This window comes from Lacerta agilis, chromosome 7, assembly GCF_009819535.1.
Source record: "Lacerta agilis isolate rLacAgi1 chromosome 7, rLacAgi1.pri, whole genome shotgun sequence".
NCBI classification, from domain to species: domain Eukaryota; kingdom Metazoa; phylum Chordata; class Lepidosauria; order Squamata; family Lacertidae; genus Lacerta; species Lacerta agilis.
Window position 1 is genome coordinate 28,051,279 of NC_046318.1, and position 288,358 is coordinate 28,339,636.

General features: G+C 41.3%; 6 protein-coding genes and 1 long non-coding RNA gene across 13 annotated transcripts; 3 read left to right on the forward strand and 4 right to left on the reverse strand.

Moving 5' to 3' along the window:
• Window positions 1-2,616: 2,616 nt before the first annotated feature.
• Window positions 2,617-75,647, reverse strand: KIF13A (kinesin family member 13A). Its single transcript, XM_033154657.1, is given in 43 exon segments — window positions 2,617-4,289; window positions 7,868-8,933; window positions 17,224-17,328; window positions 17,797-17,889; window positions 17,891-17,946; window positions 19,403-19,514; window positions 20,118-20,162; window positions 20,673-20,750; window positions 21,067-21,219; window positions 21,412-21,504; window positions 22,091-22,267; window positions 25,029-25,153; window positions 25,637-25,692; window positions 26,431-26,557; window positions 26,937-27,036; window positions 28,849-28,893; window positions 30,512-30,658; window positions 30,742-30,874; window positions 31,253-31,404; window positions 32,290-32,463; window positions 33,013-33,177; window positions 33,860-34,006; window positions 36,326-36,466; window positions 36,894-36,952; window positions 36,955-36,981; window positions 36,984-37,054; window positions 38,251-38,461; window positions 38,914-39,080; window positions 40,915-41,001; window positions 44,251-44,381; window positions 46,087-46,221; window positions 49,436-49,546; window positions 49,897-50,109; window positions 50,767-50,878; window positions 52,105-52,217; window positions 53,520-53,654; window positions 54,123-54,210; window positions 56,374-56,554; window positions 58,609-58,701; window positions 60,174-60,234; window positions 61,743-61,755; window positions 73,868-73,961; window positions 75,425-75,647. Coding segments are annotated over 43 exon segments (5,931 nt in total). The 5' UTR covers window positions 75,480-75,647; the 3' UTR covers window positions 2,617-4,005.
• Window positions 75,648-84,979: 9,332 nt separating this feature from the next.
• NHLRC1 (NHL repeat containing E3 ubiquitin protein ligase 1) lies at window positions 84,980-87,253 on the reverse strand. Its single transcript, XM_033154660.1, has one exon. It carries the CDS (start codon window positions 87,219-87,221, stop codon window positions 85,959-85,961), a length of 1,263 nt encoding a protein of 420 aa, XP_033010551.1. The 5' UTR covers window positions 87,222-87,253; the 3' UTR covers window positions 84,980-85,958.
• A 3,737-nt stretch (window positions 87,254-90,990) lies between these two features.
• On the reverse strand, window positions 90,991-101,625 carry TPMT (thiopurine S-methyltransferase). Of its 2 annotated transcripts, XM_033154666.1 has the most exons (9): window positions 101,402-101,617; window positions 99,534-99,689; window positions 97,641-97,733; window positions 96,261-96,390; window positions 95,701-95,753; window positions 94,355-94,429; window positions 93,384-93,469; window positions 92,536-92,580; window positions 90,996-91,211 (listed from the first exon to the last, which is right to left on the reverse strand). In XM_033154666.1, exons 2-9 carry the CDS (start codon window positions 99,671-99,673, stop codon window positions 91,099-91,101), a joined length of 735 nt encoding a protein of 244 aa, XP_033010557.1. In that variant the 5' UTR covers window positions 99,674-99,689; window positions 101,402-101,617; the 3' UTR covers window positions 90,996-91,098. The 2 variants fall into 2 exon arrangements, with proteins under 2 accessions (XP_033010558.1, XP_033010557.1); XM_033154667.1 differs by lacking the exon at window positions 97,641-97,733 and having other exon boundaries at window positions 90,991-91,211; window positions 101,402-101,625.
• Window positions 101,626-101,712: 87 nt separating this feature from the next.
• KDM1B (lysine demethylase 1B) lies at window positions 101,713-124,860 on the forward strand. The gene is made up of 22 exons (XM_033154661.1): window positions 101,713-101,918; window positions 103,612-103,656; window positions 107,265-107,358; window positions 108,055-108,179; window positions 108,970-109,059; window positions 110,198-110,309; window positions 111,422-111,538; window positions 111,953-111,991; window positions 112,602-112,806; window positions 113,875-114,053; window positions 115,499-115,675; window positions 116,105-116,179; window positions 116,663-116,800; window positions 117,498-117,669; window positions 119,218-119,345; window positions 119,491-119,622; window positions 120,406-120,480; window positions 120,988-121,104; window positions 121,626-121,751; window positions 122,124-122,246; window positions 123,207-123,359; window positions 124,129-124,860. Exons 3-22 carry the CDS (start codon window positions 107,269-107,271, stop codon window positions 124,210-124,212), a joined length of 2,457 nt encoding a protein of 818 aa, XP_033010552.1. The 5' UTR covers window positions 101,713-101,918; window positions 103,612-103,656; window positions 107,265-107,268; the 3' UTR covers window positions 124,213-124,860.
• A 2,960-nt stretch (window positions 124,861-127,820) lies between these two features.
• On the reverse strand, window positions 127,821-143,775 carry DEK (DEK proto-oncogene). Of its 3 annotated transcripts, none has more exons than XM_033154662.1 (11): window positions 143,684-143,775; window positions 141,511-141,639; window positions 140,040-140,141; window positions 139,491-139,600; window positions 136,614-136,708; window positions 135,016-135,136; window positions 132,306-132,491; window positions 131,433-131,568; window positions 130,383-130,531; window positions 128,839-128,907; window positions 127,821-128,458 (listed from the first exon to the last, which is right to left on the reverse strand). In XM_033154662.1, exons 2-11 carry the CDS (start codon window positions 141,626-141,628, stop codon window positions 128,447-128,449), a joined length of 1,098 nt encoding a protein of 365 aa, XP_033010553.1. In that variant the 5' UTR covers window positions 141,629-141,639; window positions 143,684-143,775; the 3' UTR covers window positions 127,821-128,446. The 3 variants fall into 3 exon arrangements, with proteins under 3 accessions (XP_033010553.1, XP_033010555.1, XP_033010556.1); XM_033154664.1 differs by lacking the exon at window positions 143,684-143,775 and adding an exon at window positions 143,447-143,539; XM_033154665.1 differs by having other exon boundaries at window positions 127,821-128,907.
• A 931-nt stretch (window positions 143,776-144,706) lies between these two features.
• LOC117049372 lies at window positions 144,707-145,077 on the forward strand. The gene is made up of 2 exons (XR_004426974.1): window positions 144,707-144,768; window positions 144,865-145,077. It is a non-coding gene; the product is annotated as an uncharacterized LOC117049372 (long non-coding RNA).
• Window positions 145,078-146,770: 1,693 nt separating this feature from the next.
• RNF144B (ring finger protein 144B) lies at window positions 146,771-214,680 on the forward strand. 4 transcript variants are annotated; one of them, XM_033154668.1, is made up of 8 exons: window positions 146,771-147,159; window positions 185,717-185,904; window positions 201,315-201,419; window positions 209,825-209,885; window positions 210,604-210,808; window positions 211,378-211,522; window positions 212,795-212,884; window positions 212,996-214,680. In XM_033154668.1, exons 1-8 carry the CDS (start codon window positions 147,144-147,146, stop codon window positions 213,134-213,136), a joined length of 951 nt encoding a protein of 316 aa, XP_033010559.1. In that variant the 5' UTR covers window positions 146,771-147,143; the 3' UTR covers window positions 213,137-214,680. The 4 variants fall into 4 exon arrangements, with proteins under 4 accessions (XP_033010559.1, XP_033010562.1, XP_033010560.1 ...); XM_033154671.1 differs by having other exon boundaries at window positions 146,773-147,128; XM_033154669.1 differs by lacking the exon at window positions 146,771-147,159 and adding an exon at window positions 167,789-168,265.
• The last annotated feature ends 73,678 nt before the right edge of the window (window positions 214,681-288,358 follow it).

A 288,358-nucleotide genomic window follows, 5' to 3' on the forward strand; every position in this document is an offset into this window, starting at 1 on the left:
CACATGGGAACCACTCTCCCATAGTGCCTGTCTTGTTAGGATTCAAGCTCAGTTTATGTTCTTCGTCCATCCCACCTCTATGGATGAAGCATGGTCTTATTATGGACAGACCTGACATCTGGTAACAGGGTCACCCAACCAGAGGTGTCAAATGATAAAAAGGTAAAGGACCCCTGACAGTTAAGGGCTGAAGCAGAAGACAGGGACCAAATACTAGGTCTCTGTCCCAGAGAGTCAGCCACTCTACTCTGACTGCCTGGTCTTTTCTCAAAAACACCAATGCATCAGGTGAAGGTTGCTGAAAATTTGGAATTTAACACTGGAGGCTTAGTTTCTAGCTATTCAGACTAAAGCTTTATCAGTAATATGGGAACCAGCTCTAACATCTTTTAAGTAGATAAATACTAACATAAAGAGCAGTGCTATAGGATCTGAAGTTTCTGAATAGCCAAGCACTTTGGGTGCAGAATTACATGCTTAATGAAAAACTGAATTATGTAGAAAAGATTGTACATTTTGTTAGGGCTGTCCCATATGTCCCATTAATGAGATTTCAAAGGCTTTGTCCTGGATCTTTTGGCGTCTTCCTAAATAAAGCTCAACAACACTTGGGGTGTCCTGGTTTTTACTTTTTGAAATATGGCAACCCTAATTTAGGGTAGTAGGTTACCAGACACCACATTTTAGTTAAAATGGAAGTCATCTAGTTGAAATGAATCTGCATTAGTCTTAGATAAGCACAGCTAAAGAAACAGACTCAATAGTTTCAAGGACAGTGGAACATTGTTTGGCTTCTGCTTTCTCATAGCTGCAAATTGTCAAATTTTGCATGAAAACAAAAAAATGAAGAGGATGAAGTTCACAAAGTCTGTAAACTCTGAATTAGAATTTGTTGGGACATTATTTTTGAATTGTTAAATGGTCATATCTATTTTTTGTTAGCATGTTCCCCCCCCCCCCAACCTTTGCTTCCTAATGGACCAACACCCTCAAGACTAAAAAAAATACATAGGTTACCTATTCCAACAAAACAAATTATTGTGTATGCTGTAATGGGACAGGTTGAGTGCAAAACATTATAACTGGTACATAAATAATAATGATAATTATAGTAATAACTAGCATGAGTTTGGCCAAACTGCGGGAGGCAGTGAAAGATAGGTATGCCTGGCATGCTCTGGTCCATGGGGTCATGAAGAATTGGACACGACTGAACGACAACAAATTTATACCCCACCCATCTGGCTGGGCTTCCCCAGCCACTCTGGGCGGCTTCCAACAGCATATTAAAATACAATAATCTATTAAACATTAAAAGCTTCCCTAAACAGGGCTGCCTTCAGATGTCTTCTAAAAGTCTGGCAGTTGTTTTTCTCTTTGACATCTGGTGGGAGGGTGTTCCACAGAGCGGGTGCCACTACTGAGAAGGCCCTCTGCCTGGTTCCCTGTAACTTGGCATCTCGCAGTGAGGGAACCGCCAGAAGGCCATCAGCACTGGACCTCAGTGTCCGGGCAGAATGATGGGGGTGAAGACGCTCCTTAAGGTATACTGGACCGAGGCCGCTTAGGGCTTTAAAGGTCAGAACCAACACTTTGAATTGTGCTTGGAAACGTACTGGGAGCCAATGTAGGTCTTTCAAGACTGGTGTTATGTGGTCTTGGCGGCCGCTCCCAGCAATCTTTCATGTAGTGTAGTAATTGGACAATATTTTATCTGAAGCTCTTAACAAAGTCCCAGCTCTGCATAATATAAATAGAACTGTGTGCACAAACTATATGCCACTCTGAAGACTTCTGCCAAAATCAGGTTTAGAAACATGCTCAAGTAACCTGAACACTAAGATCACTTAAGCAGTCATCATTCTGTAATTTGCAGTACTCTCTATGAGTATTTATTACAGATTACAAAATATTTTTGTGTTTCAGTAGCACTTCTGTGCTTTATAATGATGTATTCATACCTACCTTCCCAAAAAGCAATCTATTTCAGCAATAAAGCACTTCATCACAGTATGCTTGACATCCAAATGCATCCAAACTATAGTAAGACATGAACAAGACTACAGCCTTCCCACTACCCCACACAGGGGTAGGGCTTCAAAAACATTCACTTCTACTTTCAGTTAACCACAGCTTGTTGAACTGTCTAAACTATGAATTATGCTTATCATTAATTTTGGTTTGTTTAAATAAGCCAGTTTTACAAATCTTTATTTGACATTTAAAATAAGCCAATTATCCAGAGTTTGTCAGGTTTGAACAAGACAAACCACACTTAACCAAAAGTTTCCAAATGCCTCCTAGCTGCATGGAAGGAGGAAAGGAGAGCATCAGAGTTCCCAAAAAATGTTAGATTTAGGTCAGTTTAATGCAACATCCAAATATGGCTAGTGTAATGAACAGTAGTAGTTTACTCCACATTACACTGATGTTACAGCCAATATAGAAAAGAAGTATGGCTAAATTTATTGTTGGAACAAAGAACTGCTAACAGAATTGTAATCATACTAATAATCTGAACAATTCATAAACTGAAAGTATCAAGCATTATATATTTCCCATAATTTATGTGAAGAACATTTACTACCTGGCAGGGGCTTTTGATGAGACCAGTGATGAATATACCTCATTTAATACTGTATTATCTTTTCAGTATGTATATAAAAGGTAAATACAGCATATGTGAAGCTATGAATTAGTAACCAATTAAGCAATATATCTGTTCAAGTCTTATATTACAGAATATGAAGTCAAATAGGCAGAAACATTTATAAAATCTGAAGTAAACCATCTGTATTCTAACACACAAATGTTCTGTACCAATTAAATACAGTATAGCAGAAATATAATATAAATTACACTTTACAGTAATTTCAAAATACTAGGAGTTAGCTTACTATACATATAAATCGAAGAACAGCAGCAACTTGTCTGTAAGGTCCCATTATCTCAATTTCTTTCTAAAATATAAAGAATACAGCAGGCCATTCTTATATTTCCTTTTTACCATTTTCTACTTTACAAATATTCAAGACAGTATCTATACATGGAATAGTTCCCAAACATTTTGAACACATAATACAAATCCACAATTAAAAATTAACTTTACAGATTAAATCACTTCTGAGCATTTCATCTGAGATTGGTCATTGCCAGTAACAAACAGTGCATGATTTGTAGTTGTGATCCACTACTGCTGCTTTGTATTTTCCCCATTTTCCAAAAAAAGCCATTTGTTGAAAATTTTGTCCACCTTCTCCTTTGCAGTAATACTGTTTCTGCATCCAGATTGCCTGGTTGGCACATGAAAAATGCCCAACACATAAACTTTAGGCATTGTTAATATTTTCAATAAATGTCAAATTGGCACAGTGGCAGGCCCATAGGAAGACAAAATAGAAAACAAAAATGATAGCAGTCTCTTCAGTGTGCTTAATAAACACAGGATATAAGGCAGCGTGGTGCCTGGTGTTAACTTGTAGAAATATGGCACCAAGCTATCAAGTAAAACAAACATATACAATACAACCCAAGATATAAACAGCAAGTGTATCATTCTAATACATGTTCTTTGGTAAGTAACAGCATATGGTAGATTTCCCCTCAGATACATATTTACATCCCATTGCCCTCCCACACAATATTTTGTATGATCTAATGTGTTAAGTAGCAAATGGTCAAGTACCTCACAGTATTATTTACAAACAGCACAATCCTTTACATTTCAATTCAGAAGTAAACCTACTGAGTTCAATGGGGCTTACTCCCAGGTAAGAGAATTTAGGATTTCAGCCTGACTTTAATTTAGTGTAAAGCCATGTTTGCCTTTAGGCAGGCAAATGATACACACTCAATATATATATTACTTATTTTTTAAAAGAACCAGAGAATTATGCCCATGACTCAAACATTCAGTAACAAATTAAAAACTATACAATTACTTTGAAAATATGTCTACACAGTGATGTGTGCAGCAAGTGCAAAAACAAGAACAAAACTGCAGCTTCAGTTAATCCAAGACTTCCTGATCTCCTGTTTTCTAGAAAAAGCAGAAGCTGCTGCATCTCCTGATTGACAGAAGGATTCTGCCTCTGCTTTGGAAGAGGGTGACTTCTGCAGAACTGAACTCTTCCGTGTGTCCATGCTGGATGATACCTGAGATCGTGAACTGCTACTGCATATCTTTGTTGGAGCTGGTGTTTTAGTGACACATTCAGGACGAACAAATATCCCATGTCGTGGTTTGCAGCGGAAGTACTCTCTGCCTTTTACAGTCCCATCATGTTTCCCTTAAATAAACACAAATAATTGCAGTAAGAATTAACAGAAGTTTGAAACCATGGGAGGAATTATTAAATCTTTATTAAAGCATAAAGACTGATACTAGCCTTCACCATGGTTAATGCTTACAAAGGCTCACTCTTTACTGTGTTGTACTAACCAGTTGGTTAATAATAATGGTAATAATGGTGTTACTCATGGTTGATCAGATGTAAGCCTCAAGCATGGTGGAAGCAAAGAAAACATCACAAACAGAATGAAGCATGTGATCAGAAAACACACACAAGAGCCTCAGCCAACTCTATCATCTGGGCGCATTGAAATGGCACAAAATAAGATGCAACTGACATATTGTGGCACTCATATTTTCTGCAGTATGTAAAGTGCTTTGATGTGAAAAACTGGAAGTTGCAGTTTCTACTCAACTTCTTCATGAGCCAATTGGTTGAACAGCAGCTCCTCTATGATCTTAATGGGAAAAGAGACTCCATGATGCTGCTTTTGCCTGGTCACATCAATTGTTGTGCATCGTACCAATTTAATAAACAATTGTGCACTGTACTTGAATGACCTATACATTTCTTTTTTAAATTTTAAGCAGAAGCTGGATGGCAATCAGTGATGCTGTAGTTGGGATTCCTGCATTGCAGGGGATTAGACTAGATGACCCTTGGGTCCCAACTCTGCAATTCTGATTCTATTGCGACTTTTTAGTAACCAATGCCCTATATAGTGTCCATGAGCAGTCTGGCCATATTTTCAGTTGCTTATTTTTCTGCTGCTGCTGACCATTAAAGCACTGCATGATTCTATGGATAAATTTCTTCTGTCCTGAACTAAAGGAACCTGTGGGGAAAAGTCCTGTCCCAGTTCTCAACATCTTCAGCTGTCAATTTTACTAATGAATCTTTTCTAAAATAAAATTCCCTGGTTGTGCAAGTATTCTGGGAGTATTGTGACATGCAAATACATCAGCATATATTTGAAAGGAACATTTCGTACAAAGATTACCACAATTAAGGACAAAAGTGGAAAGGACCTAACAGAAGCAGAAGACATCAAGAAGAGGTGGCAAGAATACACAGAGGAATTATACCAGAAAGATAGGGAGGTCTCATACACCCCAGGTAATGTGGTTGCTGACCTTGAGCCAGACATCCTGGAGAGTGAAGTCAAATGGGCCTTAGAAAGCCTTGCTAACAACAAGGCCAGTGGAAGTGATGATATTCCAGCGGAACTATTTAAAATTTTAAAAGAGGATGCTGTTAAGGTGCTACACACAATATGCAAGCAAGTTTGGAAAACTCAGCAGTGGCCAGAGGATTGGAGAAGATCAGTCTACATCCCAATCCCAAAGAAGGGCAGTGCCAAAGAATGCTCCAACTACCGCACAATTGCACTCATTTCACACGCTAGCAAGGTTATGCTTAAAATTCTACAAGGCAGGCTTAAGCAGTATGTGGACCGAGAACTCCCAGAAGTGCAAGCTGGATTTCGAAGGGGCAGAGGAACCAGAGACCAAATTGCAAACATGCGCTGGATTATGGAAAAAGCCAGAGAGTTCCAGAAAAACGTCTACTTCTGCTTCATTGACTATGCAAAAGCATTTGACTGTGTCGACCACAGCAAACTATGGCAAGTTCTTAAAGAAATGGGAGTGCCGGATCACCTCATTTGTCTCCTGAGAAATCTCTATGTGGGACAAGAAGCTACAGTTAGAACTGGATATGCAACAACTGATTGGTTCAAAATTGGGAAAGGAGTATGACAAGGCTGTATATTGTCTCCCTGCTTATTTAACTTATATGCAGAATTCATCATGCGAAAGGCTGGACTGGATGAATCCCCAACCGGAATTAAGATTGCCGGAAAAAATATCAACAACCTCAGATATGCTGATGATACTACCTTGATGGCAGAAAGTGAGGAAGAATTAAAGAACCTTTTAATGAGGGTGAAAGAAGAGAGCGCAAAATATGGTCTGAAGCTCAACATCAAAAAAACTAAGATCATGGCCACTGGTCCCATCACCTCCTGGCAAATAGAAGGGGAAGAAATGGAGGCAGTGAGACATTTCACTTTCTTGGGTTCCATGATCACTGCAGATGGTGACAGCAGTCACAAAATTAGAAGACGCCTGCTTCTTGGGAGAAAAGCAATGACAAACCTAGACAGCATCTTAAAAAGCAAAGACATCACCTTGCCGACAAAGGTCCGTATAGTTAAAGCTATGGTTTTCCCAGTAGTAATGTACGGAAGTGAGAGCTGGACCATAAAGAAGGCTGATCGCCGTAGAATTGATGCTTTTGAATTATGGTGCTGGAGGAGACTCTTGAGAGTCCCATGGACTGCAAGAAGATCAAACCTATCCATTCTCAAAGAAATCAGCCCTGAGTACTCACTAGAAGGACAGATCCTGAAGTTGAGGCTCCAGTACTTTGGCCACCTCATGAGAAGAGAAGACTCCCTAGAAAAGACCCTGATGTTGGGAAAGATGGAGGGCACAAGGAGAAGGGGACGACAGAGGATGAGATGGTTGGACAGTGTTCTCGAAGCTACTAACATGAGTTTGGCCAAACTGCGAGAGGCAGTGAAGGATAGGCGTGCCTGGCGTGCTCTGGTCCATGGGGTCACGAAGAGTCGGACACGACTGAACGACTGAAGAACAACATATTTGAAAGTCTCTGATATGCAGTAGCAATCAATGGCCTCATTTGCATGCCACAGTAAGTCTGTTTGTATTGAACCATGGTTTAATTGTGAAAGTGCCTCTCTTCTGCCATGCAGGTCTTCGTGCAGTTTCTTCCCCTTCCCTATACTTGGTATTTTCAGGCTTGCTGCTGATGGTTTATCTTATTGCCTCAGTTGTTTAGCAATGTTTCCCTCTCATATGGTGAATTAAGGTCCAGAGCATAAAGTGAGATAATCTTGATTAAATTCATTTCTTTAATCATTAAAATTTGTAAGAAAAAGTGTTGGAATTAAAGATGCTTATATTTGATTATCTTATGAGAAGAGCTTGCAAGAAATTTGGATCTTCTTTGTGACTAGTCTAGTCCATTTGTGGTTTGTTTGAAAACACAATAAGCCATAGAATTCCTTGTTTGAAACAAGGCAGGGGAGCCACATACATCCGATTAAACCATGATTTAAGACAAATGAGGACTTACTGTGACATGCAGATTGGGCCAGTATTGGAATAGTATTTGACAGCTCCTCACTGCACATCAACGCTCTACACCCAGGACGATGAAATCATCTGCTTGGTCCTAGCAGTCATGCTGCAGCTTTCTCTATTCTTTATCAACTAGCTTTGATTACAACAGTCTTTTTGTCTGATTATCCCAGGGTTTGGACCCAACCCCACTTTGCACCCCTTCCTCTAGGGTGCCCAATGAAATACCTGTGTGTGCTGCCTTGAGTTTCATGAAGGAAGATAGGTGGGATGTAAATGAATAAAAGTAAACAAGCATTACTAATTTCACCAGTTGGACTTCTCCAGTCCTAAAATACTGGGATATACAAATATCACCAGACAACTTGTATCTAGGATTCTAAATATATAATGGAAAGGATCATATCTTACCTGTTTGAAAATGTAATTCAACGCCAACCCAGGTACCAGATGAAAAATCAACAGGACCGACATATCTTACTATGCCTGGCTTGTTACTACCAATATACACTTGTTCCCCCACTTCCACCCAACTAGGGTGTTCTTCAGAAGTAACATCTTCACAATGAGAGACATCTAAATGATTTTTTCCAATGAAGTCATCTGCTAGGAAAGAGTCTGCATACATCTGACAATATGAAGCCTCTTTTATTCTGACAGACAATGAAGGATTTTCAGTACTGTTTGACCGCTGATATCCCACTGGTGTAGGTGGCAAGTGGCTCAAAGGATTGTCCTGGTTGTAAATATTATCTGAGAAACCTGAGGCAAAATTCGTTCCAGCTGTTGAGACCTTTTTCTTTTGACTAGAAGAGGTGCTGGAACAGAACTGTGGACCTACAGAACATTCAAGTTCCTTTCCATCTTCAGCACCCATGAATTCTGTAAATGCGTGATCCTCAAAAACATTTGAAGTGTGTTCAACTGTTGCTTCTCGAAATGGAAATTCAATCCCATGTGGTGTGTTTTTATTAGCTGAGGAATCCAAACCTGTGCACTGTAACTGTGTGGGAATGGTAGTAGTACTTTCATACATAGGAATCTCTGCTGCTAAGGCACTATTTTCTTTAACTGGTGACATGAGCACCTTATATTTTGCAAAGTCTCTTTCTGGTTCTGAAGTCTCCTTGTTTGATGGTCTTAAATCGTGAATTAGATGGGCTACAGAATGGTCATTAGAATCCAAATCCCTAATCTGATTGGCTAATTGATCTGTGCTATCACTACAGGGAACAAGCATATCAGACAAAGTAGCATTAGAGGCACTGTGGGAAAAGTAGCCACTAGTAATACTGCTAGTGGTAGGACTACGAGATACTTCTTTTTCAACAACACGAGGGTTTACAAAGTCTCCTTTAGAGGATAACCATTCCCTGTTTTCCAAGCTAGCATTGTAGACACTGAAGTCAGCAAATTCTTCGGGCACATATGGCTTCTTGTTAATGGCCTCCAACTCGTCGTCATCCTCGGAGTCCTGCTAAAATTGTAAATATTTACAGTTACTACTTCTGCATTTTAAACAAAAGCATGACAAGTTATCACTGAAGGATAAATAAATGCCTGCCCACTTGTGCAATGAGTATTCATTTTCCTCTTGTCTCCCCTGCACTCCCCTGTGTACACCAAAGATCTGCTCTGGAGGGTTTCACCAACCCTCTAGAGCAGATTTTTAGGGAGGGGTTGCAAGTGGGAGGAAAGAAGGGGAAGTTCTGCTGCACAAGCAAAAATCTGCTTGGGTAATGCTGGATGTTGCCAAAACTTGGCTATTTTAAGAACACTTGCCATTCACTTTATTCTAAAAGTTTGATTATTAAGGAAATTAAGATGATTATATGTGTGTGTGTGTGTGTGTGTGTGTGCACACGCATGTGTGCGCACCTTATGATTGGGATCAAGTCTAAAGCTATTTTGGGTTAGTGGTACTAGATACCCCATTCCTAATAGATACCCCATTATCAAGGAGTTTAATCCCTACATTTTAAGCAACCATGTCTGATCCTAATTCAGGTCTCACTTGTTGGTCCAATATAAATATTGTTTCACTGGCCATGTATAGATTGTAGTGACAGTTATTTTTTCTTATACAATACAAAAAATTTGTTTTTGTGCAACTCCATTTTTAGCCACCTGCACAGCTGTGTTAAATTGAATAAGATAATGATTAAATGAACTTTATTAAAATTCCTGCCATGTGTAATGATTACAGCTAATTTCTGTCAAGATTCCAACTGTGGTGAAGGTTTACATCCTAATCACCATACTGCCATATACACAATATTTAGAACCAAACATCTTTCTGCATCTATCACAAGATGCATGTGGATTTTAAATCTTTTATACAAGAAGGGAAGGTAGTGTAGTGTAGGAGTAGTCTATTAAACTAGTCCTGGACTATGTGTTCATAGACAAGGTGTTAAACAATAGGTAATACTGGCATAGTTGAAACAGTGGAGATTATGATAAATCTATCAGGCACTAGGAAAAACTTGTGTCTTTCCATGGAACTATTGGTCTGCATTGCTTTGCTTTTAAAGCAATGAAATGAGTCCAAAGTCTGTACTGCTGAAGTATTTGTCAAGGCCAATGGCTAGTACAAAATAGTTATTTGGATAGGATATTGCTGAAGTTATGTGTTATTTAAAGCAGCAGCATAAATGCCAGTAGTTGCTCTAGTTTTTTTTAGTTTTCTAGCAATGCAGAACAAGTAATCAGCTCTCATTAACAGATATGCCCTGCCCATTCAAGTATGCAGTGGAATGCTTCTGCTCTTTCTGTACTACTTCTAGTAATGCATGTAACTTTTATAATATTTATGTATACAATTTCTATTATCTAGCTAAAATTGCTAACTATCTATGGGTAGAATTCAAAGTAGTGCTAAGTCACTGGTTCCATTAGTGCAAGGACTCCCCCCACCCTTTCCATCCACCGTTCTACGAGTTTCCCCAATCCTTTGGAGATTTCAGAGTTCCATTATGCAAATGGAAATCATTCTGCTCATGCATTTACTTAGTTTAATACCACTCTATATGTTATCTTTGTTTGAATTTCCTAGAATAAACTTCTTTCTCTCACCCACCTGCTCATTGCAAAGCTTCTTCTACACTTTAAAATTATGAGTATCTAGACCAGGCTTCCTCAACCTCGGCCCTCCATATGTTTTTGGCGTACAACTCTCATGAGCCCTAGCTAGCAGGACCAGTAGTGAGAGATTGAGGAAGCCTGATCTAGACAAGCCAACTAGTTCGTAATGGTAATGCAGATGAGCTGAAAATTCTTATTGCTGATAAGCACTACACACCTGTGTGCTAGCCAGGATTTTTGTGAGAGTATATTCGGATTAAATAAAGCTTACTAAGATTTCTATATTGTAAGTAATATATATTTGTTCTTTAATTGAAGTGGGTTATGCAAGACTTCATCCTCATTATTGCAAGTAGACAGAAGGTGGTGAGCCTATAAAATTATACCTAAAGTAAAAACAAGCAAACTATATAGAGGTACTCTAGAATTTGCATCCAAGAGGTATAGTGTACAAGCAGAAGGCACTTCCATTTAACCAAGCAGTCATGCCACCCGCTTCCTACTTTAGTCCCCTGTATCATATGCTATGCTGCTTGGGAGAATCCCCTAAACCTCAGGAACAATTTTCAGGGGGCTCAGAAGAAAGCCCACTCTGTGAAAAAGAACTCCATTCCATCCAAGGAATTGATGTTAGAATCAAAGCCCAAATCCTTACATGCATCACACACTTTTCAGTTTGCAGAATTTGTTTCAATAAATTATGTTGTCCTTTTCTGTGTAACAGGAACTCTAGCAACTCTTAAGTGTAACCCATTTCTATCAGTTGTTGATGGGGTTTGTTTTTTTTAGCGATATCATCAGAATTGGCCAAGCTATCTGAAAATGGTTATAGGAATTTCCTCTTGAGTTTAGTATAAATAACAAAATGAAGTACATATTGAAAAACCTAAACAAGCTGCATTCCACAAATAGCAATTGCTCTGAAAAGATACTTCTGATATAATTTCTCAAGACAGAGTATGCATGATTTGGAATCTCAGTGTGAAAAAGACCACACATAGGACAAAATGTGTGAAATCATAGATAATAACCTTCAAAAGCATGTTATATGTAATCAAAGATAGACTTTTTTAAAAAATAGAAGAGTGGGGTGTTTTGCTAACTTTATTATAGAAATACACCCTTAATTTAGTTTAGATAATTGGAGGGTGGTGGTCATGGCAAGCTAAATATTAGTTCTTGGTATCATGGGGGTTGATGTGACATTATTTGCACACAGTGAACTACTCAACTGTTTTTGCATTTGAGTCTGCTTTGTGCCAATAATAATTTTTGCAATAGTGTATCACAATTTATTCTAAACTACTGGTAATAATAATATAAACAGCATGAGAGTGAGGAACTTTGTTGGCATTAATCCAACTTCTGCAGTAATACAAACTACTGGAGTACCAAATGTAGATCTTAGAAATTCATTCTGTGAAATTTCTACATGTTCCATTTCTGTTAATCTCCAAATCTCAGTTCAGTAAAACAGCTGGGAGGGGACTTCTGCATAACCAAAAACAGCATGCAGTGCTCTCAAAGTTTTTTTCTGAGACAGTGGTCCCAAATAGTTAACATTAGAGATTTATTCAATGGCTTCACTATCAAGTGGCCATTTATGGTGAGAGATATATTTTCCAAAGGCAAAAATACTTGTTTTAGCATAATTAACATTAAGTTGTACTCACTAATATATCAATCTAAAGTTGCACAGCAACAATTTTAGCACTACATGGGCAGGACCATAAAGTCTGAATATAATGATACTGTAAGGTTCTCAGTTGTTGCTCATGAGTAACCAAGCCGACTCTGTCGTTCCTTTTTTAAGTTATTTATTGTGCAGTTATTTACAGTGCAGAGCATAAGGTTCACGTCTGTCTCCTCCTCAGTCAGTCTGGGAATGACCCCTGCCGGTTCTTTGACCAGCATAAAAGCCATGGTATGCGGAACCCCCGCCTACCATCCCTGCGCCGACCACCTCTGCGCAAGTGGGGCGACGGAAGAGGTGTGCCTTCTCTTGCCCTAGCTTGGTGCAATGGCTCTTCTACCTTGCCAGAGCCCTGATTCCCACTTCCGCGATCAGCTTCCCCCTCCCCACTAGAGGGATCGCTGCTTCCCCCACTGAACGATGAGGAATTGCTCAACATATGAGGCGTGGGCTCGCGATACTGAGAAAGTCCTAACACCTCTCCACTCTGGGACGAGGGCAGTTCCCTGACAGATACGATCCAATTTGTGGAACAGTGCCAATACTGAAAAGTGGTTAGAGGTATACTGGTTAGAACTTGAATGAAGTTTTACCCACTAAAAATTGATTTCTATGACATAGATTGAGTAATCTGTAAGATAGGGCTCACCATTCATTAGACATTTTTAACTAGTCCAACATGGTCTAATCATTTCAGAATCTTCTTGCTTATCCTCCACTAGCCCAGTAATCAACAGTCAGCACACTGTGTCCAGTCAATGTCCTTGAAAAGTGAAAATTTCTTGCAACCTTTTTCTACACTGAAGGATCCTTTCAGAGAAAACATAAAAGCCAGGGGGAAATTAGGTTTGGGCAGTATCAGGTGAACACGACAATAAATACCTACTCTGCAGTCTATGAAAAAAAACTGTTTGTTGACATATGAAAATAATTGTAATTTTAACAGTGTAATTTTAACAGTATAAAACTGATGTTTTTATACCAAAAGAAACTTAGATAATTTAAAATATAATATTCCACTAGCGAAGTGCAAAATCCTCTCAATGCTTTCTCTGCACATTCTTTGTATAGAAATGAATTATGCTGTGCCGTAAACCAAATGTAATGCTGTTTATAGATATCATAATCAAGTTAACTTAGCTGTCCACAAACAAAGCATAACATAAAAGGATAGTGTCAGCTCCATGTATCTGCTCACAGACAAATCTGGGACTTAGGTCCACTGCACTGACACCTATAGCCATGTAGCTCTAAGGTAGTGGTGAAACTGGAATAACCACATAATATTTGTTAATTAAATATGATTACATTTTGAGAAGGCTATGCTACAACTCTCTCATAGGCAAACTTGAAATCAAAAACCCGAGAGAAAGAGAGATACTCATTAATATAAAATCATGCGGCACCATTTAGAAGGGCAATTATTCATTTACAACTGTTTATGCCTATTAAGTTGCTAATTTATTAAGTGAAATTAGGTTAGAACTAAGGGTTACCAACTTTTCCCCCTAACCAAGCTCCTGTGTAATTTGGAGGGTTGCCAATTTTTCTGGCTGCTTCTTTGCCTGCAACAACTGGCTCACTGGGTGCAATTAGCAGCGAGTCATATTTATATGCCAACAAGTTTGGAAAACTCAGCAGTGGCCAGAGGATTGGAGAAGATCAGTCTACATCCCAATCCCGAAGAAGGGCAGTGCCAAAGAATGCTCTAACTACCGCACAATTGCACTCATTTCACACGCTAGCAAGGTTATGCTTAAAATTCTACAAGGCAGGCTTAAGCAGTATGTGGACCAAGAACTCCCAGAAGTGCAAGCTGGATTTCGAAGGGGCAGAGGAACCAGATATCAAATTGCAAACATGCGCTGGATTATGGAGAAAGCTAGAGAGTTCCAGAAAAACATCTACTTCTGCTTCATTGACTACGCAAAAGCATTTGACTGTGTCGACCACAGCAAACTATGGCAAGTTCTTAAAGAAATGGAAGTGCCAGATCACCTCATCCGTCTCCTGAGAAATCTCTATGTGGGACAAGAAGCTACAGTTAGAACTAGATATGGAATAACTGGTTGGTTCAAAATTGGGAAAGGAGTATGACAAGGCTGTATATTGTCTCCCTGCTTATTTAACTTATATGCAGAATTCATCATGCGAAAGGCTGGGCTGGATGAATCCCAAACCGGAATTAAGATTGCCGGAAAAAACATCAACAACCTCAGATATGCTGATGATACTACCTTGATGGCAGAAAGTGAGGAGGAATTGAAGAACCTTTTAATGAGGGTGAAAGAGGAAAGCGCAAAATATGGTCTGAAGCTCAACATCAAAAAAACTAAGATCATGGCCACTGGTCCCATCACCTCCTGGCAAATAGAAGGGGAAGAAATGGAGGCAGTGAGAGATTTCACTTTCTTGGGTTCCATGATCACTGCAGATGGTGACAGCAGTCACGAAATTAGAAGACGCCTGCTTCTTGGGAGAAAAGCAATGACAAACTTAGACAGCATCTTAAAAAGCAAAGACATCACCTTGCCGACAAAGGTCCGTATAGTTAAAGCTATGGTTTTCCCAGTAATAATGTACGGAAGTGAGAGCTGGACCATAAAGAAGGCTGATCGCCGAAGAATTGATGCTTTTGAATTATGGTGCTGCAGGAGACTCTTGAGAGTCCCATGGACTGCAAGAAGATCAAACCTATCCATTCTCAAGGAAATCGGCCCTGAGTGCTCACTAGAAGGACAGATCCTGAAGTTGAGGCTCCAGTACTTTGGCCACCTCATGAGAAGAGAAGACTCCCTGGAAAAGACCCTGATGTTGGGAAAGATGGAGGGCACAAGGAGAAGGGGACGACAGAGGATGAGATGGTTGGACAGTGTTCTCGAAGCTACTAACATGAGTTTGGCCAAACTGCGGGAGGCAGTGAAGGATAGGCGTGCCTGGCATGCTCTGGTCCATGGGGTCACGAAGAGTCGGACACGACTGAACAACAACAACAACAACAACATATTGATTCCCATGCCCTACGATCATCCTGGCTGATTTCTCACATTGTATAGATGTTAAAGATATGAAAGCAGGCCTGTCTATGGGGTCTTTGGGTCAATTGGCAAGCCAAGCCAATAAAGGCTGCAATGGAAAAAGAGGAAATTCAGAAGATAAAGCACAACCAGGCACACAATTGTTCCCTAAATCTCCCTCCACGCTTCTCCCCCCAGGGCTGAAGGTTTTCCTGTGCTTTCAACAGCTAAATGTACACCTCAAGATACATTTTCTCCTTGCTCCCACCACCCAAAACCTCACAAATGATTTTTTTACTTATCTCTTCTGATTCCTACTCCTCATCTCCTTTCACACTTAACTTGAAACTTTCTGGCCTATCTTCACTACATACCATTCTAGGCAGAGACCTGATCTCTAAGAATCTTGCCAGGTAAACTGCAAGCTTATCTGCTTCCAGAGGCCAAGACTGGCCATAAATTGCTGTCAAGTAGCACCAGAATAAGCAAGTACTTTGACTATGAGTGGTATAAAAATGCCTTTTGTGGTGGTGGTGAGGATTAACTACCAATGTAGTTAAATTATCTTGGACCCAACCCGTTTGCAGCTTTCATATCACCACAAGGGCTTTGAACCTGGGCTGGTAGCATAGCATATAGGCAGCCAGTGCAAATGTTTTAGCGTTCAATGACAAAGATGTTTCCTAGAGTACCTCTTGATGTTTTAGAGGGAGCATAACCCCAATCAGAAGAGGCAACTGGGCTATCATTTGGAAACGGGAATCACCTATTCAGAGAGCCTCAATCCTCACAAGATTCCAACACAATTTATTGGCCTGCATCCAGTCTCTGGTCCAGGGCTTGCACAATCTCTCCAGATTCAGATGTTATGAAGAAGAAGAAGAAGAAGAAGAAGAAGAAGAAGAAGAAAAAGAAGAAAAAGAAGAATTTGGATTTGATATCCTGCTTTATCACTACCTGAAGGAGTCTCAATGCGACTAACATTCTCCTTTCCCTTCCTTCCCCACAACAAACACTCTGTGAGGTGAGTGGGGCTGAGAGACTTCAAAGAAGTGTGACTAGCCCAAGGTCACCCAGCAGCTGCATGTGGAGGAGTGGAGACACGAACCCGGTTCACCAGATTACGAGTCTACCACTCTTAACCACTACACCACACTGGCACTCCCAGTGGATAAATAGAGCTGCATATCATTAGTGTACTGCTCCAAAACTCCTAACATCCTGTTAGAACCCCAAGGGGATAAAGAACACTCCCCCAATGTTATTCTCTGGACTCAGCTATGCAGATAGGTGTGCAACCAATGTAATACAGTGCCTCTGATACCCACCCCACACAGTTTATCCTGGAAGATACCATGGTCACTGGTATCAAAGGCAGCTGAAAGACCAAGCAAGAGTAACAGGGTCCCAATTCCATCTACCTCTTGGTAAAGGTCATCTATCAGTGTAACCAAAGTTTATTCTGTCCCCAAACCAGGCCTAAACCCAAGATTGCAGTATACCCAGTTCAGTGTCAACGCTAGGTATACAATACTTTATTTTATAAAATTGATTGTCTATGTGAGGAAGCCAAGAAAGGTGGACATTTCAAATATATGAAAATGAATGGCAAGTCTACTTTGCTGTACACTTCAACAATTACATTTTTCAGTCTAAACCATACAAATTAAACATGTAGAAGTATTGGAAAGTTCATGAATGCTGACATTCTGAATTTACCAGTGAATAAGCCAAACAAAGTTCTACCTTTTCCATTGAAAACTTATATATGAATGATCATTTCAAAATATATTAATGATCAATTTACAAATAATTGTAACAAATTATGCATTTTGCCACATATTTAAAAGCCAACATGCGTATTGTATCCACATCCTGTTTTCTTCACTATTACAGTATAGCAAAAATTACACCCCATGACAGGGCCTTAAACCACCACCAGGCATTATGACAGAAACCAATGCAAAACTTACAATATTTTCTTCATGGTAGGCTATGTGTTCTACTGGCATGCTACTGGCATTACTTCCTGAGGGCACAACACAACCAGCGCTATGTACCTGAGATGATGGCATGCTCTGCAAAGGTTAAGACACACAAAACATCACACAAGTAAGGTATTTACAAACCCATGCATGTTAGTAAGACAGGAGGACACGTTTTTAAAACAACTCAGGCAAGGAGGTTAAATGGCTTAAGTTAATTACAGAAATCCATGCAACACCACATTCATCTTCACTTGTGGAAAACATGACACCGTTTCCCAAAATGGTGCTATAGCCTAATAAAAGAAATTGACAATTCAGGACAGCTGTTTTACACAGACAATGATTAAGCAGAAACACACTCCATGCTGAACAAAAGGTGACAAACTGAAATAGGATTATCATTCCAGTCTAGAGAAAAGGAATTGCGGAATTTTAATGTAGGATTCCGAATTCACCATATCGCAAATGCAAGCTGCAAGTTAATTTACTGGCAAAGAAATAGCTACTTGCACATAAATTAATCAAGATTAAGAACGATAATAGTTCTTAACTACCTACCTCTTTACTAAGTAGAGGCCGACTTTCAAAGGAGATCTTTTTATGCTCTTCTTTTACTGGCATTAAAGGTTTGAAAAACTTGGGTGGCTGTGGAGGAAAATGCTTTAAATGGGCTGACAGTTGATGCATGTGGATTCTCTGATACATAACCTTGGATAATGAAAATAAACACACACACAAATAGGTTAGTATTCTAACATCAACTGCCAAAAATAAGTAAAAAAATGAAAAAGAAAGTGATATAAAGCACCACAGGAAATAACCATGATGATGAGCATATTAGATCCTCATTTGTGCCATGTTACGAAATATGTTCATTTCCCTGCTTACTATTCAGGGTAAATGTTGTTGTTTGTACAATGAAATAACAGTGGAGTAACAGAGAGGGTTGGATCCAGACTTTATCGCCATGGGAAAAAGGCTTTTAATTAAGCGACGGGGAGGGGGCATGGCAACTTTTGCTAATTTCCCCTCCTCCTGTAGCCACAGTGCCATCTCTCACACTGTTTGAGAGGGTTTGCTCAAGGTATAGGATTGTATGCAAACCAGTCCGCATGTCTCATAGCATGCTCTCTGCTATTTGTACAGTAAACATATTTTATCACCTACAACTCCCTCCTTTGCATCAGAAAGTTTTGCTAAACAAAGTTTAGCAAAAGCTTGTCTGCAATTCAGAACATACTTCAAAGAGAACTAAATATGAGCTGTGGATGTCTCAAAAGGAAAAGTCTGCCATTCTTTTCTAGAAGTACACAGTGGTAATTATTTACATATGACTCGTAGCATCACTAGAATTTCAGTGCAGCTGCTGGTTAATATAACCTAAGAGAGAATGATTATGTACCTGTCAGCATAAGGTAACAACTTATATGCAATTTGGCAGTTTAAAACAAAGTAAGTCACAAAGCTACAACATTAGTACTAAAACCAAATTTTAATCACTTGTTCCCTAAACAGTTATTCATTATAATAATGGTAACAGTAATAACAACAACAACAATAATTGTACCCTGACCATTTGACTTGATTGCCCCAGCCACTCTGGCAGCTCCAATATAATTTTTTTCTTTCCTTTCTTATCACTAAATCTCCCTCCTCTTCCTTTATGCTGTCATGAATATGCATGTGCACATTTTCTTTTCCTACTTCTCTTTCCTCTGTTTTTGTAAACTCCTCAGGGGAAAAACTGTCTTACTGCTCCTATCACTACATAAAGCACTATGTGCATTGATTCTACTATATAAATAATAATGCTTGTTCTAGGAGATAAAACTTATTGGTATATGATCCTAAGTGCTTGGTCTGGAGAGGCACATCCATTTTTACTTCAGAACTTCTTAAAGGATGCTGGGATAGTCGTTTTAGGCTCTGCAGCACCAAAGCACCCACAAGCTAACCTTCATCATCATGGGAGAAATAGCCTTTGCTAGCAGATTAAAACACTGTATCGGTTAGGACTGAATGCTGCTTTACACATACACATTCACCACAAGAATTTAAAGACAGTAGAACAGAGGGAAATACCCTTTGCATCACACACACAAACACACACACACACAATTTCATATATTGACCCAATTAAAACTAAACACAATAAAAATCTTACCACCAGCATCTTTACTTCTGCGAGGAGAATCTCTGGGTAAAGTACCATAACATGATACATCTTGATAACTGGAAGAACAATCTAATACATCTAGATGACCTTCTGACCACCCCTAAAGTCATAAACAACCAAGAAAAGAAGCAAAGAATAATTTTCAAGCTACAAAAAAGTTCAGATCCTTTCAAATAGTCAATGTTCTCTCACACATACATGTTTTTATTACTACCAAAACTTATCAAATTTATTTATGCAACTCAATCCTGTGCATTTTATTCAGAAGTATATCCCCAATGCATTCAGTGGACCTTGCTCCATGGTGTGTCTAGGAGCACAGTCTTATTTTGTTAAAATCTATTATAAAAATACCCCGTAATCTCTCCTATTTCACAGGAAGATTCCTAGGGCTTTTTTGGTAATTGATTCAATACTAACTACCCTGAGAAATTTATTGTGCCCCCGCATGCCCCTGTACCAGAGAAATAACTGACAGTCTTTCATATTTTATTTTGTGAAGCACCCTGAAATCAGCTCAACTTGATTTTCTTGAGTCAGTAATGCATCACATTATACATTCCGGTTCTAAACAACCTATCATTATTACTGAAGACTAAAGTTAAGGCTTTCTTGTATCAAATAGGAAGGAAAAGGCAATTCTATTTGACTACATTGTCAAAAAGGTGCCACCACACCTGTTCACTTTTCTTAATGTCCATACCTTATCTTCATCACAGCCAGAAATATCTAATCGACTACAAGATACCTAAAACACAACAATAAATAAATATGAGCCCAATGAATGCTATCAGCCTGCTTAGCAGCAGATTTGCCTTCACATGAGAACCACAGTCTCCTCACCCACTGCTAAGCTTTGGAATGCTTTGATGGTGTTTCCTGCTTGGCAGGGGGTTGGACTGGATGGCCCTTGTGGTCTCTTCCAACTCTATGATTCTAAGAGGAGACTGCATTTGAAAGTTAAATAAACAAAAGACTGACAAACATGGCAATAGAACTTCATGAACACTCATGTACTGTATATCCTGCATTTAAAGGAAAGGAGGGCTATACTTGCATGTAGGAAAGGAGCATTAAACCTAAATTATCCCTGACAAATAACTACTGGAATATGTAGAATCTGCCACAATTTCCTTTGACAACTTATTCTAGTGATTCATCTCATTTTCTCCAGGGTTAAAATGAATACTGTACGTTTGTCTACAACCTTAACATTTTTAGTAATATGTGAGTCTTTCACCTTGAAAAATTATCTTACATTGTGGACGTTTGGTGTACTGACACTCCGCTGCATATGTCGAGTCTTCGTAGAAATAGCCTCTTTGACTGTGACTGCCTGTGTTAAGATAGAACGGGTAAATTGAAATCCATAGTTTCATATAGAGATCTAGGCAATTAAAACTCACTTCAGAAAGTATATATAAAGGTATATTTACAGAAAAATCATTTTTACTTTAATCAGGTTTGATGACTCTGAAGACAGATCAAGAATAGAACATTATATCAAAATTGCATCCCAAGAGCAAGTTCACATTCAATGTTTGCCAGCATTCTGATAGTAAAGGTAAAGAAAATGGAAATATGAGACATCTCTTGTGGCAATTGTTTTACAATAACTAAACTAATTTGGCCTGAAACTTTTTTCTACTCACCTGTCTTAATCGTTCAAGACTCAAAATGTTTTCTACCTGCAACACTCCACGAGTATACTTCTCAATGTAAGTTTCACCATCAGATGCACCTTCATTTTCATTTCTGGCTGCCATCAGAGCCAGTGTCTCCCGATCTTCAATTTCTTCTGTGGCCTAAAAATTAAACTGTTTAATTTAATCTGTTTAAAACTGGGACACAAACAGAAAGCAACGTTATGCAGTCCTTATACAGATACCACTTCAGAATGCCTAAAACAGTACTTTGAGGATGCAGTTTACAGGAATCTCTTTTACTTTGATTTTTTCATTTATTCTAACTTCTTGAAAAAGTACTGTAGAACTTACCTTTGGTATATTTGAAACTATTTCATAGGCCACACCACAAGCATACCATATATTCTTCAAAGATATTCTTCGTTTGAGACTCTGGGTAAAACTCTAGGGGGGAATTAAAGAATAAAGTATTCATATGATGAATAGTGTGATTAAGCAAGTTAAGAAAATGGTTTCTTGCAGGTTCATGTCACATGCAATGGCGTAGGGGCTAACTTTCATCCTGGCATCCCAATTCAGCCTCCCTAGCATATTTTTCATGCCGCCCAATAGCTCATTGGGAAGGCAAAAAATTAAAAGAAACATGGTATTATTTTACTTTGTAAAAACAATTGAACATTGTTTTCACCCTCCATCAACACATGGAACATTATGGAAAAACACCTTTATTTGATTGCCTAAATTGGAATGTAAATTACTACAACCATCAGCTAACCTTTTTCTTTAAACATTTATCAAACTTTGTATACCTTCTTTTGTTTACGATCCTTTGTTATTCTGCATGTTATTTTGGTAACAAAACTAAACATCAATAAAACATTTATGTGGTTTTTTATTTTTAAAAAAAACAGCATTGTATGTGCATACTTCCTGGCTTAGTTTATTATTTGAAATTTTTATCCCAACAGTTAAGACAACAAAAAAGAAATACAGTCAAAACAAGATACATTAAGCAGAATGCATCCATCACCTGCTTATTGTAAATATTTGCAGCAATTCTTTTACGTAACACAAGTTCCATTGCAGCAGGGTGACTGAGTTGGACTGTAATCTTCACAATCAAATAGATTCTCTCATTTTGAGGTGTTACCCTATTCAAGTGCACTGAATCATGCACGGAAGGGTCCCATGCGGCAGTGGCTGAAACCTAGGAGCACAATTTGGTAGAATATTATAAAGGAAACTGGTCTAAATTGCTTAAATGTTTGCCCTACCCTTTTAACATTCCTGAAATACAGAAATGCTTAGACAATTAACACGACATTAACAAAAGCAATTAATGAACATGACTGAAGTCCTTGGTTTCAATAAGTCTAAGTAAAACTGAGTTGAATAGTACCTCTGTCATTTTTTTTGTAATGTATTTGATGGGGAAAGTGTGCAGTTGGTTTAACTGTCACTGGGGGAGCTTAACAGACAGCCAAGGAACAGACAGAACTATCAGTATGCAAAAGAAGGATAAAATGTATCCACATTTTGATTAGTGGTTGCAGGTTTAGAATATTCAGTTAGACAATGTGATTGGCTGGGCCTGGACCAGAGGGGGCAGAAGAAGTGAATATATGGCAGTTAGGGTCAGTTAGGGTTAGTCCATGTTGCTCAGAGAGGAGTCCGCATTTGTTGGTGCTTGGTGTTCATGGTGGGCAGCCAGAAGAAGAGAGCAGAGGAAGAAGATTAAGGAAGAAGAGGACTTGAAAGGAAGGCTGGGGTAGCTGAATTGGGTTGGCTCAGGCTGAAGAGGGGAGAAGAAGTGAGAGGCAGTTTGGAAAGCCAGGCTCTGTCTGGTGTCGGGTAGGAGAGAAAGATTCCAGGGCAGAGCAACGGAAATAGCCCTGTGCTTCAACAGGTCAGTACAGGTCAAAAGAGAGGCTTCAGTAAAGTTCCTCAGTTATAGAGTTGGTGAGGCTTAGCTGGGGTGGAGTAAATAGAAGAACAATCTGGCAAAAGAATCTTAAATTAGGTCCTTCAAAGCTGACTTAGTTTAGTAAAAGTGTAAAATAAGCTGCATTTAAGCAACATGTTAACAAAGTGCATATCCATTTAAGTAGGTAGTATAAACTGCATACACTTGTGCACTGCATAATGCAATAAATAAACATTGATTTCTTTGTCAAATATAATAGCTATACCTGATAGTCTTTGTACTACATTGAAATCAACAGTTACTCAGGTTACTGGTAAGTTAAGGGTGCTAAGGGTATAAGTAATATTAAATGGTGGCAGGACTATGGGTTTGGGAAAACCGCTGGAGCAGAAGGTGGTTGTTTTTTTTAAATAATAAAGTGAGTAAGGAAATATCCCTTCCCTTCTCACATTAAGCAACCAAGAATAAAATAGCTAGGGATATCTTTATCAATCAATATTTCAAATCTATTATAAACCAACTGCTTGACCATATTAGGACAAAGCAAACAGGGTATGTATAGATTGATAAAATTACTAATGTCATTGTCAGTAAAAGCAAAAGTTATAAAATGAAGATTCTGCCTAAGATATTTATTTTTTTATTGCTGATTTTTAACATATCACTGAAAGATCTAAATAAGCTCCAGCCTGGATGACTGATCTGCACCAAAAATTAACCATTATCACCATGTGCAATATTAGTTGCACTAGTACATGGTTTCACACATATAAAGACATTTTGCCATGGAGGAAGAGGTGGGAATCAACTTGCTATTTTCTAATATGCTCAGTTTGCATAAAACAAACCAATGATAAATTGCCAATCTAGAAGCCCAATAAAAATGTTATAAGAGGAACAAACATAAAGCAGACTTCTTCCATCTTTTGAAATATTATCAGAAATCTACAAAATATTACAAGGAACAACTAATAAAACAAAATTCAGAGAAAGAAATTGTTAGAATGACCGGTCTAGAATGGCATTATATATAGAAATAATGAGCCAAAAACTATTTTACTTTGTGTGGATTCAATAGAAACTTTTATAATATATTGTATACAGTGCTACCTTGGTTCCTGAACTCAATCCATTCTGGAAGTCCGTTCAACTTCAAAAACGTTTGCAAACCAAGACATGGTTTCTGATTGGCTGATTGGCCCCAGAAACAATGCCAACAGTCAAAACGGATGTTTGGCTTCCAAAAGACATTCGCAAACTAGAACACTTACTTCCGGGTTGGCAGCGTTCAGGAGCCAATTTGTTCAGGAACCAATCTTTTTGGGAACCAAGGTTCCACTGTACATGGCATTATATCTGTGTCAGAATTGCAAAAATGTATCCCAGTGTACCTATCTGATTCTTGTTGAAGAAGCAAGGAAATATTGGCTCACTTTTGGTAGAAATGTATTCAGGTTAACAATGGATAGATGTTTCACAGGGTATCAAAGACATAATAAGACAAGATATTAAATTAAATCCACAAACCATCCCTTTGGGAAAACTAAAATGGTAAGTGAGTGGAGCACACAGGGAGACGGCTATGGATATATTAACTAAGACATTTTTAGCACTAGCATGGAAGTCAGTGCATTTACCATTTTCTAAGGCTTTGGAGAAAGGGTGTGGAATATTATGTTACTAGCTGTAAGTATCTATGAGAAGGAAGGAACACCTACATAGAAACTTTAAGAAGAAGTTAGACTTAATTTATACAATTCAAGAATATTAAATGTTTATTCTTCAAAATATAAGTATTTCAACCCCACATGAATTAAGAGCTAATCAAAGTTCACTTTGTTAAGAGGTTATTCTGAATAACAATAAACTACACACTTGTTCAACAAAAATCACGTAGAAAAGAGTAAACTCTAATTCAAGGTTTCAAAGGTATAATGTAGCATTAAATGTATTGAAAAAGAAAGAAAATGGATTGGTGAAATGCAAACAGTAAAAATATGATAGCCAAACATCTACTGTACAGAATAGCTCACTAGAAATTTACCTCATCTTTGCTGTGTTTTATGATTGGCAGATAAAAGAATTGACTTCCATGCTCTTTTGGTAGTATTGAATTTACTCCTGATGCATGTGGACCTATAAGCTGTTCATTGGCACTGAGGTCATCAGCTAACAAAAAATAAAATTAAGTTACAATACATTTTTTTAAGCTTTAATTATTTCCTATGTCCCAGTCTTAAACGTATTACACAGAAATCATGCATAATTGAAAACAATACTTTGGATAGGATAGATTTACACTTCTCATGTTACATTTGTATACATCAGCTTAATGCAATTTGCTACCCCACAATGCAAGTACATGGCAAGAAATACAAATCATTGCAAAATATCATTTTGGAACTTTTGATGAAGATGTATCTTTACACATGATGGAAGAACTCTAATGCCCAACAGCTGTGCTTCTTTCAATCCATTCAATAAACAAACAAACAAACAAAAAAACTGGATTATTTAAAAGCCACCAGATCCAGATCTGAAGCACTTGATTCCCACACAGCAATAAAACACCGGCAATATGAAAGCATATAAACACTTCAAGCATATTCAAGGGAATTCATACTTCCATTCCCTTCATAAGCTGCAACTTACCATTCAAATCAAGGAAAAGTACAGGTATATGTGTTTCCATTCCAGAAGGTGGGATCCTAACAGTAAGGAAACACCCCAGTTAATAAAATAAACCATACACATGCACAGATATTTTAATGGAAAACTGAAAGCATTAAAAACAAATGACATTAACTAGGGGGAACCTACAACAAAATGTCACTGTGTATCCTTGGACCCTAGCAGGAGAGCACCTAGTCCATGGTTCACAAAATAGAAAAGAATTCATAGGGGTGGGGTGGTCAAGGCATAATAGAGCGAAATGTGGAGACAAGAGGAAGTGTGTCTTTTTTACTTCAGGACCCCATTACAGGTGTTAACACCTACTACAAGCATTAATACAACAGAAAATATTATAGAATCTGTAAATGAACTTGTATATAAACCCCAGTTCTACATTATTACATGACTGTGCATTACACCGCCAGAAACAGTTTTTATTGTCTATTTATTAAAATATTTATATCCTGCCCTTAATCCAAAGATCTCAGGGTGAGATAAATCTTCAGGATACATAGACCAGCAATACAACAACCAGTTCACTTCAGCAGTTTTATTTCTAGTTGTAATATGTTTCTAGCTGAACTAAGGGCACTAATGTTCTGTGTTGTGGAATATAAAGGTCAATTTTTTAATATAAAAAAGTGAACACACATTTAGCATTTTAGCAGCTTATTCTTCCCTCAGATCTTTACTATCCTGTTAACTGCATACATTATTCACTCAAAAGTTATTTTGCAAGCAAGCTGAAATATAATGCATTTGAGTCAACCTACCAATTTGCAGGAGCACCTGGGATCCCACTGTCTGGTGCTGGGACTAGCACAGCATTTCTTTCTTCTGTTAGCCCTACCCACTGTTCTACAAGACGTGCTTCTCTTTCCATGTCATCTTCTGTTTTATCTATAATGTGATACGGGATATGAAGAGTGGAATATTGGCCACATACTGTGGAAGTACTTTTTCCAGGGGCATCCAGAAAACAATGGGTTAATAATACATTTCCCAATTATTTAAGAGTAGCAAAGTGACAGGTTGGTTTTGGATTCCAATGAATGCAGATTAGATACAACAAAGCTAATGAAAATTCTGCTCTCAAAGGTTGATTCACTTTGTAATGAGCGAATTATCCTAATTTTTCACTTTATAACGAGCTGAACATCACAAAAGCCTTTCAAATACAAACAATTTTTAAAAAATAAATCAGTAATACACTAAGGTAAGACTTTTTTGATAAAAAGGAATGCAAAGTTCTTATAATTAAATCACAAGATCAACGAACCTTGTTTATTGCTGATTTTTTTAATCTGTTCATCTAGATATTCTCTGCGTTTTATTAGTGCCTCTGACCACCTCTCTCTCACACAATTTAAGTCTTCCTCCTATGGAAAAAGAGAATTTTTTTTGAACATATAAAACATACACATTTAATTTTATGGTTTTCAGCTTTGATTGGAAGATGTTACCGAATAGTGTTCATTCACATTTACATCAGATAGTACATAACCCAAGAAGCTAAGCTCACCCAACTTGCAAAGAGCATAAAGAATGAAAAGCTGAAATTGCACCACCCACTCCATAGTTAGAGCTCTTAGTGTATTTTGCCTCTTGCAAATTTGTGATTTAGATCCAAGCAGAAAAATAATGCATTGGCCAACAAACTATTTAGTAGCATATGAAAGTGAAAACAATTGAAGAGACATCAACATATATACCCTTAAACCTGTATTAATTCCATCATAAGAAGCTGTTACCAGTGTAACTAAATCATCCACATGCAAACAAAAACCCATCATGCAATCATGCTTTCTGGTATTAAAGGAATGTTTGATCCATTCTTCATAATTCATTACCAGGAAGTGCCATGAACCGCTCAAAGCAAGTTAGTAGCTAATTCAAGCTCAAACAACTGTTGACAGCTGGATGGTGTATTTAAATCTGGATCTGCCTAACTTATGGAAGTACCATAATTATGGAGGTGGAGGTCCTCCTGGGTGGGAAGTGCAAAGCCTTCTCTCTCCTTGCGGTTTATCTACTTGCAGTGTGTCCTCTGAAGCCATTTTCTCCTCATCCAGGCTAAATACCAGTAGTGCCCCTATCTGTGAGAAGAGTGCTTGGGTAGAAGGTTGCAAGAAGGTAAGCAGTGTGTGTTGAGTTGCCTCTGGTGTGTGGATGTGGGTGTTTAGCACTGCTCACCCATTTATTCATTATACTCCTAAGTTGGACTTCTAGTTTCCTTGTTTCACAGGACTGGGTCAGAGAGGAGCTTTAGGCATTTGAATCAGCCATCACCTGTAGTTTGAGCTGTAGGTTTCCGGAACAACTGTACAACTTACTAGGGTATTTGCATAGATACCTAAATTTATACAACTGCTATTTTTTGCTGCTTGTTAAAAAGTTTTTTATAACCCTTAATATTGGGAAGCCTTCATACAGGAAAGCAAAATTTACAGGACAAGCTTTTTTAATTTAAAAAATGGTTTAACAGTACACATAAATATTTGATTTTTTGTTAGTGCACTGAACAAAATGTGATTTAATGAAACCTGTAAAAATTATGGATGACAAATAATTGTATGTAAAAATTATTATGATTTCAAACATGATTTAGTTTAAAAAATGAAGAATTCAGCTTTTGGCCTCAATTCTATCATATAAGATATGTTTATAGATCTCTCTTGCATTACCCCAACATCTGAATTCAACACACAATACAACTTTCTCTGTTGCCTTGCCCAGGCTCTGGGGGACTTCCTTCCCAGGGAAGTCTGTTTTGTCCCTATTTGATGGACTTTCATCAGTAGGTTAAAACATTCCTTTTCTGGCAGGTACTTGACCTGGTTTTTAATCCTCGGCTTTTCCCTCCCTGAAATGTCTTTGCTATCTTGTATCTCTTGCATCTGTTTTACATTGTTTTATTTATTGACAGTTGTTTTAATTAAGTTGCAAGCCACCATGCTCTTTCTTAATTTTCAATAATCTAAATAAATCATTAATATATTGATCATTAGAAATGTCATATGAAAGAGCATAGTGTATTGTCAAATTAAGCTGAGATGCTTGTTCTTTAAATCAGTGTCTTTTAATACAGAAAGTTCCAAGAGCAATTTTTTTCAGTGGCTCTTCGGAGTTGATAACTATTAGCATTAGCTGTGCCCCATGCCATGTGATTCGACAACACACAGCCGCAATACCTGATAACTATCCATATCACCATCATCATCATCATCATCTCCTCTCTGGTAGAAAAAAATAAACTTTATAAACATAGAGAACATGCATTTTTCTTGCTAACAAACTCCAAATAAGAGCACACATCATGGACATAAATTAGAACAAGAGAGAACAGAAAGCATCAAACCTTATTTTATTTATTTTGTTTATATAAAGGTTTAGTGACCCACTAGTATGGTGAAGAGAACAGACATGTGCCACTCCTCTTTACCACTTACTTAAAAAAGTTTGAAAGTCAGGACCTCCAGGCTAATGCCTAATCACGTAGAAGCAAAATTCATGCAATGATGCTCCCTTGCTTTCTAGAGACAGAAACTATGTATATGATATCTTCATGCCTTCAAGCATTGGGTTGTTGTTGTTGTTGTTGTTGTTGTTTTAAATTAATTAATTGAAGCACATGACTGATGGGAGAAGTGTCCACCTGTTTTTCTGCATGAGGTATTTCTCTGGTAATTTATGCTGGATCTTCATCATTATGCATTCAATCTACACATCTTTGATGTAACAGTGGGCATTCAGCAATCACATAGTAGCCAGATTCATGTGCAATGTTAAACTGTAGCTTAAAATAAACTATGTTTTAATGTGCACAAACATTTTCCTCCTTCCTTCGCACCTGACTATTCCATGCAGGAAAGGAAAGAAGCCAGAGTCTGTCTTGTAGTGACATGCAAACTTGGGCTCATGGCTTGTTTCTTTCCAAATAAATCGTGAGTTGGAAGCCAGTATTTGTGCTTGGCTTACCACTTTTGATTTATATGGAGAGATACAAATAATGAGTCCAGCTTTGCTCATCACTTCAAGGCAGATACCACACGTTACAGAAAGGAGGCTGCTGAAATTAGGCTTGAAAAGGGGGGTGGGGGGTGGGATGCCAACAACTATTTGTCTGGTTTGCAAATGTGCCAATGGGCCCAAAAGGTTGGAGAGCCCTTCTAGAGTTGTTGTTGTTGTTGTTGCTTTAACTACGATTTAAGGTTACATGCAAACCAGTTCATTGTGGGTGGAGGGAAGACTTGGATTCAGTCCCTCCAAAGCAAACCATGTGTTAATCACTTCTAAGTATACAAATGCAATTGCTCAAGAGGTGAGCAAGTGGTTGTTGAGGGAAAGGGCTGTAGCTCAATGACAGAGCATCTGCTTTTGCATGCAGAAGGTCTCAGGTTCAATCCCCAGCATCTCCAGGTAGCCCTTTCAGTCTCCTCATTGTGCTTACAAAGGAGCAAGAGATTGTACCTGAGGCTTGCGATGACTAGTTTACAATAAACTTTTAAAATCAGCCTGCTCCAACTTGGTGTCCTCCAAACATTTTGAACTACAATTCCCAAACTTCATCTACTCAGCATTCAGTTTCATCTACTCAGCATTCAGTTTCTGATAATGGCCAACAAGATGCCCCTGAAAGGCACCAATTTGATATTGTATCTGGCATTCAAGGGATACCAATGCAAGATATGAGGTTCCATTTAGCTGCCATTCCTAATGGCCCTTGAGAAGCTATCATTCATGTCTTGCTTCAAGTGTACATACAAATTCCACACAGTATCCTTAAAAGGCACAATTAAAAACAAATCTGCACCACAATGTAATAATTTAGTATTTTAAAGCCACTTATCCTACCTGGTAACTGTCCAACCCCCGTTGCAATTTGGTTGATCTAGCAGTCACACAGCCGATGGAGACAGACAGAATGGCTTCTACCATAAGTGGCAATGTTCCTGAATGCTGTACTGGTTTAACCATCACCTGAACTCTGCGAGAATGACCCTGGTCATAGAAGTAGGGAAACATGTAAATTAATGTAAACACACTTTAGTATTCTTATCTGGGAGGGATAAAATTAATTGTACCTGTCGAAGCTGGAAAATCCCTCCTGTATTTACATCCTTTGCCTGGTGGAGCTCCACAGCTGTATAGTCCCCCAGTTCATTCAGTTCTTGAATTGAAACCCACATTTCTATTCGACGTGTCACTTCATTCCACCTAGGGACAATCCAAAAAGCAATAAGAATAGTATGAATACTTCTCCTTACACTTTAGTGGAAAATTGTAGAACCATTCATTTTATCTACTTATTAGATTTTTATCCCGCCCTTCTTCCCAAAGGTGCCAAGAGCAGGAAGCAACAATACAATTAAAACAATTTTTAATAATTAACAAATCAAATATTCTTGCAACAAAGAAGACTATGAGAAATCTCTTCTTTGTACCCAATTTCTCTCCTACCACCTCTCATAGGCACACCCACCCACCACCCTTTAGTTCTCAATTCATCTCTGGCAGATGTGCTGTACTTCCTCCTTTCTCCCTATATTTGAAGTGAAACTTCACTACTATAAGGAAAATACAACATAGGTTTACCTGTCTCTCAAGGTCCTGGTTTTTGCATGAAGAGTATCTACCTCCCATATGGAACTGCCGTTTCCAGCACATCTGTGACCCCATACCTCAATAGCAAGCGCTCCATCTTGAATGAACTCCAGAAATTCTTCTGTTACATTCACCACATAATCCTAGAAAATTGGAATACTTACTGCAGAACACTTACAGCATGATTTTTATCAGCTCTATGATTAAAAAACCAGGTGAATGTTCAAATGTTCTTCTGGGCAGAAAATAACTCCCAATGAAGATATTAATTCCATGAACCAGGTAAAATGTAGAATTTTGTATAATGCTAAACAGACCACTATTTTATATTAATACTTCTCTTCAGTTATATTTGCACAGGTAGTCAAAATTCCATATTTTGTGTTGATTACTACAACATATTTAGTATTGTAGCTCCTATTCTACTGAGATATATTGAAATAAGCATAACCACCAAACATTTTAGGAATAACAAAGCTCCATTTTCAGAGACCAGGAAGTTTGCCAGACTAACTCACACCTAACTAATATGTTTTTGTGAAAGAATGAATGTTTCATTTCCTTAATCCAATTCCATTTTCCATAACAGTGAATGGGCTGGTCACACCTTCTCTCTGACTAGGTTTCCTAAGAACAAAGTTGTATGTTCTGTCTTCCTTCCTCTTTCCACTGGGAATCACAAATAAAAGTACCAGGAGCAGGTTACACAACTCCAGCATTCAATGCCACTAATGACTTGTTTAACCTATGCCAGGGTTCCCAAACTGTGGCCCAGAGTGTGTGTGAAGAAACTGGTGGTCTGCCCAAAAGGTGAGTGGAATGGACTGAAGATAATTGGTGGGGGAGGCACTTGAAAGCAGTGGAAAGGAATTTTTGTTGTGTCTTAATGAAGGTATTAGAACCCATTGTTTCATCTCCATCTCACTGTACAGTAGGATGGAATCATATATATATATATATATATATATATATATATATATATATGGACTCAAATGTATTTTTCTAGCATCCCAACCAAACTAAATTACCTTACAATGAGCAAAAGTCACTGTAAACTGGACATCCTTGGTCAGAGGTGAAGGCACATCTGGGTCTACAACTGGTGCTGCAACAGTTGACTCACACTGATCCCAGAAGGTGTATTGACAAAAGACAAAGTTTGAGAGATTCAAAGGTAGTCCTGTTGCTTCTTTAATTTTTACCTAGACAACAGTAAAACTGTAATTCAATATACTGGCATATTTATATTAATATATTCAGCTATATTCAGAATATTCAGTTAGACAATGGTTGACTAAGTAAGGCCAATTTTATCTCACAGCTAGGCTCATAAAACAATCTAAAAATTAACACTCAATATATGCAATATGTTTAACAAACAAAAGCATCGTAAGTTTATTTGGTAATCCTTGTCCACACACGTGGACTGCTAGACAAGCATTGAAAACTTCAACTGCTGTAATTAACTAACCCCAATGAATGGTTTACAGGTTTAAAATTGGTTGACTTAACTTGTAAAAAAAAAAGCAAACAAACTTTAGACTTGTCTAAAACTTCCATCCAAGGTGCTGACTATAGTATGAACATAAGACAAATAAAGATAAACTAAGATATCTAAAGGTGTATGAAAACCAACTGGAATCGGATGAGTGACAAGGTATTTCCCATTGCAGATTGTAAGACATGCAAAATGTTTAGTGTATTATATTGGTAAAATATACATATATACTATTAATATATATAGTCCATACCCTGCAGGTGAGTTTTTTTGGCCTGTGAGTAATTTCTCCATTGTTGTCCATGATTTCTATGCTTCCACTTTCACTTGAGTTTTCAGAAGAATCATCTCCTTCCACTACGCGTTCTGGGACAACACCAGTGACACGCATCACTTCAACATGCAGACGCCCTGCAACCTGAATCCCAAAAATATTAATATTGAAGACCTTGTAGTACTGCATAGCATCAGTAATCCACATACTTACATATATAAATATAATTGTAGCTTCAACTGAACAGAAAAACAGCATGCAGATAACAATTGCACATCACATACGACCATTCTCAAACCTGTCTCAGAACCAACTTGACACTACGGAGGTTTACATGTAAGATGTGGTGCTCAGTATCTAACCAATAAAATTCTCATTTGCTTGCTCAGCTATTACCAAAATTTACATATTTAAAAATAAAATGGAAGTTATTGATAGTTGTTTTGAATGGCCTTCTGTGTACTCACAACTTTCCCCTTTGATTTGACTTCTAAATTTAGAACACCGGGGGAGCAAGTGAACTGCAGTCAAAAATTTGGTTGTCAGTACATGAAATTCAGTGGCTTGGTCATTCACCATCTATTCAAAGCAATTCCATTTAATGTTCACTCTGCTTTGATTTCAATGGCACCAATCTTCTCTTGTCCCTAGACTGTGTGCCCATCCTGACTGCTGTCTTATTGCAGGTGTATGCAGCAAGACATCATTGATGCATTAAGAGTGGATTTATTCTGCCTTTGCTTCCTTAATACATATGTGCTGCTCATAGCAAAGATCTGCCTTCATAAGCAAAACAGAATAGATGACACCAGAGATTGAAACTTACCTCCCCCTGCTGGCTAATTATTGGTACTGCATACTGAAGTTTAACATCACAGAAAAGGCACTCCAAAAAGACATTCGCTACACCAATTAAATTGTGGTTTTCTTGTGCTTCATAGAAAGGATCACCTCTTTTTCCAGTGAGTCTCATCTGTTTTTTTTTTAAAGACAATTAAAATTTCAAAAACATAAATGATTTAGCACAGTGATCCAACATGGATGTGCTAAAAAATTATGAGCTACACCCAATAAAGTCATAAATTCATATTCAAATCCCCATTTCATCACTCTGCAACATGTCTAAACAAGGCAGGTCAGATGATAGCAGAAGACAAGAGTATATGTAGAGCACTTGAGTGTATATAGAGCATCTGCCCTGGGCCTATTGTTGTTCAACCTATTTATAAATGACTTGGATGAAGGCATTGAAGGGGATGCTCACCAATTTTGCAGATGACACCAAACTGGGAGGGGTAGCCATTGCTGCTGAAGACAGACTCGGGATGCAAGATGACCTGAGCAGACTGGAGAACTGGGCCCAAACCAACAAAATGTATTTCAATATGGACCCATGTAAGGTTCTACACTTAGGCAGGAAGAACCAGCTGCACAAATATAAGATGGGGGACACCTGGCTTGCCAATAGTACACGTGAAAAGGATCTAGGGGTCTTAGTAGTCTGCAAGCTTAACACGAGTCAACAGTGTGATACAGCAGCGAACAAACCTAATGCTATTCTAGGCAGCATCAACAGAAGCATAGTGACCTGATCAAGGAAAGCAATAGTTCCACTCTATTCTGCCTTGGTCAGACCACAACTGGGGTACTGTGTCCAGTTCTAGGCACCATAATTTAAGAAGGATATTGACAAGCTGGAATATATGCAGAGGAGGGTGACCAAGACGATCAAAGGTCTGGAAACCAAGCCTTATGAGGAATGGTTGAAGGAACTTGGTATGTTTAATCTGGAAAAGAGGAGATATGACAGCCATCTTCAAATATCTAAAGGGCTGTCACATGGCGGATGGAGCAAGCTTGTTTTCTCCTGCTTTGGAGACTAAGACCCAAACCAATGGCTTCAAGTTATAAGGAGATTCTAACTAAACATCAGAAAGAGCTTTCTAAGCGCTTTTCAATGGTGGAATGGTCTCTCAGGAGGTAGTGGACTTTCCTTCATTGGAGGTTTTTAAGCAGACGTTGGATGACCATCTGTCATGAATGCTTTAGCTGAGATTCCTGCACAGCAGGGGGTTCGACTATATGACCCTTGAGGTTCCTTCCAACTCTACAATTCTATGATTCTATGAACAGAAACCTAACTCTTATGAACATCAAAAGCTTATTCCTCATTTAAATAAATGAGTACCAACACTTTCAACAATTTGTGTTCCTCATAGAGACCAAATTAAATTCCCTGTGTGTAAAAATACTAACAACAACAAAAACTGTTTGTACTAGTTTTTGATGCAGTCAATGAATACTACATTGCATGAAGTACTATGCTGATCATCATGTTCAGGCAGATAGAGTTTCATGTTGAAACAACCTTATAATTAAATCCTGAAATACATTAAGTTGTTATCCATTCACTTAAAATAGTAGGACTCAATGCTGGTTTGCTTTGAAGAAACAAACTATAGAAAATCTGATTTTCCTTATAGTAGGTCAAATATCAGCAAACATTTGCATTAAGATTTCTGATGAATACTAAAATATTGCCTCACACTAAAAAATACACGTACCTGTAAACATATTCAAGAACACACTATTTTAAAATCCCATATGCAGAGCAAAATAAATTGCAGGACGATTGCAACTGACACAAACTTAACATGTGTGATTTCAACTTTACACAGTTGAAAGCTGACAGGTTGAAGTCACTCAAATTAAATGCACAGAAGCCAGAGCACTTAAAAGCACTTTTTGCACACAGTTTCCCCAGGGCAGAAAGAGCTTCTAAGCTCTCTGCCTTGTTTATTGGGCTCTGGAAGGCTCTCACATAAGCAGGCAAGAACATGGATGGCCTGTGATAGAACCTCCCAGAGCCAAGTAAGCAAGGGAGCTTAGAAGCTCTCTGCCTTGCTTCTGGGGCAAGGTCTGCTTGGGGCATGGCTCCAGAAAGGATAAGGGTGCTTGAGTGGGGGCAGTTCCAAGGAGATGGTTTTTTTCGACACGCCATCCTCAGAATGTAACCTCCATGCAAGACATGATCTTTCTGTATAATACTGAAATAATTTTAGAGATACTAAGTTTGAAATGTATTCATAGTAGTCTGTTCCCAGACATGTATAAGGGAAATGAACTATAAATATTAGGATAAGCATACAACTGAATGTAGCACTGCTGTTTGAAAAACAGCAGAAATGCCTACATGAACACGCACAACTGTGCTATATAATGTTTATAGAAATATTCTGTTTTTATTACAAGAGTAACATTTTGGCCAAACTGAAAAACTGAGGTTGAATACCTCATGGGCTCTTTCCTTCCATTCTTGATACAGATCTCTCATGTCAATTAACTTGTTTTCCAGCTTCTCTATGGTCCATACTTGAGTACTTTTCCCTTTTCTTCTTACTTGAATAGCTGGTTCACTTACTATTGCTCCTCTCTAAACAAAGACAAGGCAAAGTATCTTAAGTAGATAAAATATGCAATTTAACAAAGTGATTCCATTTTTCAAATTTGTACTCAAACAACATATGCTACATAGTTATGTTAATATTTTGGTACTCCATTCTCTTGCATTTTCAAATTATTTATATAATGGTGGCTGAGAACTAGAAACCATAACTGACTGGAGACACATCAAGATAGAACAGGCATGAATGTCCTGTTTCTACTGTGTGTACTGTATTATAGTATTATATCAGCTAATGAGATAGAAAGTTTAGAGAAGCTATATCTATTCAGTCCATACAACTCCTTTAATTTATGTACCATTTTCTCTCTCTCATGCACTCATTCATTCTCTACTTCTGGACTCAAATGCCTTCCAAGGGCTTTTACAAAATAGTTTCAATTATAAATTTTCTTACCTTCCTATTGGCACTCAGGTTAGCAGCAGGAATCTGCAGTGTCACTTGATAATCTGTTCCTTGCTCATTTCTTCAGCCAATAAATTGCTTCCCTCACTAATGTGTTGGCCTTAACTATCTGTTCTCTTAATTTTGCTAGGCTCTGTCGAAATAACTCATCCCTAGGGGTGGGAAAGAAAAATGGAGAATAGTAGTAGAATATTAATTGGGAAATTGAGAACTTGGTAAAAAGACATTGATAGAAACAATGAACAAGATTATAAACATAAGTGTCAGGGAACTGCCCTAGGCAGGGCGGGAGGTCTTGTCAATGTACCGAGAGCCCAGACGCCTCCTCAGTAGTGAGACCTCCTCAAGCAGGAAGAGCGGCACCTCCTCCAGTGGGGAGGGGCAGACTGGAAACAGCCAGGCGAGACAAGGGCTTGGAGATGCTGCTTAGAGCCCCAGCATGCCTCATGAATTCGCTCTGAGGGGAACATGCCACTTCCATCGCCCCAGTTGCACAGAGGGGTCAAAAGGAGACCAGGGAGGTGGCACTTTGGGGTGCCAAAATTCTTATGTTGGGGTCACAGCACTCTTGGATTCTGCGAATGACTAGGACAGTCATGTTTCCATGTTCTCTGCACTGTAAATAGTCTGCACCAATAAACTGTTAAGACAGTTGAGACTCATGCCTGATTACTCGTGAGCAACCCTAACGCAGACCTGAAAATAATAATATTAATTATTCCAGATTTTTAAAATTATGTTCAAATATTTTAACAAGAGACAATAATAGCTTTAAATGTGAGAATGCTTCCTAATTTTTTTAATACATGTCAAGGCTACATTGGAAATGCCATTTGGTAACAAAACAAATCCCATCGTGCTAATCCGTTTTTATAGGCATTCTGAGAAAAATTATATGTATACCAAGATGAAACCTACAAGTTATACAAGAGCTATAATGAGCTTCCTTTGAAAGCCCTACAGTAATTCTGACCATATGGGCACTGCACAATGCCTGTACTATGACATGATTGGTCCTTAACTGAGAAGACAAAGCAGATGAGACCAAATCAGTCAGAATCACTAGGTAAGCAGGACTACCGGTACATTCTAGTTACAGAAGGTACGTACCAAATGCCGGGCCCCAATGAGTCCTGCGTTTGAAGAATTTAATTGGTACTAAGTTTTACAACAAGCAGTTTGAGTACGGTTAGTTTACTCATATCACATGTTTGCAGGAAGGATGTTCTAAAGTTATTTGGGATCTGGATGAAAGATTGTCTTGGACAGATTCACACACAGAATAGTATTTTTCTTCCGTCACTCATTCTCTCATAGTTACTTATGGTTTTAATATCAATGCTCTCACCTCTCTTCTGACCAGAGGTTCACTTTCTGCTGAGCAGTCTGGGCAGCTTCTGAAAGCCTGTCACTAGAATGCTGATACCGTCTTTCTGGAGAAAGCTGCTGTCGGAGTTGCTCCAGCTCACGCTCATACATCATCCTTTGCTCTTCCAAAGCGCTACGCTTTTCTTCCAAGTATTGTTTCTCCAAGACCTGGACCACATTTTGTACTGGATCTAGATAAGGAAAGCACCAGCATATCTTAAAATTCATTACCTACATTGTTAATAATTCAGCTTTGTTATTTCTTAATACAGGAGAGCACACAGTTCTACAGTCACAGTGATCAGAAGGTGAAACAGAGGGTGAGAGACAAAAGATCCAAAGTACTATTTTCTACTAAAGGGTGTATATAACAAAAGGAAGATGAGCATGAGATAAATCCCATAAAACTCCACTTACTTCCTAGTAAATATAATTGGGATCCGTTGGTCATACATGATTTACTCCTCCACAGTCTCTATTCCCAGAAAGTCACAACAGTTATTCAATACAACAAAATTATCCATTCCTTATTCACAACCATCAGGACAAGGGAACAGATTAAAGAACCTATCTATTGCCAGGACCTTGAAATTTATGTGCTCCTGTCTGACATTTTCAGTGATGCTGAGCACCAGCTTCTTACCATTGCTATTCAGTGTTTTCATTATGACTTCCATTTGTGCAAACTCATAGTTATAGTCTGGTTCCGAAGAAGCTTCACTGGCTGCATCTAGATCATGTTCTGCTAACTGCAGCTCTTTTTCAGAGTCTTTCAACCAATCTCTTCGCTTTCTCTTAGGCAGATTGATTCTGTTAAAAAGTTGAGAAAGTAGTTAGGAAATACTTCGGTAAATCCATTTTTAAAATGCTGGATTCTGTGGATAAGATCTTTCTACACTTAACAACACATGAGCAGGGAGGAAAGGCATGCTGCAGGTTGTTCCAAAACAAAGGAAGCTACAGTGTTTACTGTAGATTAATAAGGAGACACATATGTACAACCTTTACTGAATTTAATCTTAACCTTCTCTAACAGAGAAAGCTAACTGACAAGTCTTGCTCTTAAGATTCTACAGGTGAAACTTGAAAAATTAGAATATCGTGGAAAGGTTCATTTCTTTCAGTAATTCAACTTAAAAGGTGAAACTAATATATGAGATAGACTCATGACATGCAAAGCGAGATATGTCAAGCCTTTATTTGTTATAATTGTGATGATTATGGCATACAGCTGATGAGAACCCCAAATTAACAATCTCAACTTTGGGGTTTTCATCAGCTGTATGCCATAATCATCACAATTATAACAAATAAAGGCTTGACATATCTCGCTTTGCATGTCATGAGTCTATCTCATATATTAAACCCCAGTAGCTAATGAAAACAATTGCTTACATAAATGAAATTTCCCACGATATTCTAATTTTTTTTAGTTTCACCTGTATTCATATTAAAGGTACAGCAACATATATATATATATATATTATTTATTTATTTATTAAATTTGTATACCGTCCTTCATCCATAGATCTCATGACAGCTCACAGCATATAAATACAAGATAAAAACACAAAATATATAAGAAAAACAAGAACAAAACAAAACAATAACCTCCCGCAAAACACATTTAAAAGGATACAGGATGTTAGTGAGCCAAAAGCCTGGTTGAAGAGGAACGTTTTCACCTAGCACCTAAAAGTGTAGAATGAAGATGCCAGATGAACCTCCCTGGAGAAATCACATTCCACAAACGGGAAACCACTGCAGAAAAGGCCTATTCTTGTGTTGCCACCCTCCAGACCTCTCGTGGAGGAGGCATACAAAGAAGGGCCTCACATGAGTATCGCAGGGTCCAGGTTGGTTCATGTGGGGGGAGGCAGTCCTTGAGGTATTGCAATCCTGAGCAGCTCAAGGCTTTATAGGTCAAAACCAGCTCTTTGAATTTGGCCCAGAAACTAACTGGGAGCCAGTTGGGCCAGGATCAGTGTAATATGCTCAAACCATCTTGCCCCAGTCAGCAACCTGGCCGCCAAATTCTCCACCAGCTGAAGTTTCCAGACCCTATTCAGAGGCAGCCCTAACTATAATGTGCTGCAGTAATCTATCCTAGAGGTTGCCAGAGCATAGACAACTGTAGTTAGGTTATCCCACAACTAACAATGAGCCAAAACAGATTTATCTTTTTACTGAGACATTGTTCTCCCCATGTACAAGGGTACATGTAGTATAAAAATGACTTAAAAGCAACAAATTTCTACACTACAATGTAGTATTTGCCAAACACAATGCAAGCCAATTTGCTTCCATCTTCCGTTCAAGGCTGTTCGTGTCAGGATGCACAGCTCCTGGTACTTGCTCTAAAGCAAGTGATCAATATTTAAGACTGGATTGATTTCAGTTTTATGAAAATATGCTCACAAATTCAAGCTCTATTCAAAACAGTATCATAACAGGAGAAATATTATCTTAGAAGATACTGTGTGGACTAGATGGAAACCTAGACAGACTAGTTGCCCAAAAGCTAACACTATAGAAGTCTGAGCTGTAACGAAGAATTTCATCTATTTAGCATTTAGTAAGATTCGTCACTAATAATATTTGGACATGGCTCTGTAAATAAAGAAGTGGGAGGGGGGGAGATTACCGAAAGAAGTGGTTGTTTCCCCATAAGATTCTATCTCCATGCCACAACTGTGTCACAGAACACACCAACGTGCCATTTACACAGGATCTGAAAGCAAAGCATAAGATTGAAAAGACTGAAATTGTCCTTTAAAATCCAAGTTCTCCAATAGCAATTTCCAGTAGTCACAAAACATTACTCACTCTGGTCCATGGGAATTGTTATATAAGACAGAGATACAGAAGGGGACAAATTCTCTCCTACCCACTGGTGACTCTTGCTCTTTGGTCCAGCAGGGACAGTGAAGAGTGTGTATCATCTAGCTGCCAGGAACCATGTTATAAAATATATTCTTTCTCACATGAAACACACCAGGAAAAGCAAGGTGGTGTTTTGTTTCTGGGCTCAACCAAGGCACATACAAATACTATGTGAGAAGAGGCAAGCAGAAATATGCACATTCAGCAGTGCAAACACATGTGCTTTCTTCATAGCCTCTCATTTCCACGGTTCTCAAAGTGTGAGGTGTGCTTCTCTGAAGAGGCGTGAGAAGTTTTAAGGATAGGAAAAAAGGCCCTTTACAATTTTCCATTCCAACCTGATGATGTGTGCTAAACAGACCAGGTAGTGAAAAATCTACATACTGAGCTCCGACAGTTACAGTTTGCATTACTTGATTATGCAGTGTCCCAAAGAAGTAATTGCCTTATGAGTCTTAGTGGGTGTTGCAGATACTCCAACAGACATGTGCTCTCTTTTTTTCCAGCCTGCTTGTTCCTAACTCTCGGATAAAAGTGTCAATTGATTATTTAATTTGTATCCCATCCTTCCTCTTAAAGGTGCTCAGGGTGACAAATACAGGAAACAATAAAACAATTAAAACATATTTTAAAAAAAATATATCTTCCAATACAGATGCAGACTGGGAAAGCTCTCTACTTAAAAGCCTTTTGAATAAATTACCTATTCACTTAACCTGGAGAAGAATGAAGTGTTTTCTCTTGATTCAGCACCACAAAGGCCTATTAACAGAAACCCCTAAACATGCATAAAATGTGTGAAATAAAAGTCATGAAGGAGAGCCTGACCTCTACTGACAAATTATTATTGCTGCTGCAGCACCTCTTTATTGTATACAGGAGAGACAGTGGCTTGGTTTTAGCAATGCAACATGCAGCATATACGTTTAAGTAATTGGGTCACAGGCTGTTTACCGTAAGCAGTCTGCACAAACCCAGTTAAAACCTCCTTAATGAGACTTGTACATATGTAGCTCCCAGAGTTTAAAAAACAATCTTCCAAAACTAGGTTACTCTGATTAAAATAAGTTTATTTCACATTAGCCACAGTAGAAAGAACACATTTTTGGTGCAGACCTTAGAGGAAACGTTAGAGAGGCAGCTTTGTATACATTTTCACTGCCCTTAAATTTAGGAATGCAGAAACAGGGAAATTAATCATCGTGCACCTAATTTTGTTAGAAAGGTAGCATTTAAAACAGCTGTCTTCTATTTCTTTCACTGCTGAAAAAAAAATCTGGGTTCCAAGTGTGGTGAATAAAAGTGAAACAGTATTTTAATTCATCTCCATATCACAAAGAAGTTACTTTCAATCTCCATGAGAATCAGCAATGAAATGATTCAATGTACTGTCAGTTGTAACTATGGTAACAAGGTTTGCGCCTATTAAGGCATTTTGGATGAAGCACAAATTAAACAAAGCCTATTTAGTTATAAATTTTTCCCAATGACATGCTTCTTTGTTCTTGCCAGTCAAAATGACTAACTCCTAGCAATGTAATTCTATCATAACAACACAGAACACCATCTGTTTGGAATTTTGTTCTCTTATGGCTACAACACTGGAGTATAACACACTAAGGTATACCATGCAAAAAGTATAAATAAAGCTTATGTAGAATACACTGTTCTTATTTCTATACATTTACATTCCTAATTTGTCCTTAAAGCTGGCATCATGTCTTCAAAGAGATTTAGATTTTATTTGGACATGGTGATATTGGTGGGAATCCTTTCCCTTACTAGTATTCAAAAAACTTACTCTTAAGTACTCCACAAATTTGGATTATTAATAATTAGTGTATGCAATCATGATTACAGAATATCTGTTTCACTTATCATGTTGCTAGTACTGGCATCAAGAAGTTAGGGAAACTCCTTTAAACTGACTGATTTTGTTGTGGTTCACCTCTACATTTAACATTTGTTTTTTCTTAGCATTCTTTTTGGCACTGCTCAAATATTTCCAAAGTCAAACACCTAAAAAGATTACAGAGCAAAAAAGAGCCAGTGTGGTGTAGTGGTTAAGAGCGGTAGACTCGTTATCTGGGGAACCGGGTTCGTTTCTCCACTCCTCCACATGCAGCTGCTGGGTGACCTTGGGCTAGTCACACTTCTCTGAAGTCTCTCAGCCCCACTCACCCCACAGAGTGTTTGTTGTGGGGGAGGAAGGGAAAGGAGAATGTTAGCCGCTTTGAGACTCCTTCGGGTAGTGAAAAGCGGGATATCAAATCCAAACTCTTCTTCTTCTTCTTCTTCTTCTTCTTCTTCTTCTTCTTCTTCTTCTTCTTCTGGGATTTAGCTTTGTTTTACCTTTTATTGTTGTTATATTATTAAGGTAATTTATGTACTGCTCCATATTTCAAAGAAAGGTCTGAGCAGTTCAATTCTCATACAATATGAGAAGCATCTCTCCCGGTATGCTTATGCATCAAAAACAGCACAAGCACTTATTTTATTGCTCTTATCATTATGACGGTATCAAAACTAAATATGTGAAGTTTTCCTCTTTTCTTATCAGGGTGCTTTTTCATAAACTTCTCTACAAACATGAATGCCACTGTGGCGTTTGCACACTCATTATGGAGATGTCGTACTGGGGGAGAGAGAGAAAGGGTTATTAGGCTGACCAATAAGAAAGCCCAGGGGTGGAACCTAACTGTGTTTAAGGCTCAGCACAGGGGTTTTGGCAGTTAGTTAAGTTGGAAGTTGGGAGGCAGTTGGTTTGGTTGGTTTCTTGATGGGGGGAAGGTGGTTGGAAGTGGGAAGGCATAGGAGTCAGACAGGGTTAGAGACAGAGGGGAGACAGACAGAGTGACTCAGATTACAGTGTTTCAAAGTATTTAAAACTTGTCTGCATTCACAATAAACTGGATTCTTTGTTAATACGTTACAACCTGTCTGAGTCTCAATATATCACCGGGGAGAACCTGGTTGGTGGCAGCAGATTAGTGGTGGCACAGGGTGGGTCAATAGTCCGTGGAACGATCAGGGGCTCTGTGTGATCGCCACAGCCACCCTTTTTTGTAGGTTGAAACTGATTTGGCATTTCTCTTACCTTGCATTTTCTTTTGGTGAGAGAGAAACTTCCCCATCTGGTGCAATGTCTATTTCGCAATGCTCTGGTTGGATCCCTATCCCAAATAGCTGTATATCCTGAGAAGTATCTGCACCAACCCTAGTATGATCCTGGTTAAGACAATTACAATGAAAATAAATCTGCTGCTTCTATTGACATAGGCACATACTTATTCATCACAAAGTATGTGCAATCCACCCTGGAATCCCATGGCCATATTCATTACACAGTAAAACTATTGTTAGCCTGGCAGAGGTAATAAGGCCCCTGTACAAACTCTCTAAAACTAATCTCACAGAAATATATGCCCACACTTAATTATTATACAAAGATTGAGACATAATGCTGTACATGGGATCAACAAATTGCCTTTGCAAACTAGGAATATTTTCACAGCTTAATTGTTCACAGTAATTTCTGCTTATAACATTACAAACATTTGGTTGCATTTATTATATAGATCTAAGAAAATAGGTTCCTAAGAACAAAGATAAAGGAGCTAGGTTTAATTATTACAATAATTACCCACCTGAAATCTACTGATAGCAATCCAATTTGCAAAGGGAAAAGCCCTGTTTTTTTGAGGATCAGCTCAAAGTTTTGCAGCTTTTTTACAAAGGGAAAAGCCCTTTTTTGAGGATCAGCTCAGATTTGTGCAGCTTTTTTGCAAAGGGGGAAAAGCAAAGAGGAAAAGCCCCGTTTTTATGGGGTTCAACTCACATTTCTACAGCTTCTTAAGGAAAGGGAGCCGTTTCTACAGTTTCCAGACAGATAATCTAATCAGCCAGTCACGTCGCTGGGGAAACAAACAACCTCCCTCTGCGGCACATTCAACAATAGAGGCCTGGGCAAGGGGGTGGGACTGAAAGGGAGCCAGGACTCTTATCTCTCTCCTGATCTCTTGCTGATCAGCTGCTGAGTGGGGTCCTTTCAACACCCCCTTTTCTCTTTGTAAAATAAAAAGCACGATCCTCTTTTGGCCCCTGGGCAATTTGGCTCCAGGGACCACCATTTGTTCCATAAGACACACAGATATTTCCCCTTACTTTTTAGGAGGAAAAAAGTGTGTCTTATAGAGCGATAAAAACGGTATATGAACTGATTCTCAAAATTAAATTCACAACGGTATGGACTATGTGCATTAGAAACAGCAGAAGTTTACACACAATCTAAATTTCACATGCTTACACAATAATTCATATTAGCCTTTTTGGCCACTTACAAGGAAGGGTTAAACTGAGAGAAATCATAGTGAATGATCAGGTTAAAGAATTGAAGGAGCGACAGATTTTCTGCAATGTCTTTTAGTTTTTGCAAAGAAAGTACTGACTGAAAAGTTTTTATTAAAAAAAAAGTAAGGAAGTTTCAGTCCCACACTTTAAGAACCCTGACAGTAAAGTCCAGTCGCAAACGACTCTGGGGTTGTGGCGCTCATCTCGTTTTACTGGCCAAGGGAGCTGACATTTGTCTGCAGACAGTTTTTCTGGGTCATGTGGCCAGCATGACTAAGCCGCTTCTGGTGAAACCAGAGCAGCACATGGAAACACCGTTTACCTTCCCACCGGAGCAGTACCTATTTATCTGCTTGCACTTTTTTGTGTGCTTTCGAACTGCTAGGTTGGCAGGACCTGGGACCAAGCAACGGGAGCTCACCCCGTTGCAAGGATTCAAACCGCTAACCTTCTGATCGGCAAGCCCTGATGTATCCCGCATCCCTGATGTATCCCGCATCCCTGATGTATAGTCCCACAAATTCAAATTTAGCATAATTTCAAGGGAAGCTCTAAAACATTATGGAATTTAATGCCTTTTTACCTTTAAATAGTAAACCAATAATTCATTGAGTGCAGGATCTGCATTTAGATTCACCAGGTAGCACTTATCTTCCCCAACCTTGATGCCAGAAGTTTCAAGGGAAATGCCCATACTCTCTAGCTGTCTTTGTCTCTCCTGTAAAATACACAGGGGGGGGGGAGGAAATTAATTCATCAGATCTAAATGCCAATAAACCTAAATATTATTACTTGAGACATAATCACGGGCAGAAGAAAAACAGCTGCTGACACTGCTCTACGAATCTTTACACAAGAATTCACATAGCACTATAATAGGTAAGTTCCATATCAGTTTCCATGCTTCCACTTTTCCAAAAGGTGGTACAAGTGGGAAAGCCTATTTGGATTTAGAATCACCTTTCTCACACATTGCTCAACTCTGAGGCATAAAACAAACTCTTCTGTAAGCAGAAGCAACCTTCCTCATGTGAAAGGGTACCATTGGAAATAAAAACAAAGTTACCATTAATCTGCACCCAGCTAAAATAATAGGTCTAGAACAGATAACAAAAGAGGTTGCACAACTATGAGTAACACTATCCAGTAAGCCTTTCATCTATTATGACTCTTGTTCATCAGTCAAGGAAACAGACTAGTGAAGTCATGCATACAGTCCTATCAGTGCCTTTTAAAACAATGAAACATATTATTACAATTTATAGCATTCTTATAAACTGTGGGTTGGACAATATGCCACTATAAAAATATTTTTAAAATATACATTTAGAATGTAAACGAATTCTTCTTATCTTTGCTGGGTTTTTTTTACTTTTCTTCACAATAACCAACAACAGAATAACTTAGAACAACAAAAGTACCAATGAACATACAACTAGATTCTGGCCGGAGGAAACTTAACAGTCATGAGATAAGAGAATGGTCCACAGAGCAGGAATTAATGGACAGTTGTTGCAGTGGTGCTAAGTAAGCGGTGGGTTCCTTCACAGACCTGTATGGAAATCAGTGCTTTTTAACTTAATCCAAAAGGATCTGGAGTGAGCAATGAGGTGGCCAAGTTTTCTGATGACACCAGTGGTAAAAACAAAAGGGGATTGCAAGGAGCTCCAAAAGGATCTCTTCCAACTGACCAAATGGGCATTACAATGGCAAATGAATTCCAATGTGAGCAAGTACAAAACAAACTGAGGTGAAAAATCCTAATTTCACATATACACTAATGGGGTGGAGAAGGTGACTACGGAAAAGTTCTCTCCCTCTCATATAATACTAGAACCCAGGATAAAAGGGAGTACTACCTCACACAGGGCACAATTACTTGCCTTACTTCATATTCTCTTGCAAAATTTGCTGATGAAACATGAAGGAATACAAAAATACACTGAAACACCACTCATTTAGGCCAAACTAAGCCATATTAATACCTGGCCCTCAACTTTAGAACTCCTTAGCTTTGCTTCAAGTGAGCATGCTCATAGCAATACAGTGACATGTGAGCTGTGACAATTACCGTATTTTTCGCTCCATAGGACGCTCCGGACCATAGGGCGCACCTCATTTTTAGAGGAGGAAACAAGAAAAAAAAAATATTTTTCTGGTTTTCCTCCTCTAAAAGCCCTGTTTTGTTTTGTTTTTTGTTTTGTTTTTGAGGATCAGCTAAAAGTTTTGCAGCTTTTTTTGCAAAGGGAAAAGCCCTGGGGTTTGGGGGTTTTTTTTTGGAGGATCAGCTAAAGGTTTTGCTGCTGTTTTTGCAAAGGCAAAAGGCCTTTTTTGAGAATCAGCTAAAAGTTTTGCAGCTTTTTTTGCAAAGGGAAAAGCCCTAGGGGTTTTTTTTGTTTTTATTTTTGTTTTGAGGATCAGCTAAAGGTTTTGCAGCTTTTTTTGCAAAGGGGGAAAAGCAAAGCTCCTTTTGCAAAGGGGGAAAAGCAAAGAGGAAAAGCCCCATTTTTATGGGGTTTAACTCACATTTCTGAAAAATCTTAAGGAAAGGGAGCCATTTCTACTGTTTTCAGACAGATAATCTAATCAGCCAGTCACATGTCCTGGGGAAACAAACAACCTCCCTCTGCAGCACATTCAACAAAGGAGGGCGGGGCTGAAAGGGAGTCGGGGACTCTTTATCTCTCTCCCGATCTCCTGCTGATCAGCTGCTGAGCGGGGTCCTTTCAACACTCCCTTTTCTCTTTGTAAAATAAAAAGCACAATCTGCTTTTGGCCCCTGGGCAATTCAGCTCCAGGGACCACCATTCGCTCCATAAGACGCACAGGTATTTCCCCTTACTTTTTAGGAGGAAAAAAGTGCGTCTTATGGAGCAAAAAATACGGTATTTGCTGTAACGGGGAATGTTTGGGTAGCTACCTACTGTGACTGTAGGTTTTAATCCAGCTGTTATTTTTGCAGCCACCTACAGGATGAGCAGCTTTGTTTAATACCTAAGTAAAGCCTATGCAACCATAGCAAGTATGCTGGCATTGTGTAACATCAATATAAACTGTGTTAATATATAAGCATACTAAAATTAACCTACTTCCTCGGAATTTTCTTAAACTTTATATTCTTTTGGAATTTTATTTAGTTTTCCAAGTTTTTTATTTGCATCTTGTCTTGCTGCATGTCACAATACATATTTGTTGGTTTGTTGCCTAGTTTTATTCACACTATTGTAAACTATAGTGGACTATTTTAATGAAGGACAGTAAAGAAATATTTTAAATACATAAAATCCAGCTGAATGGCAAGAGCCACAGATTTTCAGGAAACAGTATGTTGACAGCCAGATCACTTTTGGAAATATAAAACTTGTCCATCTCTGTTCCATAGACTATTATCTTATTATTATTTATTGAATTTATATACAGCCCTATATTCGCAGGTCTCAGGCTAAGTAATGCAAACTTACACTAATTACTGTATATACTTGAGTATAAGCCTAGTTTTTCAGCACATTTTTTGTGCTGAAAAAGCTGCCCTCGGCTTATACTCGAGTGAGGCGGGCGGTGGGGGCGGCAAGAAAGAAGCCCTTTCTCTCCGCTCGTGCCGCCACCCGCTCTCCCCAGTCAACCATTCCTTAAGAAGTGTACAAGAACGGCGGTTCTTTACTCTCCCCAGGCAGTTTGTTCCATTCCTGAACTGCTTGCATAAATGCAAACTTGGCAGAGGAGGAAGAGGAAGGAGCAGCCCAAAGGACTGCTTTCGGACTGCTCATTCCTCCTCCTCCTCCACAGCGGCAAAGGTGAACCGGCTTATACTTGAGTCAATAAGCTTTCCCAGGTTTTTGTAGGAAAATTAGGTGCCTCGGTTTATATTCGGGTCGACTTATACTCGGGTATATACGGTAAGCATTTAGCAGAAAGAATACTGAAAAGAATACCTGTGCAATTTCTTCTGTTTTCCTTAACTTCTCCTCCCAAGTGACAGTCAGTTCTTTTATTAGTTTCTCAGATTCCTCCAGTTTTTCCTTTAACTCTGGTGCCTTCATAGCCTTCATAGCCAAAATATGACAGTTACAAACATTTTATAATTCCCAACTTATCCATGACAAATTTTAATCCTGTTCTGCTAGTCAAACAAATTGGGTTGTGAACAGAATCACATGCATGGGTACAAATACTTAGCACCCCATACTACTGTTTCATTATGTTTAATTGTGCTCACCATCTGTATTTCCCCCTTCCCACAAGAAATTCAGATGATCAGTTCATCTTCAAATAAATCCTGTTGTGATACAAATTTTATAGCCAATTCAAAAACATTAACCTCCCCCCTTTTGTAAAATGTGTATGAAACTAATAAAAAATACAACTCACTGAAGTAATATTACCATAAATTTACCTCTGCCTGAGAAAGTTGTTCTTTTAGTTTCTCTACTTCTTCACGTAGTTCTCGGATGACCCTGGCATTTGGATCTTCGTTTACTATAGCATGATTAACTATCCTTTTAGCTCTATCTGCATATCTCAGTGTGGAGAGTGTTTCTTCATAATTATCAGCTGCTGGACTAATTGTAGCTATCATAGCTGTTTGGCTGTTTCCTCCCAAGTTGTCCTAAAGGGTATATTAAGGAATTCATAAATAGGTGAAGCAATTTGAAAATATACCCCTCCTCTAAATGCACAATTTCACTACATTTAGCATACAAAGGTTTGCACTCACTGAAGTCATGGCACAAGCAGAACAACTTTCACTTGCACAAGGGAACTTTCCCTTCCCCTTCCTCAACTCTCCAGAGCAGATCTAGTGGTGGAACAGAGGGCACATGGGGAATGGAGAGGAAAGGGAAGTTCTGTTGCATGGGCAAAAGTCATTCCATTCACATAATGATTTAGTTGAATATAATGTACACTTTTAAAATCAAGGTGCATTGCTTTCAACTGCATCTGACCTACAACACATTGGATATTTAGCTCTCAGTATTACAAAGTATCATGCAAAAATCAGAATGGCAAGTAAACAGTTGTGATCTGACCTACAACACATTGGATATTTAGCTCTCAGCATTACAAAGTATCATGCAAAAATCAGAATGGCAAGTAAACAGTTGTGTCAAAAGGTTAATATAGCAAGAAAAAGCATGTATCATACCGGGAAGAGGTTGCATCTGGAATATTTCTTAATTAGTCAAAAAAGTTTGCACACTGGTGTGCAAGATAGCATATCAGTCCATGACAGTTCCACTTAGAATGATACAGTGCCATGTTTTACCTTGAGAAGCCAGGTGAGTACAGAGTCTCTGTAAGGCACAAATTTGTTTTTCCCCTTTCCTGCTGCTTGGTCTGCAAGTGATGAGATAACCAAACCTAGTGTTGAGAGTGACCTAGGAGAGCAGCAAATTGTTATCAGCTAGAACATGTAACATACAATTTGTCAAAAGTTGCAATGAAATTTAATCTTGCAAAAAAAGGTAGTTTCTGTGTGGTGTTAATAAATTCTAGAACTTGTGAAGATTTAAAAAGGATTTCAAGAGTAATAGAAATCTGTAGAATAATAAAACTGCTCTGTAAAGCCTATGGAGCTAGACACTAAAAGGTGTTGCATACAGGTCAAAATGAGCACCAACAGTATTAAAGGGTGCTTTGTAGCACTACAATCAAAAACACAAGCAAGCTAACAGTGCAAGAATAGGAAAAAGCACATTCAATTTTCAGAAGAGCACCTCCTACTATGAAGCTATGTAAATAAGAGTTAATTATCTGCCATTTGTTTATTAAGAAAATAGATGGATTGCAAAAGCAAATTTACTGCAAACAAATGAAGAAGCTTTTAGAATTCTTATTTGGGAGTCACTGTAACTACTTGTTGCATGAAGATGATGATGATGATGATGATATAATATATTATACCCTGCCCATCTGACTAGGTTTCCCCAGTCACTCTGAGCGGCTTCCCGCAGAGAAAATAAAAATAAAAATAAATCAAACATTAAAAGCTTCTTGAAACAGGGCTGCCTTCAGAAGTCTATGGAAATTTATATAGTTCTTTTAACTCTTTGACATCGGGTGTGAGGGCATTTCACAGGGCGGGTGCAACAACTGAAAAGGCCTTCTGCCTGGTTCCCTGTAATTTCACTTCTTGAGAAGAGGGAACTGCCAGAAGGCCCTTGGAGTTGGACCTCAGCGTCCAGGCTGGACGATGGGGGTGGAGACACTCCTTATCTAGTTAAGACGAATACACTGAAGTGTTTAAGGAAAGCCACAAGTTTACTGGGAACTCTGCAACCATTAAAACCCTACTCTTACTTAGTTGTTCTTTGATGCAATATCCACAACTGCTTGGGGAAATGGGTGTGAAGAAATTACAATGTGCAAGCACCTTTTCATTCCATAAAGTGCTGCTGTCACTTCAGGTTAAAGATTTCACATTAGTCACATGCCTGGATCATAAATGGAAAAAATTTGCAGAAAAGTAAACCTAATGTAACTTTCAGAATTTTGAATGCTATTTGAATGTAGTCTGATGAGAAGCTTGATTTAAAGGGCCTTCTGATGAGTAGTGCTAAAGTGAATGTTTATTTGGATAATTTAAATTCACTCATGCCCTTACTTGTTTATATTGCTGCCTTCCTTCAGACGTTCTCCTGCTGCTCCTGTTTTAGATACTCTTTCACTACCAGCCAAATCTACCAGGCTGACTTTGCTCACTTTCTCTCCAGAGTTCTAAGCAAAAACACAAACATACAAAAACAAATCAATCTTTTTTAATAGCCTACTATGATTTCACACAGTGCAAGAAACCATAAAATACAGGCAAATAAACTTGAACAACAGCAAGAGGCAGTTGCTGTGATATTTTTAAGTGACTTTCACATTACTGTTTGGTACAGACATCATTAGAATTAACAGTAGCAAATCTTTGTGAATACTAATAATAACTGTGCCCAATTTACATTTACATTTTACATTTAATTATATACGCCATATTGGCATCACAATTCCCTGTAAGGGAAAAGCTGAAAAACACCAGGCAGTTTTAATAAAGATGCATGCTATTTCATTACCCTTCCCATTCCACATTTTCCAAGAAAAAGGGGTCTAATACATCTGTAAAAGTTACTCATTGTGTATTCATGCAGATTCATGTACAGGCATTATAAAGTCGGTAGAAACCTTTTTGGAGGTTCGCGATCTATATATAGCAACTCTGTCCTTCTACTTATGCATATGTTTCTTAACCTAGAAATCTCCAAAATATTTTAGTTTTCCATGTGTATGAAAAGTTTCATGAGGACACTTCCATACAAATGATCACTATGTCCATTCTGATAAAATTTATTTGGAGAGTTCTGTATTACATACTCTTCTTCTAAGGATCCATCAAGTAGCAGTTGATATCAGTCCCTAATGGAGGATGTTAAATTTTCTGACTTGCTGGAACCAATCCTAAATCTGGTTACCAAGCAACAGATCTCTGGTCGTGTTCTATTCCAATACCTTTATTGACCATATTACATTTCTCTCCCCGCCCCCATACATAAGGTGGGGCAATCTGATATATATTGACTGTCATGTCTTGATGAACTACTTCCATCAAACCAAAACAACACAGGAAGTGCTGTACTGGATTTTTACAAACCTCTATAATCTGTAGAAGAATAACAAATACAGTATCTAATAGTAATGTGTGTCTACAAATGATATTTGAAATTTCATGTGCTCTTTGCTGGAATCTGCTTGGCATGGCATCTTAGATCATCTGCCATCGTGTTGGCTTCTCATTTCAGATTAAGGAATACTACTCATATGTGTATCATAGATTTTAATTTGGGACTTAACCATTTTCAGTACATTTCCATTAACATTCTTCTGCACTGTTAATCTGACATCCCTATTTTAAAACACATGTGTCTGGGACTGGGGTGTCCCTGAAATCAACGGGGAGGAATTTACAAGTTCACATACTTAGAATCACATTAGTCACACAATAAAATTTCCAAAGGCCCTTAAACTCAATTTGCTTACGCCAGACTGCAGGTCATAAAGGGTCTGAGTTACTATAATATTAAATACAGCATGGGAGCGGCTGCTTTCCTCATTCATGTTGGTTGCTGCAACGGTTCGGGACTTGTTTCCCTCTGACATCAATGATTCAATATCCTGAAGCATAATTAAAACAATGGATGAAACAAAGAATTTATTATTCCCATTCACAATGTTTCCATTGGCTCAAAGAGTTGATTCACCTATGATCACTACCTTCCCCATATAAAGCCCAGAGACAATTACATCATCCTAATCACAGGCTTGCCCCACCCACAAACAGTTTAGAAAATAGAAGGTGCCTTAATTTATCTTCAGCTGATTAATATAATGTAATTGTTAACAGAATAATTGAAATCAGTCAATAGCTTAAAAACTGCTAATATAATTTCCATATTGAATTTCTTTAGAAAGTTCTTTTTTTACTTTAAAATACTCATCAGCCCCGAATATACACAAGGTCTCTCCTTTAAAATGTATTTCTATGCCACCTGTGCTTTTTCTTCAACCAGTCTTTAATATTTACTTATGTATTTATTCAATATTGGGTAAGACAAATATCATTAGGTTGAGGTTTTTACCTACCTCAAAGTTAGTAACAGCTAGTTGAGACAAACCATCTACATATGGACCCAAAACTTTGTGCTCACGAACTTTGAGGGACTGTCGACTCCTTTGAAAGAAAAAATGGTCTTAGTCTAAATTTTACCAACCAACTCCTAAAAAAGCTCATCTGCTTGGAATGTCAAGGGTAATTACCAAGATAATTATTTAATCAAATATTTTTTAATAACATTATAAAGAGACTTTTGGTATTTTTTCTCCCTATAACTTGTTTTAACCTCTAACTTGCCCTCATCTTCATAGCCTCAATGTGAAAAGATTTAAGAACCTGCTGTAGGACCCATATGGTCCAGCAATCTGTTCTCACAGCGGCACATCAGAAACCTATGGGAAACCCAAAAGTAGAACCTGAACTCAACAGCACTCTCCCCACTTGTGATTTCCAACAACTGGCATACAATTATCCAAGGGTGAGGTAATGCTCCCCCTGAAAGAACAAGTTCATAGTCTGAGGGTGCTCCTGGGCCCATCTCTGTCAGTAAGAGTCCAAATTACCTCAATGGCTAGGAAGGCCCTTTACCAGCTTCAGTTGGTAAGACAGCTACAGCTATTCTGGATCGGGATAGCCCAACTAACATAATCCATGCATTGGTAAACTCCAGATTAGATTACTGATATGCACTCTAGGTGGGGCTGCCCTTGACCCAGAAGCCATAGTTAGTTTAAAATATGGTAGCTCACTGGGGTGGAAACATACCATCACACTGCAGCACTACTGAAAGAATTGCACTGGTTGTCAATTAGCTACTGGGCTTGGTTGAAGGTGCTGATATAAACATCTTGGGACCAAGATATCTAAAAGATTACCTCATTCCCTACATACCCTACCAATCATTCTTCAGGAGATGTCATATTGTAGGTATGATCTACAAGATCTACAGAAGGTCAATTTCAGGATGTCAGAATCAACTTTTGGTGAGGCAGCTCCTACACTTTGGAACCTCCTCCCATTGAATACCAGAGAGGTGTCTTCTCTATTTCCTTTTTGGTGTCTACTAAAGACATTCTTCTTTCAATAAGCCTTCTAAATCTTTATCCCAATTGGTATCTTTTAGGTTTGAGTTTCTTTTATGAATGTGCTATTGCTGTTTTAAATGATTTTATATTTATAATTGATTTTGAAATTTAAATTACAATTTATCAATTTTACTAGTTTTCATAACTACAACTACTTAATAATATTATGAACCTTAAAATAATATAATAATACCAATAATCACTTCTAAACCTACCTATTATTAAATTACAATCATATTCTTTAATCTCCCCTAATAGAAAATATGGATTCGCTGAGTCTTGCACTATTCCCACACTTCTTGTGGAAGTGAATTCCATAGTTTAAGTATGTTTGTTGAAGAAATACTTTATTTTGTTTGCTTTGAATCTTCCAACATTCAGCTTCATTGGATGCCAACCTTTAGTATCATGAGAAAGGGAGAAAAACTTTTCTCTATGCACATTCTCCATATCATGCATAATTTTATATACCTCTATTATGTCTCTTCTTACTTACATTTTATCTAGCTCATAAGCCCCAAACTTTAATACACAGGACAATGAGAGACTCCCCCCAACCCCCCCCCCCCCATGTTCTCTTATTCATTTCTGCTGTTGTACAGCTATCTGGCTACCATAATAGCCAAGCAACAATAAAAGTCACTCCCATGGCTCATTTTGTTCACATTCCATGAAGCAAATTCTGAAAACCAGGTTCCTTAATGACCACCAATCACAGATGGTTGGCATTTCACTTTGGTAAATATAGCTCGCTCTATTAAGAGCAGTCAAGTTCACACTACACATGGAAGTGACAGATGATAACCTTATGGGTCTGACTGGGTCTGCTTGATGGGTGGTGATGTGCTATTTGAAGCATGCAGATAAAGGGAGCTGAATCTCCTCTTTCCTCCCCCCACCCACTACTTTTAATCCCAAAGCCTCCAAATATTTTTATCTCTACTGAGCTCCGATAGCAGAAGTGAGCCTGGTTGGTGGTGGGGGGAGAACTCCTGGAGGAAAAGGGCTGCAAGTGGGAATACTGTTGTCAGAAAAGGTTTCAGTACAAACTCTGGCCCTTTAAATCACAACCTTCCCACACATCTGAGGCACAGTCACATTTAAAGCAATCATGTATAGTTTGGGTCTCAGTGCACAAATTATACTCTCATTCCTAACCTGTTGTGTTGATCAACACTGAAAACAAGTTCCTTACCCTTTAGGGTCCAGTAAATCTCTGACCTTCTCATTATAGATTTCCATATAGGACACTTCAACTTTAAAAGTATGTGAATCATTTTCTTCTGAAGTGATTCTTTGAAACAACGCACAGCAGAGCCGTGGGATCAGACCCAGTTGTTCTGCATTGCCCATCATTGAGAAGGATTTCCCAGAGCCTAAAACAGAATATAGAAAAGAAATATGCATTATAAAAGCTCTCCTTGCATTTTCAAATTATTTCCTACAAAAGGTGAAGGCAGTTTCCATGTAAGTCAATGGAGCATGCAATTAAGGGTTCTCCATGCAATTAAGTATTTGGTTTGGCCTAAGTGCTGGATTTGACCTTGGAAGAGGTTTGTGAGGGGCAGGTTAAGAAGTCCCACCTCTGGCATACAACATTAGCAGTGGCCTACAGTATAAGGGCTGCTGGAAGCTGCTCTCTCAGCACAGCGCTTCAACCTACAACAGGGATGTTACAGTGAACTATGCTACAGGATTATTGTATACTACTCTCTCAGCCAAATCTGCAATGTGGATAAATAATAATAATTTATTATTTATACCCAGCCCATCTGGCTGCATTTCCCCAGCGACTCTGGGCGGCTTTCAACCAAATATTAAAAACAATACAGCATCAAACATTAAAAACTTCCCTAAACAGGGCTGCCTTCAGTTGTCTTTTAAAAGTAAAATAGTTGCTTATTGCCTTGACATCTGCTGGGAGGGCGTTCCACAGGGAAAGCGCCACTACCAAGAAGGCCCTCTGCCTGGTTCCCTGTAACCTCACTTCTCGCAGCGAGGGAACTGCCAGAAGGCCCTCGGCGCTGGACCTCAGTGTCCAGGCTGGACGATGAGGGTGGAGATGCTCCTTCAGATATACAGGACCGAGCCCGTTTAGGGCTTTAAAGGTCAGCAGCAACACTTTGAATTGTGCTGGGAAACGTACTGGGAGCCATTGAAGATCTTTCAGGACGGTGTTATATGGTCTTGGAGGCCACTCCCAATTCTCAGCTTCAGCCCAACAACCAACCTTCCATAGGGGTCTCAGATTATTAGTCTTCAACTGATGGGTCAGAATCTACTATCAGGTCACACAGCCTTATCTAAGGTGGGTTGCAAAAGCATCACAACCACTATTTAAATATATGGCAAAATATTAAGAAATGGGTCCCCAAATGCATTTTTGGATTAAAGGTGGGTCCCAGGTCTGAAAAGATCAGAAACTACTGCTCTAGACAATACCATAAACTACTTAGAGGCTGAACTGCAGCATATAATATGAACTATACTGCAGGACTATCCTAAGCCATTTTTTTCATATCTGCAAACCTCAGGTGCCTCTTCTTTTGTACATAAGTGGTACAATTTTAACTCTAGCTCTACAAACTCTAGCTCTACAAACACAAGTGTATATGATGATGACAGTACAGATTGCTTTCTCATTCTCATCTGTCCACCTTATGAATGTCAAGTTATTTAGGCTAACTAATATGTTGTGAAAATATATAGATGCTTCTTTTGTGGAAAGCATATGCAAAACAAGTAAAAGAAAATGCTGGCACCTTGTCGTAGGCACATGACTTAACTTTGTGAAGTTTCATCAAATGCATGTTTTGCTATATTTAATAGTGTTTAGAGGAATATTTCAAGTAGAGCTCTCAGTTCCTCCGAACTATTTGCAAGTGTAAAAAAATGAACATGCAACTGTCTTAGCACAATAATTGGTGCTCTCCTCTTCTGAACTAAGTTCATTAGATTATGCATACACAACCAAAGCATAATGGTTTGAGAAGGCATCTGTATAGTGTCACATTTCAATGTTGTTATTAGGAACCTGTCTGTATAGAACAGTACTGATCCCACAGTTCAAGATTATCCTTAATGAAACTAGACTTGTTTTTCAGATTAAGGATATGAAGCTTTGTCCATTTACTGATCATTTGTCTCGAAGTCAGAAAGATCTACAACCAGATCCTGAGTATATTTATTCAGGAGTATGCTCTATTAAGTTCAGGTAGATGAACACAGGAAGACAGTCATGAGTGCTATTAGGTTTTGAGTTAAGAGGTATATTAAGATAGAAGTGACTGGGATGTGATGCAAGAGAGAAAATACATGTGGCAAAGAAGTCCAACACTGCACTCAAGGAGAGGTTCGGGCTGCAGAAAGGCATTAGTTAAGTGGCACTCCTGGCACAATAAAAAAATCCCCACTTGTAAAAACCTCTCACCTGTTTGTCCATAGGCAAAAATGCAAGCATTATACCCCTGGAAGGCCTTCTCAAGAATCCCTTCACCAAGGCACTTGAACACTACTTGTTGACCTACAAAATTTAATACACAATTGAGAAACCAAAGCCTCAAAATTAAATAAACTAAGTTTTATCACCACAAGCAATTAAAAAAATGAATAATAATAAAGCAGTTGTGAAAAACTTTGCTTAGATTGCTTAAATATGACATCTAAATCCATATCTAGTTTTTAACACAATGTTTTTCTAACCATATCAAAAGTATCAACTTGATATGTAATTTTTGGCTTGTATTCAATGCATCACTAAGTGTTTCATCGGTGCAAGAATTCCCACTTGCACAATGAGACTTTCCCTTTCTCCTACCCCACATCCTCCCCAAATCTGCTCCAGGGGTTGAAGCCCCAGAAGAGATTTAAGGGGTATATTGGGGGAGGAGAAGGAGAAGTCCTGCTGTACAACCACAAATCCTCGCACTGGCAAACCACTTACTTAGTGCTGCATTGGATAGAAGCCATTGCATCCACATTGACATAAAATTCATTGTTTGGTTGAGTATTGGATATATGTGTACTGGTACCAATCACATAGGTTGCAATCACTTGACTGGATCCAGATACGAGTCATGCTTAGAAAAGTCCCACTGATTTCAACGGACCTAAAGTTAGTAATGATGAGTACTGATGTTAATATGTCTACTCTAAGTATGATTTACAGTGCAACTCTGGCCATCTTTACTCAGTGCTTCCAAATTCAATGACACTTACTCCCCCACAAATAAGCTTCTGATTACCATCAAAGTCTGGATTGAACCCTCTGTCTTTATCAGTATTGTCTCGAGAGAGCTTGACAGCATTGGGTTGTCCTATACCAACTTATTCTGTTGTAGCACTACCAGAACAGCTACTTCTAAAATATTGATCCACTTCTGAGTCTTATGATATTGTAAGGTCCGTGGGATGGTTGCTCGCGATGCTCCAAACCATCTTTTATGAGGTTTATTGTGCATGCTATTTACAGTGCAGAGCTACAAGTTCATGTCTGTATCAGTCACTCGCAGAATCTGGGAGTGGCCCCTTCCGGCTGTGACCCCAACATAAGTTTCGGTATCCCAAATCTCCGCCTCCCCGCTTTGCGTTTCACCCCTCTGCGCACTTGGGACGTCGGAAATGGCGTGGCTCCCTCCTCACCCACTGAGCGAGGGGAGTGCAGGGTCTCTCCAACATCCCCAGAGCCTCTGCTCTCAAGACCCGGAGCTGCCTGCCCCTCCCCGCTGGAGACCTCGCTGTTTTCTCCACTGGAAGAGGATGTGCTGCTGGTCAGGTGGGGCAGGGGCTCTCTGTAACATCCCCAGAGCCCTTCCACCACCCTGCGCTGATTTTCTGTCAAGTACATAACCAAATCACAATGGACTTAGAACTCAAAATAAAATTAATAACAGTGTAAACAGAGAAAGCAGGAAAATGTGGGTTCCGTTAAACACGGGGAGGGAAGTAGAATTTTATAAATCATCAGCCAAGCCTTGTAGTAATTACCAATCATACCTGCATATTTTGCAGTGTTTGATTCATCCATAGACCAGAAGCAGTAATCAAAGGCAAACACCTGCATATGAATACAAAAAAGTAAATTTAAAACTTCCAAAAACCATGAAAACTCACACCATTTTGAATAGCAAATGCAACATTCGCAATTTGCAAAAGAAACCATTTATATTCAAATGTCTTTTTTAAAATCCCAGATCTTTCTGATTATTTGCAGTTAGTTTGTTCTTATATGAGGTACTAACTAACAACTTGTTAGTGGGCTTGGAAAGTGACCATCAGCAGCAGTAGTAAAAGAAATCCACAGTTAATTGTGGCATGCCATGACATACGAACTGAGCCATTGTGGACCACTCCCATAGCCTTTGATCATTGACCCTGTGGGCTGGGGCGTATGGGAGTTGCAGTCCAAAGTATCTGGAGGGCACTAGGTTGGGGAAGGCTGCAACAAACTAAAGCATGCAATTATATATCTCTTATTATCAGAATTCTGACAGCTGTGCTCATTACATTATTACTATTTTGTACATATTTAATAAACATTTTTAAAGTGCTTCTTTCCATATCATTCTCTCTATGCACACTCTTTAAATACATTAAGTGGATAAAATTACTCAAAATTCATGTTAGTTGTGAGGTTCAGCTGTTTATTGTCTAAAGGTCTAACCCATTTCCCTTCTTTTCAGGCTGAAAATGTATCAGAGCCAAACAGACATAATGCAGGAAATTGGGCATAGCTCTCCTGACTACCACTTTTTTAAAACACACAAACATTTTCTTAAATGCAGCTTTGATGGGCTCCAATTTTTATCGGAATACTGGCTCTAGGACTATTTTTCTAAACTAAATTCCCCCAAGCTGCTATTAGCCCTACTAGGGGGAAAATACAGGTATCTGTATATTTATCTTCTAGCAGGACCATTTTAGGTTTTGAAAACTGTGCAAAGGGAAGGGTTAAAAATTCCTTCCTCCTAAACTCACGCACCAATAAAAATGGCAAATCCACTTTAAAGCTATTTAAAAAACAAAATTAGTGTTGGGAGATCTGATCATGGATATCCTATATATTGTGTTTGACCCTTGGCTACCATTCTTACATAGAGGATGATGTAGACATACCGTATTTTTCCGTGTATAAGACTAGGTTTTTTTTTTACCAAAAAATTAGGTTTAAAATTGCAACACATGCAACCTTGGGTCCAGATCTACACCACATGTATGTTACCACTGTGTCTATTAAATATGAAATGACCTTCAGTAAAATGCATATAATTCTGTATGTATGCCTGGCAAAGCAGGTCTGCTTAACATGCACCTCAGTCTTATGTGACTGTCAAAAATTCACACTTGAATGTATCAAATTCATATTACAAAGACAGACCAGAGCTGGCAACTTCCAAACTTTTTCTCTGCACCAGGTTGTAGAACAAAATTAGACAGATAATGCAGGTTCTAAATCCCATTAGAAAGCAAAGCCATTGAACTGAATGTGGAAAAGCATACTAGATATTGTGAGCAAATTATCTTTATTTTGATAAGGAACAGTATTTTAAAAGATCAGTCACTTACCTTAGGCAATTTTCTGAGGAATGGAAATACAGCAATGGCAGAAAAGGATTGTCAATATATCATCCACATAATTGGAAAGCATTAAAAAGAAAGGGAATAGATGGTTAGTGCCTGAAACTATTAGAACACTCTGTATACACCATAAATTATTCTGGTTGGGGAGATCAGTGAATTCATTATTTATTGACTTAGGAAAGCAATAATTTTTTCTCTTCCAAAAATAATGAATACCAACAAGATTTTAAGAAGAAACACCTGTACAACTTACAGGAGAGAATGCAATTGCAGTATTAATTCAGGAATTCCCCCCCCCCCCTTCATTCCCATGTAGGGCACTGCAAAGAACAGTGCTGGAAGGAAGCGGTGGTTTCTGCTTTTCTTTCATTGAGCAAAGTATGATTCTACTGCCCATCAGTTGATGAACAGTTGGGAGCATGCCTTGTTCAGCACTCCATTTTGCTAAGGGAACTCTGAAAAAAAGTCAGCATTTTAAAATGAAGGCTTTCCTCTTTTACCTCCCCCAGCACAAAAGAGGACTGAAGGAAAGAAAGAATTCTCCCTTTCATACCCCTCCCATGCTTCTGCTTGAAGTGGCCTGCACATGGACCTTCAAAGAGCACTGTTGGGAGGGGGAAATGGTTTCTATCAGATGGAAGCTGCTTCTCCCTCTTTGAGCAATTTGCACTCCTCTGGCGGGAAGCACACCTTATTCTAGAAAAGAAGCAATCTGGAGCCCACTTTAAGTTCCTGATTGCTCTTTTGAAACCCCACCCTTACCTGCCCCCCACCTGACATCAGGTGTTGGGTGGGGGGCAGGGACATGGCTTCCCCAAAACGGCTTTGCAGGCCAAGTGGGAAGGCCTGGTGGACCAGGTTTGCCTGGTGGGTCAGAAGCTCCCATTCTAGTTCTATATTTCCATATGATATAAGTATCCAGAACTTCCCACAGCAAGTGCTGGTAGTTCCTGAACAAAATAGTGTTTTTCCATTAGATAGAAAGTAAATTCCATGTTGTTTGATTGGCAGAGACAAAGATACTAATTTTTAATTAAATTTAAAATTATATTAAATTAAATATAATTTCCATAGCTCAGTTAGGGGACATAAAAATGTAAGTGCTGGATAAATTATTAAGAGTGTTGGGAGACCAGGATTCAAATCCCCACTCAGCCATGAAGCTCACTGGTTGACTTTAGGCCAGTCACCATCTCTCAGCCTAACCTACCGCTACCCCACAAGGTTGTTGTAGGGATTAATTGAGATGGGAGAAACATGTGTAGCATCTTCAGCTCCTTGCAATAAACCAATAAAATAAAAAAAAATCTTTAGATGCAGATGTCAGTCTTCAATCCTATCTGAGGCCACTAGTTATTCACATAAGTAATTGCACATAATTAGAGAGCTGCATAAGGGTGGACAACTACACAATCAATTTATGACTTGTATGTACAACATATAAGCAATATTCATTTGTGGTTTCTAGTTGAGATTGCAACATATTGCAAGCACATTTACTACAGTGTGTCATGCTTTGGTCAGTTTTGATCAAACAGCAGTCAATTTGCTCTGCATGCATCCATTGAGATCTTAGCCAGAACTGGTTTTCTCTCTTTGTACATAAGACTGTGCATGGTAGCTTGCTGAGACTGTTTCAAAAGTATGTGTTGTGAAATGTCATGGTACCTTTCTACTGTCATTAATACATTGCATTGTGTTCAGCTGATTGGGCTAGTTATCTGTTGGGACTGTTCTATTTACCATGTTTGTCCTAAGATGCTAGCATGTTTAATTGAAATAAAATCTATTTAGTTTCATTTTTTAAAAAGTGACTTGTATGTACAAAACTGCCATCACAGAACACTCACCACAGGCAGAAGTTTTGTATCACCTCAGCACAGACACTTACATTAAGCCAAATCAGCTGAAATATCTAGTGAGATATATGCATGCATGGACCAGCCTTTAATGGTATTTCCAGAAACGGTGTTATAACCACAACAGAAGAAATAAACATTCCAAGTCTCATGTTTCCACACAACAATCTCAATTTCCTGAGTGATAATGGAAACAACACTTCATGTGTTATTCCGGATAGACACAGTCACTAGGAATTCTGCACTGACAAAGCAGAAGCATGTGAGAGAACTGCTTGAGATGAGCAAAACTGCTGTTTAGACAACTATTTCAATTACATTCACATGAATAAGCTACAGTAAATTAACTTTTAATGGTGGTGGAGTGCCAACATAGGCTTTGTCTACTATTTGTCTATTCTTATACATTACTGAACATCTGAAAAACAGGATCTGAATGAGGAATGTATTCTCCAGTTGGATTAGATATCCATGTAGGCACTATATCTGGATGCAACCACAGAAGGAGCAACCACCATAGGCGCCAACTCTAAGCGGTTCAGACCCCTTCGCCCCCGCAAATGTTTTGGCAGGCTGGGGGCATCCAAAATTGACTGTGTTGAGCCACCTCAGACTCCTTCTCCACCACGTGAAAGCGCAGATAAGGCATAGAAAGCGCAGGTAAGAGCCAGTGTGGTGTAGTGGTTAAGAGTGGTAGACACGACGTAATCTGGTGAACCGGGTTCGTGTCTCCACTCCTCCACATGCAGCTGCTGGGTGACCTTGGGCTAGTCACACTTCTTTAAAGTCTCTCAGCCCCACTCACCTCATAGAGTGTTTGTTGTGGGGGAGGAAGGGAAAGGAGAATGTTAGCCGCTTAGAGCAGGGGTCAGCAAACTTTTTCAGCAGGGGGCCAATCCACTGTCACTCAGACCTTGTGGGGGGCCGGACTATCTTTTGAAAAAAAATATGAACGAATTCCTATGCCCCACAAATAACCCAGAGATGCATTTTAAATAAAAGCACACATTCTACTAATGTAAAAACACCAGGCAGGCCCCACAAATAACCCAGAGATGCATTTTAAATAAAAGGACACATTCTACTCATGTAAAAACACCCTGATTCAGACCGTCCACAGGCTGCATTTAGAAGGCGATTGGGCTGCATCCTGCCCCCGGGCCTTAGTTTGGGGACCCCTGGCTTAGAGACTCTGGGTAGTGATAAAGTGGGATATCAAATCCAAACTCTTCTTCTTCCTCTTCTATCCAATCGCCCACCTGTCTCCCAGGGTGCCCTCCGTCTGTCTTTCCTGCAACCTTCCAGCGGGGGGTAGTCTCCCCAAATATTTTATTCAAGTTGGTGCCACTGACTCAGTCATAAAGCATATGCTTTTCGTGTACAAAATCCCAGTTCCTATTAAAAAAAAAATCTTAGGCAGCATGATCTAATTCAGTATATGGCTGCTTCATAAGTTCAAATAGCATAGTTAATAGCTTGAAACTCTGAGAAACCATTTTCTATATTTATAAAAGCTTTCCACCAAAAAAGATATGACTACTACAAAACTGAAAATGCTTTCTAGCAGGAACAATGTGAAGCTAATCTAAGGGCAAATTTTCCTGGTATACTGGCAGCTTCCTGTGTAACTTTGTATAAATCAAGGATGGGTCAATCAAGGTCAACCAGTAGACAGATTATTCTGCCTCAGTGCCTAAAGCCTCTCTTCCCATTGTTATTATTAAACACTGCTCATTTTACACATGCATAGATGTGCATGTGTGTGTGCTGTGAAGCAGTAAGCCTGAAAGTTGTGTATGCATGTGGAACTGCTTTCACAATCTTTGAAATAAATATCCCACCTTTATCTCTTTGATGCCTGCTTGGGCTTTTCAATCTCTCTCTCACTTTCAGATTCCTATTTTGGGAATTTGGGGCAAACAGCTCAGCAGTGGAGGTGTAGAAAGAGTAATAATGTGTCTGAACCATGTAAGCAGGTGGGGCTCTCCCAGTGTTGGATGAAATAATAGTCCAAGCAAATGTGCACAGCACAGAATTTGCTAAAAACCAATGGCAGATATCTCAACAGATAGTAGAAAGTTTCATGTGTAAAATGTATTGCCCTCTAGTCCCTGTCTCCTCAGTGCTTCTTTCATGTTGCCCTCTGATGCTTCATCTTCTATGTGCTTGTTGTCCTAAGTTCTGTGTCCCTGCCTCTCATACTTTCTGCTCCGTTGCCTGAGTTTTGTAAATTATTTGATGGTGTGTTAAAGCCTGCAACCTCAATATATACATTTTATACATATTACTTCAACTGTATTCTATGTCCTGAGTTCTGTTCTGCATGTGTCTTGAGATGCCTGTGAAATTTGCTGACATGGTCAATATGCTGAAATATGTGCATAATACCAAAATTATACAGGGCCAGCTTACCTAAAAGACCATCTGTCCATCTACACACCTATCTGATTCCTACAGTCTGCTCAGGAGGCCCTTTTGATGATGCCACACAGTTTATCAGATGACAAACTATTTTTCTTTTGGCTTTTGCCTGGTCACTATTTCTGTTTGTCATACACAATCAGGCAAGTGCCTAGTTATGCCTGAATTTCATCAATATTCAGCAAGAACTAATGCCATGATTAAAGTTGTACCAATGGCAATATATTTCACAATATAGATCATTCTGTTCAGTTGCACACCCAGTGTACAATCCATCAACAGCACAATGCAGGTTGCAATGGATAATTTATATACTATTGTCCAGTGAATGTGGATACGCACACCGATTTTCACTAATGCCAAGTCATTCTTATTTACCCAACATCCTAAGTTTTATCCCTCTATATAAAAAGAAGCACATAATTCAGGCTAGGAAAGATGGCAGAGTTTAAACAAAATCAGCTCAAGAGCCAGATCTTACATACAAAGAAAACCAAAAAAGGCTCCCTATGCATTTTTACAGCAAGCATAAAAATAATCTCCTTCTGGAAAATCCAGAAACAAGCCAAACTACACAACAACAGAAAGGATAAATAAAAGAGTACAGCTGCACATTTACTAGAGCAGTGTTTTTCAACCTTTTTTGGGCAAAGGCACACTTGTTTCATGAAAAAAATCACGAGGCACACCACCATTAGAAAATGTTAAAAAATTTAACTCTGTGCCTATATTGACTATATATAAAGTAATTTTTCAATTTTTCCCACAGCACACCAGGCAACATCTCGCGGCACACTAGTGTGCCGCGGAACAGTGGTTGAAAAACACTGTACTAGAGAAGCAAATCCAACTGAAATAAAATGGATTTGGACTTCCAACTAAAAAATGGATAGTACTACATTCCATGTTCGGTTAAGACAAAAGTTCAATTCTACAGCAGCTCTTCCGTTTTTGTTTAGCAAATATCATTTTTTTCTTGCTCCAGAGTGACTGGTGTGTTGCCTTGACACATATACGAAGAATCTCAACTTTCACAATAACCCTGAAGTGCAATAAAAAGTCACAGAAACCACCAAAAGGAAAAATCCCACTGTGGTTGCAAAATAATTAACAATTTTTGAAATATTATATATGAGGAATTGAAAAAAATGTTCCTCTTAGGCATTTTAGATTCAGATGTTCCAAATGAAAAAAGAAAATACAGTGGAACCTCTATTTGTGACCATAATCCATTCTGGAGGTCCGCCCAGAGGTCGAAATGAGCCGCTGGGAGAGGCGCTGTTGTGCACAGGTGGCAATTGCCCACTTCTGTGCATGTGCAAATGGTGATCGCCACTCCAGCGCATGCGCGAATGGCGGCAAACCTGCTGGTTACTTCTGGGTTTGCCGCGGTCGTGACTTGGAAGGACCGTAAGAAGAGGCGGTGGTTTGACTGTATTCTTATACGCTACAACAGCAGCAAGAATATTAATTGCCAGAAACTGGAAAGAAGAATTAGTACCAACAAAAGAGGAATGGCAGGATAAAAATTTTGAATATCTCAAACTGGCAAAAATGACGGAGACAATTAGGAGATAGCCAAACCAAAAGTTCAAAAAGGAGTGGGAAATTTATAAAGAATATTTTTAAAAACAGTGCCTTCAAGTTAAAACCTGGACATGCTTTGATTAACTTTCGCAAACCACAAAATGGATTATAAGTATAGTATTCAGATAACAGAATAATGGTGAAATGATTAAAAAAAGCAGTTTATTAAACAGATAAGACAGACCCACTTTGAGGAAGACAGAGGTCTATTGGGAAAGATAAGGAATTGGGAATCAAGAACATGGTGGCATAAGTATGGATTTATGGATGTTATGTATTTTTTTGTTTTTTTGTTATTATTTTTGTTAATTTTTGTGTGTGTTTGTTAAGTGAGAAAACTAATAAAAAGCATATTAAAAAAAGAAAAAAGAAAAAATCCCACTGTGAACTATTTTATGTTCATAAAACCTAACAGTGCAATGCAAACCACATCTATCCATAAGTAAATCCTACTGAATTAAATGGGGCTTAATCCCAGGTAAGTAGGGTCACGATTGCAGCCTGAATTATTAGTGTTACATCCAACATGCCTGTGCACTTGTACAATGGACATCACCTTTCTTTCTCTCCTTCCTCTTGAAGCCTTCTGCACAGTCTCAATCTGCTCTGAGCAGATTTTGGATATGCATGGGGAAGGAGTCTGCAGGGTGGTCTACACCTATAGTCTTGCTTTGTGTTTTTTCTTTTAAAAGCTTTCAGCTCTGATTAATAACTCTGAAACTGGTATTATGTACTAGTTTGGGCTTTTTGTGCAATGAGAACAATTCATGTAATAGTTGCAATCATTTTTGTCAATTTTTAGAGTACCCCAGAAGACTAATAGCAAACTGCATGAATATAATAAAAATGTGCAATTGAATTTTTCATAGTCCCTATTTTCACACTGCAATGAAAGAAGGCATTTTCTCAATGTTATTTTATGGGTGTATACAGCAGCATGTAGATAGTATAAATATTTACATTTGGTTTGCTTAATCTTTTCATCAAAAGTAAGTAACCAAGTAACAATTAATGCAAACACTAATCCTGAAGGATTCACAAACTAAAAATGTGTTTTGTAAGGCATGACGATTTTCCAAATGCAGAGGCTTTTGAGCACTAGAAGATGCAGGAAATGGAAATGAAGCAGGGTTAATATATTTAAGCTATGTTTGCAGAACCCCTTTCTTCCTGGTGAAGGTACGTGGCACTTCATCAAATCTGTGCATTCCTCCACCTCTCTCTATAATAAAAACGAAGTATGTCATAGTGCAGCCACCACTGCAGGATTTGTAGTAATGCATTGCAATCCTGGATTTGCATGAAGTCAGAGCGAGATATGGGAACAGAAGTGAAGGAAGGTTGCACAACAACAGTGGCCATAGTATAGGAACAATAATGGAAAGATGGGGGGGGGAGATGGTTTAAAACAAACGTTTGAGTAAAGCAGGAATGGAGGGAAATGAGAGGAAACTGGCAGTTTTAAACAATGGCAGAGGTTTAAGTAAACTACTATGGAAGGTTTGAGGGCTCCATATCCTGTGTTGTACACATATGGGTACATGCTTGCGAACAAAATATGTATTTTAAATTACCGGTACTACATTCAATCTGGAACTTCCATGCTTAAGACAATGCATGTTACCAGAAGTGGAATACACTGTGTGAAGGACCTATGGAATATCTGAAGGCTCCAAATCCTTTAACTCTCTCACATGAAGCAACTGAGGAATGGAGGAGGGAGAAGTTTGAGAACAGTGAGAAGGGAGAAAGCACCTGTTTCAAACAGTGGCAGGGTAATGCAGAAGTGGAAAGACACAAAGGAATTTTTTTTTTAATGGTACAGTTTTGAGTAAAGTATGGATAGAGGAACACAAAGGGGGAAAGTGGCAAAGGTTTGAGTACAGCAAGGCAGACAACAGAAAACCAAGAGAATGGAGAATGGAATGGAGTAGGAAAAGGACATGGAATACAAGCTGCCATAATGAACAGGAAAACTCTGCACTGCAACAATCTGTTGCAAACTGCCCTGGTAGAACTATAATTTGCTCACTTATTAAGCAACCATTCGATAATACTTTTGAATTCTGCACACACAAATTTCTGATTACAGTGGGACCTCGTGTTACATACCGTCCTCCTTGTGAACACTTCGGGTTACGAGCTCCGCTAACCCAGAAGTAGATGCTCCCGGTTGCGAACTTTGCCCTGGGATGCGAGCAGAAGTCGCGTGCCGGCAGCTTGGCAGGTGCCATTAGCGAAAGCGCACCTCGGTTTATGAACGGTTTCAGCTTAAGAATGGACCTCCAGGACGAATTAAGTTCGTGACTGGAGGTACCACTGTAGTCCACTTTTCACAAACATGGAGGATGGGAAGTCTTTTCTAGAACAAATTATATGACCTGTGATCTTCCTAGAAGGTCACCTGAAAAAATGCTCCCACCATGTGAGAGTTGAAAGGCACATCACACTACTGACTTCAAAACCAAAACAGTCCAGTAAATATTATTTTTACAGCTTCACTGAGAATATTTGCCTAAGCTTTCAGTACTAATGATTACACAGCATTCCACAACTAAGAAAGGGGGGTGGTCCACTATAGAGATGTATTAACAAATGGGTGGGGGAACTGCAGCCTTTGGCCTAATTTTACACAGGTGGGGAGAGCCTGGAGGCAGAGAAGAGGGCAAGATAGGAAAATGAGGTCAAAATGGATGGAGAAGGGAGAGCCCTCTACAAGCAATTGGTTCAAACCTCTGGCAAGAGTCATCTATGCTTTCCCCAGTGGCCCAGTAAATGGGTAGGGGTGTGGTCTCTAACAGATTGCCCCTAACAGAATGCAGATCACAATGGAATGAAGGTTCCCCACCCTTGCACTAAAAACTATGAAGTGCTTTACAAATCAAAATAATATGGAGGTGCATATAGCTACCGCAAAATTAAAACTTCAAAGTATCAGAATTACTCTTTCTTTCTTTTTTTACTATTTACGGTGCCTACATAACAAGCAGAATGCTAAATTTGAAACTGTTCCACACCTCTAATGATCTGTCTGAACTGCAAGGATAATAATCAGGTACAGGTATAACCATCCCTTCTGTAGCCACTTGTGTTAATTATATTAAAAGGTTTGCTAATCTCTCACTAACTACAACATGCTGCATAGTTGTTAACTTTGTAACTAGTTAATGAAAACAAGATTCTTGTTTGTTTTCTATTTGTTTATAAAGTTTGCAAAATTAATGTAATATTTCATTGGCTCAACTTTTGCATGCATAGTCGTGAAGATTTTCTATTACACAGAAGTAATAAGAAATGGTTTTAACTTGACTGTTTTAATTGTTTAAATGACTTAATCCATTTAATCCACTTAATTATTTATTGTGTCATTATTTTCTTTTGCTCTGATATTTGGCCTTGTGTAAACACATAAATTATTTTTAAAGGGTTTTGTGCAACTCAAGAGCTTGCAGATCCCATTCCAACAGAAAAATCTCATTTTCTCATTCAAAAACAACATGATGAAGTCTTTGTCAGAAATCTATTCTCATATTTCCAAATCTTTAGAAGGAATGTGTCTAGTTTCTCTGAACAGAAAAAGAGCAGCTGGAAGTTTAATCATTGATATCTACAGACACATTTAAAAAGTATGCATGATACTTAACAAGAACAAGTGAGAGTTCATTCCACTTTGATTTCATATGTATCAGAAACACTACCACAAACCTGTAACCTGAACTCTGAGGTTTTAATAATGCACAGTTTTAGGAGGATAGTCTACTGGAATAGTATCTAGGTCACTAGCTAGAATGAGATTAGTGAAACACTGCTAAAGCAGTTCATAAATATTTTTTGTCTATATCTATATATCTCCTACTCAATCAAAGCTAGCACTTCATAAGCTGAACAATAACCTCCATCAGGAAAGGCAATTTAAAAAGATCAAAATCAATTTCTTTTTTACAATTTCCTATAGACAAAGACTGTTGTCAGCTGTTATCCTATCTGCTACCTCATGCAGGTAATATTAAGAGCGCCTGCATAGCTGTTTCTTTCCTGCTGATAATTCCTTTGGATAAAACAGACAGCTGGTAATTGTCTCATTTCACTTGACACTCCATTTAGATAAGTTTCAGTCGAGGCTTTTGCAACAAACACCAACTCCCTGGAGTTGGAACCTTTCCCTCCTAACTTCCTCTAAGGTTTGAAAGAAAACAACAAACCTCATCAGCTATTATAAATGCCACCCATCTGTTTGCATTGTCATTAACAGCCTCCTTGTTCTTTCACAAAAACCAAAATATATCCACTACACAATATATAAAACTATATTCCTTCTTCACAAAATAATTTATCCATATTAGAACAATCTTTTTCAATGTGTAGGTGGAAAATTGAAGAAGAAAAGTTAGAATCTTAATCCTAAAGGTAGGTGAAATGGGATGAAACAGTTGCAGTATCCTGATGGAAGTCCAGAAAGAGGTTCACAGATTCTATACTGTATCTAAATTCTAAAGACACAGGTAGGTAGCTGTGTTGGTCTGCCGTAGCTGAAACAACATAAAAAAAATCCTTCCATTAGCACCTTAGAGACCAACTAAGTTTGTTATTGGTATGAGCTTTCGTGTGCATGCACACTTCTTCAGATGCACTGAAACAGAAGAACTCAGTTGGTCTCTAAGGTGCTACTGGAAAGAATTTTCTATTTTGTTTCGACTATGGCAGACCAACACGGCTACCCACCTGTAATACAAAACTGTTGTTTTTAAGGGATTCAATATACTTTCAGATTGTTACTTGACTGTAACCTTTGGGATGAAGTGATCAATGAATCTAAGAAACACATAGGCATATAGCAACACGGATCAGTTCAGTAAAATGTATTGTATGTGCTGCATATGCAAATAATCCCCAGTTCTACTCCAATTTTATTGCCACCAAGCCTTGGTTCTGTGCTGAGTAGAAGACATAAGATGACACCAGTCTACTTTACCGGTATCTTAAGACTGGAGACTGCTGTCCGCTTGAAATTCTAACATGTCACAAGCTGCACTGGCTGAATCAGTTGTGGCACTTTGTGCTGTTTTAATGGCAAACAGGAGTAAGCCCAGGACTTTTTTTCATCTGGAACTCACTGGAACCCAGTTCTGGCACCTCTCATGTGGGTGCCACTGCCTTATAAGAGAACAAGGGAGGTGATCATGGTGAGTTCCAGCACCTCTTTTTCTAGAAAAATAGCACTGAGTAAGCCTATCTTTATTGTTTAAAAATGAAATTAACCAAGTATGTAGTTTCATACACCTTTATTTCCTGATGGCAAACTTGAAAATAAATATGCCAAATACTGGAATTTGTGCATCAGTTTGTAAGTAAAAGCCCTACAATTAGACAGCTCTTCAACACTATCATATATTCTGCCAACCTTCCTCCGTTCTCAGTAATGAATGCTGCTTCTCAACAAACTGTTTCAGTAGAATAGTACACTGCCACCTATGCTATGTGAAACAATGTTTTCCTATTAAAAAGTAATTACAACATTCAAAGAAGACATTCAGAGTGAAGTGCTTATGACAATCAGCAGATCATACCCACCCACCCAAAAAACACAGACAACACTAACTTTTCCTTCTATGTCTCTTCTGAACAACCTCCCTCCTGGCCCCTTATGAAGAAAAAAATCTGATCTATTTTTACATTCCGGCACATTGGTATTTTGGATATTTTCCAACATTTTTTTTCAGGCCTTTACAAATAAAATCCAGATATTAATTTAGTTCTGCACTCTTCATTCATTAAAATAAACAGACTTAATAAAGAATCCAGGAAATACAGCTACTCAGCTGTATGTACACTGAAATCGGTAACAATTTTCACTGCTGCTGAATCCATAGTATTCTATCGTTCCTGAATCAACGAAGAATACTACATTGGGGGGGGGGGGAGAGAAGTGTGGTTTACAAGGTAACTGTACTTAAACCTACAGTGTTTTTATTTCCAACATTCTTAGTAGCTTATTTTACTAGTTTATCATTATTATTCTACATTAAGTCAGAATCCATAACTAACTATTTTTCATGCAACTCAGCACTCAGCTTGTTGAAGGTTAATTGTAATTCTTCCTTTTTATATGGTTGTGAATCAGAGAAGGATCACCTCCCAGAACTTTTTCCCATGAGTAGAGACAAGTTACAGAAACAGCTGGTGCTTCCTTAACAAACACACAAATCATTTATCTGAAATGAGAATATAGATTTGGATGGTTACCTGTTTTCTCCCTGCTTGTTGTTTGAAGGTGGAGGATGCAGCACAGTTTGATTCCCTTCCATCTCTACAATGCACTTTGTATTCAGCTCCAGCTCTGAAACGTAATGCAACTGAGGATTTCAGAACGTTCCCTTACAAAATGATATATACAGCTCATCCCAAGCCAGCAGGGCTTTTCCTGTTTCTTTCTTCTTGTATCTAGAAAACAACTCCCTTTTGCTGCTAAGAGTGTAGGAAATGGCATGGGCGTTGCTCTCCCAAAAAAATGTGGGGGAGGGAAAAAAGGGGGGAAAGGACAATCCTAGAGCAGAAAGTTGGAGACTTACAGATTGACAGAGGCTCTCCACCAGTGCCCTGTCTCATTGCCTGGCTTGTATGTTCTCCACATGTTACCAGTGTGAAATGATACAATTGTGTGCTATCCCCAGTTCCATGTTCACAAATCTCTTCTGTGGGTTACAAGACTCATTTCCTATACAGCCATGCATGCACTGAAAGGGTGGAAAGAAGACCACTCTCTTGCTTTCATTAACCACTTTTTGCAACAACAGCTGGCAAGTTAAGGCAACCAAGTCACACTGAGCGGTCTTGAAAATGCCCCCCCCCAAGTGACCATGTAAGCCATTTCAGGGCACCATCTCCAAGACTAGGAGATGATAGTGTCAGATCCTTCACTGGAAGTGGGGAAGAGAAGAAGAAGAAGAAGAAGAAGAAGAGCCTTAGCTTTTAGCCAGCTGGGACAGCTCAGTCGGTAGATCATGAGACTCTTAATCTCAGGGTCATGGGTTTGAACCCCACATTGGGCAAAAGATTCCTTCATTGCAGGGGGTTGAACTAGATGACCCTTGTGGCACCTTGCAACTCTATGATAGGTTGCATAGAAGCCAGCTCCTAGAGGCCAAAGTCCCTTTGGCACCCCCATAAAAAATCTGACAACCCCCCCCCCCAGTTTATGGCCATTGCCATTCAAACGATGTGTGCTGTCATGTGATCAATTATGCGGGGCGGGACTTACCTGCCCCCCCCAGTTTTATTCATGTTGGCACCCCTGATAGATTGAAGAAATCGCCCCAAAGCCAGCCAGCTTTCCCCACCCACCCAGCAAGCGAGCAGAGCAGCTCCAAACAGATTTACAAGGAGCCGACGGGGTTTGCCCTCAACTCCACGCCTCTCGTTGCAAGAAAAGACAGGCTGCGCTCCAGCGAAGAAAACCAAGGGAGCGTATGAAGGATCGGGGCTTCTTCCTGCCCACCGCGGGGCTCACACCCCGAGCTCCCCGCTCCCGAGACTTTCGCCAGGAAGGGCTAGGCAAGAGTTTTGCTCAAGCCAGAGGGGACACTCTTCCCTTTTCCTCGCCCCGCCGCCAATCCAAGGGAGGAAAAAAGTTCAGCTCTGCAAACAAGTTGGAGGGGCGGAAGGGAGCGAGGGGAAAAGGTGCTTCTGAGGGGTGAAGACACGGTTAGTCGGGGACTGCTGAGAGGCGAGTGTGAGCCATCTCCGTCCTATTATTATTATTATTATTATTATTATTATTATTATTATTATTATTATTATTACCTCTCCTGTTCATGGGCCGGACTCTGACGGCCACTTTCACCTTCGTATCCGACATCTTCCCTGGCGCGAAGGAGGCGAAGGCAGCGCCCGGTGTCCCGTCCCCCTCAGCAGCCAGCCAGCTCCCTCAGGGGTCGCCCTGCCGCTTCGCGACGGAGGGAAGAGAGAAACGAGAGCGAGTCTCGCTCGCAGGCAGCGCACGACGGAGCCCGCCTCTCCCCTCAGGACCGCGGCGGAGCCTCAAGGCAACGGCCGCGAACCCCGGCGAGGACGACGAGGCTCCCTCGGCGGGGGAAGCGCGGCGGCGCGGACGTCCATTTCTCACCGGCGGGGAAGCGGCGAGTCGTGAGGAGGCGAACCGGCACCAAGCAGCGGCTGCGGAGGAGAGCGGCGGCGGAGAGAGAAGAGTTTCCCGGGGGACGCGGCGGCGGCGGCGGCGGTGTTTCCCTCAGCCTCGCCTGCGCGAAGAGCCCCGCTGCCTTTTCCCACAGCCCCGTGCCTGCTGCTGCTGCTGCTGCTGCCGCCTTCGCCTCCTCCTCCCCATCCCAACCGCCATCTTCCAGCCCCCGCGGCGGCGGCGGCAGCTCCTGCCTTAGTTTCCTTCCCACCCTCTCTCTCCTCAGTCTCTGCTGAGATTCCTGGGTCAGGCAGACGGAGCGAGGGCGGGCGGGGGGAAGAGGAGGAGGGCAGGGGCGCGTCGGAAAATGACGGAGATAGCCGAGCGTCTTCGGCACTGAGGGGATCGGGAGTTGGGTAGCCGGGAGCTAGGCAGATCCTCCTAACGGTCATGCGCGAGTTCTCTCGGGACCCTCCGCTCGCCAGGAATAGGAATTCGCGACGCATTCGCGCAAGCGCAGGTGGAAGCGCTGACGGGGAGGGTGGAGTGTGTTTCAGGCTTGCTTCTCAAGCGGCGGAGGCTTGTTTTCCTCCTCCTCCGCTTCCCCCGCCCCTCCACCCTTTTGAATTTGGTGTCAAGTTGAAGGGAGGAGTGGGAGGAGGCGTCAAAAACCGCACGAGCCCTCCGGACAGCCGCCGCCTCGCAAGGCTAAGTTTAAGGCAGCAGGAGGGTTGCTGAAGCAGGAGTGGGTCGGGATACGGCCCCGGAGGGAAGGAACAGGTTGAGATGCGGAGGAGGAATGTGAAGCCAGAGGATGAGAGCTGCCCATTTTAAGGCGATCACAGCATCTTGAATTATAAAGCTTCCCGAGGTCCCTCAGCTCTACTCTGCTTTTCACGAGCCTTTCTCAGCACGGTTTAAGACCTGTACTTTTAACATGAATGACAGGGGTGTCCCAACATTTTGGGATCTTTAGCCCCCTTCCTGCAAAAAATAACCCACTTTTTTATCTTGCTAATTTCCTTCTCTCCCTCTCTCTTTTAAAATTATTTATTGATACTTATTCAAAGAGATCCAAAAATACGTACCCCTTGCAAAATTTCCTTTTATACTGATTATATATAATTTGAACACAATTCTGATTACAGTACTCCCAGGCCTCCCCCAAAATGTTTCCTGCTCCCCCCAGCTTCCAGCCCTATATTAAAGTATTTCCATGCAACATGGATTAAATCCTGCCCCACAGAGAAAGGTGGAAAATTCAAAAGGAAAAACTAGGAGTGCATTTAAGTGTATTTTCCTTTTGATGATTCAGTCACTTGATGTCGAGGCCTGCCCAAGACATTTTGCACCTGAGCTGGACCCCAGAATGGTGGACCCCTCCCTCCCAGCCAGGGAAGAAGAGGTGAGGGACGATCTACATTTTATTCTTGCTGAACTTCATTGGGACAATTTGTATCATATGTTCTTTGGTGTTATTTTTTAAACTGTATATACAGATTTGAGTTTGACTATTGTAATTAATAAAGTAAAGGTTTGTCTCTTTGTTGGTGATCCAGAGTTCATCTACATACTCTGAAATGTTAAAAGCAGTCTTTTTAAGTCACAATAATTTTTGAGGTGGGATCGATCATTGCCCGTATCTTTCTGAGGTCTTGCAATTAGATATACATCTTTGTAACATCTTTGAACTAATCCAGCAATTGGAATGAATTTGATCTAATCTTAAATTTGCAGTTCTGTACACAAGCAGGAGTAAGTAAAGGGATTTAGCACAGGATTAAGCATGTTAGTCACATATTAGTCCCATTTAAAGCAATTGGACAAATTAGTCATATACCGGTAGCTAACAAGTCCTGTTTATTTCAGTGGAATTGATGACTAACAGCGCAGACATCTGATAGATCATAGGTAGATCCTACTGAGTTTAAGGGGGCTTTCCCCAGGTAAATGGGAAGAGGATTGCAGCCTCCTTTAGTCTGGATCCAAACCATTTTGGATTTTGTGGTGCATTCCAGTTACCATGCAGCACAACAGAAAATGTACATAACATGTTATGATAAATACCTCTGCATAAATAACTTATTTTAATGATGTTGAATTAAAAACTCTGTAGAAAATAACCATATACTCTCAAAATAGTGAGAAGAAACAATGATACCCCCCATTCTATTATTAAATCTGACAAAATGAGCCATCTATTAGTAAAATTTTCTGGCACCTGTAAAGCTCTTGCTTCTCAAAAAATGTTTTTCTCATTTGATCCCAGTGCCATAGGCAATGTGGAATTTGTTTTAAGTAGGATGTAAAACAATTCCAAAGCATTTCACGTCCAGAGAAATGAGGTTGTGCTGATGAGTAAGATGTCGTGATAAAATTAAATATTTACTATAACCTTGTTTATAAATATCAGTGGAAAATTGTGGGATGTAAAATGCAGGAGCAGTCAAACACAACATTGCTAGAGTGGACACAAAAGGGGAACTCTAGGCCAGCCAGTCAGAACTTGCTGTTTCTCCTGGGCTGGGATAGACTTCCTCTGTGTAACTGGAGATGGGTGTGGCCTCACCTGGGCAGGTTAACACAAAACCACAGGGACCAGACTCCATCTTCCTCTTTTGGACCACGCTCTCAAAGAAGCCGCATTGCTAAGATGCTCTCTTGGCTTAGCCAAGAGAGGACAAAGGAACCATTTTCCCTTATGGAACTGTCTCCTGAGTAAATGTAACTTTTACTAAGTTTAAGTCTGCCTTCTAGGATTCTTATGTGAACAGGATGTCTGTAAGTAAACTCTTTTTATGCTTTTATAGAAGACTGTGTCTTATTTTGAGAGGGATTAATGGGGAAAATACCAGGACATTTATTACAGAGGTTTTAACGAACCTGAGCAAGCTTTCCGCTGTGTGTGTTTTTAAAAAGGGGAATGAGAACTCTGCTAATTTCTGGGACTTGTAAACACAAGTTGGAATAGGATACCTTAAACAATATATCCTCTCCTGCATCCCAAAACATTCCCACAAAAATTTGTGACTTGGGTGCTGGCCCAAATTATGAATTATTTCAGTAAGGGGCAGAGGGGAAAGTGATTTCTGTTTATAAGCAATGTACAATAAACTTATTCATATGCAATATTGATCACATACAGAGAGAACAAAGTTTAAGGCACAGTCCAGCTAAAGTAAAGCATGTTAAAGTTCAATTTTGATTGCCCTTGCCTTGACTTTAGCTGCCTTGTGCTATAAGCAAGGGGGAATCGCTGTGTATAGCTTTAAAATTTGTGTACTGTTATGTCATCAGAAGGTAGTTTGATAAATATAACCATTTTGCATCAGGCACCCCTGATTTACTTAAATGTTCACTTAAATGATTTCTTTGCTATGCCAGGGAGGAAACAACAACAAAGCAATTTTTTTGGATCAAAAAGTGTTGGAAGGAGAATTGCACTGTACCTCTAAACTGTCAGATTTGTATAACAAACAAATGGGACCTGCAACAAAATGTTGCATTGCGGAGTGCTTGTATACAGGGTTTGCTTTGGAAAGCATTCTGCCTCTGAATATCAGTTGCTGAGAATCATAAGCCTGGAAAGTGCCATTGCACTTCTGTCCTGCTTGTGGGCATCCCATGGGCATCTGGTGATAAACCCTGAGACCTGCGGGTATAGGGCAGTATATAAAGTCAAATAAAATCTGGTTGGCCACTGTGAGAACAGGATGCTGGACTAGATTATATGACCCACCATGGCTCTTCTTATATTCTCTTTTTTCCTTCCTCCAGTCTCTCATTTCCTTTTAGTTTCTGTCCTCAATGCCCTCTCTTCTTGTCCTCGCTGTCTTCAGAAGCAACACCTTCCACAAGTGGGTTATGCAGTGCGACCAGCTGCAACAGACTCAAAAAATGCTTACCAACTCCACCATGGGCATCTGAATCCAGGAAGAGAAGAAGGAGCAATGGAGCTGTAGGACACCAGCATTCTTCCCTCTCCACTTTGACAGTGACTGGGTGGGCCTTGGGTGTTCCCACAAATAATTTCCTCAGGAGGTTGCAAAAAATCAGGGAGGGGGCTTTTCTGTCCAAAGGTCTTCAGGATAACCTTTATCCAAGTCACACTGCTTTAAACTTTTTCAGGATGCAGCAAGAATGTTATTTAGGATTTAACAAGTTCTCAGATGGAAGCTAAATAGCTTTGTGGTGTTTTGTTCTTTTTAATGTCATTTGCCAAGCCATAAAATGAGGGTTTCTTGATGCCTGCAAATTACACATAAAAAATCTTAAGGTTTTTTTTTAGGAACTCCACCAACAAAGTTTTACAGTTTATAACAACAGTCAGGCACACACAGTTCCCTCAGACAACAGGAGAAAGAAAGACAGATTTCTTTTGTCTAATCAATAGTTTAATCAATCCCGCAAACGCCACTGTGGTGGTATGTTTTATGATGGGCAGACAGGAATCATAAGTGAAGCATTGTGCAAGAGAGAAAGAGAAAGGAGGATATTGACTCTCAGTCGCCTTTTCTTCTAATGTAGAACACAGTGATTACCTTTGAAAGAGAGATTAGAGGTTCAAAGTTCCTATATTTGAGGTTCTTTGCCCTACCAGATTCACTTTAAGTTCTTGTTTCTGCACACCCAGCTCTGGAAAATGAATTGCTTACCCCCTAAAAAGCAATTAACTGCCACATTCAGTTTGTGACATGTACAACATAAATGAGCATGAGCTGTGGAAAGGACAAGCCTTCCATTATTCGCCCCTCCCTAAAAAAGCATTCACTCTCTTCATCATTACAATAAAGAATGTCTGGTATGCAAGTATGGCTGAAGCAGATCCCCACAGTTCTATTGTGAACATGAATCCTGAATTGAGATGAGGGGCTCCTGACAAAACAAAGCAGGAGGCCGGCTAGTAAATACTGTTAGGTTATTATTTATGTATTCAGGACAAATGTATTTTGTTTAAATTTCATTTTCAGACAGCAATACATAAGGAAGGAAATTGTACAACTTTGCACTTTAAGAGTGACCTGTGAAAAGCTCTTGAAAGCTATCATTGCAAACTATAATGAGTAAGCACCAGCTTTCTATAAAATTTCCTTACCTTCCTGGATTCGCAAATAAGTAGTAAAGTTCATCCCACAATCTGTAAAGCTACTCCAAATGTGGCAGTATGTGTGCTAGTACCTGTCCACATACACAAACGTACACACACACACACACACAGATAATACATACATTGCTGCTGCTAGCTACTTATAAACTTGGCTTGCTGATAAGATCTCATAAATATCCAGATAGAGCATTTACTGGCTGTTTAGGCATTGTTCTGTATCTGCCTCTTATTTTGAGTTATTAAAAATTATACCCCACACTTTAAAACTACAAGAGTTGTCAGGGAAAGCAACAAATACAGCACAAGTACTCTCTTCATGAATGAGGGTCAAAGTACATGTATAAGGAAGCCTGAATGGACAGCAAATAAATATATTGGAAGGCAGTTTCAAAAGAGTGATTTTGAGCAAAGCAGTGAGATATGAAAGGGTCTTTACCTAACCTATGAGCCATTTTCTGTTCAAAAGCATCTGGGCCACCCCCTAAGCAGCTCTCTGGAGATTCGGACATGGGTTTGCTAAAGGAAGCCTGTTGGCATTAGTCCCTGATGGGCTGGAGACACTTGGGACACTTACACAATACCTTATTCTTCTAAAGGCCATTACTTGGCAACTAAGGATGAACTTACAAAATTAAATAAAAATAAAGGTCAATTGGCAGTCCTATTCCCAAATCAGAACTCCCAAGTTCTATTTGGAGCTTAGATGCCTGTTTTTTTGGAACTGTTGCAACTTAAGAGTTGTGTTGTAGCATTTTAAAGTCATTGCATTTGTTAAATAAGTATTTTTTATGCAGTATTGTCTGTGTAGAACACATTTTCTGTTTCTGATATAAAATTTGCACCTCTTAACAGCCTTCATGGTTTAAAGGATCCTGGGGAATAGGGAATTGGTCTCTGGGGTGGTGTACTTCTTCTTGGAGCTCAATTTCTCCCCCTCTAGTTTCCGTGGCAAGGGGGCTCAATTTCTCCCCTCTAGTTTCTGTGGCAAGGGGGCACGCCAATAACACAATAAGTGCATCAGTGGTGGATTTATAAAGGATCGCCCACACGCCAGTCCACTTTATTAGTTGTTCCACAATGTCCCCTGATGTTACTGCATTGCTGTATGGCAAGTCACACTTGCTCTATAGTGCAACTGATGTGGGACTAAAGAAAATCCATAAACCATTTGTGGTATGAAATTCAGCAGGAAGCTACTGGTCATACACTGATTGGAAACAAAGCAGCTATGGCTGCCCCAGAACTTTTGTAGGAAGAAAGAGTGTTGACCGTCCCGATACCATCATAAAAACAAATCACTGTAAATGCACAATAGGAAGGACATCTGTGGTGGGGTTCTGAGACAGTTTAAATGACTGAGAGGCAAATCAGACGTGCTCTGTCTACAGTGTGTTGCTTTCAGCAGTTTTGCATTCACACTCTAGCTTGTGGATGCAAATGTGCATCTCCATCAGGACATGCACCTCAGCAGAGATTCCACTGAAAGCAATGCAGGATGTGCAGAACAGCATTCATACTGGGATGGGAAAGTGGGTGCAGATCCCATTTTGAGCCATGGTTCCTGATCTAGCAAATAGCATGTGCAGGGAAAGAGATGTGCTTGCTTGAAAAATCATGTTACAGTAGTTGGATCAGGTCTGGAAACACAGGTTTGGGTGGTGGGAGGCAAAATGTCCTCTTTTCATTGCCCATCCCTTCCTCCTCCTGCTGCAAAACTGCAGATTCCTTCACTTGTGTTCAAAGCATAGCCAACGCATGATTAGACTAAGCCACTTATTTTCATTAAGAGTTCAGAAAACAGAATCGTAAGAAACGTTTTTTTGATGGGTTGCTATGCCTACTACCAGCTCTTAACAGAAAGCAATGTGATTTGAAACTCAGTGAATCATTGTATGTGTCAGGGTGATGAAGATAACACTCATTGGGGCGGAGAATCACTGTTCTACATGTTGTCTTGCAACATACAGTGCTCACATTTATCTAGAGTTCCAACAAACTTAAATAGACTAATAGAAAGGCACGATAATGGTGTTTTTCAATGTAAAGAGAAAGCTGGCCGTAGATGGAGCATCTGACAACTCAAGGATCGAGGCAGCAGCATCCATTCATTTCCATGGGGCATCCACAGTACTCCCAAATGCACTGGGAGACATAAAACATGGAAGACTATTCTAAGAAAACAGAACTGCACATTCATAAATAAAATTCATAATGTAGGTATGAAGGCATTACAGATTTCACAGTGGGGGCAGTTTTTAGTAGGGTGCTGAAAGATTCAAGTCCTGTGGGTTATTTCAAATAAAAACAAAAAGTCCTGCAATCCAGTTATAGATTCCCCCACATCAAGTCTATTTTGGCCCTGAGCTATTGGACAAGTTGTATTAATAATGTTGACATAGTTTATCTTATGGGATATTTAAAAACATCTGTAACAAAGCAGGGGAGGACTTTGGTCTTTCAAATTTCAGTGGAGCCCTGCGCAAGGCCAAAATTTGGTGCCCCCCCCCACCTCTCACTTTCCGTTCTGCGTGTGCACTATGTCATATTTGCGGCACCCTGCAGCACCTTCTCCCAGTGTGGAGGAGCCGGCCACGCTGCTCTGAACAAATGCTCTGTAGAAGAAGAAGAAGAGTTTGGATTTGATATCCCGCTTTATCACTACCAGAAGGCGTCTCCAAGCGGCTAACATTCTCCTTTCCCTTCCTCCCCCACAACAAACACTCTGTGAGGTGAGTGGGGCTGAGAGACTTCAGAGAAGTGTAACTAGCCCAAGGTCACCCAGCAGCTGCATGTGGAGGAGCGGAGATGCGAACCCGGTTCCCCAGATTAAGAGTCTACCACTCTTAACCACTACACCACACTGGCTCTATTACATTGTGCTAGATACAGACTCAAATGCAACATAAGTCATGACTTTGTTCATCCCATTTTTTTCAGTAGCTATTAAATACAACTAACTTAGGCTCCGTGAAGGATAGGCGTGCCTGGCGTGCTCTGGTCCATGGGGTCACGAAGAGTCGGACACGACTGAACGACTGAACAACAAAAAACTTAGGCTCCAACTTTTTTTTTTTAATTCGCAGTTTAATCTTCAGTATATTCGAATCTCTTCCCTTCCCATCACCATCTCAATGGTGTCTGTTTTGGCTCTCTCAGTGTGTAGAAGTTGAACCACTGAGTCAGCCAGAGAAAAGTGCTTCCTAATCAACAACAGCATGGCATGATACAGTGACATTTCATCATTAAAAAGATCACGTTTGCAGATTAAAAAGGAAGATACACCTTAGAGTTCATTGGCTCCTTTCCATGCTAATGTAACACCACAAATTTTTGCCACAAGTAGGTACTGGACTTCCAACATTTCCCCCACAACCAAAGGAAAAGAGAAAATGCGTGCCTTTATTTCATTATTAAACACAATGAGATAAAAAAAAAAATCTCACAAGGTGCTAAGTCTTGTATAGATCATATCTTGATAATAAACCTTTCCCCCGGGTCAACCTGTAATATTAAAACTTTTTTGTAGTATCTCATGAGTTTTTAATTTCTTCCTTAATTTATCAAAGAGTATGGTAACAGTTCTACCAGAATAACCATTGGGGAAAGGGCACTACATTTTTCCCCCCAGTCCTAAGAGCCTGATTATCCCATGATCAGAAATTCCTTAAGCTCATCTCAATAACATTCTAAAAACACTTCTATGTTATATTTAAGAAAACAGAAATAAATTGTGTCTAGCGTTACTAGAAATACACTGGGCCTTCTGTTTCCAACAGCAACAAATATTATGTATTGGGGGGGATCTTTCTTTCTGATGTGTATGTTTTTAAAAAAACTAAAAACAGCCTTTGAGGCCACAAATTTCAGTTGAAAATGGCAGGAAGGAGGGGTTATGTAAGCATGTCTCTCTCTCTCCCCCCCCCCCCCGGCAACTCAAAATTAACCCCAGGTGCGTTTCTCCATACAGGAAATGTTATATTGGTACCTGTATTTTTTCTTCTATGGAACGAAAGGGGTGGTAGTGCAGAAAAACAGCCAGAAGGGAAATGGTAAAGCAGCCCCCCCCCCATTGCTTTTTCACTGCAACTCATAAAAAAGCACAGCTGTATGTAAGGTGCAGTTCGGCACTTTACATTCATCAAAATAAAGAGTTTTAACATTTTTGCTATTTAAACAACAACCCAAAAAGTACAATTAAATCACAGTTTCTTTTAAATCTGCAATGGAAAAATATATATAAGCAGCCAAGCAGGCACTCCTTCTATAAATATGTGTAGTTACAATGGTCACTGGCAGATTCAGAGGTATCCAGCATGAAGCAGATGGAGATGATCTGTTCTATAAAATATACACCCAGCAGAACACCTTTGAAAAGGCAGGTTTGCACTAGTTTAACTGGCTTCAGGGTGTGTGGAAAAAGCTGGTTTAATGGCATGGCCATGAGTCATTCCCATGCCTCCACCATCCTGAACATGCCCCTTCTCTGCCCCACTTTGTTCCGCTTAAATGTTTTGCAGGATGACCCGGCAACACATCTGCTGAAGGCATCTATCCCCAGTGTAGCAGCCCTGACTAATGCTGCCAGAGTGTTGAATTTCTTGGGTCAGCTTACAATGCCCAGTGCAATGTCATAAAACATGACTTCCTAAACCTGGTATCCTCCAGATGTTTTGGACTGCAACTGTCATCAGTGCTAGCTGGGAAGGCGATGCAGCTGGAGTGAATGGAACCTGTGGTCCAAAAGACCCAGAGGGCACCAGGTTGGAGGAAGACTGCACTAACAGATGCCGCCCATTCTCTTAAACACTCGTTTGCTTATGGAAGGGGAGGTGGTTCATACATTCTGGCTGAAGGTGGGCTTTCACATGTGCCATCGAAACACAACCCTGTCTACAGCCCAACTTAGAAAGTTACCAGCATTGTTCGCATACAATTTCTAATTCTGCCGGTCATTTTAGCCATTTCATTATAATCCATCAACCTGATCAGCTATCCTCAAAGAAGTTGAGGTGTTAGGCACAAAGAGCTCCCACATACTCTCTGTTAAGATGTGAACTGGATCAGGCAATGTGAAAGCAACACACCCCCATATCTCAGCTAGCCGTGAATACTTTTAAAGAATGATCTCCACCATCCAAGACAATCAGAGAACTGTCTGGTGTGAAAGCTAATGCCAAAGGGTAAGAAAGACCCTGGGTAATGATAGGTTTACACATAGGGAACTCTTCAGGTTTTCCAAGGCAGAAGACTGCTTGGTTATAGCCATCGGTTACTATTACTTGACCTTCCCTGCTGAAGGTCACAGCACTGGCATATATTTTGGAAGGAAATACTAGATTCAGGCCAAAAGTGTCCACCTGGCTTATGAGCTGCATGTCTGCAGTGAATACTTTCAGCATGGTGCAGCCGCAGCTTGGTCCTTTTGCCATCAAATGCTCTATGACAGCAATGGCCCCAGAGGCCTGAGAAACGGCCACTTTCCTTGGGTCACACAAATTAGAACAAAGTTTTTCCACCCCCTTTAATTCCCCCCGCTTAAAGTCCGCTGTCAAGCGATACAGAGCACCTGCCACCGAATCGGTCATGATCACGTCATTCTGGGGCGTGGTATCCAGACCCCATGGTAAACCGAAGGACTCGGAGATAACCAGCTTTCCCCTTCCGTTGAAATCGAACACTTTAACAGAACGATCCCCACTGTCCGTCACTGCGATGTGGCCGTCCAGCGTGATTGTGACATCGGTTGGGTACCTGATATCATTTCCTGCCTGCCCTCTTTCTCCAAACTGTTGTATGATGCGCCCATTGAAACTGAACAGCTTAATCCTCTTCTTGCCGTCATGAGCCACCGCTAGGCAGGCAGACCTCTGGCACACAGCAATCCCTGTTGGGTTGACCAGGGTTCCCCATCCTCCAAAAGACAGGTGAAATGTTAAGACCTGAGATGCTGGTGTCGCCACATCCTCAGCTGCTCCAACGGTCCTTCCTGAAACCAGAACACTGTTGGATGAGGAGCTCAAGATCTCCATCAGGTGCAACAACGGCAAGCAATCGCTGGTCTCGGAAGATTTGCAAGCCCTGCGGCAGAAAGGGCACTCCAACTTAAAACTCCGGGGATGGGCCAGTGATGTGACACACTCCAGGCACATGACATGTCCACATGGCAAGTTCCTTGGCCGGCGCTTTTTCTGCTCGTTGTATTTTTCAAAGCACACTTTGCATTCAAGCAGACTGTTCTCTGTCTGGTCGAGCAGCTCTGTCGTGGTCTGCATGCTGTCACTGGCCTTGGCAGACATTTGTGCAACTCTTAAAGAGGATTGTTGCTCTGCTGGTGGTGACCTATGCCATCTGGTCATGTGGGTGCAGTCACAAGACCCTCTTACATCAGAGAGAGGCCTTCATGCAGAGTGAGTGCAGTGAACTCGGCAGCTATATTCTGCAGCAATGGCAGCGTTGGTTGTAGTTTGCTGCCCCCTTGAGGAAACCTTACAATAAAGCAGCAGATTCACAAGGGCACCTGCCATTCATGTATTCATCTTATCTTTCCATGTGCTTATTTTTAGCTTGTGAAAATGGGAATAAATATGCTCCTGATTCAATTGCAATATGAACCTGAACATTGGTAAGGTGCCCACCTTCCGTAGAAACTGAATCCAGCATGTTTGGGGTTACTGTACCATTCCACTTCTAGAGGATCACTGTTCAATTAAAGTCCACTAAAACAAAGAAATGGTGGGGGCAGAGGCAGGATGTAAAGTTGGTTTCAAAGGTGTTGGCTGTCTTGCGTACTTCAGCATAAGAAACCTTTATAGATTTACTAGAGACTCTGGCCTCAGGTATAACCAAAGCCAGCCAATTTGGTAGTGTTTTGTTTAAAAGGGGAGGGGGTTATTAATTATTTAGAGAGAGATCAAGTACACCATTGACCTAAGGCTGCCCTTGTGGCTGACTCCTATTTATTTTGCAAATTTGCTGTCTCACTTTCTTCTAGATCTACGTCTATCTAACTTCTCTTTCCTGCTGCTGGTGCTTCCTCTTCCCCAGTCGCTGCCCCCTTTTGTCCTCCTGACTTCATTCTCCTCCCATCCCCATGGAATAGCTCCTATCGTTTAGCCCGGACACTGAGGTCTAGCGCTGAGAGCCTTCTGGCAGTTCCCTCACTGCAAGAAGGGAGGTTACAGGAAACCAGGCAGAGGGCCTTCTCGGTAGTGGCTCCCGCCCTGTGGAACTCCCTCCCATCAGATGTCAAGGAAATAAACAACTATCTGACTTTTTAGGGAGGTTTTTAATGTTTGATGTTTTATCACTTTATTTATTTTTCTGTTGGGAGCCATTCAGAGTGCTTGGCGAAACCCAGCCAGATGGGTGAGGTATAAATAATAAATTTATTATTATTAATTATTATCCTATTCTTTTAACCGTTGCATAGCAGACAGAATATTTGTGTGGGTGTGAGTGCAGCTTGACATGTTCTAGATCGCTTCAGATATCTTTTAATTGATTAAAAAAAACACAGCCTCCTCTGTGTGTTTTTTTTTTAACAAAGCTTTTGGGAGGCTGCACAGAAGGACCCTAGCCACACCTGTTGCACCTTAAATTCCCACCCTTTTCCCATGGACAAAAATACTATTTCCATGCCTTCCAAGGGACCTTCATAGTGGGGTTGAGTGAATAATGGTTTACCAATCAACTGTTCTTTTTTTAAAGGAAGTCCTGCCCTCCCGCTTCTCATTCAAGCCAAGTGACTATCCCAGCCATGTTTGGCACTGTTTTCAAATGACTGGCAGCCTTCCCCCCCCCCCCCTTGTGAATGATCAAACTGTTTAAAAAATAAAATAGCAGGAACACCATCCTGCTCTTGGCAGAATGCTTCTCCACTTTCCCGTGGAAAGGCACCCGGATGGAATACAGAGTGGGGGAAAGTGCTCTCTTGCTACATGTGCTACCAGCTGCTTCTTCTGGCTGGTGCCTCTCAATCCCCCCCCCAAGGCAAAAGAAAGGGTTCTTGTGGCAGCAGCTGTTTCCTCAGCTGCAGGGTTTTCTTCACAGTATGGAAAAGACTTTGTAATAAAGGTATGGAATGGCAGAAGCAGAGGGAACAGCTGAATCAGAAGGGTTCATAGAGACCCAAGGCAATTCAGGTAATGAATGACACCAGCCATTCTGGCAACTGAACTAATAATGCCTATGCTGCACTGTTCTATTGGTATAAGCTAGTGGTTCCCAAAGGAGGCCACTAAAAGGCAAGGGGACAGTGGGAAGGTGCCAAAGTCATTTTAAGAGGAAATCTGCAAGATTGGCACTGCTGACATGGGCTGACACCTGAATTTTCCCAGACATTTGACTGATTTCCACAAGGACACTGCTGACAAATGCAGTATTCTGGATATGCCCTGATGTATGGCAACCCTAGACTATAAGACTTTGAATAGCTAGTATCATTGGATCAAGTTAATCAATTTTAGTTTTAACTGGATTCTGAATCCAATGCTGCAATTAATTGTCACTGTTTTGAAGTTCATTGTGTTATTATCTTCCTAGTGGGATCCTTGCGGGGTCTGAATAATGCTTTTTATAGGGTAGGGGGCACCGGAGATGAGTTTACGGAACCAAGCGGGTAGTGGGCCCAAAATAAATTGGGAACGCCTGGTTTAAGTGATAACTCAGTGAGGCAAAGGAGGAGTGGCCATATACCTCAAGTGGTTTGATCCATTCAAGGTTTCTGAATCAGAAGCACTTCACACTTTTATATGGCTTTCATGTTTCCTATGGCTAAACTATTTCAGGAAACGTTAGTGAAAATATAGTAAGAGGAGCAGACATGCAGGTACACATCAGGAAGCCTTGATTTGCTGCCGTTTCCCTGAAAATGCTCAATGTGTTGTCAAGTGTTTGTGGCTCTGCTGAGAGGCCAGCTCCGTTTGGCTCCTTACACTCTCTTAACCAGCTGTTCATTGTAATAATGTTGTAACCTTAGGAGCTGTTGCCTGACTTTGTTGTCTCTTCCCCCCTCCCGCCCTTTACTCCTCATCCATTTCTTCTTTTGTATCAGGTGCTTTCCATTGTAATCCTGTGGGAAGTAGCTACTTTTTGTGATTAAGCTTATGTCTGCTGTACTGAGAGGTTTTTTTGACTGAAGAGTGGTCTAAAAAGGTTTCAAACAAACAGAATTCTGTCTACCCTTGCACATTACATGTTTGTTGTAGGAAACGCTCTTGTACCCATAGCAGGTATGAATGCCACAAAAAGTATGAAGCAGCTTCCACTAGGATGTGTTCACTACGCCCAGACTGTACCCTGAAATTGACAGTTTGAAGCTGTCTCCATTGTAACCTACAGAAATCATAGGAGTATAAGGTTTTCCACTGCTTTGCTGATAATTTACCTTCAGTACTGCTGATTTCATGGTTTGGTGGTGACATGTGGGGTTAGGATTTTATCAAATATTAGGGATGAACTGATGCTGTCACAAAAGTAGTACAATCTATCTGGGTGTGTGCTTGCTTCCTCCTGCTCAACCTGTACGATTGTAAACAAAAAATGGTACAAAAAAATAACAGCAACAACTCTTAACTCCAGTATGTCACCAGTATCCTTTCCTTAAATTGAAGCAGACCTTGTGAAAGGATCTCCTAAAACTGGAAAGCTGGCGATTATAAAGCAATACATCTCTCTGAATACAGCAATCCTATACATGTCTGATAAGTATTAATATGGCTAAGGAGACTGCCTCTTCACATTATTTGAGTACTAGATAGAATAAGGCTGAGTTTGACAACTTTACGAAACTGTATTTATAGTGAAATAATCCAGAAGGCAAAACAGACAAAAATAATGTTACTTTTATATGGAAATTCACATAAAATGAGTTTGAAGTACAGATTTTATAAGTCAAATCTAATAGCTAGAGAATTATTCATTTTGAAGGTGCAAAATGTTCAAATGTTCTGTAATTGAGCTGCCACCCTCCCACGTATGACAGGAAAATCTGTATCTGAAGAAGTGTGCATGCACATGAAAGCTCACACCAAGAACAAACTTAATTGGTCTCTAAGGTGCTACTGGAAGGAATTTTTTAATTTTTAATTTTGACTATGGCAGACCAACATGGCTACCTACCTGTAACAGGAAAATCTTATACATGTTCACTCTGAAGAGTTCTTCATTCAGTGGGACTTATTTCAAGGTAATTGAGTACAGATCTGCAACCTAAGATGCTTGTTATCCTCTTGGCTATTTTAGGACAAGCATGTATAGCACCTCCCAAAAGTAATCTACACCCCACTTCTGATGCCTCTCTAATAAGCCATCGACTTTTTCAAGACATGTAATATCACAGGATTTGCCTGAAAGGAAAGAAAGAACAAATTACTGATCTAGAGACGGACATGTAAAGCTTGCTTTGTGTTTTGCCAGGGATTAATTTTGTTAGATACAGAGTCTTCTCACTTGGGCCATTCATTCATTACTTGAAATTAAGCAAGCAGAAGTTAAGCCCTCGCAACAGCCATGAATGGTCTCATTTGGATGCCATGCTAAAACAAAGTTAGTCAATGTGGTGCCCTCCAGAGGTGATGGACTACAACTTCCATCATCCCATGCTGGCTGGAACTGATATGGGAGTTGTAGTCCACAGTACTTGGAGAACACCACACTGGCTACCCCGAGCCAAATAATAGTTGAGCATGATTAGAATTAGCCACATCAAGTTTAGTGTGCTCCCCACCTTTTTCTTCTGAGTAACCATAAGGCATTTGGAAGCTTTCCCTTCCAGTTTAGATTAGCTATTGCTTGTCAGGCCATCCATACCAAAAAAAACTGTGGTTAATCTAAAGGCAGGTGAAATATGTTCCTTTGCATGCAGAGTTTGACTCCAAATCACGCGAGCAAAAAGGCACACTGCATTGTTCATGTATATGTTAAAATGGCTACGGGATACAAACACACACAGTGAGGCTGCATTTACAAACACTGTGATACTTGTATACAGTGATCACATTACCCTCTGTGCGCATATTGTGCTGTAAGAAACCAGAGTAGGCAGCCACAGCACTCCTGGTAGTGATAGGGATAGCAGAACCAGTATTTTTATTGGGCGTAACTCCTGCATCTGCTGATAGCAGTGGAGAGAATTGTGTGACAATGTGCAGATCGCACAGGCTGGATACAGACTTAGATGAAACTGAAACAGCACCACGAGGCTCAAATCAACAGAGCAGGCATTGTCTAAAGAAATTAGGGAGAAGCAAGATGAAGGATGCCACCTTTATGCACAGGTAGGCAATCCGAAGCATTTAAAGAGAATAAGGAATGGTCCAAGAATTCAGGTTAAATGACTAGGGCTCCGTATTGAAGGTAACCTTGCATCACAAGGAGACAGGATCTGTTAGACTAGACGTGCAGGTTCAAGTTTCTTTTCCCTAGCACAAAATAATCAGCAGAAAAAAGAAATTGGGGAAGTAATGGTTTTTAAGGGCTCTGATACATTTCTGGTGTCTATTTTCAGACTCCACATGCCATTGGATTCTGCTTAGGAAGCAAACATTCTCAAACAGTGTCACTGTCTTTTGTCAGTGGAAAAATGCCCAGTTTGTTCCTACATCGCGAATGCACGCTGGGTCTGCCACATGCATTTTGATAGAAGTCAAAACCATTGTTCAGCTGACTCACCAAATAAATGTTTCACTTCAGAATCAGGAACATAGAAGGGTGGACCTGAAAAGAAACCAACCAATTAATAAAGAGAAATCAAACTAAGTCCGGCCATAAACTCACTTTAAGAACCCTACACGAGTTTACATATGCAATCTGTTCAATTTCAAGCCAGTTTGGTGATGGCCACTTGTACTGCCAAAACTAGTTAAGATGGATGGGTGCAATTTATGAGAAAGTGGGAAATTGCATGGGTAAGGCTTGTACAGTGGCTTGCTCCTGATCCCTTAATATTAACCTTAATTGCATCTTTTTGCAATCAACTGGCAGTAGAAATCCACAAACACTTGGATTGTGCATTCTTTTATGTTGTTATCCCTTGACCCACTATCTTGTTTTTGCATTGAATTAGGAACATAGAAAGCAGCCTTATGCTGAGTATTGCCTACAACATTTGGCAGCAGCTGTCTAGGATTTCACACAGGGCCATTTCCAGCCAGGGATTGAACCTGGGACTTTCTGCATGCAAAGCAGATGCTCTACTGCTGAGCTACAACCTTCTCCATTGTATTTTAACTAGAATCTTTATAAGTTGCATGGAGCCCAATTTTAGAATGAAAAAGTAGGCAAGTAATAATGGGGAAAATTAAATGTGCACTGGGGTCACAGACCAACAGACATTTGGGAAACCTGACTTTTCAGTCTTGCTGAACGTGTGCTGCCTCAAAATCTCATGTTGGGCCCATGCCTGAGTTTCATAATCATCTCTAGTCACAAAAGGTCACCCCTTCCCAAGAAACCAGGCTGCATGATCCATAAGTAGGATTTTCACAATGTCAAGATGGAGTTTAGTCATAATATCTTACCTTTGTGTTTGCTTGGGTCATATAAACAGGTTACTAGTAGACAATGGCACCTGCTGTCCATTAGTGATAATATCAACTGGCTATAGCTAAAAAGAAAATTAAGAAGCCCAAACATTGTGTCACTTCAGGCAGTGGATTTTAACACAATCACACAGTTTCCACTTCCCCAAGCAGTAAGACCTTCCTGGATTCAGTTCCCTTTGGAGGAGAGGGAACTTTAATGTTACAGCCTTTTAAAAATGTTTATTTACAAATAGATAAATGCTAACTGGAGAAAAGCAGCATTTGCACTTCTATGGAAGTAGGAGATTTGCTACTCCATTTAGTTTCTCCCTTGCAAACCTATCTGGTCATTTGTTCTCATCAAGGAAACAAGCTCTACCAGTCATTTTGGTCCATTAACAAGCAATCTCCCTAACAAAGAAAGGATTGCCCTAGCACTGTAACAAATCACCATTGCAGGGCCACAGTTTCAAAGCTCTATTAACACCCAAAATCTAGCACAAAACTTTGACATTTGTGGATTCATGTTAGTGGAGCTCTGTAAGAACAGAGTACAGAGTATTGTTACAGAATGGGAACTGGACAAACCTGAGCCTCTGCCTCCAGTTCACCTCTGTCCCACTTGCAAAACTAGAGTTCCTTAAAAGGTCAGGCCTTCTGGCCTGAAAATGAGCACTTCACCCACACTCCATGTGGCCCCTTGCCTGGTGCATTCCACCTGCACTGTTGGACTGGTGTGTGAGGCAACTGCTTTAGGCTTTTAACTTCAACAATCCATTGCTATTCCATTTATTATGGAACTGGGTATTCAGTTATTAAAATAGTCTCAAGTGGCAGAGTGGCTTGTACAAATCATTCAATGATGCCAAAGATGAAATTATTCTTTCCTTAAAGCCAGAGGCTTTAGCAAAGGACGGAGAGTAGGTCTCAACATCAACAAAGGATAAATTTCAGCGATAGTTACTAACCGTTCTCTGTCACAAGGGTTAACAGCTACTAGAGATCCCCTATCCCAAATCGCATCGAACTTGCCAGTGATGGCACTACAAGGAGGAGAGAGGGAGGAAGCATTGCATATCAGAAGCTGTAACAACAACAGTTTTACAATCTAGACAGGAAAGACAGATGTTGCATAAAAGAGGCGTGGGGTTTTAAATTACTGCACAGAGCTCTCAGTCTGCTTAAGCAAGAGCCACCCAGATGATGAAATTGGGATCTTCATCCAGAGCATTCAATGAAGCTGAAGGTCAAAATGACTGCATCCTATAAACATGGGTCAAGAAACCGCCCCATATGAAAGTGTCCACGCCTTCCATGAAGAAAAACAAGTTCATGGAATGAACTTTTTCTGCTTTCAGCAATCCCCTGTGTCCCACCCCACGTTGTTTAAGAGGATGTCCAATCCTCCTTAGAGGCTTTTTGGGGTGTGCAGAGCATGCAGGGAGCTGTTAGGGTGAGGAGGAGATGGAAACTTTCATTCCAGGAATTTCCTTAAGTTACTAAACGGAATGATGAGAGTAAAACTAATACAATGTTATTTAAAGATCTCATGTTGAAACAAAGGAGATGATCATATTTCGGTCCACCTAATCAGCCCACTCACTTTAGGAACAAAACTGACTGATCAGAGATTTAACCCCAGCTAGGGAAATTTGTCTATCAGGTCTGGGGGTGCAGGCCACATACTACTCAAGTCAACAGTAAGTTTTATAGAGATTATGGGCAGCACCAAGAATTCTTAGCCAATAGTATTGCAATCTGTGTAGATGTAGCTGCACTGAAGCACTTTCAGTGTTCACAAGAGATATTTAATCTTGCAAACTGGAAAGTGAATCATAATTAATTGGAAAAGATACCTCACTGTTCTGGAAATAATGATGCATCAGCAATCACCACATTAAGATGGAAAATATGCTCTATTCCAGGGGTCGCCAAACTTACCCAGCCTCGGGCTGGTTCCTCCAGCACCGATTGCGTGGTGGGCTGGAGGGCAGGGGAGCGCACACAAGTGTAATTTCCGGTGCACTTTCAGGTCTGCAGAGGCCCTGCGCATGCGCACAAGCTATTTCCGGTGCTCCGCCGCCCCGAAAGTGCACTGGTAAGAGTGGGCGGCGGCAGCGGTTGCCGGGGGCCGGAAAAATGAGTCCCTCGGGCCGTATCCGGCCCGCGGGCCTTAGTTTGGGGGAGCCTGCTCTATCCAGCATATTCTGAATGTTTGTCCTTATTTCTTAGGAAGTATTTGATGGGTTCAGATCAAACAGAGCTTAGCACCATTTTAATTTGCAGAAATATTCAGTCATCATTTTGTTCCTACCTGGTCAAATCAAAAATACTGCAGCAGTACAAAGAAATATTTCCAGTTGTGCTCTACAGTGAGAAATAGGGATAACATTGAGTTACCATTATTTAAATAAAACAACAAGGCAGAAAGAACAATTAGTAAGATATTTTAATCGAAAATTAACATGAACTGTTATTTTATTTGTTAGGCAATCACAAATCAATCTAATGCATGGAATTACTTAAATCCATTTCACCTCATTTCTGCATCAGTTTGTGAATTATTTTTTGAAAAATTCACACGAAACATTTTATGCATTTTTGTTCCTAAAATTCATATTTTTGTGTGCACTTTTACCTAGTGTATGCATTTTTGCAAGATATTTCTCCTGATAATGCATCCCTGTACTGTATATTATTTTTACTAATATACACATCTCCATGCATACTTTGGCTCACACAAACTGTACCGGGAAATCTGGAGAAAAACAAATTTTCAAAGAAAGTTGCATTTCGGTTTTTGTATTGATTGAGGGAGTGTGAATTAGGTATATTCACATTAAAATGAACACCTCCTCTATCCCCAATACACACCTTCAGTAATTTACCAGGGATGCCTGGAATGGCTTCTTCCGAAAAAGAAAGTTTTTGTTCTGTGAAAAACTCCTTCAGTGCACTTTCACTGATTTCCACGCCAATGACTTGGTGCCCCATGTCAGCTAACCTATGTGTTGACAAGACAGCAAGTTTACTTACGCTTCATTACTGTTTTTAAAAACAAAGACAAAGAAAATAATGGTCAATGTCTACGTGGCTGGTGCTCTGCAGGGCCACACCTCAATCACCAGTGTCTGAGGATAGGCAAGTATGTGCAAGAGAACCCCAACACAGGACTGTTGCTTTTTAAAGCAAAGGAATGTACCACTGGGAGTAGGGAATTTGAAGCAGAGAGGCTATGAGTGATGGTGTCCACCTCCTTTTCTGTTCTCATGCAAGCTGCTTTTCTTTCTGAGATGATACTTTCTAAGCTGACCTCTTTATGCACTTGCTAGTCATGTTTAGTTTAGCATTCATGAAAATGGTGCACACATCTATGACTGTAAAGGCAAAGAATCTCAAGTCATGGGCTCCATGTACAGAAATGCATACATACAAAGTGTGGTGGTGACATCTTCTCTGATTTAAGGACCACAATGAAATTTGGCTAAACCATTCTCTATTAAATTTTGAAAGTCACTTCCCTATCATCTAAAGCAACTCTGTTCCTTGAAAAAAGTGTGGATGCTTGCATTACTGTCTCAACAGTGGCAGATCCTGGGATCCCAAAATTCAGTGCCCCTCTGCCTCTCAGTCTCTGTTCTAAATAACAGAACCTCCTGCAGTGCCCCTGGGCTCTGCACCTAGTGCACACTCCCCTAAATCTGCCTCTTGTCCTAACATCATGGATGTTCTTTCTGAGTGTTTGCTTATGCCTTTCAAATATAAAGTGAGATGTGTAACAAGTTGTGCAAGCGTCTGTGGCTTACAAAATAAGAGGCATGAAAAGATGCATTTTGGGTAAAAACTTGATTATGAGCCCAACAGGGACAGACCACCTTAATGTATCCCAAACCCATTTGCATCTGGTTGGACTGAACATCACAACAATTAGCCATATCCAAACTTACAGTTTTCAGGTTACCATTTGTTCCAAACACCAGGCATCACACCTCTCTATGGTTGTGGAATGGTCAGCAGAGTCCTGTGGATACCTGCTGAGAGCTTGGCCTGAGTGCTCATAATCTTGCTCATAATCTCATTCATTTCAATGGGGAATGCACAGGATTCCCTTGTGGATTGACTAGGCACAGCATTAAGGCATTTAAAATTGCAGCAGTATCCCCTCCAACTCAGTAGAACCCCTTTAAAAAGCAAGCTACAAACATAAAGTTTCTGAAAGCGAGAGGTGTGTCTGGTAAATCACTGCTCATTTACCATTTCATTTCAATGGTTTTGCCACAAAGTGGGAAAAATATCTTCAGTCCACTCCTGCCATTGAGAAATATATCCATATACTTCTTTAGGAGACTGCAGAAGAAAAGAAATTATTTTAAGAGCAGAGCTTATTTTTACCGACTGAGTATACAAGTGGAACATAATCACAGATTGGGAGGGGAAAGTTTAATCCTTTAACCACTGCAACTATTGCAAAGGACAGCTTCAAACAAACAATAAATGAAACCATCGAGGTTACTACAACTACGATTACTATGACTAATATTTAAATGCCGTCCATCTGGCTGGGTCACCCCAGCCACTCTGGGCAGCACCCAACAAAATATTAAAAACATAACATCAGACATGAAAAACTTCCCTGTGGCTGGAGAACCACAGCCAGTTGGGCAGGGTATAAATAATAAAATAAAATAAAATAATAAAATAAAATAAATAAAAATTATTATATAGGGCTGCCTTCAGATAGCTTCTAAAAATCAAATAGTTGTTTATTTCCTTAATATGTGATGGGAGGGTGTTTAACAGAGCAGGCGCCACTACCAAGAAGCAGAACTCTGCTTGGCTCTCTGGAACTTCACATCCCCCAGTGAGGGAACTGCCAGAAGACCCTTGGAGCTGGACCTTGGTGTCCGGGCTGAATGATGGGGGTGGAGAAGCTCCTTCAGGTATACAGGGCTGAGGCCGTTTAGGGCTTTAAAGGTCAGCACCAACACTTTGAATTGTGCTTGGAAGGAAGGATTGCATTTGTGCAACTGGGCTATTAGGAGAACACATTGCAACTATACTTGGGACACTCTGGAACAGGGGTGAACACAGAAGCCCAAGAAGGTGACTTGAACTGAGCCAGACCATTGGTTTGTTTGGCTCAGCATTGTCTACACTGACTGGCAGCGGCTTTCCAGGTTTTCAGATGCCAGGCATTCAACTTGGGAGCTTTATGCATGTAAAGAAGTTCCTCTACTAATGAGGGTGTGTGTGTGTCCTACTGATAGACCTCTGTGTTGTTTGTGATAGATTGGCATGAGTTCCTGACTTCTAATCATTTAACAATAGCAACAATCAAACTTTTTATTATTTTCAGAATGAGCCTGCTGATGTTATTGTTGTATAAAGAAAAGAAAAGCCGGGAGTTGATTTTTGCGCAACAGGCATGTGTGTGAGCGAGTGAGTGAGAGACTAGAGGGAGAAAAGGAGGGAGGGAAAGGAAGGGATGTGTGATATATGAGAGAAAGAGGCAGATATATATGTATGGCTGTGTAGATGTGTGAGAACCATGAGCATGAGCACAAGGGTGAGAAATGGACATAGAGAGAAGCAGAGATGAATGTGTGCCTATGGTCTGTGGCGTGAATGTGCTGTGTACAGCATTTTACTGTGAGTGTGGTGTGGTCACATGGCATATCTTTCTCTTTCCTGGTATAGGGGATAGACAACAACAGCATCTGTGTGTGGGTGTGTGAAATCAATATCTTATGATATCCACAACTAGAGCCAGCAGGACATAAGGACTTCCCCCTCCAAGCATGTGGTTGTCTAGGGCTGGGGGAGAGCAGTGGTTACAAGATTCTAATTTTGTGTTATGCCATGCCTCCAGGGCATGGTAGCCATTTTGAGACTAGCATCCACAGAACTTCTTCAAAACTAAAGAAGTTTTGGCTACAGTGCCAAAAAAGTTGGAGTCACCCTGCATTCAGTGAAGCAAAAAATCTGATTTGGATTAGTCACCTTGAATTAACAGAACTCAGAACAAATTGCTGTACTGCTCACAAACAAGTCCTCAACACAGTATTTTAAACAAGCCGTGTGTGAGAGAGAGAGCCAAATACCTCTACAATTTTTTTTTATTACAAAACAGGAGAATAGAATACATACGGATGTCCTTGCTCGTTATGAAATCCAATATTGTTAGTTTCCCATTTCTGCAGCCATTCTTCTTCAGTCAGTACTCTGGATTCTTGTAACTTGGCATCAGCAGAGCCATGCTTTCCAAATGTATCTGAAGAACTTTCCATGGCCCAGGCAACCTTTCTACAGAGAAAAATGAACAGCAACAACTTGTGAATCATTGATTTAACGTTTCAGCCTTCCCATTAAGCAAGAAACTTTGTACATGTTTACTTGGTTCCCACCCCTTGCTTAAGTTCATAAAATAAAGTTTATGGAATGTCTGTAAAATATTGCATTGCACAATCTGCAGAGAGGCACCATTTATACCATGTAACAATTGCTTCTTAAAGGATAGCCTGAGTTGTCTTCTTCCTAGAACGTGCCTTTTGAAGCATTGTTTGAAAGTCTTGCATGACGCTTTGAAGTCCTGACAAGTGGCCATGTACACACACCCAACTTCATTATCAGAAGGAATGATGGCGGTTGTGATAGTGACTGACTTGACTTGAAAGACAACGGACAACTGGATGAGCACAGGGAAACTCTATTACTTGTCCCTAGGAACTGGCAAGCGCAGGTTCAATTATCGATAAGCATTATGCTGTCACAAGGTTCAAGACCACCCCCCAGAAACATCATACATGTATCACAGAAGGGGTGTATCCCAGGAACACCTCCCAAATACATCATAGCTACATCACAGAAAAAGGCAGTCTACAGCAGAAATCTGAGAGCGTTGTTTTTCTCCTGCCTGCCAGTTTATATAATAATGTCTTATCTGATTGCCTTTCCTGAGTAGCCTGGCCATTCCTTTGAAATGGTAATCATTTTAATTCTTGAGACAATGGGAAGGTTTTCTTACACCCTCCTTCCTTGCAGAGAAAGTGTTTGTCAGTTTGGGAGTCAGAAATGGTTTCAGGGCTGTTTTCCTGTGCTGCTTCACACATGTGGCCTTGTTTGCTTGGCACACTTATGATTATATATATATATGTATATATGAGACCTTAATATTCTTGTTACAGCATCATGTGATTGATCCTGCGGGGGGGGGGCTGACCTGGGCCCCCACAATATTCAAGTTGGCACCCCTGACCCCAAAATAGCTTTTAAAATAAAAATTAAAATGCCACGAAATAAACTAAAACCACACCCAAGTGCTGAGGGAAGAAGCAATGCCACGCTCAGGTGTGTAGCAGCTTCTGCTTCACCCTAAGGCAGTGGTGGCGAACCTATGGCACGGGTGCCAGAGTGGGCACGCAGAGCCCTCTCTGTTGGCACGCACCATCACACCAGCAGTGCCGTTGTTTGGGGTTTTCAAATTGGCCAGCAGCTTCCCCCCCCCCTCCTTATGAGTAAACTGCTCCCACCCGGCCGGCAGCAGCTTAGAGGCAGTTTATCTCCCCAAAGCAGCTATATTCCTGCCTCCCCCCCCCGCCATTGGTGGGATTTTTTTACAGCCAGGAGGCTGTAGTTCATGTGATTGGTGGCTTTGTCAAGGGTTTTCGTTGATTGGTTGCTGCCTGCGATCCTTGAGACTATGTGTTGTTTCTGCTCCTTGTGCCATAGGAAGCGTTTATAAGGCGTGTGAGTGTTTTTCTCCCCCCCAAAAAACAACTGTGTTCCAAGCCCCCCCTCAACAACTCAGGGCAGCCCCCCCCACTCATTTTATTACGGTACATTAATTATTATCCCATATTAAATTGCCGTGTTGGCACTTTGCGATAAATTAGGTTTTGGGTTGCAGTTTGGGCACTCGGTCTCCAAAAGGTTCGCCACCACTGCCCTAAGGCAACTGAAAACAGAAAAACAACAACAACAACAACAACCATAATATATATATATTTTAAAGTAACCTTCACGAGGCAGGACGGCCGAGTCCAGGTGAGCGAGGGCTTCGCCGGCTGCGGGGTTCACCGTCAGCAACCCTGGGAGAGCGACACCTGTTTGTGCCGCGACCGCCGCCTCTGTCTCTGCGCGCTCGCGCTCTCTCTCTCTGCCTCTCCACGCGGCGCGGAAAGGAAACGGGAGCCTGGCTACATTGTCTCCTCCCCTCGCCCCACCCGCGACGCGCTGAGGACAGCGGAAGCTGCAGCTGCAGCAGCAGCAGGAGGAGGAGGTGGGAAAGGAACCGACGGGAGGAGCCGGACGCTGGTGAGCAGCAAGAGGCTTGCTCGGCTGGGGGGCTGGATCTCCTTCGGCCGGGCAAGGAAGCGGACGGAGGCAGGGATTTCCTCGTCTGGGGAAAGGGGGGCGGTGCTGCTGCGTCGCTGCTCTGCTCTCCTGGCTCCGAGCTGCTGTAGCGAGTGGATGGCAGCCCGGGCAACAAAAGGAGCGCCGCCGCCTCCGGTCTTTCGTCCCCCCGGGCACTGGGTCAGTCCATGCAAGGGCGATTTGTTCCTCGCTTCTCCTCCTGCTGCGGGACTTGGTCTCCCTTGCACGTGTGAGCGTGCGTTGAAGGGTAGTAGGGCGAGGAGCGCTTCCTGGGGGGAGGAACACAGGGGAGGGGGGGTCGCCCAGCGTGGATTTGTAAGGAATCGGGGCACGGCTTTATTTGTGGGGCGGGGATTTGCCCCTCCCACCCCACCCCACCCCACTAGCAGCTGCAGGTTTTCCGGGCTAGGGCGCAGCCCCACATTGGAGTAACAAAACAAGCCCGTGGGACGCGCGTCCGAGTCGATGGCAGAGTGGCTTCCCAGCATCAGGGAGGAGGGAAGAGAGAAAGGCATGCTGAGCAAATGTGCACAACGACGAGGAAACCCTACGGCCCCTTCGCCTGTTTGTAGGAAGGGGGCCAGAGGGTGTGATTTCAAGACGGGCTTGAGCCCCGGTACCTATTTGGTTTGTGGGTAATCCCACCAAGACCCTGAGTTGGCATCTTGGGGTCTGTTCGTTTGTGGGAGGCGCAGGAAAGATGCCCGCTGCATCGGAAGGTGGTAGTTTGCAGCTTGTAGTAAGTCTTCCCTAACCTGGTGCCTCCAGATGTTTTAGAGCACAGCTCCAATAAACCTTCACCATTGGCCATCCTGACTGGGGCTGATTGGAGTTGCAGCCTCTGGAGGGCACCAGGTTGGGGAAGGTTGATCTATGTGCCATTGTGCCCAGCAATTATTACCTCTCTGTAGCACTTTGAAACCCTTGATAAGAAAAGGGGCTAACCCTGGATAGTGTAAGCAGTGTGTGCCTTTTATTTTAAATGGTATTTTAACTGCTGAAAGGTAGGTTAGTAGTTGAAAAATAAATAAAAGCCCCAAGCCTAGTCAAAAGCTACAGCTAACCTCCAACCCATGAGTTTCCAAATGCTAGGCCACACATTTTTAAATGACTGCTAGATGGCTGCACTCGTTTTATGGCTTTGGGGAAAGCCGTGGGGTACTCTTGACGTTCATTTAGAACAGGGTTTCCATCTCCAGAGCTTTCAAGGGTCTTCTGCTTCAGAATTTGGATGTGCAAAATTCCAAATCTTGACTCTGATGAGCCAGTTAGGATCAGATGCAGTCTTTCTCTTACCTTTGTGTTACCATGATGACTCTATCCACTCTGCATTGTCAGCTTGGTGAATTAAATGGCACATCAGAAATGGGAAGTGCAGTACTTTCAAAATGTTAGTTACATATCAGAGGGTTGTTGTTGTTGTTATTTTTGCCCTGAATTCCACTTGAGAGCCCAGCCAAGGTTGGATCCTGTGAACTCTCCAGCCTGCCTTATGCAATAGCAGGTATCAAAATAGTTGCGGTAGAGCTTGTGGGAAGCCGCGTGCAACACACTTCTGACAAAACGCCCCCACTTCCCACATAGATGGACTTCTGTATCAAGCTGATTGGGATACATGTGCATATTCCCCTGGCCTTCATTAGCCTTTAAGGGACCAAATACACCATTGTGAAAAGTCCTGCTCCAGGGGGTAATTTCTGTTACACCTTCCGTACAGAGAATTCAGAGGTTTTAGAAATACTGTAGACTCTTCCTCTGGAGACCATGTTGTTGTCTGAATTAAGAGGGTAGGATTTGGTGGCTAGAAAGATACCATTTTCTTACCATGTTTTCTCTTTTTCTGTTATTACAGCTCTGTTTAGTTTGACATCTGAAAGCTGGGCGATTTGACTCCAAGGTGAGCAGAAACCTACTCTTCCTGTGGTGGAAGTTACCCATAGTGAACATAATTATCTTTCTAGCATAATTGCAGCCTACCTTCCTATCTGCAGCCTATGTGGGTTATTCTGGAGCTGGTAGCCTATACAGTGGTACCTAGTGTTACGTACCGTCCCCCTTGCGAACGCTTTGGGTTACGCGCTCTGCTAACCCAGAAGTAGGTGCTCCTTGTTGTGAACTTTGCCCCGGGATGCGAGCGGAAGTTGTGCTTTGGCGGTACGCGCGCAGAGCGGGAGACACCATTAGCAAAAGCATGCCTCATGTTACGAGTGGTTTCCGGTTACAAACAGATCAATTAAGTTCGTAACCGGAGGTACCACTGTAGCTGCCCCTTGCAAGCGTGTACTGTGTATTAATTCCTCAATATTCTAAATAAATCTAAATTCGCATTCAGGTGCACTGAATTGTGTCACTTCATTCCAGAAAGAGCTTAAAATACATTCTTGATATTAGAAAGAAAAAGTTAATAAGTATGCATTCAAGGGCATGGAAGTTTTGAAACGGTCTTAAAAGAGGCTCATATCTTCTATGTTAGTAGCATTATATTCCAGAGGTGTGCACAGGCCCCAAGATTTGCCTTGTATTTGTGCGTCCTGAAAAATCAAATATGCTTCTGAGTTGTTCTGTGCACTCTCCACTTCAATCTGTAATTTGGGTTCTGAACTCTCTATAAAATGAAGCTCTATGTTCCCTATTCGCTAGAATATAACTTTGCCCCATTTTGGCCAAAGTGAAGTAAATTTTCAGGTACAGGAGCACCTCTAGAGTGGCCTAAGCCTTCCAAATTGCAGACAAGTAGGCCTGAGGCTTTTTGTGCAAGAAGTAAAAGGGATTAACTTTTTTCCACAATCCATTATGGGGTGGAGAAGTGGGGTTTATCTCTTGCTCTCTCTTGAAATAATTAATTTGTGGGTAAACTTTGCATATTTTTGCCTGTACATTTTTTAAAAAGTCTGTGGCTTCACACATTTTTCTTTCTTTCCGGTGATTGCTTGTGCCCAGCGGCAGGCCTTACATTGTGAGGCTGCTGAGAACGGTGCCTGTGGAGTCCTGAAGAGTTCTGGGTGTGTGTTTTGCTGAATAAAAGCAACTTAGGAATAATATATACACCTATATATATAAACTGCACCAGCCAATCCTTTTTTAACAAAGCAAGAAACAAAAAAAACAAAAAAAAAGCAATTCAGAATCCATCAGCATTCCGCAGGCAAAATTGTAGGACAGCCTCACTTTTTGCAAAGCCCATGGATCTAGAGAAACACAGAATTATAGGGAAAAGATAGAGCTATATGGGGTGGAAAAGCAAAGTGACATGAGGCTTTTGGGGAGCCTTGATCTGGCTTGGGGTTTATTGACATTGCGCTTCAACTTGGGAGGGGAATTTATCTAATGATCTAGCCCCCACTTGGAGTCAGTGTGCACCTCTATTGTTTGCCTGGTTATACATTAGACAACTCATGTCTGGTGGGAAGCCTCAGATGAAATGGTTATATATGTACCTTATGCAGGATTTAGTTCTTGACACACATTAGCACACACTAGGGGGGAAATGTGTTTTTATTCATGTATATGCTGAATCCTGCCTTATATGCCTGGGTTGGAGAGTTATGTGGGCTTTTCAGTAGCTACTACCATGTGTCCGGATCCTTGTTTATCTCACTGGTCGGGCAAAGCTCTTGGGTTAATAGTTGCAGTTGTTCTTAACTTAAAAGCAAAGCAAAACTAGTAAAACCTAAGGAGTTAAAATGTTTAACCAGAATAAGCAGAAGCAAAAAGAGAAGTGGGATGGAATCTCAATGTACATTGTTGTTGTTTTTAAATCTGTTGTGATATTATGCTTATACTTTGTTTTTACATATGTAAATGGTTTCCCTAAATTTCAGTTTCATTTTCAATCTGAATATTTTTTTTTCTTGAAAAGTCCTGCATTTCAAAATGAATAATTACCGCTTTACCTTCTACGAGTTTCAAATGAGCCCTTCCTAAAAACATGAGTGCATTTTAATGGGTTTAAATGATCCACTATCAAACGTGTTAGTTGCTGCCTTTTGGAATGAAGAGATGTTTGCTCTTCCTGTTATCTAAAACCACCACTAACTCCACCCTGCAAGTATTAACAGCAGTTTAGTAAAGATGAGCAATTTAGTCAAGATGGCAATTGTCAGCAGAGCTTGCATGCTTTGTTACAGTTTTGACTGGTTTGCATCCCTTCATTTTCTGTGTGTGGGCAGGGCAGTTCCCAGGCTATTGACCCTCGTAGTTTCTATCTGGGGGAAAGTTTCATATCAAAATTGTTTATTCCCTCACCCATCCTCTTCTTTCTTTTCTGTTTGCTTCGCCTTACCTGCATTCATAGATGTAGCACAGCCTGTGTTATGTTTTATTTCTTTTGATTTGTATAAAATATTTTAATGTCATGCTCAAAATGATGTATAGAAGAGGGTTCCCCCCAATATTTGATCTGTATGCTTGGAAATGTAAACAGCTTGTTCTCACTTCTCATCAGGACGGATAAGCAGCTGTGGGAAGGTGTGCTGAAACTGAGAGACAATTTGCTCACATATGTGTGCTGCAGCTGTGCTGTTAAGGTCCCAGAGCTACTGTTTTTACTATATACCGGTAGTTCATTTGAACTATCAGAAGCATAGTTGAATCATGGCCTGAATTGTGCACAGTTCTTGGAGGGGCATTTTGGCTAAGTTTCTCATGGTACATACCTATGCACGTTTACACAGAAGTCAGCCTCTGTGTGAACACACAGAGTGGGGCTTACTCCCAGGTCAGCATGCATAGGATTGCAACCTTAAAACTGCAGGGTTGGAACCAGGGAAACACATAGGGGAGGGGGCTGGTGGAAGATGCCTTTCTCACCCATCCCAGTTTGGGGGGGTTGCTCTCAACAACCCATGCTACAAACCATTCAGCAGGACCCCTATGGGGTAGCATTCCAGTATGGGAAGCTGAGGATGAAGTGGGGATCCCTGAAAATCACCTGGAGGCACTTTGGGTGAGTAGAGTAGAAGCTGCCTCTGATTAGGTTTTGGGATCCCCCCTTAGCCCTCCTGTATCACAGGCCGTCCTCTTCAGTAGCATCCCCTGAACCCCAGGGGAGATATTTTGGAGAACAAGGGGAATGCTCGGAAAGAGGGGGGGAGTCAATTTTCTCTGGCTCTAACCCAAGATTATTTGCTTACTAAATTTACTGGTCTGCCCAAAAGGAGCCCAAGGAGGCAAACACACAAATGATAAAACTGTTAAAACCATCTAGTATATTAATGAGCTATTCTCTCTTCCTCCATTTCCCTCCCTCCTTTCTTTCCTCTTTTTGCCTCCTCTTCTCCCTTCTACCATTTTGTCTAGTTCTTCCCTTTAATTTCCTTTGTCCAAGATCTGGAATGAGAGCTGGTTCAAACAGTGAAGCCACTAGTTTGCATGGGTGATGCTGGAAGGTTTAACCAAAGGGAATCCTAAAGCTTGTTTATTTCTCCACCCCTCTTTGTGTGGGGAGACTTTCTGAACTCTAGTGTTGGAATACTGCCTAACTTCCTCCTGGTTTTTATCCTGCAGCGCCATGTCATCTGGGAGGGTCCGAACAAAGAAAAAAACACCACCTGTTGACCATTCTCCCGATAATCTTCCTCTGAGAAGTTCAGGGAGACAGGTACCTTTCATCAGTTGCATTCACAGGGCTGCAAGCAGGGATGTGTGTTATCTACCCGTACTTAGGAAATGAAGAGTATTGCAGTCCTATGCATATTAGTCTGCAGTCCCCTGCTGATTTCACAGCCAGGCAGTGATCTTACTTACATGTTGATGTGCATGACATTTCAGCCTTAATGTTGAACGTGCTGTTGAGTTTTTCCAAGCAAAATTGGTGCTCATCTTTGGCACCATGTAATGGGCTGTTGTTTTGGACACTTCCTTGTTTTGGACTGTTCCCTGTTCTATGTGTGAAGCTAGTTATGACACTTTCTTGGTTTTTATTTTTTCTGTATTTCCATGTGAATACAAGTTGCATGCAATATTGCTATCTTTCTGAAGGATTTCCACCCCATCCCCGGGTCTAGATTTATTTTGTACTGGAATACCTTTATATTAGGGATTGGAAATCTGTGCCTTTCCAGAAGCTCAAGCTTCCATCAGTCCCAGCTAGCATGGCCAGTCGCCCAGAATTATGGGAGTTGTAGTTCAGCAACATCTGAAGGGCCAAAGGTTCCCCATCCTTGCTCTGTAGGAAAACACAATCAGTGTAACTGTCCTCCATCACTATTGCAACGGAAAGCCTCACCAATAAAGACTGCTGAGTATATCGTAAATCTGTTGTGACCTTTTTGTTCACACAGTTGTGTTCTTTTAGGTGAGGAAGAAAGCTGCAGAGGCAGCCGAGGAGGATGAAGATGCCTCAGAGAAGAAGTACCGAAAATGTGAAAAGGCCGGATGTACAGCAACATGTCCCGTTTGCTTTGCCAGTGCTGCTGAAAGGTTTGGGCTCCTCTGTCTTTCCCCTTCACAGTCCCAAGGTTTCAGAAAGTGATCTGCAGCTTGATAGATTTCATTTCTGGTTTGTCTGAGTAAATTCTTATGACTACTATTAATGGAGGGAAGTGGATGTATGCTCCTAGGGGCAGGTACAATAAAAGCAGCTTAAAAAGTAGTTAGAAACCAACCAAACAAAAAATCCCAGATATATATTTTAAAGCACACAAAAAAGATACAAAAGAGGCGGAGAGCCATTCATCCTGCTGGGAAGTCTTGTTGGAACATTTTCCAACAAAATATAATCCTGCATTTTTCTTTAGGATTATATTTTTAAACAAGTAGAAGGTGCTTCATAGTATACCTGAAGGAACGTCTCCACCCCCATCATTCAGCCCAGACACTGAGGTCCAGCTCTGAGGGCCTTCTGGCGGTTCCCTCACTGTGAGATGTGAGGTTACAGGGAACCAGGCAGAGGACCTTCTTGGTGGTGGCACCTGCCCTGTGGAACGCCCTCCCATCAGATGTCAAGGAAATTAAGGAAACAACTATCTGATTTTTAGTAGACATCTGAAGGCAGCCCTGTTTAGGGAAGTTTTAAATGTTTGATGTTTTATTCTGTTTTTAATATGTTTGCAGCAGCCTTATTATTTATTTATTTATTTATTTATTTATTTATTTATTTATTTATTATCATCATCATCATTATAGACTGCTAATGTGTGGCAATCTGAAGTATTTTCAAATTGCAGGACAAAGCGTATCCTTTCGATAAATGTAGTCTTTTCTGTTTTAGGTGTGCTAAAAATGGCTACACATCAAGATGGTATCACCTCTCCTGTGGGGAACATTTCTGTAATGAATGTTTTGATCATTACTACCGAAGGTATTCTTTCTCTTTTTTGAAGTAATTGTTTTTTTTAAGGGGTGGGGACAGGATGCACTCGAAAGTGTGTTAATGCTATGGCAAAGCATTTTAATCTTGATCTGGTTGAAGAAATAAGATATGGAAGGTAATATACATAATTGCTGTGCTTTGCTACCCATTGTGATTTAATTTTGAAATGAGGCTGAAAACAACAGTGCTGCATTTATAATAGCTATAAATTGCAGGGGTTTGAATTCATCAAGAAATGCCAACAATGGCTGCGGGATTGATACTTGCACAATAACCTAACAGCTTCCTTTTCAAAGCAACTCTGGGCAAAGGCAATGAATGCTTTTAAAGATGGGGATGGGGGAGTGTATTCTTTTAAAAGGATACACAGTTGTAGCTTGGTTTTCAAACAGCTTAGTTCTCGAACGTTTTGGGCCCAGAACACCGCAACTCTGGAAGTGACTGTTGCGGTTTGCGACCTATTTTTGGAAGCCGAACATCCAACAGGGCTTCCATGGCTTCCGATTGTCTGCGGGAGCTTCCTGCAGCCAATCAGAAGCCGCATTTCGGTTTCTGAACGTTTTGGAAGTTGAACCGACTTCTGGAACGAATTCTGTTCGACTTCCAAGGTACGACTTGTATTGGATGTTTGTAAGAAGCTGGACAAGCTAAGTATCTACACTCCCAGGATAACTTTAATAGGCCTTTCTGTCTGTTGTGAACTGCTGAACATTTTGACAAAAGGCTCTCAGCTAGAAAATGCACAAAGCAACATCAGAAAATGGTTTCTTGGAACACAGGCTGTCAGCTAAAGCCAGGTTGCATAGGGAGACCAAGTTTTGATGGATGGGGGGAAGCTATTCCAACAGTGAAGCCATTGTATAGATTTGGGTATTCATAATAAGGACACCTAATTTATCAGATTAAACAAAATAAAAATCATGTACAATATTGCATTGAAGTTGAGCTTTGCAACTTCTGTGCTTGCTTAGGAAAACAAATACTGTGGCCAGGATCATGTTGTCTTAATACCTATTTATTTTTCTAGGCATTCTATGTTTGGGATGAACTGTCTATTAAAATATACCAAACCATGTGTAGGCAATTCCTTCCCTCTACTTAAGATTTCCTTTGTCCCTCCTTTTAGTCATAAAGATGGCTACGAAAAATACACTGCCTGGAAAAGGATTTGGACCAGTAATGGAAAAAGTGAACCCAGTCCTAAAGCTTTTATGGCTGATCAACAGCTCCCTTACTGGGTGAGGGCTTTATTCATGATGACATATCACTGTGAAAGTAGTGCATGGTCGTTTTTTATTTCCCTTCCCAGTAAGTGTGTTTGAAGGAAGTGTGTTAAGCAATTGATTTGATTATTGTTGAGGACCACCTTGGGGTTGATAGCAAAAATAATATGAAGGAAGCATACAATATTTGTATGCAGCAGACCACATGCCTTGTGTGTATGCAGAACGTACCAGGTTCAAACCCTGGCATCTCCAGGTGAGGCTGAGAAAATCATGTCTGAAATTCTGGAAAGATGCTAACAGGAGATGACACTGAGGTAGAACATGAAAGAAACAAACCATACCTGGTTTAGCATTATGCCTAAACCAGGGATTTTCACTTGTTTCACTCCAAACAGACCACAGAGATAAGCAGAGGTTTGTTCTTGGCTTACTGATTGTGCTACGTTTGGAGCACAAGTGACCTCTAGTCTGGATGTAACTTCAAGCCAGAGATTGTGGTTCATTTCTCCCCAGTACTGGTAGGATAGACTGAAGTAGGCATGCTCAGCATGCTGATTATTATAAAAGAAGGGTTTTTTTGATTGGTTGTGGAGCTTACAGAACCTCAAAATGATTATCCTTCTTTCCTGAGATGGGAGTGGATCATGGGGTTCCAAGAGCAGTTAGGATTTCAGTTAGGGCAGTTGGAAGCTGCAGGCTGAAGAGAAAGAGAGAACCAGAAAGGTGAGGGAAGGAGTACAGTACTTGCTTAATAACCTATATGACTGTAAGATCTGTGCCTTGCAGTTTAGGGAGGAAAGGCTTTCATAAATTAGAAGGCAACGTTTTGCTACAGGCTGATCCTCCCAACAGTTAGCTTTTCACTTCCTGCTGGATCAGCTGCCATCCAGTCTGCACCCCTTTGGGGTAGTCAGTTGGTTGAATAGCCTCTGATTTACCTCTCCTGAGAAAGGAAGGGTAGGTCAGCTCAAAATGCACACTCATATGAAGTTGATGGGGAAAAGGTAGGCACAGCTTGCATGTCTGCTGCTTAAGGAAGTCTTCCTGAAATTTTGAGAGACCTGTCTCTGATCGTGTGCCTTTGTTTCTGGATGTACCGAGCAACTTCATCATTTTATCTCTAGGTTCAGTGTACAAAGCCAGAGTGTGGGAAATGGCGGCAGCTGACAAAGGAAATCCAGCTTACCTGTCAAATAGCCAAAACATACCGCTGTGGCATGAAACTGAACAATTCCACCAAGGTACCTTCAACCCTCAAATGTACTGAAAATGCAGGTTGGTTTGGTTGTTTCTAGAGGCCGACGTGAGCCCCAGGCTTAAAACAGTTGTGCAATGTTTGTCTGGAGACACCCTTGCACTGCTGCAGTACACACAAGGATTTACATGCATTTAAAACTCTGTGAGGGTGGCACCAGAAAACTGGCAGGTGGGTGGAAAAGCTTGACACCTTCTTCCCTGGCCACATTTCCACTCCACCTCTTCCCAAAGCTGCCTTTCTCTTGGGGTTTCTAAAACATGCCATTGAGTGGAATGTGTGGTTTGGCCCTAAGTGTCTAGGCTTTTATTAACAGAAGTCATGCCTTTTCTTCAGTGTTCCTCTTACATGCAAGTCAGAAGAGCTATTCTGTTGTCTGAAAGTGTTGTATTTGTTTCAGGTGGAAGGCCCAGACCAGTGCTCCATGCCTGAGGATCTGGTAAGCAATGTCTTAGGAAAGTCCTGCATGTGGTATCAGAATGAATTGTAACTGTGAGAAACACAGAGGTGCGGGCTTAGTAGTAAATACTATTTGGGTAACATTCTTACTTCAGAACTAGAGACTTCATGAAAGAGCCTAGCTGTTGCCTAATGACAAGACCAAAGACATCTCAAGCTATTCAGTTTATTAGTGTTGATGTGATTACTAGTTTGATGATTGGTATATTAGGGTGTTTGTGTGACTAGAATCATTGTATTGTTTTCAAACTGTGAGGAGCACCTGTATTTTATTTCTATTTTTAAAAGGGCAAAACAGAAAAGCTCTACCTTGAGAGCTGCCCTTGCAAAATCTCAGCTCTCAGACCTACTCAGACCTTTTGTTAGTGCAAATCACCTCAAAGCAATGGATGGTTGAGAGCCACATCACCTAGTGCCATATTAGAATTCTGACCAGTTAGAATAAGCTACATTGGTATGGGAGAGGCATTTTCATGTAGAAGCTTCCCTACACTCCTGGTAGAGCAGTCAGAAATGGCCTGTGTCTTTTAGGTGTCATTGGAACTGAGCTTTAATTCTTCTTCCTGACTCTTTCTTCCACTCCTTCGTAGAGAGTTGCTGAAGTTTCAGATCACTGGTGGTATTCCATGCTCATCCTTCCACCTTTGCTGAAGGACAGTGTGGCTGCTCCTTTGCTGTCTGCATACTACCCAGACTGCGTGGGCATGAGTCCCTCTTGTACCAGTACTCACCGGTTGGTTGGTGAATCCAATGCAATAAAAATGGAGCACTTAAAGACTCCACCTACTATAGCTGGTAAGCTACGAGTACTTTTCTGCCCTCTCCTAGTAGCTGTTGATAGCCTTATTTTCCATGGTATGAGAGTACTTTTTCTATACAGTCGTACCTTGTGTTGCGTTTGCTGCGGGATGCGAATGGCGCGAGTTACGAACGCGCCAAACCCGGAAGTACTGGAATGGGTTATTTCCAGATGTGGCACTCGGGATGCGGACTGCTCAGGATGCGAACTGGGCTCCAGAACAGATCCCGTTCACAATTGGAGGTACCACTGTATTCTCAAGAATGAGACTGACCATCAACCATGTATACTTTGTAATATTTGTGTCATTTATATTTGTGACCATGTAGTATAAGCATATTCTTCCTGTAAGCAACACTTTGGTGCAGGAGTCAGCAACCTTTTTCAGCCGTGGGCCGGTCCACTGTCTCTCAGACCATGTGGGGGGGCCAGACTATATTTTTTTTGGGGGGGGGGAAATGAACAAATTCCTATGCCCCACAAATAAAAGCACACATTCTACTCATGTAAAAACACCAGGCAGGCCCCACAAATAACCCAGAGGTGCATTTTATATAAAAGGACACATTCTACTCATGTAAAAACACGCTGATTCCCGGACTGTGTGCGGGCCAGATTGAGAAGTTGATTGGGCTGGATCCGGCTGACGGGCTTTAGGTTGCCTACCCCTGCTTTGGTGCATATGCTCTAAGGAGTTTTGGGCAGAGAGGAGATCTGTAAGCACCATAAATAATTGTTGTAAGCAGAAGCCATGGTTCTTATGAGTCCTTCCTTGCCTAGTATTATCCTAGTATATGTTGCAGGCACCTGTAATAGAGTTCACATTTGTTTACATGCCCTACAGCAGCCTTTCTCAGCCTTGGGTTGTTTTTGGCTTGCAACTCCCAGCAACCCTGACCACTGGTCCTGCTACCTAGGGATGATGGGAGTTGTAGGCCAAAAACATCTGGGGACCCAAGGTTGAGAAAAGCTGCCCTAGAGCTTTGTGCCTTTTTATTAAGCTACCGTGACGGCTCACAGAGATGCTGCATGCAGCTTATTCCATGTTGTATGTTGCCTTCCAGGGATGAACAAGTACTTCCAGCCTTTCTACCAGCCCAACGAATGCGGTAAAGCACTGTGTGTGAGACCAGATGTAATGGAACTAGATGAACTCTATGAGTTTCCAGAATATTCACGAGACCCCACCATGTATCTAGCTCTGAGAAACCTCATTTTGGCTCTGTGGTACACAAACTGCAAAGTAAGCATGGCTGAATGTTTGCCCCCGAATGATTTATCATCTCACTTTTAAAATATATCAACCTAAACTTCCCTTGTCCTGGTTTCCTTCTCCGACTCGCTCCATAGGCAAGGCCTTCTCAATCATTATGGTTTTTGCTTTTCAATGGGGGAGGACCCCCCATCCCATTTCAGTCCTGCTGGCCCTGCTGCAATTGGGATTTTCTAGAGCAGGGATGGGGAACCTGTGTCTCTCCAGATGTTGTTGGACATCTGTCTGTCCAAGCCAGTTATGGCCAATGCTCAGTGATGATGGGAGTGGTAGTCCAGCAACATCTGGTGGGCCACAGGTTCCTCATCCCTGCTCTAGAAGTCCTGCTGCAGTGGGAGGGTGGAACTCTGCTCATGGTAAGACAAAAGGTTGCAGTGACTGACCAGGCCGTGCCTTTGGAGCAAATGAAATAACTCATCACAGGAAACCCTCCATCTACTGAGGAAAACAAGGCTTCATGGTGAGGCCCGTGTTCCTTTTGTCTCTCCTTAAGTATGCCTTCGCAATGTGATCCAGATTCCCAGGTGTGCAGATGGGGCTTTTCCATACAAAGCTGCCCACTCCCACATTGAAAGAGTGAGGAAACCTGTCCACATGGAAAAGAGTGCATGTAGTTTAGATGGGGAAATGGGAAAAGATATGGGTAGAACTAGACTGGAGGGAGATAAGCACTGTGTTTTCCCCAATATGAAGGGATGTCTCAAGTTCCCTCCAGTGTCCTCTGGAACAACGGCTGTAGCAACCAGATGGAAACATGGGGAGGGGACAGCCAGGGAACATGGAGCCAGGGAAGTACACAGCAGATTTTGCCACACTGTACTTGGCACCTTAGAACGGATGAGTCACTCTCCATTCCCCCTCCCCCTCCCCATGCACTCATTCAACTACCAGAAGGCTGGTTAAGTAAAGCTGAAGAGCTGATAAAGACAAGTATGGGGAGAGTGCTCTTGTGTTGCTTGCAGGCTTCTCATAGGCATCTTGTTGACCACTATGAGAATAGGATGCTAGATTAGAAGGGTCTTTGACCTAATCCAGGAAGGCTCTAATGTTCTTAAGAACTTTGCTACAGCAGCTTCTGGGCAGATGCATGTAAGCCCCTTGCTGTGAGTGAGGAAAGGATACTCTTTTAGGAAGGGAGCTGTATCCGCTGACACATATATACATATACTCACCTCTGAGGGCAGTCTCTCATATTTAAATTTCAGGTGCTTTTCTTTTTACACAGTAACTTCATGCTTTTCAGTACACAGGTACATGACTGAAAGTTTACTTGGATGGTAATTTTGACACTTCGTTGATCTGGGAGATGTAGATTAGCTGTTGACCCTCGCCATCTGAAGGACAGTTTGCTATATTGTTCCAGCAGCAGTCAAATTCTTGCCTCTCCTCCTTTCCCCCCGTCCTTCAATGCACAGGAAGCCCTAACCCCTCAGAAATGTACGCATCACATCATTGTTCGAGGCCTTGTGCGCATTCGCTGTGTGCGGGAGACGGAGCGAATACTTCATTTTATGACCAGGAAAGGTCTGATTAACACAGGGGTCTTGTCAGTTAATCCTGACCAACCTCTTCTGCCCAAAGACTACCATAATGTAAGTATTTTAAAATACAGAGTACTAATAAATTAGTTCTAGGAGTTTCTGATGGGACAAGGAGGGTGAAGGGAGAAAGGACTCCTTTTAAGAGTAAAAAGTGAAAGAGGGGTTGGCCTTCTGGCACCTCTTGGCCAGTGTCAAAACTCTTCTCCAGGAGCTCATAGCTTCTCAAGAACTGTCAAAATTGGCACAGACAAAATCATCTGCAGTCATTCAGCTCAGGCTAGGATACTTTCTCTTCACTGTCCTCATTTGTGGTTGATATTGTACCATTTGCTCAGCTTCTCCTAATGAAACCCTACAGCAGGAACAGAATTTTATCTGAACAATGATTCAAATTGTTCTTAGACTTACTTAGAAAAAAACAGTCTTGCTGGTCTCAAAAGCATGCTAGCACCACTAGTTTACTTTTCTTCTTCATTTAAGAAATCTGTCATTGTGGTTGGGGCTGGTCCTGCTGGATTAGCAGCTGCAAGACAACTTCAGAACTTTGGAATTAAGGTAAGACCTTTTCAAATAAAGTATGGCATTTCAACATTTCTGTCTCCTCCTCTTCTGGCATATCTACACTTTGCTGCTGCTACCTGAGTAAGGAAAAGAAAGGGCCTGTTCTCAGAGTCCAGATGTCCTGGGAAAGTTCCTTAGTCTGTGTCAAGGCTGAGCTTGAAATAATTATGAGGGTAGGGTTTGTTGCATGATTTGCTGCAGCTTATGCAATATTAGGGCATGGAGAATGGTAGGCATAGCTTGTCTGCTCACAGTATCCACCTTTTAAGGAGGAACTTAATGTCTTCACTTGGTAGACTGATTTTCTGCCTCTGAGGTTTAGGATTCACCAATTAAAATTCTCATAAAAACTTGGTAATCTCCTAGTATAATGATCTATTATTGATTGACCACCTTGGCATTATTTGGTTAACTGTGGAAAGATTTTTGTTTCATAGCAGTGTTTCTTACCACCGCTGCTCCTTTTGTATGTTGCAGGTTCTTGTGCTAGAAGCGAAGGACAGAATTGGGGGCCGCGTGTGGGATGATAAGACTTTCAAAGGGATCACTGTGGGAAAAGGACCACAGATAGTGAATGGCTGTGTCAACAATCCAGTAGCACTAATGTGTGAGCAAGTGGGTTTGCATTTTTATTCATGAAAACATTGTCCTTCTGAAGCTTATGGATTAATATACACTGATCCTTGTAAACTTAACTTTCTTATTAGAGAGGTTTTTCAGGCAACTCAGAATCCACATCCCACTCGAGCTAGAGGTGTATTGGGTCACTTTGGGAAAGTAGCTGTTCTTCAGCTTTGTTTTACTATTTGTGAAAGAGATACATTAAATTGTAGGGTTGTAAAGAGGAATGAGATAATGAAAGGTGGTTACCGTCCTTAGGAGCAGGAAGTTCTACAAATAACATTTGAAAACGTTTGCCAAGTGTTTCAATCAGGCTTTCTGTTCATACATTTTTTCTTCTTCTCTCACATGATACTTTGATTTAAGTAATACATTGAGTTACCTCACATATTTAGGGAAGCTAGCAATTTGCTGTAAAGAATAGAACAATAGTCTTTTCAAGCGCTAGTCCACTTACTACTTAGAATGGTGATTCTTCAGAGTTGATGCTCACTATAATAAATGAAATAATTCTGATTCCTATAATATAAAACCCTCACTGAAGATGTTTAGCTTTCATTGGTTGGTTGGTGTTGACATCAATGAAAATTGCGGTCCTTTAACAAATAAACAATAAAAATTAAGGTTTGCATCCCGTGACAATAACTGATTATCTACTTCCCCCACATTCAAAATCCCTGTCTTTTTAAAGCTGGGCATTAAAATGCATAAAATTGGAGAGAAGTGTGATCTGATCCAGGAAGGTGGAAGGATAACTGACCCCACTATAGACAAGCGCATGGACTTCCATTTCAATTCTATCCTTGATGTTGTAGCAGACTGGAGAAAAGACAAAAATCAGCACCAGGATGTTCCTCTTGGAGGTAAGTAGAAATAATGAAGAGCCACATGACACATAGTGCAATGGGGATAAAGGAGCACCTGTAGAAGTCGTCTCAGATATTTGTGCCAGCTCAGCTTTCAGTTCTTGTATTTTGTTGCATCTGAATGACCTTTGACAGAAGATTGTGGGCTATTCAGAGCAATTTCATTAGGCCCAGGGGGCAAACAGGATTTCCTGGGCCTAGTACCCTGTATGTCACTATTGGCAATGACTCTTCTTCTGTTACTAATATATGGAAATGATTTAATATGCATTTATTTAGCAGGTTTTTAACCTGCCTTTCTGAGTTCCAGCCCTCACAAGGCATTTTGCAGCAATTGCAAATAGTTCAAATACCATAACTATATAACAATTGTGCACTAAGATTTGAACGTTTATGTAACGTTAAAAGACAGCAGCAGCAATTCAAATGGGGGAAATAGCCTTACGTCCTTTATGAACAATATATCCCTTAAGAACAATAACAATAGCCAAGTGACAGCAGTAGTTGTAGTGACATCATAAAGTGAATAAATTACTTGGAATACATTTTTCTCAGTCCCTGTTTTATTAATATGCAAACTAATTGACATTATTAAAACTCCTACAACCAACCAACTTGGACTTCTTTAACCACGTGACAGTCCCAGAAGAGATTATACCAAATTGCACACAATTAGCAACATGCAGGAATTATTTCTGAGTATAGAATTCCAGTTTCATTTACACAGAATCTGGGAGAGTTGTAAAGAGTGTGCTGAGCCCTGAAAACAAAGTGTCTTGTAGGCTTGCTGTGGCCTGGCAGTGGTGAAGTTAATAGGCTGGTTTGCAGTCACTTTAAACCATGTAGTTGTGAATGAATGTGCAGTGTGCTGGTGCACATAATGAAAATCATTGCCGCTTAGCATTATTCCTGCAGCTGCTGCATTGCTGGGAGCTAATTTGACCAAGCATTTTGTCCAGATACTCATGGTTTCTCTCTCTCTAAACAAACCCTGAACTGTAACCAAGGTTTGTCCTCTCCTTACCATTTAAGGTTTGTTGAGGAGGAAACAAACCATGAGCCTAGGTTCAGATGCTCATGTTAAGCCAAACTATGGCTTAGCTTCCAGCAGTTCAGCAGAAACAGGGGAGGAATGAAGCAGTCATATTTTTGCTCTGTGCCCCATCACCCTTTAAATCATAGTGATGTGCAAACCAGGCTGGTGTATGAGTATGTTTGGTGGCAGTTACCTCTGCTGGTAGCCCACATGTTTGTGAGAAAAGTGCTGCCAGACAATTAAGGAAGGACGGGCACTTTAAAGCCCTATCAGTTTGAATGGAAAATATGATAAGCATCCATTCAACTCTATTTTGAAATAGTTGTCACTTAAAAGTGTGCAACTTTAACTGGATCATGCCTATAATATTTATATTTTGACGGGGGCAGCGAGAACTATTCTGGTACAGCTTCATTTTAAAATTAAACAAGAACACTTAAAAGTAGGATAAAATTGTAAGGATTTTATTTATTGATTGATTGATAACGATTGGATATATTTATTTGCAGATAAAATCCAGGAGATCTATAAAGTTTTTATTCAGGAATCTGGTATTCAGTTCAATGATCTTGAGGAAAAAGTCCTTCAGTTCCATGTCAGTAACCTTGAATACGCCTGTGGCAGCAACCTCCATGAGGTGAGCATGGGATGGACTTGTGCCACAGAAGAATCGTGGTCTCCCAGTCCCAGATGCTAGTCCCACACTCTAACCACTGCACCACATTGGCTCTTCAGGTGTTGAGTGTTCAAACTGTTCATTGAAAAGAATTCTGTTCTTACAGGTTTCTGCACGCTCCTGGGATCACAATGAATTTTTTGCTCAGTTTGCTGGAGATCACACGCTCTTAAACTCGGGATACTCAACAATAATCGAAAAAATGGCTGAAGGCCTGGACATTCGGTTAAAGGTTCCAGTAAGTAACAATAAATGGACGAGGAGCCAGTTTGCTTTGATGTGCCTTGGAGTAGTTCATCTTCCTAGTGTTTGGCTTGGTTCTCTTTGCCTTGGAACATACAGATGGAACTTAACCACTTGAATTTTCCTAAGTTATTTCCAGTGGTGTCTCATTTATTGATCTGCCTTGGAACATAGGAATGTTTCTTCTCATTACTTATGCCTTCAGTCTAGAACATTTTCCACATTCAGCAATCTCAGTGTGTATTACAATATATCTATTAGATTTTATTATCTCAGGTAGTCAGAGAGAGATTTGCCAAAGATGACACTATGAACTAGGTAGGATTTAGAATGCAGGAGCAAATCTTTAGAATCCATAATGCATAAAAGCAGTGGAGTGCTCTAGATTCCCACTAGTACATAAAAGTCTCTAATGGAACATTGCTTGCATTTACCCATGAGCAGTTAGCTTAACACTCCTTTCTCCGTGTCTTTCATTGAGAACTCTTCTGCTTTGAAAAAATCTACAAAGCATAGGCTTACGCTAATGTCTTAGTGTTATGGGTGATATTCAGCATTGTACAAGTGAAATTGCCCTTCCTGTTCTTCCACCTGCACCCCATCCCCTATACTGCTCCAAAAGGGTCCATCTTCAGAGCTGATTTGAGGAAAACTCAGGGGCTGTAAGTGGAAGGAGAGGCAGTCCTTTTGTGTAAGCAGAAGTCTGTTCCACTTGTAGATGAGGCACCACCATAGACAAACATGTCTTTCACAACTCTGAATCCCCTTCTCTTGTCAGGTTCGCAGTATAGACTATACGGGGGAAGAAGTCCAAGTGACTGCAACTGATGGAACTCTCTGGAAAGCACAAAAGGTGATGTGTCTTATCTATCTTCACTTCTGCTATATATTTTCAAACATCACAGTAAAGACCACATCTTGTTCAAAGTTGCGTACAACTGGCTTTTTAAAGACTTGATGCCTCATGTTAAGGGGTAGCTTTCGCTGTAACAGCTAAACAAGGGGTGCAAGTGAAGTGAGTTTCTCAACTTATCAAGCAGGACAGAGCTTTTTATTGTGTTTCAGATGTCATATCACCAGCATACCTGCTTCCCGCATCCTTACAACTGTAATATGAATTCTTGACACATCTTTACATAATAATAATAAATTATTATTAAATTATTATTTGTGCTAAGGAGCTGGTTGTTGGCTAAGTGCTGGGCAGGCGGTGAAAAGTGTGGGACAAAGTATCAAGCTGTCTTAAGAGCATGAAACTGAGGTTTTTAGTACCCACCAGGTGCCAAACTATCCCAGCCTGCCTGTGTTATGTTGAGCTACTTCAACTGTAGTATAATTAGGGCTATTTTTCTCCCACCAGGTTTTAGTTGCTGTACCTCTGACTATTCTTCAAAAAGGTGCCATTCAGTTTAACCCAGCCTTGTCAGAGAGAAAAATGAAAGCTATCAATAGTTTGGGAGCTGGAGTCATTGAGAAGGTAAGAGTTCAACTTTTATATGACGATGTGAAGAGCAATATGAGTGGCATTTGGTTTGTACCCTATCAGATTTGCTTTCCATAATCGGATCTGCTCAGAAATAATGAGATTACAAAGCACAGGTACATAGCAGTCCTTCATAAATCGAAATAAATAATCTTCAGGGTTTGTGATGGGTAACCAAAATCTGCCTGCCCACCCGCTCTTGCAAAACAGATTAAAATTATGCCCCATTAAAACTGAAAATTTCCTCCATTTTGCCAATTGGAATCTCGGGTCTTCCATCACCCAACTCCTCATAGAAAGAAATGCAACTTAATTTTGTTTCCTGTGATTTTCACAGACTATCTTGTCCAGAGTCTACCTACTGTTAGCTTACAACAATCAGTAACAGCCCAATCCTATGCATGTGATCTTGCAATTATATCCTACTAGGTTCACTGAGGCTTACTTCCAAGTAAGCGTGCATAGAATTGCAGCCCAAATCAACAACGAGGTCATTCTTATCTTTTTTCCTCTAGATTGCACTACAGTTTCCATATAGATTCTGGGATAGCAAGATTCAAGGAGCTGATTACTTTGGCCACGTTCCACCTAGTTCCAGCAAACGTGGACTCTTCAGTGTTTTCTATGACATGGATCCACAGGTACATGTTGCCTGAAGACTTAACACTGACCCTAATTGTTCTTCAGATAAGGAAACATGATGAGCTTTAAAATCACTTCTCTTCCCCCACCACCCTAGGAATTTGTCACCGTTTCATAGTGGGATTAGTTTCAGATATATTTCTGGCAACTTTTATTGCTTTTTTTAAAAAAGCAATTGCTCATTACAAGACACAAGCTTTGAAAAATGATAGGATGTGATACACTCAGTCAAGCAGAAACCTAAAAGGTGCCAGGAATCTTTCTTGTTTTATGGGTTGGCTAACATTAGTTTCAGAGAGGCTGTTAGAGAGTCATTTGGCGGAACTACAGTATATAAAATGTAAGTGTCCATGTTTGTGTCTTGTTGTCAGCGTAAATGCAGTGTTCTAATGTCTGTTGTTACGGGTGATGCTGTGGCAACTATGAAGAACTTAGATGACAAGCAAGTGCTGCAACAATGCATGATTGTGCTCCGTGAGCTGTTTAAGGAACAGGTAGGTCTGTTTGTTTTTATTGACTCAAGCATAGATGAGACACCAGTTTCAAGTCTTTCACACTTAACTGAATTTATTAATAGTTGTAAATGGCTCTGATACTTGCATTATATGGATATATTTATTAACTAATAAATAAATAAATAAATATAATGTATAATAATTATAGTATATAACAGATAGCAACTCGAGATTGATGCGACTAAGCGTATTATCAAACTAAGTCATAGGAGTAAAGCAACTGAAATAGACTTTGTAAATGACTGTACTTGGTATATGACTAACATTGGATATCACTCTAAATATCATTAAATAAATCAGGATTTAAGTATTCTAAATAAGAAATAAATATTAAACAGGATGAAAGAAATGAAACAGCAGCTTGCTGAATTATTCCTATTTCCAATAGTTTGCCTGGGAACCATGTTTGTTGTGGCTTCCATACATAGAAATATGCTTAATTCTGAACCAACCACTGGTGCATCTAGCAGCAGTTTTAGCATAGAATCACAGATTTGGAAGGGACTCTGAGGGTCATCTAGTCCAACCCCCTGAAATGCAGGAATCTTTTGCTCAAAATGAGGCTCAAACCCATGTGCCTGAGATTAAGAGTCTAATGAACTGAGCTTTCAGAGTTTTTTTTCCAGTCTCTGGAGAAGCCAGGAATTGAATTTAGGAGCTGTTGCATGCAAATTCAGGACACAGGACTCTACAAATGGGGATCTACAAAACTGACTACTTAAAAGGAGAGAAAACTGTCCTGACATGTTGCACATGGTTAGGCCCCCTAACCAACACTTTAATTCTCTAGCTGTTTATAATGGGACTGTCCATTGACTTTAACAGAACAACTTCAGAGCACTTAAGAGCATCTCTGTGTGTTGACCTGGTGAATATATGTGTTCACAGATGGTTTGTATGCATTTCATAAATAATTCTTTGCCTATTTTTGTAATGCAGGAAGTGCCAGACCCAGTCAAGTACTTTTTTACACGATGGAGCAAAGATCCTTGGATCCAAATGGCATATAGTTTTGTGAAGACAGGGGGCAGCGGTGAAGCTTATGACATCCTAGCAGAAGACATACAAGGAAAAATATTTTTTGCTGGAGAGGTGAGATCTTGATTATGTACACTAAAAAAATTGAATTCAAATTCTTCTAAAATAAGATACAGGCTAGAATAGGATGGAATGTATTCAGGGATATGTTCAACTTGTTCTATTCAGAATAGACCCACTGAAATTTATAAGCCTAAATTAACCATGCTTACTTCAATGGATCTACATCGAGTAGGACTAGCAGTGGCTACAATCCAGAGTCTCTGAGGAAGCATTGTAGAAAACCAGTGAAACCCAGTTACTAGTGTGCTGATCTGACTTCAGATCCTTTTAAGAATATAAAGAGCTGTTAAGACTGGTTGTTCAGTAATCTGAGTGGCAGGAAAAAACCTATGTAGATTATACCTAGAACTAATATTACACACACACACACACACACACACACACACACACACACCCTGCCATTTCAATCTCACTTCAGGCCTTGGTTGTGGGGTTGAAACTGATTTTGTTGTGCTGCTGATGACATTCACCATGATATTCCTGTTAATTCTCCTGCAACTCTGAGACACAGGATACTACATACAGTAGTAGTATGTGACTGGGCAAAATAATAATCTGTGTTATGAAAATGCCCCAAAAGGGGGGGGAGAACCCATCCTGGCTCGTGATTTATTTTTAAGATGTAGATACGTAGACTATTTCATGTGTATCTTTGGTAAAATAGATATTGACACTTCCTGTGTGGGTTTATACGTATTATGTGTCTGATGAGTGTAGTTCTAAGTTCATATAAGAACATTATGTTTCTCTTTTTAAATAGGCAACAAACAGACATTTTCCGCAGACAGTTACTGGAGCTTACTTGAGCGGTGTTCGAGAAGCAAGCAAAATAGCAGCATCTTGAATACTACACTACTGTTTACAGATTTTCTTTTAACAACTTCCTCAAATTCAAAATTCAAGTTTCAGGGTTACTAATATTGCTCAAGTGGTGCTTAATTCTGTGGTACCTAAAGAGACAATCCTTTTTTGTTCCGCTTTTTTCATCTTTGCCATGATGTTGATATTTTATCAGCACAGCATGCTAAAGGAACTGTTATTTAAAAACACTACCAGCACATATTCAAGCTCATTAACCTCTGAACTTCATTTTCATGACCCATTTGAGGTAATGATTTATATTGTCAAAGGGTGAAATGTGTCAAAGGGTAAACATATGCTGCAAGGACTGTTAAATAACCCACGCTTTCAGACAGTGGGTCAACAAAATGGCAGGTGACTCCAATCATGTTTTGAAAAATGTATTCTTTTTAAACTAAACTGTTGGAAGTGTTCACAAACAATCACTGGGCTTGCTGGTGATGTTTTTTTAATGGAAGATATATAAAACCAACCCTAACCATTACTTACCCAGAGGAAATGTCACAAAAGCATCTCTTAATGTGTATACTAGGATGAGGGCTTAGTATTTGCTGATCATGTAGATGGACCAGAAAAAATGTAAGTTTTGTGGCCATTTCCTTTTTGTGTGCAGTGGAATTTCTAAATCATAGCAGCTGTGTAGGTGCAGTCATTTATATAATTGTGAAAGCATGTTGAAGGTCAGGTAGTTGAGCGAGCCATTCCAACTTTCTTGCTTAAAAATGAGGTCAAATGATTACTTTTTATGAAGGGTTAAAATTATGTAGCCTCATTTTAATGGGAGAGATTTAAGTAAACTCTGAAATCAGTGAGACTTGAAAATACTTAATGAGGCTGGGTTGTACCCATAGCTGTGAAAAATTACCTAGAAAAAGATGATTTAACTAAATAATTCACTTTTAAGTAGTTGAAGAAATTAAAGTATGCACGTAGTTCATTCATTAGTTAACTTTTGCTTTTCATTATGAAAAAAATAAGTGGGAATTTCAATATGGAAGCATGGGAAGTTTTACTTTCTGAAGAAAGCCTCAGAAAATGTGTGATTACTACCCCTGTGTGTTTTGCTATAATGATAATATATGGCCCTGAATATCTTACTTCATAACATCATATTGAGAAAAATTGAAAAGTTATGCTGTTAGGAAATCATCAAGCTTTTCTTTATAGTTGAACTGCTATTATTTCACTAAGTTGCTTAATAGGAAGTATAACTCTCCTAGAGCTTATAGTAAGAAATGTAAAGTATGAAAATGGAATGCTGATTTCCCCCTCATTTACTCTTCTTTTCAAACACTGAAAACATGTGAACAGCTAGCTAAAATAAGCTAATTGGCCCATATCTAAATTTTGTTGGTGCATCTAGCTATTGTCTGAAGTGCAATTTTTATTTAAAAATGGAAACTTATGCTTGGGAATAGTTGAAGACGTGAGTTTGAGCAGAGATATTAGTCACGACTGTAAGCATTTTGGTAGTAATCAGCATTAAGACAAGACGAAGAGTCATACTGTAAACGTGAAACCATTTACTGTATAAATACCTGTAAATTATTACATTACAGAAGTGTTTAAACAGCAGGACCTATTGTCCATAAAAAGAAAAAGCTTTGTTAAAATATGGAAACTACTTTTTTAAAAACATTTATTTAAAAATGTCAGAGTTGGTGGGTTCACTTTGAACAATTGATCCCAAAGAATTAAAAAATAATCATGTGAAGCTTATTTTTTAAGCACGCTCATTTTCTATTGTGTATATACAACTTATGCCTTGTACATCTAGGGGGAAAAAACTCTTTGCTGTGGAGCATGATGTTCAAAGTGACTTATTGGTAATGTAATAAACTGGAAAATGCTAAGTCAGTTGTGTTGCTAATTTCTACTCAAATAGTAAAGGCAAACTGTACCCATGTACTTAAAATGCATTTTATATGGATTTATAATTCATCCCCTCCTGGAAAATGCAGAGGATGTCTATCTCAAAACAATTACTTCAGTTATTAAGTAGGATGACAAATGTGTACTCCACTGCTCCTTTCTGACAACCCTTTCAAAGCAATAGGTATTCTGCTAGAGGGAACAGACTTTAGGGCCAACCACATTTCCTGGAACAGGTGAAGATTCTATGTCAGATGGCAGCAATATTCCTCAGCAAAGTCCACCTCCTTCCAATCTGATGGAAGAAGGTGGCAATGGTTCTGAAATTGCCTTCCACACTTGTTCCCAGCCTAGCAGACCATCACTTCAGGCCCACTGGGCCTTAAATACCATGCCATCACATCCATTCCCACAGCTCATCTGCCTCTTCTGGGAGTTGGCAGCAATGAGCATGTGTGTGATTGTGCGTCAATTGGACACACATAAAATGGTCACTGCCTGTATAATAATCCAGACATACATCTGCTCAAGGTTAAGTAAGGGTTTGATGTGTTCACACCTCTAGCACAGATAACGCCTCAACATTTGGGTTTGGAATAGGCTTGTATCTTATAAAGCAAGGTGATATACAACAGGCTCCTTTGTTTCTGTATCTTTTTTACTGTACATGTATTAAAATATCAAAATATACATTTTTCTTAAAAGACATTTATTGAATACAAAACTTACACTCAGCCTTAATATAAAGGATCACATGCAAAGAAAGCAGTAAAAATGGTAGACTGATCAGCTTACTAGTTGCTGACTATTTTCAGAACATAGGTCTGTGACTCCTGAACAATACTTTAGCAGAACTTGTAATCAATACAGTAATGGAGGGGATTAGTTACATTTCACATTATGACACATACTTGTTTGGCATTTATTGAGAGCTTTAAATCATGATTATGTGTACACATTAACGAAAAGTTTCATGGAAATTTATTTAAATAAAACTTCATGAACAATTGTTTGCAAAACTGAGGTTTTAAATTTCAAAGCTTACACTGAATCAAAGCAGCAGGTGTCTATTAATACATTTAAACACCTATTCATTTATCAATATAACCTAATTTTGGATACAGACATAGGAAACCTGTCCAGTGGATACCACAAAGATCGTTAAGTTATTCCTTTCCATAAGGGAGCTTGATTTTATAGGGTTTCTAGAACAGCTGAACACCAAAAATTGCATATGAACTTAGCTCACATCTTCACATACCTTCAGAGAAGATTCTTATACTTTGCAATTCTCAAAACTGTTCTGGTTTTTCCTATATATTTATTTCAGTATGTAGGCTCAATAGAACTGTTGGGAAATATACTTCAAAGTGAAGGCCACACCTTTACCTGTGTCCCACTTGACATTAGTTATCACGTGGGGCTGGGCAAGTGGGCATAATTTGGAAACAGTCCCCTGCTGGGCCTAATTAGACCCACAGGGTAGAGGTTTGTCACCCTTTGGTGTAGGGTATCATGTCAAGCCTTTGGAACAAAATCAGCTGTAGTCCATTCTAGCAAGTTAAACACTGAAAAATATGAGTGCAATTATTCCCTTATAAGGCAAGAAATACCATCTTTTTAAACGCTAGTTAAACTTGTTTTCTAATTAATTTCAGCCTCATTCCTGAACACTGACACTGGTCATAAATCTTCTAAAACATACTGATTTTTTTTTAAAAAAACCCAACAACCTGTTTTTAAGCATATATATACAAACAGAACGCTTTTAAAAGTACAAAAATAACAATTTGCAAGTTACTATGCTCTTCACAATTCTCAGATATCTTACACATGCAAGATAGTATAATATAATTTAGAGCATTCATGATCAGGACATGTGACTTCTTCCTGACTAAGAGAATGGTATGTATTCAAATTAAAAGTAATGCCCAATACTGCAGTATTTGACAGTCTTAGCATGTGTACGTACAGATACAACAGTTTTTGTATCAACTGATGGTTTAAAAAATTCTCTACATTACAATGCACTAAAACCTACAATAGCTATATTAAATCTGCTTGTACAAAGAAATTCCATGATGTACAAGGTAAAAGCAGGGAACATTGATGGCCATGCAAAAACCTAAGAACTGCATTAAATGCAATTTTTAAAAGTTAAAGTAATTTCCATTAACACTCAGAACATATTAAGCCAGTAGAATCATCCCTGACTAAATACTATGTTATGCCCACCCAAAAGGGCAAAACAAAACAAAAATTAAAAAAGAAAGGTTTTGCTGGTGTTTGTAAAATATTTAAATCCACGGGAACAAGTCTGCAGCATTCGTTTTCTTCCCATTAGATCATGAAATGAGCTAAAAAGAGAAGAGTTTGTGTACTTTTAATTTTTAACCTACTTTGTAAATCCCGCTTCCCACAAATACATTGCTAGGGCTGCCATTCTAACAGCTTGCTTGGAAGGAAGTTCCAGGGGAATTGATGGGACTTACTTCCAAGTAAATACGGTTAAGGATGGACTACAGGCCTTTAAGGGTACACTGTGAAATGTTAGATAAGGGGGACTATATTAAAGTTACTTTAACTTTACTGAGTTGAAACTAAGCACAATAAATGAGTAAAATTTGGGTGAAATTTCAGGAACTGAGATCTTCCTAGATACCCAACATTTCCAAATTTAAAGAGGAGCTTTTAATATTTGGATCATCAAATGATATTTCACTGATCAAGTATTTACCTCTTTCACAGTCTTTTTGATGAAGACTTTTCTGTCAGACAAGTCATAACTGGGATAGCTTTCATACACCTGTAACAACCAATTTAACACCAAGTTAAGTCAAATAGTATACTCAGAACATTTTCCCAATGAGTAAGGGTCAAACTGGATGTACCACAAACAGTATCCCATTAGTTTTTAAAATACATTAAGAGCAGGCATGAAAGGTATGAATCTGGATTGGGACTGCTGCATTTGGGGAGGCTGCTTTTTAAAGCCTCATTAAAATTGTTCCCTCCCCCCGTTTGCACCACAGGAGTTAAATATTAGTTAACCATATGTCATGTCTGACTCCACTCCACTTTCCCAACATAACATAAAGACTTGTACTTGCAAAAAATTCTGTTCTCTTCCCTGACTCTCCTCACTATGCATGTAGAAGTGTCTAATATACCTTTTGCAATTTAAATGTGAGTACCAGAATGGAGAGATTGCTTGTTTATTAAATTGAAGCATCTCCCTTTACCTTTGATATTGCAAGGGAGGTATAAAAGGTAGATATAATATCCAAATAGATGTTTTGCGTCAAAATTAGGACTGAGAAGACTCAGAGTCAGTTCTCTGGTTCATCTCGAAGAGCCCTTAGATCACTCACAGTTTTTTAGTCTAACCTTCACAGTTGTTGTTTTGTTTGTTTTTGCAAGGACAGAACAGGGATTGCTTATGGCCCTGCCCTGAGCCCCTTGGAGGCAAAGCAGGATCTGGAGAAACTACTAGGGGATGACATGGGACCTATGCTAGTTATCTTTCAGGGGTTAACCTAAATATATTTTACTACGTTTAGTGTAATTATACCATACTGTGATAATGGGATTATGACTGCCCCCAAGGAAAATAAACATAAACTGAGTTCACTTGTCTTTTCCTGCACCAACAAGAAAGTGTAAGAATTTATGAAATGTGCATGCATTTTTACATTTGACTAAAGGTTTCTAACTGCGAACCAGTGATAAGGGGGAGACAAATCTTCACCGCTTCATCTTTCTTCAGAAAATTAACAATGTGAAAGTAGCAATTAATGGATACCAACTGCAAATCAACATTAGGCAGTTTCGTGTCTATATAAAATGCAGTACAAGGAAAACTAACATGGTAAATGAGATCACTCCCCAGTTATCTCCAATTTACTCTCCCCATACCACTTCTTCCTCCAATTCTTTTGAACATGTCCTTGAAATGTTATAATGTCCCTTGCTTGCCTGGATCAAGATATATGAGCAGAAACCTTTGAATTTTTTTTGGACGGACTGTACCCTACCCTACTGTAGAAATATAAAATTACATCTATTGCACCATCCACCGCTGGCAAGTGGCCCCCAAAAGGTTCCCCACTAGGAATATGGCCCTTATGCTGAAAAAGGTTCCCCATTCCTGCTTTTAGGGCCACAGGGAGTTTTCCAAATTTCCCTAATTTGCAAAGGAAAACTTTCCAGAAAAACTCACATTACTGCTGTAAACTGCAAGCAAAACAACAAAAGTGGAAAACTAATGTCATAAATCTGTACCTCTTTGCAAATTTGTTTCATTGTAACTTCCTCTAGGTTTGCATTGGCCAGGAGTTTCTTCACTGTTTCTTTCAGCTCTTCATCTGTAGGTGGCTTTTTCAACTTTTTAATTAAAGGCTCATCATCCGAACTATCCTCTGATTCACTTTCTAAATGTAAAGATATTTTTCAATTAAAATGTGGATAATGATTTCTTTCTGATTAAGCATTTTCACCTGGACCAAAAAACTGAATGACTTAGTTGTGTTCAAGCACTTTTGAACTTGGGCTTTTCAAATGGCAGCTGCCAAGACCAGCTAGCAAACCTCTTTGGAAATGGAGAGAAGTTTCAAAAACAATTTATGGGGTTGTGGTTTCACTTCTCTCTGCTCACATATCCCAGCATATCCCCTATTTGTTACCTTTGATCTCCCAACTCTACCTACAACTAAAGGTCTCCTGCTCCTTTAAAACCATTGGCCATTTCCCCATTGCTGCCACCTGCCTCCTCCCTGGGGTCCCTACAAAGCCATGCCCCAGGGAGGTGACTAGATCAGTCACTCAGCTACTCTACTGAGTCCAGGCTTTCTATGAATAAGTGCATGCACATCAGGTATGTAGGGTGAGGTATATTAACCTTAAAATCCACCCAGACCAGAACAGGCAGTTAAAACACACATATATTAGGGAACATAATACAGTACCTAGAAAAAGCAGCCATTTTATATAGAACACTCAGTTCTAATGCCCTATCTTAACAAAACTCTTCTCCTTAAAAGCCATGCTAACTCTAACCATTTCTCTTCTCTCATTTCCTTCTTGTCTCTTCAGCCACTCTTTTTAAACTGTCATTTTCAACAGACGCTCTTCACCTGTCGCTTGCTCTCACTCCTCCCAACATTCTACCACAATGCCCTGCTGTCAAACATTCTTCCATTCACTTTTCTGTCTTTGTTACAAAGCATCCATCTTTATGCCCCCCACTTTATTTAAGTATGTATAATTGTATTTGCATATACTCTTCTGTTCTTGTCCCCGTCTGCTCGTAGGACCCCAGAAAGATAGGTTCACCTTTTTTGGAATTGTTCTGATTCTTCTTGGTTGTGCTGCTATCTGCTTTCTTGACGTAAGCATTCTTTGTGCCCTTTTTGCTTTTCACAGCTGTCTTTTGCTTGGGTTTTTCTTTTTTGGATGACTTTTTAGGTGGCTATGGTATGATAAAAAGAGCATCAAAGTCTATTACAATATAAACCACTCCTAACACTATGAAGCTTCTTGCTAAAGCATAGTTTATTGCTAGAAAGCACTCTTTGTAGCAAAGGCAAAATACACATGCAAGCTATTTGTAACTGCATTATTTGTCTCTAGTTTTAATAATGCCCCTGCATTTTAAGAGAACATGCCTTTCTGCTTTTGCAGGGATACAAAAAGTTACCTTGCATTATATAGTGAAGGTGGTGAACTGTCCAAGTTTGGCCTGCTAACCATTTTTTTTGTGCCCCCCCCCCCGCAAAAGCCATCAGCTGATAGTGACAGTGTCCTATTGCTAGTATGCTGTCACTGTAAAGTTGCAGTGGGTGATGAAGGTGTGAGGCTGAAAGGGGTTAGCCAGTTCTGTTGAGAACTGTACCTATGTTTGAGGTGAGCACCAAGCATTTTTGTCCCTAAAATAACAAGCTGTAATTATTCGAAGAACAATGAACCTGTGGTACATTCCTATCCACACTTCTAGCAAACAAGTCTTTGTATTTTATCAGCATCTAGTCACTACTTTCAAGTTTAAGTCTGTTGATCACTAAGCAAATATCTTAAAAGTCAATAGGTCTATGGAATGAAAATATTCTTCTCTATAACCCTATCATCTCCAGCTCAATGCCCTTTAAGCAAATCAGAGAGCCTACTGTAACTGGCCTTCAACATGGGTAGTTTACAAATAGGTCCTACCTCCTCTTCACTTTCTTTATCTTCTTCAGATGATTCTTCTTTCTCTTTCTTTTCATCTTCCTCACTACTGGATTCATCTGACAGGATCTCAGGACATTTAGTGCGCTTGCCTTTCCGTGCTGTTCCAGAGCTACTGCGTTCCTTTTTCCCACTTTTGTTAGGTGTTTTCTTGGATTTTGGCAATGGCTATTAAATATTGAAAATTTGGGCAATTCAAAGAACGAAATAGTTTTAAAACTCTCTATTTATAAGACACTATAGGAGATAAGTAATTGCTTAGACCTTAACCACCTTCAAAGTGTTATCCTTCACTATGGTCATTTTGAAAAGGTACCATGAGATTACAGATTTCTTTTAGAATACATGTATTATTTGAGGGTAATTATTCAATTGAAGGTATTTCCTCTATTTAAGATGGTCATACTGTGAGTTCTATTTCTTATGTAGCCAAAACAATATCATATCTGTAGAAGATGGAGGAACTAAAGAAGTGCCATGGTCAGATCACTGTCCTCTCCCCCATGCTTTTCAACATCTATATGCAGCTGCTGGAAGAGATCATCAGGGGGTTTGGGCTGGGTGTTCATCAGTATGCGGATGATACCCAGCTCTACCTCTCTTTCAAATCAGAACCAGTGAAGGTGGTGAAGGTCCTTTGTGAGTGTCTAGGGGTGGTTGGAGGATGGATGGTGGCTAACAGATTGAGGTTGAATCCTGACACGACCAAAGTACTGTTTTGGGGGGACAGGTGTGGAGGACTCCCTGGCCCTGAATGGGGTAACTGTGCCCCTGAAGGATCAGGTGAGCAGCCTGGGAGTCATTTTGGACTCAGAGCTGTCCATGGAGGTGCAGGTTAATTCTGTATCCAGGGCAGCTGTCTACCAGCTCCAACTGGTACACAGGCTGAGACCCTACCTGCCTACGGACTGTCTCACCAGAGTGGTGCATGCTCTAGTTATCTCTCGCTTGGTTTACTGCAATGCGCTCTATGTGGAGCTACCTTTGAAGGCGACCTGGAAACTACAACTACCGGTAATCCAAAATGCGGCAGCTGGACTGGTGACTGGGAGCGGCCGCTGAGACCACATAACACCGGTCTTGAATGACCTACATTGGCTCCCAGTACGTTTCCGAGCACAATTCAAAATGTTGGTGCTGACCTTTAAAGCCCCAAATGGCCTCGGTCCAGTATACCTCAAGAAGCGCCCCCACCCCCCATCGTTTTGCCCGGACACTGAGGTCCAGTGCCGAGGGCCTTCTGGCGGTTCCCTCATTACGAGAAGCCAAGTTACAGGGAACCAGGCAGAGGGCCTTCTCGGTAGTGGCACCCGCCCTGTGGAACGCCATCCCACCAGATGTCAAAGAGAAAAACAACTACCAGACGTTTAGAAGACATCTGAAGGCAGCCCTGTTTAGGGAGGCTTTTAATGTTTAATAGATTATTGCATTTTAGTGTTCTGTTGGAAGTCGCCCAGAGTGGCTGGGGAAAACCAGCCAGATGGGTGGGGTATAAATAAATTATTATTATTATTATTATTATTATTATTATTATTATTATTATAGCAGATCTGGAGGGACTCCAAAGTTTGCATAAGTTAGTTGTCACAAAAGTTGTTGAGTTTTTTATAGGGGGGAATTGTTTATTTATATACCATCCTTCATCTTAAGATCTTTAGTAGGGGAACATCCTCCAAAAATAGCCCAATGAGAGAGAATGGAATTGCACAACAGCACTTGCAATGTTTTCTTGCAGATTCCACTTATTATTTTAGCTATCAGTCAGCAGCTTGAATATGGAAGACTAGCAAGTGCAATGTTGCCATTGAGTTTTTGTTTCCCATGTTTGGTGCCAAATATATGGGTGATACCTTCCATAAATGTGCTTCCAGAGGAAAATTCTGGAAAGCAGTGACAAGCTCAGGAAGGATTTCACTACCCATTTGAAGAGTCTTATTGCAGTATTCCTGGCAGTGCTATAAATAAACACATCATTTTCTGTTTGTTTTCAGATGCCAGTCGCTGACTGTTGGTGTCTGTCTTTTCCAGAGAAGCAGAAACACCAAATTCAGAGACATTGGTTTTCCATTTTTAATAAATTGTTAGGTAATATTGCCTAATACTGTAAGGCAATGAGAACATAATTTGTTACTGAGCTTTTTACTCCAGGTTGAATGCCTCAGTCTCAAAACTCGTGGAAGAAAACTTGTGTTTTCATATACACAGTTCAATAGAAATGGCATGTTTGTTTTTAAAAGGGCCTCAGCTGTAACAAATGTTTAATAGCTGCATGGTCTCTGTAAAAAGAACCTCAGAAGAGATACTAATGTGCAATCAAAACCTAGTGCTCTTGTAGTACTCCTTGTAAGGATAATGCTACTGTTCTTCCCCCCCTTGAGCTCTGCCTTTGTTCTGTTTGACTATCTTCTTCTATCTCTCTTATTTTCCACAAGAACAATATATAATATATAATAAAGAACCTAATAAGATGTTCACTAGTGGCTTAATAGAATTGCAGTCATGTTATTTACATCTTCAAGTGCATATATGAATCAAGCAAAGCATATGTGTGATTTTGTGGTGGGGCAAGTCACACAAAACTCAACAACTCTTTGACGTGGGACAGCAATAGCAACTCTACATTAAAAGCATGATCACCCCAAAGATGATAAATGTGAACTAAATATAGCTTCATTATTATGTCTTGGCTTACCTTGCCTGAAGGTTTTGGATGCATTAAGAAGTTTAGGATTCTGGCTACCAGTTCACTATTAACTCCTGATCTTTCCAAATCAAGTACTTCACATATACTTTTCAGCATTGCATTTCTGTACCTAGAGAGAAATACCCTTTATTAAACATAGCTGATAAAAGTTGATCTTAATACACAGGAACATAGAGATAGTGTAGTTAACTACCTGTGCTTTCAACCATATCTTACAAGTATACAATTGATGAATTTATTATTTATACTCCATTTTTTATTTTTCAAAACTCAAGGCAACTCACAAAAATTAAACAAACCATAGAAATGCAATTGACATTTTGACAATATTTCTTCAATGAGAAATATTAAAACAGTACTTATAATAAAACTAGAAATACCAACCAGGCAGGTAGGAAATATTTTACAGCTAAGGACAGAATTCAAAGAAAGAGTTCAAAGGGTATAGGGATTCATTTATTTAAACACCTTCTCAATTTTTTGTTGGTAGAAAGAAGTCACAGTATAGCTTTTATAGTTTACACCAAGATCAATGGTGCAACAACTGAGAAACCTGTGCAGGCCCTAAGGAATAAAATTCACCCTTCAGAAGTTACAGCCAACCCCTATTTACCAACATGATTATACCACCATTGTCTAGAAGAGTCTGCATGATAATGGATGGGCAGCTTCTGTGGGTTGCTATCTTTACCACAAGTCAGCCTAAGTACACTTGTAGCAGCTTATGCCCTCTCCATCTAGAGGGAAGCACTGAAAATTGGACTATACTGGAAATTGGAAATACCAACTGCCAGGAGGCAAAAGACACTGCCACATGTGCAACCACGGATTCTGAATATCTTAAAAACCCATCACAAAATACAGTATTCCTTGTAGTAGCAATAATAATAATAATAATAATAATAATAATAATAATAATAATAATAATTTATTTGTACCCCGCCCATCTGGTTGGGTTTCCCCAGCCACTCTGGGCGGCTTCCAACGGATATTAGGATACATTAAAATGTCACAGATTAAAAACTTCCCTGAACAGGGCTGCCTTCAGATAACTGCAAATTTATTTTGGATAAATTTACGTTCTACAAAAGTACTGCACAAATATTAAGGTGGCAGAGAATTTTAAGTTTGAATTAAATGTTGGGGGCACAATTTAGCCAAAGGTATGCACATTTCAGTGCTTTTCATTTCAAGGAGGAAAATTAAGTATGTGTAACTCAACTATTAGAAAAATCACCAATATTTATGTGCTTAACTTTCGCAAGATCATACCTCAAGTTTGTGCAATATTTTATTAAACAAGATACTCATTTGTATCTTCAACTAAGTAGTTAATTAGAAACAATTCAGCACCAGTAAACCCATTCGTTTTAGACATAAAATGTTCACATGTGTAATATAAAACTATCCTTCAGTAATGTTTATGGATATGGTTTGAAATAGAATACTTATAAGCTGAAGTTACTAACTCAAATGTGCAGGGATAGCAAACAGGGCTTGAAGCAGTTGCTCTGCTCAAGATTTAAAATGCATGTATTAACATAAATAATGAAACTTGATCATACTAAAAAGTTTTAAAAGGTTACTTTTTCAACATCTCTTCCTTTTTCTTATATTGGTCACTTCCTTTTTCAAATGGAAAGCCACTGAACTGGCCCACATTCTTCTTTAATGAAGCAACCTAAAACAGAACACAGTAACATGCATTTTAGAGTGGCGTTTGCATTATCAGCTAATCTTTGGTTTTATAACAAAGGAAATTGTTTTATTCTAATACCAGCCTGCTACTGAAGAAACCTTTGGTAGGAAATTTGTGAATTAATTTTTGTGTAATTACAGTGGGTTGACTAACTCGCTGCAAGTGGAATTCTGCTTACATGATGTTCCCACTGAAGGAAGTGGTAGAGGTGAAATTCACTAATCCCCCTCCTGCAATTCCCTGAAAATTGCTCCTGAGAGTTGAGCGATCCACCAAAAAAGCAGGGAAGTCTACAGCAGGGGGAATGAGTAAAAATTACCTTCCCCCTTCCTCCAGTGGGTATCCTCCACTGGACCAGAGTCCCTTCTGCAAATTGATAAAATTATTTCCATTTGTGGAAAGGCAAGTCTTGATGCAAACCAGTTCAACTAAAGCTTAGAACAAGTTTTCGTCAACAGAAAATTCAAGAGAAACAAGATGCAACATTTCCCAAAAACAAACTAAATTTACCATCAAATGTGTTGCTTCTCTGGCTATTTGCAGCTGCAATGATCACCATTTTTCAGAAGAGTCTTCCAGTTACCTAGGCAACTTTCCTATCTTTGAAGACCACAGTGCAGTACAGCATGGAAAGAGAGGAAAGTGTCCCTGCATTGTTGAGGCAGTTGTGCTTATCTTCTGACACATAATTATGGAATCAATTCAAAGGTAAAGTTGGGAAGGGTGCTTAGCAGCCAGACAGCACAGTGAACATCAAGTTGCTGCTGAAGGAGCACTGCAAATTTATAGCCTATTAACAAGGCTACAAGATTAGCATATAAATTTTTGCTCACCTTTGAATAAAGGTAAAGGTAAAGGGACCCCTGACCATTAGGTCCAGTCGTGTCCGACTCTGGGGTTGCGGCGCTCATCTCGCTCTATAGGCCAAGGGAGCCGGCGTTCGTCCGCAGACAGCATCCGAGTCATGTGGCCAGCATGACAAAGCCGCTTTCTGGCGAACCAGAACAGCACACGGAAACGCTGTTTACCTTCCCACCGGAGTGGTCCCTATTTATCTACTTGCACTTTGACGTGCTTTCGAACTGCTAGGTGGGGAGGAGCTGGGACCAAACAACGGGAGCTCACCCCGTCGCAGGGATTCGAACCGCCGAGCTTCTGATCGGCAAGCCCTAGACTCTGTGGTTTAACCCACAGCGCCACCTGGGTCCTTTGAATATAACTACCTAATTATGTATGAAATAAATAAGAGCAAATGTTAAAACAGCTCATATACCCTTATCTGATAAGGAATTTTTCAGGAAGAACCTCCCTCAATTTCTGTAAGACAGCAAGCTGCACATGCTGCAAATAATCACATTCATGAAAAACAAAAGGTACACTATTATTATTATTTTAAAAAAAAACACGAGTAAAAATATGTACTGAAATGTTGCCAAGTTTGTATGGAAGATGTTGTATAGAAGCTGCTTTCTATATAGACAGATTTGGATTCAATTGACAAATTATAAGGATAATTAAAGTATCTAAAAAGCAGTTCATAAAGCAATTTTACTCTTAATAACCAAGATAAGCTTAAGCATTTTACAAATAAAAATGTTAAAATAGTAATAGACAAAGTATATTAGAAGGCCTATTATATCCTTATATACCCTTTCTATGCATGAGCAGAACAAGCTTGCTTTCAACAAGTTCAGCTTCTTTTCTCCCCCTTCATGACCTCAAAATCTGCTCCAGAGGGTTGGAGGACAACCCAGAGCAGATTTTAGTGGGGTGCAGGAGGGAAGGGAGCTCAAGTGCCCTTGTGGAAGCCGAAGTCCACATGTGCAGTGCTGGATAAAGCCCTTAGCAAAATAATTCTTCTTGTAGAGATTTTAATGTAGTCAAAATGGTATCATTAATGCCCAAGAGGGAGGTATCAGCGGGCTTGGGAAAACCAAGGTCTACATGCAAATGTACGTGTATGTGTATGTGTGTGTGTGTGTGTGTGTGTGTGTGTGTGTAAAAGCAGACTCCAAAACAACCCAGTAACCATAGAATGCTGACCACAGGGAGGTGTGGTCGTGGGAGAAGAATGCAAATCTGAGGGAGGGAGAATAGAATGGAGTTTCCTGGAAAGTGATGTGGCTGCAACCCTGAACAGGAGCACTACACAATGCAATATTTTGTTACAGGGCTACTTGTTTTAGCAGCAACTTCAAACAAAACAAGGATGGAATGTGAGAATCAAAAACAGGCTTAAGACCCTGAGCAAAGACAGGATTGTACAAGTAACTTCTAGCACCATCAGACTCTACATTTATCAATCTCAGGATTACTGAGAAAAAAATGAATATTCAAATGGGGGGAGGGGACAAATTAAAGTGTAAAGACTCCATTCCAAAGACAACTGGATAGGATCCAAATGACTACATCTAGCTTTGTAAGGCAGAGCTATTTGAACTCACTTTATTTCCGACGAGCAATCTCCACTGTAACCACCACATGGCAAATTGTTTTTGAACAGATGGGAGTTTCAAATACCCTTTGTATAGGGGCGAAAGCTCAAAAAAAGAAGAAGATAATAATATAATAATTCCAGGAAGCAGAAGTAAGGCCTTGAAATGTAGATTTCAAATCCACACCAGCTATTGGAAAGCCCACTCCACTGATTTAAATGGAATTTATTTCCATCTTAGGATTTTAAAGTGTCTCAGCCTTCAGAAATAAGGCCATTCTATATTTCATGACATTTTCAAAACAAATTGATAGTGTTTTCTAAGCTTACTGTGCCTGGTCTGTTGTATAGAAGTTTGTGAAGATTTCGAAGTTCATCTGTTTTTTTCTTGCTTAAAAAGTACTGTATTCTTTCAATTTCACAAAGTTTTTGTCCCTTTCCTGAAAGGGAAAAAGTATTACATTAGTCTATTTAACAACATTAATGCTTGCTAATTGTTACTAGATTACACTTATAAGGTGGTTATAGTTATCAGTCATATATTTAAATGATCGGTATTGTTGTATAATTTTTTGACAGGGGCTGTGGATGTTTTTTAAAAAAATATAATTTTTTTGTATGGGTCCTCCTTAAGACTACCTAACATGCTTCTGCTTGAAAGGCAGTAAAGTGTTGAATTAAATTTAGACAAGAATTTCAACATTTTGAAATAATGGCTCCAATGCAACACAATCAGATGGGTGGCATATAAATGATAAAATTGGTATTATTATTATATGGAATTATTTGGAACAGATGAGTTCTAAGTACTTGCTACTTAAAAACATGTAAAGATAACTCATGCGCAATATACAGTATGCAAAAAAAAAAATAACTTGCCTGGTGTAATTGTAAAAGGTTCTTTCTGTAATGAAGAAACTTGCATGGTCAATCTTTCTACTTTTTTCTTCTCTCTTTTTCCTTCAACAATGAGACTCTTTTCTGAAATAGACAATTATGTATAAAATTTTGAAACACAGTTAGTTACCATACAGTGGTGCCCCGCTAGACGAATGCCTCGCTAGACGAATGCCTCGCTAGACGAAAGGCATTTGCTAGTAGAAGGCTGTCTCGCAAGACGAAATTGTCAATGGGCTTGCCTCGCAAGACCTGTGTTTGATCTTCTGCGTGGCATTATTGCCCCCCTCTCTCCCTGCGCACCCCGAGACTCCCCCGTCACCTCCCGTTTCTCCGTCTCCCCCTCCCTCTCCTCACGGACTCTCTCTCTCTGTAGTTTGTGTGCGCCTTCCCTCTGACGACGTGGGTATGATCTTGCATAGCGTGTCGTTGGCTGCCAATAGCCTACTGACGTAGCCGCCCTTGCCTCCAAGGCCCCCCTGGCCCTCCTGGGCTCTCTGACCAGGCTCTCTGTATAGCCTGTATCACAGCAGTGATGTCACCACATTGACAATGGTGGTGGCTATGTAGTGTTGTGATGTCATGCTGCTCACTATGTGATTGGTTAGGATCTAAAAAAGAATGGTTTTCTTCTTTTTATCTGTCACTGGTGTGACATCTATATACTGTAATGTAGTTACATATAAACACTCCCATATTCGAAAGCAACGTTGTGTCAAAATTTCAAAGTGATCGGTGCAGTACTTTGGGAGATTATCGGTTACGAACAAACTGACAGTTACATTTTTATTTATATAGATAAACAAATCATGTAACTTAGGTGTGTTTAAAACCCTACTCACATGCAACATAAAGTTCATATGAACAGATGACTGTTCCTATATAAAAAGAAAAGGAAGGTGAAGAAGTGCTCATTCTCCATCACCTATACAAAACTGTCTACTTTATCCTACTTGTCCTTCTTGGCTCTCCTACCTTTTTCTGAGCCCTAAGCACATCTGTACTCTCTGCAGAGCTGCCCATAACTTATTAAGGCTCTAAATTACTAGAGAAAAAGCAACCCAAACATCTTCTCAGAAGGTTACAGTTTGATCTCAGTTAGAAGAGCTATTATTTTTTATTATCGTTATTAAAAACAGAGTGCACATATAATTTTACAGCACACTCAAAGATTGTTTTTAACTAATTTTCTATGAATGCATCTGTAAGAATGTTTCATCTCCAGTGCCATCTGATACTGGACATTGAGGGGAAAGTGTTTTTTTCTTTCCAGCTGCAGCTCTTCACATTATGTTGGACTCCATTCTAGAGTGTTTTTGCTTGGATGGGGGCAAGGGTCTACATCTGGAGAGCTTTCTAAAATGTCCTGCTGCACATACAGGCTTTTTGATCTTGACCTAAATATTTAGCTTAGTGCAAGTTCTAGTGTTCCTTCACATCAGTGTTTTTCTACCTTTTTCCTCCTCTTCCTCATCTTCCTCACTATCTTCAACTTTGTCCTCAGTTTCTGGTTGCCTTTCTTCTGTTTGTTCAGCAGACAGTGAACCATCTTTTTCAGTTACAGATGACATGGTTGATTCTTCTGCATGAAAACACAGGGGAAATATAATGTCAATATGACTTTGCTATAAAATAACATTTGACCGTGTGCCCTTCCATCATTCTTGCAACATAGAAAGGAATTCGCCCTAACAACAAGCTTATTAAGGAAGGAGTTCTCATATACCACATTGTTAACAGTTGTGTGACAGTTTTACTATAAGTTTACATCAACTGCCTTATGTATCAGATAAAACATATGGCTAATAAATATGCCGCAAAATAAAAACTAGGGCTGAAGGACAAATGAAAAAACTTGTAGGGAAGTTGGGAGTAAGCAACTGCTTCTTCTGAGAAGGATTTCCCCCCCCCCATACAACTGATCATACATAACTGTGTTTAATCCTCTGCAATTTTACACAAATCTAGCTATAGCCTCCTTTGTTAAAAAGAAACTTTCTAAAAACTAGTTTTAATGACATAAAAATACAGGCAGCATCTGAAGAAGGCAAGAGTCAAGTTCCTGTGATCTGTATGGCTACTTATTCCTCAGAGTCTTCTCTAGCATTTACATTCACACTTACTACCTGCAATCCAGTGAAATAGTTCTGGGGGCCAAGTTCAGAAGTATGCAAATATTGGACACTGACTAAAGCATGCAAGCTGAACATGTGCTTGCAAAATAAACTGTATACACTTTGCATAAATTATTTTGAGCTTTGAATTTCAACATGGATTCCTAGTTATAAAGGTCCCAAGTGACTTAAACAGAACAAGGCATGTCCCTTTAACAAGATTTCACAAAAGGAGGTAAACAATCCAAACAACTTGGAAATCTGCTATCCTACAAGATCACACATTATGTTAATAGTGTATGGTGCAGGCATAATTTGATGTCCCATAAATAAGGGACGCAGGTGGGTTAAACCACAGAGCCTAGGGCTTGCCGATCAGAAAGGGTTGGTGGTTCGAATCCCCACGACGGGGTGAGCTCCTGTTGCTCAGTCCCTGCTCCTGCCAACCTAGCAGTTTGAAAGCACATCAAAGTGCATGTAGATAAATAGGTACCGCTCTGGCGGGAAGGTAAACTGTGTTTCCATGTGCTGCTCTGGTTTGCCACAAGCAGCTAAGTCATGCTGGCCACATGACCTGGAAGCTGTACGCCGGCTCCCTCGGCCAATAAAGCGAGATGAGTGCCACAACCCCAGAGTCGTCCGCGGCTGGACCTAATGTTTAGGGGTCCCTTTACCTTTTTAAATAAGGTATGTAGTAGAATGACAACTGTCTTATGTTTCCATGCACCAACACTAACTTGGATCATATCCCCACTTCAACCAAAAATATTTGAAGCCCACCCAGGTCAAAACAAAACATGCAGCAGACAGTACTGTACTGTGTTTCACCCCATTATGTGAAGTTTCTATTTAAACTTTTACATACATCTATATAAATCCACCAGCACACGGAAGCTACTTTATGCACCCGAACAGGTGGGCTCTAATCCATGCAAACTCAGGCTGCTCTTTCCAGGACTGTTGTTCTTTCTTCTTCCTAAAGCAAACTAAAGCAGTGACGTTTTTGGAATACGGGTTGTGGGGGGGTGGTGTTTCTGTTGGTTTTTGCTTTAGCACTACAGAAACTCCGAGCAAAACGGAACATTTTGAAAGAATCCCGCTGGCAAACAAACGCGACTCCATTCTCCTACCATCTCTTCCTTAAGGATTTATCTAAGCTCCGGGGTTTTCAGGACCGAGGCAGAAGACAGAGAAAGAGAGGTATCCCTCATCCCGCCCCCTCCCCCTCCGTGTTCAATCTGCCCCTCACTATAAGTAAACGGTTAAGCGCCCCACAAGGGCAATAATGTCAGGCGAGAGGATTCCGGCGGGAAACGCTGAAGAGACGTCAAGGCCGGGCGGAGAGGAAAGAAATCCTGTCAGGCTTCGAGCAAGGAGGCTGCTTGCCTTCTTAACCGTTTCCACAGAGCGGGCTGCGCGCGGCAAACGTCGCTTCCTGGGCGTTCGAAACCGCCACCCAGGCCGTTAGGACCTCACCTTCGACTGTTATCCCGGGAGCAACGGAACACCCACCTTGTCGCGACAGGGACACCTCGGGGCACTTCTGAGAAAGTGCCAGCAGCAGCGATGGCGGACAGCGGCGGTTTTTCTTAAAAAAGAGAGAGAAAAGATAAAAGAAAACGAAAACAACAACACACTACCCCTCAGGTAAAAAGAGCAGCGGCTGGTAGAGACTTAAGGAGGGGGGCGGGACCAGACGTGAGGCTTTAGTGTTGTTGCTCACTCTTCCCCAGGAAAAAAAAATAATCAACAACGTTTCAAAATGGCGGGTTGTCAAAGGGGAAGAAGGAAGCGGGAAATCGCTGGCCAATCGGCGCTCGGGACGTCTGGCGTGTGAGGCGGGGTTTTGAGAAAGTGACGGGCAGATAGGAAAGGCCTCGCGCCGCGAATTGAGTGAAAAGGAGGTTTTGTGTTTTCTTGGGGGGGGGGGAGCTCTACGGAGCATGCGTGCAACTGGGGACGGGGGCGGTTCGGAAGTTGACATGGTGGCGCCTTCGAGCATGCTTGCTGTTGTGGTTGGGGGGCCCGTCCGAATGGTTTTTTTTTTTTTTAATTTTTATTTTAAGCAGCCGCAAGGCGAAAGTGCATTTGAAACTCCTGAAGAGGAAAGGGACCAGAGTGCAGCCCATGAGAGCTCTGGTTCTCCTGCAAGCTCAGGCGCACTAAGCATAGAGAGAAAACCCCGTGTCCATATTGCCACCGATCTGTAAAATCTACCAACAGCAACAATTTATTATTTATACCCCGCCCATCTGGCTGGGTTTCCCCAGCCACTGGGTGGCTTCCAACAAAATATTCAAAATACATTAAATACTATGCTGCTCCTGCAGCCGCGTTCAGGATTGGAATCAATTATGTATTGTATTTCTTTTTAGATTTGTATAATTTTTTTTTACCAGAATCCCCAGTGTGACTCATAACATTAATAACAAATATTTTCATTGAAAACCTTCCAGTTTCAATATTAAAAGACTAATTTAATATTAAATATTTAATATAATTAAATATTAATTATATTTATTATTAAATATAAATGGACTCGTAGGAGAGATGGGAGTTCGAGAGAGAAAACAGGGTAGAATTGATATAGTATATGGGTAAGTTATTGGGTGAATGAAAGGCAGTGCACCTGTGTGCAATGTATGTCACTGAATGTGTCTGATCTACTTGGGCACATGTGTTTTTGTTTACAGGTGTCAAAATGATGCAGTCTTCAATACCCTGCCTTCGAAAGTAAGATTAGATGAAAGATTCTACAATATGTACAGATGCATGAAATATCCTCAGCAAAATTGTAGAAGTCTGTAAGAGGTACTGTGGGCTAGTAGTCATGTTAAAAACCATGTTAGTAACTTTGTTATATTTATTATGTATATAATAAAACTGATGAAACTTGGCTCCATTCACACTGTAGTCCGATATCTACTTTCTAGGATTAATTCCCTCTGAACTACACACCTCTGAATAGGAGTGTGCTGTTAGAAACAGTTATTCTTACCATTCATGGTGAATTATGTCTTACAGAGAACAACAGAGATACATTTCTCATTGTTGGAATAAATGTGTTTTGTTTCCGTTGACATCCACTAAGTTTATAGAAATGTAATTAAAAATAAGTATTACTTTTAACTATTGACTGATCAAACACACACTAGCGAAAACTCCACTGACCTCCAGCTCCTCCTTTCAGTCCAAAGGGCAAAATAAACATCAAGATGGGGATGTAAAAAACTAAACTGAAATCTAAAACTGGACAGTTCCAGATAGAGGCTGCTGTTATCTTGAATGCCAACATGCAACTCTGTAAATGGAGCTCTGCCTAAAGTAACAAGGACAGTAGATAGTGATTAGGTACTGTGGAATAAAAAGCTAAATTAATAATTAGGTTATTGCATCTTCAAAGACTGAGGAGTATTGTGATGAAACAAAAGTTTAAAATCACGATACAGAGTCGTGTGTGTGGAGCAACAGTAGCAGCTTGTGCTCACATGGGGAACATTATGCGTCCGTAATGGATAATATAGCCTGTAATGAGGAAGTCTGTTTGGGCTCATGGTCAAATTGTGTACATAAGGTTAAATGCATCTAAACTGCACGATCAAGAGAAGAGTTGAGTGAGCTGTGTAACTGACTTCAAATATTGTTATGTTGCTGGTCTCACATAATAAGACACAAGTCTAGTTCAGTCATAGCTACAAAGCATAAGAATGAGCCTGCACAATCTTTGTGTTCGCACACTCCCCCCTTGTCCTTTGCACATGTAAGGGGAAGATCTGGAAGCGTTTGCTTTGGAATCAACCACAGTTTTCCATTATGCCTAAACTTTGAGAACTGCTTTGTTCTAATGGTTCATTGACAAGCCAGGGTATCAAATAATGGATTGCTGTTGCATCTAAGAATGTTAGAATGGTATTTATTTCATTGACTTTGATGGATCGGAAATGCTAACCTCTCTTCCAGGCTGGATTCATACAATGGCATCAGTCTTCATAGTATTTTGAAGTTAATTATGTATTTGTATGGTGTGCAGATCAAGATATTAATTAAACTAAAAGTGGCTGGCTTCTTTTATGTTAAAGTTCCTGCAAGCTTTATGCTCTTAATTCTGGGAAAGTTGCCTGTAAAAAATATGTAAACATTTATTTGTATCAAATCACCTGTAAATTGGCTACAATAATATCCCTCTGTAAGTCTGGTTATATTTATAAGCTACAGACAAAGAATATTTCGAATTTGTTTCTTTTATTGCAAAACAGAGATAACTATGTTTTACAGGTTCGTTCTGTTTTTCTGTGCAGTTCTTATGAGTACCCATATATTAAATATTTGCTGGATATCTATTAAATGCAGTGAGTACACAGGATTCCTTTCTTTTGAGAGTGAGCTTCCTTATTCCACACCCGAACACACAGTAGCTGTGGCAATCCTTAAGAGACAGACTCTTTCTAACACTCTACTCCTAAAATGCAGAATGAATTTGCCTTTTGTAGGAAGAGGAGGAGGAGGAGGAGGTGGTGCCTTCTGACACAAACTGCCTGTATCAATTGCAGTGAGCAGACCGTTGCAGTTGTAAAACCCCTCTTCAGACTAGGCCAGTTGCTGGAGGAGCAATTGCACTATTCACTACCCAAACCAAATATATGTGGCAAAGAAATCCCAGTAATAGGTTGCCTAAGACTGCTGGGGTATGCAGATTCTGAACTGCAGCTCCTCTGGAAAATATAGAAGGGTGATAAGTTAGGGTGAAAGGGAGTATAGAAGGCAAACAAGAGTTAAAAAAGGATTATGTAGTTGCAGAAAGAGATTTTTTGAGACGTTACCTGAATCTGTCATTGGTTTCTTTATCTGCTGCATGGAAGAAATGGCTGCATTTCTGAAAGAAGAAGCAAGCTGTAACCAGCAAAAAGAAATCCTGGACTGCTTGCAACTCTATTAACTGCCAAAGCACAGGAGAAAGGTGAGATTCCTCTCTATGCATCTGGACAATGGTAAATATTAGGCTTTTTCCTATATATTGTCATTCATACTGTGGATTTAATCTTCTGTCTCCTGAACATTTCTGCCTGCAAGTTTCCTTCTGCAAACCATCAGCTTTATACCGTTATGGCGAGGCATTGCTTTCATACTTGTGGTGATGAGATATGTGTGTGTGTGTGTGTGTGTGTGTGTTAGTTCAACTGCCTGTTGGGCATGATGCCTTCTAGAGGATCAGTTACTCTTTTGCCACAGTTTTCTTGAAGCAGTTACACCCATTAACATAGCATTGCCAGTCTGCAAACACAGTAAAAACTTGTGGTTCAGTTGAAGTTAGTGAAAAATTTGCCATTGAGTTAAAGAGATCCAGAAAGTTGTTCATGCAGCCCTAATCAGGACATCGCGGATCTCTACAAGTTAAATACATTTTGGAACATTTTCCAGACCACGCCATCTCCTTGCAAAATATTATCATACCCTAATATCTGACAAAATAAATGCATACTGTACATTAGTCTTAAATCAGGTTTGTAGTGGGGAAGCAAATTAATTCTCTGGAGTGTAATGGCATGTAAGGTAATAGTCTCCAAATTTATATTTTCTTGTAGCATGCAAAAGTACATGTTCCCGTTTAGCTGTTCATTTTTGTTATGTAGTTCTTGGGCCACACATTTTCAGAATTGTGGAGAAGTTTTCATTTTCATCAGAACTGTTGAGACAAGAATGTTGGTTTCATCATGGCTAACAGAATGAGATCAGGAATTCCCCACTAAAATCTTGCTCTGCCAAGAACTTGTCTTAGGCAAGCCACTCTTTCTCATCCTAATATTACAGGATTGTTGTAAGGATTAAACTAGATTTATTTCTTACTTATTTGAAGCATTTTTGCACCTCTTCAGTGAAAAATGCACTCAGAGCAGTTTACAGAGATCAGTAATATGACAGTCCCTGCCTTCAGGTTCAAAATCTAGACGACAATACAAAAGGAAAACTGATGGGGAGGGAGAAGGAAAAAAGCAATTTTGTGTACTATTCATTGGCTACAAAGGTATAAAGACCAGGTGAAATGGAAACAGTTTAAGGAGAGGAGCAACCAAAAGGTTGCTGGTTGCTTAGCAGGTACACTGGAGGAACTCTGCTTCCCTTCTCTTTGTCCCTTCTAGAAATGAAGAGTATGACTTGATTCTTCTTGATCTCCCAGCAGCTTGACCATGGTATCCTTCTGGGGCAAATGTTTGAGTTGAGTATTGGGGGTATTGCATTGTAATGACTCCATGCCAACATGATGGCTGGCTCCAGAAGGTAGTTCTTGAAACATTACTTGGCTCCATGGGTTCTCCAGTAAGGTTCTGTTCAATTAATTGGACTCTGGTGTATTTTTATTGATAGACATATCTTCTGGTATATTTGGTAGGTTGTTCTCTAGGCTTCCTATGCTAAAATAGCATTCCCACTCCCTGTAGTCATTTGGGTTCCTGCTTTTTGGCTTCTATTCTGTACATGGCTCTCAATCCAAGCTTCATTCATGTTCCTTTTGCTATTTATTCAACTGGGTATTTTATATTCTTCATTTTTATGTGCAAAATTGAGGCTATTTCCTGTTATTTTTAAAAGGAAGTAAGTGAATCCCATGATATATTTAACAGTCCCATGATACATTTTAACAGTCATTAACAAAAATCCAGTTTTCCACTGCCATTAACAATATTCTTGTTGCGTGGTTGATAAGCTACTAATTTCTTCTGGAAATACAGGATCTGTGCCAAACACAGCCATTGTTCCCTGCTCTTCATAGGGCAAGGTTATCTCTAATCTCACTGAACCTCTACTTTTGTCCTTATTCTACTTTATTTATTTTTCAAGGCTCCTATAACTTTTACAAATATTTAACTACCCAGGCTACTCTATGGAAGGTATCAAATCCTTTTCCATCTAAAAGAAACAAAGTGAGAATATTTTTCTTTTTGCTATCAAGAGGATATTGAAAGTCCACTGTGGTAAAATTTTGGTCAGGTCAATGACTATTCTCTAACTTCCTTATTTTATTCTTTATTTGCACTGGGTTTACCATACAAGTCAGCACAATCATATGAAACATCCACATGGTGGTGGTGTGTCTTCCTAAGGAGATCACATATACTTTGGTTCACATGCTTGTTCAGCAGAATGCAAATGTGAATGAATGAATTGTTTATTGTGGTCACAGGCAAATAAAATTTGGTATGGAAAGAAAACATATAGCTCATTAAAACAATTAAAAACAGATAAATACAAACACACGTTTCTCTCTCTCTCTCTCTCTCTGAAGCCAATAGAAAGATTTTACTAATCTGCATTGAAGTCAGAAATTGTTTTTCCAACCCTCTCAGTAACACTGGAGGAAACATCCCTTAAGCAGAATGATACAAAATCAGGACATATTCCCAGGGGAGTTCAGAGTAGAGGGAGAATTAACCTCTCTCACTACACAGGCTACAGTACAGCATAACATGGTCAACAGGTTCTACTCCAGCTCCTCACAAATACAACCTGTCAAGAACTGAAATCTTGCTCACTTAACAGTGCAGAATGTAGCATACTAAAATAAGCAAGGATAATGCTCTCCTATTCTTTGAACAATGATTCCATAGTTTAGGGGGTTGCTAAACAGTACAGTGGTACCTCGGGTTACAGACTCTTCAGGTTACAGACTCCACTAACCCAGAAATAGTACCTCGGGTTAAGAACTTTGCTTCAGGATGAGAACAGAAATCGTGCAGCAGGAAGCCCCATTAGCTAAAGTGGTACCTCAGGTTAAGAACAGTTTCAGGTTAAGAATGGACCTCCAGAACGAATTAAGTTCTTAACCCGAGGTACCACTGTAATGAAATGCAGGGTTTGTTACTGTGTAGATGTAAGAAAATTAATCGCTGAACAAAAAACAAAAAAAACAAAAACTGGGCCTCCTTTGACCTATAATTGCAGCAAAATTGAGGAGAGAAGCCCAGCCTAAATATCTTCTTCTCAATCTGCCTCATCCATTGACTAATGAAAGAGTATGAGAGTATGAAAGAATATGCTTTGCAGCTACTGAAAAGCATAAATATAACCACCATTTCAGGACATGAACTCAACAATTCAGCTGACTGAATACACATGTCCAAATAAATAGCTGTGTTCCCCACACAAGATAGTAAACCCAGTATCTCCCGGAGGAAAGCAGACTGAACTCTTTCCACTTGGGAGTTTAACCCTGAAATCCAAATGGGAATGCTGTAAGTTGGGTCATGGACTTAGATCATAGGCTTGAATAACAGGAGTTAAATGGACACTTTGCATAAGGAAGAACCCTGAAATAACATTCCAGCTAGAACTTCACAATGTGAATGCGATGCCCTTACCATGTGCAGCAGAAGGGTTTTTTTCTAGTAGCATCACTAGGAAGGGCAACATTTGAACCAATCTTCTTTCTTGGAGGAAGTAAGCTGTGCCTTTACCAGCAGCTTGACAGGAAGTAATTTAATAGGTGATTCCCCACCCCCTTCATGGACATAAACAGGGGAAATAGGTTCACCAGCGAAGTCCTTGCATATTATGCAGTCGGTAAAAGTACAGGTACTGCAGTAGAGCCAATTAAAAGGATGGCAACTCTGTGGTCTTGAAATGAAGGGATTAGGAAATAAATCTCCTAGTCAACTTGGTGGATGCAAAACACTCGGTGAACAACTGAGGAGATCTATAGATGTGGCTTGTATTGAAGGAACATCCATTCCCAATGACAGTGTATGCTGAAGTGATATTCTCACAAAATGTCAACTCCTAGGCATAGCATACCAGCTGTAAGATGGAGTTGCAAAAATACAAAAAACCTGGCCAGATTCAAGTTGTAGTTGGCATGTTATATGGAGCCCAGAGTTTGTACATGCGAATTTAACCAGCCTGACATAAAATAAGGAATACTGGAAACTCATGGATCCCCACATTTCCTTGGTTTGAGGTGGCCTGAATTAGTGAAACCACAACATATTTTCCTTTTAGAATTCCTGACACTCCTTGAGTCTAATATTCTACTGGAATTAAGCAAACAGATCAGATTTTTGTGGCATGGCAGCTGTTTCTGACCTTATTAAAAACCCATGTTAATTCCATCAATGTCATTTCAGTTTTAAAGGCATGTAGCCTGCGTTGACTTGGATCTATCTGTGCAGATCATATGCCAAAAGGGCTTGGCCTTTTCCTTCAACAAAAAGGGCCTTGTGTTATTATTATTTTAATCCTCATTTGAAGGTCCACAAAAAGTACAGCTGTATTACAGCGTAATCCTATACATGTTCACTCAGAAGTAAGCCCCATTAATGTAACGAGCTTAAGTGTGTATAGTAAATTTCTAGCCTGAGTTAAACTTCCATCACATTTACTAGTCCTTTTCTGGTGACACGATAGTGTGCTAACATGCGAGAAGGGGTGGGTGGGAGTTGAGTGCACTAACACCACCCCCTGTTGTCTTTCTGCTACCTTCAAACTTGTGGAGGGAGTGGGGAGCCTCATGTGCTCATTTGAGAATTGGGGGTTTTCAGGGTTTAAAATGATTGGGTAACAGGTACAGAAAGCCCCCAGCGTCACAAGATCTGTGAGTTAGAGCTCTAATGGAAAGACAGTGGCATGAAATGTGCTAGCCCCTCTCACAGGTTAACTCAACACATTACTCCAAGATCTGAAGAGAAATTTAGTGTTGAGAGATTGCTGGGGTATGCATGACCTGAGTGGGGGGGGCAGCGGTCTACACACGGGGAAAATGCTATAAATAATTCAGAAATTAAATAATTATAAGAAAAGAAAAAAAACCTATGCAAAAACACTGTAGAAAGGTTTTGTGCTCTCTGGCACCAACTGGTGTTGCACGTTTATAATGTATTAAAATCACTGCTTTTTAAAGCAAAGGTCTAGCATATTTGCAAAAGGATTTACAGTGTAATCCCACAAGTAGTATATATAGGTAGTATAAAGGTAAAGGTAAAGGGACCCCTGACCATTAGGTCCAGTCGCAGACCGCTTCTGGCAAACCAGAGCAGCGTATGGAAACGTTGCTTACCTTCCCGCTGGAGCGGTACCTATTTATCTACTTGCACTTTGATGTGCTTTCGAACTGCTAGGTTGGCAGGAGCAGGGACCAAGCAACAGGAGCTCACCCCGTCGCGGGGATTCGAACCACCGACCTTCTGATACGCAAGCCCTAGGCTCTGTGGTTTAACCCACAGCACCACCCGCTGTGTATACCTTCTGCCAAATACCTTCAGGCTTGCCCCTTTGAGTTTGATTGATGACACCACAGAAAGTCGGGCCCTGGAAGTCCCAGTCCCTATTATATCAGAAAATGTTCTGTCCCCTGGAAGTTCCACCCTGGAAGATATGATCCAGGAAACAGAAGTCATTTGCTGCCCATCATTCCATGGCAGAGGATGTTTGCAGATTCCCCTTCTGGATATTTGCCAGAAAAGCAAAATCTGGATGCACATTACTTGTGTATCTTAAAGAATCATAATGTGAATAAAAGAGCCAAATTGATTTGGTCTTACTCTAAAAGCCCTTGCTTCCACTTTCTGCAACACATTAATCATACTGCATACTAAAATGATGCTCTTACTCTGGTTTTCAGCAATTTTATATTTATTTCAAAATATACTGCAATAAAGCAAATTCCGCAAACAGAGCTTTACATAAGAAATGCAGAAGCAATATAATACTTGGGTCTTCAAAACAAATATTTTAGTGTCAGTTTAGAAATGAACAGCTTTATATAACACAATTCTTAATCTCTGATTTTGCTAATCTAGGAAATAACTCTATTTCACCCAGTGACTTCAGAAGGCGAAGGAAAATGTACATTTAAATAGCAAGTTCTACAGAAACGACCTGGCATATTTGCAAAAGGGTACAGTGTTACACAAAGACGTAACTGTGAAAGTAGCAAGCTTTCAGACCACTTATTGCAGTTCTCATTTCAAGGCATGGAAAAGTAAACATTAAGCAAAGAAGGTTAAATCTGTATCTAGAATACCATAATAAACAAAATTTAAGATTGTTGGCTGGCCCATTGCTGTTGTGAATATATTTATTATTGTATAATGGATAATTTTGCTTGCTTAACACCTTTTCCCAGGCCCTGCACTGATAACCCAAACAAGTGAATACCATTGTCAGTGTTTTAAAAAGAGATTTGGGTCTTGTAAAACAGTTTTAAGAATGCAAATGGCAGTGCAATACAATACGGAAAGCAGTCAATTGATCATGTATGTCTCAATTTCTCTTCTAATTGGCAGACTTTGGTACTTTTGCATCTCCTTCTAGTGAATTGAGTTTCCCCCACTGCTCTTCTGGGCTGTTTGGCTCCACATGGAATCATTATGCAGAAAGGGAAGGGAATCCCATAATTCAGCAGGACAATGCATTTGCTACCATTTGTCCATGGAACATAATTGTGCTTTATGGGTGCAAACAGTTTGGATGACAGTTAGAATACTTTTCATAAATCCTGTCAGGTATGTTTGAATGACTACACACACACACCTGGCAGTTGGCAATATACCATAGATAGCTGCCATGGTTGTGGGCAAACATACCCACAACTACAAAAGCCTGTGGCAATGGATTTTTTCATCTCATGGATCATCTCTAAAACACATTTCCATTCCCCAAAATGAAAACAACCTGTTAATTTATTGTTACTTAGATGTAGGCAAACTGTTCTGAGCAGCTATCCATGATTTAGGTTTAGTTATACCTGCTTTGTTGGTCTTATAGAATATATTGGTTAAATCTGTGCTATGAACTAATAGACTGTGAACACTAGAGGGATTATTTGTATTATAATACAGCAACAGTGACACCTTAATGCTCGGGCATGTTTACAACTACTCAGTGCTTTTTTTTCTTAAAAAAATGTTTAGGGGTACTCTCATTTTACTACTCATATTGAAATACTGCCCCTCAATGAGTCCAAACTTAGATTCACAAAATGTTTAGGGGTATGCGTACCCCTGCATCCCCCCAGAAAAAAGCACGGCAACTACTAATAAGACTGTAATCCTATGCACAGTAGAACCAAGGCCGACTGAACTCAATGGGACTTACGGCACAGTAAGCAGTTATAGAATTGTAATGGATCCTTTTGCAAAAAAACAAAAAAAAACAAAAACCATACCAATTTAGTAAAGAATTCAGTGAAGATACAATTCACTGCTTGTATTGAAATATAGCAAACATTTCCTCTCTAACCCAGATCTGGATAGATCTTGTTATTCTTTAACCCAGTGGTTCTCAAATTGTTTCTCTGATCCACACTTTCAGTATAAAAATGTGCTCATGCAACACCAGTTTTTTTATTGAGAAGAAATACATTGGAAAACAAAAACTCCCAGCAGTGCTTGATTTATAACACAGAACACAACTACTTTATAATATGGCCATGCAACATCCAGAAAGTGTAAAACAATGCAGATACATAAGAACATGAATCATTACCTAAATATAATTATAAACAAGCCTCTTAAGTATGTATACAAACTCAATGAGCAGTGCTTCCTTGCAGTATCACTTGATGCTCTTGCTCTCATTTGGAAAAGGTATCTATCCATATTCTGCAAATAAAATAAAAACGATGCTATGCTAGGCTATATTACACTGAAATGTTTCTTTATTGTCCTTGAATCTTCCCGCAAACTTGCCACCCTCTCCTGACACACCAGTGTTGCAGGCCACACCCTTTGAGAACCATTGCTATAAAAAAATACATTTAGGGAGAACAGAAACCTGCTGTTAGATATTCTAGTTTGATCAAGCTAATCCAGGACTTCTATGCCATCTCCTGGTTGCTGTGGGTTCCAAGTTTCCTTCATATCACAGGGTGTGTTCATATTACCTACCACCTTAGAGTACAGTGAGGTTTTTCCAGTGCATTTCACACCTCGCCCTACCCCACCCATACGTTCACGGCTTCATTGGGGTAAAATTCGTTTCTGCTTGTGTTCATACCAGGAGGCACTGACAGGCCAGAGATGACTTTACCTTAAATGGCATGGGAGTGGGAATCATCCTGGCTAACCCTGAAACCTGTTGCTAGCTCTCAAAAGAAGTCTTTTGTCTTTCGTGTGGAGTTCCTGCTACAGACAGAGGGCTACTGTAACTTGCCTAATGGATGGGTGGCTACAATTGCTAGCGCATCTCCAGGACCTTGGGACCCTGTAATTACATTCTGCTGATGGTTCCATGTTAAATTAATGAACCTTATGTGCACAAATTATTTATCATGCATTAGTTAATGAGCTGTCTCCCTATAAAGAGAGAGAGAAAGAGACGTCCTCACCTCTCTGCGGGTCCCACAGGAGGGTAAACAAAAAGGAACTGCTCCTACTCCAGCCCCATTACTTACATCAGTGTTTTTCAACCTTTTTTGGGCAAGGGCACACTTGTTTTATGAAAAAAATCATGAGGCACACCACCATTAGAAAATGTTAAAAAATTTAACTCTGTGCCTATATTGACTATATATAAAGTAATTCTCTTGAATAGGAATCAAATAAACACAATTCTTCCCACGGCACACCAGGCAACATCTCGCGGCACACTAGTGTGCCACGGAACAGTGGTTGAAAAACACTGACTTACATACACAGAGAGAAGCTTGCTCTCCTTCCACTCGTGCCCAAACCTGTAAGAAGGATGTATAGAAGTCCAATGTGCTCACTAATCTTATAATCTCATATGCAGAAACACAAGAAAAATAGAAAGCAGGTACAGAGACCACAGCACATTTCTTTTTTATCTGGGGTTGTAATTCTGAGTGCATATCATGGTTCTTTCTTATGGCTTTGTTTGATTTGCTTCTAGTGTCCTCAACTACATTCATGGATAGAGTGGTGTGATTTAAGGATGCAGCCCTAATCCTGTTTACCTGAGAGTAAGCCCCCTTGAACTCAGTAGAACTTATGTTTTGAGTAGACATGGTTAGGAATTGCTTTGTAACACATGTGCCAATCAAATTGCAGCACCTGTAAGTCTCAGCAGTGCAACAATGTGTTCAAAGGGAATCCTCCTGGCAGGTTGCCAGTAATACTTGAAGAATTTGTTGGGGCACGGGGAAGAGAGAAAGAAACCTACTATTATACCTACCAGCAAGAGTGCAGAGGTTAAAGGAGTTGCATGGAGTTTCACAAGATCAGCAACTATTAGCATAAAATCCTTAAAAGGTATCTAGAATAATGTATGTTTGTGTGAGGACTAAACAATTCGGTTACAGGTCCGTGAGTTCACACTTTGATGCTATTCTCCTCTCCAAAGTCATCTGGATGCAGGAAGTATGTGTTGTCATATTAGTGGGTAGGAGAGCTGGAAAAAAATTCACATCCGGCAACCAATGAGTCCCTTTGGTTTCAGATAGCACATGGGTAGACGAGTCTAAAAAGCCCAGGACACAAATTTTCATGGCCCTCTAGTGGCTGTGGTCGCTCATTTACTAGAAGTAATGCATTTAAGCATTAACTATGGAAGCATATACTCTATTCTGACCAAACTAAGCCTTCTAGAGCAAAAGCCTCCTAAAGCAAAAGGGTTTGCATTTTCTCTAACGTGTTCTGTGACTTAATTACGCATTGTGCAAAGAAATACACTTACTTTTCTGTTCGGAATCCTTTTTTTCTAGTAAATTTCACTTGATTGATTTCAAGTTCTAGTATTACGATTGTATGAAACTTTCGCTGCACCGATCACAATTTTATAAGGTTACGGTGCCTTCCCTTAGCCATCTTAAAAAATAAAAGCTGGACCTTGTCCTGAAAGCCGTATTATAAATATTTATTTTATAGCATAAAGTTAATACACTTTTGTCAAACACTTCAAAGTGTTTTACTAAGAGAAAATATAAATAAATAAAATAATATAAAAACTAGTAAGGAAAGCAGAGGCCCTTGCTGGCTCTGAATAAGGGCGACCACAGCTTCCATTCCTTACCCCTCCTGAACATTTTTCTTTTATTGGTTTCACTACATGTATATTCAGTGGCAAACCGTGCCACTCGGCTGCCCGGGGCAGCAAACGCGGAGGCACCCCCGGGTGCGGGGTGTCGCTCCGCAGCATGTGTGCGTCCTGACGTCACGATGCATGCGTCAGGACGAACGCCGCATGTGCCGCGGAGGCAAGAGGCGGGCTAGCGAGGTGGGGCGTCATGCCAGCCACAAGCATGACGCCTCACTGGCCCGCCCCTCTCCTCTGCCCGGAGCCGGAAGAAGCCATTAAAAAAAACAATAACAGGAAAGGGAAGCAGCCGCCAGCCGAGCGAGCAAGCGGCTGCTTTCCTTTCCTGTTTTTTCTTTTTAAAGGTCTTTTTTAGCACTCGGCTGCTGCAGCATGGAGCCGAGGGGCGGGCGAGCGAGGAGGGGCGTTGCGTGACACCCCTCCTCGCAGGCCCGCCCCTCGGCTCTGTGCCGTGGCAGTCAAGCGCTAAAAAAGCCCTTTTTTAAAAAAGGGGGGAAGCAGGCGCCAGCGGCCAGCCAAGCAAGCAAGCCAGCCGCCACCGTGCGCCAAGCAATGTTTAGGCTCAGCTTTGCTTTGCTTTGATCACAGGGGCGGGGCCCTGCCACGAGTGTCACCCCCCAGGGCAGTACCTGGGGCGGACCGCCCCCATGCCCCCTTGCTCTGCCCCTGTTTATATTCCTCCTTCAAGGAGATCAAGACAGCTTTTACACTGCCTCCCCTTTATTTTTATTTCCTGAGCAACCCTGTAAGGTAGGTGAGGCTGAGAGACAGCAATGTCTGGTCTATGCTCACTCAGTGAGCTTCATGGCAGAGTGAGGATTTGAACTCAAGTCTTCCTGGCTCTCTCATAACATAACTTTTCTTAAAATAACTGAGCAGTAGTATTTTCCATTTATTTGGAATAACACCTTTGCAGTACAGTATTTATGGACACCAGGCAAAACACAATGCAATTTGCTTAAACCAGTTCACAGCAGCTACAAAGTTCCCTCAAATGCAACAGTCACATGTCAAAACGTTGTTCAGGCATCCTTTCAGCAGGTAATAACGTGTTTGATCTTGTTCTTGTTTGGCAGGCTTCTTTGTTAAACCTGTTTGAGTAGTTCCCCAAACCCCTCCCCCGGCCCAGCAATGATTAGTTGTCTATTTATTAAAACAAATCTAGTTTTGCAAATTACAAGGAACTTTGCTATAATTATAAAACTAGAATGATAAAACTCTATGAGACCACCTTATGTTTATGACTGGAATAGATTAAGCAGATCAGGAGAAATGCTTAAATATATTTAATTTGTATTCTGAATTATAAAAGGAATACACCTTTGTTATGTTTTATAAGAGATAATCCACAACCCACCATGGCCACAGACGTGAAGAGACTCAAATCCTTGTGTTGTTGTTGTTGTTGTTATATTCATTTATATAATATGGGTGAGTCACTACCTCTCATCCTAACCTATTTCACAGCGTTATTGTGGGGATTAATGTGTGCCATCTTAAACCACTTAGAGAAAAAAAGGCAGGATATAAACGCAGTAAATAAAGTGGGCTGGGTGTCAGTTTGCTACTGCTAATCCGCCACTTTCAGCGTGGTCGCTTTTGGGGAGGGGCTGAGCTATGGATTGCTGGACTTCGGCCCTCATGTCCAGCCATAGCTGCACCAGTGCTGTAAAATCACCTGTTGCCATCAGCCCCATGTTAGTGTGATTGGGATGCGGGTGGTGCTGAGGTCTAAACCACTGAGCCTCTTGGGCTTGCCAATCAGAAGGTTGGCGGTTTGAATCTGTGCCATGGGGTGAGTTCCTGTTGCTCTGTCCCAGCTCCTGCCAACCTAGCAGTTAAGAAGCACGTCAGTGCAAGCAGATAAATAGATATGGCGGAAAGGTATGGTAAATGGCATTTCCGTGCACTTTGGTTTCTGTCACGGTGTTCCGTTGTGCCAGAAGCGGTTTAGTCATGCTAGCCACAAGACCCGGAAAGCTGTCTGTGGACAAACGCTGGCTCCCTCAGCCTGAAAGCGAGATGAGCGCCACAACCCCATAGTTGCCTTTGACTGGACTTAACCTTCCAGGGGTCCTTTACCTTTACCTTTTTAGTGTGATTGCTGATCCTGTAGTTCTTTCAGTACTTGCTTCCAACACTGCTTGCACAGGTACTGATTTATAATCCACATTATAGCACCAGTCATGTCCACATGCCTCTTGGTAGATCTGCATGTGATGGCATAGTGGGGTCATGCATTCATCTTCTCAACGCATCTGCACATACCCACTCAGTGTGTTCATACAGTGAAAAATGATTGGGGCTATATATATATTTCATACATCTTCCTACCAGAAGTTCTTTTTCTATGTGGGAAAAATGTTATGTTTTGAAGCGCCCCTGTGTCTTAACAGAAGCTTTCAGATGGAAAACACTGACATGTAACTAGTACTGACTGCCAAGAAATTACTCACAAGTAAGATTTTGGGATTGTGGGTTGCGATTCCTTCCTGGACTTTGAAATGCAAGGGGTGGTGGTGGTTGCGTAAATGACATTTAAAGGAATTGGCTTATCTCTGAAGAAAAACAACTCCCCCAAAGAAGTCAAGTTATCTATCTCTTTTTGTGACCAAATACAAGTACATAACAGCAGCATGTGCTGAAGAAGTTAGAAGTTTTCTCAGTGCGCCCCTCCCACACTGCCCAGTGGTACAGTTGAGACAATGGGGTTGTGGCTTGTGAAACCCTCCCCTGCTTCTGGCCAGTGTATATGGTGCAGGAGGGCCTGGTCTGGCCTACTCATGCATGGCTTGCCTGACCAGGACTCCAGTGGGCATAGCATACCTGCCAAGAGACCCGAAAAAATGGGACATCCTGTTTATTTTTGGGTTTTTTGCGTGAGATCATGGCAGTCATTTTGGGTGCCACAATTTCACACGTTCTCATGCCGTGCTGTTGCTTTTTGTTTTTGTTTTTCTGGGACTTCAGTCTCATGCAGCGCCCCCAAACAGGTGTTTTTTGACACTGCACAAGATTGTGCCCTGTAAAAGAAATGCTTTTGGGGGACGAGAGTGCTGCGTGAGTCATGTGACTCGCCCGGGAGCACTTCCCTGAAGATGCGTGTCCTGGTTTTGGATCAGAAAAAGTTGGACGGTATGGCATAGCTAAGTGGAAACCCTCTGAATCTTGACCCTCTGTTTGCACTCTCGCTGCAGGATTGTGTTACTGTAGTGGAGGAACCATGTGGATTGTCTGCCTCTAGCACCAAAGTGTTTGGGGTTATTTCTGCCTGAAGTAATACAATGCACTCTGTTTATGCTGGATATGTTGCAGCAAAGTTCTTTTATCTGTGGATGCCTTAAGCCAGAGCTTTCCAAACTGTGTGTTGCAATACATTAGTGTGTTGGTTGCAGTGTGCAGGTGTGTCGCGCGAATGTTCCTCATGCTCCTCCCGGGGTTGGAAAAGGGTTAGTTTAACCTTCTGTTTGCTAGTGAAACTGAATTACTGTGTTGCGAAATGATGCAAAACTAAATTACTGTGTCGCAAAATGATGCACGTCTAAAAAGTGTGTCACCGACATGAACAGTTTTGACAGCTCTGCCTTAAGCGGTGGTCTTAACCACTGCTTTGTGGGTCAAATTTTTGCTTGTGTTTAGTGCAGGATAGTAAGCAGATGCCAAAAGTATGCATGCAACTTAAGAAGACGGTACACTGTCCTTTGTAAAAGGGAGAACTCTACAGAGATAGAGTGGAACCTGAGTAAAAATGAAGGTGCGGTATCCAAAGTAAAAGGAAAATGTCTGTATTTCAGTGCAAGTGAAAGTATCTTTGATCCACCCGCCTTGCTTGTTTTGCATCTGCTGTCTTAATCTCAGGAATGTAGCATTTTGGCATTGGGTGTGAGGTACAACATTCCAAAGGGATTATTCTTATTAGGCTTCATCCTTTGCTCTGAACTGCGGAGAAGCAAGTTTGCCACTAATCATTAGCGGAGCTAGGCACTGATACGCACCTATCTTTTGTGCTGCATATCCATGCAGACCGGAAACTAGATTTTCCACCCAGAAAGCAAATACGTGTTGTGTGAGTATGCAGTGTATGTAGCAAACGCTTCTGTTATGCCCAGTGTAGAGCATGTGGCCAAAATGTTTCGCTTTGCACCCAAATGGTGAAAAGAGTGTTAAGGGGGAATATGTGAAAGGTCTTAAGGCAAAAAACCAAAATGGAGAAATGTTTATTCCTGGGACCATAGTCCGTCTTGAACCATGGACATACACAGTACATATTTAATTTATGGAACTTGCTCCCACAGGAGGCTACCTGCTTGGATGGCTTTAAAAGAGGAATAGACAAAAACATGGGTGATGGGGCTACCAGTGGCTACTAGCCATGATGGCTATGCACTGCCTCCATAGTCAGAGGCAGTGATGCTTCTAAATATAAACTGCAGGAGGGGAGAGTGCTCTTGTGCTTGGGTCCTGCTTGCGGGTTTCCGACAGGCATCTGATTCACCACTATGCAAACAGGATGCAGGACCACTGGCCAGATCCAGCAGGCTCTTTTTATGGCCTTATGGAGATGTTTAGTGGGCAATGAGCCTCTGTATCATTCCCACCCAAGCAGATGGGCAAGGGCTGTAGCTCAGTAGCAGAGCACATCCTTTTCTTGCAGAAGGTCCCAGGTTCAGTCCTTGGCTTTTTTGGATAGGATGGGAAAAGACTTCTGCCTGAAACTTTGAAGATCTTCTGAACTGGACAGATGACTTAACTCATACAGTAAGACAGTATCCAATGCTTCTAGCAAAGGAGCTACTAGTAAACTAGCCAGACAGCAAGGAAGCTTCACAGTTAGTAGGCCATCATCTTGACCCTTAGAAGAGCTTCCATGCCAATTTTCGAATGACTTCCAGAAAATTCAACAGGTCAAATCAAACAGATTGCAATCTGGAAGACATTTTAGATGGGGCAAAACCTGCCTCTCTCCCTAGTTTCTGAGCTCACCAGGGTCAGATCTGGGCCATACCACAGTGGTGCCTCCCAGAGCAGCCCTTTATATTCTCTATTAAGTGAACAGCTGAAATTCCGAAGAAGAAGTATGAAGGACTGTGCTCAACTACAGTCCTGTAGTTGAGCTGAAGTCCATCTACTTCCTCCGACATTGAGTTGCCTTGCTTTCATTGTCAGGTACCACAAATAAGTGTAATGAGATTTTTTTGAAAATGAGATATCAGAAGTAAAGATTGGCAAGATTTTGCTGCTTCCTGGTAGCTATTTTGTGTGTGTGGAGGGGGGTTGTATATTTATGCTGTCAAATGCTGAAAAATAGAACTGCTGAGTGTCAGAGCACCATGACTCACTTGTACTGAAGCTGGAATGTACTGCACAAGAAAGTACATTTCAGCTCTTCCAAAATAGCTTACATTATTGTTTTCATGAATGGCACCAGGTTCTGGAAGGATGAATTAGGGGGCTGATGTAGGTCGCCTTTGAACTACCGGTATCTTTCTCAGGAGGCTCTGCAACATGCAGGAACACCCCCTCAATATATCCACCCAGTCCATCCTACTGATGAGTATTTTGCTAGTTGGATGTACTACTGAAATATAATCCCCATCATCCCTCGTCATTGGCTGGGGTGGCTGATGGGAGTTGGAGTCCAAAACATCTGGATAGCACCAGATGGATAGGCTATCTTAATAGTGTGATATTATTGTGTCCTGTTACATTATCAGGGGACTCTAGTCTGTCTAAAATTATTTTCAATATGTGGCAATTTGCAGGAGTCGCCCAGGCTTACATTTATATTAGTTCTGTTTGTGCCAAGATATGATAATGGACACAGTTTGAGATACATTCTGAAGTAATATTTAAAAGTTGGGATCAAATCAATGCTCATACTGAAATATGCTCAACAATATGCATAAAGTTATATTGTAATGTCATTTAGAGAGGTGTAGATGTGTACTATTTAAATCTGAAGTATGGAGCAAGCAACAAGTGGAAACTCTACTGCATTTTAATGTGAAACTATTTTTACACCCTAGCACTGAAGTGAAGGGATGCGCGCTTAATTCACTTAATTTGAGTGCTGTAATAAAGGGGCAGCAAAAAAACATCTGAAGGCATTGGTCCCAAGAAGCCAACATCTGTGATCTGAGAGCATTTCCTCTCCCCTGATTATAGGACTGTGTGTTTGTTCTTTATTATAGTGAAAATGATCTGTTTGCCCAACTCTGTCTTCCTGATCTTCCAGTTTTCAGTGCAATGTGTGCAATGTAACTTGACTGCCTAGAATTGTTGCAACGTTAGGTAGGTCATTAAGGCATGTAATTAATTGTAAAAAGATAGTATCGCTTTTGGCACACAGCCAAAGCCAGAAAGTTATAGGCATATAATCCGAGGACTATGCTAATTTCTGAACATGGCTAATAATAACTTGTTACGATTTAAACTGCCCAACCCCGGTATTGATTCTGCATCTGTGTGCTTTGCTGTATTCATTTGCCCTTATTCCCCAGAACAATTAGAACTGTAGCCTAATTCTACTGCTGTTTGTACAACCCTTACAGAGAAAACTAGCTGCCCGAAATCTGAAACAAAGCAAAATGCTAAATGGTTCCATATAGTGCTTTCTGAAACTGATATGCTTTGGAATGAGTTACAATGGTGTCTAGGAAAAGGTTTTTAAGTCCTTTTGAGAACTTACAGTGACCATGTGGAAAGTTGACTTCCTGCACATAATCTGTGAATCTACCACTCCTTTTTCTGTTTGCAAAATACTGAAACACACACACACACACACACACACACACACACACTGAGAGAAAACATACAGTGATGCACAGGTGGGTTCTCTGTTTCCAGTCAACACATGAGGGAGGGGAAAGAAGAATCATACATCCCTCTTCATGGGCTTATTTTTATTTATGTATGTATTTATTTTATTCAAAGCCATTTCTAAACAACTGAATATTTTCAAAATCTCTTTAATGGTGCATGCTATGTACAATGTAAAAATATCCATGTGACTTGTGTTAATTGTAGAATAACAATATTTTGAATACGGGTATGAAACTCGGTGTTTGATTTGGAGGTCTTCTTGAAATGTCACAAAAGCCTTCTTCAGAAATAATTAAATAAACACAGGAGGAGGACGAGCAGGAGAAGCAGAGATGAGCGAACTAGCTCCTGCCCATTGTTGTTTTTGTTGCCCTCCAACTTGCAGAGGGTAATATGACCTATATATGTTTTGGAATGAATAGAGAAGGCACCCTGCTGCCGAGGTTTGCTCTCCACTTGGAGCTGACTTCACCAGCCTGGTGACTCCAGATGCTTTGAACTAAGGCCAGGGCTGATAGAAACCATAGTTCAAGATACCTGGAGGGCATCAGGTTGAACAGGTGGATTGGAGAAGGGGAATGGCAACCAGGTGGGAGGGCAGAGCTAGTGTGTTGTCCCTCCCCCTCTTGTGTGCTTGCTTGACTCTTAATGGTGAGACTTGAAGAGAGCTAAAGACATAATGCAATGAGGGTGGTTTTTGTTCAATAAATTGCAAGTTACCTTGCATTTCAGGATCTCTAAGAGGCACCTGTATTGGGGTTTAGGCATACATATGCAAAATTTGTGTGCCTTTTAATTAAAGAATAATTTGTAAGGCACATATTTAATTGGTGAAATACCTCTTGATAATAGGCGTACAGTTTGACCTGCTTTTGATGTATGAAAGCATTCCCTCTCTTTGAAGATGGATGTCAACACCCTTCCTTTTTTGGTCAGCTCTTATTAATGGGTTGAAATGTTCCAAAACCATTAGCTATACCAGTCCAAAATACATCTGAAAGACATGAACTTGCATATAGTGATGGAATAAATGCTATATTTAAGGTTTTAGCAATTTGTAGCTAGTATATGTCTGGTAATATCTACAGTTTAGAACTATGTGACTTGATTACACAATCCTGAATAGAATGCTTCTCTTTAATCTTTTGTTAGGCTGCAACCCAGTATTATACACAACTCCGTTTGGTAGAACATCACATTGGAGTTTACTTTTGAACTGACATTTATAGGATTTCAGTTAACTGGTTGGATTATATACGTATTCATCTAAAACGAAATTGGATGAGGCTGCTCCCAAGACCAATTTTGTGCTCTCTCTATATATATTTCTACTTATCATGTGGCAAGCACCCCCAGAATGACCTGGGAGAATGGTTGCAAGGGATGAAATTTTCTTAAATCAGTGTTAATCACTTTACTTTTACAAAGTGATTAAAGGTTCTTAATTATTTGTACAACTATTTTGTGAAATGGATTAGTCAGGCTACTTGATGTGGTTGAGCTGGTGCCTGAATCAATCTCTTTGAAGTCCAGAAGCTCAGTTGTTGAACCTTTTGGGACATCTCTTAATGGGTTGTTCAATGCCCCTCCCCATCAGATCTCAGTTTTAACACATGTGCTCAGTGATGGCATTTGACACATACTATATATTTGTTTAAGGGCTATGGTGAGCTAGTTCAGAGCTATCTACATTTAGAAGTTCTTTCCTTTTCTTCATTGTGTGGACTTAAGCGACATTGGATTACTCATTTCATTCATCTTAACTATTTTTATTTATATTATTTAACAGAATTTGTATGCCACATAGAACCATAATTGTAAACAAAACTTCTAAGCAGTTTTATTTATCTATATCAGATGAAGTAAATGTTCAGAGGGGAAAAACCCACCAGTAACTTCTGTACAGTATTTGTTTCTGGTATGGGAGAATGAGAAATACCTGTGGTGACATGGTTTGTTGCATTCCTTCTCATATTGAAGAGCCCATGTTATCACTGAAGCTTCTTAAAAGAGTTTTATTAAATTCTGTTTGATAGGCTATATTCACAGCTGAACACCTTACATAAGATAGCTTAATTATGGTTTAGCTCAAGGGGATAATTAAAACTTCAAGTCTGCAGATCAAGACTGATACTTGAATAAAAGTAGACTGATTTTGATTTTTCTGGTAGCAAGCTGAAATGAATCTTACATTTCAAGAGGTATCAGATAGCAAAGCAAGAATATCAAAAAACTGCATATAGAACCCCTGAGTTGTAACACAAAACACCACTTCTTTATTCCTTACAAAAAAAATCACTCCCTTGTCTCCTCATGCTAGTGGCCTCATGCAGCACATACATTCAGCATGAATTCATTTCTTTGTCAGTCCTTAGACTGTCTCTTCTCTTTTTCTTCCTTCTATTTAACCTCCTCCTCCCAACCCAACCTACATTCCTCAGGAATTCCCCTCTATGTACAACTTGTTATCTCTTTCCCTTTTTGGTTCCTGGACTCCTTTTACTAGAGTATGCAGCTTGCGGTGGTTGCAAAGGACAAGCCTCTGAGACAGTGTCATAGGTGACACAAGAAAGCTCCTTCAATCTGGCCTCGTGCTATTCCGCCACTTGCAGTTATCATCAATCTGACACAGGATGATGAGAAATTTGCTGTACATTCTAGACAAAAAATTGATTTGACCCTTACTTTTGTATAGTATAGTATAATAGGGGTCCTTTACCTTTACCTTTTTATAACAGTTAAGTCCAGTCGCAAACGACTCTGGGGTTACGGCGCTCATCTCGCTTTACTGGCCGAGGGAGCGGGCGTTTGTCTGCAGACAGTTTTTCCGGGTTATGTGACTAAACCGCTTCTGGTGAACCAGAGCAGCGCACAGAAACACTGTTTACCTTCCCACCAGAGTGGTACCTATTTATCTACTTGCACTTTGACATGCTTTCAAACTGCTAGGTTGGCAGGAGCTGGGATTGAGCAACAGGAGCTCACCCTGTCGCGGGGATTCGCACCACCAACCTTCCGATCGGCAAGCCCTAGGCTCTGTGGTTTAGACCACAGTGCCACCCGCATCCTAGTATAGTATAGTAGGCTACATTTTGTCTCTGGCTGCACCAACTGCTGCCATTTGGTTCCCACAAAGTTGCCCATGGGGCAAACACTGGCCTGCGAGGAATCCAAATGGAGAAAAGCCTTTACCAAAGGTGTCATGGACTTTGAAGACGCTCAAACTCAAGATGAAAGGGAGAAACATGCTAATCTTACTCAGCTATGAGTGATCGCCAAAGAAGAATGTGTGTGTGTGTGTGTGTGTGTGTATAAACATATCACCACCCCTTTTCCAGTTACAGCCAGATTTGCCCTCTAGTGCCATATTTTTAGGAGCTGTAATTTTTGCCATTATCCAAAGTATAGTTCCCTCCCTACTGTTCTCAGATTTTGATGCAATTCTTAAAACAGAACATTAAAAAAATATTACTACCATATCGTATATCTGATGTGCGCGATCAATCATTTTCTCCCTGTCTCTGGATGGGGTTGCCACCTTCTTTCCCCCCTAATTGGGTTCCTGTACCTTTAAACAGATCTGTGACAAGCAGAAGTTAAACAGGTGCAGACCTTGAAGGCACCGCTGTTGTTTTTCTGCCTATCCTGCAGCTGTTAAAGGCACAGGAGCCTGCTGGGAATGAAAGGTAACAACCCCAAGCTGGCTTATACGTGGCTTTCTGCCATATGAACAATATTGGGTGCATCCATCTGTATTTGAATATTTAGCCACACCTAAAACTGGGAGGTTAGGGTGATCACTCACTCTCCTGTGTTTATCCACTCGGAGTTCAGCAAGAAGTTGTTCATTTTAACAGCAAAGGAAGTTGTGCTATGTAGCATCTGGGTTCATGGAGGGTTAAAAACAATCACCTGCAGTTGAAATGAGACTTGGAAGTAGGAAGTGCTGCTGTGGCTTGAGCTTCCTGTATAAATAAGTGTAGCTTTCTTACAGCTACTGCATATGTGCGGCGACGTGCATTTTAAGAAATAATGGCAACATGCTCTTAATAGCTGGGAGGAGATTATTCTTCGGAGCGACGAGACGGTTGGAAGATGAGCCCTGCTCCAGACCTATAACGTGTGAAGCTTTCAGATGCTGGGAGAAGGAAGGAAGCGGCGAGAAATGAAATGCGTTTCTTCAGACTCCGAGCTTTTGCTGGCGGTGACATGTCTTGGAGGCACTGAAGTGTGAGTGAAGCTATTGAAAAGTCAAACGTTTGGGAGCGAATCCTGCTCTCTTTTGGCAAGGTATGCTGGAACGATCTGCATTTCTTTATAGCGGGGGGCAGTTAAGTAAGGGCTGTCATTTTCCTTTCCAGTTCCTAAAGGGGAAAAGGAGGTTAAACCAAATCATTTTGGGTACTTGGATTTTTTTTTAAATGTACACAGCCAGCACTGTAGTTCATCTGAGGCAAAAGTGGGTTTCTTAGAAATTAAATGGCAACGTTAGAGCAGTAACTTACACACTTTCTTCGGTAGGGGTGGTGAACTATGTGGGTTTTAATCAGTACTGTATAGCATTGCAAAAATAAATGCTCACTTGTGTGTGGGGAAAACTGAAAAGTGTTTAAGATGATTTCAAACCAAGTGATCATTTAAAATTTGTTCACTCCTAATGGAAACTTACCGTAAATTCCATTCTTTAAATAAAAGGACGATCTGAAAGATGCTAAGGAGAGGATCTATTTGAAAAGATACATACTTTGTGTTTGTGTCATGTAATTTGCAGCACAATTCCATATATACCTTGCATGGTGGAACTACGTCTGACTATAGAGACATGGTTTTTTGTTTTCTCTAATTGTTTTAAAACTTCAGGATTAACATACAGAATATATATATATATTAGTTCCTATTGTAGTTTTACTATTCTAGGCAGAAAATGAAAACCACATGCTTATATGTCTGCATATTTATAGTAATTTTGGATACAGTGTTTTGTTCCACCATCCTAGTGTGAAGTGCCTTTTGCACTTTTCCTGTGAATGGCTGTTGCTTTTAAGAGTTTGCTTCATAGAGTGTAAGTCAGTTATAATGCCCTGAACTCCAGTTAAATATCTTGGAAGGTTTAAAGAAATGGTGTAGTATAGTATGATTTCTCTGCCTTAATATGTACAAGAATTATTTCTGAAGATGTGGCTTCAGTATCTGTGATTGTGGGGATCTACTATTGTGGAATTTCTGTTCTTCTTTATGCCACATTCACCTTAGGAGAATGGTGGTTATGCCTGCTGGACTTACACCTGCAGGGGCCAGGAGGTCTACACTCATAGGTTTTGAATGTATGATTCCTATTTGCTATTTTCCTTTCCTGCAGGGTACAGGATATGTGTTCATAGCCTATGTCAGGCTTCCTCAAACTTGGCCCTCCAGATGTTTTGAGACTACAATTCTCATCATCCCCGACCACTGGCATCATGGGAGTTGTAGGCCAAAAACATCTGGAGGGCTGAGTTTGAGGAAGCCTGGCCTATGAGCATTGGAGGTATGCTTGTTTGGACTTTTGTACATAAAATAATATTGGTGTCTGAGGTTCAGAGACAGGATCTGCAGGTGTAAGCCCCATCTTCCCTTCCATGTGTACATTTATATTGAGCTTGGACGCCTACACAGTACTCTGAGTGGCTGCAGTCATGGAATCATAGAATCGTAGAGTTGGAAAGGGACCCCAAGGGTCATCTAGTTCAACCCCCTGCAATGCACGGATCTCAGCTAAAGCATCCATGAAATATGGCATCCAACCTCTTCTTAAAAACCTCCAAGGAAGGAGAGTTTCCAGCCTCCTGAGGGAGAGCATTCCACTGTCGAACAGCTCTTACTGTCAGAAAGTTCTGCCTGATGTTTAGTCTGAATCTTCTTTCTTGTAACTTGAAGCCATTGGTTTGAGTCCTACCTTCCAGAGCAGGAGAAAACAAGCTTGTTCCCTCTTCCATGTGACAGCCCTTTAGATATTTGAAGATGGATGTTGTATCTCCTCTCAGTTTCCTCTTTTCCAGGCTAAACACACACCCAGCTCCTTCAGCCATTCCTCATAAGTCATGTTGCTTGTGCAGCAATCCCTTTTTAAACTGAATGCTGTGGGTTTGGAGTTGTGATGAAGAGCAGCTGTTTCCATTGGGTGGCTTGAGCAAAGTTTGAGCAAATGATGTGGCAAAGTTTTCTGCCAGTTACACTTTACAACATATCCAAAAGGTTTTCTAATAGCATCCTCTTTCACTGTCGATTTGGCTTCTTTTTATTCTGCAAGCAACCTAAAGAAAGCTGGGCATGACTTCTGTGATCGCTTCTCCCAAAGTCTTTATTCATCAGGTGAAACCTTCCATGCTCTGAGCTTGTTTACCCTTGTTTGGTGCTTTGAATGGAGCAGGCTCTTAAACTTGTGGTGCATTTCTGAATCTGTTAACTAGAGTCAGAGGAGCTCTGGTTCTTTTCTCTGTCTCCAGAACTACCAGCATTGTGTTCTTCATTTCTAAACTGAGCTGTTGGGGATGTGTCACTTAGTGGGGTTTCCCATTAACTACTTTGGGCAGTGAGTGTCTTGTCTTCTCCACATCTCACCTCAGAATGAACTTCTGGTTTCCTTGAGCCTTGTTTTCAGTGGAAGAATGCCAGAGTTAGTCAGTAGGTACCAAACCACATGGTGACCAGAGTTAAACCACAAGGCGAAGCAACCTGATGAAACCACAAGGTGCAGATACATTAAGGGCTTTAGTACGTTCAGACCTGAAACTCTGCCTCTGTCTTGGCAAACAGCATGCTGATATTACATGGCATGCGAAAGGTGCTGATCTTGGTTCCCAGTCAAGTTAAATGAGCTGGAATTGAGAATTGGATCAGGTTTGCCAATTGTATATATCAGAGCTGGATAGGTTTTCTTTTCTTTCTTTCTTTTGTATTGTGATTTTATGTTGTGAACCACCCTGAGCTCTATGGGTATAGGGCAGTGTACAAACAAACAAACAATTTGTGGTGGTGGTGGTGGGAAGAGTTCAGTCCTCCCTCTACCTCCCAACGCCTCCAGCAAAATTAAGTTATAGGACAAGTAAAGGGGAACATGGCAAAAGGCCATTGGGAGGACTAGACAAGAATTGCTTCCGGGAGCCATAGAGTAACCATGATAACTGGAAGACATGCCTGGATGTCCCTTGCCTATGAACAATAAGCCTGAAATGGTCTGCATCACCTCTTCTGGCTGTGCCTTTTTACAACCATGAGGGAGGAACTTGCTCTGTTTTTTTAAAAAGAAAGTTGATAGCCTTATTATTTTTTTCTTAAAAAAAAAACTCTACCCAGTTCTATTGTTTCCTCTATTGCTTGTTCACATACGGTAGTTTATAAAGTTGCTAGGTTGGTCCTGTATATCTGCCTCTGAGCATTGGACTTTGGCATCTTTGGGAGAACATTGTCTACGTTTTGAAAATAAACTGCAGTAGGCAAATAAAGAGAAGCCTGATGCCTTGACCATAGTCAAGGTGTTCTTAGCAAGCAATGCACTCAGTGGCAACAAGCTCTTAATCTGTACTGGCTGAAATTGAGCAGAACACTAGAATTTCTGACCATAAAGATTGACTCCTACTAAAATGCAATTTTTGAGTGCTGTTGAATCACTGGGTTAAGGTTGCAGCATTCACAAATGTTTACTTAACTTCTAGTGCCAAATATCTTTGTGCTGAGTTTTCATTGTCTTTGTGTTGCACATTAGCTGGGCCTTGGACGTTAGCAAGGAGGATATAATAATAATCACAATAATATAAATAATAATCACAATAATCATTTTATATTTATCCCCCGCCTTTTTCCCTGACAGGGACTCAAGGCGGCTTACGGATAGAAAAAAATTAAAACATAGGAGGGAAAATCATTAAAAACAATTAAACATAGCTATCTACACACCATATAGATATTTACAGTAAAAACCACATTACCAGCTACATAATATGAAATTGATATTGCTGAACATTGCCAAACTTGGGCACACCTGCTTGTTTTTATGTATTCCAATACACACAATTTCTGTGGTTTCATGCAAATAGCTTGTGTGTGTGTGTGTGTGTGTGAGAGAGAGAGAGAGAGAGAGAGAGAGAGAGAGAGTGAGTTGGGGGGGGGAAGGTCTCTTCCAAGTTTCATGTGATTACTAGGACCCTAAGCTGAAGCTCGAATGACCACAATAAAAACAACCAAGAAATGCAGGAAGGGACCATATAAGCAGAGTAACATGCAAAGTTTAGAGAAACTAAATTCCTTTATTCTGTTTGGGTCCTTTTTCTGTAAACGGGATCTTTAACTGTAGCAGCATTGTTATTTTTTGCTTTCCAGAACAGTAGTTGTATTGGTGTGTTAGACCAAAAAAATCCCTTGTATGCTTACATGGGAGAGAAAACTCACTAGGGTGGGAAAGACCCCCATCTGAAATCCTAGAGAACTACTGCCAGTCACTATTGACAGTACTGAGATTGATGGACTAATGGTCTCATGCAGTATAGAAAGTTGGAAGGGATCCCAAGGGTCATCTAGTCCAACCCCTTGCAATGCAAGAATCACAGCTAAGGAATCCCTGGCAGGTGGCCATCCAACATCTGTTTAGGAATCTCCAGTGAAGGAGAATCAACCACCACCTGATGTAGTCCGTTCCACTGTTGAACAGCTCTTACCATCAGAAAGTTCTTCCCAATGTTTAATTGGAATTTCCTTTCTTGTAATTTGAACCCATTGGTTCAAATCTTGCCTTCTGGAGCTCCAGAAGACAAGCTTGCTCCATCTTCCACATGACATCCCTTCAGATATTTGAAGACTGCTATCATATCATCTCTCAATCTTCTCTCTTCCAGGCTAAACATACCAAACCCCTCAAATGTTCCTCATAAGGCTTGGTTTCCAGACCCTTGATCACTTTTGGTTGTCCTCCTCTGCATGTGTTCTAGCTTGTCAATATCCTTCTTTAAACTGTGGTGTCCAGAACCGGACACAGGACAGGTGGGGTCCAACCAAGGCTGAATAGAGCAGCACTATTACTTCCCTTGAGCTGGCCGCTAGGCGTCTGTTGATGTCTTAGAGCTGCATTAGATTTTTTTCTGCTGCATCACACACATGTTAAGCTTGTGGTTTACTAAGATCCCTAGATTCTTTTTTTACATCTACTGTTGTCAAGCCAGGTGTCCCTCATCCTATATATGTCCATCAGATTACTCCTGCCTTACAAATGTAGAACCTTACATTTGTCCCCATTGAAATTCAATTTGTCAGTAGAAGGCAGCTTTATATGTTCTAAATCAAGTAGGGTTTATGTCTAAAATAATATATATATATATATATATGTCTAAAATAATATATATATTCCATATATTTAAATATGTATACAGTGCTACCTCGGTTTAAGAACAGGCCTGTTTCTGAACTATTTGGTTTAAGAACTCCGCAAAACTGGAAGTAGTGTCCCAGTTTGTGAACTTTACCTCGGTCTAAGAATGGAAGCCGAACGGTGGAAGGGCACCGGCGGCGGGAGCCCTCATTAGGGAAAGCGCACCTCAGTTTAAGAACGGTTTCAGTTTAAGAACAGACTTCCGGAACAGATTAAGTTCATAAACCGAGGTACCACTGTACTATGATATTTATATTCATGTTATATTTAAATAAATACTTCTAAGAAAATCTACATGGGGTTGAAAATTCTAATTTGAGGTACTTGTGGTGGAAAATTGAAGCAGGGTGGTTGTTATTCCAGATTAGTTAACCCAGAGCACTTTTGTTGGCTCTTACTCTGCCCACCATTGTCTTATGACCCTCAACAGATTATTATTACCCTCAAGAGAATTCAGACCTTGACAGAAAGAACTTTTTGCTCCAAGCTTTTTTTCTGGGGACATTGGATTTTGATATCTGCAAGATTTGGCACTGACAAGTGGATGACCTTGCACATGTTTCTGACTCCTCACTATGCATAGCTGTCAACTTTCCCCTTTTTAAAAAGGAAATTCCCTTATTCCGAATAGGATTCCTCACAAGAAAAGGGAAAAGTTGACAGCTATGTCACTATGTGTCCTTACCTTCAGAAAACCTCCTCCTCATGTTATACAATTTTTTTTTGTTCCATACCCTTCAGTTAGCTCCACTTCTCGTTCCACTGAAGTTGCATCAAGACTCTGTTTAACGGAGGCAAGCTTCCAGATTACTGCGGAGGTCTTTACATGGCTTTTGAGATGACAAAATAAGGCAGGATCCTTTGTGCCTTTTTGAGGAAGGAGGAAATGGTGATCAGAGTGAGGCACGACCACAATGCAGCCTTCCCCCCCCCCAACTAAAAATGAAAGCGCTGACCATTTGTGCCCACACCTACTCCCACTTAACAGTATTGACTTTTCAATGTTAGGAAGCTGAAGGCTGGTTTTAATGCTTTGCCTCTTTCCTCTGCGGTAGTCATGGGAATAATGAAAAAAAGCATTTATAAGTATATGGTATGAGTCATTGATATGGGAGATTGCAGTCTCTCTGTGAGAGGCATAAACATTTCACTGGAGTAACTTTTCAGCCAGATCAGAATGGAGTTGTAAACCTGCTTAAGGATCAGGTAAGTGGTCTTGGATGCCCAGGTGGCAATGGTACCCAGAAGAGGAGCCTTTTACCTTCTTAGGCTGGTATGCCTTCCATGTCCTTTTCTGGCTGCAGAAAGTATCTGGCTGTTGCCATTCGTGGCTATTTACCATGTTTGGAACTTACTTATTGGAAGCAACTAGTCCAGTGGGACAGTTTCAGCAAGCACACAACAACACATGTATTACTCTAATTAGCAGCTGACCTGGCTCCTGTTTCTGGGTCAGATTAAAAGTACTAATATGGAGGATTGCCTGTTCCCATATGAACTTGCACAACTGACCTGGTCAGTTTTGTTGAAGGCCCTGCTTTCTGTGTCTTTACCGAAAGAGGTACAGTAGGTGAGCGTGAAAAGCAGGGCCTTCTCACTGGAATTTTCCACGCTGGAAGTTCTCTCCAATAGGAAACTCACCTGACCTTTTCACTCTTAGGAGACTGATTAAGGCTGTTCTTTTGAGGAGATGGAGAACTTAGCTTTGATTCCCCCACCCCACCCCCGCCACTGCTTTTCAAAGTTTTTTTGCTGCTCATTTTGTTCCTACTCCAGCTGCTTTGCTGGTGAGTGTGACCTTGATTTTCTTAAAACATGAAACGTATTTAATATCTGTTGTGAAGCACTTTTGTTGCAGAATATTACATGGGTCCAGGTTCTCGGGCACACTTCTTTGTCAGACCTGCAACCTCAGCTTTCTGGGAAAGATTAGATAAGTCTGCAAAAGAACTGCAGGAAAGGATGGAGGAGCTGATCATGCAGAGGCTTGGTGTGTGACCCACGTGATCAGAAAAGAACCTAACTGTGTGCATCCAGGGCTGGGGTAAAGTTATGGCGGCAGAAGGAATCAAGAGTCGTGGGCTCTTGGGTGCGAAGGTGAGAAAACAATTGTGTGGCAAGGTCCCAAACCCTCCCGGGAAATGGAATAAAGACACATGAAACAGTATTTTAGGTTAATGGGCGAAAAAGGCCACAACTTTATTGGTTACAGTATATGAGTGGTATTTGGCTTAGGCACCGGAAACCACATGTCTATATCTGACTCCTGCCTGTCTTCAGGAGTCTTGGAAGGGTTAACCACCAGAAGGGGGAGCCCTGCTGATGCACATTAACTAGTGACTCCCTCAGGGTCACCGCTAGGGGTTGTGCCATGGCCCTAGCTCCCCGTCTGGGGCTTTGGACGGGACCACGCCCCTTGGATTCCTTTAACAGAATACCCTTGAAATAGGAGGGGTACGTGATGTCCACTACCTCCCCTCCCCTTCAACCTAATACTCCAATGCCTAACCGCCAGACCTTACAAAGTTGTGACGAATTGCTACGAGGTAGGCAAAAAACCAAATTCTATGGCATGCTATAGGAGGCACAATGTGAACTGAATTTGGCCCCCTCAGCACTCTTCTCTTGCATGTAGAAGATGGAAAGCTTTCTTTCTAAAATGAAGCTGGTCTCCCTTTAGATATATTTTTCAGGAACCTGGGGGTTTCTCGGAGTACAGTTTGAAAACCACTTCTATAGACTGAAACTACATACTCTGGCATAGAACAGATTCTATATACACTTTGTGAAGCATTATTGCTCTCTTCAGTTAATCAGATGTTGAATTAATAAGAACTGTGTTCTATCTTTTGCTTTTAATGTCATGTGGATGTATCACAACTGTCAATGAGTAATTTTTGTAAGAACCATTATAGTTGAATGTTAACAAACATCTGCTCAGTTTGCCAAATGAGAGTTTAGCCTCATGAAATGTTAATCTTGATACTCTCAGTCTTGCATGGGAGGGACGGACTATCCTGTTCAAAACACTGGGAAATGTTATGAATCTTGGCATCCAAAGGAGGGTTTTCTTTTGTCTTGTTGGTTGGTTACGGTAATTTCACTTCCATGGTTGTTTATGTCACTTGAAAATATAGGCCTTACTATGCAAAAGTGAACTAGTTCAGTTGCACAAATCTGAACTGCATCGTAATTTCCAGGTGAACTAAAGATGAATAAAGTTCATTTTGAAATAGAATTTTGAACAATTTCTAGTTCATCTTCATATTAATTCTTTCCCTTCCACCCCAGCAGAAGATTCAGATTCTTAGCTTTCATTTTAAAAAAGCAAGTCAATTGAACATCTACAAAGAAAGTAAGAAATAAAAGAAGCCGCAGCAAAATTCTAAGGCTTATTAGGCAGATATGGAGGTGCTACCGTTTCCACTGTCACTTAGTAATCAGGAATGCAAGGCATTTCCTGTATCTTCCCTGCTGAAGAGATGCTGTATCTTCCAGCAGGAGTACCTTGCCACAAGAAGTACTAGTACAGAAACAAAGTGAATCATGCCTTGTGGCTGGCACATATTAAACTGGTCAAGCCTTTTCTATTATGGGGAAAGTGTCACCTATTGACATTTTATCTGTCAGATAGCATATTATCACTCATATGTGGTCCCTGATTTACTTTTGGACCCTATACTTCAACACAGCAGTTTGTAATGTTCTGAATGGTGGTGGTGGTGGGGGGGGAGGAATGTTGAGGATGAACTTTTAATGAACTTGAACTGAACTAGTTTGTTTTGTAAAAAGGCAGCCTTGAGATGGAACTAGTCCCATATTAAACAGGATGAGCTTATACTACAATTGAGACACACACACACACACACACACACACATATCTTGATGGCAAAATAACCTCAACACCTTGTACCATAGCTCCTTTTCCATCTTGGTTCATTTTCCTGTCACTTGTGTTGAATTGGTTGCGTGCAATATAAAAGCAATCTGTGCATTTGGTTCTTTTAAACAGATGAAGCACTTGTTTTTCTTCCCCACGTTTTCTATGTTATGTTGGCAGATTAATCTTTGAACATATTTTCTTAAATCGTATACGAGATGATAATAAAAGATTAGAAGTCTGTTTGTGGTGTAGTGCCATAGACAGACAGGAGAACTTTTAAAAGCAAACAAAGTAAAGGTTTGCTAAGTATGAATACTGTGCTTGCGTGCTGTCTAAAGGTTCCTGGTCTAATAGATTTTAAAGGTTAAGTAAACGTAGTCCAACTTTAGTTTCCCCTCAACATTAGTCTGATATGTTTTTCTCTTGTGAGGTCTAGTTTTAACTTAACATTTGCGGTACTTAGAATCGCACCCAGACAGTTCTCTGAAGATGCTTGATATTGTTCTGTCTCTGATATGAAGCTAAGCTGGACTGGTCCAAGTCAACCCCTCATGGGGGACCATCACATAACTCCATAAGTGCTTGGAGAAAGGGCTGGATATAAATGTTAACAGATTTAAAGTTACACCAAACTATTCTTATGTAATACCTTTTTCTGAGGAAGAAGATAGGTAAAGGTATCCCTGACCGTTAGGTCCAGTCACAGACAACTCTGGGGTTGCGCGCTCATCTCGCTCTATAGGCCGAGGGAGTCGGTGTTTGTCCGCAGACAGCTTCCGGGTCATGTGGCCAGCATGACTAAGCCGCTTCTGGAGAACCAGAGCAGCACACGGAAACACCGTTTACCTTCCCGCTGGAGCGGTACCTATTTATTTACTTGCACTTTGACGTGCTTTTGAACTGCTAGGTTGGCAGGAGCTGGGACCGAACAATGGGAGCTCACCCTGTCGTGGGGATTCGAACCACCGACCTTCCGATCAGCAAGCCCTAGGCTCAGTGGTTTAGACCACAGCTCCACCTGCGTCCCATAAGAAGATAGGTAGTCAGTCCCTAATGCCTTGATTTGGCCACAAGATGATGATGATGATGGTGGTGGTGGTAGTGGTGGTGGCGATTATTATTTGCACATATAGTCTACCTTCTTCTCCAAGAAGTTCAAGTTGGTGTATGTGGTTCCTCATCCTCTTCATTTTATTTGCACAACAACCATGTGAGGTAGGTAGGTTAGGCTGAGAGGCAGTAATTGGCCCAGTGAGTTTCATGGCTGTGTGAGGATTAGAAGTCTATTCTCCCAGGCACTAGTCCAGTACTCTAACAACTACACCACAACTGGCTCTAAAAAATTGGTAACGGCCAACTAATGTCCCCAATTAATCCTGATTGTGAATTCCACTGTGTCTGGAATAATAGCAAAAATGTATTTAACCAGGAACACAACAGAATAAAGAGGCTTAACAGCTTTTTGGATGAAACATCTTCTTGTGCTTGGTGGGGTGCTTGTGTTTTGTTTTTGTGTGGAAGATTATGGGTTTGCACTGACATGCAGCATTATAACTTTTAAGTGCACTGTTAACTTCTGTTTAGTTACTATTTCAATACCGGCAACCCTAGTTAGGGGTCCTTCAATTATATATTATAGTGTATTATATTACAACAATCAAGCTTGAGACCTTTCAAGTTATAACTGTTTGCCTTTTCATGTTATATCTAGGACAAGGAAAGATCAACAACTTCAGTTGGCTGGCAGTTCTCTTAGCAATAAATCCTTGTTTGTTTGAAGAGGCTACTCCCAGTAATGGATTATGCAACCTGAACGTGTGTGTGTGTGTGTGTGTGTGTGTGTGTGTGTGTGAATATTCACTTTAAACAAATTCTTTCCTTGTTTCTGTGCTTGTACTTTGAAGTCTCAGGGCTACCTCCCACATCAAGCTTTAAAGATATAGTGGGTGAGAACAGATTCTTACAGGGAGTGCTCTTTGCTCATTTTGTCAGTTGTCTAACATCCTGTTTCCCGCGGCAGCTAGCTGTTATTCCTTGAAACTGCAAGAAAATAATACAATACGGATACTTGGGCCAAGATCCAAAGGAACTGTGAAGCTAGTTTTGTGAGTCCAAAGCGGTTTTGGATTGGTTTTCTGGAACAGCCATCACAGATAGCACATCACAAGACATTTTTTTTTAAATTGAGGGGACATTAAAAGCAACTTACATGGCACCGGAGCCTGTTTGGAGAGAAGAATAACCCTCCAGGTTTGCAGCAGCATTTGGCTATGCCAAGAATAGATTTTAATCTTATTTTATGAAAGCCTACTCTGTGTTGTGTCAAAACAGCAGCTTGCAATAGGCACATGGTAGGCACCTTGAAGCCAATTTATGTGGCATCTGACATTATTACTGTTTGGTGGTACACTCAAGGGCACGTTGATGTTTTTGCTGCTTGGGAGATGTGTTAGGACACTTTACCAGAGCCGGAGACCACCAAGACAAAGTAGCAGAGCTTTTCCATTGAGTGGAATAGACAGAAATGCTGGTTATACTGTGGACAGTGCTGGGGCTCTGCAAACTGAACCTGCGACAACTCTTCTGTTTTCTTCACCTGAGGCTGACTCCATCTTCTATCAAAAGTCTATTTAGATTGAGTCAACTCTGGACATAATACTGTGTTGTGTTATCGTTTTGCTGCTTTCAAAGTCCTGTAGTAATAGTGGATAGCTTTATAATAGCAGACAGAAGAAGAAGAATTTTGTAAGACAGTATTTTAAAGGATCCTGGTCCTAAGCCATTTACTTCCTTCCGTGGGGGTGTGGTGCCTTTACATTGATTATTTGTGGTTAGGTGGTGGCTGTTGTTGGGCAGTAGTTTCCTTTTGTTTTTCCAGCTGGGGCTGTTTTCCCAGCCAGTTTAGGCAGCATTGAGACATTCCCAAGGCCAGCCTGCAGCGTTCCCTTTTGTTTTGATGCCGAGAGCCCCTGAACGATGACCTAGTTGTTGTTGACCTTTTGTGGTATAACGTAGTCAAATGGCATTGTCCGAAGGACAGTCCTTTTGCTTCTCCTCTGTGTAAACCCTGAGTGAGCAGAGCATTTCCTGAAAGGAAAGAGATAGCCATGTTGGGAAATGAAAGCATCTGTCCCATACAGGCATATCCTACTCTTTTTACCACCTAGAATTTTACCAGATGCCTGGGTTTACTGAGGTCCAAACTGGGCACACAGTGGCAGCTGTATCTCTTTGTTCATATGTCCCCCCTCATTCACACACACAAAGCAGTGGGTAGGCGGAACTAGGGGGATATAGGAGACATAACCTGAGCCCCCTCCCTCCACTGCCTTAACTTCTTCGAGGCTTTTGAAATGGACACCTTCCCTTTCAGCCTGGAATGCTGAGTGAGGCTGGGAGAGAAAAGACTCAGGGGTGCTGGACTTCAAGGAGGTAAAGTGGACAGGGAAGGAAGTGTTCAGGTCCCTTCTATCCCTTTGATAAAATTGAAACCTCCACCTTTTCACTAGAACAGTGAGTAACGTGGTTGCGGCTGTATTGTCTAGGTCTTAAGCCTCTCTAAACTTAAGGAGGCTTACTCACACTGAAGCGCTCATATAGTACAGCCCATCCCAAGCAGAGATGTCTCCTGAATATTACATTTTTGATACTTGAAAATAAATTCCTGTCTATCTGATACAGGCTGAAAATATTGCTCTGTAAATACTGGAATGCATTATTATTATTATTATTATTATTATTATTATTATTATTATTAAAATTTGTATTCTGTCCTTCCTCCGAAGATCGCAGGGTGGTTCTCAAGATAAAAATGCAGAATGAGAACACAAAATACATAATAAAATAAAAACAAACCAATAACCCCCCCAGCCACATTTAAAAGGCCATTGAAAGGTTAATCAGCCAGAGGTTACAGAGAAACGTTTTCGCCTGCTGATTAAAGATGAGTAAAGAAGGTGCCAGGCAAGCCTCCCTGGGAAGAACATTCCACAAACTGGGAGACACCACAGAAAATACTCTTTCTCTTGTTGGTACCCTCCGGGCCTCTCATGGAAGCGGTGCACAAAGAAGGGCCTCAGGTGGTGATTGCAGGGTTTGGTTTGGGTCGGTTCACATGGGGAGAAATGCTTCTTGAGATATTGTGGTCCCGAGTCGTTTAAGGCTTGTGCCGGATGTGTATCTAGGGAGGTATGTGGAAAGCCCTGCCATTTAACCTGGAAAGGAAGCTGTACTACCTCATGCCAAGAATATTTTAAAGGGCCCTAATTACCCAGTGCAGAGCAATGCACACTCTGTACATGCTTATAGGTACCTTGTTTTGCTACGGGCTTCTGTTTCATACTTGCCTCAACCATTAACAGTACTGAACGAGGGGGTGGTTGTAGCTCCTCAGGTTCATGAATGTGCATATAAGTGTGTGTGATCACCTATGTTTAGGGCAGGGATAAGAAGAGCCAGTGGACCTGCAGATGATGTTGCTGTACAACTCCCATCAGCCCGTGCCAGCAAGGTCAGGGATGATGGAGGTTGTAGTTCACCAACATCCAGAGGGGTTCAGGCTCCCTATCCCAGCTGTTGGGCATAAGTGGCACACTTTGGCTGTCTCTGCACCACCACATTGTCCTGGCATAGCTGTGAGTTGAGTGAGCCAGTGTGGTGTAGTGGTTAAGAGCGGTAGACTCGTAATCTGGGAAGCCAGGTTCGTGTCTCCGCTCCTCCACATGCAGCTGCTGGGTGACCTTGGGCCAGTCACACTTCTTTGAAGTCTCTCGGCCCCACTCACCTCACAGAGTGTTTGTTGTGGGGGAGGAAGGGAAAGGAAAGGAGAATGTTAGCCGCTTTGAGACTCCTTTGATAAAGCGGGATATCAAATCCAAACTCTTCTTCTTCTACTTCTTCTTCTGCTTCATACAATTTTGGAGTTTGAAGGGATCCAAAGGGTCGTCTGGGCCAACCCCCAGTGCATGGCCACCCCACCCAGTCTACGTTAATCTGCAGCTCAAGGCCAGATACCCTATGCTGCCAACTTTGCAGGTGCAGTCCAAGTGGCGAAACATTAAACCCATTTTGCTGCTGGCAGTATACAGAGCTACGTGGGAGAAACTAACCATGTAGCACTTCTTAGCATATGGTGGCAGCAGGACTTTGTCGCAGTGCAGCTGAAAACAATATGTATATTTATATTCTTAATGTAGCAGATTGAGAAGAAAGGCATAGACGTATGTAAAGGTAGCCCTAGATGCGTCATTGCATTGTTGATGATTCACTGATAACTATAATTGCTGCAGCAATTACGAAACAGCGCACTGTGGATTATGACTTTGCTAAAAGATATTGTTCCCAAAGCTTTTGGTAATAGCATATTCCGGCTCTTACCCATAAGGAATTATTTGCTGCTAATGGCATGTCCAGGGGTAGATGGTTTCCTTTCATAAGTCTTCAGAAGCAGATGGTTAGTTACCTTCCCAGGAACAGACTGTGCAAGTCGATAACCCTTTGTTGTGTAATTCATTGTTCAGCTGCAGGTTGAAATACATGTGTCTTAGAGTAGATGCTTTTATATGACTGACTTACACAAGAAAAATAAATAAATCTGTAGGGCAAATCGGGAAGAGCCACTTCACTCGTTGCATTTTGGTTACATGAAAATAGTTCACAATGCAGAAGTGATATGTGTTTTGTCTCCCAGCCATCTTCACGTAGGTAGAAAACTGTGAAGCAGTCCTGACACGATGGATTAAATAACTGAAACTGAACAAATGCATTTACACTAATGTGTCCTGTTGAAAAGCAGCTTCTGCTTTGTTGCAGCTTTTCCCTGCCTTGGTCCTTTGCCTGACTCCCATTCTGTTAGCATCAGTAGAAGCTGTTCCTGCCCCCTTCCCACCTTTCCCCAGATATTGGTGAAGGCATTGTGTCCAAGGTGCATGGCTCTGCCTTGCTGTCAGGTTTGGAGCTAGATGGGTCTTTTGGCAGGTCCAGGCTCATATATTACCTATTAGCATTAGGCTTGCAAATTATTAGGAGCATTGCATACCACAGAAATAAGCAGCATTCTGAAAGTAGAACAGCAACAACCATACGCATCGGAAAGTACTATCACATGAAGGCTCCATGAATTGAGTAAATTGCCCTTTCAGTTCTTTCCCCTTGGAGAGTTGCTTCATCTTCTGGTAGCTGCTACTTCTGCTTCCTCTGATGTTCTGGCTTAAGTGGACTAAAGTGTCTCACCTTGCTTCTCATCAACCAGATGATCCTCAATGCAAATGGCACAATTCTGTTATAGATACAGGTCATACCTGTGCTAGGCAACCTGCTGCAGCTTATTGTGATCATCCCTATGATCAAGTGATTCAAGATCTTGGTAACTTAACGTGTATTGGTGCTGAGTTTTGTGTCACAATGCTGCTGCTTGTTTAGAGATAAAGTATCCTTTTAAAATCTATCTGCTGCTTATGTTGTGAGCAATTCCTGCAGTTAGAAAAACTCCTAAATTTAATCTAAATCTGCCTCCCAGTAGCTAAAACCCTGCTGCTTGTCAATGGGTAAGATGGTGGGGTATGCCCTTCTTTTCGATATCTTGCTAATAACTGGAATTTTGTCTAATTTTGTCCAGTTTTCTAATCTTCTACTTTCCCCCTTCTCATATCCTCTAAGTGAAAAACGGAGTCCTTGCACCTAGTCCAGGGTTTCCATCAAATGCAGGTGCCAAGTATCCTGCTGTGACCATATCTTTGGTTATGACACCTGTCCGTCCCTGATCTAGTACATAGCACAGAGAATTTGGAGGTAGCAGGAGTGTCTAACACTTGGAGATGGGGAGGAAAGAGAAGGAAAGGCCCCTATCCCCTGTGTGCCTCTGTGTATCAGGTTGTGGGGGAAAGGTGAGTCTTGTAACTAATCTCTTGGGGTTTTTAGAGTTGGTTGGAAGCAGAAGTAGTTTCAATGATTCCAAGTACTTCTGAACCTTAGTGGAGAAATTGAGAGTTGTGACACCTCCCTGAGGGGTGCCTGAGAACTAAAGGGGAATAAGGGCCATACCACAAATAATTGATGGTTACTATAGCCTGCAAAAGAAGAATGGGGAAATAAGAATATCCTGGCCTGTTTCTTGTAGTTCTGTTTGATCCCTTCTCTGATAAAATCAGCATTGTGTTTTGATGTCCAGAACTGCACACAGGGCTCTAGGCTGCATGGTATGTGGGCTGACCAGGGGTGGTTAATACTACTTCCTGACTCTTGACAGAATTCCTGTTAGTACATCCAAACATATGTTTGGGTTCGGTTTTACACTGTGCCCCCTAAACTGTAGTGTTCACAATATTGCAATGGCGGTCCTTTGCAAGTTCAGCTAATGTTTATTAGGTACTGTGTACATGCTCATTTTGGTCCTTGTAGTTGTGCTTCATTTTGGTTCTTCCTGTTCGTCTTGATGTCTTGAATGTTTCACTTAACTACTAAAGATGTTTGCAGGTCCTTCCCAGCTTAATATTGCCCATTAATTTGATAAGCACACTGCCCAAGCTCTCATTCAAGTAATTAAATATACTGAAGAGTGCTGCACTTTGCAGTGACCTCTATGGGATATTTATGAATACTTCTAGATAGAAAATGTTCCTTCTCAGCCAGCTCATGTTACTTGTTTCTCTAATGTAAGGAGTACAAGTAGTTATGTTAATGCTCACATACCTGGGCCATCTCCTCATTGTGACTGGCGGGCTACACTTGGTCTCAGTCCAGTATATCTGAAGGAGCATCTCCACCCCCATCGATCTACCTGGACACTGAGGTCCAGCGCTGAGGCCTTCTGGCAGTTCCCTCACTGCGAGAAGCCAAGTTACAGGGAACCAGGCAGAGGGCCTTCTCGGTAGTGGCACCCGCCCTGTGGAACGCCCTCCCATCAAATGTCAAAGTGAACAACAACTACCAGACTTTAAGAAGACATCTGAAGGCAGCCCTGTTTAGGGAAGCTTTTAATACTTGATTGATTATTGTATTTTAATATATTGTTGGAAGCCGCCCAGAGTGGCTAGGGAAGCCCAGCCAGATGGGTGGGGTATAAATAATACATTATTATTATTTATTACACTGACAGGAAATTTTTATGTATTAATTAAATGTATTTCCTGTACCTTCCTCCAAAGGAGCCCAGGGCAGCAAGCATGTCTATACTAAACAATTCCTTTAATACTTATAAAAAACAGTAAAAAATCTTAAGATAATTGCCTACTCACAAAATCAAGAATTTCAGGGTTGCCGGGGACAGAACTTTCAACCGTCAAATGCCTGAGAAAAAGGGAATGTTTAAATTTCTCTTAAAAGTTACTAGTGAATATAGATTAGAAGTTAGAGCTGTGCTGGAAGATGGTGACATGAAATTGTTGAAAAATTCTGTTGTGCTGAAAGTAAGAAAGGAGAATTATCCTCACTAGCTTACTCCTGTTTTTATCTTTTGTAGAACTGGTGAGCCTGGTAGAGCTGATGGCATCTGCTGCTGAGATTTGTTATCACACCATGACGACCAGAATATCAGAGGTTGGGGAATTGTCTTTGGAGCCTTTGATCACTTGCAAACTATGCTTGTCTGAATATTCACTGGATAAGATGACGACTCTCCAAGATTGCAGCTGCATCTTTTGTACATTGGTAAGTGTATAACTTAAGTAATATTAAGGAACAGTGTTGAGAGCAGTGATGTTGGAGCAATCTGTTAAAAACAGGTTGCCAACTGAATTTCCTTCCTCCAACTGCTTGACCTCCATCATGGCTATGAAAGCTTTTTTTAGCCTTAGCTCTCTACAACGAAAGTGTCCCGTCCCCCCAACATGTACACAATATACATAAATAGAAAAGTTACTTGTTTGGCAGTGTACCTTATCTGCGTATTCTTCCTGCTGCAGTCCTGACAGAAGCCTAAATGCTTTTCTTTTTTCTGAAGTGGTGTTTGACTTTGTGTGTGCATCTAAATTGTTTGTTATGCCCAGGTGTAAATATGTATAAAATAAACCCATTTCTTAAAGACACAACAGTCTCTGCTGTGCCTTGACTCCCAACGGAAACATTATCTGGGTAAGCTCCTAGAACCCCCTGGAATCTTGTTACCATTTGGCAGAGATTGGGGGTGGTGTGCAATCTCCGTAACAGTATTTAAGATGCCCACAGGAATTCATATAATCCAAGACACAAGAGAAACTATCAGCAGGGTGCTAAACTGTCCTTTCCTTATGCCTGAGGTAGGATTACAGTGGTACCTTGGTTCTTGATCTTAATCCATTCCGGGAGTCCGTTCAACTCCCAAAACCGTTCAAAAACCAAGGTGCGGCTTCTGATTGGCTGCAGATGCTTCCTGCACTCAAGCAGAAGCCGCATCAGACGTTCGGCTTCCGAAAAACATTTGCAAACCGGAACACTTACTTCCGGGTTTGCGGTGTTCGGGAGCCGATTTGTTCGACAACTAAGCCGTATGAGAACCAAAGTACCACTGTAATTTATACTGAGATGTAGATTCAAGACAGTGAAACTGTAGTCCTAACCTTACTTACCTGGGAGTAATTGAATTCAGTGGGACTTACTAGACATGGTTAGAATTGCAGCCAAACATGGCCTCGTGATGGGTCACTGGCCACTTCATTAGCAGTTTTTAAAGTGCCACACTTTGTTGTTTTTACTGTAAAAGACTAACAGGGCTCCCTCTCTGGAAATCCATTAACTTTGAAGGGAGCATCCAGGAAAGGTAATTGATTTGTACATATCTGGTGATGGCTACAACATGCATGTCTATGATAAATGCAAGGCTTTCTTTCAGTTGGTGCTCACTGGAACTCATATCCGGCACCTCTCAGTTAGGCGCCATTGCTAATATAAGAGAGCAACGGAGGCGTTCATGGTGATTTCTGGCACCTCTTTTCCTAAAAAAAGAAAAAAGCCCTGGATATATGTAAAGAAAAATTATGTGCATTTCCATATCAGCAGAAAATGGGACTGCAAAAGCAGTTCTTAAAAAAAACATGCAACAATTGTGAAGAAAAGTTGAAATGTAAAAAAATAAATACGGGGTTAGATTCCATTCCAATATATATTCCCCTCTATAATAATACAATAGATGTGCTGTGAGTACTTGGCTGAATTTATAAAGCTGCCTGGTATAACTAGCTCAATACTGTCTACTCTGACTGGCAGCAGCTCTCCACTGTTTTTGGTGTTGAGATGCTTATAACCGTAGAGGCCAGGGTTTGAACCCAGGATTTTTGCATGCTAAGCATGTGCTCAGCTACTAGCATGTGGATGCTGTCCATAGAATTCAGCTCTTTCATCAAGGCTGAGCTTCTGTTGTGGGGATAATGCTTTTCCAGCACTCCCAACTATATGTTGTCACTAGTGGACCAAGTTAGTGCATTAATTGTGATAGTGCAGGGGTGGCCAACTCCCAAGAGACTGCGATCTACTCACAGAGTTTAAAACTGGTAGTGATCTATCCCCTTTTTTGGGGTTCATGTCAAAGTTATTCAGCTTTTTTTAGGAAGGAGGAAGACCCATTTTGGGGGGGGGGGTTCAGGTCAAAGTTGTTGAGTTTTTTCAGGGAGGAGGTAAAATGAGCTTTTTTTTTAGGGGAGCCACAGTTGTTCAGCTTCTTTCGGGGGGGGAGCCAATGATCTACCAGTGATCAACCGCAGACATCCAGTGATCTACTGGTAGATCACGATCTACCTGCTGGACATGCCTGTGATAGTGGATGCATCTGGGAAGTACTTGCGTACTGTATATATTGTGGGCTCTTATTCAGGATGTTGCAGGAATTTGATCTTAGTGAATTTTGATATCAATTGCCTCACTCTAATGTGCGGATTGGAACATAGTTATTCTTAGATTTTGCACTTTCCCAAATTTCATGATGTATATCTCAGCTAAACAAAAGAGTAAATTAATATGAAAACAGGATGGAATGGTGGTCATATGAATGCAAAAGTGACACAGACTGAAAATTGCCTGATCTGTCCATCCCCAGCTTCTGTTATGCCCAACTTCTGACATCCTTAGCGCTCAGTGACACATCAATCCTCGCCCTATTCCAGGATATTATCTCCATATTGCTGAAACATAAGAATGGTCATAAAAGATGCAGTTTTTAATTGGATGTTGCATATTATTTATTTCATATTGCTTATATACCACTTGATTGTAGTCAAAGTGGTTTACAAAAAAACGTGATTTACATGTAGCCCTTTCCAGTTTCAAGTGCTGGGATGGCTGTCCTACAGTTTTATTAACCTTTCTTTAAAGGCTAACCTTTCCTCTTTGCAGGGCTAGAGTGAATATCTTTCCTCCATTTTTTTTAAAGTTCTGGGAACAGGCTCTCTTGCACCACCATGTTACATAGGGATGAGATACTATGTTAGCGATGTTGGGTTGCGATTTAAGAGCATTGGCACTAATGTCCCCAGTTAGACTCGCTGCTTCGAAAAACACCAGGACATAGCAAATCTATGTCACCAAGTTCAAAGGTCATTCACTATGCAAGGATAAGCAGGTACACCATATTGTGGAGACTACTTTATGGCATCGGGTGTGATGATAAGGATTACTGCCATTTCCCAGAGCGATACAGGTTTGCTGTCTAAAGTACACAGGGCGCTGTTTGTTTTACTTGGTAAATATTAGTGTACTAACCTTTACCTTTGTGATTAGGAAGTGGTCTAAGAAATAGTTTGTCAGCATCTGTACATTAAGAAAATAAATTAAATATCAGTAGTTCCCAATCTCTCTTGCCTACAGTACCAGGGGTGCAAACTTGAATAAGATATTGTGGTTGCCCAGGTAAGCCCCACCCTGTATAACTGATCACTTGACGCAGTGCACACACACCATTTGAATGGGAATGCCCATCAACTTTGTAGGAGCCTGGCCCCCTCAAATATTTTATTGTGGGGGCCGAAGTCCCCATGGCCCCAGTTGGCTCCTACGTACAGTACTAATCATCCAGCATGGTGACAGAGTCCAGTCTGTACATTCTAGCCCTGAGTGCACTCCATTGCACATATTATACTACCAACTAAGTGATTGGCACCTGCAAGGTATCTGCTGGAAAGTTTGGTGTGGCACCTGTCACTGCATGAAAAGGTGATCAGAGAGAACCTATAATCAGCACTATTTTTCTAGAAAAAGAGGTGCTGGAAGTCACCACAAACACCTCCCTCCCTCTTTCAGATCGGCAATGGCGCCCTCCTGAGTGGTGCCAGAACTGAGTTCCAGCAAGTTCCAGCTAAAAAAGGCCCTGCCTGTAATGTAGGCTCAATGTTAGCAGCATTTCCTAATATTGCTTGAGATTTCTATACTTTTTCTTTACTCTATTACTGTGTGTCTGGCTACCTTTTAACCACTCCCCACTAAAACTAACTAACTAACTGATATCTGATACCATATGATAAAGTTATGATTACCACATCGTTCCCAGTCGTCTTGTCTTTACTCTTCTGCTGAGGAGGAGGAAGAAGAAGAGAGTTTGGATTTGATATCCCGCTTTATCATTACCCCATGGAGTCTGAAAGCAGCTAACAATCTGCTTTTCTTTCCTTCCCCACAACAAACACTCTGTGAGGTGAGTGAGGCTGAGAGACTTCAGAGAAATGTGACTAGCCCAAGGTCACTCAGCAGCTGCATGTGGAGGAGCAGGGAAGCGAACCCGGTTCACCAGATTACGAGTCTACTGCTCTTAACCACTATGCCACACCGGCTTTAGGAAACTAGGTTGATCTCAGGTTTGCATAGTTTGAGTCAAGCCTTCTTTCAGGGGCTTCCAACATCTTCCTGTAACACCTGTGTGTGAAGTCGGCAAGTGGAACAAAAGCACTGTTCCGCATGAGTCATCATATTGTTGCCCGCCAACCCCAATCTCCAAGTGTTGCAACATTCCAGGCACAGTGGAGACTATGGTGTCTTTATGATATATGGTTTATTTACACATATATGATATGCAACCTGAATTGAGGAGGAAGAGGACAAACATTATTATTATTATTATTATTAGTAGTAGTAGTAGTAGTATTAGTAGTAGTACCATTATCTGATTTCTGTGTTTCAGTGCCTGTATGTATATAATATAATTTATAATATGATATAATATAATATAATATAATATAATATAATATAATATAATATAAATTAATAAATATCCCAGGAAGTGTACAAAAAATCAGATATTGGTGGTAATAATAATGTTTGCCCTCTTCCTCCTCATTTCAGATGGTTTAGCTCATTTTTATGCCTTATGGACAACTGGGTCTTGATTGGCAGATATTGGGGGTGGGGAGGATACAATTTTGGGGCTTTGTAGGTCTGGCCATGGGTGTAGCCGGGGGGGGGGGGGGCGGGCGGGCGGCAGTTGCCTACCTAAATCCCCCAAAACTATTGAAAAGCATAAAAATACTCAATTAACTGCAGTTTTGCTCCTCCAGCAGAAGCCTGCTCCCCATGATGCCCTCTTACAGGGGGGATTTTTTTACACATGAGCTCCCCCCAAAAGCTCAACTTTTAGGGGTGATCTCCCCTAAAACAACTTTTTACGCCCCCCCCCATAGGTCCAGCCCACTGATAACAGCACTTAGAACCTTTCTTAGCCCAGGGAAGTATCTTTAGAAAATTTTAACCTTGAGATATTTCTCTTCTTTCCTTGGTAGACATTTCTAGTGTATTTGCAAGTGGGGGTGGCAAGTTACAGCTCACATCCTCTAATCTTAAAATTGCATTTGTGGATATGTTTTTTTTATATAATTTTATTAAATCTTCTGTTTTACAATTTCAAATAAACATTTTACAAAGCATTTGTGAATCTGTTTTGATAAAGGTGAGTAACATTTGTCATTTTCTGCTCACTTGCTTGGTCATCATCCACCAAGTTGTGGATTTTTACCCCAAGAAAGAAAACAAAAAGGAGCTCTTACTACAGAAAGTTGATCACGCCATTAGCTTGTGTTTGATGCAGTTCCTCCATCTAGGTTTTGTTGTTGTGTTTTGAAGATTGCTTTAGGAAAGCCTTATTTACCACTTCCTTTCTGAGGAAATCATTTGCAGAAGTAAAACTGCTGCAACAATATGTGGTTTGGGGGTATTGAGACACCCCCTCCTTGATTGCCACATACTTGTGGGCAATGTGAAGCAAGGCAGTTGGATTTTGTATTTGTATGCAGACCCCAAGTAAGAACCTTACAGAACCCCGCTTTATATCACCAACCGCCTGGTTGTGTAGTTGAAATAGAGGATTAAACTCTGGCCTTCCCATTCCGATGTTTCCGATTTCAGCATGCACATCCCATAATGACAAGGCAGCTGGCATAGGCAGCTCTGCTTTCTTTGAACATATATTTGCTACTTCATACTGTGGTTGGTGGGTGGGTCAGTAGTTGTCAGCAAAGGTACTGATATCCAGCTTCATCCTACCATTCCTGGCAATACTCACTTGTGAGGAGTAGGAATTATTATTAAAATTTGTATATGGCCCTTCACCTGTATATCTCAGGCGGGTTCACAGCATAAAAATACAAGATAAAACCACAAAATGCATAATAAAAGCAAGAGAACAAACCAAACCAATAACCCCTTACCACAAATGCATTTAAAAGACATAGAATGTTAGTCAGCCAAAGGTCTGGTTGAAGAGGAACATTTTCACCTAGTGCTTAAAGATATATAATGAGAGCGTCTGCTAACCTCCCTAGGGGAGTGGTTGGGGAAACCCAGCCAGATGGGCACAGTATTATTATTATTATTATTATTATTATTATTATTATTATTATTTATTATTATTACTACACAAAGGGGGAGCCACTGCAGAAAAGGCTTGTACTCATGTTGTCACCCTCCAGACTTCTCATGGAGGAGGCCCATGGAGAAGGGCCTCACATGATGATCTGAGCGTCTGGGTAGGTTCATATGAATACTCCTTGAGGTATTGCGGTCATGAGCTGTCTAAGGATCATTGTGGCCGGTGGTCAAGGATGATAGAGATTTCAGTCCAGTAACACCTGGAGAGTCAAAGGTTCCCCATCCCTGTTTTTTCAGGCACCTATATTGTCATCTTACAGATTCCTGCACTCTATGGCTGTTACCAACAATTAAAAGAGCTCCTTTGTACTAGCTGAATCAGTGTGATAAACAGTATTGACTTTGGATCAGCAACAGGGGAGGCGGTCATGGAAAAGTGGCTCTTGCACAACTAGCATAACATTTTTTGAGTGACCTTTTATTACAGTATTTAATTATAGAGCTAGAGCCAATTAATTTAATAAGCTGAAGCTTAGAAGTACCATTGGAAAGGATTAACAGCACCCAAGGTGAACAATGAATGGTTTCGCAGCTTGAAAACGTACCTGTTGTATCTAGAACTTCATTGAAAATATGATTCCACCTTTCCAATTTAATGAATCTCCAAGGTAGCTTCCAAACTATCTAAGATAAGAACATTAAACAATTAAAATAGCAATAGGAATCTTGGAAACAACAAGGAAGAACACATACCTAGAATGTGTTTTTTTTTTTTAAATACCATTTAAAAGTTTGCACAAATAGGGTGGGCTTGACCAGGTGCCCAAGTGACAGAAATGGTGGCTCCATGTGAATCTTTCCAATGAAGAAACTCCAGAATCCCCCCACAGAGAAGGCACCCTACTAATAGGAGCAGTACTTGCACCTTTTCTAATCCCTACCTGGGACAAATAGTCGTCTGGAATGTATCGGCAAGCTCAGCTGCAAATCCTGAGAAATCTCTACCATATGTAATTTATGGTATTCCTGTATTCTGTACTCTTGTATTCCTGTTGAACTGGTGACCTGGCTTGTATGCCAAGGCACCCGAGCCACAAGGTTCCCAGGAAAACAATAAATCACACTGACACTGAATATTTGGTTTATGGGTTCAAATAGGCCACAGTTTTATTGGTTACAGATGTGAGCGGTTTGGCTTAGGCATTAGGTGGAACCGGACTATATCTTGACTCCTGCTCGTCTGCAGGGAGTCCATGGAAGGGTAAGCCACCGGTAGGGGCTGCCCTATAACTTACGTCAGAAAGTGGCACCCCAAGGGGTCCCCGTAGGGGCTGTGACACTGCCCTAGCCCTAGCCCACACCCAGACTTTGGACATTATTCACACCCCGAATCCCTTTAACAGGATACCCTTATTGAGGAGGGGCAGGCAAGACAACAACCTCCCCTCCAACCAAACAAAAGGCTTACCCAATGCCTAACCTCACAAAAGTTGTGACGATTGCTACTAGGTAGGTGAAAACCAAATGGCCGGTGCCAATTTGCCAAGTGGAAAAAAATCCTACCTAGCCCCAACAACATGGCGGCTGACAACTGCCATAGCAAGGCCATATCAGAGCAAAGCATGAAAAGAGGGTGTGTGGGTATGGTGATCTGAAGAAGAGGCAAGAAAGAGGGAGCTGGCCGCGTCAAAATTAAATGGCCCACGGTCACACCCACTCTGGCTGTAGATTGGCTGGAGCTGTCTCTGGGGCACAGATGACACGGCCGGCTGTGACACAGGAAAGGAAGGCAGCGTATCTCCGCCTGCGCCGGAAAACTGTTGAGGCTCGGTTGACTGGCTGCAATGCCATACACCAGATAAAAGTGAACGGACTTGCACATCACTCTAAGCCAAACTATGGTTTAGTGCCAACAAACAAATTCATGGGTTCCCAGAAAAAGGTTTGCAGCCCCTTTGCTCTTTCTCTGGTCTTGCTGCTGTCAGCTAATCCAAAATTTGGCTTAGCATGGCATTTGAACTTGAACACAAGGTTTGTTTTGCTCCAGATAAACAGCAAGCTGTAACGAAAGGTTTTTATTTACTGCTTATGATTTGTCTGGTGGAGACAAAACAATGAGCCTGGATTCAGATGCAAGGTCATGAATTAGCTCAAAGAAGCAGGACCAGAGGTACAGTGAAGCGGCGATGAACTTCTCCCTGCAAACCTATGCATTTGCTTATTCGCACCAAGCCACAGTTTAATTTAGAACTGTGTGTAAGCTGGCCAATTGTTGTGCACCCTTCTTTCATGCATAAAACAGTAGGCCAGTCTCATAACAAATAGGCAGTGGGTTTATATCTACATGGCAGTGGAATGATTCATCATTTTTGGAATGGCAGGGTGCAGTAGGATTTTTGAAGGTTGCAAAGTAATTGCAATAGGAAGAGGCAATTATGGTCAAATTGGTGAATGCATGTCTGTAAAAAAGCATGGGTTATTTTCCCCATTTGCTGAATTTTGCCCACAATACCTAGATGAAAGCACCATTGAGTTCAGAGGAGTTTATTTATCCATGTTTACTCCACGGATAACACTGATACTCTGTGGGCGGATCCACACCATACATTTAAACACATTCAATACACATTTTAAACACATGACTTTCTCCAGAAAATCCTGGGACCTGTAGTTCCCACCTCACAGAACTACAATTCCTTGCTGCCTTATGTAGGGAAAATTGGATGAACAGGACCATATAAGATCTAGGCATTGGGTGAATCGTGTATGTAAAAATACCCGAGCCATGGTGCTGCAGTTAACTAATGTAGCAAATATCAAACTACAGCTTGTGGGTGTTGTGTGCTGCTGCTACCTTATAAATAGCCATTGCCATTTGGATAAGCTGTGGAGCTGGCACAACCTTTTATATGAGCATCAGCTTTCATTCAAAAGTTTATGGCAATAATGTTAGTAAAGAAGGGAGAATGCAGAGGAGCACAGCTCTGGGACTTTTTCCAGAGCAGGAGGAGTGATGACCTCTCTGCTGGAGTGCCAAGGTAATTGGCAAGTGAATGAGGTGATGAGGCTTTTAAGTTTTGCTGCTGTGACAGATTAGCATAGCAGTTTAAATAGTAACATGTCCTTGCAAGATTGTTTTGCATTTCTAATTAAAAGCTAGAAGTTGCATTTCAACTAACTGATATTCTTCAGTTAAAAGCTCAGCTTCCTTTCCAATACACCATCGTTTCCTGTTTATTTGTCTTCCACTCACCCACAGAGTTGTGCCCAGAGTGGCTCACAGCAAAATATTGTTCAAGTGATAGAAATTCAGAAATATATTGGGAACCAAATTGGAAAGAATCGTAATATCAGTAAGTAAATTCAAAAATATTGGTCCATGCAATGTTATATAACATAATACAAATAAGGTAGCCTAACAGGGATAGCTAAACAGAAGAGAAAATAATAAAAACAAAATAGTAATAAAATATCACCTTGTTCCAAATAATGCACCTATTTCCTACAGTCTGGACCTACCGTTCAGTCTTCAACCACTCGGAGACCACATCCCATCTCACTTGTGGTAGTGCAAAGTCCGATTCTAGTTCTCACCCATAGAAGTGGGAACCCATGCAGTCAGAAGCAAGCCCCACTGGGTTCAGTGGAGTTTATTCCCTGGCACTGAGTTTATTTGACCAGGAATTGTGGTCATCCTGATGCTCATAAATTGGGTCTTCAGCTGTGTACTGTTTCCCCTCACCTGGTGGGGTTGACTACAGGGGCTGTTATGAAAACTGGTCAACCTGGATAGCCAGGTCTGGCCATAACAGCCTTTTTATTTAGGGACTAAATACCTGATACCTCTGTCTCAGTGTCTGACACAGAGACCACTCTGCAATGTACCAGCATAGCTTTCCATCCCTGCAGCAAAATATGATTTAATAGATATCTGTATATGTGTGCATGCAAGGAACAAATGGAGCAGAATCAGGTTGGTACACTGAGCCAGAGGAATGGTGGTATTGGGAGGAATTCAATATAGCACTACGGCACTCCTTTCCTCAGCGCAAGCATTTCAGTTTGCCAGCCAGCATGGTGCCCTTCTCCTTCCCTGTGTTGTACTGACATCCCCACCAGCCAGTTTGGAGGGGTATGGGGAAGAGGGAGAGAGGGGGAAGCCTTGATGCCCTAGTGGAAGTTCTTGCGCAGCCTTCCACTAGCAGGAGTTTGCAGAAATCTTTTAAGTCTCCACTCACTTTTCCTTACAAAGGGAAGCAACCCCAGCTTCACTCTTTAAATGTACTGATAATTCTCACTAGGGCTAACATTCTAGAAAGCATGTTTAGATTTGTAGCTTAGAGATGGAGGAGCAACTCAATTCGGCTTGCATTTCAAGGCAGATCAACTTTGTCCACGTTTTCCAAAACAATGTTTAAACCAAAATTTAGCTAAGTAAGAACGTGCCAGTGTTCTGTGTAATGGTTTTTCAGATACCTGCAAGGTAGTTTGTAAGAGAGGTTTTGGCTGTACGGTGTACGCTCAGGTCAGGCCCTCCCTTTTCAAAAGCAGGTTTTACCAGAAGCCTGTGTGTGTGTGTGTGTGTGTGTGTGTGTAAGAGAGAGGGTGGGAATTAATGTATACCTTGGGAAACCTTGCTTTGTCTTCAACCACTTTCAGCTGTACAGAAAACATTTTCTTTTATTTCGAACTTCATATGGATACTCTATGTCAGCACTAGACAAATTTTGGATAGGTATAGAAATAGTAAGAGCTGTAAGTCATAGTGAGCTTTGAGTTTCTTTTGACCTGGTTTGTAAATTGAGAACCTGGAGTGTTTATCACTGAATTTTCTATGGGCAATAAAAAACCTATAAAGTTTTGATTTCCCAGAGATTGCAGAAGTGGCTTGCATGCTACGGGCAGCTTACAGAATGTGAAGAAGTCGCCCTTTTCCTTACTGTATTAGTGAAGGTGAAACCAAGAAATGGCCAGGCACCAGTATTTCCTGAAAAACATGCCACCTGGATTCTGGAATAAGTGTGTGGTCTAGGATAGACCCTGTACCTTTTGGAGATGAATAACCTGATTTTTGCGGGGAAAGGTCTCCTTAACGAAGAATGTGCTATTGTCTTGGGCAGACATCTCCTTCCTGACATGTTGATGCAGGAACAAGCAAGAGCTATGCTCCATGTTCCGACTATTGTTTGTTCAAAGAGCTTTCAGGTTAGCCTTGAGGACTTGGCTGATAAGTTGTTTCCTTAGAAACCACTCTTTTGTCCAGAAGATAGCAACAAGACTGAGGGGTGAGTGGGGGAGAGAAACTAGTTTGAGGAAACAAGTCTGCAAGGAACTTGCTATGTTTCCACCTGTGCTTACATTGTGGCTTTTCAAATAAAAAATCCTGGTCCACACCAGTACACTGTACAGTCATGTATAACCACAGTGCAATATATGCTTGCATTACTTTGTTACAGATTACAAGTGTGCATGGATGCATAATGTTTCCCTGTGTAAGGAAAACATGTGCAGGTCAAAGCTGTAATGGCACAAACACACAGTCATAATGCTTCAGTGATTTTAAATAAGGCTTATCCTAACTTCTCTCCCCTACCCTCCTCACCTTGTTACAGGTAGTCAGCTACCACATTTGGGTAGCTTGAGCTTAGACTTTGTTTGTAAAAATAAAACCGCTCATTTGTAATATGACCTTAACTTGGAAATGTGCATTAGTAACAAGTAAAAGGAGCACACCCATTATATGCTGGCACAAGAGCATACTAGTGTTTATGGCCTCATGGAAGGGTGTATTTTCAAGACTTAAAAAGAATTCATGGAATTTTGCCCCAGTATGCTTCCAGAAGTTAATTTAATTGTTACTTACCTAGTTAGGTATCTTTGATTAACTTGTGTTTGTTCACAAACAAAGGAAAATTCTTCTTGGCCTTTCATGCCGTCTCTGTAGGAGTGGGGCTATTAGGCTATAAGAAGGAAGAAAAGCTCATTGTGGTCTTTCCATGTACAGTCTACCAATGAAGGACCAAGTGATGAAAAATCATTTGAAAAATAGAGGGTGTGGCCTCTGCACTGTCATTCGATACTCAATCTTAGCAGGGGAGGGCACCCCTTTTTAGCCTTTACAGTGTGATAGTTCAGTGAACCTGACCAAATTGTTGGTGCAGCACAGTCCCCCTCCTCACATGTACCTGGGAGGTCTTTTGCTGAGTTCCTTTGCAGTTTTAAATAATCTCTGCTTAGCATCACATCTTCACTTTGCCTCGTTTACAAATGAGTTGGGAATCCTTTTTACAAACAGTGGTTAGTTGTTGAACAAGTAAATTTCACAACCTAGGGTTTGAAGTTTGCTTGTTTAGCAACTAACCATAGCTTGTTGTAAGCCAGAATTCCTGGTTTGCACACCATGCTAAGCCCAGAGGTTTTGAAATATAAAGTAAATTTGACAGAAGGCTCTTCCTGACTGCAAGTGGGAGTGAAGTAGCCATTGCATATGCTTGCTGACATCCATATACGTAGTGCTAAAACATGGTTTAGAATTGCATACAAACCAGAACAGTGCTCCTGGTCACCTCGCAATTTCCTGTGCTTACGCTGTGTATTTATAACCACCATTTTACAGAATTATAGTGGTTAAGAGCGGTAGACTCGTAATCTGGGGAACCGGGTTCGCGTCTCCACTCCTCCACATGCAGCTGCTGGGTGACCTTGGGCTAGTCACACTTCTCTGAAGTCTCTCAGCCCCACTCACCTCACAGAGTGTTTGTTGTGGGGGAGGAAGGGAAAGGAGAATGTTAGCCGCTTTGAGACTCCTTCGGGTAGTGAAAAGCGGGATATCAAATCCAAACTCTTCTTCTCTTCTTCTACTGATATGAATCTGGGGGTTAGTAAGCAGTGTGCTGGAGAGAGAGATGCTGATGTCTGTTCTTGGACGCAATGCTATGTGTGTGAGAGGGACAGAATCTATTTGGCAGGAATGCTGTGGACCCCTCCATTGTATATATGTGTAAATAAACCATATAGCATAAAGACACCACAGTCTCTGTTGTGTCTTATTGTCCCAGAGGAAACACAGGTGCTGGGTTAAAGTGTGTCTGGTACTCCTGGAATCTCATACTGCTAGCGTGTTTTTGGCTAAGCTGGTAGATGAACTTTGCAAGCAGGATCAAAATTCTTGTTGCAAGTTCTGGTTATCAGAAGGTCCCTTCTGTCAAATATGCAAATATCAGCTTGATTGACTTAGATTTAAAATAATGTGCTTTGGATTGAAATAATGTGCTTTTGTAACATATAACGCTAGACACCCTAGGATATTTGTGTATAGCATGTATTGATTTTCTGTTATTGGCCTATGTTTTACTCAAACTCCCTCTGCCTTTCCTGGTTAAAATCTAAAATTGGTCATATTTTTCCTTTTGTCATTTGCTTTCCAAATAATAAGGGTTGCAATTAGTCAGCTGGAAACCTTTTAAAGTACTGAAGCAGAGAAGGTGAAATGGAATGTGTTGAATAAGGAGGGCTGGGTGTCCTTGGGAAAAGTCACATGGTGTACTGTGATCAGCTTCCATTGCTTGTGGATGTGGGGAGAGATTATCCACAAGTGGTCTTGAATAATGGCGTGACCTTGCAGTGAGAGGAGCGCAAGTGCCTCGTTGAGACATTACCTAGCAACGTGAGATCAGAACACACTTCTTGACTGGCAAACTATACAGTTGCACACACGTGAATTCCCAAGGCTAGCTGTAATGAAATTTTGAGCAGAAGTGGCAACAATATGTGTTTTAACTCTTTCATTGACAGCTGTTCTTCACACTCTTAAGTAGCTGCCCAGTTGCTTTCCCTTCCTGCTTGTAGCATTCCAGATGCATAATAATTCGTGTAAACGTGAACTTGGAACCCCACCAAAGGAAACACAGCTTGGAGAGTGGGGGGGGGGATTTCTGGACAGAAAACAGCTAGCAAGGAAAGGGTTAAGCACTTTTCAGGGGCTCATCCACAGATGAGCAGGCATCTTGCTCCAGGTCCATTGCTCCCCCATTTGAATTTATTCTTAGAACACGTGTCTGCCTTTATGTTTGTATTTTAGTTTACAAAACTGCTGCTTCCTGCCCGTAGTTGTGGGCATTTCCATATGGTGGGTCAATCCACGTTGTGTGATTTTGACTCCACCTTCTAATTTGCTATTTCCACTCCCTCTGTTTGAGCACAAACTGAGCTTGTATGAAGGAAGAAGCCAATGAAACAACCCCACTCCCACTGGTGTAAAACCGGGGGCAGGCGCTGAGCCTCCTGCCTGGCCAATACGGCCCTTGGTGGGTGGAGAGGAGTACTGGGCTGGACCATGCTGCAGCTGCCTGCTTGGGGGTGCCTAGTTCATGCCCCCTCAAAAATTGTGTGCATGGGGACACAGCCCTCCTGGCAACCCCCCCCCCCAATACTGATTCAGAGTCCTGATGAGTGTGGACTGAACAAGCACTTGAGAGGGAACACTTCTTCCCTAGTCTGCAGCTGGCCTATTATAAGACCACACAGTCTGCAATGTTGGCAGTGCTTTGCCAGTGTGGTGTCTCCCCTCCTGCAACTCCCTTAGCTTTAATGGTTCTTGTGGGCCAATGGTTTCCACTGTGAACTCCCATTGGTCGCTGGTTAACAGGACTGAGAAGGCTTGTACATCACAATTGGCCTTCGGCAGTCAGGTTTTTCCCCTTCCTCATGTCAAGGGTACATGATTCAATTTCATTTGTTCATTTTGGTCATAACTGTGGCCACTGGCCAGGGAGAGCATAGGGCAGGATCAATAGATAGCGAGGCAATCCCCATAAGGGGTCTTGGGGTGGCACCTGAATGTTTAGGTTCTAGCTTGGGGGACTGGGGCATGTTGTTGCATGCTCATGTTGAACAGCCTGCACGGCACTGGTATCAAGAGTCTGGCTGCTGCTTCCTGGGAGTAGGTCCAGCAGGCAGGCTGGGCCTGGCATCAGCCAGCAAGACTTTCTTGTCCAACAGATCCTTGCTCTGTGCGGTGCCAAACTCTGATATATCTGTAACCAATAAAGTTGCAGTCAGTTTTTACCCACATGCTGGTCTCATGTATGTTTGTTGCGTCTGGTTGCTGACTCTGAGCCTGTGTGCTTCTGGGACACAATGAAGGTTTTTGTAGTCAGTTGTTTAATCTTTGCTTTGCTTTGCAATCGCAGTATTTGGAGTACTGAAGCTCAAAGAGAGCCAATTAAAGAAGTGAAGGTACACTGTTAGTTAAGATACAGTTTGTAACTTATGTTTTCTCCCCTTTCTTCTTCTTTTAGTGCCTGAAACAGTATATGCAGCTGGCTATTCGTGAGGGGTGTGGTTCTCCCATCACTTGTCCAGACATGATGTGCCTCAACCATGGGACTGTGCAAGAAACTGAGGTATCTCCATTTGTCACTTCTTTTTCTTTCTAATACTCTTTGTTCATTTACATAATGAATACATTAGAATGTTTTCTCCCCTTAATTACTCTAATGACTACTTGGCAAGAGGCCCACTTGACAGGAGAAACTAGAAACAAGCAGATGGTTTTCTTCTTGTTTTTCCTTTCCTGGGGAAATGTTTACTTGGCATCCAGGCGGTCTCAAAATTGTCTGCTTAAAAGCCAGAACATCCCCAATCTGAATGTCACCAGCCCTCCTTTAGAAAATGAATGTTGGAATATGTATGGCATTCCAGGTTGTAAAACACAAATCGTAGAGAGTTTTACACATGTCACTTGCTGCTTAAATTGTGAACTGGGGGCAAGTGTGAATAGAAATTAGAAGGTAATAGTTTTCAGGACAGAAGTGATGGTACTTATGTGTACATATAATGGTGTGTGTGTGTGTTGGTTGGGACACAAGCTACTTACCGTATATACCCGAGTATAAGCCGACTCGAATATAAACCGAGGCACCTAATTTTCCTACAAAAACCTGGGAAAGCTTATTGACTCGAGTATAAGCCGGTTCACCTTTGCCGCTGTGGAGGAGGAGGAGGAACGAGCAGCCCGAAAGCAGCCTTTTGGGCTGCTCCTTCCTCTTCCTCCTTTGCCAAGTTTGCATTTATGCAAACAGTTCAGGAATGGAACAAGCTGCCTGGGGAGAGTAAAGAACCGCCATTCTTGTACGCTTCTTAAGGAATGGTTGACTGGGGTGAGCGGGTGGCGGCACGAGCGGAGAGAAAGGGCTTCTTTCTTGCCACCCTCCACCGCCCGCCTCACTCAAGTATAAGCCAAGGGCAGCTTTTTCAGCACAAAAAATGTGCTGAAAAACTAGGCTTATACTCAAGTATGTACGGTACTTTATATTGACAAGATTTCTGAAGAAAGGCTGGACAAATGGCAGGTGAAATTAGAGGTGAAAACATGAGCATTGGCGTACCTTGACTACCAAACTTATATGGCATGAGCTTTTGTAGACTAGACTCCATGAACTCTGTTCACATAATGTCTTAAAAGCATTCTGCAGTCTGTTCTTTTACCTGCCCTGCCCTTCTTCTCTGTCCACCACTTTCTCCATCTGTGCCTCCCACCATGAGATCCCAGTACTTCCTCCTTAATGCTAGAAGGAACATTTGCCACAACAGCAACTTGTAAGGTGAACTACAACTAACATGCACAGCTGCAACACTGCCAGAGTCTGTTGAACAAGTGTTCATGGTGAAACTATCATGTGACCACTTTATCACAGATACAACCAAGAACTCTTTCCAGAGGTGGTCACCTCACATTTTTCACCACATCTATGAAAGCACTTAATTCACCAGAATGTATGCCACACAAGATTTTACTTTCTTGGGCTCCATGATCACTGCAGATGGTGACAGCAGTCACGGAATTAAAAGACGCCTGCTTCTTGGGAGGAAAGCAATGACAAACCTAGACAGCATCTTAAAAAGCAGAGACATCACCTTGCCAACAAAGGTCCGTATAGTTCAAGCTATGGTTTTCCCAGTAGTAATGTATGGAAGTGAGAGCTGGACCGTAAAGAAGACTGATTGCCGAAGAATTGATGCTTTTGAATTATGGTGCTGGAGGAGACTCTTGAGAGTGCCATGGACTGCAAAAAGATCAAACTTATCCATCCTTAAAGAAATCAGCCCAGAGTGCTCACTGGAAGGGCAGATCCTGAAGTTGAGGCTCCAATACTTTGGCCACCTCATGAGAAGAGAAGACCCCTTGGAAAAGACCCTGATGTTGGGAAAGATGGAGGGCACAAGGAGAAGGGGACGACAGAGGATGAGATGGCTGGACAGTGTTCTCGAAGCGACTGGCATGAGTTTGGCCAAACTGCGGGAGGCAGTGGAGGATAGGGGTGCCTGGCGTGCTCTGGTCCATGGGGTCACGAAGAGTCGGACACGACTGAACGACAACATGCCACACAAGAGAGGGACCTGCAATTTCCCACAAGATTCATATGATTTTTAAGGTTACATTTGAAAATGGTGCAAGTCAGGTATTCAACTTGGATTTCATAATTGGCAAATATGTGTGGGTAAGGCCACTTGGTCTTTTGCTCAGATAACATGAGCCTGGAGTATTCATAATCTTTCACTTTAATGTTTTGTCAGTCTTGAGTGTGTGTCTTCAAAGTTTGCATGGAAAACACAAAGCAACACTGGAATATGATAGTAGTGTTCATAAAGCTTTTGAAATCTAAAGATCCATTTCAATTAGCTAAGCAAGAGGGCACATGAGGGTATGCATTAATGGGCCATTAGTGTTTTCTTCTGTAGTCTGAGGGGCAAAGAATTGAATTAATAAACAACGAAGAATGTATTTAATGGTCCATGAATGATGGAATGCACTAAATTCTGTTCAGGGTGATTATTCATTATATATTTATGATTTTCATTGAGCATGTAAGGAATAATAATCTGAACAGAACAGGAGCAAGGACAAGAAGTGATCTTAATTGCATTAAGGTTTTAACAACCTGATGCCCCTCTTGATCAACATATAGGGCAGCTTCCTACTGCTACCTATTGCTTTGCCAACAGAGTTCTGATCACATTTCCATGCTAATCTGTCCTTGACTACATTAAAAACATAAGTGTACTGAAAATCATTGGAATTTCTGGGCTCATCACCTGTTTTCCCGTCGTGAATCTGTTACCAGTGGTAAGCACCCACTATCTGTGCCGGAATAGACTGGGAATAAAGAACGGGAGTCCCAAACAAGTCTCACTTAAAAGGGCCAAAGCTTCTATTACATACAAGGACATAGTTATGTTACTAATAGCCCACCTACAAATAGCAGGTAAGTTAACGCAACCCACATTTTGGGTAACCTAGAGAGGAAGAGTAACCCAAAGCAAGGAATGACTGGAAGAGGGAATTCAAACTACCTATAACCAGCAACCTTGGTGTGTGGCTATTGACCGTTCCCAGTTGGCAACTGGTCAATGTACTCAACTCCTTAAGGCCTCTTAATGGTGAGTTTGGGTGAGCACACCCTTACTTATCCCCTTAAACCAAGGGTAAGAAACTTGTAGCTTACTCTGATGCTGATGTTATAACCACTTCTAATCTAGGAATATCATGACATTGTATTACGGAAGCTTGATGTGAGGCTGAGAATATGACAAAAAAACTTTTTTTTGCTGTTGTTTGCCAAGATGATTTCCTGACATTTGCTCTGTCTGAAGATATACCGTTATGAGGCATATTGATTCCTTGCCTGGGAGGAATCTGTAATTGAAATGAAGCTAACCTTATTCATGGCAAACAAGGTTGTCTAGGCAACTTCAGGAGGAGAATGACGGGATGTAGAAAATGTTCTGTACACTGTGCATGTATGGAGGAGATACTTGAAGAATCAAATTAATTTATCTGCTGTTTGTAAAAAGGATCTCATATTCATGTGTGTGTGTGTGCGCGCACACACACACACACACACACACACACACACAATCACCCTGTGCACTGAGGATTTGCTTAGTTTGGTGTATATATATAAACATAACTGCATGTCAGTAATGGAAGCATGTTTCCATCCTGGAAAAAAAAGGAAACGTGGGCAGTAACAAGCAAACAAGCCACTGTCTCGTAATAGAGTAAAAACGTAATTAAATCTATCTTTCCCCATTTTTCTATCCTAACTTAACACTGAGTCCTAAAAGTCAGTCCAAGAAGGTGGCCTCATTCAGCATGTTTCAAAAAGATGTTCAGCCTTGGCCAAAATTTGCCATAGGAGTGAGTTGTGTAGTGACGCATAGATGGCATCAAAGAGCCACAAATGGAATCTTTTAAAATAAATTGTAATGGGACACATAGGAGGAGGTGGTCTCTAAGTGTTTGTGTTTCAGAGTGCTACATTTCACAAATTATATTTGAAACTATAAAGTTGTGTACATGCTTTCTTGTCAACACAACAGTCTCTCGCATGGTAGTTCTCCTAAATTCCATTAAATGTTCTGGATTTGTTTGGCCAGTGTTCAAAAAACAAAACAAATATGTTTACTTTTGAATATCTAATCATTTCATTTCTCTCCACATACACTGCTGTTTTTAATAAAAACCCATAAAGACTTGTTCTAAGTGGCAAGGGAATTCTTTAATGGAACAAATGAATATTTTATGATGGATATAATGCACAGGCTTTTGTTAGAATAGGGGCGGTAATAATGTGACATGCTATGGAAGCCAAAAGTAGTGGGGATATTGGAGGGAATATAAATTAAATCTGTGCTCTTGATTTATAGAAATGTGTTCCCTGAAACCATCTTCCATTATGTGGTATGCAACATTACTGGCACTTAAATATCTACAGCATGGACTAGGTGAATTATCCATAGATCATATATATACATGACAAGCTAAAAAGACTTGAGAAATTATTGTTTCAAACTTGCTGCAATAAAAAATGCATGATACTATTTTTATCCCAGAACATTTACTAGCTAGCATTTACTAGCTTTTGTAAGACAGTTCTGTTTGTCATACAATGTACACTATTGGAGTACACTCAGAAAGCAGGTATCGATAAGCTAACTTATCTGTGTGAGCAGCTGAATAGGTTAATGGAGTCGGAAGACTCTTTCTGAGCTGCATGAGGAGTAACATGTGAGAGGGCTTTCTTTGTGGCTCTGTCCCAGGTGTGGAACTGCCAGCTTCTGTATATGTTGATAATGTCTGAGAACTCAGCGCAGTGCAAACACACCAGCAGAGCCAATTCAGGGCTACTGCCAGTGTATTTGTACTGCACCAAATTTTGCAATGCGGTTCTCCAGCCAAGCAATGCATGCCAAAATGCATGTACTGGGGCAAAGTGTGTATAAAAATCCATAATTAGCAAAACAACATACAATGCATTATATTATATTACAGAAAGTTGCTTTGCAAAACTCTATATATTAGGCAAAATGGCATACAAATGTTTATGTTAGAAGTCATCAGCACTAAAATGCTGATGAATTTTCATTATTTTATTTTTTAAAAATGCAAACGGATGTGGAAAACTGAACTTAAGACTAGAAAAAAGGGAAAACTGAAACTGCTGACTACACAAAGGATTTCTTGTGACTCCTTCTGCATTTATTTTAATAGTTTGGCTTTTCATATGCTGTATTTTTTCAGCTGCAATGATATGCACTAGTAATTGAACTAGTAGAAAGCCACCCACACCTTTCATTGCTTCTCCTCCCCCAGTTCATTTATGACAGTTATCATGTTGTATCTGACAAATTAATGAAAGATAGAATGACCCGAGAAAGAGTGACTGTGTTGATGCAGAATTTGGATGCTCAACCAAACAATCTGCTATGTACTGAGTACTGCGTGGTGGTGTAGTCCAGGACAATGACTCAGGAACAGAACTTGCTGAACAGTAACTTGATTTGTAGTTGCTTTTATTATATACAGCTTTTTACAAGTTACTAGATACAGTCTCTACACTCCAAACTCTCATCACCAAACTCCTACTCACTCCAACTTACTCCAACAATGAACTGCTGTGTCATGCTGCTTATAAGGGAACTTTCAGCCAATCAGCAGCCTGTTACTAGGCTTCCCTGTCTCCAAGCAGATTTTCACATATACCCTTGTTTAACTTGGCTTCTTGCCAACTCACTAATTGTCCACTTCAAAGCTGCAGTTTCTCATAGACCTCAACAGACTGTTCTACCACCATCTTGACTGATGGATGGTAAACTGAGTCAAGGGTCTGAAGGCAACATGACTGGATCTGACGATCTAGTAGTTTTTGGTGACCGCTCTTGGTTTATTCCCATCTCCAGGACCTGGTGGTGGCGGCGGCATCATTGACATAGGGAACTGGGTGGTTGTGTTTCTGGCGCACAGGGTTATGAGCAGCAAACAGGATTAGATCAGAATTGTTTATCCTGCTATTGCCTTACAGCAATCTGTAACCCTTCATTGCAGTGATTTATGATGTGCCAAGATTCTCTGCTTAATTCAGTGTATCTAGCAGTTATGAGCTAATCAATTTCCAAAAAAGAATCACTCAGGTTCATCTTAGGACAAGAGGAGAAAAATTAGGTCTCTTTTGTGCATGCTCTTCTATGGCTGTTCAGCCATAAACCTAGTACCTTAGATATGGGAGAGAGATCCTACAGACATTCCACAACTGTTTATTTATTGAATTTATATCCTTCGCTTCCTCTTGAAGGCGCCTGGGGTGGCAAACATATCTTTTTTTTTAAAAAAAAAGAAAGGTGTTCTAAAACAGTTGCAGTTAAACACAGTATAAAAACATGCTCTCAATTCAATGATCTCAGGGTTGCCAGGAACAATGTCCATTCATCAGATGCCTGGGTAAATAGGTATGTTTTCATTAATGATGGAGAAAGGCACATTTCACCAGGGAGGGCTTTCCACAAATGGTGAACCACCACTTAACAGACCCTGGCATGAGACAACACCAACCAGATAGCCCCTGAATGTGGCACCACCAACATAGTCTCACATGCCGTTTGTGGGGTCTGAGATGGTTGATATTGGGGAAGGTGCTCTTTGTAAGTTGATATGCAGAACATGGTTATTCATAAAGAATGCCTGGCATATGTTTCCTTCCTTTTTTTTCAAATCCTCTTTAAATATTTGAAAAGTGCAAATTTCCCTGTAGCCTAATCTGTTCTTGTAATTTTTCTTTATTAAAAAAAACCATCGTTGTAAACCTTTCCTGAATTTCTTATTGTCATTTTTTTTGTGAATTGTCTTCTGAAACACCATTCAGGATTTGAAATATGAACTGGACTGGCTATCTGGAATTAAATACAATGGTACAAGAACTTTCCAAATAATTTAAAAATAACACAAACTTATTAAGTAATATAAACACCAACTTTTTCTGCTACAGCATCATATCATTGGTTCATGTTCAGTTTATTATCTCATGATCTAGTGACTCATACTGTCTTCATATTATTTATTTTTGTTTTGTTTTGTTTCCTGTTCTCCCTGTAGCCTATTTTTATTGGTATTGGTCCAATATTATCAAAGTTGCTTGTGAATTCAAAGTTTGTGCAATTGAACGAGGTACACTGCAAACCTGAGATTGTCCTGGATGTACTGAGTGGTGTGAATCTACCGTATATACTCGAGTAAAAGTCGACCCAAATATAAGCCGAGGCACCTAATTTCCCCACAAAAATGTGGGAAAGCTTATTGACTCAAGTATAAGCCGGTTCACCTTTGCCACTGTGGTAGAGGAGGAACGAGCAGCCCAAAGCAGCCATTTGGGCTGCTCCTTCCTCTTCCTCCTTTGCTGCTGTGGAGCTCACCCCGTCGCAGGGTTTCGATCCGCCATTCTTCTGATCAGCAAGCCCTAGGGCTCTGTGGTTTAACTCACAGCGCAATGTTCCCTTGTGTTATACAGAGAAGGCTGGGATCCTGTCCTGTTTAAGCAGGAGCCAGGGAAAGTGAGCACCTGTGGGGTTTTATTTAATACTTCCTTAACTGATAGGCTTTCTGCCTTCTGGGGTCTAAAGTTTGCATTTATGTGAGCAGTTCAGGAATGGAACAAGCTGCCTGGGGAGAGTAAAGAACCGCCGTTCTTGTACGCTTCTTAAGGAATGGTTGACTTGAATATAAGCCGAGGGCAGCTTTTAAAGCACAAAAAGTGTGCTGAAAAACTAGGCTTATACTCAAGTATATATGGTATATAGTAGTGGCAAGAGACTGTAAAATTGGCAGTAAAATTCAAAAAAAGTGCCTTTTATTTTGAGAAACCTACCGGTAATTCTAATTTACTCTGTGTCAAATCTGGGTATTTGAGTACTGTAAAGGTTTTATCACAATGGGTTGAAAAGTGCTTTCAGTGATGATATGACAACAATTCAAAAAACAAACAATTCATTGGAAGGTGGGGGTTTTTGTGTGATTTTTGAGCATTCACTGTATTGCCACTGATGCCAAACTTAGTGTGGATGTCGGATCAGCATAGCGCAAAGCAGCCCCAACAAGTTAACACCATTAATTATTCGTTTCAAACTATGCTGGCAGTTGTATGATGAATTGTACCCCAAATTTCTAAGCTTACTCATATTTGTTTTAGCAGAATAGAATATTGTTTGCAGTTGAGTTCTTGTAAATACTAACCAGCTTTGGTTTTGGCAGTTTACTTTTTAACATTTGTGTCCTTCTTAAATTGCCAATTGATCTTGAATTCAAAATGGAAGCCTTGTTGGGATTGCTTTCTCTCTTTCCCCCCTCTCTGAACTTACGGACCACAGGAGAAATATTGGAAGCAAATGCCATCCGACATTCTCATTTGACTCATTTTTTAGGATTAGTTAATCCCCCATCTTCCATCTTAACATCTTGTTTCCTTCTTTCTTTCAGATCTCCAGGTTGGTACCTGCTGATCAATTTCAGTTATACCAGCGATTGAAATTTGAAAGAGGTGTGGCTTTTACATTTATTTAGGGGGGGGGGTTTAATACCAGATATACATGTATAATTAAACAGTTTGAATAATAGGTTGAAAGACTTATCAGACTGAACAAATGCCTTTTAAAAAAAAGGAAGTGCAGGAATATGAACACAGCCAATGCTTCTGCATTGAAAAAGAAAGCAATAAAATACCTGGTCAATGTTAATTATGATGCCCTCATACTCATCACAGATATAGCTCACAGCCGATTGGCTGCATCGAAGCCCCGCTCAAGATTTTTTTGTGACTGGCCAAGAACTCCCCCCCCTCCAATTTGCCTTTAAGAAAAGTGGATCCTCCACTATGATGATGCCCCCCTCATGTTTCTTCTATATAAAAACACATACACCCATTTTATTTTTATTTTTTATAAACTTGCTGCTCCTATAGGCCTGCTGCTATGATACAAAAATATTTTTTGTGTCTCCCTATGCTCTCAACACCCCCCCCCCACTTTGCTGTGATGCTGAAAGGTTTTATATGCCCCCACCAAAGCCTTTAGAATTTGACATATTGTTGAAAAATTCTGGTTTATAAAGAGGTTTGTCAGATACTATTGACCACAGTACAGTGAATTGGTTTGTGAAGCCAGTGACAATGGAGGCTGAATATGAATCAACAAATGGCAAATGAAGTACATAAATAAATAAAATGTTGTGTTTTTGGATTTCTAATAAACATTTTTTAGAAGTGCATTTGGATCCCCTGAGAACCTGGTGTCCTTCTGCTGACTGTCAGTCCGTGTGCCAAATTGAACCAAGTGAATCTGGACTACCCGTGCCTGTGAAATGTCAGGCTTGCTACTTGACGTTCTGTTCATCATGCAAAGAGCCTTGGCATTTGGAGAGGCTATGCCTGGAAAACCATCTTATTGTGGCACCAAGTGAGCAAGGGTAAGAGAAGATTTGCTGCAAATCTCCCACATCGTAATCGCAATAATTTCAGCTTTCCTTTAGTTGAAATTTGTAGATGTAGAATTAATTCATTGCCAATTGTCAGGGGTAGGGAAGCATTTTCAATAGATTGCCAGAACATACCTGCACTGTGCTTTGAAAGCACTCTTACGCCACCTTAAACAGTCATGGTTTCCACCAAAGAACCCTTGGAACTGTAGTTTACCCTTCACAGAGCTACAGCTCCTAGCACCCTTAACAAACTACAGTTCCCAATATTCTTTTGGGGAATCCATGACTGTTAAAGTGATAAAAGTGCTTTAAATGTTTTGTGTAGCTGTGACCCAGGTGCAGTGTCTTAGTTACAGTGTTAGCTGTCCCCAAACTGTACTGATGTTTGATGTCGTGGTGATGTTGCACATGTATGTGTAGCTACATGGATTAAGGATGCTCTATGTGCTACTTGCCCAGATGCCACAACCTGAACGACAGTGAAATAAACATGGAACTATTGCTGTCCTTTGTTGAACTACCGTCTTTCACAGAGTTTCCCCCCTCTACTTTTCTAGAGTGCTTATCAAAACCACCACGGAAGCTCCAATTAAGCAGTGCCCGGTTTGCCGGATCCATATTGAGAGGAATGAAGGCTGTGCTCAAATGATGTGTAAGAACTGCAAGCACACGTTCTGCTGGTACTGTCTGCAAAATCTGGATGTAAGTGACCTGTGCCAAGGGGTGGCAGTTGTCCAGATTTTTGCCCTCTAGTTCCTTTAAAATGTCTTGTAACTAGGGGAGGGAAACACCTTATTGGCAACTAAGAACTTTAGAAGAGCACTGCTATATCAGACTACCCAGTCCTGATTCTCACGTTGCCCAGTTAGATGTCTATGCAAGTCCTGCAGATGGGGCTTGAAGGCCATAGCCTTCCCCTTCTCCTGCTCCCCCAGCAATTTGGTTTTACCCTGTCCTCCATCTTTACTTGAGTAAATCTCTCTCTAACTGAGGTTATATTCATTCACTTGTTATGCTACTGTGGTAATTGCAGCTACCACCAGAAATTCTACCTGTTTAAGTTATTGGGTGATGAGCTGTCATTGCCCATTATCTTATTGAGCCGCAGGCTATCCTCTTGTCACCTAGTAGCTGTCGCTTAAACAGAACGTGTGCACTCAACAGGGAGTGTCTCTTAATGGCATCAAAGGGGTACTGTGCTAATATGTTTGCCTTGCCTATAGTAGCAATAAATAGATACTGCTTGATATTTTTTGGAAGAAACTGTCAATTGAAAAGGTTGCTGATTTAGTGGGAGTCCCCATTCATCACTTAATCTGTCCCTGATTGTTCCTGTTTGGCTACTCCCCCCCCCCAACTATAAAAGTTGTGTTCAAATGTTGCCATTCTCTTCCCAAACACCTCATCCTGGAAATACCTGATTTTGCAATCATTCACTAATAACTTTATCTCTCTCTCTCTCTCTCTCTCTCTCTCTCTCTCTCTCTCTCTCTCTCTCTCTCTCTCTGGAGAGTAATGTTACTGGCCTTCACACATTTTCATTTTTCATGATCACTAATCTGGTTTTCCCCTCCCTCTTTTTTGGCATGCCTCAAAGTTATAGATGCAAAACTCTTGTACTGCTGCAACATTTGATCACATTAAGTGGGTTTGCAAATGCTGATGACTCCTTTGTGTTCAGTTTCATTAGCTGACTTTCCACATTTGTGGGTGTGTTTTTCCATGTCCGCTCACATGTCTCCCTCTCTGTAAAGCATACATTTTGTAGAAGAGCAAGAGGTGTCAAATTTTCTGTGGCAATTGCACTTGAGAAATTCCCATTTGCAGCAGTGTACTGCTGGAAGAAAAGTCTTGGCAGGCCAGAAATGCTCACCAGACTTTGTGCTGCTGCATTGCCACCCGGGCACCTATTTCAAGGCAGGCCCAATGTATTCGTGCAAACTAATAAACACACTCTCTTCTTTTCGCTTTCAGAATGATATCTTCCTAAGGCATTATGACAAAGGCCCTTGCCGAAACAAACTGGGTCATTCCCGTGCCTCAGTTATGTGGAACAGAACGCAGGTAATGCGGGTGACCCAAGCTTGAGTCTATATCAGGATTTGATATGTTTTCCATCTGCTCACACACAGCTTTCCCATTCATTATCACATTTCTCCTTCTGCTTTTTTTCAGGTTGTCGGGATCCTTGTGGGCCTGGGTATCATAGCCCTGGTAACATCTCCCTTGTTGCTCCTAGCCTCACCATGCATCATCTGTTGTGTCTGCAAATCGTGCCGCGGCAAGAAAAAGAAACATGACCTGCCAACAACCTAAAGCTTTCACCCTATTGGCTGTGAAGACCTGCATCTTGTATGTGATGGAGAAGACATGAAGGCTGACCTCTGGTGCCAATGCTTTCCCAACCAATTCTCCTTCTCTTTGCCAACTTCTGCAAAAAGTGCCTACAGTTTCACGGGACACAGTGTTGTTTGCAAGTTGCCGTTCCTCCGTGGGATAGGTGTCTGTTGTGGTGTTTTCAGTTCAGCTCTGGCTATTTTCTTTTTCATTTTTTAAGGAAAAGAGGCAGGGTTTCTAAACAAAGTTTCAAAGGTTCTTCAAAACGACCCACCTCTGCTCAGTTCTACAATATTTTCCAGAGGCTGGATATGTGGCCATTTTTGAGCAACTTTAATTTTGCAACTCATGGAGCAGTCCTTCAGTTAAGTGAGGGAACACAGGTAAACAATGCAACCCCATTGTAAGAGATCTTTGGATATTATTGAGTTTTCACTTTCCAGGGGCAGATTTCAGTGTCACTAAAAAGATATCCTGTAAAAAAGTTATATACCTGAAAAGGGGAAGGTAGTGGAAATGAAGTACAACTGAAATGGGATATTGTTAATATACTTTTGCTAAATGCCCAATTAAAACTGGACCAACAATGAGTTGTATCAGCCTTGGTACAGCATTAGAAACAATGATCTGAAGCAGCTGTGGCAGGTACATAGCACTGGCACAATATGCCAAGTAAATTGCTCTACTTGAGCCATTGATTAGGACTGGGTGTGAATTGTTGTCAAGCGTTTAGCAAAACATAAGTTGCACTGGTGCGAGAAGTGGCAAGTGCAGGGGAGATTTGTGGTATGCAACAGGATCCAGTTGGCCTGGTATAATAACAATACCCCCGCCAAATACACACTCTGCCCCAAGCATTGTATTGCAGTGGCACTAGAGTTCTGTGTATCCTTTGGCTTCACTTCTGGCAACTTGTGGTGCACTTGCCAAAAAGGTTGGCCGTCATTGATCCAAACTATAATTTCAGGTGAAATTTGGAGGGTTACATGTACACTTAAACACACGCACAAACATACACAGCACCAGCAATTTGTTCAGGTGTATTACACTACACTGGGCAAATACTGCCCCATTACATTATTTCACTGAGTTAGTGAGGCGCTATAAAAACAGTATAGAGACCTTGAGCAAGTCCTATGTAAAAACTTAAGCTAATGGCTGCAAACTTTAAGATGAACAGGCCTACTTCCCCCAATAATGAATTCTAGTCTTCTACAAGACAAACCCATAGCTAGATTGTGACTAAAGGAGCTGCATAATCTGGAAAACAATGGATGAGGTCGAAATAGTGGGATGGTGGGATAACCACTTTTTCTAGTGCTGGATTACAAGGCAACGTAAGAGGAATTGTGGTGGAAAATGTTGTTGCATAACAAACATATAGCAATTGTTTCTTGAAATATTATGCTTATGTACACCACAGTCTTTAGCTTTGGGCTGACTATCTGGTTGTGGCCTCATGTTTTCTGTATTGAGTACTTTAGAGGTAGAGTACAAATGTAAATAAATATGATTCTTCAAGGGTGAGGTGTGTGAAGGCTTCTTTAACACCAGCCAGGGCTGTCACCCAATTAAAAACCAAAAACCCCCCACAAAAAACCTTGGTTGTATTATTTTCAGTTGACCCAAATCTGCATACATTACTACTGAAGAAAAAAGAAGTCATATTTGAGGGTCTGTGTGGAGGAGAAGGAACAATGACAAGCATTATTTACCGGTAGTTCTTCTGCAACCAGGATTTTAAACAAACTGTTTGCTCATATTCACATATTCACATAAAGCAAGATTGTGGATGATGTGAATTTTCATCCTTTTTTGGGGTGTGTGGAAGAGTGTTTGTGTCTGTTAGGGAGAAAATGAATGCCTGCTTGCCTTCTGTTTCCCTTTCTGGCTGGTTCAATTCTTAACATACTTTTAACTCCCTGCTGCTCCCTTTGAATGCTGGGTGTGAGCTCCTCAGGGCGAACGGCAGGATAAATATGTTTATTAAAAAAATCTACCACCCTAATTGCTCAGGGGCACCTTCTTAATCAAACTGATTAGTCAGCTAAACGTTGTAGCTTTGTTTGACCTAACAACCCTCCTTACTTTCTCTAGCAAATGGAAGGGAATTATGTATGTCTATGAAGCTCCTTTTTATCATAGTCTCCCTTTCATGATGGTAATCCATGTTTGATGATAACGTTGAATTCCGTGCATGTCCTTGCCAATAAGAATTTCATGCTGTATGTTAATTGTATGAAAGCCATTCCCCCTCCCCTTTCTGCCAAGGTTGTGTTATTTGAGGTTTGCTGTTTTGTTGTACAAACATTTGGTGTATCAGACTAGAAACCAAATCCTTAATGGACAGTCAATCAGTGGCGGAGCTTCATGCTTCGGCACTGGGGGGCGGAGAGCAGGTGGGGGCGGGGCTAGCGCGCGTCCTGGGGGCGTGGTGTGCATCCTGGGGGCGTGGTGCACCGCCTGCAGGGGCATGGTGCCCAGCGCAGGCAGGGGGGCAGCCACGATGGCACCCCACCGGGATCACACTACCGGGGGCGGTGTGCTCCTCCTGCATTCCTCTTCCCCCACCAGTGCAGTCAATGAGTAGATGGAGGGAGAGAAAACACATGAACTTAACCACAGTTTCTCTGTTATCAGATGATCATTGCAGTTCTGAAAATCAGATGTACATGCCCTGTCATGCTTTCCCATTGTCTGCTACGAGATCAGAAAGAACCAAATTGCACCACTTGTGTGTGGTAGCAATAGGCTTGTGCATTTGTGGTCTTTCTTCCTCGTTAGCTCCACTGACTTGCCAGACAGCCAAATTTACTACTCTTGATTGGCTACAAGAGAAGGATTTGGAATTGTACAGTGGTACCTTGGTTCTCAAACTTAATCCGTTCCGGAAGTCTGTTCCAAAATCAAGGTGCGCTTTCCCATAGAAAGTAATGCAAAACGGATTAATCCATTCCAGACTTTTAAAAACAACCCCTAAAACAACAATTTAACATGAATTTTACTATCTAACGAGACCATTGATCCATAAAATGAAAGCAATAATGTACTGTACTATAAAATAAATAAGACAGTATTGTACATTATATAAAATAATCTGCACTGATGATAGTCATTGTTTGGGTGGGGGGCTTTTATCCATTTCCACAGTCACACAATCAATCAATCAGTAGCTGAACTGCGTTCCACACAGTCACAAAAACAAATTAATTGAAAAAGCCTCAAAAACAAAAAACGCAAAATAAATAGCAATAACAAAAGGACCAAACTTAATCTGTTCTGGAAGTCCGCTTGACTTTTGAAATGTTCGAAAACCAAGGCGCAGCTTCTAGTTGGTGCAGGTGCCTCAGAAACAACAGCCGACAACTGTATCGGATGTTCAGCTTCCGAAAAACATTTGAAAACTGGAACACTTACTTCTGGGTTTTCGATGTTTGAGAACCAAAGCGTTTGAGTACCAAGACGTTTGAGAACCAAGGTACCACTGTAATTGCTTTTGTTATTTTCCATGGCGATTTTAATTTACAGTAAGACCATGAAGCATCACTTGGAAGAGGACAGGAAATGGTCCATAGATTATTGTATCACTGGAAATGTATTAGAGAAGAACTGCTTTTATTTTGGAGAACCTAGGCCCTATTTACATGTGCCTACGTATGTGATAAGAATTGCACGAGGGGCGGAATGAGATTGGGCTGAGTGGCATCACCCCCTTTCTTACAACTCTGTCGGCTTGGCTCTACTACTCACCATGAATTGGGGCTGAAGGTCTGTGGTCTGCTGCACATGTGTCATTTAGAGCTGATTGCATGATTAAGAATGTGCAAATGGGACTTTAGTACATCTTACATAACACTTCAAAATGATGTTGATGTAGGGCTTCAGCTACCCCCTACTCAGGTAGTCAAGGTATTGGATTGTCTACTGGTACTTTTTAGTTCTTGGTTTTAATTCATTTCCCATGAATACATTTTCTTCACCACTTTCCTAATATGGTGAAGGGTCAAGGCTGTGATCTTTGTAAGATTTAGTAGAAACTCTTTTCTGTATGTGTTCCAAAGAAAGCAGATGTGTATGAAGAAATTTTAAGTGCTCTTGTAAGTTTTATTTAATGAACCAACATTTGGAAATGTACTTTGCTCTGTGTGTATATATTCATGCAATATATATTTTCAGCCTCTGAGATTTCCTTCTCTTCCCCCGGCTTTCCCTCCTAACATTATAATATGCAACATGTGCAAAATTAAAAATTCAGCAAAAGCAGTTTGTCTCTGTTTGTCTTCAGCAAGTTGCTTTTAAAACAGATTGCGGACGTTTAGTAAAGCTTTGTTACCAACAGAGGACAATTCAAAGCCATATGTCACATTTTTAAGGATCATTGGGGGGCAGGGGGGCGGCGGAAAAGGCAGCGTAAAGTCTGCATTCAGTTTGGCTTCTTAGTGGACTTAAATAAAATGCTGTTATCGTTTTTTTTGTACAATGCTTCATAACATCATTTATAAACTCTCACGGAGCCATTCATGACTCTCCACAGCAACAGCAGACTAATACTAGCATCCTGCAGAAACAGGCAGGTGTTTACCTGGTGCTGAGATGCCAAAGCATCAGCACCTGTCATGCTTCCAGTAGAAGGTGTTCCATAATTGAGGTGCCACCACAGTGAAGATCCTGCCTTGTGTTGTTCCATGACGCATCTCCCCCAACGGTGGGACCAGAAGGAGGGCCTCACCCCTGGATCTTAGAATCTAGGCAAGCTGATAACAGGGAGGAGTGGTTCCTCAGATTCCTGAGTTGTTTGAGGCCTTATATAGGTCAACCCCAACACCTTTAATTCAGCCTGGCAGCATATTAGCAGTTAATTGAAATGTTTCAGGATCCGTGTTGTGTGATCTCTGTCTGCTGTCCCAAAAACACACACTGGCAGCTGCATTCTGCATTAATTGTAGCTTCAAGATTGATGTTAAGGACTACCCCACGTAAAGTGCACTGCAGCAATCCAAATGGGACATTGCCAGAACATGGGTCACTGTAGCCAAATTTCATGCTCCCTCCCTCCCTCCCTCCCTCCCTCCCTCTCTCTCTCGCCCCCCAGGAACAGCCATAGCTGGCAAACCAGCCATAACTGGAAAATAGCACTGAGGCCACCTTTACCTCTAGTGACAATAATGCTGGATTAAAGAGTGCACTCAGACTACACACCTGCTCTTTCCCCCCCCCCCTTTTTTAAACTTTTAATTGTTTATTTATCATATATACAATATTTTACAAAATCGTACAATAACTGTTACATTTGCAAATAAAAATAAAAACGAACATAAACAATTTCTGCTGTATTTGCTTCTTTTGTTGTTACCCCTAACCAGTGTTCATTTCTGTATATTTATAAACTACTACAGATTAATCCAAAGTAATTGACACAATATAGGTCAGGAATAACTTATCATTAAGCATAGAAAAGAAGGATAAAAAAGGAAAAGACAATAGAGAAAAGAAAAATGAATTAACCCCCCCTGACACATCCCAAAATTGAAAACCAGTATCAACAAATTTTCCAATCTTTTCCGACTTCCTATCAAACCCAACCGTATATATCACTCTTACTTATGAGTGTATTTCAACCTATCCATGTATCCTCAATTAAATCTTTATTACACTACCCTTTCAACCATTACCCTTACACACCTGCTCTTTCAGGTAGATAGCAATAAGCAGCAAACCCAATGATTGGATCTGAGAAACAGCCATCGCCATAACTCCTATCCTGTTTGCAAATATATGCAGATATCACAAAAGCAGCCCAAGTCCTTTCTGTTTGTTTAATAATAATAAAAAATCCTAAATGTGATAGAACAGGGGGCATATGATAAGCTATTCCTTCACTATGTTGATGACAAAACGAAGCAGGTATTTGGTACTCTGCCTGGGATCTCTTGGAGACGGTAAGGATGGTGATGCTCTGGGTGTTTGTATATTCATGAAAAGGACAGAGTAAAATTCCTTCAGGTCATCATGTATGTAGCACATTTCAAACCCCATTAGCAGCACAATGTTCCTTTATATTCTAAGGTAGCTAAAAGCTTGTCATTAATTTGAATGGTTGCCACTTATATTTCATACCATGTTTTTAAACAAAGGCGGCAATAAGCTTGTTGCTTGCTCACAGGAGAGGTTCTGCTGTTCCTAATGGCCGAGTCAGAGTCTGGACCAACAGTAAGGGCAGAAAGTTGAGGATAAAAACATTAAAACAAAATGATACCATGTTTATCGTGTGCCCCAATTCTCAGCTGCTAGCCCTGTCCTAATGCACAGCCTGATCTTTTTTATTCCATTGATGTTTGCATTGATGACTTCCAGATTCCAAAGTACTTTGGATACAATAATGGTCTCTTTATTGATTCTGAGTCATGAAGAGGCCAAACTATAATAAGACTTGTGCAGGAGGGACTCCTAAACCATGGTTTGTAGGGCAACTTTGTTTTTCACCTACCATTTGTCCCTATTTAAACTCAAACGTGAATGGCGCTGTGGGTTAAACCACAGAGCCTAGGGCTTGCCAATCAGAAGGTTGGCAGTTTGAATCCCGGCAATGGGGTGAGCTCCAGTTGTTTGGTCCCAGCTCCTGCCAATCTAGCAGTTCGAAAGCACATCAAAGTGCAAGTAGATAAATAGGGACCGCTCCGGCGGGAAGGTAAACGGCGTTTCCGTGCGCTGCTCCGGTTCGCCAGAAGTGGCTTAGTCATGCTGGCCACATGACCCGGAAGCTGTCTGAGGACAAACGCCGGCTCCCTTGGCCAATTAAGCGAGATGAGCGCTGCAACCCCAGAGTCATCCGCGACTGGACCTAATGGTCAGGGGTCCCTTTACCTTTAAACTCAAATTAAATACCAAAATATAGCATGGTGTGGTTAAGAAAATGCATTATGAACTAGAAGTCTCAGGCATCAGATTAACAGAAGTATTTTTTGGAACCACAGTAAGTGATGGTTTTGATTACCCTTAATGTTTCATTCATGGCCCTTTGCAAAATGACAGAGACCAGAAAGAAGAGCCATGTGTATGCTATGGTGGAAGTCATTTCTTCTCAGGGAATCCTGGGAAGTGTAATTTGGTGAGGTGGATGGTAGATCTGTCCGGAAATTTCTCAGCATTGTCATCAAACTATGGTTCCCAGGATTCTTTGTGAGAAGCCTGACAGTTAAAGAATGACTAGTATTATAATAAACCCAATATAGACTTGCAGTCTAGATATACCCAAGGCAAAGTAAGTGCCAAAGGTGTGTGTCAGTTTGATTGGTTTTGTGTGAGGTTTGCTATTTTGAGGTATTTTTCTGTTCGCTTCTGAGTTTACTGTGGGGAGAAGAACTGGAAGCCTGGATGGGCAGCTGCCAGTCGGGGTGGACAATGCGGAACTGGTTGGATCCATACAGCTGCTACCAGTCAGTGTGGTCAATTGTGAGTTGGATTTGCAAGCTTGGCTGCTGTCTTTCTGGATTGGCAATAGTAAGTTGGGCTGCTAACAGTCAGTGTTGGCAATACTGAACTGGGGGATCAGTACAGCAGCTGCCAGTTAGTGTAGGCAATATTGGGTCGGGTCTGCAGCTGGGCTGCTGCCTGTCAGTGTAGACACTATAAGGCTAGGTGACCTGACTTTGTATAATGTGGCTCCTTCATTGTACCATCTAGTGGCAAGGTATTGTCACTGCTGTTTGGTTTCCTTGTGATTCAAATTAATCCCCCCGTACGTTGATCATACTGTACTACCTGATCAGCAGTTATGCCACATACCAATCAGCCCAAGCCCGTATCACCACTGTGTACGCGGAAGGGCACATCCTGCATGCCATTAACAGCACACAGGCAGGCAGCAAAGCTGCTCTTGCCTAGATGGCAAAGTCAGATCAATCCCACATTTTCATGCTCCCCCCTTCCCCCAGATATCATCATTCCTTCTTTCTGCTTTCATTCTTGGATGAGATGTGGATAATACATCGATTGAGAAATGGTGCATACAGGGGCTTTCATCTCACAGTGGTGCAATCTTCACTTATCTTGGCAAACAGCAGATTTGTAACTTTATATGCCATCTGGAAAAGGTCCTGGAAGCCACTGTGCTCCCCAAGCCACAAAATGCAGTGGAAAGTAAACTCATTAATTGGTTCCCTCTGCTTTTGGGTGCCCAAATCATGTTTTTGCTGTGCATGACTCAGAAAGGATGACTACCCTTGTTTTATCTAGCTCACAAGAAAATCTTGTGATTTTGTTTGTTGCGTGACTGAACAACGTTGCTGGTATAGGCCGGTTTCTGAAAATTAAAGCATTTGATGGCATGCAAGTAGCATCTTAAAAAATACCTCAAAATTAACTGAAAGCGCTTGTCTGGGGTGTTTTGTCTGCAATGGCAGTTTCACACATGCAAACCATTCCTTGGTAACAGAATGGTCATGGATTTTGAAACTTGCCCTGAGAGAAGATTTAAAGGGTGGAAGCAATGGGAATGTGGATCCCTCTTTAAAGAGGAGCAATGCCTTAACTTGCATAACCTGCTCCTGAAAGTCCAGTCACATTAGGCAGGGTGAGGCAGTGATCTCTGGGTGACAGATGAAAGGGTAGAAAATTTCCCACTGATTTCATTAATAGTATATATTTACCACCAGGAGGAAAGGCCATGGTGGATTTTCGGCCTCTACCAACAAACTGCCTCTGTTTACCGCAGAAACAAAAATGGAATATCTCTGAAGGTCAAACGAGATGCAAGTGCACTTAACCTTTGAATTTGCTGTGCAATTTTAAAACACACAGAAACATTGACTGGGGGCGGGACACACACACAACTCTAATAATTATTGGGATGACAACACGTGGACAAGGGACGCGGGTGGCACTGTGGGTTAAACCACAGAGCCTAGGGCTTGCTGATCAGAAGGTTGGCGGTTCGAATCCCCGAGACAGGGTGAGCTCCCGTTGCTCGGTCCCTGCTCCTGCCAACCTAGCAGCTCAAAAGCACACCAGTGCAAGTAGATAAATAGGTACCACTCTGGCGGGAAGGTAAACGGCGTTTCCATGTGCTGCTCTGGTTCGCCAGAAGCAGCTTAGTCATGCTGGCCACATGACCCGGAAGCTGTACGCTAGCTCCCTCGGTCAGTAAAGTGAGATGAGCGCTGCAACCCCAGAGTCGTCCGCGACTGGACCTAATGGTCAGGGGTCCCTTTACCCTTTAACACGTGGACAGAGTGCTTAGCCCTTTGCTTCCCTGCTGCTACCCTTAAGCAAATCCCTCATTTGAAGCTGGGGGGTGGAATCTAAATGGTGAAGAAGTCCTGGAAACTGAGTCTTTTGCCCACTCCAAAGCAGAGTGAGATTGTTTCTTTCTTTTCCCACTTTGGCCCATTTGGGGGGAAGGGAATGTTCTTTTAGTTTCAGGAGAGTACAGCGCCAGACATCCTTCCGTGCAGTGTGTGAAGTCTGCTCTGAAGTTCGTGCAACACATGGTGCTTTCATTTCTGGTATCTGCTATTAGGGTGAACTGGCAGGATTCTTCTACAGGGTTTGGATGACAGGGATCAAAGTCTGAGAAAGTGTACCTGATCAGAAAGATTAGAGCTGATGATGTACCTTTCATGCTTCACCTAACGCAGCTCAGTGCAATGCTGTTTTCTACCAACTGTATTATCAGAGTTGGTGGTTTTTATTTCAAATACCTACAGCTAAATTTCTGCTTCCGCTGGAAGTCAATTGATGCCTTCCAGATTAATTCAAACACAAAGGGGCCCTATTATTAGATTTGAACACCTGAACATTTGATGTGTAGACCTAAACATGACTAAGAGATTAGATAACTGTCACCATAGTGTCTGAAGGATACTGAAAAAAAGTGTGTTTGCATCACCTAGTGGCAGCACTATGGAAAGTCAGACAACTGCATGGTTTTTTTTTCTGTTTCAATGTACGTACACAGAGGAGTAAGAATCTGGTAGAAGCAGGTTCTCCAAAGGTCATCAATCTGCTGTATTCAGATTAGGTTCATGTACTGTTTCAGTTTGCCATTTTCAATAGGATTCTCATCAATTAATGTCTGTAAAAGTAAGAGTGTGCTTATACTGTATATATATATATACAGTGCTTTTTTCTGGGGGTACACAGGGGTACACATACCCCTAAACATTTTGTGAATCTTTGTACTTTTGTCCATTTACTGTATTTATTTTCCCCGATTTGAACTATTAAATAGTTATTTTCTTGAGTCAAAATGAGAGTACCCCTAAACATTTTTTAAAGGAAAAACCCAGTGTATGTACCGGTATATTTTGTGTTTGTGTGTGTGTGTGTGTGTGTGTGTGTGTATAAGCATACACAATTTGGGATGATCTTTTATCACAAAACCATCTTCAGAGCAGATTGCTTGAGCCAAAACATTATATACATTGAGAGCCAGTGTGGTGTAGTAGTTAAGAGCGGTAGACTTGTAAGATGGGGAACTGGGTTCGTGTCTACGCTCCTCCACATGCAGCTGCTGGGTGACCTTGGGCTAGTCACACTTCTTTGAAATCTCTCAGCCCCACTCACCTCACAGAGTGTTTGTTGTGGGGGAGGAAGGGAAAGGAGAATGTTAGCTGCTTTGAGACTCCTTCGGGTAGTGATAAAGCGGGATATCAAATCCAAAACTCTTCTCTTCTTCTCTATACCACCCGTCAGTTTTAACAAACTTACACTATGGTAAAACAATTCTACAAACTTTAAACAATAACAGTGACACCGCAGGATTGTGTGTGTAACATGAACAGAAGCAAGATCAATCCAACAGAAACAAGTTCAATCCAACATGCTGGAAGGCCTAGACAAAGGGAAATATATTTACCCTGGTGGCCAAGAAGTCTGGCACCAGTGCAGCCTCCACCTAAAGGGCATTTGACATGAGGAGGTGCCACAACTGAGAAGACCCTGCCCTCAGTCACCATTAGCCTAATATCAGAAAGCAAGGTAGACTCAGGGGAGGAAGGGTGTCTAAGGAGGGACAAAGCAATCAGTTTTGGTTTCCCAAGTTTTTCATCTTCCAATCTTTAATTCAGTTCTCCACATTTCTGCAGTAACTTGCAGATTTGTTTTTTTTTTAATCCTCACACAAATGAATTAGCATTTCAGTGCAAAATTCTCCCAATAAACACGTTTCTATGCTGTTTTGACCAGTATACAGGTTTTGCAAGCAATTTCTCCTAACATAATGTATTTTATATGATATTTCCACCTACATGTGCTTTTCTGCACATCCGCTTCCCCCAAAATATGCATTTTTGTACATATTGTCTGGTTGGAGAACTGCATTGTAAAATTTGAAGAAGCACAAATTTTGAAGGATAGAAGAAGAGTTTGGATTTGATATCCCGCTTTTCACTACCCGAAGGAGTCTCAAAGCGGCTAACATTCTCCTTTCCCTTCCTCCCTCACAACAAACACTCTGTGAGGTGAGTGGGGCTGAGAGACTTCACAGAAGTGTGACTAGCCCAAGGTCACCCAGCAGCTGCATGTGGAGGAGCGGAGATGCGAACCCGGTTCCCCAGATTACGAGTCTACCACTCTTAACCACTACACCACACTGGCTGTTGTGCTTCACTTTGGATAAATTAGATAGTTTCTCATTAAAATGCGGACACAACAGATTTTATCCCCCCCCCCCGCATGATTACATAAAACTATGGTGGCTGTATGCCAGGGGTGTCCAAACTTTTTTAAAAGAGGGCCAGATTTGATGAAGTGAACATGCGTGAGGGCTGACCAAAGGATTTTAAGGATTGAAGTTGTAGAGCTGTTGAGCTTTTTTAAAGATTGAAGTTGTTGAGCTTTTCTTAGGATTTTACCCCAGGAAATAAACTGCCACAGGGGCCGGATGAAACCGACCTGTGGGCCAGATTACACTCCCCAAAATGGACTTTGGACATGCCTGCTATATGCTATGCCAAAAATCAGACATCGCATGCCTCTGAATCTGTAGCAGTCAGTAGGGCAGCTAAAGCAGGGTGATGTTGCACACGTGGCTTCGGGATGGTGAACATCACTGCTCTTATCGAGAGAGAGAGAAGGGGCAAGGGAGCTGAGCACACTGCAGGCAAAACAGCAGAGTAAATCTGCTGCTCTTGCCACTGCTGTGCCTACTACATGCTGAGCTCCCCGTGTCTCTCCCCTCCCCTCCCCTTCTTGGCAAGCGGCAGCAGCGATCGCCATTCAGAAGCCGTATGTGCAGTGCAGCAAGTCCTTCGCTGGCCCACTGACCGCCACTGCTCTAAATATCAAATAGTTGGGAACAACAGGCTATTGTTTCTTATATCCCAATTCCAGGCTTCCCAAGATGCATCTGGTTAGCCACTATGGGAATCTGAATGCTTGACTAGATAGCATGCCCTCCAACATTCCTCAGATGAAAATAGGGACATTTCTCACTCCCCCCAACTAACTGTCCTCAACCCGCCCATTTTTGTCCCTCCCCCAAGAGCATTTCCTATCAGAAGAAGGGCGAGTGCCACCATCATTACACCAATAGGACACAACACACACCCCCTCCACTGCCCTGAGAAAACCCCAGTTTTGTTTTATTTTTATTTTATTTGGTAGATTTACAATAAGAAAAAAACACACACCAGCAAATACATTTTAGAAAGGAGCAAGATTAGACATGGATGCACAAAGCATTCTTCCTTTTTTCTTTTTTCTTTTTTAAAACCAAGACTCCTCAATGGCGGTAGACACTCCCCCTCCTCAGCTGCTCTCTGGCAACTGCAATGAGCTGCCCAAGGGAGAAGGCAGGGCCATCTTTAGCGTATGCAGCGCTGGGGTGCAAAGACCCGTCCAGCGCCCCCAATTTTTTTTTTCGGGGGGGAGGTCAAAGTTGTTGAACTTTTAAGGAGGGGAACAGTGAAAACTTCTAACACGAAAAAATAAAAAGTGGCAGCAATAAGTCCGTCTTTCTGCTTTTGCAATTATGTGAAAATGAAATACACCACTAGGGGCCGCCGCCGGATGCGTTGATTCTGCAGCTCTTCCGCAAAAGAGAACAGAAACGACCCATTGACTGCAATAGCGATTAAGAGCTTAGGCGGCTTCAGCAGCGGGCGCCCCCCAGAATTGGGCGACGGGGTGTACCGCACCCCTTGCACCCCCAGGTAAAGATGGCCCTAGGAGGAGGCCTGCAGCAGTGGCCATGGAGAGGCCATGGGGTGTTCCCTTGTAGCCACCACTGCCATCGCTGCCACTCAGGACAAGCGCAGGCTTATGCAGGAGATGTGAGTCTCTTCATAATCAGGTCCCAAGCTGTTTGGGGCTTTAAAGATTAGTGGTGCGGAAGCTGGTCTTGCTACTGAATTGAAAAACTCACGTCCAACCTGGAATTTCACATGAAGCCCATCCAATGGAATTTGAAGAAACATACATTCATGTGATACATTACTATTTGTATTGCAACAACAACAACAACACACGCACACACACACACACACACACACACACAGCTATTCATCCCAGCCATCTTATAGTTAACAACTGTTCTTTCCCTCTCCCTTGAGGGAAAATGCTTCTTGGTGATGGTCACTGCTTCCATTTTGGTTCTCCCCACCATAATTCATGGTTACTTCTATCCTTAATTTATCTTGAGTGGGTACCGCAAAGCGAGATGCAGCACCATACGTCATTTTGCCATTGTGTTGCCAGGAGAGCTTTAAAACAAGGTTAAAGAACAAATGTGCACTTGTAGGATTTTTTCCCCCTTAAAGAAAAGGTTATTACTTACAAAATCAATGCTTGTCCCTTTAGAGAACAGGGCACTAGAGACTATTTTTTCACATATGCTAGAGACATGGATGTTTGGAGGGGGAATTTATAAGACACTTCAGCGGAACTGGGAACCATGTATCAGGGATGTTCTTCGAGCAGATAGCCTCATAATAAGGCCGTAAAGCAATATTGAGAGTCTCCAAAGGTGTATCCATCTTGTCTGTGATAGGCTTCTGGTTGCTTTTGGATGCTGGGAGTATGCAAAACTTGGATAGATTCTCAAAGTCAAAAAGTCCCTGTGCATTTCCCCAACGACCCCCAGGAGGTTAAAGCCAGTGAGTGAGCTAGAGAGCACAGTCTAATAGTCTTCCCTGATGGTTAATACCTTTTGTATTGTTGTGTTCAAGCCTTCTTTTGCATTTAAAACTTCTGGTTAGATTTTGCCACTAATGGCCAGATCGTCCTTGTCATCTCCAGGAGGCAGCCCCTCAAGGCAATGCACAAATAGACAAGGCTATTCTGGCTTGATGAATTCCTGCCTTGGCCTAATTTCCCTCCCCCAGCAACAGAAATAGCACAGTATGGAAAGCACTCCAGCCCTTACGTTCTGCCAATACTGTCTAAGTAGATAAAACTTAGCACATCCGTAATCAGTTGGGAAATAAAATGTGCAGGGAAACTTGAATCCCTTCAGGTATTTCAGGTGCAGGAAACTGTTTTCTGGCTGAGGGCCACATTTGCTTGTAAGAAATCTTCTGGGGGCCACATACCAGCAGTGGGTGTGGCCAAAGTGGGCATGAGCAGACACACACTAGTCTCCATCCAGGCCAGCAGAATGCATGATAATTAGTTTGTGGGCTCAATTCAAAATGCTGGTTTTGACCTATAAAGCCTTAAACGGCTCATGACTGCAATACCTCAAGGACCGCATCACCTTATTTGAACCAGCCCGGACCCTGCAGTCATCACCTGATGCCCTTCTTCGTGTGTCTCTTCCAGAGGGTTGCAACACTAGAATGGGCCTTTTCTGCAGTGGGTCCCTGCTTGTGGAATTGTCTCCCCAGGGAGGCTCACCTGGCACCTTCATTATACACCTTTAGGCGCCAGGCAAAAATGTTCTGCTTCACCAGGCCTTTGGCTGATCAACACATAAACTATTGTTTTTTGTTTGCTGCTGTGGTATGTATTTTTGTGTTTTTATATTGCAAACCAGCCTGTGATCATCGGTAGAATGGTGGTATATAATAATAATAATAATAATAATAATAATAATAATAATAATTATTATTATTATTATTATTATTATTATTATTATTATTATTATTACTTGCTGAGGAGTAAGTCCCATTGTTTCCAGCATGTGTGCGTAGGATTGTAGCCCAAGTTTTTAATATACAATGACAGCCTGCATTGGATGGGGATGCGCATCAATCTCCTTTATTGCCAACTGTTAGCATGAATCATAATGAAAAGGTTAAATAAATGTACACCAGAACTTCATGCTCTATATGCATGCAAACACAAAGGCATTAATTTATTTGGAAAGTCAACTTCTTTCCCCACCCCACCCCCAGTAACAGCAAGGACCCCATAATATGCTGAAATATTTTTTAAAAGAGAGGGTGGGGGGGGGAGATCCTTCAGACAATTTAATGAGATATCCATCTGGAATAAATAATCCTTATTTGGCTGCTTACTTATACAGTTGAACAGTGTTGAAAGTCTAAGAAAGTTTTAGAAGTTAATGGCAAAAACCCAGGAATTCCAACTGGCAGAAAGCCTGGTGACTTTGCGTCCAAGGACTTAACAGCTGTAGCAACATTAATACACATCACAGTAATGAAGGTGACATATTTGGGAAAGAGAGAGCTGAGCTCAGAATGGGAAAGCCTGATGAGCATATACAGTAATGATCAGAGAGTTATGGTGCTGAAGTTTGAAGAGTTGACTTTGGGAAAGATCTGTACACTCATAAGTTCTCTGAATCCCTTATCACACAACTGAGGAGGAAAATAGCAAAACCGGGCTTTCGCAGGGTCGTTCCTCCCAAGCGTTTTTTTTTTTTTTTTTAATGGGAACACTCCCTTCCTTAGGCTACTCATGCCTTTGCAGCTTTGATCGCCTTGCCAAACACAGCCATCCAGGCATGAATGGTGACCCACCAGGGACCAGATGCCTTCATCTGCCCCAGCTGCAACAAAACATGTCTCTCCTGTATTGGGTTTCTCCAGCCACAGCAGGAATTGCAACCTTCCAAAAGTTTGACTTTGGCCCTAAAAGGCGAACTCCTCCATCGCCTCCTGAGACAGATGGGCGCCAACAACATACAGAGATGGGAGAGAAAGATGAATGATGGGAAGAAACAATGTGTGTGGTACAGTCACGACATTTATTAAGAGTTCCCCCAACATTCGCCAAGAGTTGAGAAGTGTTTGTTTCACCTCTAATTCTCCCACCATAAGCTAATGCATTTGGATTTTTGCTTTTTTTGACATAAACTAGATTCCTTTAATCCATTTAGGTTGCAATGGACTAATCGATTAAAGGAAGCTACTTTGTTTAGGTGGACATTGGCTGCAATCCTATACATATTTATATGTAGTCTACTGTTTCAGCATTCATCCTGATTTATTTGCTTGTTCCACCCTTTCTAGCGTATTTTCCCTTTCCTTACAGCAAAAGTCCAATTAGTTCTTTTAAAGTAGGTTGGTTGCATCACAGCATTTCAATCCACTTTAATTGCAGCAACCTAAATTTGCTGGTCTGTGACTGACTCTCTTCTGCTAAATACAGACAATCTGATTGTGGCCCAAGACACACACAGAGGGCATCTGGGGTACCTTTCTCTTTGGAGTCTGTTGTGGGGCAGTGGAGTTGGTCAATGTCTTCAACTCTGTCACCCCCTCTGTTCAGTTGGTATATTTATAAATAAACTCGAATGCCACAGGAATGCCATGAAGTCTACAGGCACCCTTCCTTCCAAAGAATATCAAAGCCAGGCAAGTAGTGCATCCTTGGAACTTCTCATGGCTAGCCAACCTGAGCATGGACCATCAGGATGAAAGACTACACCAGAACTTTTAAGCCACGAATGGTGGCTCTGTGGGAACCCAGATGTTATTGTGCTTACCAACATGGACCATTGCCCACGCTGTCTGGGGCTGATGGGAGCTGGAGTCTAACAACATCTGGAAGGATACAGGTTCCTGATCCCTTATGTAAACTCATATTATTCCAGCAGACCGCCCCCTTGTTATCTCTTTTCCCATCTACAGCTATTCTGTAACATGCCATTGACATGGATGGCATTTCAAATTCCAAGTCACTGTTGTCATAGTAGTGCACAGAAATAAAAAACGCCCTGCTAATTAGGTAGAGGTTGTTGGCAAAATGTCACCCCATCATCCATTCTGCATCTCCTTATGGATCTTCTCCAGTGGCCTCTGCAGAGGGAAGAACATGTCTCTTCCACCTTGCACAGGAAGGAGCTCATTACTCCTTATTAATTAGGCTTTCAGTCCCTAATCTGTTTGTGTGTGTCTCCAACAACTGTTTACGGATAAGTGTTGTAGGATCTAATTGATGGGAGATAATTAGCTCCTCCCTAATTAGAGTGAAGTATGTTCCCTTCACTCTGTGGATTATCACTTACGGATGAAGGGCCACAGAGGGGAAAGCCAAGGATGTACAATATGTCTGATCTTAATTTGTTCAACCTGTTTTCAAAGGCATACTAAATTGCTAGTGAAGTTGCAAACTCGGACATGGCTTGTCCACCCTCATCATGCCAGAACAAACACATTTCCCACAAAGACTTGCATAGGCTCCTATCTGCACTATATATTTAAAGCAGTTTCATACCACTTGAAACAGTCATGGCTACCCCCAAGATCCTGGGAACTACAGTTTGCTAAGGGTGATAAGAGTTGTTAGGAGACACCCCCGTTCCCTTCATAGAGTTACAATTCTCAGAGTTCCCTGGAAAGAGGGATCAACTGTTAAATCCCCTCTGGAAAGTGTAGCTCTGAGAGGGGAACAGAGGTCACCTATCAACTCTCAGCATCAATCATAAACTACACTTCCCAAGATTCTTTGGGGGAAGCTGTGACTGTTTAAAGTGGTATGATACCACTTTAAATGCATCATGCAGATGGGAAAATAATTCTAGAAATTCTATACCAACTTTGCACTGAACATTGCCGTGAGGCTAGCTGATCAAATCATTTCAAAATGATTAGGCTTGCTAGGTCAGAAAAGTCAGAAAAAACAAGAGGGAGCAGAATGGAGATCTTTGTTTTACAGAGAGTGTCCATGACTTATGTTAGTTCTGAATTGGACTACCCAGATTCCCATCTCACTGTCACCCCTGCCCGACTCAGGAGCCCCAGATCTCCTATATTGATGTCTGTGCTGCTGCTTTTATTTTACCACACAGGCAGCTGTACAATAACTTAATCTAGGTCCGAGTAAGATACTTGTCACAGAGAAGTTAATGTATTTTTATCCCATGAAGCTGCTGGGACCCTTCAGATGTTGTTGGACTCCAGCTCCTATCAGCCCCAGCCATTACAGTTAATGTTGAGGGATGATGGGAGTTGTAGTCTACTCAAAAGACCACTGGTTCCCCATCTCTGATTTAATCCATGAGATTATCCAAGGAGAGCAGTTTGTTATATCCTGCATTCCAGAGGCCCAGCTGGCCTCACCTAGACGTTGGACATTTAGTGTCATCAGTCCAGTGATGTGGAACACTCTCCCAGCAGAGATTTGGCAGGCATCCTTGCTTTTGACTTTCCAGTGTCTCTTGGAGACTTTCACGCCAACAGATCTATGTAGTTGTTTAATATTTTCTTGAGTAGTCAGTCATTTTAATAATTGTTCTGTAATACTGCTTTTAATGGGTTTCCGTGTGCTTTTATAGTGCTGCGCCCTGATAATTCATGAGAAGATCATATAGAAATACTTTAACGAGTCAAATAAACAGGACTTTTAACAGAATTTACTTCAAGGTAAATGTCCATAGGGTTGCAGCCTATACAAAATAAGAATGCTAATTTCTTTGCCTTGGAAAGCAAGTGGACTCACAAGTGAACTCTGGCTAATAATAATAATAATTTGTTAAATGTATATATTGCTCTTCATCTGAATATATCAGGACAGTTCATAATATAAAAATACAGAGGGGGGAAACCAAAATAAATAGTTAAAGCAAAACACAACAATAACCCCCACTTCCCACAAACACATTTAAAAGGCCATAGAATATTAATCAGCCAAAGGACAAAGATTTGAATTATTCCTTGAGTATGACTTGGGTTCCTTCCTAGTGATAGCTGATATGGATGTACCAGTAATATTCCCCCTAAGCAGCCAGCCAGTCACCTGAGCAATCTATTCAATGTACTCTCTGCAGATTCCCTTCTTGAGCTGTTAGAGCTGAGGCAAACATTCCAGTTGGGGGAGAACACAACCCCCAACTGTCTCATTTGTTATTTCTGACCCAAGATTTCTCTCACTCATTCCACCCTCCCTGCTTCGTGACATACAGTTCAGCCTTTAGTAAGTTATAGGATGCTAGTTTCCAGAAACAAGATACGCCAACAGGGATGATAACATAAATTTTCCCGTCTCTCTCATGCCATTAAAAAGAGAAACACTTCCCCCCCTCACAGGTTCCTCTTGGCTCAAAAACACATAAACAAGAGAAAAGCCCAAGTGGGGATTCCATTTTTGTGTGTGTATTAAATAACTTATGACTTCTTCCGAGAACCATTGGGAGTCTCTGCAGTGAAAGGCAACACCTTTCAACACTTTATTCATCCCCTGCCACACTGGGGGAGCCTGTTTTCTTAGCCTCCTGACTTCTTGATGTCAGTGTAACCAAACTAATTGGAAAAGGTTGTGAACTTGGTCACTGTAGTAAATGCACCTCCCTCTCCCCGCTGTCTGCTACATAACTTTATTTGCAGGATAGAAGAATCCAGATAAAATTGCAGAGCTGGTAGACAACAAATGCTTAAAAAGAGAACAAAAAAGAGATTAAAAGCCGGATCATTTTTGTTTACTTTGAGCTTCAATGTCCTGTCACTTCCAGACTGCCAGTATTTTGCAAGAGGGATACCAGAGAGCATATGGCAAAATTAGGGTCGCCCAATTGAAGTGTTTTGTCACCCTAGCACAACAACCCCCCCCCCCCCCCCGTAAAAGACTTTTTGTAGTTAGGAAAGTGATGGGGAAAATGCACTGGAAATTGTGGGACGGACGAATGATTAACAGGAAGATGTATAAATGCTACACAAGCAAAGCAAGATGAATGCTCAATGTTGTTTAACCAAATACAGTGGTGCCTCGCAAGACGAAATTAATTCGTTCTGCGAGTCGTTTCGTATTGTGAAAAATTCGTCTTGCGAAGCACGACCATAGGAATGCATAGGAATGCATAGGAATTTAATTCCCATAGGAATGCATGACCATAGAAAAATTCATCTTGCGAGTCACCCTTTCGTTAGTGAATGCCTTTCGTCTAGTGAGTTTTTCATTGTGCGAGGCATTCGTCTTGCGAGGTACCACTGTAATTAACTTCAAAGTACACATGTGTCTAGAGTTGAGCTAAGCAATACATATCACCAGGAACGTATAACAATTCCACATGTCCTCACCTATATATATAAAATAAAGATCTTCATCCGTATGTTATTTGGGTTATGAAAGGGAAGGAGCTGGGAACAAACAGTATTTTATAGCAGTTTTATTTTATTTAATAAGTAAAATCATTAGAAGTTTAAACTTGCAATCCTAAGCACACTTATGCTAAAGAACAAATCCCACAGAGCTCACTGAAAGATTGCAGCTCATCAAAGTGGTTGCTCATTGCCATTAATTTGGGGTGCTTTTGGGTTGCAGAAATCTGACTCATCTCTTCCATACTTTACATAACAATTTCTCCTTTTATCAGTGCACAGGGTATTTTGTAGTCTGGAGAAATAGGCTGAGGAACACTGACTTGTCCAAAACCACCCACACTAAGCACTACACAATTTTTTCGCCGCACCATACCAGTAGTTGGCTGTAAATGATGCATCCCGGTTAAGAGAAGAATAGTGAAACATGGCTTGGTTCTTTTAACAGTTCTTATGCTGATCACACAATATCCCCCAAAATGCAAATAATTATATTTGAAGAGATGACTGCAGCAGTAATTTGGACTGGAGCTATGCTACATAGTCTCCAGTTTCAATGGAAATGGAAATTTCTAGCAATTTCAATGGGGCTTACTCACAGGTAAGTGGGGTTATGATTGTGGCCAAAAATTATGTCTTGGTTCCACTAAACTCCATTTTACTGCTTTAGCTAGAACATGTTTTGCTGGCAAAACAAATCTGTGATCTGAATTGTGACAACTCTGCCACAAGAACATCCTTTCAGGACTCAGCAAAGTTTAGATGGCTCTCTTTGGTCTTAGCAAGATAATTGGCTTCTATTTATTCGTCTCCAAAGCTTTACTTTTAAACATGCAGGCTACCAAACCAAAGGCAAAGAGGGTGGTCAGGTGTGTTGTAGTCTTGGATAATTAACAGCTGGAAGTCATTAGCTGATAGATACCAGCAACAGAAATGATGGTTGAGAGGAAGGAACAGCTGCTCCAGGCCTTGAGGACCTTTTGGCTGTCTTGAAGGTAGCATATAAATAGAATGGAAGGAAGAAGGAGAAAATATCTGCAGGAACTCTTCTGTGGCTGCAGTGTGTGTTTTGGTGAAGATTTGACTACAAAATGGTTTCTGGAATAGCATTCCCAGCACTTATGATTCCAAACATCTCCTTGCTTATTGTAACTTTATAGTTGATTTTTATTTTACTTTAAAAATGTGCTTTTTTTTTTTAAAAAAAGAACAAATCTGCCTATTTTTATGTAAACATAGATGTCATTCACAGTATCCCCCCCCCCCAATACTCTGTCTTACAAGAAATCTACAAAATGAAACAATTCACCTGACTGTACCTTGGGCAATATGGGGTTTAACGGTTTTCTTTTAACATATATTGTAGGATTGGACATGTGCAGTATACAGATTTTCTTAGAACTATACTATTGCTCTTGTATATGCAGAATGGTTACAGCATGGGTGAATGGCAAGCTTGCTCATAAGTGGCAGAAAATAGCCACCTGTGTGGAGCATCTAACACCCTCCTCTTTACTGCTATTTTATTTTATTCTTTGGTAGATCTACAAAAAAGGAAAAAACACCGATAAATAAATTTGAGAAAGGGACAGGTGCACAAAGCATTTTTAAATAAAAAACCAAGACTCCTTGCACTCCACTCTCCCTTTCTCCCCACCCAGGGCAGACTTGCCATCTGCCTGCCCCTCAGAGCCAATGCTTCACACAGGGATGGGTCTCTGTGGCTACAGCCTCTCCTTCTCCTCACCAGCTCTCCAGCAGCCACTATGAGCTACTCAAGGGAGGAGGCTGGTAGCAGAGGCCGCAGAAAGGCAATGGGATGTTCCCTCCCCGCCACCATCGCTCAGAACAAGCGCCTGCTCATATTCCTCCCCAAGTATGGTGGTGGCAGCACTGACATTCCGGGATTAAATCAGAGACCAGGATGGCTTTTGAAAACCAGGACACTTGGAGGGTATGCAATCTCCAGGTTCTAAGGCAGAAGTCTTTGATACTTCCTCTTCCCCGTCATTTAACTGGCAACTGAACCTGTTCTGGGCCCTTCTTATTGCAAGGCATGTGCTGTTCACCCACTGAGCAGAGGCAAAAGAAGGAATATCCATCAGAGGCGGTGGCATGCTCTGAAATAAAGGCCACCCCCTTGAAAGAGCGGGCGTCTTTTTATTTCTTCTAAGTAGTTAAAGGATATCTGGAAATGTCCCTTTATGTTCAGTGGGATTTCCATCTTTTAGCACTGGCCTCTGGGACTGTGCTCTAACAGCACTTCAGTCTGCGAGAAAGAGCAAATGGTCCGGCTCCACAACTTTGCCAGCTGATTTCTCTAGACCGTGCTGCTGTTCAAAGTCCCAGGCCGCCACTTTGCTTCTGGTCAGCTGGCACTGCTCCTTGCAGTCACGCCTGGAAGAGTTTTCAAGCACTGGGCCAACAAATGTTACTTCAGAGCACACATCTTCCAGCTTGGACATTTTTATAAAAAAAAAAAGCTTCTGGGTGTCATTCTGGAAAAGCATGGGGGTTTTTTTGGGAATCGCTATTCACCTCAAACACAGGAATTTCCCTAAGCAGTAGGCCAGTGATGATCCCAGGGACCAGTTCCCCTTAAATAGTTAAAGGGCTGTCCGCCTCTCTCTCGCCTCGCACAATGTCACATTGAATTTGAAACAGGGAACTTTTTATATCTCCCCTCCCCCCTCCAATTGTGCTGGCACCTGGCAGATGCCTATTTACCACAGGCATCAATACACATAGTAATCAAAGGAAATCAGAGGCACAGATTAGCAACAGCTGCAAGTCATTAGTGGCAGACATGGGAAAGCACAGCTCTGCACCCAACTTTGAAATAACTAATAGGAGCATTTCAGAGCACAAGGGTTACCGCAGGGCACATCTGAACATGAGAGGCGGGAAACAATTGCTTTGCTTGTCTGGCAAGAGAGCCCCCTTCCTCCCTTCTGAAAAGGGGAGAAAAAGGGGGTCTGATTTGCTCTCTATTGTGGGGTTGCCAGATCAAGTTTCTTGGTGGGGGAAGAAGGGCACGGAGTGGAGCTGGTGGGGATCTGGTCTTTGGCATTTAGCATAGTTTGATAGCAGAAGCATTGGAAATCAGTCAGTTAAGCTGTGTTGTGGATTTCAGGATGGGCTGCTGTGCCAAAGAGGCTTCTCCTTTGACATGGCCTGTCTAGTTACCTGGTTAGACGCCTCTGCAAGCGCTCCTGGGTTTCTGCAAGGAAGGGGAAGAAGGTGGGCTGAGAACCAGCTAGACTCCCCAGAAGTCAGTCAAGGAGCAACAACAAGAGGTTTCCCCCCTCAGTGAGCCTCAGTTCAAGCTAGGAATGGGTGAACCTGTCAAATTTCAGTTCCTCATTTTTCCAAGCTTAAGTTCAATTATCTGCATTTTCATATCAGTTTGTGATTTTTAAAAATCCTCCTGAAGATTCATTAGCATTTTACTGTAAATTTATCCTAATATATGCAGTTTTGCCTAATATAGACACCCTCGCCCCCAACACAATGCATTTTTGTATGTCATTTTCACCAATATATGCATTTTTGCACACATTACTTGGCTGGCAAACTGCCTTGCAATATCTGGAGAAGTGCGAATTTTGAACAACTGCTGTCTACTGGTTTGTCTATATGCCCTCCTAGTTCAAGCTGTGCTCAGTCTTACCTGGGACTCTCTACCAGCCTTTCACATCTAGCTTGCTGCAGTCCAGTAATTCGGCCCATCCCTTTAAAATGAAAGCAGGACACAGGGCAGCTGTGGCCATTGCTTCCCCAGCCCTTTTGCCTGCCTTTGACCGCTTGGCATCATCCTTCAAGTCTGGTTTGCTTCAGCTTGGGTGAGAGAGGATGGAAAAGCATACTGGGATGAACCTATGAGGCCTCGAGACTTATCTGTGACTATTCAGTGCTCCCAGGTTCCTGACACACCTCTGTCTTGATCATTGTGTTGGAGAATATGACCAGTAAGTCAAAACTCCCTTCCCTTCCTCTTTTCTCCATCTTTGGTCATTTCTTGACTTCTTACAGGATTGTTTGGATTTCTACCTTGGCTATCTATCACTTTTATACCAAGGAGTATGTCAACCCCCAACCCCATTTGGAACGGGTTCCACTTATGAAATTGGCAGCTATTTCCCCAAATAACCCTCATGAGGGAATAGCTGTGCATGTATCCTGGATCATGATAGCTACATAGGTGAGTTGCGCCCATTCCCAGTGTGTCTGTCACATTTGGCAATGGTGGCTGTCCTTTGTTAACTGGTGCTGGTGTGTCTTGCTTTACCAGAATGATGTTTCTCAGTCACCTTGCAACATTAGTGAAGACACAACAGTCATTATGTTCCCAGACAAAGCATTTAGGTGCATAGTTTAACTCTTTCAATGCAGCCTATTTATATCCTAACAGATTTTAACAATATAATGTTCAGCACCTGTTCCATATTTGAGCAAAGTTTCAGCAAAGTGTTCTCCAGTGGGCAGGCCTTCTTCTAATTGGTTGTTATCCCTGGTGGGCTTATCTACTTGCACTTTGCAGTGCACTGATTAGCACTGGTTGGCTGGGTTGAAGTCACAATTAAAATTTCCCACAATGCCCTGAAGTGATGGTATGTCTGGAGTACTGTGAAAAATAAAATGGTGCCTCACAGACGCCCACTGGGGGCTGCCATTTTAATTTCTTACAGTGATCCATAGCCATGCTTCCTCAGGGGCATTGATGGGGCAGCTCCAAGGCCCAGCCACCCAGTGTTTATTGAAGAGAAGAAATATTTGTTTACAAGTAAAGGTGGTCCCAGGGACGCGGGTGGTACTGTGGTCTAAACCACAGAGCCTAGGGCTTGCCGATCGGAAGGTCGGCAGTTCAAATCCCCATGGCGGGGGTGAGCTCCCATTGTTCAGTCCCAGCTCCTGCCCACCTAGCAGTTTGAAAGCACATCAAAGTGCAAGTAGATAAATAGGCGTTTCCGTGCGCTGCTCTGGTTTGCCAGAAGCGGCTTAGTTATGCTGGCCACATGACCTGGAAGCTGTCTGCGGACAAACGTCGGCTCCCTTGGCCTATAGAGCGAGATGAGCATGCAACCCCAGAGTCATCCGCGACTGGACCTAACGGCCAGGGGTACCTTTACCTTTACCTTTAAAGGTGGTCCCAGGACAGGTGTCAGTGGAGGAACCTGCAAGAAATTGGGGTGCCAACACCTGCCCTAAGACGTGACATGATTTGGCCTTCATTCCAACACGTGGAATTGGTGGATAGCAGAGCTGTAGAAGCTTGTTTGGAGTGGATGTGTATGGTTCTTATTAAATCACGCAGAGGCAAAGTTCATTAGCAAAAGATGAACTTTTTACTAAAGGTTTTTCAGCTTTGTCACACACAGAGAGAAAATGCTTCAGAAAACTTAGCTGATGTGTGAAGGGTTAGAAAACAAAAGTAAGAATGAGAAACTAGTCCACTAAGTTCACAGATTCATCTTTCTGGCTCAGCATGACCTTGAGATAGCAAAACGTAAATCATAATATCTCCAGCTGCCTCAGCAGAAAAGAACATAACCTTCCAGAATGAACCAGTATTTTCCTGTTTCTGCCCTCAAATACTTTAGCCATGACAGGATGGCAGAAACTTACGCCGGCGCTGGTTATGCTGGATTAAAGAATGGTGAAATGTGCTTTCCTCTCTGCTCTTTAAATATCAGCTTATAGTTGAAGTAGGAACTCTTAAATTATGTCTGTAAAGCCTCAAAGTGGTAGCCATTTCACTTTATCTAATCTGAAGTAAAAGAGCATCTTCTCCCATATGTTCCATGTTTTGCAGTTGCACTGATTCATAGTCCAGGGCTGTAAAACAGCTGGAGAGACCAATCATGGCTTTGCTGTGTTCAAGGCTGTGGGGGAACTTTGGACGACACACTCTGTTCTAAGTCAGGGTTTCTCTGCCTGCATATGTGCGCCATTAGAAAGAGGCTGTATTTCTGGTGGCCCTAGAGGCCTCATTAAATTGTGATGTGTGGTGTCACATTTCAAGCCTTGGCAATTTCTGTTGTCCCTTGTTTAGAATGAGAGATACATTTGCCTTAAGTGTGGCCCAGAAGCGGTTTTTGACACTACATGAAAACAACTCCAAAAATTATCAGCAAGTTTCAGTTAATGATGTGTCTGCAGCACCTTCTGTCAGAATGTTTAGACAAGCTGAATATGCTTTTCTTCCCACCAACGCACCCATTTTTTACTTTTTAACCGTAAAAAAGCAAGGACACAAATCTTGAGCAGTCAGCGGATAGTACTAGTAGTGATTGTAATTCCATATTTCCGAAGCTCTTTCTGTAGTTGCATTAGCTACAAAGAAGGACTAGATTGTGTCTTTTAGTTTTAATTTGTGATTGATTTGACTAAACAAACACTATAATAATTTCAGAATAATGTTTGGATCCAGGTATCCTTTTCTTTTAGTGAGTAGCTTGCTTTATTTCCTTTCTCCCACTGTCTTTATGAAATTTGCTTGTATTTTAAAGAGCATATGCAAATCTCTTAATTATCAATAACCTCATTTGCATGAATTGCATATGCAGGCTCACCTTTTAGAGTCAATGGTATAGTGAGAATGATAGTTGGAACTTTCCTTAAATGAAGTAGTTTGGGCTAGGAATTCCAAATCCATTGTAAAAATTTATTTGTTTGGATGATTTATACCCCACCTTTCCTGAGATTTATTTTCCTGCCTGAGGTGGAATCACAAATGACCTCCCATGCATGTCCCAAGTTAAAGCTACATAGTGCCCAGTGCTGGCCAAATTATGTATCCGAGGAAGATAATACACCTTCCTGGGAGTAAAAATACAGCAAGAATAAAGCAATGATGCAACCCTATGACCCTTGGGAGAGCACCCTGAGGTCATGGGATTTTGTGGATCTGAATCTCTACAGGTGGAGCAGGAGGTCCATCCATGGAGACCTCCTTGATGCAGCCACTGAAATGCCTGCAGATGTCGCTTCTCTGCTGTCAGTGCCCTAATGATGGAAGGGGCAAAAAGAAGGCACAGGGAGGGGAATGTCAGAGGCAGATCAGGGAAAGCTTTGGTTGTGCTGCATCAAAAGCCACCCCAATACACTCCAAACACAACGGGGAAAGTACTCCAGTCCTGACGCTGCTGTACTGACTTTCCTTCCAGATTCTCCAGCACTTTCCCCACCTTAAAATGGCAGCACGGGGAAGAGAAATACTTATCGGAGCTAAGCCCACCTTTCCCCCTGCATAGGTTCCACACCTATCAGCTGATCACCCATTCCCACCACCCTCTGAGTAATACCCCTCCCCACTCCCTCACTATATTTAAGGATCTGGTGACTTCTGTTTCAGTGTATCTGAAGAAGTGTGCATGCACACGAAAGCTCATACCAAGAACAAACTCAGCTGGTCTCTAAGGTGCTACTGGAAAGAATTTTCTATTTTGTTTCGGCTATGGCAGACCAGCACGGCTACCCACCTGTAACTGAACACATTTTATGTAGCACAATAATCAAAACATAACAAAAAGCATAATAAATAAAATAATCATAATAACAGCCCCCCACCAGCATAGATGTAATAGATTTTTGAATAGCCAAAGGCCAGGGTTAAGAGGAATGTTTTTGCCTGGTGCTTAAAGACATGTAATGATGGCGCCAGGTGAGCCTCTTTGGGGAGAGCATTCTGCAGACAAGTAGCCACCACTGAAAAGACCTGTTCTCGTGTTGGCACCCATCAAACCTCACGGTGGGGGGCACACAGAGAAGGGAAGGGCCTCAGGTGACAAGCCCAGGGTCTGGGTCACAGTTTGTATGGGGAGAGGTGGTCCTTAAGGTGTTGAGGTCACAAGCCATATAGTTAGGGATGAGTGGCTTTCCCCCATTCCATCCCTTCATTGTTGTGTGAATGTGTTCTAACCAGGGTTGGCCCTATCCTTTGGCAAGGTAAGGTGGCTGCCTCAGGCAGCAGATACAGAGGAGACAGGTGTGGGAAGGGCAGCAGCAAAGAGTTGGAGGTGTGCGTCAGTTTCCTGAAGCCAGCCTGTTACCCTCAGGTGTGCTGTCCCATAATAACCTTAAAGTGGTGCTGGTGGTAAGGCTACGGCTGCTGCTGAATTTATGTCCAGCCCCCAGAAAAAAAATTAAGTAAAAGGTTCTCTAATAACTAGGACTGCAGAGATCCAACTTCAAGGAAGAAAAAGGAGGGCACCGGTTTGCATAGGACTTTAGTTTCCCTTTTTTAAAAAAGTGCTTAAATGATACAATTATTATAATATTTATAAATTATGTATGAAGCCTTTTTGGTTGATTTTTTAAAAAACAGAATTTACTGAGTAGTGAATTTCTCTCTTCTCCAGATTACTCTTGCTGTGAAGAGACTGCTAAAGGAAGGGTTCTGTTTTTTCCTCATTAGCCCACTCTTGAGCATCCCAGCTCTTGAGAATCACTGCTAATTGATACTTTTTCCATTTTAATTACATATAATTTTTCTGTTTTGCTATTCAGGGAACAAGAAGAAGAAAACAATACTCTGCATGCAAATATTCCAATCAACAGTTTAAAACCCTTTTGCTCTTGAATTTGCTCTTTATTTTTTAGAAACGAAAATGAAGTGTTTATACGTGCCCTTTACAAGTTTTCAACATTTGGGAAATCTTTGCTGTTTAAAATGCCTAGAATTAGTTCAAAATGAAGGGAGGGGACCCTCCTTCCTTTTCTCCATGCTTAATGGGAAAACGCCACATTTACAAAAATGCCTTTTGTTTCAAACTTCCTTAGTTTTCTGTTTTATTTATTTATTTATTTTAAAGGAGCGAATTAAATAAGATCTGACGTGCTGGTGCTGGGGGAAAGACATTTGATTGAGTTCACATTTAGAGGTGAAACAACTTCTATTGGTATTTTCCAAAATAAGATGAAAACCAAAATACAGCCATCCTTTGAATTCGCCCACTTCTGAATTTTGCAATGCAGGTCTCCTATTAAGAAGTGCAAACAAAGGTGGGGGCAAAGTGTGCCTATAAATGCAAATGCAAAAATGCATTTCAACAAGAAGAAACTGCTTTGCAAAAATGCATATAAACAAACATGTATATTAGGAGAAGTTTGCATTACAATGCTGCTGAATTTTCACAGGGACTTTTTTTTTAAAAAGCCCACTGATGTGGAAATGTGGAGAACTATGGAAAAATGTGAAACCGAGAAAAAATGAAATAGGACAGGTTTGCCCATCTCTACCTAAGGCTCCATTGCTCAGTTTACAAAACTCTCTTGTGACTTCCTTCCAGGTAAATCTTTGGCTCTCCTTACAGAGCGGCAGATCGCCGTTTTGTGCTCCAGGTTGAACTACGTATTCTGAATGGTGTTGTCAGATACCTCCTGTTACGAGTTGCCCCTATTTTGTAAGAAACGCTAATTTTTCTTCCCCCCCTTTTTAATAAGAATTTTATTGGTTTTATTCAAAACAAAGAACAACAAAACACATACAACAACATAAACACAACAATCAGAACATAATAAACAACAAATACCAACCACCAGTAAAACACCAATAATTCTTTTTCTTGTTTAATACAAAAAAAAAAATTCTTGTTTGAATCTATACTAGGTGACTTCCCCCGTTTTCTCTCCTTTGGTTCCCCTTCTAATTTACTTTAATAACTTCTCATCTTTAAAATTTATATCGTCCAAAAAATCTAAACATAATTCTTAATATTTAATTTTACTTCAAACTAACCTATTACTTCTTAACTCATATCATACATCTTATTTCACTTAAACTGCTGCTAATAAAAAATTAACATATCTCTTCATTAATTCAAAATCTTAAAATCTTGACACACCGACTTCAGGGTACCGTAATAAACCATCCTAGTTATATTTTAAATATTTCACCCTATTCCTTTTCTGACCATTTTCCTTCGCCATCTCGGGGTCTCCCCCGAGGCATTTCTCCATCTTACTCCAACACCATTGTCCAGAATGTCCTCTTTTTCTATAAATCCACAGTTCCAGACGCAGTCCATAAACATCCTTGCAGGGAGCATCAGGATACACAAATCATCACCTTCCAGCATCTCCATTTCAAAGTTCCAATCTTCTTCTGATTGTAGATACACAAATCTTCTTCCCATCATTTCCGGGCTCTCACCCCAGAAATTGGATATAAATTGTCTTCTAATCCTGGGTCTCTCACCCCAACAGGATTTTTCATCTTCTCGGAGTTGCATGGACATTGTACTTTGCACTTCAAACATTTCCTTAATTTCCCTACCAAGGTTTTCTTCCAATTTAACAATGTTCTCAAGAGTCTTTGCTGTGGGATATAACCTTTCTTCGACATCCTGGTTCAACAGGTTTAATTTCTGATTTATCAATTCTAAGTTCAAAAGAATAATCCTTTGTTCATGAGTCAGTCCAGGATCTAAAGCCAGCTTGAAAACGAAACCAAACATGGTAGAAGAGGGCATAGGGTATCAGGTTTCAGTATTTTTCCATCTTTGAACATAAGTTTCCGCAGCCATTTTCCCTGGAGTCAGGGTGAAAAGATTACCTTCCAACAGCTTCAAGAAGAAATATTTCCACCAACTTAGCTCCCCTAAAAGGGGTTCAGCCAGTCTCACTTGTCAAAAGAAACACTGCATCAAAACTTTGTATCCACTACTGCAGCAGCAGTTACCATCTGAAACAGTTATTTCTTCTTTAAACAAAGGGAGGAACGGGCTTCCTTTTCAACGTACCTCCCGGAGCGCCAAAAATCAAGAAATTTAAGTCCGATTAATCCAGTACTCACGGCCTGTGGGTTTCTTCTTTTTTTTCTTTTAAATCAGGTAGAACGATCTCGCTCATCGCGGACGGTGGCCGCCGCTTCACCGGCCTGGTTGGGGCATGTCTCCACAGCCCGGCGCCGTTGTCCCTTCACTCCCGCTCCCCCTTTACAGGGGGAACGGGAGAAGGGTTCAGCGCCATAGCGGGCTCGCTGGAGTGCCCTTTCCACGGGACGCTCGACCCGCGGTTTAGCGGAGCCCCGCTGTGTGGTAGTGGGGCTCCTACCCCCGGGCCGGCCTGGGTCGCCTCGCTGCCGAAGCGACCCACGGCCGCCCGCAATGGCGTCCTCGCCAGAAGTCTAAACGCTAATTTTTCTAGCTTATCCAGACTTGTAAAGGGGCTTGGATGTTATCTAAATAGTCTAACCCCCATGGAAGATGGGGGCACGAGAATTATAGAAGATAAAGGGTTGGATCCAGGGAAGATCAAGTGCCTCTTGTGCAATGGGGCTTTCTTCAGTTCTCCTCCAACTCCTTAAAAGTGGCGACTATAGAACAGCAGGTGAAGGGATACAATGGGCTTGAGCTGGAGCTTGATGGGGAACTCTGGGACATCACTTCCTAATCATGACATCTTGGTACAATAATTTGCAAAGAGTGGAGGGAAGATGCCGCAGTACTACATTGTGGAGATCCCAGTGCTAAGGCCCATAGGCTTTGTTTAGCAGCTTGCATGTACTCTAGGCAATGGCAGCCACTGTCGGATAAAATCTGTGTGGGGCAGGTGTTCTTTCTTTGCCAGCAATTCAGAACAAGGGAGGGTTGGAAGGCAGTACATCATTTCTGGCCACCTGCATTAGCTGGTGGACATGGTAGCTGTCTACTACAGATCCATAGCCCTTCTCTTCCCTCACGGAGAGGGCAATGAGAATGAGCACTAAACAGTTGCTAAATTTTCAGACTTCAGAAGATGAGCTTTGGTCACCTTTACAGAGGAATCTTTCCACACCATGCTGATGTGAGATTTATCATCAAAAATTCTCTGTGTACAAATGCATTTCTGGTATGAAATAGATTAATGGATTAGTCTGATGAAACTCCAGGCACTGCTCAAAATGTAATTGCAATTATTCCTTAGCAGGTTTGACTTCATTTTATGAATCATCATGACTTACTGTAGCCCCTGCTGAGCACACAGAACTGCCAGTCTGGGGAATGTGAGCTGTAACTTCATCAATATTTTTTTTTTTAGTGTTATAATGGCTGGACCTAAAGAACAACAATAACATAAATACACACATGCATGGAAGCTTTCTCCTCCTCTGATCTCAGTTAGAACAAAACATTCCTATCCTATTCAATTGGCCAGTGCAGCTGTCCAGCTGGCTGAAGCTGAAATGTTAATGTCAGCAAGCAGATGATGAGTCACTTTGCAGAACTTATTTAGGACTTTCCCTTCCCCATTTGGACTTATCCATTTCTGGTGCTTCTGCTGTTCCATGCTGCTAGCACATCATGTGGGGCCTTCAGGCCAGAGGGGAGCCCTTAGGAATAAATGGTGGCACATATAAATGGTGGAATTTCAATGTCTAGTCTACAATTTCTCTCCCTCCCCATGACTTATTCAAGAGAGAGTGGCAGGACTGTCTCTCCCCATATGAACCAACCGAGGACTTGCAACCATCACCCGTGGCTCTTCTTTGTGTGCCCCCCTCCATGAGAGGTCCAGAGGCATGGGTGCATCCAGGATTTTTGTTATGGGGGGGGGGCAGGCCTTTTGTTAGGGGTGAAGAACCGCAGTTTGCTGTGTATTTTATTGATTTTTATTGATTGAAGGGGGCCCGCTGCCCCTCCCTGCCCCCACTTGGCTATGCCCATGTCCAGAGGGTGGCAACACAAGAACTTGCCTTCTCTGCAGTGGCTCCCCTCTTGTGGAATGCTCTCTCCAGGAAGGCTCATCTGACACCTTTGTTACACATCTTTAGGTGTCAGGCAAAAACAATCTCTTCTCCCAGGCCTTTGGCTAATTAAACAATCTATGGTCTTTTTAAACTGTGTGGGGTGGTGGGTTTTGCTTTTGTTTGTTACTATGGTATGTGTTTTTGGGGTTTTGTATAAACCTCCCTGTGATCCTTGGAGGAAGGGTGGAATGGAAATTTAATAAATAAGTAAAAAGAAATAATACCGGTAATTACAGGACCATCACAACCTTTTCCTTGTCTTTGTACAGTATATCCCTGGGACCTCTCCACAAAATTCCAACATCCTGCTTTTTACACAGTTAGTATGTGTGCAATGCTCCACAGCTGCTGTTGTCCTGATGCAATATTTCTGGCTCACCTGTGTCTTCATCTGAGCTAGCAGGGAGAGAAGCACCATGGAAGGGAACTAGCATGGCAGCTTGATTATATTTTCCTTGCAATTGTTTTTATTCCAGATCACGTGCTAGGAAATGCACTTAAAAAAAACACACTTTCCCAGTGTTTCTTTCCAACTTTGAGAAACAATAACTTAGTGAATTTAGGACACAAGAAACACACTCTGTGCCGTAATCAATAGGAATTTATCCTACCTTCTATGAGATTTATTATTGCTTTCCTGTTATTGACTTTGTCTGCTATAAAGCAAATTCTTGCTCACGTTTCCAAATATTCTAAAATTGCATTGTTATGTATTTCATTGGAGAGACATTGGTTTTTCTGACATCTTGAACTATTTAAGAATAGTTTGTGCAAAAAACAAACAAACAAACAAACAAACAAACAAACAAACAGAGTTTGTTCGCATTTCTGAAGTGGCATGAGAACGATCCCCACTGCAATTACTTCCACACCACAAATATATTGTGAGAAAATGCAGTAGTTTTGATTGCTTTATGCCAGGGGTCTGCAACCTTTAAGACACAAAGAGCCACTTGGACCCGTTTCCAAAGGAAAAAAAAAAAAACCTGGGAGCCGCAAAACCATTGCGACATTTAAAACAAATATAACGCTGCATATATTGTTTCTTACCTTAATGCAATAATAATAAATAACGTATAGGAGCCAATGCAAAGTATAATTAGTAAAAACAACAAGAATAAGTTCTTACTTTTTTGCATTGACTCAGGGGCATACCCAGGATCAAAACTGGGGGGGGGGCAAGCCATGGTCCTTCAGGTTGTGACATTTCAGCACGGAAAGGCGAATGAAACCAAAATTTTAGGGAAATTATATATAATTATAGCAGTGCTTTATTACAGTAGTTATTACAATTATTTGCTTGGTTTTTTAAAATTTTTATTCTAGTTACATGTCTTATACCAGGGGTGGCCAACTCCCAAGAAACTGATCTACTTTCAGCAGTGATCTACCCCCGTTTTTTGGGGTTCAGCTCAAAGTTGTTTTGGGGGGGTGTGGTGGGTGGGAGAGAGGGCTTCCCCCTCTAAGATAGGTTGGCAAGCGAACTAAGAAAGAAAGAAAAAGGGGGGTGGGAATGGAAAAGTGGGGTGGAAAAATATAAATTGGGGGTGTGGTGGGTGGGAGAGAGGGCTTCCCCCTCTAAGATAGGTTGGCAAGCGAATTAATAAAGAAAGAAAAAGGGGGGTGGGAATGGAAAAGTGGGGTGGAAAAATATAAATTGGGGGTGTGGTGGGTGGGAGAGAGGGCTTCCCCCTCTAAGATAGGTTGGCAAGCGAACTAAGAAAGAAAGAAAAAGGGGGGTGGGAATGGAAAAGTGGGGTGGAAAAATATAAATTGGGGGTGGGGTGGGTGGGAGAGAGGGCTTCCCCCTCTAAGATAGGTTGGCAAGCGAATTAATAAAGAAAGAAAAAGGGGGGTGGGAATGGAAAAGTGGGGTGGAAAAATATAAACTGGGGGTGGGGTGGGGTGGGGAGAATATCTATTAAAAATATGTAGTAGTTTAAAAAATAAAAATAAAGGGGGAAAATCTTTTTCTTCTTTTTCCTTTTTTTGAAAACAAAAACAAAAGGGGAAGAGAAAAGAAAAAGGGGGGATAGAGGGAGAAAAGGGTAATAATAAAAATTCAAATAGAGTGGCTGCAGCAGCTGTGGGGGGTGTTTGTTTATTTTTCGTTTGTTTCTTTGTTTTAAAAATGGGATTTCTCCCCTTGGATTAAAAAAGGAGGGGAGGAAAAAAAAGAGAGGGGGGGTGGGAGAGCAAGGCAAAAAGCCAAAATGCAAAAAACAGGTTTTTTGGGGGGGGGAATCGCGCCAGGCTCTGCAGCGCGCCGGCCTCGGGGCTCCGGGCCCCCGAGCCGCCCTTGGGGCCATCGTTGAGCATGTACACCGCCCGCAGCGAGCGCTGGCGAAGCACCGGTTGGCGGAGGTTTCAGAAGCAGCCCGGACGTTTTCGCCGCCGCCGCCCGGCCTTCCTGTCGCACGGCGGCGCAGGAAGGCTCCGAGTCCCGGCCGGGCCCCCGGGCGCCCCCCGGATCCCGCTGCCAAAGAGGCGCCGGACGGCGAGGCAGAGCAGCAAAGCCAGGCGGAGGCGGCAGCAGCACCATCCGGCGACCGATGCCGGGAAGGTCCCCCGCCCGCCCACCTCTCCGGGGGCGGGGAAGGCGCAACGGAGCCAAGCCCCACAAGGACACCCCAGCCGCCCGCCGGGCCCGACACTCCAAGGAAGGAAGCGGGCAGGCGCGGCGGGTCAGGAGGATGGCGCGGCGGGCGCAGCCCAGGCGGGCCAGGAGCGCAGCGCAGTGCCCCCACCACTCCGCGCCACAGGCAGCCGCCCCGGAGCCGAAGGAGGAGCGCCTGTTGCGCGCTCACAGTGGCGGGCCACGGCGGGGACGGCCCCGCTCCGCTCCGCCAACTGCGCTGCCGCCGTCGCACCAGGCCCCGCCCCCCGCGCCTCCCCCCGGCTGCCCCCTCCCTCCCTCTCTCCCCCCTGCAAACCGCCCCTCCATCGCAGGCAGGGCTGGCGCGTCTTCCCTCCGGCCGAGGAGTTCTCAGGCGCAGTGCCCCCACCACTCCGCGCCACCTCCGCGCCCCAGGCAGCCGCCCCGGAGCCGCGGCAGGGCCGCGAAAGAGCCGCATGCGGCTCCAGAGCCGCAGGTTCCTGACCCCCGCTTTATGCTATCCCCAGGATCAGAGGTGGATTGCCTCTGAAAACCAGTTGCTGGGAAGAACAGCTGGTGAGAGCCTTTGCCCATTCCTCCTGCTGGAATCTCCATAGGAATCTGGCTGGCTACTGCAGGAAGCAGAATTCTGGACTGGATAGACCTATGGTTTGTTCCAATTGGGTTCTTATGTTCTTAAAGAGACTCTAGAGGCTGAGTACTTCCGTTTTATAGTACCATTCCAGATAATATTTTTTCTTTTTGGAAAAAAAGTAGTGAAGGTTCACAAGCTTATTCCCTTCTCACCCTTTCCCGCCCTTTCCCTTCTATTCACCCTTTCTTTTCACCCTTTCCCTTCTATTCCATTACTCTTCTGCTTTTAGCTTTCTCTTTAAAACATAATGTAACTTTATTTAGTTTTTAAAAGATGTCGTGCTTAATTTCTCCAGTGCTGGAGTGCTCATCAAGAAAAGAAAAGAAAAAAAAAGAAAAGAAAAGAAAAGAAAAGAAAAGAAAAGAAAAGAAAAGAAAAGAAAAGAAATGGCACAAATTGTTACCTTTCACTCCCTGTTCAAGTATATAGTAGACTGAATACCACACCATTTGCAGGATTAGTGCACACAGGCTAAAGTGTGGTTAGGACAATGCTGTTCAGGTCAAGCCCTTCCCTGAAATACTAGGCTAAAGCTGCCTTGCTGGAAATCTTTGAGAGAAGAAACAGCTAAAGACTAAACCCTACACAAATCGAGAATCGAGACTCTGAGATGGTTGGAGGCCTCTTGCAGCCTCCTCCTGGCAACTCCTGTAGCTAAGCTGGTGCCAAATGTACAGTGGAACCTCGGGTTACGTACCGTCCTCCTTACAAACGCTTTGTGTAACGAGCTCCACTAATGCTCCTGTTTGCGAACTTTTCCCCATGATGCGAGTGGAAGTCGCGCGCCGGTGGCACGGCGGCAGCGGGAGGCCCCATTAGCGAAAGCACACCTCATGTTAAGAATGGTTTCGGGTTAAGAACGGACCTCTGGAACAAATTAAGTTCATAACCGGAGGTACCGGTACTACTGTATTGCTTTCCTATCCTTTGGACCACATCAGAGAGACCGACAGGGTGTGTGTGTGTGTGTGTGTGTGTGTGTGTGTGTGTGTTGTCATCTGGGCATCCCAGGACCTCCAGACACACTGCCCAGGCTTGCACCCAGGAGAGGTCACTTTAGTGCTGCAAACGTAGCAAAAGCAACACAGGAGGCAGCAGTCATGAGTTATCGGTCTCTGCAGTCACTGGAGGTGCTGTGATTCTCCAGCGGTTTGACTTCGTCCCCAGAGGTGCACTCCATTGTCTTTCAAGAATGACGGATGCCAGCTACGACAACAGGCCAAAGTTTTCTTAGCTTTTTAAAAATCTCTCTCACATCACCGTGACACCTAGCTAGCAAACAACCCATCCCTTCTGCCCTGCCATTTTCCAAATATTCCCTCTCCATTCACTGAGCAGTTGCGGGAGGAAAGGAAGCACATCCTCCACTCTAAACACGTGCAGGACACTCTGTGTCTCTCTGGGAGCCCTCCACCTCCCCTGGTTAGTGCTCCTTCTACTAACAAAAACATGCTTATTTGACTTAGGAGACCGAACACTTAGACTGACACTGTGCCTGTGCATAAAGATGAGGTCTAAAAGACTGATATAAATCATATGTGAGCAGGAATCCTCCTTCTCTTCCCGGAGATGGCCTCCTTGTTGTTTTGTGGTATGCTTTTCTGAAAGGTATATTGATGAGCATCCTTGGAATGACTGCCACGTTGTCCTTGACAAGTAGTTCTGGCTGGCTTCAGTCCAAACTTCCTGGAGTCACAGGCTGCCCCCATAAGAGCTGCCTTTGCTGCTGCTGCTGCTGAGCCCTGGGGTTAGCACATCTGGCACCAAGAGTCTCCGGCTCTTGCCGAGGAGCCTGGTGCTGTCACATCAGAGGCAACCTTCCTCCTGTTCATGCTCACTCTCCCACCTGCCCACTCACCTGTAGAGGAAGGTGACACAGGACAAGTCACTTTCAGTGGCTATAAAAAAAGGAAAACTTTTCCTGGTGTGCCACACTTCCTTCAGAAGGTCTGCTTTGCATTTTCACATTAATGCTCTGCATTTAATTTACAACTCAAGTACGGTTCTTAGGCTTACAGCCATTAAAAAACAACAACCTTCGCTTGATTTTCTTTAACACAATTATTTTCTTTATTTACCATTTAATATTAAAAATGCTCTATGTCGTTAACATAAAATAATACAAAATATTACTTTTCTATGTTTTAACTGATCTTACACATTTTAATGTTTTGAATAACTTTGCGCCATGCTTTATGAGTGCTTATGGAAAGTGGTTTAAATAGAATAGAATATGCTAGAATGGCTCCATCAAATGTGCTTTCACATGTTACAGGGATCACACGCTATGGGAAATCTATTTTTGGCAGCCTACTTGTCATGAAAGTAAATAAAAATTACTGCATTTTTCGCTCCATAGGGCGCACCGGACCATAGGGCGCACCTTGTTTTTAGAGGAGGAAAGCCCTGTTTTTTTGAGGATCAGCTAAATGTTTTGCAGCTTTCTGGCAAAGGGGGAAAAGCAAAGCTCCTTTTGCAAAGGGGGAAAAGCAAAGAGGAAAAGCCCCATTTTTATGGGGTTCAACTCACATTTCTGCAGCTTCTAAAGGAAAGGGAGCCTTTTCTACAGTTTCCAGACAGATAATCTAATCAGCCAGTCACATGTCGCTGGGGAAACAAACAACCTCCCTCTGCAGCACATTCAACAATGGAGGGCGGGGCTGAAAGGGAGCCGGGACTCTTATCTCTCTTCCAATCTCTTGCTGATCAGCTGCTGAGCGGGGTCCTTTCAACACCCCCTTTTCTCTTTGTAAAATAAAAAGCATGATCCTCTTTTGGCCCCTGGGCAATTCAGCTCCAGGGACCACCATTCGCTCCATAAGACACACAAATATTTCCCCATACTTTTTAGGAGGAAAGAAGTGCGTCTTATGGAGCGAAAAATACAGTAGGTCCATCTTCCACTCCCTCCACCTTTCTTTCTGGAAGCGCTAGAAGAAGATATTAGGGTTCATTTCATTTATGGTGTAATGCTTTCCTTAAACAATTTCAATCATTATTGACACTAGGAACTCCCTCCCATCAGGTGTCAAACAGATAAACAACTATATGACTTTTAGAAGACACCTGAAGGCAGCCCTGCTTGGGGAAGGTTTTAATGTTTTATGTTTTATGGTGTTTTTATATTTTTCTAGCAGCCGCCCAGAGTGGCTGGGGCAGTGCAGTCTGATGGGTGGCTAATAATAATAATAATAATAATAAGCTGATGTATCACAGTAGCTCAGAGCTCCAAATCAGAAAGTCCTTGGTTGGCATTTCCCTTTTGCAATGAATTTACTACATGGCATATAAGGACAAACTACCTTTGATCTTGGTCCCCTCATCTGCAGGATGGGGTGGGGGGCAAAAAGTATGCCCCTGAGATAAGGCAGAAGCAGTGAACTTCAGAGCCGGGAGCAGAATGTGGCCCTCCACAACCCTCTGTCTGGCCCTCAGAACTCTCCCCAGGTCACACAACCTCCTTGGACCTATTTTTCACCCCCTTGAGTGCTTTTACCAGGCTGTAATGTGTCCTTGGACTCTGGTAATACCTCTTGCTTGCCTGAATGGAGGATAAAGAGAGGTGTGTGTGTGTGTGTGTGTGTGTGTGTGTGTGTGTGCAGAAACTAGGCTACTGTCTAGATCAGTGTTTCCCAAACTTGGGTACCCAGCTGTTTTTGGAGTACAACTCCCAGCACTGCTAGCTAGCAAGACCAGTTGTCAGGGGTGATGGGAATTGTAGTCCAAAAACAGCTAGAGACCCAAGTTGGGGAAACACTGGTCCAGATAACCATTGCTTGGCACACTTTTGTCTCTGGCTCCACCCACCAACGGCATGTGGCTCCTGGAAGGTTATTCAGAAAGGAATGTGTTCCCCGGGATGAAAAACATTCCCCATCCCTGTTGCAAGCATTATAACCAGCTAATTCATTTTGAACACATTAAAGCGCTATACAAGTATTAGGTACTATTAATACAGCTGTACATGACAGGGTGGAACTATGGTGTCTGTTTTGTTGAGTGCTGCAGAACAGTTTTTTTTATTACATGGAACATCCTTTGTGCTCTTGTGTAACTGTGATGTTTATTATTTATTATTTAGGAATAATAGGACATCTGGCAGTCCGAGCTACAAGGCCAATTCTCAGGAAGAAGACAGATGTTATTGTAGGCTTTATGGCACAACAAGAATCCTCTTGTATAGCAATCATGCCAGAGAACTGAGAGGGTGTGTGTGTGTGTGTGTTTGGCTGTTGCAAAGGCCAGGAACTGATATACAAGATATAAAACCAACTAGAACTTCAAGCTCCAATGTCTATCGAAGCCAAGCCAAAAACTATACTTCATTGTGCAGCATGGAGCCCATTGGCTGCCCTTGCATCACAGGGCAACTTTACTGTACAATTGCAAGAATTTCCACCTTGGCGTCCTCTGTAGAGGAACCTAAAATTGAGACAACCATGGGGGGGAAAGCAAAGAAGAAGTGAAATGTGTGCGTGCTTACCGAGCCAGAGCATCACCAACAACTTATGCGGCAAGGCATAACTTTTCCAACTCCCACCCCCAAGGTCAAGATCATCAGTCCATGTAACTTCCTTCTTGAACCCAAACATGACACGAGGAAACCACAGCCAAGAACTGACTGCAAAGCTATACTTGTCTACTTGGAATGGTTACAGACAGAAGTTGGGTGCCACCCCAACTCTCTGCCGAGCAGTTGCAAGATTCCAGGGGGTTCCAGGCACTCACTCAGGTTTTCTGCTCTTTGAAGAATTGAAGATGTGGTGGAGACTGTCATAGCTTCAAGAAATATGGGCTATTCACCTACTTGCACCTCTAGTCTACATGCAGGGAGTCCAAATATTACAGCATGGCTATTTCCAGAAGGACTTGTTCTCCTCCGCAGTGCAGCTATGAAGCCCAAAGCATCTCTCCCAGCCAGCCTCCAGCCAGTCTGCCCAAGACGAATCTCCAAATCTCTCCCATTGTTCTCTCCTCCTCCTCCTCCTCCTCCTCCTCCTCCTCCTCCTCCTCCTCCTCCTCCTCTTCTTCTTCTTCTTCTTCTTCTTCTTCTTCTTCTTCTTCTTCTTCTTCTTCTTCTTCTTCTTTCTTCTTCTTCTTCCTGGCACACCTTGATCCAAAGGCGCCCTGTAGACAGTTTTGTTGCTTATCCTAGATTTTTTTTTGCCTCCTGACACAAATGCATTGAGTTTGTTTTGCCATCTCTTTAGCTGAAGAGGAAGGATGGGAATAACCAAAATTTGAAAAAAACAAAAACAAAACTTAGGTAACACTGCCATTTTTAACCCAAGCTGGTTAAGGCTGATTGGTTTCCATGTCCTAAGTTCTTGTTTAATGCATTTATACAACCCCCTATAATTTCTATATCCCAGTTGTCTTCTGTCCCCAGAACAAATCTGATTTTACAGTTTTTACCATTTTTTTTAAAAAAAATTCTGTATTGCATTTCTTGTACATGACTTAGAGCATGCCCACCAACATTTCTCTGATGAAAATAGGGGCCTCCTATTCAATAATGATAATGATAATAATAATTATTTTTATTACTTATACCCCACCAATCTAACTGGGTTGCCCCAGCCACTCTGAACATATATAAAAACATAATAAAACCATTAAACATTAAAACACTTCCCTATACAGGCCTGCCTTCAGATGTCTTCTAAAGGTTGTATACAGTGGTACCTCTGGTTGCGAACATGATCCATTCCTGGGTGCCGTTCACACCCCAAAAAGTCTGCAAGCAGAGCGGCACTTCTGCACATGCGCAAACCGCGCAGAACGCTTCTGCGTGCACGCGGTGAAACCCAGAACTAAACACTTCCGGGTTTGCTGCGTTCTTAACCTGTAAAAACGCAACCTGAAGCGGCCATAACCCGATGTATGACTGTACTTACTTATCTCCTCTGCTTGGGGGTCGGATAACTCCATACCTGCCAAGATTTCTCTGATGAAAATAGGAAAGTCCTAAGGAAAAGGACATTCTAGGATCAAATGAGAAGCCAGGACGGCTTCTGTAAATCCGGGACTGCTCCTGGAAAATAGGGACACTTTGGGGGGTCTGTTAGAGATGTTTGTAGTTAAGCAGTATATAAATTGTTTAAATAAAAAAGTGCATCATTGCAATTTTTATATTGGTCACTAGAGGGAGGGCAACTACATGGAATTTTGCACCTATCTTGCGTCTCAAGCAAGATCACCAAGGACTTTTTACTCTGTGCTTGTCCACATGCTATGTGAAAATTAGTGTTTGTGAGACTGGTAGTCATGTTAGAGTCACAATTCCTGATTCCTGTGATCTTGAAAAGTAGCAGCAGAGTTTTTCGCCAATGCCACAAGTTCGTTTTGTTTGATTTCAAGAACAGAAGAAGCTGCATTCTACCCAGCCAGGCTGTTGGTCCATCTGGTTCAGTGTGGCTTACACTTTACAAACAGTGGCTCTCCAGAGTTTCAGGCAGGGGTCTCTCTCAGCCCCACCTAGAGATGGAACCTGGGACTTTCTCTATGCAAAGCAGTTGCTGTGCCACTGAACTATTGCCCCTTTCCTAGCCCAGCTGACGCGTGATGGAGGGAAGAATGCTGAGTCCCGTTTTAAACAGGTTCAAGCAGGACCCGGATCTTGCAGCAACTGTGCAAGTACAAAGTTCAAGGACAAAGAGGTCTAGACACAGTGTGTATAAGATCTAGTATGATGGCTATCACATCATAGCCATAAATGCTTATTTTTTTAATATTATGCTTATATTGTTTATGTTACATCCAATGCCCCTTTAAATGTGGGAGGGTCTGTTTTTGTTCTTATCTTTATTATGTGTCTTTTGTGTTTTATATTGTAATTTTATGTTGTGAACTGCCCTGAGATCTATGGATGAAGGGTGATATACTACTACTACTACTACTACTACTACTAATAATAATAATAATAATAATAAATATAGCCAGGGAGGGGGAGAGTTTGGAATAATTTTATGCAAAACACATATGCTTCAGCTGTTCCTCTTTTCCAGAGTATCTGGTATTTGTCCTTACTAAACCATTTCTCCAATTTTATCCTTAATTCTGGATTTGCGGGTGTGTGTGTGTGTGTGTGTGTGCCTTGTTACCACTCTTACTTTTTTCAGGTTCCTTCCCAGGGTCTCTCAAAATTAAATCTTAAGAGTGAGAAACAGAGGCAATAACCTATGTTTCCCTAGTATATCTCTTTCTGCCTTGTAAATTGGTGGAAAACATACAACTGGGAAGTAAATGAATTCAACATACTGAAGCAGACCTCTTGGGCTTTAAAATGTTAGTGGTGTCCTGTCTGACGCCAGAATTTGGTGCCCCCACCTCTTGCCTTCTGTTGTTTGTCATTGTTGCCCCCTACGGTGCTCTGTTGATTTGGGACCCAGTGTGGGCGAACTGGTTGCACTCCCCTAAATCTGCCTCTGGACATGGCTACTGCACCTTTAGTAGTTGTCTGTTCTATACCGCTATTAAAGATGCAGGAACCCTCTTCTCTTTTGTACCTGCTGTCAGAGTTGGGTTAATGTGCTTTGTTTTGTTTCTACATTTACAAAATAGATTTACATACCTGTCCGTCCATAGCACATATGAAATTAAAAGACAATATTTATTATTATTATTATTATTTATTACATTTGTTATTCATTTTATCTTGCCCAGGGCAGCCCGAAACAACTTACAACCAAACACAGACATACACACCTTGCATAGATACATTAAAACCAAGAGGAAAAAGAAATACAACAAAAACATCCCTCCCACTTCAAACAGGTAGTTAAAGGCCAAAGGCCTGGTAATAGAGGAATGCTTTTGCCTGGCACCTAAATATATATAATGATGGTGCAAGGTGAGTCTCCTTGACGAGAGCATTCCACAAGCAGGGAGCCACCGCAGAAAAATATCTTGTGACCTTTCCAGAGAACATATGTCATTGAATGGACTATAGAAATGTGTAATAAGCAACAACACACCCCTCCTAATACTTTTAAATAAAATAGTCCAGTGATAAGTGGTTGTAAGAAATACAGCAAAATATGTGAGCAAATTCCTTCATTTTTATTCATTCATTCTTTTCCCCCCCTTTTTTTTTAAAAAGAAGAAACCCTTGAAGCAAATGGTCCACGTCTGTGTTCAATGAATGAAATGCTGTCTGGATTCATTTCCAGAAAAAAATGAAACAATACATGCAGAATATGTGGAAGAGGAATATGCATCATCTGGAAAGATGAAGGTTAGTACAAGAAGAGCCTGAGATGGGGCCTCAGGGACGCTGCATTCCCCTTGGAAGCCCTCAGACATCTGTACCACTCAGAGAGAGAGAGAGAGAGAGAGAGAGAGAGAGAGAGAGAGAGAGAGAGAGAAACAGCAGTGGGGAGGCTCAGAGGATGAATCTCTGTTTCCAGCTCAGCCAGAGCCCGAAGCACAGACCTTGGCACAGGTAGCATTTTAAAAGAAGTGCTTAAGTGAATAAAGTCCGCAGTAGAAGGAGGCAGATGAGTTGGCTGGAGGCCTAACTGAATAGCAGCAGTGGTCTGGAAAAGGAGATAGATTCCAGGAAAGGACGGGTGCCTACAAGGAAGATGTGCCAAGAAGATGTTTCTGGCGATGGAGCAGCTGGCATCAATGGCTAATGCAGATTGGCCAGCCCAAGAGGATCCTAATTGCAGTACAACTGCTGCCTTCATAATCACTGCGACAGAAGCAGTGCGGACCAGAAGGCATGGCAGGGACCTGGATGCAGCTTCAGAGGATACTGGACCCTCTGTGCCTTGCCTCGGCTTTTAAGTCGCGGCGAAGCTGACAGATGTCAGGTGGAAGGAAACCTTCATGAGAACAGGAGAGCAGAAGTCCATTTTATTCAGGGGCATACAATGCGCTGGAGCGTATATGACAGAGTTTGCTCGGGTGTTGGCACATAAATGCACATGAAGGGGCATAACAAGGGCATTGATAGATTACAAGTCAACCTGGAGCATTGGGTAGGCACAAAGGGGTGTATTGACTGCACACCAGTGGCCGCAACCCTCCTTGCCTACCATTGCAGCATGCAGAGCTGTGACTTGGTGGCATGGCTAAAGGAAGAGAAGATAGTGTGAGGTTGGAATGGAAGCAACGACCATGCAGCTTTGTAAAGGCCTTTCTGCCAAGGAAGCAGATGTGTCCGTGTAACCCCACAGGCCAGATTTAGTGTACTAAGCTGCTAGATAATAGGATTTGCAACTGGCACGCAGATGATCAAGATGGGCACACTCAATGTGCTTTGCAGAAGAAGTTCCTGTAGCTCCACTTGAAACATGTCTCCAGGTGCACCATCAGAGCTGGCCACCAAAGCAGCATCACAGTCCCAGGGTTCTTCAAATGCTAACAGTAAAACAACAACAACACACCACACAGTGTGATTGTAAGGGGATTAGACAAATTCATGAAGGATCAGTCTGTGAATTGCTACTTGTCATGATGGCTATATAGCCTCCAGTACCAGAGGCAACAGGTACCTGAATTCCAGTTGAAGGGCAGAAACAGAAGGAGAGGGCCAGTGTCCTCTCCTGCTTGTGGGCTTTCCATGGGTATGTGGTTAGCCACTGGAGGGAAGAGGATGCTGGACTCAATAGGCCTTTGGTCTGATCCAACAGGGACTCTTCTTGCGTTCTTATGGAGGTGCATCTCATTCCTCTTTTGGTACACGGTTCACAGTGTCACATCAGAACTATGAAACTGCTAGCTTTCTGGGTGAAGGATATGTGAAGGCTACCTCCACATGGAGACAGGGATTTAATAGCATTGCTTCCATTAGTCTTGATGCTTCTGGTCTTTGCTATAAATTTTTATTATACTCTTATCCTCTGAGTTTTTACAAAGCAATTTCTGGAGCATATCCCTTTCTTAAACAATCAGTGCAGGGATCTAGCAGTATAAACAAGCCTATTTTCACTGTTGATTTATCTCTTTAAAGAGAATATTTCAGAAGACTGTTCCAGGCACATATGGTGACTCCTTGGGAAATTCTTCTCTGGCTTCTAGGTGCAACACAGACAACCCGTTTAGTGTAGAGGCCTTCCTGGCTTGACATGACCCTCAAAACACATTTAAAACTTGTATAAATATATTAGTCAGTGGATGTGATGACAGTTTTGTTTTGTTTGGCCTAATCTTATCTTTTACAGAAGTATTGTGAAGGTGTGAATATGTTTCATGGAGTATTGGACTTCACCTTTTCTTGGGTCTGCCTTCTGGTCTTCTCTCAGATTTTCATTTTTCCACTCTTAAGTCAGTTCACTTCAGTTCCATATCAGTTTGTGACATTTTTTTAAAAAAAGCCACACAAAAAGCCTGTATTCATTTTTGCCTGTTTTCCCCCCTAATATATATTTCTTCCCCACCCCCTCAGCAATTTCCCAGTTTCTGTCTGTCAATTCCCCCAATAAACATATTTTTTCATACATGGTTTGGTTGGAAGACTGCATTGGAAAACTCAAGAGAAGTGCAATTTTCAAAAGACAGCTTGAATCTATCAAATTTTCACTTTCCAAAACAATATGTGAATCAAAACAGCAATCCTTTGAAATTTGCACTCATCTGAATTTTGTTATGCAGTTTGCCAACCATCCAGTGTTTACAAAAATGCATGTATTATGCATGTATTATGGGAAAGTGTGCATGAAAATGGATATATTGAAAATACAAGACAAAAATGAATTTTATTAGCAAAAATTGTTGCAAAAATATACATTAGTCAAAATTGCATATAAAATGTATTTATTAGGAGACGTTCAAAATAAAATGCTGATGTAGTTTCATGAGGTCTTTACAAAACCACAAAAATCCCCCTCCACAAACTGCTGCAAAAATGTGAAGAACTTAACCAGAAACTGGGAGAACAAAAACTGACAAATGCTTCCATCCATATTAGGTAGGTCCACATTTAAATGTGAACCAGATGAATTTATACCAATCCCTGCAGCGCCTACTGAAAAGCCTTTGCACTTCAGATGAAGAAGCTGCATATCTTTATCCTGGTAAAGAGAAGACTGAGAGGAGATATGATAGCCATCTTCAAATATCTCAAGGGGTAGAGGGAACAAGCTTGTTTTCTCCTGCCCTGGATGGTAGGACTTGAACCAATGGTTTCATTTTTTTAAATAAATTTTTTTTATTAATTGTCCACATTAAACAACAGATACACAAATACACCACACAAATACAATTAAAACACTACAAATACAATAAGAAACTAAAAATAAAATAAAAAAATAAAGAAAAAAGAAAACTTATACATACCTAACACACGAACATTGGAACATCATATACTTATTGTTTAACTCTAATTTCAAATCTTATATGGGGACTTCCCCCGTTCTCTCAACTGCGTTCAGTACTAATTTACTTTAGTAACTTTGTAACTATTTTCTCATCATTCATCATTATTCTTAATACAAATTCAAATATCAAACTTATCTCATATAACTTATTACTACATTTAACCACACAAACATTCCATTAACATTACTTCTAATATACTATTTTTACCTAACATCATATAACTAAAGCCACTTATATTCACTGATTCTGCTTCAAATATCTAATTTTTCACGATTTTTTAAATAGTCTTTAAATTTCTTCCAGTCTTCTTGCACCTTCTCCTCCCTCTGGTCTCAGAGTTTCGCGGTCAGATCTGCGAGTTCCATAAAGTCCATTAACTTCATCTGCCATTCTTCTACTGTCGGGAGCTCTTCACCTTTCCAGTTTTTTGCAATCAAAATTCTAGCAGCTGTTGTGGCATACATAAAAAACACTCTATCTTGCCTGGGTATCTCATGATTGGTCATGCCCAAAAGGAAGGCCTCTGGTTTCTTACTGAAAGTAATTTTCATTACTTTTTAAAGTTCATTGTATATTTTCTCCCAGAAAGCCTTTACCCTTGGACATGTCCACCACATATGAAAAAAGGTACCTTCCACATTTTTACATTTCCAACATACATTGCTTAAGCCATGATAAATCTTAGCTAACTTCACTGGTGTCAAATACCATCTGTAAATCATTTTCATTATATTTTCTCTTAAAACATTACATGCTGTAAATTTGATACCTTCCTTCCACAACTTTCCCCAGTCTTCCATCATTATATTATGTCCTACATCTTTCGCCCAATCTATCATAACTGACTTTACCATTTCATCTTTCGTATGCCACTCTAGCAACAATGGTTTCAGGTTACAAGAAAGGAGATTTCGACTAAACATCAGGCAGAACCTTCTGACAGTAAGAGCTGTTCGACAGAGGAACAGACTCCCCAGAAGGTGGTGGACTCTCCAACCCTTGAAGGTTTTCAAATAGAGGTTGGGTGGCCAACTGTCATGGATGCTGTAGCTGAGATTCCTGCATTGCAGGGGGTTGGACTAGATGACACTTGGGGTCACTTCCAACTCTACAATTCTATGATTCTATGAGCTGGAAGATCTACTCATGGTGTTATGGCCTATTCACACATATAAATCCTACCCCTTGATGCTGTTCCCTCAAGTGTCAAATATGCATGTGTGAACTTGCCCTTACACAGACATATCTTGGGTCTTACCAAATGCAAATGCTTTGCTGAGCTAAAGAAGTTTCGCACCATCTCTACACCTTTCTCCCGAAAACCCCATGCTCTCCAGTCTTGTCATAAAAGCATGTGAAATACCAGCCTTACTTTTTGACAGGAAAGGATGTGGTACTGACTTTTCTGCTAATCAAGCTATTCCCCTGTGGTGTAGTCTGTCTGGTAGCCAGGCCAATAATATCGATCTTTAAGTACTGCGGCATGGCTCATGTTTGGCTTTATGTAGACGCCGTCACATTGCTGAAGCTTTCCTTGCCAGAGAAAGCAGAGGCAGAGGCATAAAAGGAAATGTATTGTGGCTCAGCCAAAACGACAGTCTCTTTAGCGCTGCCATCTGATGCTGCTAAGGTATAATGATGCTCACTAGAAGGTGTCCTCAATAACATCCTTTCATAATTGAGTCCTCGTATTTTCATAAACCAGGGCATATAATTTGTGTAAGGATTACAAACCAAATCTTGTTTTAGGCACCTCTGGTTTCTGACACGGGGGCAGCTTTTGAATCAGCGAGGATCTGTTCCTGCTGCTTAATCTCTGAGGCAGCCAATTTGAAGACAGAGGGATTTTCCCCACCCCTTTATCTGCTCCAGCCACACTTCTTGTGGCTTATTCTTTCATATCGGGAAAACGGCAAAGTCTCTGTGTGTGTGCACACACATGTATACATATTAGGAAAGGTGTTGACAGAATTGCATGGGAGAGAGAGATCCCACTAGCCAGTGAGTGGTCAGCTTGCAGGGTTAGTAGTAAAGCATGGAATTGTTTTTCTGTCAGGGGCCATAGTATGACTTGTCGGGCAATTCAGACCCTTGACCCACTGTGCTTGAGGGGAAATGAGGCAGAGGTGTCCCTTTGCCTGAATATGCTGACTTCCACTGGTGAGGAAGCTCCATTGCCAGTAGGTGAGCCCCGCCAGTGATGAGCACCCCAATGTGTCCACCCAAGCTGTGGGTGGGTGGAAGTTACTGCCCAAGTGGCAGAAGCCACAGTTAACTGCCCCAAATGGGGTGATTTTGTGGGGTGTTAGCATCCAAAAGGCATATGTAAAGGGTTTGTGTTTCAAAGGGCTGCAGAACCCTGTGATGTCATACGCCTGAGGCAGTTATTTTCAGTTGGTTCAGTTATTAACAGTCTTGTGATTCTTAACGGAGCAGCAGGCACGTTGCATTGTGCTGCTGCCTGCCTCCGAGTCAGAGTACAGTGGTACCTCTGGTTACAAACTTAATTTGTTCCAGAGGTCCGTTCTAAACCTGAAACCGTTCTTAACCTGAGGTACCACTTTAGCTAATGGGGCCTCCCACTGCCACCACACGATTTCTGTTCTCATCCTGAGGTAAAGTTCTTAACCTGAGGTACTACTTCCGGGTTAGCGGAGTCTGTAACCCGAAGTGTTTGTAACCCAAGGTACCACTGTATCAGTCAGTCTCTAAATGTTAGTTAGTCTGTAACAGTTTAATCTATGTAAGATGTTTTAGCAACTGAAATAAACATGCAGTGTGTGTGTGTGTGTGTGTGTGTGTGTGCATAATCTGCAACTCAAGTACACTAAGTTATATGTTCTTTAAACGAGAGTGTCTCACATAGTTTTTATAGGAGGGAAAAGAGAACTAAAGGGTCAAATGACCCAGGGATGTCTTCCTCATACTCTACAAATGGGAGCCACAGTCTAATTCCCACAGTTTGGGTGCAGGGCTGGCCCGGCCCAGGATCCACTGCTTCTTGAGCTGGCCTGACCTGACCTGGGTCTCTTTGCTATCTTGCTAGCAAAGAACAGTCCCCGCCCCGCCCCCTACCTTCTGCCCTGGCTGTTGCAAGTGATAGGGCTATGGGGAGGAGAGTGACTGCACTACTCTATTAAGCCCTGTCATTGTTGCCCAGGAGTTTGGCTCCCCCCTTAGACAATTAACAATGTCTAAGACCAGTGCTTTTTTTCCCTAAAAAAAATAAATGTTTAGGGGTATTCTCATTTTCCTACTCATACTGAAATACTGCCCCTCAATGAGACCAAACTTATATTCACAAAATGTTTAGGGGTATGCGCCCCCTGTGCCCCCCCCAGAAAAAAGCACTGTCTAAGACTAAGGTCCATTGTTGCTCAGAGATAACATCTGCTGTATTCAGTGATGTCTATGCCCAAATAACTGTGCCCAGGATTGCAGCCTTACCTTTTAATGCATTGGTGTCCACCCCTTGCCTCCGCTTATAGCCTCCACCTTTGCATTTTTCTATGTACCCGAAAAAACCCTAACAGAATATTACAACTGCAGCTGCAGTTAGTTACCTAGCCTACAGTAGGCGTGCTTTTCCTTCTGTCAATATCGCCTCCTAGAACGTATTGAAGGTTATTTGAAAACAAACAGGGAGTAGGAGAAACTTTCACGAGTACTGTACAATATGTGCAAAAGGATTGTGGACTTCAGTGTGACGCACATGCAATTTTGATATAAGCTCCCTTGAAATCAACAGGACTTACTTCTGAGTAAACATTCACAGAAACAGGCTGTATGGGTAATAAAGAGAAGGTAGGTAGCTTGACCTTTCATTTTTGAGAGTTATAACAGGAATCTGGAGAAAAAGCAGGGGGAAAAGGTTTCTGCTGTTGAATTCTGGCAGAGTTCAGTTCAACATTTATAATTGCATTAGAGTAGAATAGTGCTACTAAATACCCAGCAGACGTGCAAAATCTGCAATTTTAGTCAATTCTACAGCGTGGTCATTCATTCAGTGCTTTGCAACATTTCTGTATAATTGCAATAGCTTTCCCCTTGCAATATGTCACAACCTCCTAAAATCTTCCTGAATATCATGGTAATCTTTTTGTCAATACTATTTCTTCTTTGGCTTGCTTATATAATTAACACATGAGCTTGTCTGGTGTACTCAGGAGGAAAGTACATGTGTGTGAGAGCAATGTCACTCACACCACTTTGGACCACAAACCCCCAATGAAGTATAAGTGGGAGCAAGACATACATGTGTGAGATTTAGTATGGAGCTGAAATGGGTGGAATGTGAATTTTGTGGACACTTGTTTTGTTGTGAGTTATGCCCCTTATTTTGCCAGATTGTAAGGGGGTGCATGTAAGGGAGTTTCCCAGGGAAGGGAAGAATACCATTTCTCCACCCTGCAGCCTTGCATCCTGCTGCTGTTGCCGTTAGACTGTCTTTGCACCCTCCACCCCCCGCCAAACCTCTCTTTCTAAGCATTCAGCAGGATCCAGGTTGGCTCGTGCCACATTAGGTCTATTTGGCTGTCGAAAGTCACGGACTGAAATAGAAATGGGCTTTGACTGAATCATAGCAGACGTTTGCAAAGGATAGAACAGACGGCGGCATCGCCAAGCAGAATGGGACGTACTAAAATAACCATGGCACCACATGGTTACACAAAATAGCCACATGCACGAGCGGCAGGTTTCAAAAGGAGTGCTTTCTATGGTAATGAATAAATGAAATTTGATGAATATTTAACAAGCCACCTGCTTAGCTATGGTAATTAAGTAGTTTACTGTAGGCACCATGGTGCAGATGGATCATTAAGTGATGTGAGAGGTGACCAGGTAGGGATATTGCAGTCAGAGTTGGGAAGATGGTGGGCAGAGGGAGCGAACTGTGGATTAGCCACCAAAGAATGTAAGGGCTTTTTTCTGTCTCTTTGTGTGTGGATATGAGACACCTTGGGAACCTGATTTGAATCCTGGAAGGGTTTGGTACCCTCAGTGTGAACCCTCTTCGCAGAGGATAGTACAAAGTCACAATCAGGTCTTCCGATCAGCCAGAATGGTACATAGGGATGGTGTCCCCAAAAGCAACATTCTAGCCCTTATTGTGCATTGTGGTGCTGCTAGGAGCTGGAGGCAACAGACAGTAGATCTTCACTCACCCCTTCTTCCCTAGTGAGGAAAGGGACTGCATTTTGTGGTTTGCCCCAGGTGTTAAAATGTATTGAGCCGGCCCTGCCAAGGGTAAGTTATCAAAGGTTTCTTTTCTGGAGATGCTTAACAATAGTACTGTGTTCTTTGAGTTATATTTACAAATGTGTACATTACATGCAGCTGTGTCTTTGAAATGCAACATGAGAAGTGGCCCAGAGTCATCTCTCGCTTGTGCTAATGCGTTCTCTTTCAGTGTTATCATGACTTTTTCTGGTACAAAATAATCTTCCTATTAGTGCAGGAAGCTGGCAGGTGCTAATCTGAAGTTTTTTCGATAGCCAACTCATTAAGGAGAAAGCAGGTGTGAAGGGATACATTTGGTTGCTAAATAAGTAAGAAAAAATAATAACATTATTGGCCTCTCAGTTCTAGCAGACGGAGCCCCTTTTTATACCTTTAACCAAGGGCAGGGGATAAGGTGGGAGACTTTTCTACAAAATTTAATATTGTGAGGGACAATGCATTAATATTCTGAATAGATTCTCTGCTCCTGTACATTCTTGTACAACTCTGATCTTATACAGTTGTGCATAAGGCAATGTGTGTGTTACATTCACTGTTTTGAGTTTGAACTCTATGAGAATAATGTATGTTCAGCAGTGGCGTAGTGAGGTGGGGGTGATGGGGGAGGGGGTGACACTCAGTGTGCCCGCCCCGCCCTTCCCCACCCCGCCCAAGCCGAGCCCCGCTGGCAGGCCCCCAGCAAGCTGCGGAGCGAGGCACCGTTGCCCACAGCCTGCTTGCAAACCTGCTCAGTGGCCTGCTTGCAAGCTGCGGTGCGAGGCCGCTCAGCCCCTCGGCCGCCCAGGGCCCGCCCACCGGCGCTGCTATGGAGCGGCGTGGCATGCACACACCATGCGCTGTACACAGCGGCGCATGCGCCGTGCGTGATAAACACGCTGCATGCGTCACTGCGTACGATGCATGGCGCATGTGTCACTGCATACGTCGTATGTCGTATGCAGCAATGCTGTGCATGTGCGTTGCAGAGTGGTGCGTGCTGCCGCTAGGCCCCTGGGTCTACCACCCCGGGTGACCAAGCAGCTTCCTCTGCCACTGATGTTCAGATAACAGTAATAATCTTAATTGTGCAGGAGTGACCGCAGATGTCAGCATTCACTATTCCTTTATGTTCCCCTACCACCACAGAAAATTCTTGCAAATCAAATGTTCTATGTTAAATGAACTCCAAAATGCTTCAGAATTCTGTTGGGCAAAGCAAAGTATATCATCCAGCTTCATTTTTTGCTGGTCAAAAATAGCAGTTTCACTGTTAGGCAATTGAGATGTGCCATACGAATCAATATTACAGACTTTGAAGTTCCACGTACAGAAATATTGCTACTGGCAGAAATCAATGCTCGAGAGTTGTTTGTGAAATAAAATGTACTTTTCAGACAAGAGCCTGTGAGGATTGGAATCCTGTGGTGAGATTTATTGAAGAGATTTTATGCATATTTCCACCAAAGTAAGTTTGAGGTTTTCAAGGATGTATTTATTGTGCATTTTCACTGTAGTTTAGCCAGGCAGATACATCAGGTGTATCCCTATCCATAGAGGTCTGATCTTTCCTCGGCTGTTCATGCACCAGTGAAGCCCAGGTTAGATGATTGCAGTGCATTCTGTGTAGGACTACCTATCAAAAGTGGTTTGGAAAATTCAGCTAGTAAAAAATGTTGCCACATGAGCCCTGGTGGGAGCCAAAAGGTTGCCTCATATGACACAAATCCTATACCCTGCGCCGCCAGTTGCACTGGTTGCCTGGGTGTTTCTTAGCACAAATTAAAAGGCTTATTTTTAACCTTAAAACCTTGAAATGGCTTGGGCCTGACTTACAGGAAGGACCTTCACCCATATTAGCCTGTCTGCATGTGGAAATCATCATGTGCCTACCTCTTAGAGCAGTTAGGTTGGAGATCACAAAGGAAAGGGACTTAGCTTATACCCAACCAGCTTTCCTACTGGCTCTCACCGGGCTTTGCCTGAGATTGTGCTTTGCTTTGTGAGATTGCTGCTGAATTTTAGTCAGTGGCCTAGGAAGGGGTGTGGGGAGGTTACGGGTTGCCCTGGGTGTCATCACTGAGGGGGGTGACAAAATGGCAAAAACGTATGTTTTTAAAATAAGAAATTCCCATCGCAGAAAGAAGGTTTTAAGTGCTTATGCTCATGATGTTAAGTAAATAAACCAGAAAATAACACTTGCAACTGTAAGTATCTTATTTTTTCCTTTTTTTAATAATTTCAATGTGTGTGGGGGTGTGTGTGTGTGACAAGAAATTTTCTGCACTGGGTACCACCTGACCTTGCTATGCCACTGATTTTAGTCTATATTTGAATTGCTTTGTTTTGGACTGTCTGGATGCTCTTTCTTTTAGTTTAGCTTGGCATTTATTAAATATGCTTATTGCGCTTGTTTTGTACATTTAACGTGTAAGTTGCCTTGATATGGCTTTTGCCCTTAAAGGCACCCTAGAACTATTTCAAATAAAAATAGATAGATAGAACCCCAAGGAACATTTCAACATGTGGGTGCCACCAGTGAGAAAGCCCTGCTATTAGGGTGAACAATTTAGCTTCAGCATAGAAGAAGGAATGTATTGCCAAAAAAGGGACTCATATTTGCGTGTGTGTGTGTGTGTGTGTGTGTATGTATATGCAAATGTAGAACTACATTTCACCATAATGGAGTAGACTGTGAACAGGTGAGCTTTGTGCTGGCTCAGTCTGCTGTCCAGGTGCGAAGTGCTGGTAGGTAATTTCAGGGCCCCTGTTCCTCTTTCTTTTGGTTCTTTATTTTAAAAACTGGACATAGAGAATCCCTTCAAATGGAGGCCTACTTACCAACAACTTTCAAGTAGAGGAATATCTTTGTAAAGTAGGTGGCAAGCAGGGGTGGAGAACCTTTTTGGCTGCATGAGTTGGAGCTTTTTCTGGCCCCACCCCTGTGGAACAACTTGGGCTGGTGAATGGGGCAAACCACCTGTCAGTTACCTGATGTCATGATCATCCAAATCTGTTCCCAAGTGCCCGGTAGGCAGCTGGGGACTGATAGCTGAGTGCTTGGAAGCCGCAGTGCAAGGAGCTTTGCTGCTCCAGTAGCACCATGGTTTGCATGGGATCCACTACTAAAATGGAGGGAAGACTTCATTTTAGCAGCGGTTGCAACAGAAAACTCTTGGTGCTCTTGGAACAAGGTGTACTCCAGCTGATGGGCAGGGGGAGTGTGCTTTGCTCCAGCAAAGGAACCATCAGGATCTTATTTTAAGCTTCTTCTTCCTTTGTAGTTTCACCTGGATTAAGTAGAAAAGGACCCAGCAAAAGACTGAATTAGACTGAAGACAAGAGGAGCCAGTATTTAAATCACAGTAACCTTGTATTTCTTTTCTTCTTTTTTCTCTCTCATCAGGACCCCATTTTAAGCTTCTTCTTCCTTTGTAGTCCCACCTGCCCACACCTGATAGTGTATGTGATATTTAGGGGAAATGGCCTTGTGGGTCAAAAGGTGAGGCCTGTTGCACCAAATGTGGTCTGTGGGCTGAAGGTTCCCCCAACCCTGTCATAGCAGATCGCACATGGGTGAAGGAGGGAATGTGGAACAAGGCTTCTGGGGAACCAAGTGAGCTGGGGGTGAAGGTGTTCCCCGCGCAGGCTATTTAGAAAGAAGCAATACGAAATCTCCAAGAACTGAAACTGGAGTTGAAGGATTGACGATGGAATGGCGCCATTTGCACTGGTGCCAAGCATTCTTCTCTGCAAAGTTTCAAATAAGCTTCAAGAGTTCACTTAAGGATTGTTACAGAGGGGAGCGCAAGACCCAGCAGAGAAAATATAGCCTACCTATTGGGATTTCGTGATCTAGGGCTTGCAGAACTCTCTAGAGAAATGAATTTCTAATTTGCAGTAACAAGCTAGCTAATGTGTTCATTTCATCACATTATGGGAAAAACACGCTTTGTACTTGGAGCCATTATTGCTGCTGTTGACCTGCTCTCCTCAGGGAGTGGTGGGTGAACAAAAAGAAGTTGAGCTGAGGTTCAGAAGCAGCTCGGTGACGTTAGCTGGGGGGACCCAGAAGTTGCAGAAAGGGAACTTGCTGCTGCATCAGAGACCAGCCTGCCTAACAATAATATTGCTGTGTTTTAAAAACAGCCATAGTTTGGTAGGAGGGTTGTGTTGGTAGTTCTGCATCCTGCTTTGGTACCTTGATTTCAAGCCTTTATTTATCCACCTAATTGTTGCTATGGAAATTCAATATTTAAAGAGGTAATTATTGCTGATCTTGTTGCATGTGTCCATTGCTGATGTCCAGCTGTTAGCTCTTTAGCTCCAGTCTAGCAGATTAATTACTGCTATTGATTACTTTGAGCTTCTCTCTTCACACCTGCAGTTTGTGTAATTAGCAAGTGGCCTCCTCCGAAAATTAGGAGCAGTTTCATCCTGGCACTTTGCCATTTCCCAGCCATGTGCTCTGCTCTGCTGAACAAAAGCAAATCTCCTTTAAATAGAGATATCTGGGCAATGAACTCCTTTGCCCCTTTCAAAATGTACATGCTTACTGCAGATTGCCCTGGCTTAGGAAATATTTCATCTAATTAGAAAAACACCCGTAATCACCAGATTCCTAAATGTTGGTGGGAGTGGTGGCCGTGCAGGTGATCAACTTTTAATGTATGATACGGTTTTGGGAAGACCACAGCCCTAGTTGAGTGTTTGTTCTACCTGTGTATAAACAACCCCTCCAGCACATTGCCATTACAGCACTTAGAGTGCCCCATGAGTGAAGATCTGAATCGGGGAGCCTCCCCATGCTATGTAGAACCCCACAGAACTCAGAGACAGAGGAATATCCTTACGTCAGACCTTCACCACTCTCAAACTCATATCATGGTATTGGTAATGCATTGGAGGGAGTGGGGCTTGGCAGTGACTCCCTCCTCCCGCTTCCATGTTAGTTTTTATGCTGGTAGAACTAAAGCTTGAATAAGGCTTTCATTCCCCCCCCCCCCATCATCATGGGGACTTCCATAAAATTAATGCCACCAAATTAAAATTGGTGAAGAAGCTGTTGCAGGTGTGAATGTGGAAATGTGTCCTTATCAACAACATGCAGACATTACTTTAAGTGTTATTCCTGCTTGTTTTAAAGAGTGCTTGCCTGGAATATTCTTTAATTCAGGGGCTACCAGTGTGACACCCATGGGTGCCTCTGCTCCTGCTGAATTTAGACTTGAAAGAATTCTATTGTTGTCAATAGGAAAGGTTGTGGGGTGTGCTTGGTTGTAGTGCGTGGGGTTCCCACAACAGTTTCTCCAGCTGGCAAATGTGCCCACGGGCCCCTAATAGTGGGACTCTCCAGTTCTAATTCTTCCTTCAGTGTTTCCATAGAAGCTATTTCTTCATATGGGAAGAAGTTCCAAGAAGGCGAAGAAATGCAATTGAAACCTACATCAAAACAGTTACAATCTGGAAGCATTCCCCAGTTCTGTTGTTTCATGCTGCCTTTTTCTGTTTGTTTACAAATGTACATACACCATCATAAATAGCATAATTCCACATTTATTTTCCTATGGTGGCCATGCACAATTCTATGCATGGACATATGGGCACAACAGTGTGACTGATGATGACATTCTTGAAGCCAATCACCAGTCCTGAGAACAGCTTCAGAGATGATGCTCAGAATAGACCAGTGTGGGTTGTGTGAATTTTCCCCAAAGCTCCATGTGCAGCCTTAACTTCTAGGTTGAACAGAGCCCTCTTTGTCTCCTCTGATGTTCTTTTTCAAAGCATGACTTACATCCATTCAAACCACCCAGTACTATTCCCTAGACTATACAAATTAGACACCCTAACAGAACTGGGATGCTGTTGGGGTATGGTCAAAGGTGCAGGAAAGATGGCTGAATCTCTGTTGTTTATGCTTTCTGTTTCTGCATTTTATAGCAATCCATGCAAAACCAACCAAATGATCCAGGTGGCCTGCAAATTGAGATTCCCATTTCTGCTAATTCTCTGTGTGCCTTAGTATATATCTTTCAGATATATTAATATACTTGTGGCCAGTTCCGATCAGAGTCAGTAGAACAGTTTCTGCTGGTTCTTGCCAAAGGAAATCTGGGGTGAATATCTGTTACAAAGATAGTTAGAAGAGAGTTGTGGGGTGGGGAAAGCATTTGTTTTTGCTGGCTTGTCAAAATTGCTTGCTTTGGGGAGTTCCACCTTGGACCTCAGAAGGACCCCACTTGGAATCTCATCACTGTTGCTGTTTCCAGATTAAATTCTAAATTGTGCAGGGTTGTTTGGAGACCTTTTGTGCCTCGTATTATTGCAATCCTAAGAGCTATTTGAACAGCAGCCCAATGCCACTCTTGCTTCCAAGTCCCATTTGCCATTATTGCTGCTCTGTGAGCAAGAGAAGCAAACCTAAGTTGCTTGAACAGAGCGCAGAAAGGTTCGTGTCCTCATTGCAGCTAAAGCAGCAGATTTCTGTGATTTCCTTCTCCCTCGCCTCCAGTTCAATTTTGACCTTTGTTAAAGAACTGGGTTGTTTCTGACTGAGTACCCAGAGACAGTGGAATGTGTTTTAACACCATTGGAAGTTAGATGAATGTGCTATCTGGGAGGGATTGTTGCATTTTTCCTAGGTACAGAAAAGTGCAGTTGCAGTACTCAGAAAGTGTGTTAACCCCACAGCAGAAGCCCAGCCCAGAGGGATGATGAGAGGATAGTGAGCAACACTGGAGGGTGGGAGTGTTAGTTGGGGGGGGTTGTCTCTATGCATTTTTAGACAAATAAATCCATTGTGAAACTGATTCTCACTGCGGTGGTAAATAGAACCTCCAAGTTCAGAGGCAGTATATCTTCAAGGTAGCTGGGAATAAACAGCAGAAGTTAACTGTTGCCTTCATGCCCTCTTTGTGAACTTTCCAGAGACATTATGGCTTGTGTATTTTAACAACTGATAAGCCGGTGGATTGATAGTGTGCTTTTAATAATTTATAATGCCTGTTTTGTGCTGAATCTGAAATATTGTATTGTTAGCATTGTTCAAATGGACTGTTTATTTAGACTGCTAGATTGTTTCTTTAAAAGTAAATTTGTTCTAAGCTGTTGGTTGTACTGATGCTTTGATATGTATTCTGGCCCTCACATTGCTGTCTGTGTATCACGTGAGCCACTTTCAGCGCATCTGTGTGGGAAAGCAGTGGCATTAAAATTAAAATTATAGAGCTATTGTCGTGGTGGCCCTATATTAAGGGTGAGTCACCTGAATTGCAATTCTACCATGGCAATAAGAAATCAGGGGAGGGGGTAGTAGGTTCTGCAACTTACAGTTAGAAAAATGGACCAGTGGGCTAAATTGAAACTTGGCAGGGTAGGAAAGGTAAGTTTGAGTATGGCTCATGCCAAACTGGGGATAGAAAGGATGATAAATGGCTTATTTTGAATGAGTTGAACATCTCTGATGAGAGAAACTGGCATGTTCACAGGTGCTGTGTATTTTTCTTCCATACACTTTGCTTTACCCTCCAGAAAGAGTTATCTGCATGCCCTGGGCCTTCTGAGAATTGTGTGTGTGAGGTGCTGAGGAATGACCAATATGTGCTTTTGTCTAATAGTATACACCATTTGTAGCTTTTTTATTTATTTAGAAAGCATATTTTTGCGGCCAAGGTTAATCAATGGCCTTTCATAAAATCGTCTCCCACACAAACACAGTATGAACCTTCTGTGAGAGAAGATGACGTGGATTGGGAGTGGGAGGGGTGAATGCTGCAACAATAAGGGAAGCTCAGTCCCGAACCCACCACAATTCTAAAGGAATTCTAAAGCAACTTGAGAAACAGGAAGAAAAATGGAAGCCTACTTTGCAGTGGAAGGAAATTTTTGAGAAATCGATGTGCATGTTTTGGCAAAGCATTAATTGCCTATTATATTTGTTGGAGATTCATTCCCCGTGTGCACTCATGCGATTGTTGTCTATCACATGACTGGGTATGTGTTTTGATTCCACAGGAATGGGATGTGACAAAGACAGGATGTTTGTCTTACTGTGTTTCCTGAAGTGGGACTATTGTCCTTTGTTCTTTCTCTTTACTGCCTGATGCTAGAGAGAGAGAGGGAGCCATGTTGAAGTGCTCCATGTGTGTTTATATGTAAATAAAGTTGTTGTTCAGTCATTCACTCGTGTCTGACTCTTCGTGACCCCATGGACCAGAGCACACCAGGCACCCCTATCCTCCACTGCCTCCTGCAGTTTGGCCAAACTCATGCTAGTCGCATCAAGAACACTGTCCAACCATCTCATCCTCTGTCGTCCCCTTCTCCTTGTGTCCTCCATCTTTCCCAACACTAGGGTCTTTTCCAGGGAGTCTTCTCTTCTCATGAGGTGGCCAAAGTACTGGAGCCTCAACTTCAGGATCTGTCCTTCCAGTGAGCACTTCAGGCTGATTTCTTCAAGGATGGATAAGTTTGATCTTTTTGCAGTCCATGGGACTCTCAAGAGTCTCCTCCAGCACCATAATTCAAAAGCATCAATTCTTCGGCGATCAGTCTTATTTATGGTCCAGCTCTCACTTCCATACATTACTACTGGGAAAACCATAGCTTTAACTATACAGACCTTTGTTGGCAAGGTGATGTCTCTGCTTTTTAAGATGCTGTCTAGGTTTGTCATTGCTTTCCTCCCAAGAAGCAGGCGTCTTTTAATTTCGTGACTGCTGTCACCATCTGCAGTGATCATGGAGCCCAAGAAAGTAAAATCTCTCACTGCCTCCATTTCTTCCCCTTCTACCGGTATTTGCCCAGGAGGTGATGGGACCAGTGGCCATGACCTTAGTTTTTTTGATGTTGAGCTTCAGACCATATTTTGCACTCTCCTCTTTCACCCTCATTAAAAGGTTCTTTAATTCCTCCTCACTTTCTGCCACCAAGGTAAATAAAGTAAATAAAGTAGATTAGCCTAAATGCTGAGTTGCTGGGTTCTGTTATGCAACTGCGCAAACCTCTGTGGATCCCTAAGTGTGCTGATGTCTTCTGGCATCAGTCGCTGTGATGTTTGGGCTTAAGGAATGCTTTTGAAGCTCCCGAACGATCGTCCAGGAGGGAGGGAAAATGCCAGTCGGGCATGTGTCTCTGCCAAGGTCCTACTCGTATGTAGGACTTCCTGACAATATTTGGTTTTATTGTATCTTTATTCTTCCCATAGATTAGATTAGTTGGCAGGATATACAAACTTGCATACATAATAAAAATAAATAGCTATTTTGGCTATTGTCACTGAAACGAAACTTTCACTTTCAGGGGCCAAGTGCATTTGGCATACGCTTTGACTGATTGTGCAGGAAGCACCTTACATGTCTTTGATGAACACTTGAGATCTGTCAGAGTAAGACATAAAAAGTGGCACTCTTTAAGATTTTAAAATTCCCCCTAATGTCTCTGAATGGGTAATATGCATGATGCACATACATTGTCTAATTGGGTGTTTATTTTTGGTGGGTGTGGAACAAGCAGTAGTGTTTTATTGTGTGTATTTATGTGTGTAACAAAGAGATCCAGAATCTCTGCTCTCACCTTAATGAGTGAAGGTTACATTACTGAAATCTTTGGCAGATGAATTTATTTCAAACCCTGGCTTGATGATCCTACTAAGACACCCAATTAATTCTATTTTGCTACAAGCTAATTTATGGCTTTGTGCTTATTAAAAAAAAAACCCTGAACATACAAACCAGTAGGAGACGAGGTAATGAATAATTCTACATTTTTTCATGGTCTTGTCTCGCACTCCACTACAGTGAGAATGGCAGAGGAAATATGAAAGGAGTGGCTTTTTGATGTATGAAATGTGGGTATTTTCTCATAGTGAGCGGTATCTGGCTGGTATAAACAAACACATAATCAGTCCCTCTAGGAAATGCTCAATTAGTGCAGTAAACATACGTTTATTAATTGCTGTTACTTTTTCCTCCCTTTGTTTTCCAGGGTTTTTTTTTGGTTGTTTTTTTTTGTTTCTGCATAAAAACTGACTTGACACTGAGTGTATGCAGAATTAGTTTCTCTTTGCAGTTACTAGGGGGGGAAGCCTGATAAAATCAAGATGTTTCTTTCAGTAGAAGCCTGTGTGATCAATATTCCAGTAACTGGGTTTGTGCTAAACATGTTTTTTCTTCTGTATGAAAGGGAAAGAGGAAAGGAAGAATTGCTTGTTCAATAGCAATTTATTGCTTCTTTCTGCTTACTGTTCTTAAAAACAACAACACCAAACCCCCAAAACACAAACCTTTCAAAATCATTGGTAGTAAGGCTTTCCCCTTTGAAGTTGCAGAATAAGTTGTCAGGATATACTAGGGAATAAGCCATTCAAAAGCAAACACCCAGGTAATAGTTATTATGGCTACTGTATAATTTTCACACTGCTTTTTGGTGAAGTGATAGAAAGCAGAGTTGAGAGGAAGCTGTAAGTTAACAATTTCCCCTTCTTACTTTCCTGTTTTCTTAGTTGGAATCAATAAACCCCATGCGCTATTTCTACATTTGAAGTATAATGCAATTATCTGAAAGCCTGCCAGCATAAGATCAGAGCTAAGGCTATTGTCACATGCTTACTCAAACTACACAATGCTGGGAAACTAGAAGCTGAGGCTGATGCCTTCACAGATGTGCTCCAACAGGGATGTACAACCTCACAAATTGTGCTTGCCTACTTTACGTGTGCACTTTGCACCCGCTCAGGGGTTGTCATTGTAGAGCAAGAAATAGAAGAAGGGGGTTCTATGGGGTGAGCTTCATCACAGGGCAGTGTGTGTGTGTGTGTGTGTGTGTGTGTGTGTTTCAGTCTCTGTACAGTATATGTGTTTCTGGGAGAATTTGGTGTGAGCAAGGTATGCATGGTGTGTCTCTGTGTGTGCACTCCATAATTTTGCATATGATTCTATCAGGTCAAGGTTCTAGTCAACTATGAGGAAACTTTTTCAGCTCAAGGGCCACAATTTCTTCTGGACAGCCTTTTGGGGGCCACATGCCTGAGTGGATGGGGCTAGAGGTAAAGGTGGGTGGAGCAATGGATGAAAAGTTTACTTTTGTACATTAGGCTAGTTTCTACACACACACATACACCCCCCTATCTTCCATCCAGGCATACTAGAGGCATTATTAGAGTTCAAGGACATATTTCAGCCAGAAAAACACATAAGGAGGTTGCAAAAGCATGACAGCAGGGGGTTATATGTGTCTGGAGAGGGCTTGTGTCCTGAGAAGAGTCCCACTGGCCAAATAGAGAGGCCTAAGAGACTGTTTTTCACCCCCAGGTCTCATTTTCTGCCACCCCTCAAGGTAGATCTATCAAGCCTAAAGTCTGTCCCCACCACTGGCAGAGAAAGAGGGGGCGGGGGGAGCGTACCGCCCCCAGCACCATGATTCTGGTGGGGTGCCATTGTAGTTGGCCCCCCTGTGCTGGGCGCCACGCCCCCACAGGCGGCGCGCCATGCATCCAGGATGCACACCACGTCCCTGCGGGTGGCACGCCACGCCCCCAGGACGTGCACCAGCCACACCCCTGCCTGCTCTCTGCTCCTGGTGCCGGAGCATGAAGCTCCTTCACTGGTCCTCACCCCTGATGTAGAGAGTATTACTCATGACTTGTATTGGGCACATAAACAAGCATCCCGTGGCAGCTGAGTTACACCATTACTCCACCCTTACTCCAAGAGTACTTCTGTTATTACAGTCTCCCTTGAAGAGAAATTCATGGCTTCTGCTCATGTTTATTTTACAACAGAATTGAAGCTGAGTCTGGTCGAGTCTGAGGTAATGATGGTTGACAGGACTTGTGACCTGAGGGAACTGGGATACCAACCGCTAAGGGTTCAGACAGGCCCCATGTCTGCCCCAAGGGGGAAACCACACACACGGGTGTAAGATTGGTATTGTAAGTCATATGCAACACTCTTGCCATATGAATGCTTTCCAGTTTTCATGGCTCATTGCTGACATTTCTCACCTTTGCTCTCTGCCAATATATTTCTTGTCACAGAGGTCCCTCGTTCTGCCTTGCAATGTGCTTGGAGACTTCACAGTGAATCTTAGAATGGCAGGTCATTTCATTCCAGGAGAGCACAGGCAATGCAAGCAAACAATGGAGAGCAAATAAAAAGGGTATGGCAAGTGTGTGGGAGAATATTGTCATCTTTCTAAGAACGTGCGCAACATTGGATGTGGATGTTGGTTTGCTGATGTCGGAAGCCTGTTGGGTCACATTGTCCTTGCAAGGGATTCTTCAGTGCATGCAGCCAGTAGGTATGCATTTATACTACTGTCAGAAGGGTAAATATCAAGAGAAACTACCGGTATTTTCTCCTCTCTGATTTATCCTTTTAAATCAGGTCAGAGCAGCCACTTCTACACAGTCTCCCCCAACCTTGTGCTGCTTTGGATTACAACTCCCACCCTTGACGATTTGCCAAACTAGCTGGGGATGATAGGAGTTACAGTCCAAAACAATATGGCAGGCACTAGGTGAGGGATCCAAAACATCTGGAAGACCCCAGGTTGAAGAAAGCTGCTTTACAGCATAGCACAGTTGTGATTTATTGTATTCTGGAATTGTTGATACTGGAGTAAGAGCTATTCCTCAACAGTGGATGCAACCACAGTGGATGCAATGGTAGAGATGCAGGAAAAGGATTTCCTGCAGGCTTTTCAGAAAACATAAAAAGAAAGCAGCTCTGTGTTTGTGATTTGGATCAGAACTATGTATTCTGTGCAACTGAAAATGCCATGAAGCCCTTTGGGAAAATGCGAGTTTATGTTAGGGATGAGAAATCTGTAGCACCCCCACCTTCAGATGTTGCTGGACTTCAACTCCCATCAGCCCCAGTCAGCATGGTTGATTATCAGGTATGATGGGATTTGTAGTTCTATAGCATATGGAAGGCCAATGGTTCCCTACTCCGTTTTACTCTTTGCTCCATTAGGCAAATTAGGAGCTGTCAGAGGCTTATTTAATTCAGGACGTGTTGACACCCACCTCATGGTCCTCATCTCAGTCTCCCCCACTGCTTGCTTTTACATTAAGGAAACCACAGGAAGCCCTGCTCACAGGTTTCCCACATCATATCACGGCTTGGCACTAAAAGTGACAAGGTGGATGAAACATAATCATCTTGGAATGACAGCTGTGTCATCATGTTTGAATTACAATTGCCACCTTTGTATCCCTGGCAAGTTATGGACAGTTCAGCTACCCAGAGCATCAGTGGGACTAAAGGAGAAGGACGTCAAGAGGCTCTTTGCATCTGTGGTATAATCTGGAGCATTTGGTTGCATAATTTTACTTATTTTTTATAGTTGAATGCAAAATTGTAAACAGCACACTAGATCCTAATTGTCCTGTCTTACAATTTTGTTTAGTTGTTTTTTGACTGGTTGGTAACAATACTATGCATTCCTGTTTCTACATTATTACTTTAACAATGCTTTGTTGTTGCTCTCTGTGACACCAGAAGCCTTTTAAAAAATAAAATAAAATACATATTTTGCAAACTGGAAGAAAGGTTAATTGAAGTTTGGGATGCACAATTCTACCTTTATGCCAATCCTAATTGTATTTATTTGCCAAAATATCTGTACCACTGATATTAAGAGGAGAAAAATCATGGTGGTGAACAGCATAAAATCAACAATAAAAGTACATTAATAAAATCAATAAAAACACACACCACAAATCAATAGAACAGATTAATCAGAGTATTAGATTAACATAGCTGGATTATCTCTCAGGAAAAGCCTGGGTGATCAGATGTGTTTTAAGCAGGTGCCTAAATGACAATAGTCTGGGTACTTGGGTATTCCAAAAAAGGAGTAATGTACATTTGTTGCAATCAATCGAAAGGTCAAGTGTGAATGCTGCAAAAATGGTCAGTGGCTTAAGCTGAAAAATTATCTAGCAATGCATTATAGGAGGCAATGTATTTTTGCTCATTTAATCATGCCTCTGAAGGGCAAAACTTTCAGTTCCTCATGCAGGAATCAGATTTAGTACCAGAAACCATAGAGGCTAGAGTTAGGAACTTGGGGCTGTGGACTGAAAGGTTCCCCTGCCTATGATAATCTCTCAGATTCTGTTTATCAAGGACCATTTATGTGTTTGACTTGACCTGGTGGGTCTATAAATGCTTCCAGATCAAACCCTTTCTGTCCCTCTGCAATAGCCAGTGTTAGCCTGGCAGCCTCTTGCAAAGGCTTTTTAAAATCTGCCCTCTAACTCCAAAGGGCCGCCTCACAATACATGGACACCTATAATACATGCACAACTCAAGGATGCAATGGAATATTATAGACTATGATGGATTATTTAGGACTAGATGACCCCCAGGGTCCCTTCCAACTCTACAATTCTATGATAGTCCCACAGCAATTTGAAAAAGGGGTCTTCCACTTTGGACCATCAGAGCGAGTCCCACGTTTTAAATGCAGGAATGATGACTGCAGGAAGAATTCAGAATTCTGCTGGCATTCTTCTTTTCAGCATTTAAAGGAGGTGCTCCTTCCATCTATTGACTGTTGTCACATTGCATCACAGAAATGTGACAGGGGGTGGACAGAAAGCTTTGCGGTGCCTGGAAATCTGGAAAACGGAGAACAACACATCCTTCGGAGACGTACTCCCATCTATGCAAAATCCATCAGAATAAATGAGCCCCTTATTGAACTGGGATTGCACTGTGCTTCCCATCTGCAAACTGAGTGATTACTCCATTTCAGGCCTCCTGACTCCCATGGAGCCATCTGGTATGTGGCACTTTGTTCAAATAGGTGAGGAGGATTCCGGCTACGAAGCAGCTTTCCAATGAGTCAGAGCTTTGGTATTTAGCACTTGGCTTCACATCTGTATGCAAAGGCGTTAAAACAACAGCAACCCAGCCCTTCCCCAAATTATTATGTAAATAAAATCTCATTTTCTTCTGGAAAACCAGTTGGGACTAGAATAATTAATTCAGTGACAATGGGGGGGGGGAACCACCACCACCACAAGCCACCACTATTCAGAGCTATTAACTAATCCCAGTGATTTCAGTGATATTCTGATACTGTGAATTTATCTAAGCTGCAGCTTGTTCAAGGATGCACAGTATGGCTTTTGTGTTAAAAAAAAAGTACTGGGAAGTTCACGCTGCCTTTATAAATACCAGTTTATGCTGTATATAGAGAGGCCACAATTTCTGGCTACTACTGCAGGAGATGGCTGCAGCAATCTTTTATTGCCAGCCTTCTTATAAAGTGAGGCCGAACTGGAAGTGCCAGAAATAAAGGAGTGACAAGTAGAGACTTGCATTCCTTGCTTACATTGCAACATGCAAAAAATGGAACTTGCAGCTCTTAACTATAGTGAAACTTCCACATATACACCAAAAAGATGTATCCTAAGCTCTTGGTCCTCATTGTGAACAAAGCCTTGGAATATGTAGCTTGCTAAACAGAAGGCTTTCTACAGGATTTTTTGGGCCATGGATAAATAACTCTGGGAACTCTGCTTACTGGACCTGTTTTGCACTCTCCATGAGTGTTTTTGCCTGGCTGGAATGTGTCCCTGGACTCTGATAATGTCTGCTGCTTGTCTAGATCGAGGACAGAGAGTTGTGTGCATATAGACTAGCCTACTATGCAAATATAACATTTGCGGTAATTGTGCCTCCTACTTTGCCTCTTTCAATGGGCCCCTAGAAGACTGAAAATGGTTCTCCACCCTTGTGCTAGAAGATGAGTGGCCAACTCATGTGTGTCTTAGATCAGGCCTGCAGCTGGCAGACTCTGTCCCCTTGACTGCTGTGTCACTTGCACTCAGGCTTCACCTTGAGAAACCAGGCATCACCTTGAGGTGGTAGTTCAGGTTAAAGATAGTCACTTCACCCCATAGCCTGAAGACTGTTGACTGACCCCACAAGCTGACTGGGACTGGCAGGTTTTATAAAGGTGATCTATTTAAGCCATCTCCTCAGTCTGAGCAACTCATCTCATGAGTAGCTGGCAAGATTGCCACTCTTTGTGCTCACTCCAAAACTTGAACACCAGCCTGGCCTGTTTGTTGGTAGTTTGCTTGTACCACAGTAGGACCACCTGCTTGCTGTGACCTTTATCAGAACTCAGTCGAGGCCTGAGGTAGTAGAAATAGAGTAGGAGGGTTCAAAGGATAGGCATGACCAGCCTCTCCTGGGTTGAAGTGCTACCTGTCAGCTCCCAGGAGACAAGAGGCAGTATTTATGGGGTCATCTTATGTACTCTAGTTCACACTACCTTATATTCTCTGACCTTGACTCGTGACACACTTGTCAAGTTGCTATGTAGAGCAGGGCTGGGGAAACCTTTGGCTCTCCAGATGTTGTTGGACTCCAATTCCCATCAGTCCCAGCCAGCATGGCCAATTATTATGGATGATTGGAGTTGTAGTCCAGCAATGCCTGAGTGCCAAAGGCGCCACAGTCCTGATATAGGGCTTGGTGCTAATTCCCATTAGCAGTAAAACTCCTCTCAGAAAGTTGTTGTGAGGATAAATGATTTGAGAGCTGCCCAAATAATACAATCATGATCATCAAATGCCCAAGGTCTTTCATGTTTTAAACATATACACAGCCAAAATGTCTTCTGCTTTAAGGGAACCACTTTTCTCAACATCTAGTCCATTTATCTCCTGCCTTTCCTCCACCTTGGCACTCAAGGTGATGTACACTGAATGCCCCAGTGAGCTCTCATGCAGACCCAAATCTACTTAGCTTCAGCAAGGTGGCTGCACCATGAGCTCTCAGACTACTTGCTGGGACCACATTAGTATCAATAGTTTTATAATATATTTTACTATTACTACTACTACTAATTTTTATAATATATTTTATCCCGTAACTGTGTATGGTATTTTATCTGTGTTTGTTTGAAAACCACATTTCTGTTTTTTATGTCCATTGGAAACAAATATTCGGCCCTGCTTCAGAAAGATACATTGAAAACATTTTCTGAATTTGGCAGAAATCGATAATGTGTACTAGTAATTCACAATGCATGTTGTTTACCATTATTGCATGTGAGCATATTGTCATAATATACTCCAGTGCCATTTCACTTTTAAAATAAATTGTTGACCCCACAGAAACAGGATCCAACTACTGCATTCATTATACCATATGGTAATAAAAAGAGAGAGACTACAAGTAGCTCTCTTTGTCTACTTGGGATTCTTCACTTAAGTGCTTGTGGTGCCTGATTAAATTAGTAATCAGGGAAATAGTCCTGTAATTTGGGGACTGAGAGCCTTGATTGTGGATTATATTTACAGACTACAGTTTCTTTCTAAATAGGACCCTTTGTCTTGAAGGACCTTAAGGGTCTTTTCAGACTGTGATGCAGTCCAGTGTATTTCACAAACAGGCTTTGACTAGAACACCAAGATTTCAGGCAGGCAAATGGCAGAAAATAGCTTCAAGTTTGAACAACAAACACAACTTGGGAAAATCCATGTGGAGCACATGGTTTTTGTTGAGGCTTGAATGATGAAAAGCAGTTCTGTGTCGAGTTGGCTGGGGAACCCAAACCCCTTGACATTAATGAGGCCACAGGCATTTCTCTTTTTTTGTCTGCACTGGAGACAGCAGTTAGTTAGGGTCAATGTGACTCAGCTCTAACTTTGAAGGAGGGAGGCATGTTGGGGTTGCGAATGGGATGATGGAGCAAGGAAGGGTCAGGGATAGAGCTCAGCAGCTGTTACATCCTTCAGACACTTTCCAGGACACTGCTGGATGGTGCCCTGGGTAATTGGAGAAATGCAGAGAGTTTTGAGTTGCATTCTGCTCTATCGCAGGGGAAGCTTTAATCCAAAATGACGTGGGGTACGAAGTCCTTCAGTTTCACGTAGTTATTCTGCTTGGCAGGGGGTTGGACTGGATGGCCCTTGTGGTCTCTTCCAACTCTATGATTCTATGATTCTATATTCTATTCTGTGCAAACCGTGCAAACCTGAAATATTTTGGACAGGAGCCTTGCTCAGGTGGCTATTCAAGCCTAGTGTAAAAGAGGCAACACGTAGACCGATGAATGATGGGCACAATTATGTCTTTACAATTTGCAGGGAAGTAATAATAGCAGTACAATCTAAGAAACTAAATACATCCGGTGAGACAGCGTTCCGGATAAATACACTGTTTCGACGTGGTCTTCTTCAGTATATCACTTAATGTACATACATCTTCTCTGGAGCAGTGGTCATACCCGTATGTAACCACTACGGGTATGACCACTGCTCCAGAGAAGATTTAGTTTCTCAAATTGTACAGCTATTATTACTTCGCTGCAAGTTATAAAGACATAATTGTGCCCATCATTCATCGGTCTACGTGTTGCCTCTTTCACACTAGGCTTGAAGTTTGCAACACAGGGGTTTATCTTATTCTTCAGGTGGCTATTCAGACAGAAATGAATGGATGGTGCTGGTGGTGGTGACATTGGAGCCGATGCAGTGCTGCCGCTGGTGTGTTTGTACTGCGCCAACCTTGCCACTGCCTCCCCCCCATCAGAGTCCCTCTGCCTCCCCCCCCATCAGAAAAATGGATGCATCAATCCATGCTGTAGAAAAGTCAGAACAAACAGAAAACTGGGGATTTGACACTTTGCACTGCAATTTGAGCAGGATTGGCTGAGTCTACACATATCCTCCTTTTCTTCCCTTTTGCCATGCATGTCTGATTAGCCTTTATAATGCTTTGTACCTGCTTCCATCGTTGCAGTTTTACTTCCCTGATTGATATCCGCTGTGATGTGGCAAGTGGGACTCAGAGAACTCCTTCAGAGTGGTCCCAAGAAGCCATCTGACCCCCTTAAATCTTCCAGTGGGATAAATTCAAGGCATCCCATGTCCCATACTGCAGTAGACCTGAAGGAAGAAACAGCTTATCCTAAATCACTCATTCATCCTTTTCCACTGTTGCTTTATACTGGGCAAAGCATCTCCTAGAATGTTTCACTCATACCAACATACTGTCAAACTTAAATAGCAGGTCTTTTTGAAAAAACAACAACACAAAGATGATAAGATTTCAATAACATATGCAGCTTAGAAACCAATCCATGAATCCTGGAGGAAAGTGTACATAGGGTGATCTAAACTTGCGATTCTTTTTCTAGTTTTTAACAATAAAAAATATTCCACTATTTCTTTTTCTCCCTATGGACCATAGATCACAATATGCACAGTTCAGGGTGGTGATGCGCTGCGTTATTAACTGCCTTATAAAATGTCTTCAAGTGAAGGGCTACCAGACTGCTGCTAAGTGACTAATAAATCTGATTCATCCTCACTCCCTACAGGGTCCTCCTCCTTCTTACTAATGTTTGACATTTTACAGTTTAATTAAGAACACCCTCCAAGCAGGAAAAAAAAATCACTCTGAAAATGGCAGGTTTTCTTTCTAGATCAAGATATCAACAAAAGGGCAATTCAGCAGCCAACCAACTACTGGTGCCATTTATGAGACACACTATTTGCATCGTTGTCAAACATCCTTGAACTTTCCAGAACAACGAAGGGTGAAGACAAAGATACATTTCCACCTGCAGTAAAAGCCATCTCTCAACCCACCATTCTCTACTCTGAAAAAAAAAAATGTCCCGGAATGCAGTGAGTGTACTTCAGATGTCCCTTTTGCTGCACACTAGCATGTTTTTTAGCCAGAAGATTACTCTTAAGAAATCAGAGGCTAAGCTAGACACAAGTCGTCTGATGGCATTTCAACAAGCAAGCAGCAGGTCCTTGATCTGTAGGGCCGAACGAGACAACACAGGAATGTGGGCTTGCATTTCATGTATCTTGTTGTATTTTTTTTTTAAATGAAATAAGAGGCCTGATCAAGACCAGGAAGGAGTGGGTTCACCCTTCCTCCCACACTGCAATTCTGATAACAACCCACCTCTCCTGAAGTTAACTGTTTGTTCCAGGAGAGAAGCTGCCTCTGGCACCAAAGGCGCCATTTCTCTTGGACAGTGGTGCCATCAGAGTAGAACTTCAGGGCAAAAGTCCAGAGCCACCATCAGAAGAATGAGCAGGAGAGCCCCCAAGTGGATTATCACATTTGTAATAACTATAGTAGGCAATGTTTTCTTCTCTCTAGGGGAGCTTAATGGAACCCAGCACCAGCACCTTTTTCTTCTTCAAATGTTAAAAAGCGTAGACTTACTGCAACAACTTCATGGTGAGTACGAGCACCATTTTTTCTTAAAAAAAGAAAATGCACTGGTAGTAGGACATATCACTGCACACATCACCTCCTCAGAACTCAGTAAAACCATTGAGTGCAGAGTCAACTGAACTATGCCACTGATCTCAGAGCAACGAGCCACTTCATGGAGTTGATTTTCATTGGGATCATGACACTGGGGAAAAGAAGAAACTCTCTCCCCACATTGTCTCCATGCACCTGTTTTTCTTTCTTTCTTTCTTTTTTAAAAAAGACATGCCCCATGCACCTGTTGTTGTTGTTGTTGTTTTAAAAAAGATATGCAAAATACAATAATGTATTTCTGATATCCTCTGATATCATAGTTGATTGGCTCAGGAGTGCCCTGCTATATTTCCATTGGTAAGGGAGGGAGGACAAGTTTCTCAGTAAGGGGTGTGTGTTGAATCATATATTAAATCTTGAATAGTGAACCTTGTCCAGCTAAAGTTACCCCCCTGAAGGTAATGGAGCTTAAGTTAACTATGGTTGACCAGTGCAATCCTGTGCCTACGTACTCAAAAGCAAGGTCTACTGGATTTTGCATAGGATTGCGGCATCAGTCACGACCAACTTTAGTTGGACCCAGGGTCAAGCCATTTCAGTGGCATTCATTGTGACTTCTTCGTATATGTCAAAGTGACAACCTATGCAAGTCTATTCATAATACCTATGGGATTCATTGAGCTTACTCCCAGGAAAATATATTTATAGATTTTCAGCCTATCACAACATTATCAACACAGCCCAGACAATCACAAGTTTTGTTCAACAATGGGATTTCTGCTTTTGTCATGCATGTATAGTAATAATAGTCATTCATTGTCCAGAAATGTCCAGACATAAAGGTGAAGCACTGGGAAAGCCCCCGTAGAAAGCAAGATCAGGCACATTCACTCTACCTGCTAGCAACAGTTGGTCTTTGGATTGGTGAAGTTACCTGTTTTCAAAGTAGAAAAATCTGGAGTTCTCCTTCATCTCCTCCTTCTCCTCTGATTTTTACAATGAAAATATTATAAACAATAATACGGACAATGGAAGGTCATGAATAAATAATGAAATCACTAAAGCATAAAGGGGAAATAGAGTGGAATATAAATGTAGTTAGGAACTTGGCCATACAGTAAAAGACAGCATCAGGATGTAGATGACTAAACTAATATATGTGCAAAGAAATAACAACCCATACTGAATTAAAATCTGATGCTCAATAAGTCTAAATTGCTTTTACTACTCTGGGTATTTCTTTTAAATGCCTAAGAGACATCAGGTACGAGTGCTAAGATTTATTTATTTTTTGAACACATGCATACGAAACATTATTATTATGGATTTCTGGGGGCCAATAATTGAAACTTTCTCAAGTCCCTTGTTTCTAATTTCTTTCCTTAGATTTGGCATGGTAAACCAAATTAATCACTGTTAGGGTTTTTGTTTTTGTTTTTGAAAAAAAGAAAATATGACTGGAAGTGTTTTGAAAAAACAGCAGGTTAAAATAGGCCTTGAGCTCAGTTGAATTCCAAGCACAGAAAGTCATTTAGGAGCAATGAAGAGATATTTATGGATAGATACATTAAGAAAAATGAAATGTAGGATTGAATAATAGCCCTCTAAGACCCAGTACAAATATATTGCTGCCAATCTCCTAACCATGGTTAAGTGTTTGGGCACAGGCCATAGACTTTCTCACAGCCTCTCTCCTCCCTTCCCCTCCCCTCCTGTTTAGGGAAGTTTTAAATGTGTGACATTTTCATGTATTTTTAATTTTTGTTGGAAGCAGCCCAGAGTGGCTGGGGAAACCCAGCCAGATGGGTGGGGTACAAATAAATAATAATAATAATAATAATAATAATAATAATAATAATAATAATAAGGCTTAACTGTGACTTACAGCAGAATCCTACACACATCTACTCAGAAGTAATCCCACTGAGTTCAGTGGGACTTATTCCCATGTAAGTGGGTATTGGACCAAAGCCTTA

Excerpts from the sequence above, each read along its gene's own strand:
- KDM1B (XM_033154661.1), top strand. The coding sequence starts at position 107,269 with ATGTCATCTGGGAGGGTCCGAACAAAGAAAAAAACACCACCTGTTGAC. Across the intron at positions 109,060-110,197 it reads TTTGATCATTACTACCGAAG|TCATAAAGATGGCTACGAAA; the intron begins GTATTCTTTCTC and ends CCCTCCTTTTAG. Across the intron at positions 117,670-119,217 it reads CCAGGATGTTCCTCTTGGAG|ATAAAATCCAGGAGATCTAT; the intron begins GTAAGTAGAAAT and ends ATTTATTTGCAG.
- DEK (XM_033154662.1), bottom strand. The coding sequence starts at position 141,628 with ATGTCATCTGTAACTGAAAAAGATGGTTCACTGTCTGCTGAACAAACA. Across the intron at positions 140,142-141,510 it reads TGAGGAAGAGGAGGAAAAAG|AAAAGAGTCTCATTGTTGAA; the intron begins GTAGAAAAACAC and ends TGTCTATTTCAG. Across the intron at positions 135,137-136,613 it reads AAGGAAGAGATGTTGAAAAA|GTACAGAAATGCAATGCTGA; the intron begins GTAACCTTTTAA and ends ATTTCTCTCTAG.
- TPMT (XM_033154666.1), bottom strand. The coding sequence starts at position 99,673 with ATGGAAAGTTCTTCAGATACATTTGGAAAGCATGGCTCTGCTGATGCC. Across the intron at positions 95,754-96,260 it reads TCCCTGGTAAATTACTGAAG|AGCACAACTGGAAATATTTC; the intron begins GTGTGTATTGGG and ends TTCTCACTGTAG. Across the intron at positions 91,212-92,535 it reads TGAAGTGAAACATTTATTTG|GCAAATCCTGTGATATTACA; the intron begins GTGAGTCAGCTG and ends CTTTCCTTTCAG.
- RNF144B (XM_033154668.1), top strand. Across the intron at positions 209,886-210,603 it reads GCGATTGAAATTTGAAAGAG|AAGTGCATTTGGATCCCCTG; the intron begins GTGTGGCTTTTA and ends AACATTTTTTAG. Across the intron at positions 210,809-211,377 it reads GTGGCACCAAGTGAGCAAGG|AGTGCTTATCAAAACCACCA; the intron begins GTAAGAGAAGAT and ends CTACTTTTCTAG.
- NHLRC1 (XM_033154660.1), bottom strand. The coding sequence starts at position 87,221 with ATGACCAGATGGCATAGGTCACCACCAGCAGAGCAACAATCCTCTTTA.